Below are 252040 nucleotides of genomic sequence, written 5' to 3' on the forward strand. Positions count from 1 at the left end.
CCATTGACACAGTCTAGCATAATATTTATATAATTATTTTTTCAAAGAGTGATCATGTACTATATATATAATAAGTGTATAAAACTGTTATGTACTAATATATGATTTATCAGAGAATAGTCTATAATAAAGTAGTACACGTCAATATCTTAGAAACTATGTACCGAATTATTTTTTGTATTAACATTGGATAAATAAAAGTTTGACGTTGCATTGGTGCAACGGTCACAGCCATGGATTGTACCGATTGCGCTGGCGGTTGCGGGTTCGATCTCTGCACATGACAAACATTTGTATTGGCCATACAGGTGGTTGCCGTGGTCTGGGTGTTTGTGCAGTCCTTGTGGGTCTCCCCACCATGCCTCGGAGAGCACGTTAAGCCGTCGGTCCCGATTGTTATCATGTACACCTCGGCTGCCCAATTTCAAAACATAGTAAGGGACAAATTTTGCGAAATCGTTTTTTTTGCATTTTACGTTCCAATGGAGTCGTGTGAATATGATTCGATTGATATATTCCAATAATTTTATTTTTGTTACTTACTATGTTTTGAAATTGGGCAGCCGACCTGACAGCGATCTTTACTCATAGTAGGGAATATACCTGCCAACTCGCATTAGAGCAGCGTGGTGGATTAAGCTCTGATCCTTCTCTTACATAGGGAAAGAAGCCTATGACCTGTAGGGGGATATTACAGGCTGAAGCGTAAATAAAAGTTTGGATAAATACATGATAGACACATCACACTCAATAGCCCCCAGTAGGATTTACTCCTGTGTTGGGGTCTGGAAACACACACACAAGCACAAATATATCCCATACCATGACAAACATCGATATGGCCAGTATAAATGTCTGTCTTGAGCGAAGATCGAACCCACGACCGCCGGCGCAACAGTCAGTGCTGTAACCGCTGTGCCAATGAGACATCAAATCAAATTTTTATATTACTTTTAAAAATTATTACTTATGTGTGACTACATTATATTTATTTATAATCACAAAAATTACTTTACTAACATTGTAATATCTGTAGTTGAAAAAATATAAAGGGCCTATTTTATCGGTTGTGGATAAAGTTTAACCTGCACATAAGTTACGAATAGACTATAACAGAAGGAGGTAGAAAAGGCCATTAGGATCCATTTTGCCTTAAAAAAATTTCACTTCAAGATTCACAGATGAAAATGGAAATATGCCATAAATTAAGTGGTATTCGATGGTGAAAAAAATAATACATCATATACTTTTATCCCTTGGATACTATCAACAGGTTAAAAAGACCCAAAAAAAAAAATTAAAAAAAAAAAATATTATATTGAAATCTCATTGTGTTCTTTTTTAAGATTATCTTAATGTAGTGTACAACTGTTGTAAGTGTATAAGGTATACTTGTTATTGTTTCAGAAAGTAATAATAATAATAATAATACTCTTTATTGTACACCATTAAAAGAACAAAAAAAAAAAACATAAAATGAAAGATGTACAAAGGCGGTCTTATCGCTGAAAGAGTGATTTCTTCCAGACAACCTTTGAGTATAAGTCGCGAAATAGAAGAAGTAATGTATGCCACCATATTATTATGAATATTGTTGGTTATTATAGAAGGTAGAAGACCCGGAGATAAGTGGTGCTGTATTAGTGTCACATCAAGTCTTGGAACACCTAAAAACAATCAAATATGGCTACGTAGTTTGTTGACGTTGACAATTTTCCTACAATTTATAATCTTACAAGATTAATTAACAATGTCTTTAATAGTATGGTGACAAAAAATGTGTTAATTATGGTGCTGTAAATTATAGTAACAATTATTAGAGTACAGATATGAAAGAACATTTTGGCCACTATTTTACTGAACAAATTTTCATTGTTAAATTTTTCCCAGTCATCATTGATACTTTGTTTTGTTATTTATATTTAATATAACAAGTTTCGTTTAACTCTGTAATCATAGTTAAGGGGGTTATTGTGTTATGGGTTTTAAAATGTTATACAGCTAAAGGTCCGTTAATTACTTCATCTTTTAGAGAAACAAGTACACACTTCAAACATACTTTTACTTATAAATTGAGTTGATGGTGTGCGAGTCAAGAGCTCAAGAGATAAATGTTTCTGATTAAAACCTATTACATAATTATCTATTTTAATAACATTTCAAACTGCATTGCTTTTATCATTAAAAATTGTTTTTCATTTGATTTAGTATTTTATATTTACTTAAGCAATATTTCTATTGATATATTGGAAGTCATAAAAATATTAAGCTACTTTATTTTTTAATTTGTGTAACAAACTATTAATAAAAAACTGTCATTTAACTATGTTTTCCTTGCAGATCCCTCACTTACTGTATGTATGACAATAACCTAAATAATCTTATTATAAGTACTTAAAATATAAACTTATTACTCAGCTCCATACTATTTGAGATTACTTGGGCGTACCCACATTGGGGCAAGATAGGGCATTTGCTCCAATCAGACTTTAATAATAAATATTTTAATAAATATTTATTTTCTTAATAAGAAAATTCAGGTAAATTTAGCCAAAACCTCCACAAGCTATTATTGAAGTAACTTAGTAAAGATAAATGAAAAGTTTCAGTAAAAAATGGAATTTTTAATTTTTTCAACATATCGATTTTTTACCTTTATTTGTTTTGCCTTAAAAATTCTGAGTACACCCAGGTGCGATTATAATATATGATAGTATTAAGAGTATAAGCCAAGTCCTAACATAATTATAATTAATAATAGAGAAACTAATTTTAATTAAAAAAATAAAGTGCTATACAAACAATGATAAACAAATATACCATTTGATACTTTACCAAGTTTAATTGTAATTGCTTTGCCCTTAATTTTAAATACATACACACATTTATCCCAACAAATTCATAAACAGCAAATATTTTTATATAAAAGATTTAAAAACCGAAGACCTTGAGAAGAGTTGCGACCGAAGAAAGTTTAGATTATTGCTGCAAGGCCACATATAAATGCTACAATGATGAAAAACGGCAACCACGTCTTCATAAATGCACCAAAACTGAAAAAAATATTTGAATGTTACTAAGCTGAATCACAACATGAATTGGAGAAGCACATGAAAATTCATACATTAACAATCCTACCCCCGACCTTACCCAGGAACTGTCACCAACTTACACACCACAGAAACACGATACTACTTGAGATCAATGTTTAATTATTTATTTATTTTATAGGTACATCCACAGAATACATATAAAACATTATATTGAATCATTATTATTATCCAATATGCATCCCATTACAAAGTACACAACATTCTACAATAATAGAATATATCCAAAATCCAGAGTAAATGTCCTACTAATTAACTATAAAATTCATTAAAAAATAATTAATCAAATTATTATAAAAAAGTCTAAAGGTAAATCAAGAAAATATTAATGAAAATAGTCAAACATAACTAGAATTCAATAAAAATATGCAAATAATGTTATTTAAACGTGACCTGCTGTGGCCTACCTTTGGCGATGTTTTAATTAATTAAATTTTAAAATAAAATGTACTTTAACAAATATGTTTTATGGAAGTTAGTTTACAGACTTTGTTTTGTAAGCTGTAAATATTTGAAATTCACTCACCTTACGTACTTTGAGTATGGTATCATATAGAGAGCGAGTTTGACCATATTCCAGTTCTTGCAGCCATCATAGTTCATTATGTTCAAAGCCGTGGCTACGTGAGAGTGGCAATTGTCATAGAATATTATATGCTGAAAAATAAATTAAAATTATTTAAGGAAAACTTTTAAAAAACTAGATAAACACTATATTATACTGTAACAGTATAATTTGCAACTGAAAAAGGTTATTTTGAATGATGAAGTTTTAAATGATACCAAGTACAAAAGTTTTAGACATTCTCACAAAAGTTAGTAGTAGTAGTAGTTTCTAGTAAGTAATTTTCTTATAACTTCTTATATCAGATGCTATTTGCTGTTGTTTATTGCTTAAAGGTGAAAAAGAATTAGATCATTTGGAGAAGTATAAATATAATAACTACACATGCCTAAATATTATTAATCAACTTTTATGTTTTAAATAAACAAAATATACTTTTTAGTTGCTGATATACATCAGATATTTACCATTCTTTTTTTATATATTTCTGAAGATTCTGCAACTGCTGCATCCCATCCAGCCTGACCATTATTTGCTTTCTGTGGCGATAACTGCCAGTACTTAGTTGGATTTCCAAAAGCCATTAGGTCTTCTGATACAAAATATGGACCGGCGAAGTCTCTTATCACTCCATTTGACATGCATATACCCATATGTCCAAGAAAGGGAAATATCCATCTGTTTTATAAAGATTAAACAACTTTGATAAACATTATTGAAAAGAAAGAAATATTCAAATCAAACAGTTATGATACTTGCGTTAGAACTGGTATAGGTGTCCAGACAATGCAATACGGATACCGGGAACGAACATGATCAATTGGATCCATTAAGACTGCTTGTTCACGATCGCTTAAGTCTATTGGGCTTCCAGGACTTTGATCACCGTTCATCATAATTAAAAACACCAAATCTACATATTTTAATTCAAACTAAAAGAGTTTTCAATGACGCAAACTATAATTAATTCAGTGCAATGATAAAACAAATTCTTTTTTGCTTCTCCTAAATGTTTAATTTAAATGACAATAACTTGACATTGACAATTTGAAATCAAGTTAAAATAATTAGGATTATTTTTATATCACGCTCATCACGCTATACAAAAGCATGATTCCTGTGACGCACAAACGCTGAACTGCTGAACAACAAAATGCGGGAAATATAAAATATCTGTATGTGATCCCTATTCCACTTTTAGAGAGACGGTATAAGCTAGATTGAATTAAAAATTAAAAATTATTTAAATGTGAATTTTTGACAATAAACGTAGATAAATGCAAAACTATAAGGACATTATATACATACATCAAGAATTCCAATTACAAGCTATCGCTTACAATTCATAATATTTTAAGCCTATACGTTTTCTAAATGAATTCAGACTATTAGAGAATATGTCAATTTCATGGCTTGAGTGGTTGACGGACACAGTGGTATTATGAATAGCATTGTATGCTTTCGTTGATTAAGCTCTAAACCTTTTCGAACAAGGAGTCCAAACGTAATGTTGAACGAATGCGCCAAGAAGCACTCGTTTAAATTCTTATCAGTGTTTCCACTTTAATAATTTCCTTTCCCCTCGCCTCAGTCAAGATTTCCCCCTTCTCAGCCCTCCCAACTAAAGAAAAATCAGTTTGAAATACCACAATTTAAGTTTGTACAGTCCAATAAAACTGCAAGTGAATCTAAAAAAAATTAGACTAAGCATGAATAAAGCAAGAAAGTATAATCCAACATTTCGTATTCTTATTATAGCCTGTCCAGAAATATATAAAACCTGCAGGTGTTGCCACTGTTTCTTTTATACGTTAACATTAGCTTTAACCATTATTTCCCTCGATTTCCCCTTTTCATGTCTTTCTCCCTTTTCTTCCCCTCTGAACACTAATTTTGCCCCAAAAGGGAAAGTTCTCCTCATTGTGGAAGCACTGTCGATACTTACTAAATTCTAGCGCAGCCAGTGGCAGAAAAGAGAAGTAAAATCTGGGTTTATTCTTTATTATTGTCTACAATGAATACTATTATCTTTATATACTCTTTGAATACTATGGGAAAGCCTATACATTTTGGACTCCTTGTATCTATATGTCGTGTACACATCAGATGGAGCTGTATGACTTAGTACCTTTGTCTATCCCTTAATGGTTACCCCCATGACACCATAAAAAAAAGTTACTTGAACTGTCAAATTTCGTTGTTGACTTGTATTGTTGACGAAAAATGTTTGGCGCGAAGGCGCCCTGAAATTATTGTGTGAATTGTTGTATTTTGCTAGGAAGTTTACATTTCGTACAAGATGCCTGCATTTTTAAAGTATATAGATATGGAAAACTTTAAGTCCTATCGGGGGCATCACCGAATAGGACCTCTGAAGTCTTTCACCGCCGTCGTAGGACCTAATGGGTCAGGTAAGACCGATTCACCTAGGCTTTTAATGTTATAAGCAAGCTTATTATTTATTTGATGTTTATTGTGACTATTTAGGTAAATCAAACTTCATGGATGCTGTAAGTTTTGTAATGGGTGAAAAAACGTCTCTACTTCGTGTCAAGCGACTTAGTGATTTGATTCACGGTGCTTCCATCAATAAACCTGTATCTAGAAGGTTAGTATTTATTGAAAATATATCATTTACAATCATTCACATGTTTTATATGCAAGAAGTTTTTAGAGCAGTTGGGAAATCAGAAGTTCTAAGATGTAAAGAGATTACACAAATAAGTTTTAAATTAAAGCAGCATTTTATTATTATAATTGTTTCAGTGCATCTGTGACAGCTACGTTTATATTGGAGGATATGACAGAAAAACAGTTTCAAAGATCTGTTATTGGACAATCTTCAGATCACAAAATCGATGGACAGGTAAGTTGGAAACATATTAAACTTTAAAAATTTACTTACAAATAGATTTGTCTTGTAGGTATAATCGTGCAGAACTTAATTTTGCATAGCATCAGTAACTATAGGGCCTGGGACATTGTGAGCATTGAAGTAGTACCCAGCATTTTTAACAAAATTAAAAAAAAAAATATTCTGTAAAATGAATGATATTATAATTGATTAAAACAAATAAAACTAAAATTAGAACATTAATTGACAGTCATTTTTCGTATTGGTACAGTTAATGCTGGTTTAGTAATAGATCCATATCTCTACATACACAGCTAAAAGCACTGTAAAGTGTCACTCTCAGAGTAAATCTAAGCATCACTGCTCAGCCTTGTTTCTTATCACGTTCATTGTTAAACACGTGATGATGGATGATCGCAGCAATATTGAATTGGGCCCATGATGAGAAGATGAAGTATCTATAGAATTTTGTTTGAAGATGTTTACGCGTTCCATAGTGCTATTGCCAATGTGCGTCTTATGGGCCTCTAGAATCTAGAGCAAAGATTGAGCTATTATAAACATTTTCAGAAACCATATTAGATGTACACAGGAGTATTATTTAAAAAAAAAGTGTAAATAGCCATCCTCTATAAACCTAAATTTTCAGTTTGGTAATGAACATGTTCAGAATAAATTTCAAAAACTATTTTACAATATTGTAGGCATCCAGTTCTGTTATTATCGTTAATAGATTATATTATATTGACAATAAATTTATTTTTACTTACTCTTGTAGTCGGTGTCAGTAAGCCAGTACCTTTCGGAGCTGGAAAAGCTTGGCATCAATGTGAAAGCTAAGAACTTCTTGGTGTTCCAAGGAGCCGTGGAGAGCATAGCTATGAAGAACCCTAAAGAGAGGACGGCGCTATTTGAGGAGATTAGTGGGTGAGTAAGAAAATAGTGATGAGGATTAAGAGATGATATTTCTCTTTGTGAAGATAAACAAAACCAAAACTTTTAATTTACCTTAATAAATATAGTTCTAATAATTTATCACAGTAAGTAATGCAAATAATAAAAAACAAGTAATAATTTTCTTAAAATGAGGATGAGCCATTAAGCCCAACCAGAATGCTCGGTAGAGTTATTTAAATTATTCACTAAATTTTTATACTTTTAAAGTTTATGACAAAACACAAAATTGTCAATAAAAATTCTACATAAAATTTTCATGTTGTATAATACAGAATTACAGTTTATAAAGAACAAGTAAAAGAGACAGCTAAGTTATGAATAGAAATATTATTATGGATATAAATATAAGTAAACTACAGCATTTGCTAACACTATGGACTAGACAAACTGGTCATTATCAAATATTTCACTTCTTATCTTTAGCTTCCATAGTAATTGTTGCCTTAAAGTTTAAACAAATGTTAGTCCATCTTATATCTCAAGTTATCATATGTTGATATTTCTGATCTATATTTATTGAAAAAGAGGGTTTAAGTAAATTAAGATCATCTTATACATGCTTTAAAATATTTTGTTACTTTCAATATTCAAAATCTTCTTTCATTATAGTTCAGGAGTCCTAAAAGAGCAATATGAAGCATGCCGTGCAGAAGTGAATCGTGCAGATGAAGAGGCTCAGTTCTCGTACCAAAAGAAGAAAGGTGTGGCAGCGGAAAGGAAAGAGGCCAAGTTTGAGAAGGAGGAAGCCGAGAAGTACACAAGACTGAAGGAGGAATTAGTATGTTTATTTTAAGGCCCCATATCTTTTTATAATTGTTACGAATTCATTGAGGTAGGGCTCAGCAGGATATATTCTGCTTAAAATTGTGAGTAGACTATCTGGGGTAGTACGTCACCCTTACTTGGTGTACTAAGTGTTGTGTTCCTGTTGTGAGTAAGGTCAGAGCTCCTTGGGAGTGTGGGGGGTAGGGTTGGCAACTTGCGATGCTTCTGGTGTTGCAGGCATCTATAAACTACGGTAACGGCTTATCATCAGGTGGGCAGTACGCTAATCAGCCAATGTGGTTGTGTAAAAATTTTTTTTGTAAGCTATTACTTATTTGTTGTAAAATTTGTAAGTAGAATCATCTTACCGAACGTGTACCTGTTATCGTATTGGAATACCTGTAATTACTATAATACTCTATTTCCTACAGATATGAATGTTAGAATGTGTACAAATTTACATTAGTTTTTGATATTTATTAAAAATTGATTACAGCAACAACAAAAAGTTGAACTTCAACTTTTCCACTTGTATCACAATGAGAAAGACATCCAAGCTTCTGAAGAGGAGTTGCAGCACAAGCAGTCGGAGCTGAACAAAATTGAGAAGAAAAGGCAAAAGGCAGAGGACGCTCTCAAGGAGAAGAAAAAGGAGGCTGGGACTGTACAGCGGGAGCTCGCTAAAATTGAACAGGATATCCGCGAAGTGGTTAGTGTTGTTGCAATTGGAATCAATAAATTACTACTTTTAAGATTAAATGTGGAGTTTCTTGTCGATTCTTCTCTTCAGAATCTACAAATGTTGGTAGCTTCACTTTTTACTATGATTATAAATAAATAAATATTTTCAGTTTGTAAAATGACAATCGAAAAGTGCTTTTAAGTCTTGAATGAACTCATTTTGGAGACAGTGATGACTATTATCTATACTAATATCATTAAAGTGAAAAGTTTGTTTTGTTAAACATAACACTTATGCATGCTTATCTTAGGTCTGGTTCGAATTGAAATATTCTTTTCGTGTTGGATAGTCCATTTACTGAGGAAGGTTATAGCCTGTAATATTTTAGAACATTGTTTTCTTAAAATAATATGGGTGAAACCGCAGGGCACAGCTAGTGTCTCTATAATAGTAACTGGGACTGTTCCGGGGATGAAAGGGGCTTTATGTACTAAAACTATAAAATCATATAATTACTTGGCGATTCGGTAATTAATATTTAAATATTGCTATACTAACAGGAAGCAGAAATATCCAAGAAGCGACCTACATTCATCAAGGCAAAGGAGCGTGTGACACATACCCAGAAGAAATTAGAGAGCGCAGTGAAGACCCTTGAGCAAGCACGGAAGGCCCATGAGGCTCACCAGGCAGATATCAGGTTTTTTTTTTAAATAAATTTGCACAACAAGTGGCTTTTTATTTTCGAATGGGGTGAGAAATATAAAAATGAGTGTAACAAAGGTGATGAGTAGTAAAGGGGATTAGGCAGATATCAGGTTAGATCTGCTTTAAATTCGCATTTTATAGAAGTATAAATCGTTTTATGTTGTATTAATCCTTTTTTCACCACATATGGCTAAGGTTCATGAGATGAATATCTCAAAGTATATTCAACTTTAAAAAAAAAAAACTTAATTCTGTTGTTTCACCAATATTACAAATGCCAAATAAGTAGTAATAACACTGGTATACATAACTTTAATAATGGGAGCCAATAATGAACCTTGTGCAACACTTGTATAATACTTTGATACAAATCCAAAAGATTTTATTTTTATTACATTATTTAATAATTAATACATTGCATTATACATGCATTTCTAAAAATAATGCTAATTTATTTAATTATATTTTTTAAATCAAAGAAATATATTTTTTTTTTCGTTAAATCCTATGCATGTTGACACGAATGTACCCAGCTACATTATTATTAGTATTTAGCTGAGGATACAGTGCGTGTTTGCAGTAAGCTGGAGGAGGAGCTGCGGCAGGTGGAGGAGCAGAAGGCGGCGTGGGAGGCCTCCATCCTCGGGACCTCCGCCTCGCGCGCCGACGTGCACCTGGAGGAGGCGCAGGTGGGCCGCCATTGTACTGTTCGCGGAGATAGCCATTACAGATCGAAGATCAAACACTCCAATTTATTTACTTTGCAATGTGTTTAATGCTAATAACTAAACGATCTTATTCAAAACTCTCATTAAACATTAAAAGTAGATATTATATAAGATAGTTCTATCTCCATGAACTCTTCATGAAGACTAAAATAAATTAATAGTCTCTTTTGTGTAAATTCAATATTTATCATTCTCGGTCCGATTTGGGCTCTATATCTTTATTGTGACATTTAACAATCATATTTGTGTAGGTTCTTGTACTCTCATGACACCAATATTCTTAGCAGAGCATTTACACTAAACATAAAATCATAGACTCACTCTGACATTAGCAAATCCTTACGGAAGCCATTATACAAGAAGAAGAAGAAGAAGAAGTATGTGTAACAATGTTTTTTTTTTTAGTGATATAGTAATAATTCCTAAGATGAGCATGTATAACATGAGTATTGCTATTGGAGAGTAGTGATGCGAGTGGGCATGCTACAGATCCGCGAGTACGAGGAGCTGAAGATGGAAGCGTCGCGGCAGGCGGCGCGCTACCTGCAGGAGCTGGACTCTGTCAACCGCGAGCAGAAGTCCGACCAGGACCGCCTCGACAACGAGATGCGGCGTAAGGGCGAGCTGGAGAACAAACACCGCCAGAAGGTAAGCACTTTGAGTTTATTGATAGGTCTTATAAAATTAGACAAAAATGCAAAAGTGAAGGTAAAATTATAAAATAATAAATCAATCTAATTAAGACATTGTGATTGTGGCACAGTAAAATTACCCTCGATCTACACTACAAAACTAATAGTGTTATTTTTACTAATTTTGTTTTTTACTTCAGGGTCACGAGAGAAACGAGGCTATGAAGCGCGTCGAGAAACTAAACGAACACATTAAGAGTTCTGAAACAGCTCTGGAGGAACAGCGGAGGCTAAGAGCTGAATTGCAGGTGAGTAGACTTGAGTCCTTTATGATAAAATAAAGGATAATCTGCCAATTTTAGACTTTTCATCCATTCTAGCAACATTTATTTCTGATATTTAAGGTTCTCTGAAGAATCTAAATCCTTGAGATTTTGTCTTTGAGCTATGTCATTTATTTTGGGCTTTTAATGGAACTTCTCATTTCCGATAACACTGCTCAGAGACAATTCGACCTAACCCAAGCTTAAAGAGCCATTTCACAAAAAATCGGTAACAATCCGCAAAATTGTAATATTTTGTCGTCGTTAATCTCAACGTTGGATGCAATAATGTAATTTATATTTTTGAAATTTAATAGAGCAACCTTTGTTGTAGTAACATAATAAATCAGAATTTTGATTTATATTGTGTGTACAAAATGATTAACCTTTTCATCAGCCGTCTCCCTGGGTAAACGGTCGAAATGTACATTTTGAAGTCCTATTTTTCAATAACCTATACTTTAAAACTGTATTTGAAAATATGATAATATGTAAAATATGTTTTTGTTGATACATTAATCCATAGTAAAATTTTAAAGTTACTAATATTTTCCAAAGAAGTTGTTTAATACAGATTTAAGTAGCTAGTTCTCACATTAAATTTTATAAATAAATTCTTAAAATAGTGTTAAATTTTATAATTGAGAATCCCACCCATCAAACAATTGATTTAAATATTAAAGTTCCTAAATATGTTAATAGATGTCACTAAACATAATTAAGTTACAGTAATAAGCTAATTTCATTTTGACGTCAATAGATGTCATTACAATGCAATTAAATCGCGCAAACGTTGTCTTTAAAATGTAATATATAGGTCAAGTTTAATTTCAATAAAACAGTTCCAACAGCAGAGGTGTATTATTTAAAGTGAGTGAGTGTAGTGAGGTATTACGCAGCAACATTCTGGTGCCGAAACCCGGGAAAGTAGAAAGTAAGTGCTAAAGACAGTATAGTGAATAGTGAAAAATAAGTGCTCGTGCCTAAGAAGACTTGGATTGCAGTGTAAAGGACTAAGGAGTGAAGACTGGACAAACCGTGAGTACAGTGAAAAATTATTAAAGTGAATAGTGATGGACTTAGAAAAAATTCGTAAAAAGTTTACTAGATACCACCTCGGTTTGTCTAAAGTCACTACAAAATTTAGGCATTAATACAGACTCGTGGGACGTTATCATCATACATTTAACAGCATCAAAATTGGATTATGAAACACGAAGACAGTGGGAAACTGAAATCAGCCGTGTATCACCTGATGATTTCCCAACCTGGAACCAATTAGTCCAATTTTTAGAAACAAAATTTAGATCACTGGAGATTGTAACGGGATCAAAACAAGCAATACAACGTACACTGCCTACGAGCTCTGGTAATAACCTAATAACCAAGCATAGAGCATTTCATTCAACTTTCCAAAAAGAAAATAAAAGAGAAATTAGCTGCGTAATGTGTTCCAGTCCGCATTTATTGTATCAATGCAAACAATTTGGAGCCAAGTCTCCCCAAGAGAGATCTGAGTTTATACAAACCAAGAGGCTTTGTTTCAATTGTTTTTCGTCTACCCATAATGTGAAGAGTTGCCGCCAGTCTACGTGCTGTCGTCGATGTGGTAGAAGACATCACACCCTGCTGCATATTGAGAGGAGTCAACCCCAAGGGACCCTTGGCTCACCAACTGCATCTGTATCATCAACAGGTGCAGCTCATCTTCAGGAGAGTTCAAAGTGTGAGAAAAAGGTTGTAGCCCATTTTGCAAAGGAAGGACATCAAGGTAAGGTGTTACTAGCTACAGCTTTAGTCAAAGTCAAATCACAATATGGCTGCTGTCAGACAGCACGCATATTAATAGATCAAGGCTCAGAAGCCTCCTTTGTTACTGAGAATGTAGTGCAATCACTAGGTCTCAAGCGTACATCCATTAATGGTTTAGTAACAGGTGTAGGTGAAAGTAGACTTAGAACTAAGAGTATTGTTAATTTTGTGTTAGAGTCACTACATAATCCTAATTTTTCCGTGTCAATTAATGCTTTTGTTTTATCTTCACTGACATCATTTCTTCCATCTAGTAAGACTTTCATTTTGAATTGGCCAGAGATCAATCACCTACCTTTAGCAGACCCTCATTATGCTTTACCGGGAAAAATAGATATAATTCTTGGAGTTGAAGGCTACAGTCAAATACTTTTGAATGGACTTCTTAAGCATCCTTCACCGAGTGGCCCAGTTGCTCAAAATACCCATCTGGGTTGGATTTTATCAGGGAGGATAGGTCAATCAGATGAATTAACACCAATGGTTACTGGTTTACATTTAAAGGTAAATGAAGAGAATATCCTAAAACAGTTCTGGGAAATTGAGAAAGAACCAGATATCATTACAAGAAGAATAACCAAAGAGGAGAGAAGATGTGAAGAAATATACGAGACTACAACTACAAGAAATAGTGAAGGTAGATATGTTGTACGAATGCCATTTCGAGATTCTGATCCACAGTGTATGTATGGAAAATCAAAAGATATTGCTATGAAACGATTTACATTGTTAGAACGCAAACTGAGTAGAGATTCAAATTTACGGATGGAATATGCAAATGTTATGTCTGACTATCTAGATAAAAATCACATGGAGGAAATTAAGAATCCTTACGATATTGAGAATCCTTATGCTGTTTATCTTCCACATCATGCCGTGGTACGAGAGGATAAAGAAACGACAAAGGTCAGAGTCGTATTTGATGCATCATGCAAGGGAGTAAATAATGTATCATTGAATGACTCGTTAATGGTAGGCCCGAAACTTCAACAGGATTTGCGCCACATATTAATGAGATGGAGAATACATCCATATTGTATTGTAGCAGATATAACTCAGATGTATAGACAGGTGGTGGTAAGTAGAGACGATGCGGATTTCCAGCGTATATTGTGGCGCGTTGATCCAGACAAACCAATTCAACATTTCCGATTACTCAGACTTACCTTTGGGACAGCCTGCGCACCATATTTGGCAGTGAAATCTCTCCAACAGCTTGCGAAGGATGAACAGGTGAAATACCCAGTTGCTGCGAAAATAACACTAGAAGACTATTATATAGATGACTTGTTGACTGGCTGTGAATCAGAGGATGAAGCTATTGGTATTTATAAAGAAATGAATTTACTAATGAAAGAAGGTGGATTTCAGCTCCAAAAATGGTGTAGCAACAGTAAAAAATTGATGAATTTTATTGAGAAGGAAAATCAGAGATCTAAGGATACTTTTGTTTTTAAAATCAATGACACTATCAAGGTTTTAGGTATTTCATGGAATAAAAGGTCAGACATGTTTGAATATACATACAACTTACCTGAGATTACTCCAACAATAACAAAGAGAAGAATTTTATCGGATGTGGCTAAGCTCTATGATCCAATGGGTTGGGTAGCGCCAGTGTTGATAACAGCCAAAATTTTGATACAAAAACTGTGGAAGTCTGGATTAAGTTGGGATGATAATATAGCCCCGGAGCTCTTAAATGAATGGATTTACTTTAGAGATGAATTAAATTACATAAAAATGATTAACATACCTCGATGGCTGTCTACTAAGAAAGAAGATCCTGTTGAACTTCACGTTTTTGCCGATGCTTCTCAGGCAGCATATGCTGCAGTTGTTTATATTAAGTCTACAGATAGAAAAGGCAATACTTACGTCAATATAGTTACAGCAAAAACTAAAGTTGCACCAGTGGACAGACAAATTTCAATACCAAGACTGGAACTGTGTGCAGCGTTGCTTGCTGCTAAGTTGATTTTCGAAGTAGCACAAGTATTAAAGGTCCATAAAGAAAAGTTGTTCGCCTGGTCTGACTCTACGGTGGTGCTGGCATGGCTTCGAGGAGAGCCAAGTCGTTGGACCACATTCGTCAGCAATAGGGTATCAGAGATATTGACTATTCTAGACTACGACCAGTGGAACCATATTACAACCAATCAGAATCCTGCTGATTGTGCATCTAGAGGTATATCTGTAAGAGGTTTAATCGAGCATGATATGTGGTGGCATGGACCCAAAATTTTAAGTACAAGCAACGTCTACACAACTAATTTAGAGGTCAGTACAAATCTTGAAGAGAGACCAATCAAGGCACTGGCAGCTGTAATGCAACCTCAAGAGAATTTTATATGGGAGAGATTTTCAAATTTGAATAAAATGCTGAGAGTGCTGTCGTATTGCCGGAAGCTCCTAAAGCTTAGAAACCCTGAAACAAAAAAAGACATTAATAACTTAATCACAGTCAAAGAAATGGATGAAGTTTTAAAAATATGTATAAAAGCTACACAAGAATTCTACTTTGAAGATGATATAGACCACCTGAGATCCACGGGGAGTGTTACTAAAAAATATCAATTGCACACCCTTTCACCGATTCTTGATGAGAATGGGTTGTTAAGGGTGGGCGGGCGAATTGCACACTCGTCAGTAGGGTTTGACAAAAAATATCCATTGATTTTACCTAGTGAATCTCATATCACTAAGTTAATAATCCTAGATGCACACTATAAAACACTTCACGGCGGACCTCAGATTATGATGAATTTTTTAAGAAGTAAGTTTTGGATAATCAGAGCTAGAGAGAAAGTTAAAAAATGCTATCGTGATTGTATAACATGTGTTCGTTATTCACGTCAGAATAACAATCAGTTCATGGGTCAACTTCCAAAAGTACGTCTAACACCTGATAAGCCTTTCCGTTCAACAGGAGTAGATTTTACCGGTCATATAGATATTAGATTTTCACCAGGGAGAGGAGCGAGGACGTATAAGGGTTACATATGCCTTTTCATATGTATGTCTACCAAGGCAGTACATTTGGAAGCTGTATCAGACTTGACATCATCAGGCTTCATAGCCGCGTTTAAGAGATTTGTTTCCCGCAGAGGGCGCTGCCAACATCTATATAGTGACAATGGGAAGAATTTCGTAGGGGCTGACAAGGAACTCCAAGATATGTTTAACTCGGCTAAATCGCAGCTACCCCATGAAATCGCTCATTTACTTACAGAGGAAGGAACAACATGGCATTTTATACCACCGCACGCACCGAATTTTGGAGGTTTGTGGGAGGCCGGTATCCGTTCGACTAAAACCCACTTAAAGAGAGTGATAGGAAATGCGAAACTTACCTTTGAAGAGTTGACGACGGTTCTGACTCAGGTTGAAGCCTGTTTAAATTCACGTCCCTTATCTTTTTTGAGTGACCACCCAGATGATCCCATGCCTTTAACTCCGGGTCATTTTTTAATTGGAGAACCCCTTGTTACAATACCAGATCAAGATTATACTGCCACTCATCTTACTGGCCTTCAGAGATGGAAACTTACTCAAAGAATGGTGAATGATTTCTGGCGAAAATGGTCAGATGAATATTTAGTGACTTTAAATCATAGATATAAATGGTATACTAAAAAGGTTGAACCTGAAGTAAATGATATAGTTGTTATCAGAGACCATAATATTCCACCAGCGAAATGGTTGTTAGGTAGAATAATTGAAAACCATCCTGGTAAAGATAATATAACTCGTGTTGTCACTATTCAAACTAAAAACGGTTTATGTAAACGTCCTTCTAATAAGTTATGTTTTTTACTTAAGGCTGAATAAGTCTATTTGTTTATTTTTTTTATATTAGTTTTCTGCTATTTTATATTGTTTTCTAACATTTTCTTTGTATAAGAGGTAATTTACATAATTAATATTAAGTTTTCTATGTTAACAAGTAAGTTATTGTAACAAATTTCACTGTGAGCTAGTAAAAGTTTGATTTAAGATAATTCTTATAAGTTTAATGTAATAGTTAACTTATAGAAATGTAAATTTGATTTAATATTGTATCAAGTTTGTAATTTTAATTTAGAGAAATTTTCAAAAAAAAAAACTTAAGAATTTAAATAAAGCAATTGTTTTAAGTACATGTATAATATATTCAAATATAGATAAGTGACAAATTTTAAATAAGATTCCTATGGCGGTTTGAATTAATTCTGATTGTTAAATTTAATAAGTTTGAAAAGGAACGAGTCCTTTTGGTGGGCGGGATGTTTAATACAGATTTAAGTAGCTAGTTCTCACATTAAATTTTATAAATAAATTCTTAAAATAGTGTTAAATTTTATAATTGAGAATCCCACCCATCAAACAATTGATTTAAATATTAAAGTTCCTAAATATGTTAATAGATGTCACTAAACATAATTAAGTTACAGTAATAAGCTAATTTCATTTTGACGTCAATAGATGTCATTACAATGCAATTAAATCGCGCAAACGTTGTCTTTAAAATGTAATATATAGGTCAAGTTTAATTTCAATAAAACAGTTCCAACAGCAGAGGTGTATTATTTAAAGTGAGTGAGTGTAGTGAGGTATTACGCAGCAACAAAGTACAATTTTAAAAGCGATATTTTTCTTAGAAAACAAAGCAATTTTAAGGAACTGTCTATACCAAAGTAAACACATCATTTAAATATTAAATCATTTTTAATACCTTTTGTATTAAAAATAAAGTGTGTATTAAAAATAAAAATAAAAACGCGTGAAATGTGAAAATAACGTGTGAAAGCTACAGAACGGAGTATGAGTAACGTAAGTTGTATCGTTTGTTGATCTTGCAGTCGAGATCGTTCTTTCGTACTCCTGTTCGAAAACATGCGTGAAAATAACGTGTGAAATGCGAAAATAACGTGTGAAATGTAAAAAGAACGTGTGAAAGCTGCCGAATTCTCCTTCTCCGTAATATCTCCATAACCATGGGGCCCCGAAGGATGGCAGTGGTACCAGGGGTAGCGCCCCCATCCCCCCTCCCCCCCCAAAATCGCAAAATTCGATGGTTCTCAATCTAAAAGCTTTAGCTTTACCGAAATTTTTAACAAATTAGTTATGTTGAATTTTATTATACATTAGAAATACGGTTTTTTGGTTGTCACACTATACCAAGTAGCACGACGATGAAAGATGTAAGATACATGCGACCAAATTTACCTAAACTTACAGAGCGAAAAATTGTGAAATGGCTCTTAACTTGGCAATCACACCCAAGAAACCCAACCCAAGAAAATTTTGTGGAGATTATTAGGTAGAGTTTGCAGTTAGACTTGAGGTGTTCTAATTTGCAGGCGGACGTGGGCTCGTGCCGCGGCCGCGCGGCGGCGCTGCAGGCGGCGCTGGAGGAGGTGGCGGCGCAGCTGGGCGACGCGCGCGTGGACAAGCACGAGGAGGCGCGCCGCCGCAAGAAGCAGGAGATCGTCGAGAGCTTCAAGCGGGAGATCCCCGGCGTGGTGAGTGCGCCGCCTCGCGCGTGTCTCGTGTGTCGTGTCTGTATAGCGGGCGCGCGGCGGCGCTGGAGGAGGTGGCGGCGCAGCTGGGCGACGCGCGCGTGGACAAGCACGAGGAGGCGCGCCGCCGCAAGAAGCAGGAGATCGTCGAGAGCTTCAAGCGGGAGATCCCCGGCGTGGTGAGTGCGCCGCCTCGCGCGTGTCTCGTGTGTCGTGTCTGTATAGCGGGCGCGCGGCGGCGCTGGAGGAGGTGGCGGCGCAGCTGGGCGACGCGCGCGTGGACAAGCACGAGGAGGCGCGCCGCCGCAAGAAGCAGGAGATCGTCGAGAGCTTCAAGCGGGAGATCCCCGGCGTGGTGAGTGCGCCGCCTCGCGCGTGTCTCGTGTGTCGTGTCTGTATAGCGGGCGACGACTGTGTGTAGATTAATCTCTAGGCAATTGATTGTGTGAAGTGTAATATTGAATGAAGATCACAGCAAAATAATACTGTTTTCAAGCAGTATTGTGTTCCTGTTGGTGAGTAAGGTGACCTGAGCTCCTGGGGTTGGGGATTGGGTCGGCAACGCGCTTGCGATGCCTCTGGTGTTGCAGGCGTCTATAAGCTACGGTAATCGCTTACCATCAGGTGAGCCGTACGCTTGTTTGCCGACCTAGTGACATAAAAAAAAAGAATAACCTGGAAACTATGATATTAATGATCTTGCTTTTATTTCCTATGTTTCTAATAGTTTTTAAAATGTCTCAATTAATAAAAGTCTTCTAGATCTGTTCTAAATAATCAGCGTTCGAAAGGGATCAATTCTAGGTCCTTTTTTTATTATTAATATATAACTTTTATACACACATTGCAAATTACTGGTAGCTTCAAAAGAGCTTTCGAAGTCTATTTGAATGAAGAAATTTTAAATTTGATTACAATTTCAGTACGACCGCATGATCAACATGTGCCAGCCGACGCACAAGCGCTACAACGTGGCCATCACGAAGGTGCTCGGCAAGTACATGGAAGCCATTGTGGTGGACACGGAGAAGACCGCACGTCGCTGCATACAGGTGCTCAAGGAGAGGATGCTGGAGCCCGAGACCTTCCTGCCGCTTGACTACATACAGGCCAAGCCATTGAGGGAGCGTCTAAGGTACGAGTTACATTATGATTGTTATATTTCAGAATTATTTATTTATTTATAATGATAAATAAGTAATACACATTTTAATATACAGCTGATATTTTTAGTTCAACGAGAATCTGTGTTTTAAAAAAGAAATCTTTATATTAGTCATAATATATATCACATTCAAATTTTATTGCACTGATTAATCAAATAAAGTTGTGTTTTAAGGTAGTTGAAGGATTTACTTTATACAGACATCCACAATATATTATATTATAAAAACACTCATTCAATATTTACCCTTTATTAATTTTCACAGTACGCTTTAGAACTCAGTGTACTGTTGTATGTGACGCACAAGTATATCTCTTGGATATGATCGTACACACATTGACGACGCGTTGGCGCAGCGCTCACAACACTGGCAGTACACTGGCGGTCGCTGGTTGGATTTCTGCTTACGACTGACATTTGTATTGGCCATATAGGTGTTTGGTAGTGGTCTGGACGTTTGTGCTTGGGTATTGTGTTTCCGAACCCCCGACACAGTAATATCCACTGGGGGCCGTTGAGTGTGAAGCGTTTATTAATTTATATAGCGGTGTTCCACAGAGACATAAAGGAGCCAAAGAACGTGAAGCTGCTGTTCGACGTGCTCCGCTTCGAGCCGGCCGCCATCCACCGCGCCGTGCTCTTCGTCACCAACAACGCGCTGGTCTGCGAGACGCCCGAGGACGCCTCGCGCGTAGCCTACGACCTCGACCGCAACAAGAACAGCCGCTACGACGTGAGTGCTCCACCGCCACCGCTGCACGCTACCGTCACTGCTCGCGGCTACCGTCCAACACTGCTCTTCCACCGTGACTTCACCACAGTCCCGACCTTATCACCACCTGTCCCGCTCTTATCTAACGTCACCGATCTATCGGGTTATCCTAAAAAGCGAACCTTTACTTTCCATGAAGCCTTATGTCAAATATAGAGTTGCATTGTTTCTGCAGGCTCTGGCGTTGGACGGTACGTTCTACCAGAAGTCCGGCATCATCTCCGGTGGGTCGCTCGATCTGGCGCGGAAGGCCAAACGCTGGGACGAGAAGCATCTCTCACAACTCAAGGCTAAAAAGGTTAGTTTAGTCTGTTTATATTATTCATAAAAAAATGCAACATCATCATCATCATCATTACATCAGCCTTTCGCAGTCCATTACTGGACATAGACCTTCACAAGTTCGAGCCAAAAATGGCGTGAACCTATGTATTTTGCCCATAGTCACCACGCTGGGCAGGCGGGTTGATGAGCGCAGGGCTGGCTTTATCGCATAGACGCTGCTGCCTGTCTTCGGCCTGTATTTCAAAGTCCCGTCAAGTCAAGTTGGGTGGTTATCCCGCCATCGATCGGCTTTTTAAGTTCCAAGGCCTCGCCTCTTACGATACCCATGACACATGATGACACACACAAAATAATCCATATTTTTAAAAAACAATGGAAAATTTATAAATTAAAATCCCAAACTTGTGTTTGGAAACCCACAGTGTAACAGCCTGGTAGAATAATCTCCAAATTCTTCTCTATATAGAGAAAGATGTTCTTGCTCAGCAGCGGGATGCTACTGATCCAAATGTTGGTTAGAAAATAAGTATTTAGTTACATATGGAACGTGCCTGTCCCACAGGAAAAGCTGACAGAGGAGCTACGCGAGTCCATGAAGAAGTCTCGCAAAGAGTCGGAGCTGACGACGGTGGACTCGCAGATCCGCGGCCTCGAGTCACGCCTCAAGTACGCGCTCACTGACCGCGACGCCACCGTACGTACTCTAATTACGCTATCTTTGGACTAATAGACTATTGACACAGCAGAATATATTCCGCTCAAAACCTAGAGCAGCTCGACTAGGGTAGTATCTCGACCTTACAGATGATCACAGCGAAACAATATTCTCAAGTAGTCTTGAGTTTTTGTGGTGAGTAAGGTGGCTAGAGCTCATGGGCTGGTCGGCAACGTGTTGATCATTTTTCCAATATTGCCAACTACCTACTCTAATTGTTGGTCAATAAAGTGTTCTAAAGTTATTCCAGATAATTGTAGCCTTTTGGGTTCGAATTATGTATACTCTACTTCCCTGGCTGCAAACTATTAAAGATAAAGATGCGTATATGAATTATCTGGATAAATCTATTCTTACGTTACATAAGTATGTCACATTGACAAGGTTGAATTTCTCTCGTGTTCCAGCTGAAACAAATTAAGACTCTCGACGCGGAGATAGCAGAGTTGGAGCACAAAATGGAGATGTTCGGAGTAAGTAGCAAAAAATTTAATTATTTCTTAATTTGATTTAATTGAATTTATTTAATTGTACTTCCTTATTTATGCAAGCTTGCTAATCTAATTGGCGCAATATTCAATTATTGACAGAAGTTGAAGTAGTTGTTTTGACAGAAAGCTGATACAATTCTATTGTTTTATAATATGTTGTGGTATCACAGCCGCAGATTGAGGAGATCGAGCGGACAATACGCGCGCGCGACGCCAAGATCCAGGAGATTAAGGAGAACATGAATAATGTGGAGGACGTTGTTTTCCGAGGCTTCTGTCGTGACATTGGCGTCGCAAACATCCGGTAACACATCATATATAAATAATTTTTCAGTACGGTATTGTCTTTATAAAGCCATTTATATTTTAAATTAACTACTGCTAAATTACCCCTTCGTATTTTCTATAAGGTTCTGAAAACAATACGTATCGATACAAATAATACAGCGATTTAATTTCGACATCATCCGACAGACAGTACGAGGAGCGCGAGCTGCGCGCCCAGCAGGAGCGCGCCAAGCGACGGATGGAGTTCGAGGCTCAGATCGACCGCATCGCCTCCAACTTGGAGTTCGAGCGGTCGCGAGACACGCAGAGTGAGTGACCGATCCGACCGCTCCGAGTCGAGCCAGTAGCAAGGCAACACGTAACGAGCGCCCCTCCCGCAGAGAACGTGACGCGCTGGGAGCGCACGGCGCAGGACGGCGAGGACGAGCTGGAGGCCAGCCGCCAGGCGGAGGCCAAGCAGCGCCAGGACATCGACCGCGAGCTGCGGCGCGCCGACGCGCTCAAGGCCGACCGCGCCGCCGCGCGCGCGCAGCAGGAGCGCGCCGACGAGGCCGTGGCCGCCGTGAGTCGCGCCCCTACGACACTTAGACACACTACTACACTCTGATCCTACTACGATCTGATACTACTACAATCTCATACTACTACAATCTGATACTACTACACTCTGGTACTAGTACAGTCTGGGACTAGTATACTCTGGTACTAGTACAGTCTGGGCCTAGTACGCTCTGGTACTATTACGCTCTGGTACTAGTACGCTCTTGTACTATTACGCTCTGGTACTAGGGCGCTCTGGTACTAGTACGCTCTGGTACTAGTACACTCTGGTAATAGCACACTCTGGTAGTAGTACACTCTGATCCTACTACGATCTGGTACTACTACTCTGATACTACTACACTCTAATACACTACTACACTTTGATACACCACTACACTCTGATACCACACTTAAAGTGACCTTTTATCTTTAACCTCCAAAGACAAATGACAAGACAGTAAGAGATACCACAAACGCTATTTATTTTGGATTTGCTAAATAACACTGAAATTAAATGTCATTAAATTAACAAGTTTCATATACTTTCTTTTTTATAAAATATTTTCCATGACTAATAAATAATACCCGTCCCCGAGCAGGCGCGTAAGGATGTGGCGAACATTCAGAAGGACATCGCGACCATTCAGAAGCAGATCGCGAGCATCGAGGCGCGCATCGAGAGCCGGCGCAGCGAGCGACACAATATACTGCGGCAGTGCAAGGTGACGCTGGGGTGAACTAGTCGAGGAAAAACTCTATAACTTAATAAAAATAAAGCCGCGTTATATACATTTTACATTGAATATTGTGTATATAACATTGTGGGGTTGTAAGATAATTGCTGGAACATTGCAGTTCTAAGCGACAGACGTGTCACACGATTGTTATTTGCGAGCAATCGATGAATTATATTATTGTAATTATTATTGTTATTATTATTACTATTATGTACAATATAGGTAGATTTATTTTTCGGAGGTTAAATTTTTGTTATTTCTGACTCTACCTTAATTCCGGTGCTACGGTAAGTGTACTCATGCTCCGTACTGCGACTATCACGCGTTATTTTCGAACAAATTTACGTAAAAACGATCTTTACTGCAAGATCAAAATACGTAACGAACTGACCTTTAACAAAATTAATTTTTAGTAATAGTATGGTATGGTATGCGCGGGCTGGTTTCCGCAATAATTTTTAGTATACTGTAAGGAACTGTTTATCCGCAGATCGACGATATCATGATCCCGCTCTTGGAGGGAAGTCTGGATGACACGGCGGAGGGCGAGTCCGATCCCTCGGGCTCCAGTGCGCAGCTGCGCCGAGACTCCAGGTAAGTACCTGGAGTCTTGGCCAAGGCCAAGTGCCTGTATATCTGTGTCATTGCACACAGCTGCCGACAACCGTACAACTGAACTTAACTGTGTCTTATGACTTTTAGCAATCTTGAATAAAAGGCACCGTTTGCCGTCTTCATGTCTCTTTTTCAAGCAAAACTTATGAGTACTATTTAAATATTCAGAGAGATGTATTTAGTCTAAATTGATACAGCCAGGCTTTGGTCAGCTTTTAGCCAGCAGTAGTAGTGTATAAACTACTAAATGTGTGCCGTGTCCTCAGGCTCCGCGTGGACTACCGGTCGCTGGGCGAGGCGCTGAAGGAGCTGGAGGAGGCGGACGAGATCAAGCGCAAGGCCGACAAACTGCAGAAGAGCATCAACTCGCTGCAGGCCACCGTCGACAAGATTCAGGCGCCCAACATGCGGGTGAGCGCTGTCTGAGTCTGAGGGAGAATACGTAGCCATGACTGCTGTCTTATATTAACACGAGCACACTGTGACAAAAAGATAACACGATAGACTTGTACTTGGAGAAAGAAGGTAGTTATCGATTTTTGCTAGAGGTATGACTTCAGTCTATTGTTTGTTAAATTTCGTATGCGATAATAGTCATGTGTTTAAGTGTTGTTTAATAATTTGTTAAATTAATATCGATACAGAGTTCACTAATGGAATATTTGTGAGTAAATTTCAGGCTATGCAGAAACTGAACGAAGTCCGCGAGAAAGTGAACGCGACGAACGAAGCCTTCGTTGCGGCGAGGAAGCGCGCACACAAGGCTAAACTGGCCTTTGAAAAGGTAATAATTTAACTAACTAATTTTCTTTGTACATTTAAATTCAAAGCGTTAATAAATACATAAAGGCTCTAATCTGACCATTTTATTATTTCTTATTTGTTATAAAAATATTTTTTCTCAACCTATAAGTTTGTTTCAGGTGAAAAAAGAACGACACGATAAGTTCATGACGTGTTTCGAGCACGTCGCCAACGAAATAGACGCTATATACAAGGTACGATTGAAGAAAAACCTTAATTTTTCATTTATTTGTGACGTGTCTTCATTCATGTGACACGTGAGACGTCGAAAATCCTTTAAACATTTCTTTGAACATAAAAATGACGTTAGAAAAAATTAAAATCAAATTTGAAAACAAGAATGTTTAGAAATAAACCTGAATTCTTATATACTTTCCTTTTTTTAAATGTAACCTCGTTTTTCTCTGTAAGTTTACATCAAATAATTTAATACTCATATATGTATGCAGTTGTAAAGAGATAATAAATAAATATCTGAACACTACACACAAGATCGTTTGTTCCTAAAGTAACCAACTTAATGCTTGTGTTATCCATGACAGCCGACTGTTATAGTTACATATATTTTTAAAGAACATATAAATAATACATGTATACGAGTACATATAATGTTCGTATGACATCTGTGGTTTAACCGACCGCCCCCTTCCCCAGGCGCTGGCTATGAACCAGTCGGCGCAGGCGTTCTTGGGGCCTGAAAACCCCGAGGAGCCCTATTTGGACGGCGTCAACTACAACTGCGTGGCGCCCGGCAAGCGCTTCCAGCCCATGTCCAACTTAAGCGGCGGCGAGAAGACCGTCGCCGCGCTGGCGCTACTCTTCGCCATTCACAGGTGAGCTACTTGTTAACACTAAAAGAGCTAAATGTAACTACTAGCGCCATCTGTCTTATCTGTAAGACTTACAATAAATCGTTAGTCTATCGAAACGTCACTGTGTCGTATAATATAAAGCATTTTATTAACAATAATATCCGCTCGCCGCAGCTTCCAGCCGGCGCCGTTCTTCCTGCTGGACGAAATCGACGCGGCGCTGGACAACACCAACATCGGCAAGGTGGCGTCTTTCATCCGCTCAAAGAAGGGCCAGCTGCAGACCATCGTCATCTCGCTCAAGGAGGAGTTCTACGGCTGCGCGGACGCGCTCGTCGGGATCTGCTCCGAGGTACCTTTCGCTTTTACACCACCTCTAAGCTTCCTTATAAGAAAACCACACGATCCTAATACAGGAACCTTGCTATCTTTGCGTTTTATTTTCTACAGCTGTTTTGGCAACACAAATGTGTAACTAACTCTGCATACAATAACGTCAATTAACGTTAGAAATAATTTATAGTCCATCTAAGATTGACAATGGTTCTATCTTGGTATGGTTCTATCTATGGTATCTTTTCTACATTTTTAAGTTTCTTGAGGACGCGACTAACGGCTATGACTGATAATAAATATTTTTAAAAGATTATTATTATATTAAATAGCAATCGTATTATACATCTGTACTATAACTTTTTACTTTTTAACAGTTGTATGGGCACTTATAATTGTTTTTTCATTTCCAGCCAGCTGACTGCCTCGTCAGTGACGTGATAACTCTCAGCCTTGAAAACTATCACGATTAAGTGTAGCGTTTGTTATTCCATAGTTTTAAGTTATTTCATTATCTCACTATTCAGTGAATATTTTTATGTGACTTTAAAATATTTAATAAAGGTTTAATTTTTGTAAGTAAGTGGTTTTAATTATATATTAACCCTTTAACCGCCGTACAATAATTCGCGTGAAGTGCCTGTAGCGCCAGCAACCTTTAGGTACAATTTTGCATAGTGTTGTAAAGTATAGTTATCTATAAACAAAGTAATGAAATAAATAAAAATTACAAAATTTTAATCAAAGGTTTAATTTCTTTATTAAGTATAGTACTGCACATAAATTAATCTTCAAACATACGTGAATCAGTCTTTAAACATGCTTAATCAGTCTTGATTGTTATCTATACATATAATAAAATGGTAGGAAAGTCAAAACTGTACATTGAATATATTTTTTAAAAGAATACTTGAGGCGTGATCTACATTCGATACCAAAGCCAAAAATATAGTTTTTAGAATTTGTGTCTGTTTGTCAGTATGTATGTCCGGGATAAACTCAAAAAATACTGCATGGATTTACTTCAAATTTGGCACGAATATTATTGAGAAGTCGGGTCAACATATAGGCTACATATTATCATGCTATCACCTACCGGGAACGAGCAGTGAACCTTTATTTCCTCAACGCATTCTGTAACAACGTGTAATCTAACGACGCATATTTGAATGTTGTTGTTATTATGTTAATAACCATGCTATATAAGCTAGCTTCACACTATAAAAATCACGCAATATAAGTAACTAAGCCGATAAACATAATTAAATGAATATAAGTAGACAAGACAATTTTAAAACAGCGCCATCTACGAGATTTTTCTGTAGATATGAAATGCAAAGAAGAAACGGGTATATTAATGTTATTTTAAAAGGTATAATCGTAGGTATTTTTGGTGCTGTATAGTGTTCACGCAGACGACGTCGCGGGCAGCAGCTAGTTTCTTCATAAAAAATTAATACTCTTGAAATGGACACGGGCTGAAAGTCTCTTGATTTTGTGTTGTCTTTTGCACGAGCATTATGTATTATAATTGTGTTTGCAAGCAAACGGATTAAAACCAACTTCAATTAAGTATATCGAAAAGTAGCACAACGTAAGTAGACGAAAAAATAAGTAAGTCGAGTAAATACGCACTATCAAAGATTACTCCAAAAGTTGTAATCAGATCTCGATGAAATTTAAATGTGACCACATGATAAACATCGGCTTTCGATTAAATTAAAAATCATCAAAATCGGTACACCCACTAAATATTTATTATAGTTATAGTTATGCGGAATTTCGAGAGTTTCCCTCGATTTCTATAGGATCCCGTCATCAGATCCTGGTTTCCTTATCATGGTACCAAACTAGGAAAATCTCCTTTCCAACAAAAAAAGAATTATCAAAATCGGTTCATAAACGACGGAGTTATCCCCGAACATACATAATAGATATATATATACGGTCGGATTGAGTAACCTCCTCCTTTTTTTGAAGTCGGTTAAAAATGATGTTCATACACCTATGACAGACACGGAAAAAATAACCTACCGATTCAATATCACTCTTCGTTGGATTGCCACTACTACAAATAGCATTGTTTGATTTCTGAAATATATCTCATTTTAAGTCAATGTTAAATTATTATGAGAAATAAAGTTCTTTAATCCTATATTTATTAGTTCTTCGTCGTCTTATAATCACCGTTTCTCACTGCACAATAAATTTAAATAAAACAATTTAATAAAAGATATAATTATCTCTTCGTCAATATCAAATTCTTCGTCTGACACAAATTCGTCATCATCTTCTAGAATTCGTATTAATTCTTCAGCAGTCGTCATGGTAAATTTCAATTTTAAAAACACGAACGTAAAACTTACTAACTCACTGCTATATCACAAAAACACGCGCAACGCTAATGGGAAATTCCATACGATTGTGACGTCATGAGCGGTCGTGTTTATCCGACACAGGCGCTGGCTATGTACTGGCAAAGTGTACTGGCCAAAGAGTATATGTAGGTACTGGCCTTACTGGCGTAAAGGACTCAGTCTAGCGATGTGAATTAGCATTTATAGTTGTCCGTTGAAAAATAACTAAATCGCTAATTTCTTAAAAACACGTTAACGTTATTAAATAACAATTAAATAGTTAATGTACTTTTTTTTATTCAATAACTTGGTATTTAATATAATATTTTTGTTTATGAATATATTCCATATCTTATAAATTCTAACATTATGTCTCATCACTACTGTCGGATAAATACGACATAGGCGTTGGAAGTCAATACACTTTCTCCGGGATAATAGTAGTAAATTTACCTTAATTAAAATAGTATTTTATTTTGTTTTTGGATATAGTAAATCTGAATTGTAACACTAATAAAAAGGTTGAATAGATAAACTTTCGACAAAAAAAGTATTTTAGGCTAAAACATCATAATACGTTTAGAAATTGAATATATAATACACAGGGTTTTGTGTCGGATAAATCCGACTCAGGCGGAATGAGCCCGAAAGTTTTTGTCGGATAAATCCGACTCAGGCGGTGAAAGGGTTAAAAAAACAAAATTCTCAATATCGACCTCTTTATTTACAATAAAATAACTATGTTACAATATAAACTAATATTTATTTAACATAACGCTCCAGTGAGACCACATTATGCGGACTGATGTTACATTTGGTTGTTTACTCAACTACGACAGCACTGAGTAAGGTAATGTTTTGCACCATTTAATGTAGCTCATGTTAATACTTTTAGTCCTAAGTTTGCTTCATAAATAACTTTATTATTAAATTTAATATTTAAATGTTTATAACAGACAGTCAATATATAAGTTAATATACATATCAGGGGTTATGTTTGTGTTAGTAGTGGTAGACAATTTGTTTGAAATAAAACATTAACTATTAAAATATCTATCATAATATTTATACATTTACAAATTTAAAAAAAAAACAAATTACATTATAAAATAGTCTGCACAAGGTAGATTAGAGAATCGCAAAACATTGAACATCTTACAGAAAGACATCTATCTAAAACAGAAGTATTACTCATACCAATATGAGATGGATAGAATTCTTTAAATTTTTAGACTACAAACACAAACCGTGAAATCCACACCGCATAATATGGAACCTTCGAGTACCATAATTGTATATTCATTAGCACTTTTCATTTATCACTTGACCCGAGGGTCTATTGCGCCAATTCCTTAATATACAAAACTTAAACAATTGAAATGCTACAGCGTTCAACAACTGTTACAGCGAAACCATTCATACTTTATACTATTTACACTAGAGGACGCTACGTGATCATTTATTTACAATTCTCAAAGCCTGTTTTACCGTTTACTGATAAGATTATTTGTTATCCGACAGATAAGTTTATATAATTTTTGTTTTCACCATTAAACTACACTTTATCATTTAGATATTCGTAAATCGTAAATTAAACTATATTTGTAGTTTAACGAGATACAAGGCCAAAGGGTCTATAGCTCATATTGATAAATTATATCAGTAGTTTGTGTTATATAAACGTTAACAGAAATTGGTGGAACAGGCCCTCACAGACTATCTGTTTTATGAAATGATCATTAGCTATATTATTAAATAACGCTGCACTTTATTCACAGTTGAGAACGATGTTTATTTAAATATTAAATAAATTGACTACATCACATAATTATAAACTTGTAATGAGAACCATTCTGATGAGAAAATATTATAAAAAATAGCATTAGTTCAAATGAATCTTACATTTTATTTCAACTGATAAGGATCACAGCGATGATTATTTCACGTAGCATTCGATAAGCTAGCAATTAAATAATCTTTCTAATTCATAATGCTATGTGTATTTTTAAGAATTTAAATGTTCAATTTTTGTTACAATACTTTCGGGTAGTGTGAATGCTTACATCCAGAGAATACAAAAATGTAGTTTGTTATGATTAGTATATGGTATTTGCGTATCTATATTATCTTATTAGACTACATTTTGTTCAATAAATTCCATTTGGATTTCGAGATGGACACAATAAAAAAATATTGATTGTCTAAGTTTGCAGAAATGCGAAGGAGCGTTCAGGAAAAGTGCAATTGAGTGAACTAACTGTTTGTTTTTTCTTCATTAATATTATCAAATCGTCAAATGTGTTTGAGGCGTGTGTTGCAAATACTAATTATAGGTTAATGGATAAGTAAGTAGCGCCGATGAGTGGGAGGTAGTCAGAATATGTACTAGGTTCTATAAGTTCAATACCCGGTGAATAAAGGAGGACTAATGATTAGCATAAAGTTCGACTTGTCAATTCGACGATTAATACGATGCTGTATCTTGTTTAGATGAGATTTGCATAACTATTTAAATATGACAAATTAAGCAAAAAATAGTTATTTAGTTCCATTCGCACCGGCGCAAAATTAGGGCTGAGCTCAATTATTTTTGTTCATCACATATTCATGTGGTGCGCGTTATTTAAAACGTTGGCCACGTGTCGCTTCGAGCTTGCGCCGGTGCGGTGGCGCCACTAGTCGGGCGAGTGCGGCGGGCGCGTGCTGAAGTAGGGCGCGGCGTGCGGCTGCAGCAGCGTGCGGCACACGGAGCGCACGCGCCGGCAGGTGGCGCCACTAGTCGGGCGAGTGCGGCGGGCGCGTGCTGAAGTAGGGCGCGGCGTGCGGCTGCAGCAGCGTGCGGCACACGGAGCGCACGCGCCGGCAGGTGGCGCCACTAGTCGGGCGAGTGCGGCGGGCGCGTGCTGAAGTAGGGCGCGGCGTGCGGCTGCAGCAGCGTGCGGCACACGGAGCGCACGCGCCGGCAGGTGGCGCCACTAGTCGGGCGAGTGCGGCGGGCGCGTGCTGAAGTAGGGCGCGGCGTGCGGCTGCAGCAGCGTGCGGCACACGGAGCGCACGCGCCGGCAGGTGGCGCCACTAGTCGGGCGAGTGCGGCGGGCGCGTGCTGAAGTAGGGCGCGGCGTGCGGCTGCAGCAGCGTGCGGCACACGGAGCGCACGCGCCGGCAGGTGGCGCCACTAGTCGGGCGAGTGCGGCGGGCGCGTGCTGAAGTAGGGCGCGGCGTGCGGCTGCAGCAGCGTGCGGCACACGGAGCACACGCGCGCCGGCAGCCCGCGCGGCCCGCTGGGCACGCTGTGCGCTACACAAGCGCTGCAGTAAATGCGTCCGCAGTGCCGGCAGTGGATCTGTAAGACACAAAGTCTCTCGTTAACTCGCAGTGGGATGGCGCAGTAGATTATGCTCTAATCCTTCTCCTCCGTGGAGAAAGACCTATGCCAAGCGGTGGGATGTGACAAGCTGAATCGTGATCTCTTCGATCTACATACTCAGTTATCTATGTACAGAGTTGCAATATAACTGGTAAAGCTTTAGATTAGGATAAACCGAATTTCAGTACCGTGGGGGTAAAGTGGGGAGGGTGGGGAACGCTACCCCTGGTACCACTGTCACACTTCGAAACCCCATGGTTATGGAGATATCCATGGTTAAAGTTTTGAGGTTAGAAGAATTTCGCAACTTTCACACGTTATTTTCACATTTCACACGCGGTTTTTTCACATTTCACACGCTATTTTCACATTTAACACGCTATTTTCACATTTCACACGTTATTTTCACGTTTCATAAGTTATTTTCAAAATAAAAACGATCTCGACGCCCAAGATCAACAAACGATACACCTTACGTTACTCATGCTCCGTTCCGTAGTTTTCACATGTTATTTTCACATTTGGCACATGATTTTAACATTTCACTGTTAAATTCACGTTTTCATACGGTTTTTTAACAAACGATACAACTAATGTTTAACAACTATAAAATGAACTAAAATATTGAGTATTTTTCGTTTATAACAGTAAATAAATAAAAATAAAATATATTTAAGTAAAAAACATAACATGAAACAAGGCTGTATGGTCTTAAACCTTTGCTTTTAGTTATTTAAACAAAAACAATGAATTTATGCTTACATTGTTTTGGAGCGAAACGATAAGTGGCCTGTCATTTTTTATTAAAACATCTATTTCTCAGTTGTTAAACATTAGTTGTAACGTTTGTTAAAACCGTGTGAAAACGTTAAATTAACGTGTGAAATGTTAAAATCAAGTGCGAAATGTGAAAATAACATGTGAAAACTATGGAACGGAGCATGAGTAACGTAAGTTGTATCGTTTGTTGATCTTGGAGTCGAGATCGTTTTTATTTTGAAAATAACTTATGAAACGTGGAAATAACGTGTGAAATGTGAAAATAGCGTGTGAAATGTGAAAAAAAAACGCGCGTGAAATGTGAAAATAATGTGTGAAAGCTGCGAAATTCTTCTAACCTCAAAAGTTTAGTTTTGTTAGTAGTCGGTGTGAGGTGGGCGGTACCTTCTTCTTATTGGTGGGGAGCGCGGTGCGGCAGGCGGGGCACTCGTTCACGTCCTCGTCGTGCTGCCAGCGCACCTCCGTGTCCTCCTCGCGGATGCGCTGCAGCTGTACCTGCGACCGACACGAGCTCGATTAGACGATTTTCAAATTTAGTATTTTTTTATACAAGCAGGTCGGCAAAACTTGCGTGAGGCTCACCTGATGGTAAGCCATTGCAGTAGATTGCAGACGCCTGCAATACCAGCAGCATCGCAAGCACGTTGCCGACCCTATCATCCCTAAGAGCTCTGGTCACTTTACTCATTCGAGGAACACAACACTGCTTGAGAGCAGTAGCTAGTAGTGCTTGAGTGAGTAGCTGTAATCTTCTAAAAGTCGAAGTACTTCCCCAGTCAGGTTGCTCCAGATTTAGAACTACTATGCCCTACCTCAGTTACAGACCATACTAGATTTTTTTAAGCCCATACGTGATTTCCATTCCAGGATACGTCTGATTTAGAGGCAATCCGTCTGTAATGAAGACCGCGTATTGGACAATTGTAGCGTGGAAAGTTCTCCGGCTCGCTGGACCAATCATCTACGTTAAATTGCCGACGAAGGCTAGATGAAGACTCCAGAAAACTTTTTGACGTGCTCCTACAACTCTTTTACTCTCTTACTTTCTATGTCCGTATCTCTGTTACCTGTAGCGACTGCGACAGGCGAACGAAGTCCTGTTGAACCTTCTCGCTGTTATCCAGCTCCTGCTGCAATACGGCCACGCGCGACCGCACTTCGCTCACTTCCGTTTGAAGACGTTTCTGTCGACACCATGGGGTTATAATTAGTATTTTTACAGCTTTATTTGAACTCTCAAAGGAGATAGAAAAATCGTTTATTGGCTATTATAATGAAGATTTTTGAAAACAGGACAGAGGGAAACGGTTAACCAGGTCTCTGTCTATCTCAGTCTTCTTTTTGCCAACATGCGTTTGATGTGAAAACGTTCTTCTTCTGGTAGATCCTCTGGAGATGATGAAAACAAACATATATTATATGTTTTGTGTACCTTATCTTCCAGCAGTTGTTCGATCATGTCATTGGAGTGTCGCAACTTGTCTGCCAGTTCTTTCATCTGTTCACGTTCCGTTTGCAACCGGTCGAGCTCCTCTCTATTAAATAAATAAATTGTATTTAATCCTATAAAAATGTAAATCGTTTGGTTTGACTAGACTCGGTATACACGAGCTGTATTGTTACTCTACACCATATAAAAAAAGATTCATCTATGAGACCTTTTAATTAGTTACTTTTGTTTTATTACAATATTTAAATAGTGAATTGTATCTGGAGCGTCTGGTACTACATGGTGAGTTTCTTTAGTATTAGGATGTAGGTTTTGGTATGTGCTTGAGTCGGTGTGATTGGTGAGTGGTGTGTGGTGAGTGGTGTATGGTGAGTGGTGTGTGGTGAGTGGTGTGTGGTGAGTGGTGTGTGGTGAGTGGTGTGTGGTGAGTGGTGTGTGGTGTGTGGTGAGTGGTGTGTGGTGTGTGGTGAGTGGTGTGTGGTGTGTGGTGGTGCGCGCACCTGGCGGCGCGGGCCGCGGCGGCGTTGGCCGCCAGCTCGTCCTCGCGGCGGTGCAGCAGCGCGGCGTGCTGCAGCAGCTGCGCGCGCAGCTCCTCCTCCGCGGAGAGGGCTCGCTCGCGCCCCAGCTCGCACACGATCAGCTGTTCGCGCAGCTGGAGACTCAGCTCTTGCAGCTCCTGGGGGGGAAGCGGTACGAGGACTTACAGTAATGGCTAACTTCTATTGCCGGTTAATATTGATCTTCATCTGTTCGACGTCAACCTGCCCAGCGTTTCAGTTACACTAATCTATGTTTCTTGTATAAATTTGCGTTCTCTTTCTACTTTTAAAAATAGACGTTTGGATTTAGAATAAGTACATTATTAATGATATGTAAATTCTCACCGTGACATTGTCTGGTAAATTTATAATTTCGTTTTGCATCTCCACTGCTTTTTTCGTGTATTGTCCTATTAACATCGCGTTGTCTCTCTCTAAACTGAAACAAACAATTGTTTATATTAAAATTTAGTTGCTTGAAATTCCAGTTTCATCAAAATACAATTTCAATTCTAATTGTCCCGCTCTCTCGATACTCGATAATAATCAATATTTACCGTTATTGATGGTAACTTTATTCTCATGGATTGGACCCAGGAGGAAGGGAGGAGGGGTTACAATAGACGGCCCCCCCGCAGTGCGCTCACCTGTCCAGCTTGCCCTGCAGCGTCTCCCGCTCCACGGTGAGCGCGGTGACGGCGCCCAGCGCGCGGCGCTCCGCCTCCCCCGCGGCGGCGGCGCGGCGCCCCAGCTCGTCGCGCGCGGCGGCCAGCTCCTCCCCCAGCGCCTGCAGGCGCGCGCCGCTCTCCGCGCGCTCCGCTTGCCAGCTGCGGATCGTCTCGTCGTGGACTGACCGCACGCCCTCCAGCTCCTCCGTAGCCTGGTGGAAAACGTTAGGCAGCGTATAAGACATCCAGCTCGATGGACCAATTCCTATATTGGCGATTTGACAGACATTTTGTTTCTTTTTACACATAAAATTAAAAAAGGAAAAAATAAACATTTTAATGACGGTACGCGTCATTAGTTCATTACATAAGCCATTAAACCCTATTAAAATCGTAGTTTAAACATGTTGACTATGGGCGAAATACGATGGCGAACTTTTATGAGGCTTATGTCCAGCAGTGGACTGTATTAGGCTGAAGTGATGATCCAACTTGAAAGAACAACTTTCATACTGCTTGAAATGCTTAGTTTTTTGTGCAGTAATAAAATTAAATAGATAAGTAATGTAATATCACTAAAAGACGTCATTAAATAAGCGATTAACATTAAAGTTCTAATTTTTAACACGCAGATCTGACTCGAAGGACCAACTTCTTCTAACATCACACTCTGTATATAATACTAACGGACAGACGTTGTGTGACGTGTGTGTGAGCGTGTATGTGTATGAGTGTGCGCGTGTGTGTGTGTGTGTGTGTGCGTGCACTCACGAGCGCCAGCGCGTGCTGGTGCGTGTTCGCGCGGTCGCGCGCGCTGTCGGCCCGCGCCTGCTCCGCCACCAGCTGCCGCTCGTAGTTGGCGCACATGTCGCACTTGGCGCGCTCTGGACATTCAATACATAAATAACATCATTTCTCTATCTTATATGAGATGTTCTCGTAACAAACTTCAAAAAAAAAAAAAAAAATAAAGAAAGACGTGTTTCATTTAAATTTAATTATGATCTGTCGAGTAGTTTTTGAGTTATCCTTTTAATAATAATGCGTACTTGACTTCGAGGTTATTAAAATCCTTTTTTTCTTTGTATGAAAACAAATAATATTTTTTAGTATGTTAGATGTTTTATTTGATTTATTGATACAAATGTAAGTAGTACCAATAATATTGTAGATACCAATATAGTACAAAATTTACCAGATTCTGGTTTCGCATCACCACCACTAGTAGCCGCATTTGTAGTGCTAGCAGCTTTCGCCTTCTGAAATATTACCACACAATTTCTATCAAGTTTTTATCGCCTTCTCGAAATAAGTGAGTAATCTTTTTCTAACAGAATGGAATAAAAAAACTAACAAGTTGCTTTGTTCTACAAAAATACGACGCTTGAAATAACGCTACTTATAGAGTAATAGCGACGATTTGTAAAAATATTTGAATATCTAGTTTAATTTCAGTTTTATTTTCTAGGTTTTTAAAATAAAAAACAACAACTGTTACAATTTTGAGTGGCTCTCTAGAACAGTAAAGAGCATTCTCTGTATACTTTAGCCATGCGTTTGATAGGGTAAATCATAGTATTCTTCTATTTAAATTACAACATTTATAGCACACAGCATGAGTGGACATATAAAGTAATAAATAAGAGAAGTAGTTCTAAATGTCAGAAGTCAATGGTTATGAATGACACTATTACAAACTAGTACCTGGTGTACATCTAGGCTCCAACTTAGGACCAATTTTGTTCATTTTGTTATAGAATTTATTCTTTATTTATACAAGCCCTTATAATATAAAAATGATATATTAGAAAAAAATAGTCACATAAAAAATATTAATAACATAATTATGGCAAGTACAACATACCAAAGCTTCCTGTAGCTGAGCGTCGTTCTCTCTCAGCTTGTTCTTGAGTGCTGTAATCTCCATCTCCAGAGGCTGGATGATGGAGTGGAGCAGCTCATTGTCTTCACACTGAACATAAAATTAATTTTTAATACATTGTACACAATTGAGAGCTTCCGGTAGGATGTCAATCCTATGTTGGGGGTCCTGAAACGCACACAACCCATACAATCATCCAGGCCATTATAATCATCTGTATGGCCGTATGGCTTATACATAGTATTATTGTGAGCAGGTGTAACCTTACAATTTTGTGACCTCTGAGCTAACTCATGATGAGTAACCATTATGTGAGCACTTGTGATATGTGTGCTTAGAATAGTGTCAGTATTTCATATATTAAATATAAATTCATCATCAGTTCAGCCTAATACAGTCCGCTGTTGGACATAGGCCTCCATAAGTTTGTACCAAAAATGGAGTGAACTCATGTGTTTTGCCCAGTCACCACGCTGGGCAGGCGGGTTGGTGACCGAAGGGCTGGCTTTGTCGCACCGAAGACGCTGCTGCCCGTCTTCGGCCTGTGTATTTCAAAGCCAGCAGTTGGATAGTTATCCAGCCATCGGTCAGCTTTAGTTAATGTAATTACTAGTCAAATAAGTCACCAAAAAGTACCCAGTTGTTTTCTTTTTGAAAAACAATTTATTTATTTATTTAACATATGAAACTTATATTGGACATAACAGGAAACAAAATGCGTTAGTTATTTTGATTATCACAAACATTATTATAATAATCCCACACAGTATTTTTTGTATATAAATAGTAAATTCATAGTGAGTAGTTAGCGGTACCTTCTTGTTGGCTCTGTCGGGCGGGTCTTCGGTGTCAGCGCCGAGCTTGCGTGCCAGTGACCGTACGAAGGTAGCCGGCGCCAGTGACAAATCCTGCCAGCGGTACATATTGTCTCACTTCTATATGTATTTTTACATAGTTGGTTTATTTTATTATTATTTTAATTTTTTTTTACAATCTGTTTGTTTAAGAGACACCTGTCAAATGAGACTTAAAAAAAAGTTTTAAAGTAATTTTTTTTGTTTAAAAGAAACAAAGGTTCCTTTTAGTACTTTCAATTCATTTATTTAATAGTATTTTTGCCCATTAAATTATGTAACTAGACAATATTGCACAATTTAGTTCAACTCCTACAAGATAATACTAACTAGTTCACTACAAAAGTCGGTTGTTAAGTTGTAAATATAAAAGAACAATACACGACGGTTACTAGTCATAAGTAAATGCTAAGTGGCGATAGGGTAATGAGCTCCTGATAACGTAAGGGACAGATAATACTGTAAAACGGAAATATGCTAAAAAAACATGTAAAATAGCTAAAGTCGAGAGTAGGTTCTATATGAAGAATGTGTATTGAATTTTTTGGTATGATGAATATTAATATATATTCAATTTTTTATTTTTGTATTTTAGATTATAATACAAATAATTAGTACTAGCTGCTGCCCGCAACGTCGTCTGCGTGAACGCTATACAGCACCAAAAATACCTACGATTATACCTTTTAAAATAACATTCATTTACCCGTTTCTTCTTTGCATTTCATATCTACAGAAAAATCTCATAGATGGCGCTGTTTTAAAATTGTCTTGTCTACTTATATTCATTTAATTATGTTTATCGGCTTAGTTACTTATATTGCGTGATTTTTATAGTGTGAAGCTAGCTTATATAGCATGGTTATTAACATAATAACAACAAAATTCAATATGCGTCGTTAGATTACACGTTATTACAGAATGCGTTGAGGAAATAAAGGTTCACTGCTCGTTCCCGGTAGGTATAGCGATAGCATGATAATATGTAGCCTATATGTTGACCCGACTTCTTAATAATATTCGTGCCGAATTTGAAGTAAATCCATGCGGTACTTTCTGAGCTTATCCCGGACATACATACAGACAAACAAACAGAAAAAAATTCTAAAAACTATATTTTTTGCTTCGGTATCGATTGAAGATCTCACCCAAGTATTCTTTTAAAAAAATATTCAATGTACAGTTTTGACTTTCCTACCATTTTATTATATGTATACATTTATAATTTTTAAAATAAGAATATTCTTGTTTTTTTTTTTCTGTGGGCCGTTTTCTTTCATTTATAACTTTACAATATTTAAAATTTGAATATAATTTTAATAATCTTGTTGAAGCCCGACTGGGGAATTTACCTCGTTCTTACAGAAGATCACAGCCAAATAATACTGGTTTCAAGCAGTGTCCTGTTCCTGTGGTGAGTAAGGTGCCCAGAGGTCCTGGGGAGGGATTAGTGGTAGGGTCAGCAACGCGCTTGCGATGCTTCTGGTGTTGCAGGCGTCCATAGGCTACGGTAATCGCTTACCATCAGTTGAGCCGTACGTTTGGTTGCCGACCTAGTTGTATAGAAAAAAGATCAAGATTTTTTTTAATAATAAGGTAATATAAGTAGATAGCGGGTCGCCCCCAGTACCTGCTGCTGCTGCCTCAGCTGCGCCAGCTGCTGCTCGAGGTCGAGAGCATGAGCTCGAAGGCGCCGCAGCTCCTCTGAGCCAGATGACGACGCCTCCACTGTCTCTGGGGGTGGGAGACCGTTGTATAGATATAGGATACAAGCAAAAAAATTAAAACAAAAAAAAGACTTAGGTGAATGTGAATAAAATTATTGTTCGCATTCAGCCCGTGACATCCTACTACTGGGCATAGGCCTCTTTCTCCATATAGGAGAAGGATTGGAGCTTAATCCACCACGTTCCTCCACAGTGGATTGGCGGATATGTTCCCTACTATGAGTAACGATCCCATATTTATATATTATATCCCGGCTCAACGTGCTCTTCGAGGCACGGTGGGGAGTTCCACAAGGATAGACATCCAAACCGAAAGAAATATTTGTACAAACGCAAGTATCCATTCCGAGCAGGATTCGAACCCGCAGACCGTCGGTGTTTTAGGCGACTACTCACTCCATTACACCAGAGCAGTTGTTAGCAATTAGAAGTTATATTGTATAACACTTTAGCAGTTCTCATACTTATCAAATTTTGCATTCTATCAGAGTTGAAGGACGAGCGAGTTAATTGTAAATAAAAATTCACATGATTTATAAAATAAATTCACCCAAACCAATATTAGAAGCTTGGAATCAATTTGATAAGAGAATTAAAAGGGACTAAAATGTTTTTATTGTTTAAGGTTATTAATAGTTACAATGAAAAACAATAATTAATTTGACATACTGATAATATAATGTCTGAAATCTATGTATCTATATTAATATATGAAGCAAAAACTTGTATCTCTTTTTACGATAATTGCGCTGACGGAGGAGTATGTAATTTCGGAGACTTATAGTTTATATATAGAAGAAGTGCAGAATGCTAGTATTTTTCTATAATTATGCATAAAAATATATGACACAATACACACACTTCCACGTATTTGACACACACACACACACGTATATATTCTCTTTTGTTTATTATTAAAGAAGTATATTCTTTGACAACAGAACCTTAATAGTGTTCAAAAATATAATTTAAATTAATTATGGTCGAATTTCGACCACTGGCTAAAAATATGATAAAACAAATCCACAAAAAATATTAGATAAAAACTAGTTTCACCATTTTGAAGAAGAAATAGACACATGAGTGAACATTTAAATACACATAAATAAGAGGATTTACTATCACATAATTATAAACAGTCCAATTAGTTAAGAGTTTTATACCTTTACGACCCCAAAAACAAAATATTGGAAGCATTTTGCATTAATTAAACCAACTCAATCACTGCACACATCCCGCTCGGTAATGAGGAAAATGTACATACTTGTTACATTTTTAGTTGTTACTCATTAAAAATCGATAAGGTGATATGAAAAACTATGTTTATTTTCAATTCGCTGTTAGTTTTTAGGGTTCCGTATCTTAAAAGGAAAAAACGAAACCCTTATAGGATTACTTTGTTGTCCATCTGTCTGTCAAGATCCTTTTTCTTAAAAACGCATGGAGGCATCGAGCTGAAATTCATTTCAAATTCCAGGTCTACTGTACCTTAGAGATGTGAAAAAAATCAAACTTCTAAGCCAACGCAATTGAACGATACAGCCGTTTATGCTGCAGATTTTCGACACTCGCAAGGAAATCAAAACCTACAGCGTACTTCCCGTGGACTCAGAATCGTGATATTTGTTACGAAGCAACGTCTTATAGCACAGTTCACCAGTTCAGCCTATTGCAGTCCACTGCTGGACATAGGCCTCCCCAAGATCAAGAATTAGCAGGTTGAAGTGGCAGTGGGCTGGTCATCTGTGTCGCAGGACCGATGGCCGTTGTAGTCGGGTCCAGGAGTGGAGAACGCGTCTTAGCAAACGCAGTGTGCGTGCGCTGGACCGACAATTTACGTAATATTGCCGGTGTAAGCTGGATGAGGATTGCGCAAAACCGGAATGTGTGGCGCGAACTTGGGGAGGCTTTATAGCACAGATAAAGGAAAAATTGCGAAAAGCATAAATGTTTAGTTACGTTATATAATAAAAATATTTTTAATAATGTTTGTACAGAACCCTCGGTGCACGAGTCTGACTAGTACTTGGCAGGTTTTAATTATAATAACAATGTTGACAACATCAAAGAATTCTTTTTTTTAGAATTTAGGATTCAATTCAACCTCTCTAAATACGAAACTTAAGTGACATTTTTCTAAATATTTATCGTCAAACAGTAATTAAATCCATAAATCCATAATTGACAAAAAACTTTCAATGTAAGATTATAATTGAATAAAAGTAATGCACCACATATTAAAATAAATATTTATAAGGTAAGAGCCCGCAAATTATATTTTTAGTGTTAATGCACTTAAAATGTAGATATACTAAAACTTAATTGAATATCCAAATGTACTTAATGTAAATGTCTTTTTATAGCAAAGTTTAGCTACAACTGTATGTAAATAATAGTATTATTTCTGCTTATTTATACTTATTGTTTTACTGTATGTAGGAAGTAGGTGGCCAGACTGGTTAATAACAATGTAAGGTAACATAAGATGGGGGAAGACTAATTTTTTAGTATTTGATGGATTCAACGTGAAAGCGCCGGGTCCGTCGTGTGGCAGAGGGAGAAACTCAGAGCAGTTCCCAGGACTTGCGACCTAGGTGTAGGGTTAAGGAGGCCCTCTTTGAGATGCGCATCAACGCTCACCTTTACTGCTCGAATTGCCTGCCTTGTCTAGCCAAATTATAGATCGTAATATAATATCTAACAATTATTTCGTTTGCACAAATGAAGAATTGAATTGAATGAATGAATTGAGAGTCTAGGTTACGCTACCAGTAGGATACAACAAGTGCATCGTGCCAAGCCAGAGTCAAGGCACTGCAACTGCCTAAGGCACGGTTGCAGCCACCGTTTTATACACATCAGAATGACTGGACTAATAGAATTAGTGAGGGTAGGCGACTATCGAACGATGTGCTACGTAGTGTGATTGGTGCATCTGCTGTTTATAAATCTCTTGCTAATTGCGACAGCACAGGTGCCGACATGTATTATACTAATAAATTCTTCTGTTGCTCTTGAAATAATTCTGTTGTTCCAATAAATAATTCTTCTGTTGTTGTATTTGTTGTTTTAAAAAAAACTTTTTTACATTAGTGTCTCTAGGTATAATTTACAATTATTTAAAAAGTTTTCACAATTTATTTTAAATACATACCACTAACAAGCAGTTGCAAGCTCTGTATCTCTGATTTTTGGTTTTCGCTCAACGTCTGTAGCTGCTGAAGCTCTGCCCTTAGCCCGAGCACCTCGGAGTCAAGCTGTTGTTTCTCTAGCATCAACTTACGTAGACCCTCTGTAATTAAGGTTAATGGTTAAATTGGAATGTAGATCACGATTTAATGAAATATATTTCAAGGTGTAATTTTCCAAAGTGCTCATCTTCAAATTAGAATTTTTCAGCATTGGATTAAGTTTTTTTTGAAATTAAGACCGATAATGTAAATTTCTTAGTCACAAATATGAATTTTATAAAACTGTCAAACAAAATTGTCTTTAATGATTTATACTGTAAATATCTACAGGTAAATATTTAGATCTTAAGTTGTGAATTGTCAATGTTGTCAAAATGTTGTCTGTTGTAGGTGGGGATATGGAAAAATAGAGATAAGAAGGTTTGAAAATTAACTCCCGATGAGATAGGATGACCATTTTAGATTAAATAGTTTGAAATAGCTGTTAAAAAAACCAGAAACCGCAGATGATAGACTGTTTACAATAAACAAGACTTTTTAATAGGGATACATAGGGTTGTATAATATATTTACTGACGCTGAATGATATATTACTGGCTGTTGTGCTTGCTGTTACAAATTATATCCCCGCGTATGACGAACATTTGTTTGAGCTATAGAGGTCTTGGTCTGGGCATTTGTACTTGAGTATTGTGCGTTTTTTTGTGTCGTGTGACGTCCAACACAGGAGAAAATCCTACTGGAGGCCGATGAGTGTGAAGCGTTTATTGTTTATTTATTTATTATATATAACGCTACATGCCTTAAACAACAAGACCTCAACTTGTCAAACAATTTTATTTTTTTTATTTTCCATATTAAAGGCTGTTTCTAATAGTGTTATTATTAAGGATCTAGGTTATGTTAAAAAAAGCATAACAAAATTCACATACAAAAAAAGCTTGTACACACAAACTTTTTTTTTATACAACTAGGTCAGTAAAACAAGTGTATGGCTCACCTGGTAAGTGTTGTAGCTTATAAACATCAGCAACAGTAGAAGCATTGAAAGCGTGTTGCCGACCCTGTCCCCAATTCCCCCCAGGAGCTCTGGTCACCTTACTCACCAACAGGATCACAACACTGCTTAAAAGCAGTGGTTGTGATATTCTGTAAGGTCGAACCTCAGTCTTTCTGCTCCATATTCTGAGCAAAAAATTTTCTGCTGTGCCCCACCTCAGTTAGTTAATGATCTAAATATATGACACTCATAACAAGTGACTTTTAAATCAAGATGCTTTACAGAGACAGGAACACAAAACATTATGATATTTCCTCTCACATTTCTATAAAATTAATATCAACGAAAGACGATTAGTAAAGTGTCCATTACCAATTGCGAAATACAGAGAATGAGAGAAATGATGTTAGTAACGCCGGAATGACGCCACCGTTAGCTAATCTGAACATATCCGGCCAACATCTGTGAGCTACGAACCTTCTTTCTGCAAGAATAACTCTTTCATTTTAGCTCTCTGCATGTTAAACTCTTCCTCGAGGTCGCGTTTCGCCTGACCGGGCGCCGAGCTGCCATCGCCCCCATCCTCAACTTGAAACAGAAACACTTCTCAACATCCTGGACTATTTACACAAATAAACTAGGAATAAAAACACACCTTTCGTCACCGAGGACTCGGACGACTTCGCTTCGTCCATTGTCTTTTATTGCTGCGGCTAATTAAATTCTATTGAGATCCCAAGCATATTTTTAATGAATACTATCACTAAATAGTATTAAATAAATAATTGAATAATTCTAATAGCGATCATGAAAATACGAAAAATAGTTGACAAATTGACATTATTTGTCATGACAAGTAATCTTCGTCACAGGTAATATATAAAAAAAATAGTTTATAGATAAAAAAGCTAAAATTCATTATTCAACTACGACATAAATTATAAAATACTTTGTTTCGTCTAAGTCTTTTACAACTTAGATTATCATTATTTAAAAAAAAATGGATACTAATTTTTGTTAAATGCAATACGCAAGGTAGACGAAACAGACTAGGGCTGGCCTATTTCACCGGTTCTCGTTAAAGATATTTGACAGGTGACGGTATCCAGCAGATAAAAGTTTAAGATATATTATTATTTTTAACCGTCATATTCCATTACATTTATAGTATATATCTATTCACAATCGTGAATTTAAAGTTTTCATTTATTCATTACGGCGAAACGGGTCCTAACGGCCTATTCTACCTCTTACTGTTTAAATGTATTTGTAATGTATGTGCATGATAAGATTTATTTACAATAGACCATAAATAATTTCTTTAATATGACTTATTTCGACGCACTGTTTTTATACACCAACAGAAATGAACTATTTTGTAGTGCCAGTAGCTCTTAATAACAAAAATATTAAAAGGCTGATTGTGAACTTTAAGGCTTTGATGATGTTTAAAACGTACCGGATAAGGTTCACTTGTTTGTAATTATTTGTATCAACGAGGCAATCAACTTCGACAGACATGACATAAAATACCCATGAACGGTTAATTATGTACTATATGCTAAATAAACTATATTTGTAGTCCTGTATAGATTTTGATCAAAAGAACTTATAGACGTTTGCTCCAGGGCTTAGGCTGAACTATTTCTTTCAGTGGTACTATGAGGATTTTCGGGAATAAAATTTTTAGAAGAGTCAAGCATTTTTTTTAGATTAATTTTAATTATATAACGACAAATAATCTATCAAGCAGTTAAACGTTACATTTGAATTCTTGATTAAAAACGAATGAGTAGGGGAGAGCATGTGGGATTCGTATATTGAGAGGATTCGTACAGTATTCATATCCTACATTTTGAACTAATTGTGTTTGTAAGAGACCAGTTTATGCGTCTACGCAAACAGCTAACAAGGAAAGTAGTGTTATGGCAGACTGTTGGAACGAGTCGATATAAGTTTTCAGACCTCGTAAGTAAACTTTTGACTCGTCTTTAAAGAAATTAATTTGTAACAGATTTTACTCAAATTGCTTACGTTATTTACAATAAGCGTAAAATAAGTCCCTTAGATTAATGTTTAAACACTGTTTTTGATATATCTAACAATAAGCAATATTTTTATTTAGATTTTATTTGTTGATTGTTTTGATTGGGGTTACAATAATATTTTAGAAGCATACAGCGAATATATAAAAAAAGAAATTATGACGGGAGAAGTAAACGAGGAAACCATAAAATCTGCGTTTAATCAAGTTTTAGACACAAAATCTATTAAGAAATCGGTGCAAAAATACGGCATTTAACCACCAACTCGTCCCAAAGTTCCAAAGTCTCTTTAAAAAAATCTATAAAAAGGCTCCAGCTGAAAAAAAAACATTGCTACACTCCGTCACGTATTTAAGCTTACGTCGGTCAAATCAAGTATTCACTACCGAAGAAAAGACGATATTAATTAAGTACCTCGCAAAATGCTCCGAGATGCATTATGTATTGATAAAATGAAACAGGTTAGGACACTGACATACAAATTTGTAAGATTGAATTGGCTGTATTATGCTCCTAGCTGGAATCAAAATAAAATGGTAGAAAAATAAAGGCTGGATAGTTAGTTGACGAAACACAAGTAGGTACTCTACTTGTAAGTCTGGAAATACCTGATTAATACGCCAGAAATTATCCAATAAATTGCTCTTCAGCGATACGATCACCTTTGTACATCATCTTTGTACCTCAACCTTCCAAAAGATCACAGCTAAATAATACTGTTTTCAAACAGTGTTGTTTTTCTGTTAGGAATAAGGTGACTCGAGCTTCTGGGTATGGGGGGGGGGTTGGGTCGGCAACGCGTTTACGATGCTTCTAGTGTTGCAGGCGTCTATAGGCTACGGTAATCGCTTACCATTTAAACTGTACTTTAACTGCAATATATTTCATCGCAGGTAAAACTGCGGAGAACATTTGTTATGTCGATTACGGGTCAGGAATCTGCAGATAAATGAATAAACATTTATATTTGGTAAAACTTATATTTGAATTAATAGCGATTTATCAATTAATCGTATTTCAATTGTAATTTTAACGATAACTATCGAAAACAATATTTTAACAGTACCACCATAATCTTAAATAGGACAAATAAATAATTAGTTTAAACTATTACAAAATAATCTTTGTCTCTTCGTATGTGAACGTCCCAGCGCCATCTTCTAAATTTACTTTAAAGAATAATACAAGGCACAGACATATCACAGGTTTAACGTGTATTTTAACCATTAATTACGTTAATAAACTTTACATTATTTACACTTTTATCATGACATACACAAACTCAAGTAAATGCAATAATATACAGCGTATAGATCCGTGCAGACTAATATGACTAATAGATGGCGCTGACTCACAATTTAAACTACTCGTCGCTAGATGTCACTAGAACCCTAGCCTCGCTTCCCTGAAGTGTCTCCCCGTGGAGAGGTCCTCGAGGCAGGGGACCTGGACGATGTTGAAGTATATGTGGCCCATGAGCTGGGCCGCGGAGGTGTTCGTCGCCTTGAGGCAGTCGAAGAGCATGTCGTCGCAGGTGCAGTGCGACTTGCTGTAGAGCGAGTTGTTGGTGAGGTTGTAGCGGCGCGAGAAGGCGCGCACCTTGCTGGGGCAGAGGTCGTGCGTGCGGCAGCAGCGGTCCAGCGCGCGGTCGGCGCCCAGGTCGTGGTAGTCCGCCGCGATGTCGCCCGTGCCGCACCACTTCGTACCTGTAAAGTTACCAAAATATACATTCAAATTATGTATATTCAGTTTCGCAAAATGTAAAACACGCAAGCTTTAAAAAACGGTCTTTTGATTTTTTCATTTCCTTAGTAACCTTATGACAACAAAACGAAGAGGTTATCTCCGAACATACATTAAAAAAACATATATATATATATATATATATATATATATATATATATATATATATATACGGTCGAATTGGGTAACCTCCTCCTTTTTTTGAAGTCGGTTAAAAAATACAAAGTATTAGCGGAAAAAATGAATGAAATCGGTTAAGTCTCAAGCTATAGCTTGGGCAAAGGGAAAGGGGATTCATTTTTATATCGTACTTATATAGATTTAGCGTAAACGCTTATTTAGGTACTTTACAATGCCAATGTACAAAATAGCAGTTTCTCCCATTAAGACAATATGTTAATGTCGCTATTAAGTAAGAGGTAGACCATTATTAAATATTTGCTAATACATAGCGATGTTTCTTTGTCGTAACAACAGAAGTGTACAATTATTTCCAGCTAGATAACAGTGTAGGAGACGAACTAATTGTTTATAATTAGTAGTTATTACCCAGTAGATACATAAAAAGTAAATAGAACAAATTTAAGCATGCTACAAATTTCATTATAATATAATTAGACGTAGATTAGCTACAACAGATTTTACAACGCTTAATTAATTATATGTACATTATTATTATTATATAAAATTTAAAAGGTTTTGTATGAAAATGGAGCCAGATTGTTTAAGCTTTTCTTAGTTTTACTTTTAAGCTAATGTTTTTCTTGGTCTTGCTTTTCTTAAAATCATTTGTGTTATTCCATCAATTTACTTACACAAATAATATAACACATATCACAAATAATATAAAACATGTCATATATTTTACATTAGACACGTTATTAACAATTTCAATAACCTATTTTGTTAATGTAAGTATTCTTTCCAGCCGTCGAATCGTTCAAATATTTTTATTGGCCTGAAGACTAGTTTTGTACACTAGCTTTGTTTACTGCACCGCACCTGGTATGATCCCCTGCAGCAGCGAGAGTGGACTGCCGCCCAGCAGGCCCGCGTGCGCGCCGCCCGCCCTCAGCCGCTCGTCCGCCGCGTCCGCGCCGCGCTCCCGCCAGCCCTCGCGTCTGTACTCGTCTTTAGCCTCCACGCCCTCCACCTGATGTTCAAAATAAAATAATAAATAAGTACTTGTAGTAGTTTGTCTAGAAATCCAAAGTCATAATGATATTAAAACCATTTCCAGAAAGATTTTAAATTAACATGGTTATTTTTATTTATGCGGAACTCGATATTTCGACATTATCTAAGAATGTCGAGTTCACGAGACTGAATAAAAATAAAAAATAAAAAACATGGTATGAAATAATTTTAACATTTCTAGAAAATTTTAATGTCAAACATTCGAAGGCTCTAATCATTAGAACTCTAAATCAGTCGGAGGCTAACTGCAACTGACTTAAAAGCATAAAATATGTTCTCAGACTTTTCTATTCATTGTTTACTCTAGGTACATTTTAATCCATTAATTTATACTTTATTTTACCTTAATTGGAAATAAAAATGTTTTAACCTTTTATAGAAGGAGGAAACAAAGAAACTGATGGTTATGGAATCGAATCAGGCTTTTATTTTACATGTATTTGCAGTTGATTATTTTATTTTCTTAACCTATTAATATATGTTATGTATTAAACATGTATATGACTTAATATATAAAAATGAATGTTTGTCTGTAGGTCCTTTATAGAATCGTAATTTGATCATGTCATGATCTTCAGCAAAGTGTTGTGCATGATCCCACAAAGGTTGAAACCTTATGGAGTTGGTACGGCCAAAAAAAAAAAAATTAAAAAAAACGCAGTATCACGCGCAGGGTACAGCTAGTGACTTATAAACATGAATATCACCTAATTAATCTTAATACTAAATTAGTTAAAATGGTGAGATAAAAGTAAAACCTATGGATAAAAGTGATGGGCATTAAAGTGAACCACATATACCCAGTAGGTACCTTCACCTACATTCAATTTCTAAACTAGATACAAATTAGAAGGATCTTTCTTTTGCCGATGTAGGCTAGATAAGGATTGCGCAAAACCAGGATGTCTGGCGCGAACTTGTGGAGGCCTATGTCCAGCAGTGGACTGAAATAGGCTGAACTGGACTGGATTGGACTGCTATATCTTTCTTATTCTATTTCTATATCTCGTACTCGTATTTATTAAAAAAATAATTTCTAAATTTGCATTTTGTCATCATCATTTCAGCCTATCACAGTCCACTGCTGGACACAGGCCTCCACAAGTTCGCGCCAAAAATGGCGTAAACTCATGTGTTTTGCCCATAGTCACCACGCTTGGCAGGCGGGTTGATGACCGCAGAGCTGGCTTTGTCGCACCAAAGACGCTGCTGCCCGTCTTAGGCCTGTGTATTTCAAATCCAGCAGTTGGATGGTTATCCCGCCATCGGTCGGCTTTTCAAGTTCCAAGGTGGTAGTGGAACTGTATTATCCCTTAGTCGCCTCTTACGACACCTACGGGAAGAGAGGGGGTGGCTATATTCTTTACTACCGTAGCCGCACAGTAGTAGCCACAAATTTGCATTTTGTATATATTGCAATTTGTATTTGCTTAATTTCCAAACGACTGCTTCAAATTGATTTATTCCATTTTTTTTTTTTACCTTAGAAAGGAAACTTGTTGGTACGAAGTTCTCCGGGTCAGTTTTTTTAATTTTTTTAACTAACTTGTAAATTGTGTGTCATATAAAACATAGTTTAGTTCAATCCCTCGTTTGTATTTAAATACATGTATATTAAAACATAGTTAAACATGTGCGGTCAATAAAAATAGTAATCGACAAATTGGCTAAGGGAAATTGATGTCGGATATAGATACGATCAGCTTACCATTTACAGAACCTAGGAAATAAGTAGGGCAACGTCCTTATTGTTAAGTAACTAATGTTTTTTTTCACGGCGCGATGGGTTGACGACTTGACGTAGTCACGATAATTGGATGCTAAGCCAACCTATAAGATCTGGGTGCTTACCGTGGTGTGGGCAATTTTAAATCCATTATTATTATTATTATTTTTAATTCACAACTATAATTAAATATTTACATATAGTTTTGGTACAAATCATGTCTGCGTGGAATTGTGCCAAGAATGCTGGCAGCATTTCCCCGTTGAATTGCTATGCCGATTCTCTGGGCAAAAAATGCACCAGCACTCTTGTCACCAGTGGAGGCAATAAGGCGAGGAGTTGTCTCATTTCAATTTTGTTAGCGCTGCTACTCCAAGGTCTTTTTTTATTATATATGTAGTAGTTATAGTAGTCTATAGGTATGTGTATGTGTTTATATCCCCTACACAGCATTTTAGATACTTATCCTACTGATATCAGTGGAATATGAAATATGACAAAGCTATGAGAGTGATAGCTTGTTAATGTGAGACCACCATGTTGTTCTTTTATGCGAGTTAGTGGAAATTTGTATCTTCGAATGTCTTTGGACATTTGAAGGTTTATGTCAAATTTAGCGGTTTTTGCCGCGATTTTAACGAGAAATTGTCTTGTTTACTTTACATGTCCACTAAATGCGCCATCTTGTTTCCGTCGTAATTAATGTTGTAGTTAAAGTAAAAAATGAGAGTTGAAGACTATAAAACTTGTTCACAAATTAACAAAAATGGAACGGAAAGTTATTGAACAACCTTTGTTTTTTTTTTATAATTGACATTTTCATACGTAAAAATAAGACTTGAATACGAAATATCGGTAACGTATTTTATTTATCGTACAAAATTCCGTTGAAAACAAAACGCCTAGTTTCGCTTAGCGCAGTGCTTTACTATCCATATAGGATTTTGAGATATACATATATGAATGTTGGTCTGTATGTCCTTTCATCACATCACGTCATGATCATGTCACAATCATATCATGATCTTCAGTAAAGTGTTGTACATGATCCCACAAAGATTTCCGAGTTGGTACTACCAAAAAAAGGGAAAAAAAATCAAGCGTAACATTAACGCGCGCAGGGTACCTACAGCTAATCTAATATATAAAAATCTCGTGTCGCGGTGTTTGTAGTTAAACTCCTCCGAAACGGATTGACCGATTCTCATGAAATTTTGTGTATATGCCATCGAATTCGAAATTAAACTTTGAATAGTTACGGGTTTTTGTTAAAAACTCACTATAGAAGGCGCCACGGTCGCTTAGACCGAATATAAAATCATCATATCAAAAAGTTCGATCTATCGGGTACATCGTTCCATAGCTTAATTAACTAGAGCACCGACACGGTGAGTCGGAGATGCAGGTTCGATCCCCGCTGGAACGGACGATGATATTAAAAAAAAATATTTAAAATGTTTACAGTAGTCTTTAATAGTGCACTTATCTGTTTCGTGTTTCTATGTATCTAAACGTTTTAAGTCGCTGGTTAGTGGTTATAAAAAGACTGAAACAAAAAGAAAATAAATGCTAAAATAAAAAAAATGCCTCTCACTCATAGCCCTCCAGTAGGATGAAATCCTAGGTTGGGTTTGGTAATCCACACAAAAACAACACAGACTTTCAGATTACAACAAATTTCTGTATGGGTTATATAAACAATTTTCAGGAGCAAAAATGAAAACTATAATGTTTAGGACAATAGGTGCCGTTAACACCGCACCAAATTTTCAAATTTTTAGGAATTTTCCGAAGTAAATTCCAACAATTAACCCTCTTTTGCTCAGTTCTTATTAAAGTCTGAGTTCTACATTTCATTTCTGATTACCATACTTCTTTACAGAAATACAAAAATTTTTAAAGTATAACGTTAAACGTTTCCCTAGACAAGTGTTTCGAGAGAAGCGAAGAGGTCAGCGAGTTTTGTTTATGGTCGAGACCCATCTAGTTCCGCTTAGCGCAGCGCTTTAGTTGAGAGGAACCAGGTCAAGGGCGCGCTGGCTGGCTTTGTTACAGCTTGGTTGACCGAACGACTTACTTTATCTGTTTTGTATTCTGTACGCGACCTAATGTGGAAATGATTATAGAATCAAGGCTAATGTGACTAAAATTACTGTGCACATGTAAGTCTGTACTGAGATTGCTTAATTGTGAATCGTTTATGATCAAGAATGATTTGTATTCAGGCTCCTTTTAATAATTTGATACATTGGATCACTTACCGAGGGCTTTACAATAAATGAGACCCTCCGAGTTCCTGTCCGTAGTTCATCCGATATTGCTCACATATAAGTTTAATTTGCAAATATCAATAGAAAACTGGGTTTAATAGCCATAGGCTGCCATATATAATCCCTAGAGATCCTAGTAGAATTAAGATGGTCGAACCGTGCCTCCCCACCGTGCCTCGGAAAGCACGTAAAGCTGTCAGTCCCTGTTATCACAGATACCTGATAGCGATTGTTGCGTAAAATACGGAACTTATCCATCAATGCGCAGTGGAGCAGCGTGATGAATTAAGCCCAAACTCTTCAAAATGTAAAAAAGAGGCCTATGGCCAGCAGTGGGATGTTTTTGGCTGAATCAACCAATTAATCAATCAATATAAGATAGTTTGTGAAACAAACGAAGTCACTACGACTTCTTCCAAATATCTCTGTTACCTTCTACCTTATACGGCACTCTGTTGATGTTTAACTCGGATGTTTGTACGCTGACAAGTCGACGAACTGTGTAAAACAATACTCCATTTTACCGATTGTCAGCTTTTCCAATACATTGGCATTAATTGCGAGTTTTATTTCTTCTTTCTTTTTTCTTTTAACGAAGTCACTTGAAGTTTTTTATCATTTAAGATCATGAATGAACGCTCAGACGATGATCTGTATAATGTATAAAAATACATCCGTCACTATTGCACAAACCATGCAATTAATATTACAGTAGGTGTATTAATCTGAAGGTAGAGTGTACCTGCTGGCACTGGCCCATGAGCTTGGTCATCTGCAGAAAGGTGATGCCCAGCGGTCGGTTGATGCGGCTCAGCTGATGGAGGAGTCGCCTCGTGTCGTCCTCATCACTGAAATGGACATATTTTATTGTTAATTAATATGATTATACATAGGACAGGGATTTAATAATGGTTTACCCGGTAGAAGTTCGATCATAATTAATTTAAATTATAAGTTTGAACATAATTAATTTTCTATTATCATAGACTATACGTAAACCTATAATAACAATAAAAAGAGTAGTGTGTATATATTTTTTTATTCATTAATATATTTACTATTAGATAATTTTAAAATAGTATTAATATTTCGCACTCCTTCTCTATACAAACTACAAGTGTGCGAAATTTCATACTCCTCCGTCCGCGCAATTTTCGTCCAAAGGGGTAGAAAGTTTTTGCTTCACGTATTAATATATAGATAATAATCAGTCATTAGTTTTTAAGATACAATATGTTATAAATTTTATTAAGGCTACAATTTTTAACCGACTTCAAAAAAAGGAGGAGGTTACTCAATTCGACCATACCTATATATATATATATATATATATATATATATATATATATATATATATATATATTTTAATGTATGTTCGGGGATAACTCCGTCGTTTATGAACCGATTTTGATAATTCCTTTTTTGTAGGAAAAAGATATCCTTAGTTTAGTACCATAATAAGGAAACCAGGATCTGATAATGGGATCCCAGAGAAATCGAGGGGAACTCTCGAAAAACCGCATAACTTTTTACTGGGTGTACCGATTTTGATGATTTTTAATTTAATCGAAAGCCGATGTTTATCATGTGATCACATTTCATCGAGATCTGATTACAACTTTTGGAGTAATCTTTGATAATGAGTATTTACTTGACTATTTTTTCGTCTACCTACGTTGTATTACTTGTCGATATAACTGAAGTCGGTTTTTCTTCGTTTGCCCGCAAACACAATTATCACCTATTATACTAATGAAAAATATTACAGACATATGTCAATAACTGCGTTGTAAGTTCAAACTTAGCTTGGTCCACATTCTTGTAATGAGAAGTTATTTTAGGAACACATTCAAAAGACAAGATGGCCTCGAAATATACTACGTAGCTATGAAATGGGTCAGTTGTAGACTAAGTATGGACACAGACCTTTATACTTTTAGGTTAAGACTGTGAGCTTAGTTAAACTCAGTGGCTAGGATATGGAACAGTAGTACTCATAGCAAATGGTTGTCGCGGATTTGACTTCCGTTCATAATAAATGCGTTTGTTTTGTGTGTTTTCATCCCTTGACACGAAACTTTTATCTTACTTGGGGTCGTTGAGTGTGAGGTATTAATATTATGTTTACATGTGTTTATGTATAGTTTAGTGTTGTTATATATAGTTTTCAGATTTATTACATACATATTGTACATAAAAATACATTAATTACATTTACATTTACTAGTGTGCGAGTAGTGTACTAGTGGGCGATCGCCCAGAGGTGGAAATTTGACCATAATTAAAAATTGAAATTGAAGAAAACCAAAATATTATGAAAATAAAGAACCTTTTTTTAAAAGTTTTCAATTTCACTACAGACTTTGATAATCAACAAGAGATATGCGACTGGGGATGGGGATAATACTGTTTTGAAACATTTTGTGTTCCTGTCGTGAATAAGGTGACCAGACTTCCTGGGGGGATTGAAGGAAGGGTCGCAACGTGTTTGCAATGCTTCTGGTCTTGCAGGCGTCTATAAGCTACGGTAATCGCTTTACCATCAGGTGAGCCGTACGCTTGTTTGCCAACCGAGTAGCAAAAAAAATATACACTCGAATTGAGAAGTTCCTTCTTTTTAGTCATTTAAAAAGGTATGAAGTCGTACAGTGAAAGTTATATAGAGTAATTGTTTTTCATTGTTGTTGGTGGATATTTTCATTACTATGAGTAACAATTGCTATAAGGTATAAATGATAACAACCGTAACCGGCTGCATAACGCGCTCTCCGAGAGACGGTGGGAAGCCCCAGAAGGCCTGCACAAATAGCCAGACTACGGCAAACATCTGTATCGCCAGTACAATTGTTTGGCATATGCGAGCATCGAACCCGAAATCACCAGCGCAACAGCCACAAACCAGTGCTGATGAAATACATGAAAGCACATGTTACTGTAAAAACCTTTATTGGTAAATAGACTTAGTTTTTTTTTTTTTACTAATGTTGGCATTTTTTCTAGACTAAATACGATACAATAAAATATATCGCTATGAAAATTATAGGAAGTTGTCGTAGTTTGAAACTGAACTACAAAGCCATTTAAGTTTTAATGTTTAATGATGACATAGGGCCTCGACCTTTGATATATTTTTATATAAATCGATTTTTTACGTATAGGTATCGAATACAGCTTGACGAATGACGTTCATGTGAAGAAAAACCTGCATCGTGTATGAAATGTATTTTTAATTAAGGATATTTTACGGATTTCAAGTTATAAGTAAATATACCAAATTTTTCACTTGCGGCGTCCTTCAGAGGGGTGAGAGGATGAGAACCCATATAAAAAAGGTCCAGAAGCTCACACTACAAAAACAAACGTCAGATCATGACAATCATACGAGTATACGTATAACTTATGTAAGCTTTTGTCATATGTAAGGGTCGAACGCGAGACCGTAAGCGTAATAACCGGTTGCTGTGATCACTGTGCCAACATGTTGTCTTTAAAACTATCGTAGTTTTAACACAAATTAAGAATTTTAATGCGTTGAACCTTGTGGAGCAAATATTATAATAATAAAAATAAGACCGCTTTTTTTAAAACGACAATTGTCCATTTCGGAAATTTAATATTATTTTCAGATGTGTTAAACTCATAACTACTTATTTTCTAACTTTGCAAATATTTCAGGAGTATTTTAAAATGATTACACGATACATTTGCTTTTTGCTTATAACAGAACAGTTTACTTATACATATAGAACAAGTATATGTAAAAAGAACACGTAAAAAATCGCTAAAGTTTGTTAGCAATAAAATTGTGAAATATTTTGAATCTGTATCAGAAATACCTGTACAATTTTATCGATCGAAATAGAAAATTTGTTATTATTTTTTTCTTCCATAGTTATAGAATAGGTAAATAAAGATAAAAGCTTTTCTAAATACATTAAAAATCACCTCAAATAATAAGACAAAACAAAATACTCTAAAGATATTCTGTCCTCCCGTGACCATGGTTGCTGTAAAAGTTTAAACTATCCGAAACGTCGGGCATGTAAAAGCCCTGATAAACCACGATAAAATCCGAAAAAGTTGTTTCATTTTAAATATATTCTAAACATTAATACACACCTATATTTATTATTTATATAAACAATATTATATATTAATTTAATAAACTAAAACAAAAAACTTGTATACCGGCTGACTCTCACCTAGAACACAGGCATGTATTTTAGACTATTCATTTATAAAAAAATATATTAATTTTATAATAAAAAGAGTATCACATAAAAATGAAGACTATCATTCACAATTTCTTGTACAAAACAATTAATTAATTCACTCCGTGACCGTGCAGACGGACACTCGTGTTATTAGTAAATATTATATAACTCAACCTCGGTGACACGCTTTCACCACATCCTGATACCAATAACTGGTTTCGAGATCTTTAATACAAATTTTTTTTATTTATAAGGTAACTAGATGACGATAGTTCTGACAAGGCAGTAAAAAGGTAAAGATATGCGAAAGATCGCAGGTTCGACCTCGTTCATATAGGCATTCGTAGTTATATAAATAATTCAATTTATTCTGATTTTTTTCCTCGCGGGTGATCCCTATTAAAGTGTACGTAAATCATCCGGTTTTATTTATTATCATAACCTCCTGATGCCACCTAGGGCCATGGCCCACCCGGCAAAAGCACTACTTAACCCTCAACTTTGTAATACCACGATCTTATGCAGAGGTGAACATACAACAAGAGAGGTGAGTCTCTGCAGCGGCCAGAAATATTAACATAAAGTTTACAATGCTAAAAGAAAATTCTTGACCTCATGCCCAAATAAACTATAAAAAAAGGTAATTTTCATAACTTAAAATTACGTAATTGTGTCATGAATATATTTGTCAATATTAACATAATTGTTAAAAATCATGATTATGTAATAAGTTAATAAAGGCTTTACACATAACGGAACTCAATGTACTTCTGTGTTTTGGGTCCAAAAACACATAAGACACAAGCCAGCATCCCGAGACCATGACAAACATCTACGCCTTCCCAAACATTTGTTGCTGCCAGTTCCTGTCAACGTTGAGCCAATGCGTCGTCACTAAGCACAATAAAAGCTGTACCTGTAGCACCTACAAGCTGTACCCGTGAGTACTATTGTCACGTTTGGTGTATTATCCCACTTGCCATGACAATACCGAGTTCTGGATATAAAGTACCCAGGGTCCTAACTCCTAGCATGAATTCTAATCATGCTAAGTTTTAAACAAAACTACAAGATTTAAAAAAAAAACAGGTAGAAAGAGATTAAAAAATCAGTTTTAGTTTCGGTATTAAATAATAAATATATATAAATACACAAATAAATATTTATATTACACCCAGACTCGGGTTGGGAATCGAATCCACAACACACGGAGCAGAAAGTAGCAGTGGCGCTACAAACTGCGCCAACGGGCTAGTCAAATATTATAATTATATAATAATATATTATAATATTTATAAAGATCTTTTAGAACACTTCAAAATACCATCACTACATCTTTAATCCATAAAATTAGATGTTACAGTTTTATTTATTTTTTACAAGCAAAATTGTAAACATTCTGATGACTATTTTGACATTAGCATCCACAGAGTAAATACAAAATTGATTAATGACTGGACCGTGTTTGACTTTACGAATAAAAAATAAACACGAGAAACGATCAACTTCAGCTTTTTAAATTGTAAATTTGCAGTTATGTAGAACTAGAGCCCTCTAATATTTAAATAATGGTGATAGTATAAACTCAGTTAATTGGTAAATACCTTAATTTTTAAGGTTATAATTGGTGCCTATTATAAAATATTAGTTTTAAATCCAAAACCTTCGGCGTTAAAGATGATTTAGGAATCCTTTAATTTAGAAAAAAAAAATTATCTTGCACACACTAGAATTTTAATAAGTTTTTACGTTTGTATGCAATCTAGAGTCAATGACCAAAGAATCAATAATTGTGTTTGCTCGCAAACGAAAAAAAAACCGACTTCAATTACATCGACGAGTAATACAAAGTAGATCGACGAAAAAATAGTCAAGCAACTACGCGTTATCACATCATTCATTATGTGACCTCATGATAAACATCAGCTTTCGATTAAATTAAAAATTATCAAAATCGGTAAACCCAGTAAAAAGTTATTGCGGTTTTTCAAGAGTTTCCCTCGATTTCTCTGGGATCCCATCATCAGATCCTGGTTTCCTTATTATGGTATCAAACTAGGAATATCCCCTTTCCAAGAAAAAAAGAATTATCAAAATCTGTACATCCAGTAGAAAGTTATGCGGTATAATACAACGTAGGTCGACGAAAAAAGCGTCAAGTAAAAACGCATTATTAGATATAACTCGAAAAGTAGTTGTTAGATCTCAAATAAATTTAAATGGGACCAATAGACACACACCACCTTTCGATTAAAACAAAATTTGTCGAAATCGGTCTACCCGGTCAAAAGTTCTGATGTAACATACATAAAAATATATAATAATATATAATAATATATAAAAATATATAATATGTATACAGTCGAATTGAGAATCTCCTCTTTTTTTGGAAGTCGGTTGAAAAGTCGTCTTCGTCTTCGACTATAAAATATAAAGGATAGAAACATAGTACTACGAAAAGATACAATTTGGACTAGGGAGAACCTAAATTGCAGCTACAAGTCATTTACTACATGCAATGATGTTTTTGTTTAATATAATTGTGTTTGCTCGCAAACGAAAAAAAAACCGACTTCAATTACATCGACGAGTAATACAACGTAGATCGACGCAAAAATAGTCAAGTAACTACGCGTTATCAAAGATTACTCAAAAAGTAGTTATCAGATCTCAATAAAATTTATATGTGACCACATGACAAACATCAGCTATCGATTAAATTAAAAATTATCAAAATCGGTACCCCCAGTAAAAAGTTATTGCGGATTTTCAAGAAGTTCCCTCGATTTCTCTAGGATCCCATCATCAGATCCTGGTTTCCTTATCATGGTACTAAACTTGGGATATCTCCTTTCCAACAAAAAAAGAATTATCAAAATCGGTACACCCAGTAAAAAGTTATTGCTGATTTTCAAGAGTTTTCCTCGATTTCTCTGGGATCCCATCATCAGATCCTGGTTTCCTTATCATGGTTCTAAATTTGGGATATCCCCTTTCCAACAAAAAAAGAATTATCAAAATCGTTACATCCAGTAGAAAGTTATGCGGTATAATACAACGTAGGTCGACGAAAAAAGCGTCAAGTAAAAACGCATTATTAGATATAACTCGAAAAGTAGTTGTTAGATCTCAAATAAATTTAAATGGGACCAATTGGCACACACCACCTTTCGATTAAAATAAAATTTGTCGAAATCGGTCCACACGGTCAAAAGTTCTGATGTAACATACATAAAAAAAAAAAATACAGTCGAATTGAGAACCTCCTCCTTTTTGGAAGTCGGTTAAAAATAAAATGAACTGGTGTCATGGGACACCAGGTAGGAACGAAGTTCCTTCGGATAATATAGAAATGTTGAATTTTATATATATTTTCTCGGTCTTGATTTTTTTTTAATTTTGTTGATTTGTTTTTAATTAAGTATATAAAAGTATTTAGGAAATTTAGTATTTTAGAAAATAACAAATACCGTAAAAATAAAATAAATCAAAGAAAATAATAATAATAATTCAAAATATTAAGTGAAATAAAAAAACATATGTCTTTATTTATTTATGTCGACAGTATAAAATTACATAAATAATTTGAAAAAGTTTACTAGTAATATTTTAGTTTTACAAACGTCATATTATACAGTCGTGTGACTGATATCACGTCAGTTCCGTTATATATTTTTCTTACGGTTTTAGTATCAAGCCTGCCGTAAGGAACTTTGTTCCAATAACAAGTATAGTGATACAAACGGTTATTAGCTATTAATGATGTCGCCATCGTGCATCGGCGTGCTCGGAAGTCATTCAGTCACGGTCGAGTTCAACGCGGGCTCACGTGAGGAAGCGTCGCTTACTCGCTTCCGATATGAAACTTTGAATTATAATAAAGATAACTATCCAATAAATTCTTACATCGAAATAACTTTATCTTTAATTGATTGAACTTTCAGTAAAGCACGTTCATCCGATAATGTCAAGTAAATAATACTAAATAATTGTGTTTGCTCGCTAACGAAAAAAAAAACAACTTCAACATTCACATATATAAGTAATACAAGATAAGTAGACGAAAAAATAATCAAATAAATGCGTGTAATCAAAGATCAAATGTAAACGGAACTACAAGACAAGCATCAGCTTTCGATTAAAACAAGAATCATCAAAATCGGTACATCCAGTAAAAAGTTATGCGGTATAATACAACGTAGGTTGACGAAAAAACAGTCAAGTTAATACGCATTATTAGATATAACTCGAAAAGTACATGTTAGACACAATTAAATTTTTAAATGGATTCATATGACACGCACCACCTTTTGATAAAAAAAAAATCATCAAAATCGGTAATAAAAAGGCAGATAACAGAGTTCTAAAATTTAAAAAAAAATCTAAAACATAGTTAAAAATGAAAATCTTGAAGAAGTCCTCTTTCTCTATTCTGTTGAAAATCGACACAGTCGGTGTAAATTACGTTAATTCAAGGCGAAGCAACGCAATGTGGTTCACTGGGTTAGCGAGCGATACAACGACGCACGCGCGACATTTCTCTTATTTATTTATTTATTTATTTATGTTTATTAGGAAGACATACATATATACATACGATAAAGTAACGGGACTATATCATCGATAAGACCAAATATTTTTTTGATCAATCGTACTTAATAAAATGAAAAATGAAATACCCATTATTAGAGATATCTAAAAAACTATTTGTCATATCTCGATCAAATTAATTGGGACCACGTGCCAAACTTTAACTTTTGATGCAAAAAAGAACCATCAAAATAGGTACACACAATAAAAAATTATGAGGTAGATAACATTAAAATCCACACTCTCAAGAACCTCGTCCTTTTTAACCGACTTCCAAAAAAGGAGGAGTTCTCAAGGAGGTTCTCAACTTCAGAACTTTTGACTTGGTGGACCGATTTCGACAATTTTTTTTTATCGAAGGTGGTGTGTCATTTATTCCCATTTAAATTTATTTGAGAGCAAACAACTGCTTTTGGAGTTTAATAATGCATTTTTACTTGACTATTTTTTCGTCGACCTACGTTGTATTATATAACGCATAACTTTTTACTAGGTGTACCGATTTTGATGATTTTTAATTTAATCGAAAGCTGATGTTTATTCATGTGGTCACATTTAAAATTCATCGAGATATGATAACAACTTTTTGAGTAATCTGATAACGCGTATTTACTTGACAATTTTTTCGCCTACCTACGTTGTATTACTTGTCGATGTAATTGAAGTCAGTTTTTTTTCGTTTGCGAGCAAATACAATTAATTTGAAGACGGTTAAATTTGTTAAAAGTATATTGTGAAATGATTGTGAAAGATAAGACGAATAAACAACACGTTATATTATGACAAGGGAATATAATTCCGATACATTTCAGTAAGTAATTAATAATACAACGAGCCTCCATCTGCCGCAAAAAAAATGAAAGCACAGTTATAAATCGGATATTCCGAAAGTAATTTCTTTATCCTGTCACTAATCAATAACGCGTAAGATTTACTAGCAAAACTTACTATAAATATATATATTCTTTTGAAAGATAATTAAAATACACCGTAAAAGTAGAAATTAAATGTAATAAATTTTAAAGTTTGTAATATCTTGTGTATAAGTGTTGTACAACTTGTAAGTACCTTATATTATTAACTGCTTTTATTGTAACTACTAATTATTGGTGCTGTATACCACACGACTGAAGTAAAACTTCTTAAGCTCCATCTAATTTTTGTCTCACTCTCAACCGTTCGCCTCGCCCGATCACACTTTTCGTAACGCTCTCGTCTCGCATTCACCAGCTTACTCCCAAGTCAAGCGTCGGTAAAGAAGTTTTACTTCAAGAACAAACGAATATTATTCTTGAAAATGTAAAAAACCGAAAACTACTCGTATGTTTATGACTTTGCGTCGATGACCTCTTTTTCTTTATAGTGAAGAGCCTCTTGCACTAGCAAGTTGTCAGTTAAACACTTTACTTTTCTTTTTTGCTTGGTGAAACGAACGCTACTTGACAACGCGTCGTGAGGCCTAAAATAACCTTGTACTATTTTGTCTATTTTAGTACTTATCACTTTAAAAATGGTCCGTTTTTGATAAGTAATAAATCTGAATAATTTAATATGTTTGATATAATATACGAGTATATTTATGTGTTATAGATAACAGCTAACTAATATTCAATATTTCAATAAATCTACATACGTTCTTTGACTAACGGTTACAGCCCTTGCTCAAGACAGTTGCGCTGGCGGTTGCGGGTTCGATCCCCGCACATGGCATACTGCATATTAAGTATAGAGATGTTTGCCGTGGTCTGTGAGTTTGTCCTTGTGTTAAGTGTGTGTTTCCGTACCCCCGACATAGGAGTAAATCCTTGTGGGGGCCGATGATTGTGAGACGTTTATTGATTATTATTTATTATTCTACCTAAACTTCCTAATCGACAAACCCAGCCCTGCGGTCACCAACCCGCCTACACAGCGTGGTGACTATGGGCAATACACATGAGTTCACACCATTTTTGCGTGAACTTGTGTAGGCCTATGTCCAGCAGTGGACTGTGATAGGCTGAAATGATGATGATGATGAATGATCATCATCTGAAATGATGATGAATGATGATTATACCTAATCTTATATATAAAAATCTCGTCCCAATGTTAGTTAAAATACTCCTCCGTAACGGCTGGACCGATTTTTATGAAATTTTGTGTGCATATCGGGTAAGTCTGAGAATCGGCCAACATCTATTTTTCAGAGCCCTAATAGGGGGGGGGGGGGATTAAGGGGGATAATAACATATACGGCAAAACAACGTTTGGGGGGTCAGATAGTATATATATAAATATTACAACTGGACTGATGATAAACCTTAACCCTTGAGATAAAGAAACGGCTAACGCATATTACGCTTACTTTAGACTTAAAGTGTAGAGTATAAAGAAAGTTAATATAAATTCTTTTAGTATATCCATAAACAATGTGTTACTATTTTTAGTATTGAAAGTTTCTGTTCACTGAACCATAATTGCTTTATCACTATAATAAATCATAATCACTACATAGTATAAAACAAAGCCGCTTCCCGCTGTCTGTATGCTTAGATCTTTAAAACTACGCAACGAATTTTGATGCGGTTTTCTTTAGTAAATAGAGTGATTCCAGATGCAAGTTTATACATGCATAATAAAGTAGAGGAACACTGATAGTTTTAGAGGTTTCTAATGTAATGTCGTAAATAAACACATTGTTTTGCGCTTACATTGCAAATATTTATTTTATATTTTATAATTAGCATCATCATTGCACCCGTGCGAAGCCGGGGCGGGTCGCTAGTTATGAATAATTTATCTCTGCGCTTGTTTTCACCTAACAATGTAGTGACATAGGTGAAGCATGTGCGGGCGCGCGTTGCGGAACAAACGCGAGTAGAAAGTGCTAAGTTCCACTTAGGTTTCCCGCGGCCCTTCCGTTTGCGACCGATACATATTCTTACGGTTCGATTCTATTCTTACGATTCAATAATATCTTTTCTGATTAGGTAATTAAACATGAAATTTCTAAATTTAAAATGAAACATTATGATCAAAAATGAGATACGTTTTTTATTTAAAAAGGCCTACTCGGTAAAAAGTATTTTGGAAAAAGTCTTTTGAATTTTTATTTTTCAATTAGAATTAAATGAATTACTGTTATTACACCCACCATAGATTCTAAATAATTATATATTACTGACTGACCCTGCGATACCAAAAAAGTATTGTAACTAACATTGTGACACGAGAATTTTATATATAAGATTTTTCACTGAACTTTTCGTTTAATCACAATAAAATATAGCCTATGTCACTCTTGAATAGTGTAACTTTCTGTTAGAGAAAGAATTTTTATGTTTGGATCAGTACTTGCGAAGATTACCCCCTACATAAGTGATACATTTTTTTTTTAATTTCCGTATTTACACAACATATTCAAGTAACAAGTAACAAAAAAGGAACAATCAGTTTCTAGGTGCAATTTGAAAGCAATTACTATTATGATCTCTACTTCTCCTAGCTAGGTAGCTGAGCTATCTGTATTAAGGAGAAGCGATTTTCCTCCCAAGAATTCTACAATTTTTACTTTTCATTAGTTTGCCACGAGTTGTTCAGAATTCAAAGTTATATTATAGATTATAAAGTTACATTATATTCTACAAAAGATTACATACATACTTTTTAATATTAAGTAGGTTAGAAGTGAAGTAATAAAAAGTAAAAAACAAAAAATATGAAATAAAATAGTAATTTTGTAACAGATATGTCTGTATGATTTCAACTAAGAGTTACCAATATGTATTTGTGTGTGCGTGTATGTAAGTGTATGTTGGTATATGTCTACATACAAACAAAGTTAGAAACTTTACCTCTTTATAATATTAGTATTGATGTAAAGAAGAATCGGCAACAAACTGAGGAACTAAAATAATTTACAAAGTCATACCATAAAATCCCTGGCATAAGAACATCCAAATAAACAATAATTTAATAGACATTGTACTGTTAAATAATATTTGTATAAATATACGTCAAGAAAATCCTGTGAAAACGTTAGAAAAATTCCGTATCTCGTCTACAATACTTTATAACTTTTCGTACAATTCGGTAGCAATCAATATCATTCAAGCGGTAATTACGCACGGTACACGAAGGCGAGGTAACAATCGAAACCTCATCGATTATACATCCGTATTCGTATAGGCACTGTCATCAATAAACTTTGCTTAGAATGTATAATTGTAGCTCATTGTGTTTATTGTCTAAACCTTTTGGATAAACAAAGCCTACGGGGTTTCTGATCGTTATCGAAATAAACATTAATTTATTTCATTTCGCTTCAGCCTGTAATAACCCACTAATGGGCATAGGTCTCTTTCCCCATGCAGGAGAAGGATCAGAGCTTAATCCACCACGCTGCTCCAATGCGGGTAGGCGGATATTTTCCCTACTATGAGTAACGATCGCTATCAGATGTACATGATAACAACCGAGACCGACGGTTTAACGTGCTCTCCGAGGCACGGCAGGGAGACCCACACGAACTGCATAAACACCCAGACCACGGCAAACACCTGTATGGCCAGTACAAATGTTTGTCACGTGCGGGGATCGAACCCGCAACCGCCAGCGCAACAGGTACAATCCTTGGCTGTAACCGTTGCGCCAACGCGGCGTCATTAATTTATTAAAAATAATATATTTTCTTTATTCCAAGGATGACAAACAAGCATACGGCCAACCTGATGGTAAGCAGTTACCGTAGCTTATATCTACCTCGACATTATTACATACTAAGTTAAGCATGTGATTACTAGATAAATATGTAAACATATACTATGTAGTCGAGAAATTCAATGTTAGCATCACTTTGTTTTCAACTGTGAAAACTTTTAAGGTTAATCATTTTTAGGAAGACGTAACCATTTTTCCTTTTTAGCGTGTAAGTTTATATAATTATCAGTTCTGCATGTTAAACTATAGAATTTCCTAATGAAAGGAGACATGTTCTTATAAGATTCACATCATCATGTCTTATGCAATCACTGTGTGACCTAATATAAAATACATATTCTGTAGTTGTATATCTTGTATTTTAATCAGCATGCTGATCGGGATATAAGTAAAACGAAAGTCAGGATCGAGATGAGGTCAATGGCCCATCACATAACGTAATACGTCGACCACGTTAAGACATAATCCTTGAGCTCGATTTACTAGTTTGGCAACAGTACTGTCGTACAGCACGAAATCTGCAATTCAAATTATTGTATAGGTTATAGTAGGAGTAAAAAAATGTTTAATTTCTTTCCCGTTATTATTTAATTCATAATTACCACACATATATTTAATACAATTTGTTAAACTTATATAATAACTGATTTCATATAGGTAATTATTATGTTAATTAATTATAATGTTAATTTGAACATGACTCATGAACTTCACATACCAAATTTATGTATATGTATAACTAATAAATGGAGAGTCGGTTTTTTTGTTCGGTTACTGCGGAAACTACTGAACCGATCGGAATAATACTCATACCATGAGATGCAGCGTGTTTCGGAGAAGGTTCTAGTATATGATATGTTGGTGATTACTTAGCATGTAAAAAATATGGATGAACAGAGGTCGCTATTGTTTAAATATGTGAGACATCCTAGTTTTGTACTATTGACAAAAGTTTGTATAGTCCGATCAGGGTAGTGCCAGACACCATTAACAAATACTTGATCCCTAAAAATGTATTTAGTTATGTACGGTGTTTTATATTCGCATCTAAATGAACACGTTTCTCGCGGCCTCTTAACGATCGTAATTCTTGGTAGTGAATTTATCAGCAAAGTTCTCCTGCTGCAGGTTAAACCACAGCTTTTCGTACGTATATTTATCGGTATTTCCTAAAAAAATTATATCTGCTTCAAGGAAATCGAAAAATGCTTTATAGCTGAATATATCGAACTAGCCGCGCCTCGGTTTCACTCGCACAATTTCCGATTAGTGAGAATATCTCTATTAGTAAAAGATACCCTATGAGTTTTTCTGGATCTCCAGCCATTATAAATAGTTCAGTAAATTTTGCGTAAAAGAAAAAACAAAGCACGCATCCAACCTTTTGCATTTACATACAATTTTAATTAGTAAGACAGGATTTAAGTTAATAAGTTGACAGCTGATATGTTCTTAATCGTACTATATAGGTATTTCTTCCTCTAAAAGAAGCAAGCCTCCATGACGTTGCAACAGTCGTAAAAATAATCACCGTAACAATATAGAGATTGTCTGACCTCCGCAATATTACTAGGAAGACTGAGGGTCAAAGATATTACTCAGCTCCTCATACTCAGTTAATGCAGTTCCGTTTTGTGACAATTACTCTGAAAACAAATTGTTAAAAACTTATGAAGATGATATGTATGGAAATGGAATGAATCTATATAAATATGTGACCTTAAAAAATGACTACATAATATCTATTATTTTCTGTATGAGTTCAAATCGAAAGTTATGGGTTTACTTATACTATTTAATGTACATTAACGCTCTGAAACGTATGAACTTTTCGGTGGTCTATCCTTGTAAGGGGTCATTCAAGTTTTACGTAAGCAAAGTTTTAGTAACTTTTAACTGAGGTAGGGCACAGCAGGAATTTCCTGCTCAAAATACGGAGCAGCCCGACTGGGGTAGTACCTCGACCTTACAGAAGATCACAGCAAAATAATACTGTTTTCAAGCAGTATTGTGTTCCTGTTGGTGAGTAAGGTGACCAGAGCTCCTGGGGGGATTGGGGATTGGGTCGGCAACGCGCTTGCGATGCTTCTGGTGTTGCAGGTGTCTATAGGCTACGGTAATCGCTTACCATCAGGTGAGCCGTAAGCTTGTTTGCCGACCTAGTGACATATAAAAAAAAAAAAAAAAAACCTCCTCCTCCCCTTGTCAGGAAAAGTCAGCAAAACCCTAACCCTTCCCCCAATGCTTACGTAAACAACGGTATATATATTATCTATTCAGAAATAATAAATAAATATTGGCGACGTCACCACAATCTAGACCCCCTGGCGCCCATGTCATCGAAAAGCCCTCCTATCTCGGTGTTTATATACTTGAATGACCCCTAACTAACTACCCTCCATAATGTCAACTATAGCATCACGTGTCCATCCCTATTTACTATATAATTATAACAATATCGATAACTTTAACTGTTAAACATCTAAAATAATAATTTATAAAATACAAAAAATTTATGATCAAACAAGTTTAGCTCGCTCGATACACAAAATTACAGTTAAAACAATATTAATTATGTAACGAACATACTGGCACAAATTCAGAGCCCTTGAAATTTCACGAATTGTTTGCGTTCGAAACTTTAAACTTTAATAACTTTATTATATAAATCATTGAACCGATTGCAATAGCACGAAATCGAGAATTGATTATCGTAATTAGGATTTATGTTTGCCAAAGAAAATCTTGTTTTTATTATGGACTTTGTTAATTCCAACACAAAATGTTCTACGAGTGACAAATCCACGAGTAGCAAGAAAAGTGGAAGCATTGACTTTTATAATTTTTAAATATGAGAGTATTTATGTTTATTTCTGCCATAACATATTATGTTTGATTTGGATAAGAATAAGGTTAAGAATAATTTAATTCTAGACGTGATGAAACCGATTAAATCAAAGATCTGTGGTGCTTTACTTGGAGATTCTCTAAAGGATCGAAAACGAAAGTGATCCAACAAAGAACAAAGTTTTTGAAGCCATCTAAAAGATTATTAAAATTGTTTTAGTGTTTATCAAATTATAAAAATAAAGTGATCTGTATTTAAAGCTAAACTTCCAATAAACTAAAAGATACAAAGTACTTTGTGACGACGTTTTTCCAATATCTCCGCTCTAGTTACTAGCATTTTTCAGGCACTTTGCCAGGCTCTTCTTGTTATTCAAATCAAGGGTTGCCATCTCCAAGTTCGTATCAAACTTATTGTGAAACTCGCTCGTAATCACAAATCGATTACGATCATGATCAAGCTGTTGCAGAAATTTGAACTCCATATATTCTTTTTATCTGTGTCTAAATGTAAGTAATTTTTTGTAAAATTTTCTAGAATTTAAGTAGTTAAGAGTTTCGAAGAAGCCCTGTAACAAAAGGGAAGAGGGATAGCCGTGGCTTCGGATAAAGCTTCGTTTATATGTTTGATTGGACAAGCAAAAAATATTATACTTTTCTCTAATAATTTAGTATATAATTCTTTTTTTTTATGTCACTAGGTTGGCAAACAAGCGTACGGCTCACCTGATGGTAAGCGATTACCGTAGCTTATAGACGCCTGCAACACCAGAAGCATCGCAAGCGCGTTGCCGACCCAATCCCCAATCCCCCCAGGAGCTCTGGTCACCTTACTCACCAACAGGAACACAATACTGCTTGAAAACAGTATTATTTAGCTGTGATCTTCTGTAAGGTCGAGGTACTACCTCAGTTAAATAAAAACGATAATAATGATAAAAAGATAGAAAAGAATATAATCAAAACTTGATGAGACGAAACAGCAATAATGTGAAATAACATACTGAGTTCCCACGAAATCAATACTGTTCAAAAGTTTCTCAAGGTCTAAATGACTACCTATCAAATATTAAAAAATTCAGTAGTCCTTGATTAATAAATTTGTAAACAGTTCAAAAAGTATCTATGTAGTTTTACAAAAAAATTAATTACTAAAGAAGTAAGCCTTAGTACTGCCCTAAAATTTGGGGTGCTAGACAGCAATGGTGACACTGAAATTTCTGGCTAAAAGGCAATAAAATGAGAGATTAATGTAAGGAAGAGAGGAGTTGTTAGAAATATCAGCCCTTCTAAAGGTCAGTCGTCTGCCGGTCCACCGGCCAGTTATCCCACCGGTTCGAACTTGATCGTGCTAGCCAAATAGAAAACATTAGTAAATATACTTGATACACTGACTTGGCTCCGATATATTAAGGATTTTTATATATCGGCACATAGCAGTAGTAGAGTAATTTAATGTAAGTATTAAGTAGTTTAATGTAAGTAAGCTTTTGACCACAATAGGCTCTTAATTTTTGGTTATTAAGGCTTGATTTTGAAAATACGGTACTTTAAAATTATATAAATACAATATTTTTGTCACAAGGTCGTGAAGGAAAAGGGCACGACTATATGAATTATACTGTTTAACCAAAAGCTATAATCGTCACTCGAACCTCACGTGTCCCGGCCCAGTTAGATGAGATCAATTTAGGGACGATATTATGCAAAATTGCTGACTCAATTTTAAATTTGTTTTATTTTTGTAACAGAAGTCTTTAGGTACATATGTATAATTATTACCTTTTTGTTTTAATAAATTGTTCATTAAACGTACTTAGCTTTTAAAAATTAATAAAAACATACCTACATGTCATTATCTAGCTTCGGAGTCATAATTTGTATCCACTTAAAATATTGAATGGTAAGTCGTGGCATCTATTTTACTTGTAAATGAAAGTAAAATGATATATTATAAATAATATTTCAATCAATTTCAGTTTTTTTGTACTATACTTTCGATACTTGCTAAATAAAAACATATTTTTAAATATCAAAAATTAAGTCGTTTTTGTTTACAAATTATTTTTATTTACTAATTTAGAAAAGTACAAAAAGCAACAATTTTATATCCACTTTTGATTTAATTATCTAACAGTTGACAAGTTCTGTCAAATATCTTCATTTATATGAAATCAAAAAGGTGAGAAAAGAATTACGTGAATTAACTCCGAAAACACTCAGGACCGGAACCGCTACTACCTTGGAACTTAAAAAGTCGACCGATGGCAGGATAACCATCCAACTACTGGCTTTGAAATACAAAGTCGTATCATACGTCTTCGGTGCGACAAAGCCAGCCCTTCGGTCACCAACCCGCCTGCCCAGCGTGGTGACTATGGTCAAAACACATGAGTTCACGCTATTTTTGGCGTGAAATTGTGGAGGCCTATGTCCAGTAGTGGGCCGCGAAAGGCTGCTGTGATGATGATGATGATGATGTGATGAATAACTCTCAACATGTGTATATTGAGCTTAAAAGAAACTCAACAAGACTAGCTTAAAGATATAATACACTATATTATGTACCGGCAGCGGCATCGTGGATGCATCACGTGTTCAAATGTAATCGTTTCAAGAAATGTGCATGCAGGAGAGAGTACGTACGTTACTTCTTTATGTAACATGTTTATATGAGTGTTTTTATATGAATTACTAAGTTTTGTTTTTCGTCATTTTTAAGAATTTTTTTTTAAATGAATTGACAAATTTCATTTTAATATTGGAATTACGTAAAACAGAAATGGTAAATATTAATATTTATGTTCAATTAATTTTAGTTACATTTTCCCGTGTTTATGGTAATAACAATAATAATAATAAAAACTCTTTATTGTACTTCAAGAATAAGCAAAATTACAAAAATAAAAACAGGAGATTAGTACAAAAGGCGGCCTTATCGCTAATGAGCAATCTCTTCCAGGTAACCTTTGCGCAGGGGAAATGGTATATAATTATGTAGATAAGTGTACAGCTACATATAGTACCTACATAATTATATGATGCCATATTTCATTATTCGACAACGCTTTCTATGAGTTTTCGACAAAAGTATTTTTTTAAGTGAGTTCTTAATAATACATTAAGCATATTATACCCATATATTTAAGACTAGCTGGCCTACATGACTTCACTCGCGTTTATAGCTATTGCTACGCTCTTGGAGTTTCAAAGCGTATCATTGCATAATGCATAAAAAACAGACTTTCTAATATAGAACAAATCAAACAAGTGCAGTAAATCGATAAATAAATAAAAGGATTTATTTGCGAAACTGCTCTATACTGTATGACGCTGCGCGAGCGAGATTCTGAAGCGGCAATTGTTCAATGATTGAATCAGTGACGCGCGTCCCCCCTCGTCGTCAGTCTCTGCTCACACTTCTAGAATATCGTCTAGGATAAGGATAGTCTGTAGTGATGTGCATGTTTCTTTTAAGATTAATTTTTGGTAACAATAGTAATATATAATTTTAATTATACACTAGTATTCCAAAGACTTTGTTCGAAACTGTATAAAATGTTCTATTTCCATCTATTAATGGAAAATTTATAAAATTTTATGTGATATAAATTTATTGCTTTTAATTATATATATACTTTTTTTTTTAAATTACGTCTGAGCTGAGCACGCAAGGATTTTTTTGTGTTATCTTTTGTGGTTTGAACATAAAATGAAACAATTTTATGTTCTAATATCTCCATCTATTGTTATTATTCAAGGTTTATTTTTTTTTAATAGAATTAGTAATAAAATTAATAATAAACCGATTTTCATTCGATTGTAGAATATTTGGCATTTATAAAAAAATTAAATACGGTATTCGTACTTCAAGTCACATCAAGTTGTCTTTAATTTCTGGATTCTACAGCATAAAAACTAAATATAAGCAACTTACACTTCTTGTAGGAATAATAAAAACGTGATCTTGTATGACCCGCTGTACAGCCCTGTATCGTCCATGGCTGTGTCAGGGAAGACGTACAACGAGCGCATATTACTATCACGATCGATAAAATTATGTACACCACAATAAAATCGTGACAAGGTCGTTTATACAACTTATTTTACAATTTATTATAAAGTTTTAAACATCAAATCAAGTCGAAGTCATAAATTTCCTTATTTAATCACTTATGAATCGTAATTTTACAAACTAAATATTTTAGTTTTTAAAAATATTATTGTTTATAGTTAATTTAAAGCCACTACCGGTATTTAGATTCTGTCGAAAGTCGATCGTTTCTCTTTTAAAATCCGAAAATAAATTTTACAAAATACATTACAAGGAATTTTGTGAACGAATTTTCTAGTTCAATGACACCAATTCAATGATATTAAGTGTTTTTGATATTTGAAATTTATCGTAGAGAAAATTAAGAAAGTGGATGGCGTAACACCAAATATTTTTGATGGTTGTAGATTAAATTTTTATGCTTTTTATGTTTATTATTTTTCTTTCTATGTTTAATTGTATTCTCGAATTTCTCTCTTGTATTATTTTTTTTTTTTATGTCACTAGCTCGGCAAACAAGCGTACGGCTCACCTGATGGTAAGCGATTACCGTAGCTTATAGACGCCTGCAACACCAGAAGCATCGCAAGCGCGTTGCCGACCCAATCCCCAAACCCCCCAGGAGCTCTGGTCACCTTACTCACCAACAGGAACACAATACTGCTTGAAAACAGTATTATTTTGCTGTGATCTTCTGTAAGGTCGAGGTACTACCCCAGTCGGGCTGCTCTATATTTTGAGCAGGAAATTCCTGCTGTGCCCTACCTCAGTTATGCCAAACACATAGGCATATGTGTCATATATGCATACAGAAGTGACTCTTGTTACATCGTTTAGTAAGTATATTTTGACCAGCCCGTTGCCGCAGTTTGTAGTGACCCTGCTTTCTATTCCGCGAATTGCGGGTTCGATCCCTGTGAGTCTGCGTGTAATATTTGTATTTATATATGTGTTATTTCTATATATTGTTCATAAAAAAATTATCTATCACAGTCGGCCGTTACCTGTAACACAAGCATTACGTTGCATACCTTAGGAATAGATGACCGTGTATGTATGTTAAAAGCTAAAAAAATATATACATATATATATTATTAAAATGTTAATGACACATGGTTAGATATAGCTATATGAAGCATTCCAAGTGCCATAATTTACATGCGAATTACTATTAAAAAAACACATATGTGTGACTAGTGCACAAATTGGCAACTATGTTACAAATTAAGGTTATCTAGGTAGGTATTCTAGGTATATTTAATAGCTGAAATAAGAATATAATTTTACTAGTCTTACCTCAGCGATTCTTGTGCAGATTTAGAGCTTAGCAATAGGTTTAAAGTCGTGGTATTTTGGTAGGCATACAGGCAGCGATAGATATTCAAGGATAAATGTACTTTAACAGAACGTTGCGTGTTGGTTTTGTATTCATGTAGAGTCGACAATAAATTCCACGTTGACTGTAAAAGGTAATTTAAGTTAAGACGAGATACAGCGGCATAGCAATGCAAATAATGCGGTTGCATGAGGCCTCTGATTAACTAGGGTCCTAGCATTGGCGTATTTTAAGATTATTATTATTTATTATGTTAAGATTCAGCGCCCCAGGCCAATAAAGTTTCCTCCATTAATAAGTGAGGGAAAAACGCTAAAAAGTAATAAAATTTTCGATTTATTTTGGCTAACTTTGTTTTAGGCCGCCTATTTCCTTTAAAATTCATACGGTACTCGATGAAACTAACAATACTAATTATATTTCGGCTGACCGTTTTACGTATAAATGGATAATTTCCGCGCGCCGCCCCTCGCAGATAGCCGTCGCGGGCTATGGCCCTTTTGACCCTAGGGCCCTAGGGTAAGTACGCCCATGAGTCCCAGCTTTAAAAAGTAATTTTTAATGTATTTTTTGTGTTAAGGAATGAGGCCTTTGATTCAAGGGTCCAGTAATCTTTACAATTCTTTGCCTAACTGCACATATACCTACCAACTACGTTATAAGCTATATTAACAATTTAGTAATAAAAATATCGTGTTGCATTTTAAATTATTCTTATGTTACAAGTAAAATTATTGTAACTAACTATAACAATAGCCTTTACATAATAAATGCCAATTAGTCCTTAATTATTTTCATAAATGTACCAATAGACTAAAGAGAGTTAGCTCCAAGAGTGACCCTGGCATCGATTGAGAATGCAACAATTACGATCGTAAATGTCTATTTTCTGTCTTTGGATGAATGGTTCGCTTTAAAAAGAGAATCAAAATTAAGATAAGTGATTTGTCATTACTAAACGAGGTATTCAAAACATTATTTGAAAAGTATCTTAATCATAATTAAATAAGACTTAAGACAAAAATATTACACATTAAATTAGGTTGTTCTAATTAATTAGTTATTGAAATTAACTTATAATAATAAATGAACTTGAACGATTTTTAATGAACTATTACGCCAATCGTATCGTGATTTCCTTTAAAACTATTAATAAATAAATAAAAATCTCAGATATATAAAAGGATTGTAATTTGACATTCTCGTAGAGATTAAGTCACAACATATAAATTAGTTTACTAGTACAACGAACTAAGACTGCTAAAATTTGAGCTAGCCATTCAAATTTCAGTTTCGCTCGAAATCCTGACGGTTATGACTAAGGCTGGCTTCCTTCCGACTCTAAGCCTTAGTTTTTGGATATGAAGATCATCCTAGTACTTGTATGCTTATGGCTTAATTTATATTAAGTTATATTAGAGTAGTTATAGTGGAGCAGTTTATATAACTCTATATCACTTACTCTCTTTCAGAGCAAGAAATATCTTATGATGTTGATGTTAAAAAAAATCTTGACTGCTCTAGCTTGACTAAGCATATGTAGGTTGTTAATGGAGCTACATATGTACGATAATATTGGTATAAAAAATAAAAAATAAAATAAATAGACTAATAAGTCTTTCATATTTGATCATTTTATTGCATTTTATTTGTATAAAAAAGACATAAATGTTTTTCTCTGTTTATTACAATTAAAAAACAACTGTAAGTCGAAGTATTTAAAATACCACACTGATAAATAGTTAGGCTTCAACGAAAATTTCTCATCGCCAATTGTAACGTGATCTACGATGTATGAAGTTCGCGCAGTGGACGAGAGGTGACAGACAGACAATTGGCCGGCAACGGTCATACGAGCAGCCATTGTGGGTATTGTGCGATAATAACGACTACTCAATGAACTTGATCTGCAATTGATCTTCCGCTAAATTGTAGTTTTTTGTGTTAGGATTAGTGGTTTATTGATCTGTAATCGAAGATTATTTCAAGGCTTTTAAATAAATAAAGGCTTCGCATTAAGCAGCTAAGTTTGATGAAAATCGTGTATCTGCTTCTGGAATCGCTCACACTGAACAAAATAGCTTACATAGCGACAAACATCAGATTATTCAATTATTTGTCATGAGCTGAACCTAATATTGATTGCTAATCTATAGCAGTGTTGTGACCGTACCTTATTTTGCCTTAAAAGTATTAGGTACTTTACGAGATAAAAAAAAAAAAAACCATTACATGATTTCTAACAATTGATACAATCTGATTTAATTAAATAACGCAAAATTCCGAATTTCCTGTGTTTGGGTCATTTAATTGTTAACAAAAAAACAAATAGTCGAGCATTCCAAAAAATGCTCAATTGGCGATAGAACTTGCGGACCCGTCCTTATCCTTATCCCAACTTAAGATATTTGATTCAGAATGTAAACGAAAGGTGACATAGCGACAAAGACATAACCATGAAAAGAAACTAACATTTCATTCCAGGATATAAAACGTTTCGGGAGTAAAAATTAAGTTTAAAACACAAGTGCCTCAACAACAATAGATATTTTTATCGATTTATTTAGATATTCAATAATAATAGATATTCAAGCTAAACACGATAAAAAGAAGAAAATATTGAAAAATTATGAATTATATTTAAATACTAACTGCTTGATACAACATTAACTCATAAAGTGTCGGCTCTCACCGCTACAGTCAAATCTATGATCTAGTAACTCCACGCTCTGCTTGTGCGCACGCGACTGCGTTCACTTTTATTTCATTATTTATTACAATGAAAACTCGCGTGATCTTGACATTGTTTACACATAATGCTAGTTTGCTTACACTTTACGTACCCGTTAACTTCATCTTAAATTTTGTTAACCGTTTTAAAAAAGGTGGAGGTTTTCAATTCGAAAGAATTAGTGTGTTACTCATAACTTTTTACTGGATTTATCATTTTGATTATACTTTTCTTTTATATGAATGTCGTTGCATGTCATGTGGTCAATTTATTTTCCATCGACAACGTTGATGACGTTGTTTTATTACTTGTCATTTATAATGTTTTTTTTTTCTAGTTTGTGAATAACTATTATTATTTCATGAATAGTGTACATATTAAGATGTTTGTTTATTTTCTATACATGCGATTGTTTTTTTATCTATATGTCCATGCAATGAGTCGTCCAATTGTTTTTATTCTTTGTTTGTTCTATTCTGCTGGGCAATTGTTAAATTGCCAATTGCACACTCGGAATCAAAATTGCTGTTCGCTTGTCGTTGTGATCTATTTTTTTTAAACGATAACAAATTTAAATAAATTTATTTTCGTCCTAATGATCGTAAAACGAATTAGATCAGACAATGGTTTAATATCAGGTATTAGTTTTTTTATCGAATTTTCGTAGATAAGTAGTGAAAGTTGTGCAATGGTGTTTTTTTTTTGTAATTTTTCAATAAAAACTGTAAAAGCTTTTTAGAGATGTACGGATATATGCCTACTGTTGTAGCCGCGACTGCTAATCTATCTCAAGGATAAAAAGTAGCCTTGTACTCTAGACTAGAACGTGCATCTGTTCCAAATTTTATCTAGATTCACTCAGCTGTTACGTCGTGATTGAGTAACAAACGTCCAAACAAACTTTCGCATTTGATACAATAATAAAATTTATTCCAATTACGAAGAGTTAAGCGCTTCTACAGACTTTGTAACATAAGACTTCCTTTACTGCTCTCGTGTTTAGTTTCAACACGTGACAGTTTGGTTGGCATTTATTGTCCTATCTAAGCTGCTATGACTCACAGCAAGATCTTTTATAGCCATTCTATTTTAAACAATATTAATTTTATATGGACTTACATGTTTTTGTTACTCTTTCTATATCTTTCTCCCTCTAACTCTCATAAAAACACACACACACACACACACACACACATACACACACACTCTTACTCTCTAAATATAAAATAGAATAATTATATCATTACTATACATAAGATGAAACGGAATCCCTTTCAAATGATACCTAACTTAAATACTCGATGTCTCCAACGCGTGTTCGTAGAATCACTGATTGGAATCATTTTGTCCTTGAATCCGGCACATATTGGTAATCGTTTATCGTGGCTGCTTCGCTATTATTCATGACTAGCTGTGTTTTGCGGTCTGATACTGTGGAAATGTGGGAATAAAAAATAGCACGTTTTATACCGGAAATTCTAGATTTCCAGCTATTTATTTAGCAAATTTCATTGCAATGACTAGCCCGTTGGCGCAGTTTGTAGTGACCCTGCTTTCTGCTCCGAGGGTTGTGGGTTCGATTCCCACCCCGAGTGTGGGTGTAATATAAATATTTATTTATATATGTATTATTTATAAGTATGTTTATCGAAAAAAAAAATATGTAGCTATATACCAGTCGGCTGTAACCTATAACACAAGCATTAAGTTGCTTACTTTAGGAACAGACGACCGTGTGTGTTATTAAATTAAAATGGGCTTAATAATCGTAATTTACTCGTGAAAAAGCTAAAAACAACCGTTACAGGTCTGTAACGTAAATAGAGTAGGTGCGTTTATTTGTATGTAGCAACAACGAATTATTTTACACTAGTGAAATTAATTAAGCTATTAAAACGTGTGCTGTGTGGCTACGGCACTAAAGAATTTAGCCATCCCCTCTCTTCCCGTCGGTGTCGTAAGAGGCGACTAAGGGATAACAAGGTTCCACTACCACCTTGGAACTTAAGAAGCCGACCGATGGCGGGATAACCATCCAACTGCTGGCTTTGAAATACACAGGCCGAAGACGGGCAGCAGCGTCTTCGGTGCGACAAAGCCAGTACTGCGGTCACCAACCCGCCTGCCCAGCGTGGTGACTATGGGCAAAACACATGAGTTCACGTTATTTTTGGCGTCAACTTGTGGAGGCCTATGTCCAGCAGTGGACTGTATAGGCTGTAATGATGATGATTAAAACGCAATTTAATTTGCCTTATTAAATAAATAAAATAACACTTAGATTGTTTTTTGTGTTATTTTAAAAATCCTTGAAAAGAGAAAGAGGCTTCATGTCCAGCAGTGGGATGTTACAGGCTGAATCGTATCGTAATCGTAATTAAAAAAAGTATTACATGTACAAAGCACGTAATAATCTAAAATATGAAAGATACGTGCGACTTTTAAATATATATATATATATATATATATATATATATATATATATATATATATATATATATATATATATATATATATATATATATATATATATATATATATATATATATATATATATATATATATATATATATATCTATAATATATATAAAAGCGAAAGGTCACTCACTCATCACGAAATCTCCGAAACTATAACACCTACAAACTTGAAATTTGGCAGGTAGGCTCCTTATAGGACGTAGACATCCGCTAAGAATGGATTTTACGAAACTCGACCTCTAAGGGGGTAAAACGGGGGTTGGAAGTTTGTATGAAAGTCCTATGTTTTTGAAGTAAGAGACCTGAAATTTAAAATGTATGCTCTATAGATGGTGAGAAAGTGTCCAAATAATGTATCTTTAGAAATCAACCCCTTTTTGGGGTTGAAACGGGGGATGGTACGTTGACTCACTGATCACGAAATCTCCGAAACTATAACACCTACAAACTTGAAATTTGGCAGGAAAGCTCCTTATAGAGCGTAAACATCCGTTAAGAACGAATTTTACGAAAATCGACCCCTAAGGGGGTAAAACGGGGGTTGGAAGTTTGTATGAAAGTCCTATGTTTTTGAAGTAAGAGACCTGAAATTTAAAATGTATGCTCTATAGATGATGAGAAGGCGTCCAAGTAATGTATCTTTAGAAATCAACCCCTTTTTGGGGTTAAAACAGGAATGGTAGGTTGACTCACTGATCACGAAATCTCCGAAACTATAACACCTACAAACTTGAAATTTGACAGGAAGGCTCCTTATAGGGCGTAGAGATCCGATAAGAACGGATTTTACGAAACTCGACCCCTAAGGGGGTAAAACGGGAGGTCGGAAGTTTGTATGAAAGTCCTATGTTTTAGGAGTAAAAGAAATTTAAAATGTATGCTCTATAGATAGCGAGAAGGTGTCCAAATAATGCATCGTAATCTATATATATAAAAGAGAAAGGTCACTGACTCACTCATCACGAGAACTTAATAACCGCTGGATGGTCCATCCATCCAGGATGGACAAAGATGAGGCAGGAAGGTAGATTATAGTTAGTTGACGTCCGCTAAGAACGGATTTTGTGATATTCCACCGCTAAGAGGGTTTAATTAGGGTTGATAGTTTGTATGAAACATATACAGCCTGAAAATAAAACTAAAAATGTGGTGTATAGAGGTTTTATAAAAATAACTATTAAATTATACGAAATTGTGCCTTTTAAAAAGTTACTCAGTTTGATAAGCATTTCAAGTGACTGAAATAAAAAAATAATTTGCGTTAAACATCTTAATAGTAATGCATATCTTCATAACCACGCGGACGTAGTCGCAGGCGACAGTTAGTGTATTATAAAATAAAGTCCCCAAAAGTATATGTGAAAGATTCCTTCAAAATCTACTGAACGGATTTTCATGCGATTTCACCAATGGAGAGAGGGCTTGGAGAAAAAGGTTTACGGAACGGCTAAGCCGATTTCGATAATAGTTTCACTGGAAGTTTGCCGGGAAAACTTTGTGACACACTGATTTCTACGCGGGCGAAGCCGCGGGCACAGCTAGTATATATATAAAAGTGTAGATACTCATATCTAGAACTCATTATTTTTAGCGAAATCAAAATGAAAAAAGAGAAAAAAAATAAGACAAGGTACATTTACAATAATTGTGTTTGCAGGCAAGCGAACGAAGCAGGAAGCAGCAGGCAAACGAAGAAAAACCGACTTCAATTATATCGACAAGTAATACAACGTAGGTAGACGAAAAAATAGTCAAGAAAATACGCATTATCAAAGATAACTCCAAAAGTTGTAATCAGATCTCGATGAAGTTTAAATGTGACTACATGATAAACATCGGCTTTCGATTAAATTAAAAATCATTAAAATCGGTATACCCAGTAAAAAGTTATGCGGATTTTCGAGAGTTCCCCTCGATTTCTCTGGTATCCCATCATCAGATCCTGGTTTTCTTATCATGGTACCAAACTAGGGATATCTCCTTTCCAACAAAAAAAGAATTATCAAAATCGGCTCATAAACGACGGATAATATATACGGTCGAATTGAGTAACCTCCTCCTTTTTTTGAAGTCGGTTAAAAAAAGAAATTTTCTATAGTCTGCAGACAGAAAAAGTGTTAAAATTTTAACCGCGAGCGGCATGATAAGCCATATTGCAGTTGGCGGCGATACGTTTTCAATTATTCAAACACGAGCCACTGCAGGCTCTTTATCTTTTAGTTAATACCAACGGTCCATTTTGTTTTTACTTTTTTATTCATTCTTTTTTTTTTAAGTAACTTATGCATGATTTTTAGCGAGCTTTCATTTATATTTATACTGATATCGTTGGGAATTAGTTTTGATTTATTAACCGAATTTAATTATTTATTTATCAAATTATCTTGTCTTATTTTGTTTTTTTTTTTTTAATATTTTATAAGAAATTAATTTTTTTTTTCTCTTTTAGATAGAGTTAGAGTTTAATCTTTTTTAACAATACCATAAATTAATACAATATTGAGATCTGATTTTAAAGAAATATTACTTGATATACATTATAGTTAAATATTTAATATGGTAGGTAACCCTAACATAAGAACATCCTAAAGCAAACACATCGTTTGTAATCTCTTTTGTTTGCTTACAACATTCGTAAAAAACTTGCTCAATAATTGACTAAAACTAAGATCTTGCTTAACTTTTAGCGGAAAAATCTGCTGACATACTGACATGATATAAATGATTTGTCTTTTTGTTATCTGTGAGCTTTTGGATCATATTTTTCTTTCATAATTTTCTTAATTTAGAACAAGTATTTTAAATATGTACTCATTTATTTGTATTATGTGTTGTACACAATATATTTTTCAGAAAAAATCAACTTTATACACATACCACTTTCTATCAGTCAACTTTAAGGCGTAGGTATAAGAGAGTGTTTGCAACTTTGCAGGTGCACTTAGAAAAGTTAAAAAAAACTAATTAACGAATCACTAATCACACTTTATCATTACAGCCTATACAGTCCACTGCTGGACATAGGCCTCCACAAGTTTACGCCAAAAATAACGTGAACTTATGTGTTTTGCCCATAGTCACCACGCTGGGCAGGCGGGTTGGTGACCGCAGTACTGGCTTTGTCGCACTGAAGACGCTGCTGCCCGTCTTCGGCCTGTGTATTTCAAAGCCAGCAGTTGGATGGTTATCCCGCCATCGGTCGGCTTCTTAAGTTCCAAGGTGGTTGTGGAACCTTGTTATCCCTTAGTCGCCTCTTACGACACCCACGGGAAGAGGGGGTGGCTAAATTCTTTAGTGCCGTAGCCACACAGCACAATCGCACTTTAATCACTGTTAATTAAACTCTTGCAGTACCTATTTACGAAAAGCATTGTGATACAAATTATCTTTAATTACCATTAGTTAAAATATGAACAAGTACTTAAAATATACGTTCGATCGAAGAGCTTTAATTGCCAATTTGAATTATTATTTAATCTAATAAAAATGTACTATGTAACTATGATGTTACATACTTTATGATTGAAGCATTATTATTTAGAGTCACGATTATTTGAAAACAACAGCCACAAAACAACAAAGTAAAACCACAAAACCAAAACCGACAAAGCCAGCCCTGCGGTCACCAACCCGCCTGCCCAGCGTGGTGACTATGGGCAAAACACATGAGTTCACGCCATTTTTGGCGCGAACTTGTAGGGCTATGTCCAGCAGTGGACTGCAACAGGCTGAAATAATGATGATGATGATGATGATATTTGAAAACAATTGGTGCAGGCACTATTGTACTATTTTTAAATGCAAATATGTACAAAAAGGTTTAAAATGCCCAGTTTTTAAAAACAGTGTAAAAAAAGTTAAACTAACCAACGATTAGTTTTAAACTTTCATGGTTCACTAACAACATGTTTGTCGCTGGTTATAAATTGGCATCAAGTTTGGCACAATTGCAAGTTTGTTTTTTATCATAGATAGCTACTAAAGATTGTTATTCAAGACAGCCTTTAATCTACCAGCCACTCCGTTAAACTGAAACCGTTCTTCTGTAGGTATATAGAGGACGCCTTGCCCTACTAGTGAGACGTTTTCAAACTAATACGTTGACTATACAACCTATTACATTAAGGGCCTTTTTCACCAGTTGTGAATAACGCTATTTGACGGATGATATTTTGATTTTGTCCTGATCATTTCATGGTCGTACTGTTACTTTTTGTCTTGTATATGACTTTAAATTTTTAAAAGAGTACCGAGAGTCTTTTTTTTCTCTCGGCCTACACTAGGGACATTAGTTTATCTTATTTATTGTAATATTTAATAAAGCCGAAGACATATAGGAAGGTAATGTCTACCGAGACATGAGAAATTTAAAGTAACTTAATTTTTTGATTATTTTGACTAAGTTAAGAGTGCACATAACACTGGGTATATTACTTAAATTTGTAATGTACCCAATGTTAAGATATAAATTTTTATTTTATTGTTTGATTTTTTTGCTAAATTAACTTTTTTTATTATTGTCGAGTTTTTTTTTAAATTTATTTGTATTATTATTTTTGTAAATGACATTATTTAGACTTTCGTTAAGTGTGTATACTGAAAAAAATGTGATACTAAAACCGTAAGAAAAATATATAACGGAAGTGACGTAATATCAGTCATACGACTGTATAATATGACGTTTGTAAAACTAAAATATTACTAGTAAACTTTTCTTAAATTATTAATGTAATTTTATAGGTACTGTCGACAAAAATAAATAAAGCCATATGTTTTTTTATTTCACGTAATAGTTTGAATTATTATTATTTTGTTTTATTTGTTTTATTTTACGGTAATTGTTATTTTCTAAAATACTAAATTTCCTAAATACTTTTATGTACTTAATTACAAACCAATCAACAAAATTTAAAAAAAAAAAATCAAGAACTAGAAAATATATATAAAATTTAACATTTTTTTTTCAAATTGTGTTGCTTCTATACTATCCGAAGGAACTTCGTTCCTATGGTCCCATGACACCACATAATTTTTTTGTATGTTTATTGTTGTATTTTTTTGAAAGTTGTGTACACTTTAGTAATCTATTCATTTATATGTTTGTGTCTATGAGTGCTGCAGTCCACCATAATGATTTCCATGTAGTTATTCCAAGTCGATCTTAATTCGAGCGTCCGGTGTATTCGCGAATGCCAAATGCGCAAACTTTGATTATGATATATTGTATAAACCGCTAACTCTTATGTATAAGGCGATAAGGTACATAATTGTTAAATTGATTTAGTGTGACACATCTTCAATTGATTGGACGATTTTTCGGTGGAACCTTCGGGAGGGCAGGGACCTTTGAGACTTTGAAACTATTTTAAAATACTTTTATTTTGTGTGCAAATCAAATATAGTGTAATATTTATTATATATATTATATGCCGCACTATCCTAGCAATTTAAGACAGTTTTAGAACTATTGTAAAAAAAAACGCACGCTAAAATAGCATGGGCAACTAAGAGCTCGTGCTGGTTGTGAAATATAATAAAAAGAAATCAAATATAATTTAAATAAAGTTTTTATCAAAGAAATTTTATTTAACCATACGTTTTTAAATTTATTATTGTGCTTATGCAGAGATTATAGTAAAAAAATATTTAGGCCGATATATTTGTCATAAATTTTGGGAATTAAGGTAAAAGTACTTTTTTTATTTTGAACACTTAAAACACTAAAACCTATCATAGCATCACTTAAACGAAAAGGTTCAAACAAAAGTCACTCACTGTGTCTCGATGAGCTCACAGTTGAGCAGTAGCTTGTCCTCGCCGAGCTCCACCACCGCCACGGTCTGGTCGTGGTAGTAGATCATCCGCAGCGTGTCGTTCCCCACACGTCGCCCGGTGTACGGCTTCACCCCTGCCGGTTCCCGCCTCGCATCCTCAGCCCTAGCACCCACGCTGCCCACCAGCCCAGCCAGCGACCAGCTCGCTGGGAAAGTGAGCGCGAAGGGCTTCGCGGATGCACTTTGAGGGGAGGAGACCGCGATACAGCATATCACGATGACGGATACTAAGGACTTGATGAGGCCGTCAGCCATGGGAGCGGCGCGGGTGATAGCGTCGCGGGCGGATCGGGCCGCGCTGAGCAATCTCCGAAAGGACATCATGCCATGTCGCCGGTGAGCCGCGGACTGAGGCGGCGAGCGACCGCGAACCGCGTCAGTGCCTCACCTGCACCCGACCACTTTCTTCGCTGACGTCACTAATTTCACTTACCTCAACACTCTTATTATACAATTCATACGAATTGCGATATTTGTATCGCTAATACTTTATGACCCTTCACTTCAAAAAAAGAGGTTATCCATTCGATTGAATGTTTTTTTGTGTGTATATATATTATATCTACCTCATAACGAATGGTGTATAGATTTTGATGCTTATTTTTTATTCGAAATTCGGTAATTTTCGTGTGGTCCCATTCAAATTCAACCGAGACCTGACGAATACTTATTCAATTACCCCTAATAATGCCTATTGTACTTTGCCTACTAGTCAATGTAAATTGTAGTTGTTAATTTTTTGTTTCAGAATAATCACAAGTATTTAACATTTAATTTGAAAAGTTTGAATAGATTAATTGAAAAGTGAATTGGCAATATTGCAGGTCATTTGAATAAGCTAAGATGAACAATAACTAATATCTGTTGCATGTTAAAAATTCACGCGACCTCCAGTCGCCCCGCTCTGGAGCACTTATATAATGGATAAATATTGAAAACTTTGTTCTTATTTATTATTAATGTCAATTAAGTTAAAGATTTCAGTTATTATTTAACTAAATAATTTTTTTTGTTCTTGACGACACGTTGGCGCAGCGGTCACAGTACTGATTGTTGAGCTAGTCACTGATTCGATTCCCGCTTATGGCAACCATTTGTATGGATCAAGATAGATATTTGCATAGTACTTGTGCTGTGTATTGTGTGTGTTTCCGGATCCCCGACACAGCAGTAAATCCTAGCCTAGTAGTCAGTAGCCTAGTGAGGGGCGTTGTGTGAAGCGTTTATCTGCGATTTTTTTTTTAAATTAAAACTGCACACACTAATAAAAGATACAATTTAAAACCATTACAGATACTAAACAAATAAGTATGCAAAGGCAGCCTTATCGCTTATAGCGATCTCTTCCAGGCAACCTTTACGTTTTGTTCTTTTAAATTATTTTTTCACTATAAACTATGTAATAAGTACATAATGTAAACACGATGAAAATTCAAATTACAACTTAAAATCTCATTAACATAAATGTAACGTCCATATTTCATAATGATGGCCGTTAGTGGCAAAATTACATAAACGCAACAAAATTAACAAACAAATTTATAGTGAACATTTTATATTTATACTAGCTTTTACCCCTGACTTCGCATGAAAATAATGCCTCTACAATATTTTACTGAAATCGACAATTTCTTCAAGATAAAGTGTGCTTTACTAGACTATTACTAATCTCACAATCAGTGCCTTTCATCCCGGTCCATCCAGCCGTTCTGTCGTGATGGCATTTATATTTTCCAAAGTAAAAAGAATAGTAGTTACTATTATAGACTTATTTCTATCTCTCTCGTCCAGATTCGTTCCGAGATTTACCGATTGAGTAACAAACATACATTTACGCTTCAGCCTGTAATATCCCACAACTGGACAGGCCTCTTTTCCCATGTAGGTGAAGGATCAGAGCTTAATCCACCACGCTGCTCCAATGCGGGTTGACAGATATATTCCCTACTATGAGCAACGATCGCTATCAGTTGTACATGATAACAACCGGGACCGACGGCTTAATGTGCTCTCCGAGGCACGGTGGGGAGACCCACTAGGACTGCTCAAACACCCAGACCACGGTAAACATCTCTATGGCCAATACAAATGTTTGTCATGTGCGGGGATGGAAATCGCAACCGCCAACGCAACAACCACAAACCAGTGCTGTGACCGTTGCGCCAACGCATCTTTCATAAATATAGTGGAATTCGATTTTATTATATCACAATTTTTATCTGTTGGATATCGTCATCCGTCAAATAGATCCACAATATTGAAACAGGTCCAATAGTATCAAGACTCAGGATCAATATGAAAGCGCGTAAAAAGAAAGTTCGATACGTCTTTATATCAATCGTTAGCGTTACACAAGACCCGTGAAAGTCGTTAAATAATTATTATTGATCATCGGCACTAATAGCTTTAAAAATGTCCAACGATGTTAATTTTTTAAGCTACGGGAATAAGGCCTTATATCTGTACTTTTTTAAACATAATTTCAAGCAATGGAAATTAAAAAAAAAAAAACAAAATTCTCGACTTTATTTTAATAAAAGAAAATCATAATTACACTTTATTTTAATTAAAAATTATTTTACTCTCAGACCTAAATAAAAGATGATTTTAAATATTATTAAAAATCACATCAATGACATAAATTAATTAATGAAGTCAGAATGAAGGTAATAAGTAAAATACAAATGTAATGAATGATACGAGTATATGCAATGTAAACATAATAAACAACATCAGTTTTACGCCACACGTCATTTTCTCCGCATATAAAATATTTTTTTTTATATAATAGGAAGTGCCTGCATTGCATTTGCAGCTAGTTACTAGTAGGTGTGCTGTGTGGTTACGGCACTAAAGAATTTAGCCACCCCATCTCTTCCCGTGGGTGTCGTAAGAGGCGACTAAGGGATAGCACAGTTCCACTACCATCTTGGAACTTAAAAGGCCGACCGATGGCGGGATAGCCATCCAACTGCTGGCTTTTTAAATGCACAGACCGAGGACGGGCAGCAGCGTCTTCGGTGCGACAAAGTCAGCCCTGCGGTCACCAACCCGCCTGCCCAGCGTGGTGACTATGGGCAAAAACCCCCATGAGTTCGAACTTAAAAATAAGGCCCTCAGTTCCCGGCAGCCCCACTATTCCCGGCTACGGCAGCGGCCGTGGTAACGGTGGGGTAGAGGGTGCCAAGAATCACCGGGGTACGGGAGGCTGCCATAGAAAAATATTCCTGGCTACGTATAATGGACGCACGCTACGGTTGGACCATCACCTCACCGAACTTGAGGTAGAACTTAGTCACATTAAGTGGAGCATACTGGGGTTGTCTGAAGTCCGAAGAGAGGGAGAGGACACGATGATCCTGGACTCCGGGCACTTGTTCTACTTCCGTGAAGGTGATGGGCTTTCCCAAGGTGGCGTCGGTTTTCTGGTTCACAAGACTCTCACTAACAACGTTGTGGAAGTCAGTAGTGTGTCGACCCGGGTAGCGTACCTTGTACTTAAGCTCACCGACAGGTACTCCCTGAAAGTGATACAGGTATATGCGCCGACCTCGGCACACTCTGATGATGAAGTCGAAGCCTTGTATGAAGATATTACAAGGGCCATACATGGCACTACTTCGACCTTCTACAGCGTTGTTATGGGAGACTTCAACGCTAAAGTGGGAGTACAAGGCCGCGACGGATCGAGCATCGGACCACACGGATTGGGGCACAGGAATCACAGGGGGCAGACGCTTGTCAACTTCCTCGAATCGGAGGGGCTCTTCTTGATGAACTCATTTTTTGAGAAGAAGCCCCAAAGGAGGTGGACATGGCAAAGCCCCGATACTGTGACGAGGAACGAGATAGATTTCATCATAGCGGATAAAAGGCATATATTCAGAGATGTCTCAGTGGTTAACAGGTTTAACACCGGCAGCGACCACCGGCTAGTACGGGGCACTCTGAATATATGTCTCCGAAAGGAGCGGACCCGCTTGATGAAATCTACTCTCCGACCTACGCTGCCCCAAATACTATGTGGCTCCGAGCAGTTTCAGTTGGAACTCCAAAACCGATTCGATTCGCTGGAAACTACTAGCGACGTGGACGAGATAACCGACAACGTGGTGAAGACGGTGTGTACACTGGGTCGCAGGCACTTTCCACCAACAAAGCCAACGAAGCAGTCCAAACTTTCTCCCGAAGCCTTGGATCTGATGCGGCAGAGGCGCGAGTTGCCGGCTGCTTCGCCAGAACAGAGGGCTCTTTCCAAGAGGGTACGGAAAATTATTCGCCGAGACCTCCGCTGCTCAAATACGAGAGAGGTTGCTACTCTGATTGAGCAGAATAGGGGGTCTAAAGTTTTCCAAAGACCATTGGGGAGAAGCCTTCTTGCGAAGCTTAAAACAGCAGATGGCAAAACCGTCTGCTCTCGCCCTCAGGTCCGAGAAGAGGTTGAGAATTTTTATGGACAGCTGTACTCGTCGAGCGCACGCAAGCCTGCGACTTGGGACACCGAAGATCCACGGGCACCATTGTTGCGCCATTATTCGGAGTGTATCCCGGACTTCGAAGAGGATGAGATTGGTGCAGCGCTCGGGCAGCTTAAAAACGGGAGGGCCCCGGGGGATGACGGAGTTACCACTGAACTCCTTAAAGCCGCAGGGCGACCAGTCCTGAAAGCCTTGGCAAGACTATTTAACGCCGTCATCCACCGAGGTACCACGCCGGAGGCGTGGTCCGGGAGTGTGGTGGTGCTGTTCTTTAAAAGAGGCGATAAGTCTCTGTTAAAGAATTACAGACCGATCTCACTTCTGAGCCACGTCTATAAGCTGTTTTCGAGGATTGTTACGAATCGTCTCGCCAGAAGACTCGACGAATTCCAACCACCAGAGCAGGCTGGGTTTCGAAATGGCTACAGCACCGTGGACCACATCCATACTGTTCGGCAGATTATCCAAAAGACGGAAGAATATAATCAACCGCTGTGTATGGCATTTGTGGACTACGAGAAAGCCTTTGACTCCGTCGAGACCTGGGCTGTCCTGGACTCTCTGCAGAGATGTCATATCGACTGGCGATATATCGAGGTACTAAAATCTATGTACGACGCGGCGACGATGACCGTTCATGTCAATGACCAAAGAACAAGACCTATTTCCCTCCGGCGCGGGGTAAGACAGGGGGATGTCATATCACCGAAACTGTTTACCACTGCGCTAGAGGATGTTTTTAAGACCTTAGATTGGGGGGAACGGGGCATCAACGTCAACGGTGAATTCATCTCTCACCTTCGTTTCGCCGACGATATTGTCATCTTTGCGGAGACGCTGGATGAGTTAGGCCAAATGCTGGCCGGCCTAAACGAGTCCTCTCGACGTGTCGGTCTCTGTATGAACTTGGATAAGACGAAAGTTATGTTTAACAACCAAGTCATACCGATACCGGTATCGGTCGATGGTACCCTTCTCGAGGTTGTTCAGGATTATATTTACCTAGGCCATACTATCCAACTAGGCCGCAACAACTTCGAGAAGGAGGCCGATAGGAGGATTCGGTTGGGCTGGGCGGCGTTTGGCAGACTCCGTCGAGTCTTCACTTCGAAGATTCCACAATGCTTGAAGACAAAAGTTTTCGAGCAATGCGTCCTGCCTGTGTTAACATACGGAGCCGAGACGTGGACACTGACCAAGGGACTGGTCCACAAGTTTAAAGTCGCTCAACGTGCAATGGAACGGGCTATGCTTGGGGTCTCTCTCAAAGACAGGATTAGAAATGAGACTATCCGCGAGAGAACGAAAGTACCCGACATAGCCCACAGAATTAGCAAGTTGAAGTGGCAGTGGGCTGGTCATCTGTGTCGCAGGACCGATGGCCGTTGGAGTAGACGGGTCCTAGAGTGGAGACCGCGTCTTGGCAAACGCAGTGTGGGACGTCCTCCGGCCCGTTGGACCGACGATCTACGTAAGATTGCCGGTGTAGGCTGGATGAGGATTGCGGAAGACCGGGATATGTGGCGCGAACTTGGGGAGGCCTATGTCCAGCAGTGGACTGCGATAGGCTGAAGTGAGTGACTAGTAGGTAATTTAAAATCCTTTTTATTGAGGTAGAGTTCATCAGAAAATATCTTCGTCAAGATCTAGAACGGTCAGACTGGATAAGTCTTACAGAAATAGCCTAATATTGAATAGTGTTATGTTTATGTGGTGTTTAAGGTACTCATAGTTCCCAAGAATGGGCTATGACGACAGCGGGGGTAGAGTCAGCAACGAACTTGTGCTACTTCAGATGTTGCTGGCGTCCATGGACTACAGCTTACGATCAGGTAGATAGTACGCCTAATTAGTGGCGTAAAAATAATAAATCGTTATTAAATTTAATGAAATGAAGGAAAAAAATCGCTTTCTAAATTATTTTGCCACTTTCTCCTCCACCCAACCCCCAAAACCAAAACCCCCATAAATCGGCGGCCGATTGTCTAGAGATTAGCCGTATTTTTTATTATTTAATACATAAAAAGGAGAATCAGTCGTTTATTTCGCTATTTATAATATCATTAATCCAATCATTATTTGTAAGAGTGTAAGCTAATATTGTTGAAGTCGTGTCTATCTGCGCGACAGCTAGGATTTGAAGCGTCCCTTGAGAATACACAAGAACAGGCCCTCCGGAACTCATCTAAAACACATGTAAGACTTGAGTGGAAATTATTAAAACCTAAACTGGAATCATAATGGCTGGCTAAAATGACTGGCGATGCTATATCCATAACCTAGTTGGGTCACAAAATAATCTCAAAGAATTATTTATTATGAACCTTTAATAAAGTCAAGAATCACGTAAATTTCTCTTAAATACAAGAAAAATTATATTACCTGACTAAGTTTTACTTTACTTTCGTCGTCAGCAGATAGACATATCATGGAATTACGATTAACAAAAATATTTTTCTCTACACATTTATAAACATCTACAATTTTTGCTGATACGGACGAGACAGCCATATATTCTCCGGTAGAGTTCTAAAAACATAATTTTGTCTGTAAGCGCCATCTAGTGAAGAGTATATTGTTTTCTTACAGTGCCATCTTGTGGTGAATAGACTTACTAGGTGCTATAAATTGTAGAGTATAATAAAAAATAAATGTTTCAGATGGATGAATAATACAAAGATGAGCTATTTTATTAAAGCGTGCCTCCGTTATCGGAAATGATTTGATTTTCTTACATAATGTAAGATTTTTATTATATTTTCCAGCCTTTTTAATATATATTAATATTATAAAGAAATATGAAAACTGAACAGTTTATTTGTTTGCTTAAACGCACTAATCTCAGGAAGTACTGGTTCGAATCGAAAAAAAAATTTTTTTTGATAGACCATTTTGGTCCAGGAGCCAGGAGCTAATTCTAGTAACGTATACCGATCGTTTTAAAAAAATAGTAAATTATACCTTTTGTAAGGTCCATCCATAAATTCTACTTTTGCTAGGATGTTTAATTTTACCATTAAAAATCGTCAAAGTATTCATATTTGCAGCTGGTTTAATTCTCATTAAAGCAATTTGAGAATCAGTGTCTTTTAAGGTCTTGTTGGTCGTAAGATTGTTATTTGGACGTAAAAATATTTCTGTGACATTGTGTATTGTACCATCAACAAGAGGATTTTGACCGTTTGCTACAACAGTATAATAACTTTTATGAATATTATTTCCATTTGTTCTGCAAACAAAAAAAAAATTTTTTTAAATCATCGCTTCAACTTATATTCTTCAACGTGTAAATAAAATAAATCTACTTACATATTATTATAAAAAGATGGTAATAAATCCAAGCAAGAAGCCGCTGTAAGAACCCAGTGTGACGACAATAAAGTACCTCCACAAGTTTGCGCGGTAATATTTGTAATAGTTTCAAATATGGCTACCAAAAATGGCGCATGCTTTGGAAATTCGGATTTCTTTGCAATGCTTTTATGATTTTTGTATATTCTATTACGTCTAGTTAGTAAATATTTGTAATTATTTTCGTCATAATCAATGTAATTGTTATCTATGTAATTATTTTCCACTGTGTTTTGTTTATCTGGATATATAACAGGAAGGCCAACATTAATTTTTGACGGAAGTAACATCGGTAATAAATTTACTTGCTTTAGATCATTTGGATTTTCATTTGCTTTTTCCCATATGAAATCGACCACAGAACGATCGCAATTAGTGGAAAAGCTGTAAATATTATTATTCCCTGATATTTCTTGTAAAGTCGTTTTAAACATAATTTCGAATCCTGTAAATGTAAATTTTGTTACAAAATAATAATATTAACAATATATTATTACGTTTTAAAAAAGTTACGTTTTTAAAACAGCGACTTTGAGTACAAGTACGTAATTTTTTTCAGATAAATCTAGGTACTTTCCGAATCAATAGGTAGCTTAATTAACTATAATTTAATTCATGTATTAAAGAATATTACAGACTTTGTAATATAAATAAATAATAAATAAAAGCTTCACACTCAACGGCCCCCAGTATGATTTTCTCCCGTGTCGGGGGTCCGGAAACACACACAACACACAAGCACAAACGCCCAGACCACGACGAACATCTATAAGGTCAGTACAAATATATGGCGTGAGCGGGGATCGAACCCGCGACCGCCAGCGCAACAGTCAGTACTGTGACCGATGCGCCAACGCATAAATGTAGCCATTTAATAAATTAAAAAAGCTCTTGATTTTGAAGTTTATTCAATTTTTTTCTTTTTGTAATTTACACACTGCAGATCAACAGGGCTGAACAAAAAAATCTCTTGCTATTAGACTAATTCGCTATGTAAAAGTATATAGGCTTTAAAATATTAGGTTAGGTGAGTAAAGCGAAGGATTATGTAAATTTTTAGTAATATGTAATTGATTTTGTATGTGTAAAAAACGAAAGATAGTAGTACCAACTTACCAGAAATACTTTCTAACAGAAACACAAAAACCGTAATGTTCGACATGGGTACACACAGTTTTATCGGCGACTGTTTGCTGCACAATACTAACAAAATCCACATTGTTGAAAGAAAACATTTCAAGTGCAAGCTATTATAGCTCTTATAATCATGGATAGTTTGTGAAAACTGTTCTACTGTAACGTATTAAAACCTCCGTATTTTATTATTATACTCTTTGATTGCGACTATCCGACGGATTAAGGCTTAATCATTAAGCTACGACCCTTCTCCAACATGGAGAAAGAGGCCTATGCCCAGTAGTGGGATGCTGCAGGCTGAATCAATCGATCTATCAATATTACGACCAGGGAATATTGCTTGATTATATATTCTCGGTAATTATAGCGGTAGTCAGAACTCTTTTAGGTAACTGGTAAGGGGGTAAGGTTCTGATGTCTGAAGGCTATGGTAACTGCTTACCATTGGGTGAACCGTACGATTGTTTGCCACCCTCGTCGCGTAATGTAATAATTTAACTTTTTAATTTATAAAACATAAAGGGATTATTAAAATGAAAAACACACAAGAATATAAGTACATAGTCTTGGCACCATGTACCAGATTGTCTTTAATAAGCATGTGATCACCACAACCATTTACAAATTAGAGAAAAAAATCTTTACATATGTAAGAAGTAGTGTACTCTTACGGTAGAAGGATATAAATATTTTTTTCCAGTATTTAAATGTAAAATAACTGAGAGCAATGAAATTAAAATTTATTATTGATGTTAAATAAAATACATGACTATAATAAAAGTACCCTTTTTTTCATTTTGTGAAATAATGTTCAATATAAATACATTATCTCTATACATTGTAATTTACACCAATGAAGTTAAGATAATAATACTTTATACTTTTATAGCCTATAGGGATTGGGAAGGACGGGGTGGCAGCATTATAGCTATTTTACAACATTCACAATATGCAAGAGCCCGGTTCCTACATTCAAAAACTATTAATTTTGAAATCACTTCAAAATAAAGGAAGACGTCCACAAAAAAGTGTTTTTATTTTTTATTTTTAACCGACTTCAAAAAAGGTGGAGGTTCTCAATTCGACTGATTTTTTTACACGTTTCATCTAATGACTTTTTACTTGATGTACCGATTTTGACGATTCTTTTAATACTCAACGGCGACATCTGACGAACAGTATTCGAGTTATCCTCACTTCTTCTTCTATATCTTCTTTGGCTTTAGCTCCCTTGCGGAATTGCCAGTATCAGAGTAGATGCTTATTCTTCTTTTACTTTGGCTCCCTGAAGGATTTGCCAATATCTGAGTGAAGCTTAGTTTACGTTATAAGAATTGTTAAGTTAGGACAGAAAACTTTGCTTTGTGTTAGGCTTTGTGGGAGTGCAAGTCGTAAGAGCAAAAATAAAGACTAAGAAATGAATCAGAAAAAACGTCAGATCAATGTTCGGCGAGTGTCTGTTGTTCAGTTAAGACATTGACAAGACTGACTTTGCTATTTATCAAGATTTGTGGAAGTACAAGTTAAATAAAAAGAAAAAAGATTTTTTTTTACTGATATTGAAAAGAATTGTTACTCAACCTAAAACAAAACACAACAAAGGTTATTAGGACAATACTCTATAGTCTAATATTATCTCCAAAAATGCGTATTATTTTTAACTTAGACTTATATTATATTGACGTTCTATTCTACTACTTGTCGATGTAAATTACACCTTTTTGTTTGGTAACAAACAATTATTTGAATATAGGAACCGAACTTTAGTCACTTACATAAACGCGATAAATATATATATATACATACTAGTAAAAAAAAGTACTAGATCAATATGTAACACCAATTACATTTAGAATATTTTGTAGAAATATTATACAAACATTTATGTAATAAATTGTTTTTAAGACATTTTTCTAACTAATTGTGCTTATATTTTAGGATCACTTACAGTAAAATTTATTTTAAAAATGCATACTTTTTTGACTAGCGTTTACAAATGAAATTGCTAGAAATACTTAATTATTAAAAAAATAAAAATACGTATGGAAATGCAATAAAGTAAGAAATCTTTATTTTTAATGCCTTCGCTCTATCTGCATTGCAGCCAGTATTATTTTGTATACGCCATAATTTATGACAAAAAAAAAATATCGTTACATAAATATAGCCTATAGGCGTATCCAGAATTTTATCAGGGCGAGACCGTTTGTTTTGGAACTTTCTTTATTTGTAACATTTCTTGTATTTGTTATTTTTTTTTTTTTTTTGTTTTTGTCGTGTACAATAAGAAGCACATTTTTCATTAATGTTATTTAATTTTAAAAATTTTAATATTAAGCACTCATTTTAAAATTTGTAACTTTGTTATGACAATGTGAAATATAACAAATAAAAAAAAATGTTATCAAATGCCCGTTAGCATCATTACTTAAAAAAAAAAACTAAGTTTTAGTAAATAAAATTTGAATAAAATTAAACGCTCGAACATACATTTTTAGTGCTCCATCATTTTACAAAAATAAAATAGTTTCTTTAAGTAAAAGTTTTGGCACAATATCACGTTGTCACTCACCTCTGTTCATTACTGGTTTTTTTGTAAAAAGAAAATCACTAAATAATTACTAGACAAATACTTACTTCATCACTTCAGCCTATCGCAGTCCACTGCTGGACATAGGCCTCCACAAGTTCGCGCCAAAAATGGCGTGATGTGTGTTGCCCATAGTCACCACACTGGGCAGACGGGTTGGTAACCGGAGGGCTGCCTTGTCGTACCGAATATATACTAGAAACTTATGTATATAAATAAAATAATATGAAACATATATCGACAAATAACAAATATTTGGTTTTCTTTTATTTATTTATTATTTTGTTTCATTTCTCAAAGTATAAGATATGACAATTAAGAGATTTCTCTATATAAAGCCTCTAAAGATATTCACATTTATTTTACACAAACAAAAAATTTGCAAATTTACTGTGAACTTTGCAAATTGATTGAATAGTTTTTTGTCATATTTCTAGTAATTTTGTCAAATATTAGGTACCCTTAGTAACCATATTTTTACTTTATTTTTCCTAGTCATTGCTACAACCTCTCAATCCTTGTCCAACTTCACCAGCTACCATCAACTTCTGGAATGTAACCGCGGATGAGAGGTAGACCAGTGCCGACTTTCTTCTGGTACTCCAAGTATTGTTCTCCGAAGAATGATATAAGGAACATCTCTTCAGCGTACACTCGCTCTTTAAAAAACCACCAGGATACTAGCGTGTACACAACTATGCAGACAGGGTTGAGCAGAATTATCTGAAATGATCACAGTAACTTTTATTTTATCTTTCTATACAGAAACTAACTACTCCTAAGATTGTTGTGTTGTAGGTAACAGCCGACCGATTAGGAAACATATATTTGAAGTAAAACTTCGTTACGCGTAAGTTACACTTCGTTACGTAAGTTGGTGAATGCGTGACGAGAAGGTTACGTAAAGTGTGATCGGGTGAGGCGAACGGAAGCTGAGAGGGAGATAAAGTTAGTGAAGATAGAAAGAGAAAAGAATTATGTTTCGTATGTTACTGTAGGGGCAACTAAAGAAGTATTACTTCAGTCGTTTAGGCTAAAGCACACTCGTTTCATTTAGAAAATTAAAAAAAAAAAGCAAATTATTTTCATTTTCTTAACTTTCCAAACATAACTTACACTGCTCTTTAGTTATGCGTACTTATAGTAACTATTATTAAATATCATAAAATGATGAGCAATCATAATATGAATTGGAGACAGAGAAACCTTTATAAGCAAAATTAATCTACGGTTACACTAATCGTACGTAATCGTCACTTGATAATATTTTATGATAATAATTTGGATTCAGACTTATAATCTAGTCAAGAAATTCAAAAACGTATTAAATAGAGATAAAACTCCTAAAAATCAGTTACTCAGGCTTCGGACCGGAGGTGTGTACTAGCTCTATCATACAACGCCTGAACAAGTTATACATACTTCTCTGGCATACTTTTCCCTTTCATAGCCCAACAAAGAACCTTACGGGGGCTTATCGTGTGCTTTCTCCAGATCTATGAACAACTCATTCGATCCAGAATGACGTCTGGAAAAATAGGCCGGAAGGATTTTCTAGCACGCAAAAAGTTGCAGAAGTTGTTGAGATTGATATTTAAAAATATATTTAACTTTTTCTCGAGAGACACGAAGAAAGGAAATTTCAATATTAGTTTGGAATAATAATTATAATTACCTGAGTACCAATAGACCAGTAGAACCAACCCACATAGCTCGGATGTCGACAAAATGAATACACACCGCACGTCACTAACTGGTGATCTGGTTTTTTGACTGTTTGCACCTGAAAACAAGCAAACACATTTTACTGAGTACTTAGTTGTTACATAAATAACTAATATATAAGCTCTCACGACAAGTCTTAGGATTATTTTGTAAACATAAAAATAACATTAACATAATTCACAATAAAATTCTGACATTTTTAAATCCACATTTACTTTTAAGTCAAAAAAAATGTTTAGAATCCCTAATGTGTGGGTAACACAAAAATAAAATCGTAGATATTAAAATTTGCTTGCCTAAAATAGATAAAACTTTCGATATTCATTTTAAGTAATATTTGACAAACTATATTTCGTGCAAATAAATGATTTATTCAATTATTTAAAAGACCTTAACTGAGGTAGGGCACAGTAGGAAATTTCCTGACCGACTGGGGTAGAACCTCGAACTTACAGAGGATCACAGCTAAATAACATTGCTTTCAAGCAGTATTGTGTTCCTGTTGACCAGGGCTCTTGAATTTGCGATAGGTTATGCAACGCTTTTACGATGCTTCTAGTGTTGGAGGCATCTATAGGCTACAGTAATCGCTTACCATCAGGTGAGCTGTATACTTGTTTTCCGACCTTGTTGTATATAAAAGAAGCGTTTTACATAATATAATGAACACGTGAACATTTAAACCCTTTTTATGTATACTGACACACATCTATTTCTATTATGCATTCCGCCCTACATTTTATAAACTGTACGAAATCAGTATTAAGTTGAAACATGTACTAATATGATATCAAAATACCAACATGATGATTAAAATTTGTCTTAGCGGTGAACATTGCACATTTCCTCATAATCTCCCCGATGATACACATCACAACACCAATGTGAGAAAGCCAGAATGCAGTCTTCATATCTGAAAATAAAATTACAACCGTGATAATACTTTATTTTATTAATTATATCAATACTAGACTATACAAATAGAATACAAATATGAATATACTTTATTGTACATCCAGAAACAATACATAAAATATGCAAGATAAAAAAAAAAAAGAAATGTATACAAAAAACGGTCTTATCGCTAAAGAGCAATCTCTTACAGACAAACAACAAAAGGACATGAATAAGAATAAAGTATATATAAACTAAATACTATAAAGAAAATAGTTGCAAAACCTATCATTTGTTTCTAAAATAACTTTATATTCATATACATAAGGTACAATAATAAGAACAAGTAAACACATACTTGGGACTTGACAACTACAAATGTTAATATTATAGAGGAAAAATTTGTATTTTTCAATATTTGTTCTGGATAAGCTCAAAAACTACTGCGTTGTTTTTAAAAATTCCTTCATCGAGACACATCTATTTTATCAGTGACATAGGTTATGAATCTGAAGAGCCAAAGTCATATAACCAATATGCGCAAAGCCACAAGAAAAAGGCAAGTGGTATAAACAAAAATGAATTAATTTCATACTCACTAGGAAAGAAATAATATTCAATAGCTGCTTCTATCCAACTGGACACGGCAGCCACCCAGTATTGCGTACTGTGGTTTAATATAAACGAATCTACAGTCAGTGTCTTTGGGTTACTGAGGGCCACAGCCATAAACTCAGAAAAGTGGAACAGCGAGAATGCCATCGCATATAGTCCAAATATATGACACACATTATCAAATGTCGCAAAATAAAATCCTGTCGCAAATACCGATCCCAGGAATGCAGATCTGACGGCCACCTAAAAAAATTTATCGTCATTTTCACTTCAAACTTGTATAAATTACAAAAACAAAGAATCAATATTACTGAAAGGGTTATTGACATTATTGTAAATAATACATTTTTTGATTGCACTGTTGATATACTGATTATTTTGGCTTTCTTCAAGATTTCAATATCTATCAGCTATCTATTCTAAAAGACTTTGTTATAATACAATAATCTAGTCTACGGTGCTCTAATTGGATTTACTTACGTCATATGTGAAGCCTTTTAAAGAATATCGTAAAATGAAGTTTAAAAGGCAGAAATACAGCGCCGGACCCCAGTACGTGAGCGCCCATAGTTCAGACGTAAATCCGAGGTAGCTGGAGGAGAAGAAAGACACGAGGAACACTGATCCAGTAAGCGAAAAACTTAGCAAAGCATGTTTCGCAGCTGGGCATTGGTTTTTCATAAATAAATGCATTTTTGTTAACTATCTTAATATCAAATCTATTTGTTAATTAGAAACTAACATTTTTTTAATTCACATAATATTGTGCGTATAACATTTAGTGCGTTTCGAACACAGACTAGTTACTTAATTAGAAATTAGAGATACTATTTTCGAATTGTTAACATGCCATTTTTTGTGGAATTATTATAAATATATATTGTCAAAATTGACAATTTGAATTTCTATATACAGTTACGTTCAGAACTTCACAAGCAACTTTACATAATATCTTTCGTGTTTGATGAAAAATAATGTTTGTTGAAAGAAAATTCACTTAATTTTAAAGTAAAAGTGATAATCTACAGACATGCTTCTTTCGCATAAAATAACACTTTTACCAATACAACAAGTAAAAAAATATCGTTGACCGAATTTTTAACGCTGTTTTCAAGTACCAGTCATACTTTGAAATTGTATTAATATAATTGGTTGTTTATAAATTCAAATAAGAATTCTCATTCCTCATTGGTTATTTTAATTACCAAACTAACTGCAATTCGTGATTTAAATTTATTATACAGAAAATTCACAACAAAAACAAATAAACAAAGTAACACAACTGTAATTTAAAAAATGCTGTGTATCGTTGTTAAAATTTGGAACAAATATAAACTGCATTAAATTTTGGCTAGTTTTTGTAAAATCAAACAGTTATAATGTGATGCGAAAATCTTTCAAAGGAGTAAATTTATTCCAACCGGCGGATAACTGACGTAACCGTGCCATGACAACATCGTTTTGATCAGACAAATTATAATAAAGTTAGAGAATTAATTTCCTTTGAATATCTCGGCGGAAATTATGAATTTTGTCTAGAGCCATTAGTTTAAATATCCTACGAGTTGGCTGAAGTGGCGAGAAAATGTATGCTAGTTAAATTATGGTCTGATTTTCGGGGCAGTTGTTTGTTATTAGTGCTTATTTGATGTAATCGACGCAATGAACGACCCGTGGGACGTTAAATCTGTGAGACAGTCGAACCAGTACATGTCTTGCATGAAGATAAATGGGGTACCACTTCTGCCGCCAGTGGTAAGACGTGATTTAACTGTAACTTTTGAAGTAACTACACCTAAAAATACAGTAAGATATATACTGATGGTGCTTTGTTTTGATTTGATTTTTACACCTTCAAAACAATTTTTAGCCTAAAAAATATATCTATTTAAAAAAAAAATTGTATTTCATAAAGTATGTTTTTATTAACATTGTATATTTTGTAATATATATGTATAGTTTTTTCATAATATTAATTAATATCACATGAAATATCATTTAAATTATAAATAAGATTTAAATTGGACAAAATGATTAATATACTTCTGCTGATTATATTGCATTAACTCCATGGTACATAAACCACACATAGAAAAAAAAAAGAAATTAGCCAAAAATAAAAGGTAATTGTAAAATGCCAGTCAGTAAATGTTTTGATAAAAATGTGAAAGGCCAAATTATTATAATTATAGTCTATTAAGTAGTTTTTACTTTTTTGTTGAGCTTATAATACTTTTTGAACCTGTATGATAATAAATGTAAATTATTTGTTTCGAAGAGACCTTAAATTTAATTAACTGTAATGGAGCAGACTTCGTAATAGTTTCTTTGATTGTAGATTAAAATACTAGATTATAGTAACTATCTATTTTAAAATTTTATTTGTTCTCTATTTATTTTACTGAAATTTTCTTTAAATTAATTGTGTTTGTACTAAAATGAAAAAAACTGACTTAAATTTGAAAACGTATCAACAGAACAATGTTGGTAGTTGAAAAAATAATAAATTAAATATGCAAAGTACTAAATGGGGTCACCTGACAAGTCGGTAAACTCAGTAAAAAGTTATGAAGTAACACACATATTAAAAATCAGTCATATGAAGAATCTCCTCCGTTTTTCGAATTCGGCAACAAGCGTACAGCTCTTTTGATGATAAGTGATTACCGTAGCTTATAGACACATGCAACACCAGAAACATTGCAAGCACGTTGCCGACCCTACTCCCAACAAACAAACAAAAGGCTGGTTTTTACAAAAGTAAAAACCAGCATATTTATTAAGTTTTAAAATAAAATCAGAGTATGAGCAATTAGTCCAGTCACCTGAGGTTTGCAAAGATTGGAACATGGATGCAAGATTGGATCCATTTTAAACAAAAAAGTCAGTCCAATACGTCTGAGTTGTCTTCTCTCTTAACTTTCCCAGTTTTTTTAAGCAGTTGCGTTTTAACTCCTCTCATATAGGCATAGACAAGTAGCTTTTTTTTTGGTCCACTGTCTCCATATTTCAAATATTAGTATATGACGGAAAGAAACCTGTAAGAAAATATGAAATTGCTTAATTTTCTTGCAGCTGTCCAAGGAATGTCGTAAAGAAATGCAGTACTATAAACTATTAGCTAAAGAAGTTGAAAAACGCATACAAACCCTCAAGCCATTTGTAGTGGAGAGTGACACCGAGTCCAATGAGGATAAAACTGATGCACCAGAACTACCCGAGTCAGAACAGAGCTTTGAACTGCCCGTCGAAGTTATTCAAGCTGCTAACAATGATAAAGAAAATAAAGTAATATTCGACGAGGCTAGTGAAAAATGTCTCAACGAAAGTTCTGGTAAAATATTTCTAACAAGCAATACATACGACAATATCAGCTCTAATTTTACAGCTGATGACAGCCCGTCTTCTAAATTATCATCCAAGTTAGTGATAGATTTAAGTTTAAGTATCAACGAAACTGGCAAAAATTTACTTGATAGCTTAAACAGCTCACAAACAGCACCTAATGACTTACCAGAACGAGATTATGATTGTCCTAAGAGTGATCAGAAAGAATTAAATGGTGTGGTTGAGAAAGTCAATGATGGAGCGACTACTGTACAAGATGATCAACTTACATTGCTAGTTAGTATTAATAAAGATTCTGTATCTGATCCGATCACTCTGCAGTTTAGTCCAGATGATCCTCCTTCTTTAAGTTCAAAAAGCTTTACGGGCTCTCTCAATGATATCCATACGGAGAGTTTGAAACAATCTCCTATACCCTTAACTCGTCAAAGGTCATACACGCTGTTAAAGCCGAGTCCCATGCTTTTGGCACATTTGGAGGTACAATCGATAAATACGGGTATGGAAGTTACTTCGATATCAATGAGTGAATCTCTTTCTAATATAAGTTGTTCGAATAAAAAACGAAGGAGCTGGGATTTAGAATCTGCTAAAGTGAAATGGTCTTCCATGGCTTTAGAATTGAAAGAGAAAAACATAAATAACGGTAAGACTAATAATACAAATAAAAATTCTGTTACAAGACCTACTGTAAGAAAGGCTCAAACATGGCCTCCAAAAGCAAAGTCGTTAGCCCACGATAAAATCAAACGTAACTCTCCCAAAGCAGTAACGAAATCTGATCCTATACAAAAACCGAGAAAAACGCATAGCCCTGTACGAAATTCTACTCTACACAGTAACTCTAACAATAAAACACCAGTAAGCCAAGCAAACCAAGTTAATAATCAAAAGAAAGAAGCTGCTAAGAAAAACTTTAACAACGAATCAGACGATCCCGCGACTCGTGTGAAAGAACTTTATGAGAAAATCCAAAAACAACAATTTATCCAAATGGCCAATCTCGTTGAAAAACAAAAGAAGGAGCAGATGCTTTTGCAACAAGTATTCGAAGAACAGAATAATTTGCTTATCACGCAGTTGAAAACTATATGTCCTGAATCTCCAAACGAAGTTAAAGAAGCCTGGGTTGATAAAACTCAGGAAACTGAGAGAGGTCCAGTGAGTTTGAGTCAGCTAATAAATCACAAGTCTGAACAAAGTGCATGCGAAACCCCTGTTCTTTCAACCTTGACTGAAACAAACGACTATATAAATTATTGTGATAATGTGCTTAAAAAGTCTAGAGATATAACTGGAAGTATGAGGAAACAGCAAGATAAGAAAGGTCAAGAAAATGAAAAGATTAGTCCAAAACCTAACACAGATGGTAGCAGAACGCGAACCCATTCTCCAGTGCGTAAGAATACGCCGACATCGAGGAAACTTACATACGAAACAAGCGCTTCATCGGATCGAGATTACGATCCGATTCTAACCGATCGAACGAACGATACGATGGCAGATCTGAACGTTACTTTTCCTTCCGACCATAGCGACGAATGCCAACCTTTTAATACATACGGGCCTGCTAGAGAAACTCCAATTTCAATACCAACTTGTAGATCCACGGACAGAGCTATTCGAAGCATGGAGGAAACAATACAAAACTCTATAAACAGTATGTCCATTAGAACAACCAAGCCTAATCTTTTCAGGACGCCCACGGCACAAGAGGTAACTACGTATTAAATATAATATGTACGATATTTTTACAAATTTTATTTTAGTATCTAGTGTAGGATAACTTTATCGTACTGATTTAATTAATTAGATAAAAAGGTATTTTAGCCATTCGTTACTTTCATTCGTATTTTAAGTGTGTATTTTATTTTCCTTTATTATAAATGAAATTATATTTGTCCTCCTTTCCCAGAAGCCACTTTACAGCATTCTTATTTATACAATACTAGCGACCTCTGTCCATCCATATTTTTGTACACAATAAGTAATCACCAACGTATCATATACTTAAACCTTCTTCGAAACACGCTGAATCTTATTGTATAAGTATTATTCCGATCGGTTCAGTAGTTTTCGCAGTATAACCGCACAAAAAACCGGCTCTCCATTTATTGGTATAGATAATTTTATCCCTGATGAAGCTCGCTCCGTCTAATTTTTCTTCTTGTTAATTTTCTGTCTCCTTTTTCTTCCTTGTCTTCAGTTCAACATTGCTTGTGTACCGTTGAATCTGTTTACAAATGGACTCAACGGGGTTACAACCCTTCATCCTTGAAAAGCACCCACCTCCTACCTTTCCCCGTATCTTTTTCTCCCGCTAATTTCCTTATTCCTCAACTCCTAAAATTGACAACGTCAATATTACATCAGTCTCACAATTTTATGTACCTCTATCTAGCGGGCAGCGGCTACTAAGATAGTGGCTCACGCCAAAGGCTTTCTAGTTCGGCGGCTCATGAGATCAGAAAGGGTACAGGCCACCGTGCAGACGATTAAAGACGCCCTTCTATGTGCCCTGCAACTGCACCAAGATCGAGAGGGCATTAGAGGCGCTGATGTAGATCTGCATAGGCGACTTATACAGCAGGTTATATATATTTTTCAACATAGTGCAAAAATGAGTTAAGAAAATATCAAAATATAACCTCATGTTTGAGGGTAGTTTGATATTTAAAATATGAAATTATATAGATAAGCATATTTGCACTATTTCGTTTACATTCTTTAGTCTTATATGTAAAGTTTTTCCATCTTGATTACTCGTCCTCTATAATTTTTGATTACCAATAATTTATATAAAAATATATTTTTGATTGATTAGGTGTTCTTCTGCAAATACAGTATAAATAATAATTTCAAGTTGTTAAATAAGACTCTTAAAGTTGATTTGATTACATATTTCGTATATGTTACTTAGAACCTTTATTACTTTAATTAGTTAGTCATTTTAAATCACAGGTAACAAAGCACAAACATATGAAAAATAAAGTTTAATTTGATCGTGGAAACCAAAACATAAGTAATATCATATTAAACTAGTCAACCAGGCTGTAGTGTTCTTCTGTTCAGCTTGATTTATTTATACAACTATAGGTCACCAAACAAGCGTGCGGCTTGATGATAAGCGATTACCGTAGCCCATAGACGTCTGCAACACCAGAATTAGTGCAAGCGTGTTGCCGACCCTACTCCCGATTCCCTCAGAAGCTCTGGTCACCTTACTCAGTACAGGAACACAACACTGCTTGAGAGCAGTATTATTTTAACTGAGGTAGGGGCACAGCAGGAATTTCCTGCTCAAAATATGGAGCAGCCCGACTTGGGTAGTACCTCGACCTTACAAAAGATCACAGCAAAATAATACTGTTTTCAAGCAGTATTGTGTTCCTGTTGGTGAGTAAGGTGACCAGAGCTCCTGGGGTGATTGGGGATTGGGTCGGCAACGCGCTTGCGATGCTTTTGGTGTTGCAGGTGTCTATAAGCTACGGTAATCGCTTACCATCAGGTGAGCCGTACGCTTGTTTGCCGATATAGTGACATAAAAAAAAAAATATTTAGCTGTGACCTTCTGCAAGGTCGAGGTACTTCCCCAGTCGCGCTGCTCCAGATTTCGAGAAGGATATTTCTAGCTGTGCCCTGCCGCATATAATAGCATGGTGTAATGACGGTACAGATAACAGCAGCGTGCTACTCGCTGCACGACACGTTCATAGCGAGCTCTGCGGCGGAGCGGTGCGCGCTCATCGCGGCCGACCGCAGCCGCCGCCGCTCGCTGGCCGCGCGCACCTCGCCCGCCCTGGCCCCGCCCGCCCACAAGTACCGCCCCACGTGAGTTTGTTACATGTTGAATAAGAATAGAATTTTTTATAATTGAATTGTCGATTGATATAGGACATTGTGGGATTGACATTTTCAGCCTAGCTGTGAAAAGTCCCAAAATTAAAATAGAAAAAAAAGCCTATATTTGTTCAATTTTAATGGCCATTTTATAAATGTGGTACATATAGTATGTTATGGTCATCAAAGTTTTTTCACGAATTTTGAAATATCGTTTTATATAAAAGTCGTCAGCCTTATTTAAATTTGTTAATCTCTATTGTAAGAAGTTAAAAAGAAATCAATAAGAAACATCAATATTATTATTTCTCAATATACAAAATACTACACATATTGATTTGCGTTGTTTACTTTCCAAGAAAATATTTTTTTTCATATAAATTAATTTTGTATCCAAAAATATTTTTTTATTTTTTATTTTTATTTAAAAAAAATCTTTGAAAATAAGGCCGACGATATTATCATTTTAAAAAATGATTAAAATTTAACTCGTATAACAATAAAGCCTATAAAATAACACGGTGGAGTATATTATGAGGTAGCGGGTACAAGTTAATCAGTGATTATTTCAACAGGGATGTCATGTCTCAAAGCCCATATGTATTATATAGCACTTAATTTTGAATCTTTATATGTAACGATTTTTGATAATAAGACCGACGATATGAGTATTTAAAAACGTAATAATAATAATAAAATTAAGTCAATTAATATATAACTCCATATATAACCATTAAGCCAGTAAAATAACACGGTGGAGTATATTATAAGGTAGTGGGTGTAAGTTTAACGGTGTCAACAGGGATGTCATGTCACAAAGTCACAGTGGCGCGTTCCCGGCGCGCAGCAAGCGACCCGCGCCCGCGCTCATGACTCAGTCTAATTATGGTAACATTGCGTTTTGTATGAATGTTGCCAGCTTGAAAATTCATTTTCGTTCTTCAGTTTGGTCCGTCTTTAACTGTGGTTTTTTTTTCTTTCTGTCAAAGTTCTTGTCAGTGATATTGACAGCTTGAATGGCCGGCGAAATTAATAACAAGTTTTTTTTAATTGAGTAACATGTAATTTTTTTGGCCAATCAAATTGCATTAAATGATTTAGCCAGTAATTTTGTCTTATCTTGCTGTTTCAGACAGCTAAAGCTGTCATTAAAACTGATTATTAAAAATATCCAACTGTTCTGTCTATCTCATACTTAATACTTTTTATTTATATGTACGCTTCGCTTTTAAATGTAATCAAATGCTACACATTGCATGTTTTCATATTGTTTTGTCTTTAAGACAACAAAAAATCATTTTAACCTGTAAATAAAAACATGGCTTCGAAATTCCTACACTCTCATTTACGTCTACCCTCGTTTTACTTTAAAAAACTTATTTGAAAATAATGCCTCTTTGAAATAAATGATTACAGAGACATTTAGCAGTGACAAGAGCTTGATGCGTCGCTATATGCCAAGCCCGCGACGTCGTCCGTGGCGTTGACCGCGAGACAGTCTGTACAGTGCCTTGCATCCAAGCTGAAAGCGTAACTGGATCATAAAAATAATATATCAATTATAATATATAACGCTTCTTAAATTTACATTTCATTATTGTTGCTTTTTTATATATTTTCATTGCGTTAACATCACTGGAAGTGTTGTAAATTTTACTATTTATGTTCAAATTATACATCTGTCAATTTTGGTACAAAAATCATGTTATAGTATTATTTTAAAAAATGTTCTCAATAGTTTTATATAAACATTATAGTGCTTTTCTTTGAATAATATTAAATAAGTAAAACTATGCAATAAAAAGTACATAAGATATTTTTTAAATTTTAAGATTTAGAGGCATCTGTGACAGATAACAAATATTCACAATTAAACTGCCTAACAAATAGTTTGTAATACATAACTAACAATATAAATACATAATAACTCACTCTAAAAGATGGTAATTAATAGTATATCTCTGGTATAAAGGAATTAAAACATGTTATTCAATCATTCCATTATTAATAAGCATTGTATTAAACTTTTTATATTTTTATAGTTTTAGAAAAATTAGTTCTGTGTTTAGAATATGTTTAAAGAAAAGATTTTTACTTTCAACTACTTTCTACGATTGTAACTGCTGTTAATATTGGGTAGAATTGTATTTAAGGTATTTATTTTTGATTTTGTAATAACTTTTTAACTTTTATATTGATTTGCGTGCTAAACTAAATTTTGTCTATTGTTTTCATACACAAATGACCATTTACTAAGGATTTCTAGTCACAAATTTCTCTACAATTTTAGTTTATATAAAAAAGTTTAGGTGCTTTAAAAAAAGGTTGTACTCATACTGATTTGCTATTAGACAGTTTTAAACCTCTTTTTTATAGAACTTTGTGTCATTTTTACAAGATACATTGACTGGAATAAAACAAACATTCGCTCGAATTTTATTTTATTTCGAATTCCTTCTTACACAGACCCCTCTGATTTTAACATTAATTGTAGATAAAACTTGGTGTAAAATCAATAATTGTAGAATTACGAAAGAAATTTGCGAAAATCGTGACAAAAAGTGAGCAAACAATTATAAATATATGAAAGATATCAGTAGACAATCAAAGCGTGTCTTAGCACAAATTAAAAATAAGACTTCACACAGATAACACTATCACTGTACAATCTCGTTCGTCACACCAACCGGAGACTGAGGCACACGAGCGTTATAAAACATCTAACTATACTTTACTCGTCGGCGACTTATTAAAAAATACCCTCTGTAAGTGAAATTCGTGTACAAATATCGCTATTATGCGTATTTAAATGCCACAAAAATGCGACGCCATTTGATTCGCCGGCTAAATTAATAATTTTGGCTCGTGAAATTTTTTTTATTGCTTTTTTCTATTAATCGCTAGTACGTTAAGGTAGAGTGTACCTCACGTAGGGCACCTCGATGTCGTTGTCGTCCTCGTCGTTGCAACACAGCTCGAAAACGAGAGCCTTCACATGCGGCTCTAGCTTTTTCTTAGACACCTTAGTCACGACTTCTGACATTGGCAAGTTGAGACGTTCCTGACGCTTGGCTTTAGGCATGAAGAACGAGTACAGCATGCAAACACCTTGAGACAGCATCGTAATATCTAACTTATGTTCATTCTTGAAGTAATCTATGAATTCTTGCAGTGTAATTTCTCCTTTAACTTCGAATCTGTCCCATAGGGTCCATTTCTTGTCGTAGTACGTATTGGTCGGTGCAGCGATTGGTTCGGAGAATCCAAAGAACGGTAAAGCTAGATTGACGAAACCATTTTTGAAGACATCTAAGGTGTTGAAACCCTGGGCAAGTTTGTAAAGTTCGAGGCAGACTAGGCCGGCTACTACTGAAGTCGTTGTGGCGATTGCTGGTATGATCTTACCAGCGATGAGCTTGGAACGGTGTCTGTCTGCTGGGGGGATCTTGTAGTTAGTGGCACGTAAGTTAGACGCCGCTACAATGAAATCCATGTGGAAGTTCGTGTCGTCGTCCTTTTCGAATTCCAATGGTGTAATCTTCAAGTTGCCGAGCTTGCTTGGCGGTAGGAGTTCTGAAACTATATTCTCAACGCGGTCTTGATCCATGTCATCATTATTCTGCTGCAATTGGTTATCTGTAACTGCGATTTTGACGAACTTCGGTTTGAACTTTGGAACCTAAAAAAAAAGAATCACTCATAAATATTTATAATTATTTTACTAAGAGAAATAACCTGCTCAAAATTTGGAGCAGCTCGACTGGAAGTGTACTTTGAGGTATAGTTATAGTTAGTAACGCTTAAAGAAACTGGAGGGGGTGCGCATGGGTTATAGTCTGGCTACCGAAAGTAAGTGCGTCGAACTGTCCAACCAATAGCACACGGGCAAGCATGCGACACGTGATAAACACGCCCACCCCCTACCCCATACCACCAAGTAGACCGATAAATCGCTTCTGCGCAGCTTCAAGGCCAGCGTCCTTTTTACATGACGCGAACTTTACATACTTTACAGATGAATAATACTGCTTTAAAGTAGCGTTGTGATTCTGTGGTGAATGATGTGGTGAGAGCAGAGAGAAGGATGGGGGTAGGTCAGCAACGCGCTTGCGATGCTTCTGGTGTTGCAGTGGTCTATAAGATACGGTCGTTTCTTACCATCAGGTGAGCCGTGTACACTTGTTTACCGACCAAGTTGTAAAAAAAATGGAAATAAATTGCATTGACTAGTATGCATACCTCAACAGCGCTAGCGACTTTAGCGATTCTTTCTCTATCAACACAGGTAGGTAATCCGTAAACTTGAGCTCTGAGATTGGCAGCAGCCACTATGTAGTCGAGATGAAGCTCATCTTCAGGATCAAACTCTAATGGAGACGGACACCGTTTGGGTCCGGACCAGAATGGAGCACCACTGGTTGTTGTTTGATTGGGGGGGAAGTTGTAAAGCAGTTGTTTGATCTGGTTAGCGTATTGTGTCTCCCAGTGTAATCGAGCCCATGTTACACAGTCATCGAAGTTAAGAGGCCGCTCATTAATAGCATTCTGAAAAATAAATTATGTGAATTATATTACTTTTTTTTTATTTATAATTGTCATTAGCGATATTTCACAAATAACATTAATTAAACCTATTTATGGTCTTTTTTTTTCATAAAAAATTAAAAATCCAATATAAGTCATAATTGACAGATATAAAATAAAACTTAAATATGTGATTGGTTGATCTTTAAAAATGATTTCATTTACATACCCTAACACTCTCTAAAGCGTCCAAAGGCTGACTGCCGGGTAGTTTCATGGTCCTTTCTAAGAAGTGAGGGTCTTGCAGATACTGAGCCGCGTGTTCTGCTGTCTGACGGAACAGACCCTCAAACTCATCTCGAGCCCACTGAAGGGTATGCTCGATAGCATTGGGGAAGTTCTTGAGGGTGCAGATAGGTATGCTTTTCTCTGGGGGATCTTGAGACGAGCTATAAGACTCGGTTAAGAAGGGTACTACGACCTGCAAAGTTTGAAAATTTTTGGTATTAAGAATATGTATTGATACCTTAATAACTTAACAACCATCTTACATCATAACTTATAAAAATTAGGCAACTTTAAATAAATATAAAGAATTAAAGCGATCCAGTCCTCAAGTTCTTGCAAAACTAAGGAAAAAAGGATTTAATTCTGTACATAATTATTTGTTATTAATACTCCTTACCTGCGTGTTACCCTTAGTTCCAAGAGTACCGCTCTCCAGCAAAGGCTTCCTATAATACACGCAGCGACGGTCCATGTAAATACGAGCGTCAACATTATCCAGAGCGTTTGCCACACCATCTAATGCCTCAAAGAAATTGTCATCGTACACCGCTTCAGTTTCCGGACACACTCTGTTCTCTTGTGCCACCACATTCATTAAAGGATTCATTACTTTAATTGCCTGGAACAAACAATTTCATTAATGTCTAGCCAACATGACCAATTTAGTTGTATCTTGTGAAATATTAGATGCGAAGTTTAAATAGATCTTAACAAATTTTTTTTTGAAATTTTTACAAAATGTGCTTTAAAAAAATCCGTAAGAAGCTTCTATAAAGTTAAAAAGCCGTTTTCGAGTTTTGAACTTATCAACACATTTCACGATTATGTTAAATGTTTATTATAATATTAGAAATTTAATAATAATATTATTAAGAAATACAATTAAACTTCTTTAATCAATTGTGTAAAATAATTCTTTTGTTTTTATTGTTGTAATTTCTGTTGGTAATCGTAATAAATAAATAAATTAGGTACAAGTGTCAAGGTTGTTATGGAGCCAAATAAAGTTATAAATACGTTATTCTACTTATAGGCTCTCAAATAGTTTTTTGTTTAGTCCAGATGAAAAAAAATTGAACTAGCAATGTTAAAATTATTTTTTTTTAGTATATAACTTTTGTGATATATTATCTTAATCAATTTAACCTACCCACTGCTAAATGTCCCTGTGGCGACAGATTGTCTTGTAAAGGAGATAAAAAAGAAAAAAAAATTGTCTAACTAATAAACATAAATAAATAAATAAACATAAATAAACTAAACCATGTTGTGTTTGGTGAGACGGGTAATTTTTTTATCTAGAAATTGATGATTGTGATAGATTAAGGTTCAACTCTCTTACTTTATAACGGAGATCTTTACATAGAAAATAGACCAGATATTTATACACAATATTATATAAGACGTCATCTTACCTTGGCAGCGGTGCTAGACTTAGGTTTCTGCACATCATGAGGTCTGAAGAGGAACTGGCGGTTAAGGTTGGACTTCTCTATCAGGTCCATATCAGTGACAGTGACCTGACCACCGTCAGCACCGACCCCGATCATTGCGAAGTTCTTCATTAGCTCACAACCAATCGCTCCAGCACCTAGAATTATGGAACAGCATTATTGAGTTATACAGATTCCTATGGTTAAATGAGTAAGTATTATATTTGAATTATTTTTATCATATGTACGATTTTATTTTTGTGTTACCCACACATTAGGAATTCTAAACATTTTTGAATATCATATCAAAAATTGACCGTTCCAGCGGGATTCAAACACGCGTCTCCGACTGACCGTGTCGGCGCTCTAGCCAATTAAGCTATGGAACGATGTACCGTATTTTTATCATGGTATTTTATGGTTTTTTAATTTAAATATAAAAAAAAATGGTATGAATATGTATGTAAGAAATACTGGTCATTAAAAGAGACCATGACGACAATGACTCAGGCATAATTATTAAACGAAGAATATACACTATATACATTATAATGTGAAATTATCGAAACAAAAAAATAAATAAATAAGAACTGCAAGAAAACAATGAGCAATAGAGAGAAAATAACTGGTTCTGAAATTACAATCAAATTTATTGATTTCGTAAAAAAGATCGTTCATATTCGTTCAGATTCGTAATAAATAAGGTGGTAGGCTGACCGCCAGATATAATAAATATTAAGTAGCAAGATTAGAAGGAGAAGAAAAGATAACTGCACAATGATGAGATTTTAACTGAGGTAGGGCTCAGTAGGAAATTTTCTACTCAAAATATGGAGCAGCCCGACTGGGGAAGTACCTTGACCTTACAGAAGATTACAGCTAAATAATGCTGTTTTCAAGTAGTGTTGTGTTCCTGTTGGTGAGTAGGGTAACCAGAGCTCCTGGGGGAAAGAATCTACTTTTATTAAGTTTGAAAAATTTCAATTTTATATTAATACTAGCTGACTCGGCAATGTATTTTTCAAAGCCAAATCATAATAAAATAAAAAATAAACAATTTATCTAAAAATTAAAAAAATATATTTAGGGGTGGGCTACCCTTAACATTTAGGGGGATAAAAAATAGATGTTCGATTCTCAGACCTACCCAATATGCACACAACATTTCATGAGAATCGGGCAAGCCGTTTCTGAGGAGTTTAACTACAAACACTAGGACACGAAAATTTTATATATTAGACTAGCTAACCCAGCAAACGTTGTTTTGCCATATATGTTATTAACTTTACTCCTACCCTCTGTAACTGTAACTGAAAAATAGATGTTGGTCGATTCTCAGACCTACCCGATATACACACAAAATTTCATAAAAATCGGTCCAGCCATTTCGGGAGAGTATTGTGACGAACATTGTGACACGAGAACTTTATATATAAGAAGATTAATTTAGAAGTGACATCCATGTACTAAAAAATATCATTTTAAGAAACAAAGACAATTTCTTGTCCCGCAAAAGTCCGATACAAATGTTTATCAAGATAAGACACAACACAGTAAATATAAAAATCTCAGTAACATTGTCAGTCATTGACATGACGGCAGATAAGAGAAGTATATTGATAATGACGACTTTATTAAGTTTGACAGTGTATATTCAATAAACATAACAGTTCGCATTTAGCATGTAACGTCCCACAGCTGGGCATAGACCTCTATTTTCATGTACAAGTACAAATATTAATCCCGAGCGGAAATAGAACCTGCAAACCGTCGGTGTTTTAAGCGATTACTCGCACCACTACACCAAAGTGGTTGTCAACATAACAATTGTAGTTGTTTAAATAACACTTTTTTTAACATCTAGTTGACCTGGAGACTAAGTGGCGCTATTTTTTTTTAAATTTGATTTATAAAAACCTTATCCTGATAAAGGACAAAAAAAAGATTATTCAATTTGGTGTGAATAATTTACTCGAGATCTTACATAGAGATTAGTGCTCGTTCAGGTTAGATTTTTTTCATGTCAACTCGGAATTCAATTACAGATTATAATCTGTATTAGACCAAATGAAAAAAGTAATTGATGGAAAACACTCTGACTTTGGCAATTCCTATGGGAGTCCAATTATAAAAGAAGAAGGAGAAGAACAACTTTTTTTTTTGTTTTTGTCGATAACATAGCAGTTTTTTTTATCATACCATCAACATTTATATCAAAAGTAACTTACTAACTATATTTTACAATACCTTATAGAGAAAGAGGTCAGAAGCACATAAGATGTAGACAATCATAAATTCTGTTTGTTAATTATAAAACTTTAAGAGATCTAGAGACAATTAAATTTATATTTAGGATTTGATTACATGCACTGGAATATTTTTTGTTTTGACTATAATTCCATAAATTTTAAAAGAAAGTAAACAGAAAACTAATCTATTTTGAGTTATTAATAAACACATCAATACATAAGCAGCTCATTCTCTGCATTTTGAATCAACCACGCCGGATAATTAGGAAATATGAGTAAAATTGATATATTGTGAGGGTCAGTGTAAATAAATATGTTTGGACATTAATTACATAACAAAATTTTTAAACTTCCAAGAAATGTATCTTAATAATATGTATAATAAAACATGTAACTCACCAACAATAAAGTACTTCAATTGTCCAAGCTTCTTCTGGAAATCACGTCCGAAAACAGCAATTTGACCATCATATCTGGAACCAGTGGGCTTGCAGTTCTCTTCAGTTAAGTTGGAACGGTCCTTGGGGAGACACTCAATTGCATCTAAGTAAAGCCATTGTACTATAGGGTGGAACTTTCCGGTGCAGGCCTTCATTACTTCCTGAGCGACCACTCCACCGATTGCAGCGTTCATTGGATTTAAGTCACCAGCTGATGTCTGAAATGTTTAAATAGTTATGAAGTGGGATATTGTTTAAATGTTTCTCTTTAATTGTGCATTCGGCTGATTGGTCATGAGCACATGCGATGGTGGTCTATGTTATGCCATATTACATAGAGCAACTGCTCTATATAATACGACGCTGAAGACCGATATACGGATAGAGCACACATATTTTTTACAAAAAATCATGAATACTAATCATAATAGATTTAAAATTACATATTCAAGTGATTTTGTATTATATGTGTGTTTAATAAACACAAATTATCTCAAACAGATTGTAAAACAATTATATCTTTTCTAACTAATAATATATACCAAATAATAATTCATCATCATCATCATTTCAACCTATTGCAGTCCACTGCTGGACATAGGCCTCCACAAGTTCGCGCCATTTTTGGTTTCATGTGTGCTGCCCATAGTCACCACGGTGGGCAGGTGGGTTGTTGACCGCAGTGCTGACTTTGTCACACCTAAGACGCTGCTGCCCGTCTTCGGCCTGTGTATTTCAAAGCCAGCAGTTGGATGGTTATCCCGCCATCGGTTGTCTTTATAAGTTCCAAGGTGATATTTGAACTGTGTTATCTCTTAATCGCATCTTACGACACTTACGGGAAGAGAGGGGGTGGCTATATTCTTTAATGCCGTAGCCACACAGCCAAGTATTCAATAATAATTATTCAACATTTAAACACTACAAAAACAAAGTATTACCTTGCAAAATGTGTCCATAAGCTCATTATTAATCTCTATTTCTCCAGCCTTAAAAAGCTCTTCACTATCGACAATATTTTTTACGTAATCCATGAATTTAGCTGCATCGTCATTACTCCACGGTTTTGGCAGACGACCTTCTCCCGCCACAAACTTGTGAAGGGCGGTAAACGCCACATGAAGTTGCTGTGGATAGTCCATTTTACCGAAATCGGTGATCAAAAACTCCGCGTTCTTTAGGGACTCGCTCAAGGGTTTAAAGTTGAGTTTCTTGGGCATCTTCACTTGTGTTACAATGCCTCCGCGAATGTATTTTGAGAGGTTCTTGGTATCACCTATACTGAAGGTGTATGGTCCGAGCACTTTAATCTTGCGGGGTTCGCATCCATTTAACTCTGTCATACCTTCGACCTAAAAAGAAAACAAAAATTAAATAAGTTTGCATCATATTTAACAGTTTTTCAACACATTTAAATATATTTTGTCTTTGTATTATTCTTTATCGACATAAGCGTCATTATAAAACCAAGAACCAAAAACTGTATTTAACCAATATAGAGAATAAAATGCTACTACTTTTTTTTACAACCCTCTTTTTCATTCTATATAAAACTATCCAAGTATGTGTTTAAATTGTAATATAAGCAATATTTAACTAAACACATAAATTGAAATACTTAATATGAACATAAGGGCAGCCATATGACAATTATGTTTTGTAAACAATTACAAATGAGATTAAAAGAAATATGATTAGAGAAATGTTGCACAATGAATGTGAATTGTGGTGAAATAAATGTTTTCTGTATCGTGTCCTGTACCAAGGTCTCATGAATAATATCATGTTTCTAGCAATAACTGCCTTTATAAATCTATTTCCATTGTTACTATTTTTGTTTTTGTATCTTTTGCTGGTGTATAACAATAAATATTTAAATATTTAATGGATTTATTTTAAACCTAATTAATTATATTTAGAGAACATTAATATCAACTATATTAATGAAACTTATCCGAGGGAGACTATTAATAAAAAAGAATAATATTTTATAGAAAAAGGAAAAAAATAATTAAAAGTGGTAATATACTATGTGTACTATGCGTAACGATCGCTATCAGATATCTATGATAACAACTGGGACCCACAGTTTAACATGCTCTCCGAGGCACAGTGGGGAGACCCACAAGGACTGCACAAACACCTAGACCACCGCAAACATCTGTATGGGCAATACAAATGTTTGTCATGTGTAGGGATCAAACCCACAATCGCCACAGTAACAGCTAGAAACTAGTGCTGTGACTATTGCGCAAACGCGTCATCAAAAAAATATCATTTTAATCACTTTTATTAATACCCCACCAATCCCACACAGAATACTATGCCTACTTGATTTAATATAAGTATATAGCTGAGCGTAGATAGATAACTTTTGGGTCTCCTCCTTGGGCCCTGGGCTGTAAAGCTGTCAGTCCCAGTTGTAATCATAAGCACATGATAACAACTATATTACTCCTGGTAAGGAATATGCCCTACGTGAAAAAAAAAGCCATTGCCCTGCAGTGGGATATTGCAGGCCCAATGAAACAATCAGATACATAATATAAAGTAAGAGATATATGATATAGAGGGCTTTTGAAAAAGTAAATGTTAATAAATGCTGCATTACTAATAAAATTTTTAATTTATTTTATAATTTTAGTATCTTGCAGTAGTAAGAACGTAACGCATATTAGTTCTCATTAAAAAGAGAAAATACTAGACTACCACTGAACAGTATATATATTTATATGGAATGTGTGGGAGTTGTGGAACCAGACATACCTGTAAGTCTGTGTAAAATTACAAAACCTCTCTTTTTGATTTTACCACTTGATGAAAAAAAAGTTGAGTTACAGAGCCTTATGCTCATTAAGGCTTAACTGGGTCACTTTTAAGATTCAAATAAGAAATTCGATAATTATATGACAAAGCAAAAGATAAGTGTTGATTGTTATCTTGACAAATTTTTGGTTATAAATAAAAGCAAAAAACCTTAAATTTTTTTTTAAATTTCATTCTTACTGTAAAATCTTATTGGAACGATAATTGTGTTTATAAATGAAAAAAAAAGAAGAACTTAAATTTCATTAACAAGTAATACATCATAGGAAAATAAAAAAATACTCCAGTAAATACGCATTATCAAAGATTACTCAAAAATTTGTTATCGGATTTCAATCAAATTCAAATGGGACCACAAGACAAGCATCAATTTTTGATTAAAACAAGAATAATCAAAATGGGTCTATCGAGTAAATTGTTCTGAGATAACAAATAAATTACATTTAAATTGAGAATCTCCAACTATTTTTTAAATTCATTTAAAAATTAAAGATACTGTCAATTGTTAGTGCTTATCATTTCTTAAAAATAATTTGTGTTTTCAATTACATATGATAAATTTATAGAGAATTGACTTCTTTCACATAAAAGAAAACATAGGCTATAAAATGACACACAATCAGTGGCGTAGCGTGGTTGTCGGCCGCCCGGGGCGGAAGAAAATTTTGCCGCCCCCTTATTGAGGTATTTCAATTTAAAGTATACTAAAACTTACTTAGGTGAGTGGCTACGACATATAGAATTTAGCCACCCCCTTTCATCCCGTGGGTGTCGTAAGAGGTGAATAAGGGATAGAAAAGTTCCAATAATAATAATAATAATGATAAAGCTTTATTTAATTCCATGCAAAATTCATCAATCCTTATCTCAATTTGCCCAAATCAAAATTTCAATCAATTAAATAACAATACAAAATAATTAATAGTACTTATTAGATTTTATTAGATTAGTGATCATTATTAAGACATACTATTTCATGTAAAATAAATAAATTAATCTAATATATAAAATTCTCGTGTCGCGGTGTTTGCAGTTAAACTCCTCCGAAAGGCTAGACCGATTCTCATGAAGTTTTGTGTGCATATTGGGTAGGGCTGAGAATCGAACTATCATAACATAACATCTATTTTTCATCCCCCTAAATGTTAACTGTAGTCCACCCCTAATTTTTTTTTATTTTTTTTTTATTTTTAGATGAATTATTTATATTTTTATTTTTTTATGATACATCATTAAAAATACATACAACCCTAAATTTTCAACCTTCTACGATCAACCCCTATATTTTATTTGTTAATTATAAACTTTATTTTTTTTGGCAGGATTTTTATATTTATTTTGTCATGACTTAGAATAAAAAAAATTATATTACTCTTAATTTTCAACCTTTCTACGATCAAGCCCTATTTTTCCATCGCAATTTTTATTTTTTATTATTTTTAATAATTTCCTTTAATTGTGATTTTTTTCTCAATTCAATTTGATCTCCTGCCTTCGCCGGTCGATAACTATCAATCGATCAGTTATCCCCGCTAGAGGTCTACATTACGTTGTCACCTCTCATCCAGCAAACATCACGGGGATGACAATAAAGCCGGTCTCCTGTCTTACTCACTATACTGTTTTCGGCCATTGTTTTTTTTGGTTTTATTTGTGTACCGATCGTAGTAGTGACTGTTATACGTATTATTTTAATTTTTCTGTGCACTAAATAAAGCATACTTTCATTGTCTACAACGCTTTCGTTTATAAGTAAATCCCCGCACACTTATATTATAGTAGATAGTTTATTGGCAAAACAACCTTTGCCGGGTCAGCTAGTTAATAATATGAAATAGCAAAGATCCAATACCACTGTGGAACTAGTGAAGCCGACCGATGGCGGTATAGCCATCCTACAGCTAGCTTTTTAAATACACAACCGAAGACGAGCAGCAGCGTCTTCGGTGCGACAAAGCTAGCCCTGCGGTCACTAACCCGCCTGCCCAGCGTAGTGACTATGGGCAAAAACCCTCATGAGTTCGCGGTAGAATTTTAGGCCTTCAGTTCTCGGTAGCCCCACTATTCCCGGCTACAGCAGCGGCCGCGGTAACGGTGGGGCGGAGGGTGCTGAGGATCACCGGGATACGGGAGGCTGCCACTCAAAACTACAGGTACTACGTACCGGTTACGTATAATGGAGGCATGTTACGGCTGGACCACAACCTTACCGAACTGGAAGTAAAATCGAGTCTTAAACTTAAGTGAAGTATACTGGGGTTGTCTGAAGTTTGAAGAGAGGGCGAAGACACGATGATCCTGGACTCCGGGCACTTGTTCTGCTTCCGTGAAGGTGATGGGCTTTCCCAAGGTGGCGTCGATTTTCTGGTCCACAAGACTCTCACTAACAACGTTGTGGAAGTCAGCAATGTGTCGAACCGGGTAGCGTACCTTGTACTTAAACTCACTGACAGGTACTCCCTAGAAGTGATACAGCTCTATGCGCCGACCTCAGCACAATCTGACAATGAAGTCGAAGCCTTGTATGACGATATTACTAGGGCCATGCATGGGACTACTTCGGCCTTCTACAATGTTGTTATGGGAGACTTCAACGCTAAAGTGGGAATACAAAACCGCGACGAATCGAGGATCGGACCACACGGGTAGGGGCACAGGAATCGCAGGAGGCAGATGCTCGTCAACTACAACGAGTCAACGAGTCTTGATGAATTCAATTTTTTGAGAAGAAGCCCCAAAGGCGGTGTACCTACATGGCAAAGCCCCAACACTATGATGAGGAACGAGATAGATTCATCATAGCGGATAAAAGGCATATTCAGAGATGTCTCCTTGGTTAATTGGTTTAACACTGGCAGTAACCACCGGCTATTGCGGAGCACTTTAAATATATACCTCCGAAAAGAGCGGGCCCGCTTAGTGAAATCTACTCTCCGACGTACGCTGCCCCAATTACTATGTGGCTCCGAGCAGTTTCAATGGGAACTTCAAAACCGATTCGATTCGCTGGAAACTACTGGCAACGTGGAAGAGATGACCGACAACGTGGTGAAGACGGTGTGTACACTAGGTCGTAGGCACTTTCCGCCGACGAAGTCAACAAAGCAGTCCAACTCTCTTCCGAAGCTTCGCAAGAACAGAGGGCTCTTTCCAAGAAGATATGAAAACTTGTACGCCAAGACCTTCACTGCTCAAATACGAGAGAGATTGCTACTCTGATTGAGCAGAATAGGGATGACGTAGTTACGACTGAGCTACTTAAAGCCACAGGGCGACCTGCCCTAAAAGTCTTGGCGAGACTCTTTCACGCCGTCACCCACCGAGGTACCATGCCAGAGGTGTGTGGTCCAGTAGTGTGTTTGGTGCTGTTCTTTAAGAGAGGTGACAAGTCTCTGTCAAAGAATTACACATCGATCTCACTTCTGAGCCATATCTATAAGCTGTTTTCGAGTGTTGTTACGAATCGTCTCGCCAGAAGACTCGACGAATTCCAACTACCGGAGCAGCGGGGTTTCGAAATGATTACAGCACTGTAGACCACATCCATACTGTTCGGTGTAGCCGCTGTGTATGGCATTTGTGGACTACGAAAAAGTCTTCGACTATTGCTTCTCAAAATGGAAAAACAAAAATACTGTTTATCCAAATGTTTTGGATTAAGTTTTAAAATAGCCTAGCAATTTTTTTTTTTTTTTTGTATTAATAAGTGAATTTGATGTAAAAAAAATTTATTATTTCACTTTATACGTAGCGAAGCACGTACCGGGCCGCTAGTATTTACTAATTGTTTTTATTATTTAAGTGTTGTTCAATTTTGCCGCCCCCTAAAAAGTGCCGCCCGGGGCGGGCCGCCCCCCCCGCCCCCACTACGCTACGCCACTGCACACAATGAGTATAGTAGTTAAATTACATGTATGGATATCAACAACTGTAATATCTAGGGAAAGAAACACTTACTGTTATTCATATACTTTTCAAATCTTTTAATGTCAGTAAAGGGTAATGAACCATGAATCACAGATTGGTTCATGAAATATTATAACAAAAAGGTTGGATGACTCACTTGAGTTTGAAATAGCAGTTATGCTATTGAAATAGATCATTTACAAGTCATGACACTTACTATTTATCTCTTTATCTTATTACTTATTTTATAACTTTATAATACTGCAAATTTGTCCAACAAGTACTGTACTAACCTCACTAAACGTAACATAGTCTCCATCCTCAAGACCATGACGTGTGTCATCCAAGCAGGTAACAACAGCTTCAGTCTCCTGGGTGATGCCGGCCACCATAGCCGACACCGGGTTCTCGCCAGTCACATCAATCACCGTAAACTCAGGCCCAAAATCGCAAAATACTTGAGAGAACAGACCCCTAGTGTCCGCGATGATCAAGGCAATATTGTTAGCGCTGGTAAGTGCGGCTACGCGTTCCTGCTCCGCTCTGGAAGCTCCAGTTAGCACCACAACGCGAAACTTTTTGAGAAATTCCTCGTTCAATGGACCAGTATACGCCGTTGTCGGTACATAATGATTAAGGTCGGCGAGCTTTTCGCAAGAAGCCGTAGCCCTATTTTGGCCAATTGTCGCCTCTGATAAGTAAAACTGAGACGACAGATCGGCGACAGTGCAGTTACGTTCATCGTGAAGGGTAACCGATTTGACGCCGCCGAGAATGACATTTTTTGCTACTTCCACACCTAAACCTCCAAGCCCGGAAATCAGTACGTCTGAACTTGCCATCCGGCGCATAGCATCGTGGCCAAGTACATATAATTGCCGCGAATACAAACTCTCGTCGATTTCATCCTCCACACGCGTTCCATTGTTCGCCATTGCTGAGGATTTGCAACTCGCTTCTCCTGTATTTAGCTTCCGCTTTTTCGCCGGGGGGTCAACGGAATTATCGGCGACTTCAGCACTAGACATCGGGCACGAACGCGCACAATTTTGACAGAATTTTGCTTTGCTTTTCTTCTAAACAATAAAGAAATAATCTTCAAATAATTGCGGACGACATTCGCGTTTCGCTCTTCGCTTCGTTGAAGGCCTGCTTACTCACTGTCTTGAAGTTAGCTGTAATCTATAATCAACGTGGAGAAAAGGACCTACGGAAGTGATTTACTCTTTTTTATTTATTTTAGTAGGTAGATACTTTCTATATTATTTTAAAATGAGAATTGAGTCGGTATATTTATTTGAAGATTATTTTACATAAAATATAATAAATGAAGTATTTTTTTTAACATTTACAAAAAAAATATTTTGACGCTGTTTTAAATGTGATTATGAGTTCATAAAGAATAAACAAAATGAAACCATCTCCATTTTTAGACCATATTAAAAATAATATTTACAACCATTCTAAAGTTATCAATTGAATTATGTATATTACTTAGTTTACATAACAAAGCATGTATTAAAATAAAATTATATTGAATTTATATTTTAATTCTAATAAGAATGAAGCGTACAGTGATACAATCTCAGATTAATAAACAACATAACTTTTGTTTATTAATCTGAGCGTACAATTTACATTTCTTTTAAATACAAATTGAGTCTTTTTTTGTAATGGCAACTTAACTGTAAACTATCAAAAATAAAACTGTTTGTTACGAACTTCAGAGAGAATAATCAATTCATTTTATTGTACGTCGTCGACTCGTCGTCGCTTGTAGCGACTCGCGCATTTTAGTCTTATTTGACATTCGTTTACTCGTTTATTTTTGTGTCGTGTTTAGAGAGTGAAGGGGATTAGTGTAGAAATTATCTAGTAGGATTAGTGTACAAGTTCACTCTCACGTTTTTGGAACACAATGACCGTAGTGTAATACGCTGACATAAATAGGGTTTGGAATCCTTTTTTTTGGTAAAGGACATTAAAGTGAGCACCTCGTAACCATGGTTCAAGAATACGTATCTCCCGTCAGGGTACACAAGTACTCTTTCGAGATGGTGATGGCGGTAAGTGAAATTATACCTTCATTTAATTGCTGGTCTTGTAAATTTATTGTCACTTACGATAACTTGTTTTTACTCACATGAAAAAATACGTGTTTATATTTTCATTGTAAATAATAACAAAGCTTAAACTTTTCTTTAATTAATGAATAGTTCAATAGTTTTTATTGGAGTTATCTGTATTTGGAATGAATAATACATTGTCTGTTTGGTTACATTTACATTAAAATGAACAGGAAACTAAAGAAAGGTCAAAAGTATTTATCAAGAATTATTTGATAATAACAAATATTTTATCAAAACATTTTTAATATTATTTCTATACCTAAAAGTTACATTAAAAAAATCTAAAAATTATAAATATGGTAAAAAAAAAATATCAATAATTATTTTAAAGCACAAATTTCTAAATTGAAGAAGGCAAAATAACCTTTTGCTAACATAATAGCTTAAAACTACTCATTCATTTTTTACTTATTAAAATCAAATTACATTATGATTACCTTAATTTAAACTTTACTGTTCTTTGGTATTATCTAATATATAAAATTCTCGTGTCATTGTGTTAAACATTGAGCTCCTCCGAAACGGCTCGACCAATTTTAATAAAATTTTGTGGGCATATCGGGTAGGTCTGAGAATCGGCCAACATCTATTTTTCATACCCCTAAGTTATAGGGGGGGGGGGGGGGCTTAAGGGTGTTAATAACATATATGGCAAAATGGCAATCGGCTATCTGGCTATCGGTCGGCTTTTTAAGTTTCAAGGTGGTAGTGGAATCCCTTAGTCGGCCCTTAAGAAGGAAGAGAGACTATATTCTTTACTACTGTAGCCACACAACGATTACATATATTTTTTAACACATACATACATATAATATATATTATATTATCTACAGTTACTCGTTAGAAAATTGCCATTAAAAAAATGTTTGAGAATATGTAGTTACACAATTATTATGTTTATGATGTATGAAAATGTGAAGGTTATATGTAAGAGTCAAAAAACTCATTAAATTTGTGAGAAATTTTTCTTTATTATACAATTTACATTCCGTTGTGTCTTCTAATTGGATATTATGTTTAGTACTTGTGTCATTATGTTTATTTGTTTTCTCTTGTCTGTATACTCTCTCCGATAGTTTAGTGATAGGTCTTATATGTGTACAAAATTGAGAATATTATGCCATAAAATAGAATATGTTGTTTTTGTTTCATTTGTGTAATATATTAATTTTCTTATAAGTTTGGATAAAAACTCAAATGTTTTTATATGGTTTATCCACTCACACTCAAATGTTTTTATGGTTTGGCTTAAGGCCGTATTTAATAACCTTTCTATCTCTGGTTTTGTCTGCTTCGTTGTCTGGGAGTTTGTGCCTGTGTGGTGTGTGTTTTCTCCACAACACAGAATTCATATCCAACTCAGAACCATAGTGTGAGGTTTATATTTCAAAATGTTTATTTTAACATATTTCATATAATTACTATTTAATTGCTAACTTATACTTATATAAATGCAAATGGTAGTTGTAAGGATGAATTGGTGTTTCAACGATGAAACTGGGAAAATACAAAAATAAAATAAATTAAATTTTAATTATAATCTGTTAATACTGTCATAAACTACACAGTTTAATTTTAAGCTCAAATTATTACTAGGATTTTTGGACAATGTACTTAAAAATGTAGCTGTTGTGTAAAAAAAAAGTTAAGATTATTTGTATTATTCGCAGACGTAACACCTTTGCAGCTGTAGTGAGTACAACATCTGAATTAGCGTAGTAGTGTCATAATAGCGTTAACGTGTACATAAACATCTATTATGTCCACAAATTCGCCAACCTTCTGGTGACATTGACCAGTTTAATGGCCTGTTTCAATATTCTATTTACATCTGCATTTGCTTACTAGAGATAGAATTTTGACGTAAGCTCCATACAAATTGTATCAAAAAGCTATCGCTATTAGGCAAAACCGAAGGCTATAGATAGGTTATTGAAAATGGCCGTAATTACATCACACGTTGCTCCAAGCAATGTCAGAGATAATATCTACCAATAAATTGGTATTAGGTACTTATTACATGCACATATTTATTGTATATATTATTTACATATTATTTTAAGCTGTAAACGTTTTTTTGAACAAGCAATAAGCTCAAATATGTGTTATCTGTTCAAATATCTCTATATATTTCTCAAAATACTCATATTTTTATAACGGGCAATATGGTTCATTTATTATGTTTTAATACTTACAATTAGATATATTATATTTTAATTTTATGTCACAATATTTAGGACCCCTCTCAACCCCTTGTCAACCTCGCCAACCCGCAGTGGAGCAGCATGGTGGATTAAGCTCCAATCCTTCTCCCATATGGAGAAAGAGGGCTATGCCCAAGAGTGAGATGTTACAGGCTGAATGCGTAATGCATTCACTCCTTGTCACACATTGTCACACTTCGTCGAACTCTTACCCCTCCACCCAACGTGTAACGTAATTTATGGATCATGAGATGGCCGCTAATTGAGATTAACATCGATAATAGCATAATATATCTTATATCAATTATCTCAGTTTTGTTAATTATAAGCTATAACTAACATTCATTAGGACATCAAGCCCACCATGTGAATCGACTTCCAAAAAGGAGGAGGTTTTCAATTCGACTGTATTCTGTGTATGTGATGATTCTTTTTTTGATCGAAAGGTGGTGCTTGTGACGTGTCCCATTTAAATTTAATTAAGATTATGACAAGTACTTTTTGAGTTTATCTAATAATGTTTATTTACTTGACTAACTTTCCGTCGACTTACGTTCTACACCCACAACCCCCGAAGCAGAAAGCAGGGTCACTACAAACTGCGCCAACGGGCTAGTCAATATTTTGTAATAAAGCATCAACTAGTAATAAAACAGGTATATGTAAGTGTATTTAATTACTCAATATAATATGCTCAACACTACTTTTTTGACAAACAAAGACCCTGTTAAAGGTTTGAACTGGTCAATTTTTTAGTATTACATGCCATAAAAATTCAAGATACGGCTTATGGAAATTAATAGAATAAATAGATAAATGAAATCTTTATTGAAAAAAATTGTACACAGTTCGCAAAAACATAACACGCATTCGTAGTTAGTCTAATTATGCGTACTACCATCTTGAATTTGAACTTAATGTCAAGAAGCATACGATTATTATGATATAAGTTTAATGTATGAGTATATGTATAGAAGTCTGACATTCACTGCTGGTTTTATTGTGTGTTTTGTAATAAATCTGATGATGTGCGCAATTACCACACGAATATATAATTGAAATAAGTTTTTGCTTGAATTAAGACGCTGCTCGCTAATCGCCACTAACAAAAAAAATTAACTAGTTATATTTTTCCTTCATTGAATAATAAATTTTGTTTGATTGTGTTTTTTGTACGTTATATGACCTATACTTAGGGAAACATTAGGCTGTAAATTATTGCGCTAAAACTTAGAGTAGTGGAGTAATATATACATCAGATTATTGACTGGTGTCGTATCGTAAACAGTCCTAGGGTTTACGTATCGGTGTGAGTATCAGTAATGGCGAATCCTGTGTCGGCAGTCCAACAACCACCCACCCAGACACACGACAAACATCTGTATGGCGTATTATTATTATTTTTTTATAACAGGGTCGGCAAACAGGCGTACAGCTCATCTGATGGTAAGCGATTACCGTAGCTTATAGACGCCGGCTACACCAGAAGCACAGCAAGCGCGTTGCCGACCCTATCCTCAATCCCTCAAGATGAAGAGGATTATAAATATTTTTCATTTAAGAAGATAAAAGCCGCGACAGTGGGAGCCTATATGCCGTTACCACGTTAATTTTCAAGTAAATTTCAACTTAGATGTTCACTCATTACTTTAAGAGCGATTCGTCAATTGTTGATAAAGTTTGTCCTTATCCTGATAGTTTTTTTTTTTTTTTTATGTCACTAGGTTGGCAAACAAGCGTACGGCTCACCTGATGGTAAGCGATTACCGTAGCTTATAGACGCTTGCAACACCAGAAGCATCGCAAGCGCGTTGCCGACCCAATCCTCAATCCCTCAAGAGGAAGAGGATATATAAATATTTTCCCCCAGGAGCTCTGGTCACCTTACTCACCAACAGGAACACAATACTGCTTGAAAACAGTATTATTTAGCTGTGATCTTCTGTAAGGTCGAGGTACTACCCCAGTCGGGCTGCTCCATATTTTGAGCAGGAAATTCCTGCTGTGCCCTACCTTCAGTTTACGAATAGACATAAACAACGGGAGTTTAAATAGGCCATCAGTGCTTTTTTTACCTCAATTATTAAAGTACAGTTTAGATTCATAGATAGCGAATAGAAATATCCCATAAATAAAATGGCATTCGAGAGTAAAATTTCATTAAGTTATCTGAATTAAATAATCACACGTGAAATAGCTTTAACGATAAAACAGGCCCTTAATGTTGAAAACGACGTGCGTCAAAGTTTCTTTCCTAAATTTTTGATGGATGTAGGAACGTTCGTCTTGTGTTTGAGTACAGTCACGACTCACGCGTGTTCAGTCAATTTTACTTGTAAATAGACGTTTCAAACATTCATAGAAAGATACATTTTCGCGTACGTTTTCATCCTTAAATCTTCTTCGTTATACTGCGAAAACTACTGAACTGATCGGAATAATACTTATACCATAAGATGCAGCGTGTTCCGGAGAAGGTTTTAGTGTATGATATTTTGGTGATTACTTACCGTGTAAAAAGATATGGACGGACAGAGGTCGCTAGTATTCACATATAGTATATAGCTATGTACACACTTTTGGTAGAATACACCCTGTCATGTCTGTCATTTTTGTGAATAAATTTATCATTTACAGTTTTTTAAAAGACTAGCTTTTGATTTTCTTGCAAATTCTTTTCAGCAGAATCTACACTTCGAATGGGCGATAGCTTCAAATTAGTCATAATTATAATTAGTTTTGGATATACTTATGTGTGATTATATTTTGTAAAATGACTGTTCAAAGGGGGACATTCATTAATTACGTGAGCTATTCTTCGAGCAGTTTTGCCCCCCTCCCCTTACGTGAGATTGACGCTGAATATAATAGAGATTGACAGGAAAATTTAAATTAAATAAAATTTAAGACAAAAACTAAATGATTTTAGTAGCCATGAGATAGATTTTAGCGGGCAAAATGAACACTTCATATATTTTTTTTGTCCGTAATATTTTATATATTTTTTTTGTATAAAATATTATTATTAGTTTTCGATTATCTCCCCTCGGTTTAAGTGAGATTTGGTGAGATTTCATTGAACCTCTCCCACCATTGGAGCTCACGTAATTAGTGGATGTCCCCAAAGTACCTATCTACTTTTAAAGCCAACTTGAATTCAGAAATTTTTGACTATAATTTTTTGTGTAGGATTTGACATTTGAGCGATGAACTCTATAATTTTAAAATTGAAACTGCTATTTTGTTTTTAATACCAAAAAATATATATTTGTTAACGTTTCATTTTGATATATTTATATAAATCAGCCAAACCGCAGTGGACCAGGTGAATTAAGCTTTAATTCTTCTCCTACATGGAGATAGAGACCTATGCCTAGCAATAGAATGTTACAGGCTGAATTGTATTTTTATCTATGTGATTTTATCTTGATTTATTGTTGGTTTTCCCCATTCCGTGTAAAAACACTCATACTGACTAGAAAACATGTTTTTCATTATGTGTGTTTGTTATACCGAGGTTTTTACCAAACAGTAAGCTTTCAATTAGAGCCATTAGCCACTGTAGTCTTGTGACCAAAGATAAATATTTTGATCGACATCTGATCATACCTAATATAAATATTTTGATCGACAGTTTTAGATGAATTATTTGGAAAGAGTTAAAGCGATATAAAAATGTTTTCTTCATCGTTTTGCATAAGTTTTGCACTAAAAACATCTTTCTACTCTTCAAAATATATCCTCAAAATGAAATTTATTTGCTGCAGATGAATTAATGTATTTTTCAAAACCGACCTTTGAATCTCGAAACTGAAATACTCAAACAGTTACTGCGCACGCAAAATTTCATATGGATTTATTGTAGCTATATTTTACGATTCTTTCAAGAATCTTTGAGAAAAAAAAAGAAAATTTAAACATATCATTGTTTTTTTCTTAATTTCGACTAATCTTATCTCAGTCTGACATTTAAATGCATCGCAAAGCATTTTTGTTTCGTTCCAATCTTGGATACAAAAGAATTTTCTTAGTTCATCGAACCTTAATTAACGCTGACCATTCGTGTGACCGCACTTGTCAGTGAAGAGAACCGTTTGAATGAACATTGATCTTTTAACGAACTGAAGCACAATATCTGCTAGGACTTATATATAAAATGGAATATTTACTTGAAAAGGGATTTTAATTATTATTTTTGGTCCATTTCACTGGTGACCATGGCGTTTGCAATGCGTCGATGTATTGGTTGGGATGTCCTTCGGACTGTTCGACCGAAGGTCTGCGTAAAATGGACTTCGGAGTTTGGATGAGGATCGTGGAAAACCAGGATGTTTGGCGCGAGCTTGGATAGGCCTGTGTTTAGCTGTAGATAGAGTTAGGCTGAAGTGTGTTGCTAACTCAAAATAACAAACAATTATTGAATCATCTTTTTCACATACTTTCTATGAATCTACTGTGACGTCGCTTGCGATAATTTTTGATATTGTTTAACGTTGTCGTCACTGTTACGCCCCACATGAGTAATGACGTGATTTATAGTATATGTCTGTTTCGATAAACAGAGAGACTACCTAATATACACATACATATATAAATACAAGCACACGCACGCGCGCGCGCACGCATGCACGCACGCACGCATGCACGCATGCACGCACGCGCGCACGCATACTCATTTAATTTATTATCAATTCAAATTTTTATCAATAGTACTATTACTAGTCGTTATGTATTATATACATTATTTATTAACTTCTATTTATACTGCCTGGTTTAATATAATAATTCAATATGAATTAGATATTACGTATGATAACGTAGTGTTTTATATTGAAAGATAAAAAATAATAAGTCATGTAATACATAGTGTGTTATGTAAAACATTATATTAACTGTTTCACCAACGTAATTAATTCTTTCGATACGAATGTTCAAATAAATATGAAGTGTCTAACTTAGTTAAAAAACAAATTACATTAAAATACCTGAAAAATGTTCGGGAAAGCTTTTTTTATTATAATGAAACTTATTATTACTATTTTATTTATATATTTATTATTGTATTACTACTATTTACTTATTTATTATTATTAGGTTTTTTAGACGCCCGACGTAGTGGTTGCTGTAAAATCCGAAAAAGTTGTTTCATTACCATGAGTGAAATTCGCGTAACCATTTTTTTTTATATCCACCGTACATCAAAAGAATAGTTAGAATATGATCGATCTCCAATTTTATCTACAATTGATAGCTTTCGGCTAGCTGCTGGCTTTGAAATACACAGGTCAAAGACGGGCAGCAGCGTCTTCGGTGCGACAAAGCCAGCCCTGCGGTCACCAACCCGCCTGCCCAGCGTGGTGACTATGGGCAAAACACATGAGTTCACGCTATTTTTGGCGTAAACTTGTGGAGGCCTATGTCCAGCAGTGGACTGTGATAGGCTGTAATGATGATGATGATGATAGCTTTCGATTAATATTAGTATGGAGTTCGTGAGAAAATTCTACCTCTAGTAAGTAATAGTATTATGGGCGTATGGAGTATTTACCGTTAGCAAACTCCGTATTAAATATTCTGACGTAACCTCATCCACTTGTAACTTGGAACGACGAATGAGTGAATTAGGAAAAAGAGTAGGAGATCCGCCGAATTTTGTCCAAAAATATCTGAGTTGACGCAAATTTTTATTTTAAATTTACAGTAACAGGAATATTTTAAAATATCTCGATTTCTAGTAATTTGTTACTTAAAGAAATTTCATAATACTTTGACCAAGTCTGCTAGAAGCAGTTATAATGTCTTTTTTTTATAAATATTATTTTTAATAATTATGTTTCGAAATTTAGGTTGCATTACTGTGTTACTTATTACTGATTTACCTATTACTTGGTGTGAATGTGATATTTATTTATTTAAGTTTTAATTGAGAGATTGGACGATTTTGGTAGACCTCATTTGTAACAGAATGTCTATACATAGACATAAATCTGAATACGTATGCAAATTAAGTTCCAGTTTGGATAAGAACTTTCTTAACTGAAAGTTCTGTAGCGTTAATTATTCATAACGCGAGAAATGTAAGTTAGTATTGTAAATAAGTTAACAGATGCTAATCAAACCGTCAAAGCGACTGTTGGAACAGAATCACTATTATCTGCAATGATGACACATTTTCTCAATTCCCTTATCGAGCAATTATTCCATACGTGTTCTTGAACGTCACGTGGATGATTGTAACCTTGATCGGGACTATAATCTTAGATGTCGTTGGCCATTAAATGAAAAAATAAGGTTTATTCAAGTCGAATTATTGAGGTAAATATATATCATGAAATATCTTATTGAAAATTTGAACCAGCCTTAATGGGGAAGTACCTTTCTGAAACAATGTTAAATAATGCAAGGAGAACCGACAACCGTTAGGGAAGAAGGCAAAAGGGGCACAGGCCTGAAGGAGACATTCGGAAGCCGTTGGATTCAGAGGGCTTAGTGCCGGGGGAGTGGTGAACATTGGGGGGGGGGGGGTATGTCTAGCAGTGAACCATCAAAGACTGGTGGATGATGATAGATGAATGGTGCTCTAAAATATGTGGTTAAGGCCATCCTGTAAGGTACCTAGACGATGTAGGTTTCTAGTGTGTTGACAGAGGAAGTAGTAAGGTCGGTAAGAGTTTTTTTGATGCGTTTCGTGTTATAGTCGTTCAAGGCGTTACTGTAACCGTTTATCTAGTAACAATAACTGTGTTTGCTCGCAAACGAAAAAAAAAACCGACTTCAATTACATCGACAAGTAATACAACGTAGATCGACGAAAAAATAGTCAAGCAACTACGCGTTATCAAAGATTACTCAAAAAGTAGTTATCAGATCTGGATAAAATTTATATGTGACCACATTATAAACATCAGCTTTCGATTAAATTAAAAATTATCAAAATCGGTACCAGTAAAAAGTTATTACGGATTTTCGATAGTTTCCCTCGATTTCTCTGGGATCCCATCATCAGATCCTGGTTTCCTTATCAGGGTACCAAACTAGAGATATCCCCTTTCCAACAAAAAAAGAATTATCAAAATCGGTATATCCAGTAGAAAGTTATGCGGTATAATACAACGTAGGTCGACGAAAAAAGCGTCAAGTAAAAACGCATTATTAGATATAACTCGAAAAGTAGTTGTTAGATCTCAAATAAATTTAAATGGGACCAATTGGCACACACCACCTTTCGATTAAAACAAAATTTGTCGAAATCGGTCCACATGGTCAAAAGTTCTGATGTAACATACATTAAAAAAAAATACAGTCGAATTGAGAACCTCCTCCTTTTTTAAAAGTCGGTTAAAAAGGAAACGTATAGAATTAAAACTTTGCATCGGCACAATTTGTATAGTATGTATCGAATTCTATTATATCAATTATATTCTAGTAAACAAAATATAGATAATAGAGATATATAGGTAACTAAGTTAATAATTAATTCAATAAGTAGAAAATGTCGTCTAAAGCCCGGCTTCTTTATTTGTATGTTACATCTGAACTCTGAAGGGAGCCGAGGAGCTCTGAAGAGGACCTCAGGGTACTAGGTGTAGTATTATTTAGCTGTAAACTTCTGTAAGGTAAAGGTACTTCCCCAGTTGGGCTGCTCCAGATTTAAAGCAGGATATTTCCTACTGTACCCCATCTCAGTTGTTCGAAATTTGACAACGAAACGTTTGTTGATTATAGCGATCTAGTTTTAGTATACTCATAGAGGTAGATAATCTGATAGAACGAAGTAAAGTCATGGTTCATTACATATTATAATATATTGACACAATTACGCGTATAAATATAACTAACACAAACTATTATCTATAGTTTATGATAATAACTGTTGCGTTCAGTAGTTCAAATAGATAATTATTATTGTTTACAATAATTATTATAATTATTTATCACTAAGTGCTTTGCTTCCTCGTTCCTAATACGCACCGCAAAAATTTGGATTGGCCTTCCGGCTTCCGTTTGTCCAACTAAATATAACTTGGGTATCTTTAAATGAAGAGTTTTAATCCTCTAGGCAAGCGCGCACCATCTTAGGCTGCCTCTTAACTTACCATCAGGTGAGATCGCAGTAAAGCGCTGGTTTTTAGCCGACTTCCAAAAAAGGAGGATGTTCTCAATTCGTCTGTATTTTTTTTTTTTAAATGTATGTTACATCAGAACTTTTGCCCGTGTGGACCGATTTCGACAAATTTTCTTTTAATCGAAAGGTGGTGTGTGTCAATTGGCCCCATTTAAATTTATTTGAGATCTAACAACTACTTTTCGAGTTATATCTAATAATGCGTTTTTACTTGACGCTTTTTTTCGTCGACCTACGTTATATTATACCGCATAACTTTCTACTGGATATACCGATTTTGATAATTCTTTTTTTGTTAGAAAAGAGATATCCCTAGTACCATGATAAGGAAACCAGGATCTGATGATGGGATCCCAGAGAAATCGAGGGAAACTCTTAAAAATCTGCAATAACTTTTTACTGGGTGTACCGATTTTGATAATTCTTTTTTTGTTCGAAAGGACATATCCCTAGTTTTGTACCATGATAAGGAAACCAGGATTTGATGATGAGATCCCAGAGAAATCGAGGGAAACTCTTGAAAATCCGCAATAACTTTTTACTGGGTGTACCGATTTTAATAATTTTTAATTTAATCGAAAGCTGATGTTTGTCATGTGGTCACATATAAATTTTATTGAGATCTGATAACTACTTTTTGAGTAATCTTTGATAACGCGTAGTTACTTGACTATTTTTTCGTCGATCTACGTTGTATTACTCGTCGATGTAATTGAAGTCGGTTTTTTTTCGTTTGCGAGCAAACACAATTATTTAATGTAATAATTGTAATTCTTCTTCACAAAAAACGATTACCTTAAAGAATAATACAGTACTGTACTCTTACATCAACATACATCAACATTACATTTTTATTTAATAATACTTCTAGTAAAACTTTTTGAATTGAGGTTAAGTCACAGTGATCATTCGCATCATAAGTAAAAGATTCTTTGCCCAGTTGTGGGACATTAACAGACCGTTTTAGTTCAGCTTCATTTAACTTTAAAAACAAAACCTTGATGAAAGCATTCAGCTCACTTAAAAATTTAACAGATTTTTTGGCGATCTCTAAATATTATGCTGGGTATATTACTAGATATGGGTGAGATAATTTATTATCAAAGACTGTTTAATTTTTTGTAAATAAAAATACCGTTTATGCAGTATCAGAGGTCATTTCTTAACTTTTAGGATTTGTTTGGCGATTTTGGTTTTACGAATATACCGGTTCTTGCGAAACTTGTCAAACAACATGTTCTGCCATGTTCTGTGGGTGATAAAAAAAACTTAGATCATATTCGCAACAGCTTCAAGGTTCCTGTTGCAAATGTTATGGTACTAAATACTAGTGGTAGTAATAAAATCAATAGTATTTGCATTTTAAGTATTGGTGAAGTATTTGTGTGTTTGAAAGTGTTAGGATTTTTTCAACGAAAAATTGTATTTTTTCCTGTTCTTCACGATATGGAAAATATTTTGAATAGCTTAACATATATCTATAGATTCTTTTTAACCGACTTCCAAAAAAGGAGGAGGTTCTCAATTCGACTGTATTTTTTTTCTTTTTTTTATGTATGTTACATCAGAACTTTTGACCGGGTGGACCGATTTCAACAAATTTTTTTTAATCGAAAGGTGGTGTGTGTCAATTGATCCCATTTAAATTTATTTGAAATTTAACAACTACTTTTTGAGTTATATCTAATAATGCGTTTTTACTTGACGCTTTTTTCGTCGACCTACGTTGTATTATACCACACAACTTTCTACTGGATCTACCGATTTTGATAATTCTTATTTTGTTGGAAAGGGGATATCCCTAGGTTGGTACCATAATAAGGAAACCGGGATCTGATGATGGGATCCCAGAGAAATCGAGGGAAACTCTCGAAAATCCGTAATAACTTTTTACTGGGTATACCGATTTTGATAATTTTTAATTTAATCGAAAGCTGATATTTATCATATGGTCACATATAAATTTTATCGAGATCTGATCACTACTTTTTGAGTAATCTTTGATAACGCGTAGTTGCTTGACTATTTTTTCGTCGATCTACGTTGTATTACTTGTCGATGTAATTGAAGTCGGTTTTTTTTTTCGTTTGCGAGCAAACACAATTCTTATATTTAATGTTCGTTTGTATATTTGTATGTATGTATGTATATTTGTATGAAGTCTTAAGCATAAGTCATACTTGTCGATGTAATTGAAGTCGGTTTTTTTTTCGTTTGCGAGCAAACACAATTCTTATATTTAATGTTCGTTTGTATATTTGTATGTATGTATATTTGTATGAAGTCTTAAGCATAAGTCAGACTGGACGAGTTATTAGCGTCACGCTATCAAGTCTCAGCGTTGCGTTAATTGCGCTCATTGTCAGTACGAGCTCGTAGTTTGAATGTCCGTTTGACAGACATTACAATAAAATACTTCATGAGACTAGTTAAGCCTCAGTAAGGGACGCTCGTACACATTGTCTGACTTATTGTTATGCATTTAGGTTACTTTCTGTTTTTATTTTCGAGTTATATTGGGAAATATTCCGTTCAATATTTGGAGCAACCTAGAGTCTCTCAACCTTATAGAAGAGCACAGTCAAATAATACTGTTCTCAAGTGGTGTTGTGCTCTCCTGCCCATCAGTATGTATCTCATAGTTGCCACGACTATAGCAGTCAGAGTTATTGAAAATATGTACAATCACTTCAGGTTATCGCAGTCCACTATTGGACATAGGCCTCCACAAGTTCGCGCCAAAAAATGGCGTGAATTCATATGTGTTGACCATAGTCACCACGCTGGGCAGGAGGTTGGTGACCGCAGGGCTGGCTTTGTCGCACCGATGACGCTGCTGCCCGTCTTCGGACTGTGTATTTCAAAGCCAGAAGTTGGATGGTTATCCTGCCATCGGTCGGCTTTTGAGGGGAAGAGAGGGGAAGACTATCATATATATTAATACGCTAAGGTTAAAATGTTTGCCTCTCTTTTTAGAAAACAACTCACAATTACTCCACATAAATTATATATCATTTTATAATAATAATAATAATAATAATAATAATAATAATAATAACTTTATTTGCAAAATTTTTATAGATAATTGCTTGCTCTACTGGCATCAACAATTAAAAAATTTATGATTGCTTTGGTTTTTGTAAATTAATTAATCATTAAAATTATATATATGACGGCTTTAATTTTGAAACAACGTCAACATGGTTGACGGTCGGTACATGTTTTACTTATTTAGTGCAAATTATCGCACGGATATTGCTAGTATTCTTTACTGGCGTAACCTAACAGGAGTGTACAGTACGGGAATTTATTTGTATATTGTCAGATGAACAATTTGATGTATTGCTATGAATAATTTTGACTGTAAGTTATAGTATGCAATGAAATATTTATCTGTTGTGCTAAAAAAGGTTTATGGGATTCGTTTCGGATGTCGTCTTTGAATATTTTATATAGAAAAGGAAGAGAATTTTAAGAGTGTTTGAAACATTTCATTGTACTTTATAATTTAGTAGATACTGAGAATCCAGTACGTTTCTGCTTTTTTAGATGTTGATACATTTTTGATTGCTGGAAGAAATGATTTAAGGGCCTTATGTTTTTCCATTGTACTACATAATCTTTAACTATATTAATTTAAGCTTAATATCCGATTCCGATGGAATATATAGTAGTTTCAGCTACCTACGCACAAAATTTCACAATCGTATTAGTGGGTTCTGCTTGAATCTATCCATCTATGTAAGATTCATTGACTATTGCAGCATGAGAGAAGTATGTTGTTTTAATTGCGCCCCATTATATAATTACTGTACTGTAGCTGTACAGCGCAGTCGGTAAGTCTCAGATCTCATCCCGTACGAGTTCAAGGACCGTGAGATCGTAACGGGATAAACGACACATTACGAGCGGCTGTTATCTGTTATCACTCGTCACCGGCCGTTGGCACCGTCCATTCATACAAATGAGTGTCTATTGCTCTAGCGTTTTTTTTTTTAACTGGATATTTCCCTCGGGACTACTTGATACACGATGATTTAAACGACATTTTTTAATGTGGCCAATGTCTTTGTCAGTAGTAAATTGATTTTGAAGGGTCTTTTGTGTTTGGGAGGTTGTTACTTTAGAACTGGTCCCATGTTTTTTTAAAGTTTACTGGCTTTTACGTACTCAATTGTTATTATTGAAATTATTTTTGTGCTTTGTCGGTATTTATTAAAAACTGGCTGTACCCGCGATATCGTTCGCGTGGGAGGTTGTATCTGGACAGTCATTTTTTTAACAGCGTAATCCTTTTCCTATGGCAATCGTGACCTTCTTTGTCTTATTTTGGAATTTTAGTGTTATTTGTTCGCAAAAATTGTCGTATTTAATAAAAAAAAAGTGTTATTTGATATCTATCTGGGTGGCAGGTACCCGCTCGCGGTAAATGCGGTTTCCCCGCGTAAATCTCAATTACAGGACAATTCTGGGTTAAAAAGTAACCTATATGTTGCTCTATCCTGCGTCTATCCTTAAGTTGTGATTAACCGGATAAACAGAAAGACAGACAAAATTTGAAAATCGTTTGCTTGTGGTTTAGTATCCTTCAAATCACAGACGGATATTACAGACAGACACTTCAATTTTATTTATATGTATAGATTTAAAATCGTATGTACGGAAAGTTTAAAATATTTTGTGCAAAAAATGATAAATGATATTTCAGTTATATATCAGCGTGTGAAGTTAGAACTGAAGTAAAACTAAGACGTATACGGCTTGTTTGGGTGATAAAATAACACGCAGGGGTATTTGGGAAGGTTTGACGGGATATGATCACTTTTCGGGCGTTATTTATCAATTTAGATCAAAGAGGCGGACGCGCGCTCTGGACGGAGTTCGCGGACGACGACATGTCGCAATATGTGAATGTCATTCATTATGTTTGTTGGCCTTCAATGGTGCCAAAAGAGCACATACAATTTAGTACGAGATCCGGCATAAGAAATATATACCCTCGTGTGTTTAATGAAAATGATCAAGCACATATGCAAGATAATATATATATATATATCAATATATATCTGATAGGCTATCTAATGAAATTGCAAGTAGACAGCGTTACTTAATTAATAAAGCAAATAAATTAAATGGTAAAAGTATATCATCCTTATGCCGGATCTTAGACCAATTTTGCCAATGTGACAAGATAGAGAAGAGAAGAACGAAATTGCCGGTGCGGTCGAGACTACAACCTTGATAGTATTTTGGAAGACCTTAGGAATTGAGTGTTCTCAGGCTGACCTTTAACATGGCGTATTAAAAGATTCGCTAAGGCCGCGGTCAATATTGACGTTTTAATTAGTCGTTAAATGTGTGATCAAAACTGTCCCTTATCGTATCTTACCGTTGCGCTGGCGGTTGCTGGTTCGATCCCCGTACATAGCTACATTTTTGTATTGGCCATACAGATGTTTGCCTGGTAGATGGTCTGGGCGTTTGTGCTTGTGTAATTTGCGTGTGTTTCCGGACCCTCGACACAGGAGTTAATCATAGTGGGGGCCGATGAGAGGGGGGCGTTATTTTATTTGCAATAATAAATTTATCAATTTATTTTAAAAAAATATTTAAAAATAAAAATAGAAATGGGTGTATGGCAAAAGAATATTTACGAAATTTGAAGTCATACTTTTAAATTTATATTTCGCTAAGTGACACCTGACAGTGCCTTTAGATGGAGTGAAAATGTTTTCCTGACAGTTTGCTTTTTGTTGTTTCGACACTTTTCAACTTGTTTTTGATACAATTAAAATTGTGAAGTGCTTTTGAATTTGACATGTGTGACTACTGTCACGTTCGTGACAACACTTAATTAGATATTTCGTTTGTACACAACTGTTTGTGTTTTTTGACATTGTTGCAATATCATTCATGTGTTCTTAATTCTACGTGACATTAGAAAATTAATCAACGGTTTTTACCAGCAATGGAAGTCAGTTAAACAAATGAATGAATATTTTGTTATAGAACTGATTTTGATGAAGAATGGTGGCTCTGTATTGTAGCTACATAATAAAAGCGAGTCATTTTTAATTCAAGTGTCTTTAACAACTTACTGAGAAGACTCTGGTAAACGAAGATTATAGAAATAAATGACTTTTATTATTTTATTATTATTATTCTTTAATAATATTTATTTTAAATCTTCCTAATAATTTAAAATTGAAATGGACTTCGTTATTCTATCACGACAATAGTAGAACGTATCTGGTTGAGATTTGGCATGTAGATTCAGAAGTTCAGAACACATTCTATTTTGTTTATCTTATAGTTGCGCGAGTAAATCTATGAGACGGAGATATTAATTTTTTTTCCATTTAGTATCACTTCAGCCTGTAATATCCCACTGCTGAGCATAGGCCTCTTTCCCCATCTAGGAGAAGGATCAGAGCTTAATCCACCACGCTGCTCCAATGCGGGTTGGCGGTTCCTTTTAGTATGCTAATGGAAATATTAAAGATTAGTTGCCTAATTTAGGTATGAAATCTGCGAGCAATTATTTCGGGGCATTGAGATCCTTCAACGGTTTTTGCAAGTCTGACTTTTTTATTTTTGTGTAAGTGGAGGTTTTTTAGACTGTGACGCTGTTAGCTTTAAGTATAAATTACACTTGAATAATGATTGAGATCTTTGAAGTCTTTGATCTTCAATGTTTTAGGGCTTTTTTATGTCACCAGTAGTACCTATAAGAATCCTGTGTTTCGGTTTCAGAAATACATCACACATCTTTTTTAATAAGAATTAAGTTCACATATTTATGGTGTTTCGTAGGGTATTTAAGTAGGTAAGTTGTTATAAAACATAATACATACAATTATTAAGTTTAAATCATGTTATATCGAGGTTTAAAATACCTAAATATTACGTAATATTTTATTCTTGGTTATCCTTAATTTCTCAAATTCTGTTTGTATTATTTTATTTTCGCTAATAGGCGCAGCGTTTAGAATGACTATTCACAAAATTATCTAAAATCAAGACATTTGCTTGTTCGAGGCTTTAAGTCTTAAACGGACATTTTTATACTATTTAATTTTTTTTTATAAATTCATAATTACAAACACCTTACATTGACGATGAAAATGAAGATTTGTGTATTTCTAATGCAAATAATCATTTGCGATTGATCACGTGCATCGGTTCTACACTTCTACGCCATGAGGAAAACGTCAACTGGTACAAGAGTGAGCGGGCGTTTAGCGGACTCGTGCTATTGATAGGATTAATTGAATGCTGAGTTACGTGATGTGATGACTGTGTATAAATAATAAGGAATGTACATAAATAATAATAATACACACAACACAACGGTCCTCCTGGTAAGATGCGAGTCCTATTTTGGTAGTTCGAAAACATACAACAGATTCAGACAGAACAATATTGCTTATTATTGTTATTTGCTTGAAATTTTGTTTTACGTATATAAAAACCTTTAGCGATACAAATATTTGTATTGACCAAACAGATGTCTGCCAGGCTCTGGGTGTTTGTGCAGTCCTTGTCTTTTTAAAACCTATAAGTTCCAAGGTGGTAGTGGAACTGTGTTATCCCTTAGTCGCCTCTTAAGACACCCAAAGGAAAGAGAGGGGATGGCAATACTCTTTACTGCCGTAACCCCACAGTAAAAAAAACCTACGGCGCTTAAATAAATAAATATGAGTTCAGCCTTTAACAATTATTTGTCAGGTACGGGGATGTAGCACTGGATCAGTGCTCAATGTAATTTGCTGTTACGTTAACGGTCGCGTGTTCGGTCTCCATGTATCAAACTCGTAGTAGTTCCATATCATACATGAGCGTGTTCAAACTAGACATTTAAGGCTATATATTACACAGCTCATGAAACTAATCTAAAAATCTAACAACTCGAAGAACTTCTGCCTTATGTACGAACTTATAAATGCTGTTTTTTTTTGTATAAAACTAGGTCGGCAAACAAGCGTACGGCTCAACTATAGTAAGCGAATATCGTAGCTTATAGACGCCTGCAATACCAGAAGTATTACAAGTGCGTTCCGACCCTATCCCCGATTCCTCCAGGAGCTCTGGTCACCTGAATCACCACAGGAACACGAAAGCAGTATTATTTAGCTGTGATCTTCGTTAAGGTCGAGGTACTTCCCCGGATATTATTATAGATAGATATATTATAGATACATTTTTGAACTCATAGGAGTTACAACATAATAATGTAAAAGTAAGTGTTATAGATATCTACCATAGCAGCAAAATGTAATTATCGAATAATAGGAAGTAATATTTTTGTTGTTAATAATATCAATGTGTGTGTAGTGCAGATATCACATTCTACCCACTTGACCTTCTCCATTCACGTACAGTCGCTCACAAGTTGTAAATCAACTTTTGGTACATTATTATAATTAGAAAAAAAAAAAAAAAAAAAGTGTTGCCTGCGTTATATATAAATCAAAACTTACTTGAAATACCTGCCTTGCGTAAATGTTACGTTGATAACGTTATTGGCCGAATTATGTCCGTACGAGTATGTACGAAATATAAAATTTCAAATAATTTTCTTATAGTAATATGGTTTGTTCTTTAATGTTTGTGATTTATACCAAAAACCATATAGTTTTGCCCATAACCATAAGAGCTGTCGATTACATATGTACATAAATCTAGTTTTAACTGTTCACAGTTTATCAATGATTCCGCGTGGCATACAAACCGAAATTATAATATTTTGATAAAAGGTCGAACGGCGCGGGCGGTTGAACCGTCTTATCGAAATGTAAACATCTAGTAAAACGTAGTAAGAATCAAAAGTATATGATGCTAATATGGATATCGCTTTTCGTAACCGATTCCATAAAAATTACAGCTTTACGGACTCCCGAGGCACGGTAGGTACACAAGGTACCCAAGGACATACACATAGACCGAAAATAATATTGTACAAATAGGTACAATTATTTGCCTCGAACGGGAACTATACTTGCGAAGTCGCAGCCTCTGGTTTGAAAGCGTTTATTCCCAACACTGTAGTGTCGTAAAAATCGCCTTTTTGGGCGTCCTAACTGTATGTAACGCCTTCAATAAATAAACAATTTTATTGTTATGATTTTATAATTCATATCCATATAACTTACATATAGGTATGAATTTTATGTGTGTGAGTGTCTAAAGTGAATAAATATATATGTGTACGCCACGTCATCGTGGTCCAGGCCATTGACGTCTCTGTGAATCCATAGTACTAAGCGCCTTACAATGTAATGCGATTAATAGTATTTGATACTTGCTATCATTTGACATAATCAGAGGATGTAATGTTTGCTTTATTTACTTTTTACCCGACTGATAAAAGGGAGTTGTATGTTTTAATAGTATTTTATATCAGTTATATGTATACATTGTTTATAGAGCGAGTTATTTAGGGTATGTTAGTTGTTGGATTTTTATTTTTTATTTAAATACACTTTTTTTATAAACATCTTACACTTCTCGACCTTAAAGATATACTTCTGCATCCAACTATTCAAGAATAAGATGCTCTACAAAAGGATGTCATGCGAAGGGATTGAAGCCGCGATATCTAGCGCAATAACCCGTTGCTGTGACCACTGCGTCAGCTCGTCGTTAGATACATATATGTTGCATGATTTAGATAGCGAATGTTTAGTAATAAATAGTATATGTTAAAGTAGGTTGATAATTTTATTGCACGTCTTAAGCAATGGACAGTGGAAATGTTTTCTAGGAAATTAATATCATGCTCGGTGATTGCTAAGCGTGTTTAAATTATAATCATTTGAAAGAAATCGTCGAAATAATTTACGTAGAAAATCTTGTATATAAAATTCTCGTGTCACAATGTTAGTTACCGTATTCCTCCGAAATGGCTGACCGATTTTTTTTATTTTGTGTGCATATCGGGTAGGCCTGAGAATCGGCCAACATCTATTTTTTATACCTCTAAGTTATGGGGGGGGGTTAAAGGGTTTAATAACATATATGGCAAAACAATGTTTGCGGGGTCAGCTAGTATAAATATAAAAATATGTGTTATCTTTTAAATCGACTAAAGAAACATGAACCTGTAACAGACAACTGAGTAAGGTTTTAGCAGGAAATATCCTGTTGAAATTCTAGAGCAGTCCGACAGGGAACTACCCGACCTTACAGAAGATCACAGATTAAAAGTACTGTTTCGAAGCAGTGTTGTGTTCCTGTGTGAGTAAGGAGACCAGAGTTCCTGAGATCGGGGGTAGGGCCATCAACGCGCTTGCGAATCTGGTAGTATTGTAGGCCTCTATAGGCTACGGTAATCGCTTACCATCGGGTGTACCGTACACTTTTTTGCCGCCCTAGTTGTATAAAAAAATACATAAGACCGCGCTCTACAAGGCTCAACGACAAACAAAATGCTGAGAGCAAAAATTAAAAAAAAGAAATTTCTGTTTCGAGTGAGATCGGACTCAACGGACCCCTCAGTACTATAAGAATTCGGTATTGCTGTAAATACACAACACCCAAACACTAACAAGTCTCGTTGACAGTAACCGTTTGTATGAATTATCCAAACATTTGTGACGTGCGGGAACGAAACGCCACTGCTACACAATGGCTAATGCGTCACTGCTAAACTGTCGCTAATGACTGACTGTAATGAATTGTTAGCTAGAATCGCGTTTTAGCAATAATGATGCAAGGTATTAATATCGACGACGCGTTGACGCAACGGTCACAAAACTGGTTTGTGGCTGTTGCATTGGCGGTTGCGGGTTCGATCCCCGCACGTGACAAACATTTTTTTAGCCATACAGATGTTTGCCGTGGTCTGGGCGTTTATGCAGTCCTTGTGCCTCGGAGAACACGTTAAGATGTCGGTCCTGTTTGTTAACACGTACATCTGATAGCGATCGTTACTCATAGTAGGGAATATATCCGCCAACCCGCATTGGAGCAGCGTGGTAGATTAATTTCTGATCATTCTCCTACATAGGGAAAGAGGCCTATGCCCAGCAGTGGAATATTACAGGCTGAAGCGTAAGCGTATTAATATCAATAGTTTCTCGATAATAATATTTTCATATTATTTATAATTTCCAATCAAACCGCTCCAGAAGAACGACAGCCCCGTCGTTCAAGCAAAGGAATTGTCTGCTAAAATACCAAGTCTAATATAAATTGAGTAGATTACGCCTCAGTTCTCACTTTTGCGTTTCAGGGTATTTTTATAATTATTTGAAGAATTGTTGTTTACATCGCGTGTCGGCTTTGGAATGGAACGGCTTTTGGAATGTACATTGGAAAATACGTGGGATGTTCAGTTATGCGAAAATTGGGTTTATTTTGACATTATTTTGTTGTTTAGTTCGTTAACAATCAATCTTTGCTTATAGATGTGGCCGGTTAAAGATTGTCGACATTATCTTCGATTATTTTTTCTCTATTTTTAAAGTCACTTATTTTACACTTTTGTTTTCTGTGATCTAACTCTGAAACGTTTAACATTTCAATTTTTTCATTTATCTGTAGTTGTATAATTTAATATATATCTTTAGAATGTCAAGTTAACTAAATGCCTCCAAACAGGATAAGAGTATGTTGGAATACATAAGTACCGTTATATATTTACTAACTATAAGCTTAAGCTACAGCCGTGACGGAGCGACAGTGGTGTCTTAGTAATAGGATATCCTAGTTACCTATACTCATAAAAATCAATTCATTCTTTTTTTTATATAACTAGGTCAGCAAACAATTGTACTCCTCACCTGATGATAAGCGATTACCGTAGTTTATAGACATCTGCAACACTAGAAGCATCGCAAGCGCGTTACTGACCCTATCCCCAATTCTTCCCAGGAGCTCTGGTCACCTTATACACCAACAGGAACACAACACTGCTTGAATGCAGTATTATTTAGCTGTGATCTTCTGTAAGGTCGAGGTACTACCCCAGTCGGGCTGCTCCATATTATTTTGAGCAGGATATTTCCTGCCATGCCCTACCTCAGTTAAACAATCTATTGATTTACCATATTAAAGTTGTGGCTTAGGTTGTAATCATGCGGATATGTGAATGACACTTATTACATTCTAGTACGTATTGAGCAAAATGTACAAAAATATCTTTTTGTCGCGTCGTAGAGTCGAGTGACCTAAAATAAAACTATGAAGAGTTGTGGTCATAACGTATAATTCATTAAGCCTGAAATTTGCTTGCTATTTACTGAGATTGTGTTAATATACACCTACAATAATAGGAAAATTAGTGGGTCTATGTGCGTCAGCTGTACAGCAGTAACTTCAGATCGATCCATTCAATCTAAAAGCTGTTTAGCAATAATCATGTAATCTGTAGAAATTTGGTTAAGTATAATGTTTTAAATAACTAAATAGTGATTTTTTTCTAATTAATGTTTTGGCTTCTGAAACAATCAGTACCTGGGTGACAGAGCTTACCTCGGTATTTTTAGTAAACCGTGTTTTTTTGGAAATCATATTTAAATACGAATCACATATTGATAAAATATGAATCATGTTTTCCGATTTTACCGACATAATAATAAAAAATATGAAATGTTTATTTCGATAAAAAATCATGAGTGCAAATAGAAAAAAAAGGAAAAAAATAGTCGATCTCAGACATAGGGATTTGAACCGTGGTCTTCCCGGTCGATCCCGACCGGCCGATTTCCCACCTGAGCTATTACAACTTTATTGACAAGTGCAAAATTTATCTTCGTATTCTAACGATATTATAGCCATTTTTTCATTGCCTAAAAACAGGGATAAAACAACTTTTTCCAAAAATGAATCCTAGCTATATTGATTTATCGCCCCCCGAAATCCCCTGCATACTAAATTTCATGAAAATCGTTGGTGCTGTTTCCGAAATTCAGATTATATATATAAGAATTGCTCGTTTAATAGTAAGTATTAGAAGATTAATACTATACTACATCTTTGAATTATTAATTTAATTCAATAATTCTTATTTTCCATTTTTTCCGTCTGTGGTCGCATATTCATATATATTATATTAGTCCTAGACTAATGAAATACATGATTGGGGTTTGTGGATATTTGAAAGTTTTTGCCCAAAATTAACCATAGTAACCTTGAGAAAGGACATAATAATCAAAATGTGTAATCGTGGACGAAGTCGCTAGTACCTTGTTATTAATTTATACAAATAAATATAATTGGAGCGTCTCGAAAATCGGTCCAGCCGTTTCAGAGATTAGCCGGAGCAAACATAGAGAGAAAAATTATAAAAAATGTATTATTGGTATACTGTGTATACATTTATATGAGTTTAGTAAAAAGCGGTTATTTTAATATTACAAACAGACACTGCAATTTTATTTATTTGTATAAATGTATAGATGACATGGCATTGGCATGCGCATTTCAAGTTTCACAACTTTTAATGGCTTCGTTAATTGTTTCTCAGTTTTTTTTTCCACTGTTACTTACGTTCAGACCTCTTAAAACTTGTTTTATAATGTGTTATAGTTTTTTTGATGCGAATTTCGAGAGATCGAAATATGCTCAGTAACAAATTTATCTAAATGGATTTGCAACTTTCGTTTCATGGTTATTTTTGTTGGAATAGAGATTTTTACGACTTTATTTCTTGTCGTAAAGATAAAAATAAATATTCTATGTCAATGCCACTGCCCATGAATTCTTTCGCATTGGTATTAATATTATCCCGTAACGTACTTTTTCCGAAATAAAAGGTTGCCTTTCGCTTTTCAAGACTGTCCTCTCTCTGTGCCTAATTTCAACTACGTCCAGTACTTGTGACATAGTTGCGTAAGAAACATCCCATACATGCAAATTGGCTTTGAATTAACAAATTCAAATGCGATCATACATAAATGTTTAATAAGGTCAATTGTTTTCTAACCTGGCTACTGTTCTGTCAATCATTGTTTCCATCGCGGGTATCTAAGGACTATTATATTTTTTATGTATAGACATACATCATATATTACATTATAATTATCATATTTCTATATAAATACAATTATATATACTTTGCATGCCAATTACATTTTTATGCATACTTCGACACACAAAGAGGGGTTCTGTAAGTGTCACACGTATCGTCTATCTGTGATTTTATAGCTTTTAAACGAATGAAACTATTTTGACGCAGTTTTCGTTGGTTTTAAAAGATGAAGCGATCGTGATATTTGGTTTTTCGTCAGATGACTGTTACGTTTTATTCATGCTTCGGCCTGTAATATCCCACTGCAAGGACTGTACAAACGCCCAGACCACGGCAAACGACTGTATGGCCAATAAAAATGCTTGCGTAGGGATCGAACCCCCAACCTCCAGCGCAACAGCCACAAACCAGTGCTGTGACCGTTGCGCCAACGCGTCGTCGTCTGTTACGTTTTATTGACTATTGTTATTTTAGTTATATATGTCGGTAATGTGAATTTTATATGTGAATATGTATTTATGATTAAAGGTAATTTTTTGTTTCGTGTAAATTTTGCATAAAGCGACAGTTTTGTCTGTGTTTTTACTACAAGGATATGACACTGGCTCGTGTTAGAAAAGACTGGGTGGAGGTAGAATTCAGTTGGTTTAATTAAAAATGAAATGATAAACATCCGCTTGAAATATTTTGTTTAAGGTTTTATGTGTTTTTATAATTTCATGGTCATGGTCATTTCATTAACACATGAAATAATAACGAAACGTGTATCCTAGCTCCGACTCGTGACTAGTTTTTATTTCTTAACAACGAAAACTTGGACCTTTAAAAATATATTCATATTCTTCTTGCTGGAGATTTTGCGCAGTTAAACTTCACACACGACGGATCTGTGTTATTTTTGAAGTAAAACTTCTTTACGCCCGCTTCACTTGTGAAGTTAACTGGTGAATGCGTGACGAGAGCGTTACGAAAAGTGTGTACAAACATTTTCTTACTCTTTCTCTAATAGCCAGTTATGTTTCGTATATCTAAGACATTGCAGGCCTGTTGCTAAAGAACATTTTTGAATATCATATTAAAAATTGCCCGCTCCAGCGGGGATCGAACCCGCGTCTCCGACTGACCGTGTCGGCGCTCTAGCCAATTAAGCTATGGAACGATGTACCCGCTAGATCGAAATTTTTGATATGATGATTTTATTTTCGGTTTAACCGAACCGTGGGTGGTAATGTGTGGGTAACACAAAAATAAAATCGTACATATTACACGTTTTCACTCCCCGTGTTTTTTCATATCACCGGCCTTATATTGTTTATTAAGGAGTAAACTAGTAAATATAGTATACGTAAAACGAAATATTTGTCATGTTTGATGTTAGAAATTTTGAGTTACCCATATTTCGACGCTAAGTTTGGCAAGATAAGGCACGAATTTTATATGACAATACGACAAAAACAATAAATGTGGTATAATCAAAATTTACAAATCAATAATTGTTTTAGGTTTCTTGTCATCGATATAGCTCTTTTTTTAAATAAATCGTCTTCGAACCAGACAAGCAGGTTGGCATTTTCGCAAGATTCTTAGAACGTTCGTTGAAATTTCATAATTATGTACATAAATTATACTACGAATCGGTTTTATTGTATATACTTTTTAAGACACATCTTCAATAATGGTTATTGACCTCACGCTCGCTACAATAGTGTAATCGTTTTGTTTTTATATTTTTTTGTTAATGTTCATTTCTTTTACAATATTGACGACGAGTATAAGTCAGGATCTGCGCTAACAGTAGCAGTTCTAATTTCTGATTATGAAATGTTTTATAGACCACTAGCTTCTGCGCGCGACTTCGTCCGCGTGGAACAGCAAAAGATATATGCTGTCGCGGACTTTTTTTAGAACTTTTAAAGAGGATCAATTCTGTGATACATGATTTTTGCGAAACTTTAACTGTGTTCACAGCGTACGCAGCGGAAGTTCTCAAAAGGAAAAAAGAACCCCCGATTTTGAAACATTCTTCATTGGTGTTCCGCTCCTTTTGGTCTTAGCGTGATGATATATAGCCTATAAACTTCCTCGATAAATGGACTATATAAAACTAAAAGAATGTTTCAAATCGGACCAGTAGTTTCTGAGATTAGCGCGTTCAAACAAACAAACAAACAAACTCTTCAGCTTTATATTATTAGTATAGATATACACAGATCTAGTGTTTAAGAAATAACCTCAAATACGTTGATTGTAGGTACAATAACTATTAAAAACTGATTCTTACAGGTATTTGTTGTGGTCTGAGCGTTTGTGTTCTGTGTGTCTCCCTTGATATGGCATTCTCATCCGGCAGATCATCACACGCCTTTATGTGTGAGGCGTTAATAAATAGTTTTTATGTATGTACATATATTTGTATGGAACAGCAGATATCAGTTCAAAAGTCGTGTCCCAAATTAATATAATTATATGAAATATTTCATCTCACGTAGACGATGACGCGCTTCCCGTTGATCACTTTCTAATCTACATCGATGTACATTCGGTGTAATATGTCGGTCTGTACGCGACTTGCATTCTGAATTGCGTCTTAAATATGCTTTAACAAATGCTGGTTTTTAAACGACTTCCAAAAAAGGAGAAGTTTTTCAATTCGACTGTATTTTTATTTATTTGTTTATTTATGTATGTTATTTACACTTTTTTTTTTAATCGAAATGTGGTGTGTGTCATTTGGTCCCACTTAAATTTATTTGAGATCTAACAACAACTTTGCGAGTTATATCTAATAATGCGTTTTTACTTGAACATTATTTCGTCGATCTACGTTGTATTACTCGTCGATGTAATTGAAGTCGGTTTTTTTCGTTTGCGAGCAAATACAATTATGTTTCTTTATATATGTTTTTTTTATATATAAATGAATCTGGATTAGGTGAAGTACGTACCAAAGAGCACCCCTAAATAATGTCGCTTTCAAGTAATATTGTATTCCTGTGGTGAGTAAGGTGGTCAGAGCAGTCGATTATTTTTACTGTCGTAGATAAGCTGGCACAGTCAGTAGTTTAGTTAGTAGTTTGGTTTTAATATTTGTAAACTTACTGGTTCAGTTCGCTTCTAGAGATGCCTGACGATTTAAGAAAAAGATTCATAATGAAATTGTCCACAGAAATGAGTAAAGTTGAGAACATAGCGAGTGGGCGAAATTTAATAAAACATGTTTAAATATTCCGCAAGCAGATAAAGGCATGTGTTTGTCTGTTGTTGAAGGACTTGTTCGAACATAACTTGGAAAGTCCCCATTGTCCGTGATCTCATAATTTAGTCGCGACCCATTGAAGTGAGGAAAACTTTAGCGGCTTCTTTGGTTTGTTTCGAACATTTTCACATATATAATAGTATCAAGTTCAGTGTTATTTGGTTGTTTTTACCCGACTACGGCAAAGCGAAAAGGAGGGTTATAATTTTAGCTATGTATGTATGTATATGTATACGTGTGTATGTTCATTTTGTGCCCTCATATCTCCCATATATACTAGTTGAAATACTTAGACAAATGCGGTATTATTAGAAGCGTCTTAACTGACCGCTGGTTATAGGTAATATGGTATTATATTGAATGTGACGCTCTCATAAGGACATAAAGTGACGTACTATTTTTTTTATCGCAGTCGGGTTGTTTTTAGATTTTTCCTTGTGTTTGATATAATAATTCTTTACGTTAACTGAAGGGTATAGCAGGAAATTTCCTGCTCAAAATAAGAAGCAGTCAGTCTGGGGTAGTACCTCTACCTTACAGAAGATGACAGCTAAATAATGCTGTCTTCAAGCAGCGTTGTGTTCCTGTTGGTGAGCCGTAGGCTCTTTGCCGACCCAGTTAGAACGAAAATTAGGGGCTTAAATGTCCATTGCAGTAAAAAATTACAAACAGAATAAAATCTACTCGTCTTTCGAAGCCAATTTAATTGAGCCAAAAACATGTATCAATAAAAAATCTTTGACGAACCTCTTAAAATTAACGCAATCAGCTTACAGTGTACCACATGTCTGTTCGTACGTGAAACCGGCTCAATCAGTTCAAAGTCAAGGTAACTCGTGTTGGCGATATCATGTTCGCTCGTTATATAACATAATACATATATACTTTAATTATATTAATTGGATTTAATATATTACTTTATAAACTGGTCATCAAAAAAATCGGCCCACCTGCGTTTTTACCGATAATCACGTTTTTTTTAAACAAATCACAACAAAACTTTTTAGTACTGAATAATGTTTTATTGAACTTGTTTATTTACAACAATTTAATCACAATTAAAACATCAAAATGTTTTTTTTTTAAGATTTTGATTTAAAAATCAGAATCTTTAATTTTACACGATTTTTTGATTAATTTTTAATACGCTCTAGTTTTTTAGTCTTAAATGGTATGCATACAATTGTTGCAATTTAATATTGCGTATTCCCTCCTCTTGCTCGAATGACGGCCTGCATCCGCCGTTTTAATGACCTTATCAAGATTTTAATGGTCTCTTGAGGGATTCGGTTCCATTCTTCCCTAATGGCGGTTTCCAGGTCTCCTAATGTTGTAGGGACTGGATTACGGGCTCTAACCTTTTGTTTTAGGGTGTCCCACATATGCTCTATAGGATTGAGATCGGGGCTTCTTGCTGGCCAGGATATTACCCGAATGCCAACCTCTTGAAGGTAATCGGTGGTGATGCGCGCTACGTGTGGTCGTGCATTATCATGCATTAATTCAAAGTTTTCTCCAATATAGCCGGCATAAGGCATCACATGGTCTGCTAAGATCTCTGTGATATAGCGTGCAGCAGTTAAAGCACCTCTTCGTATGAAAACCAGCTCCGTCCGTCCAGTCAAAGATATTCCACCCCAAAACATTACAGAGCCCCCACCATAACTGACAGTTTCCCTTATGCAACACTGGGTATAACGTTCACCTGGCCGTCGCATGACATTACGGCGTCCATCAGAACCGTGTAAAGTCATTCGACTCTCATCACTAAAAAGAACTGACTCCCATTGGCCTATGGTCCAGTTGATATGATTACGTGCGAATTGAAGTCTGGCTTGCCGATGAGCTGTGGTCAATTGTGGTCCTGTTGCTGGCTTATGTGGTCTTAAATTCTGCTCACGAAGTCTCCTTCTTACAGTACTGTCACTTATAGCCACCCCCCGATCTTCGCGTAAGCGTCGCTGGAGATCAACACCAGATAGGTGTCGATTCCGTAGAGCTGATAACACTATAAAGCGGTCATCTCTTTGAGTTGTCACTCTATGTCTTCCAGATCCAGACCTTCTTCGATACTGCCCAGTCTCCAGAAACCTTTGGTAAACTCGCCGAACTGCAGAACGGCTCAGATTTAACCTCCTGGCCACGATACGTTGACTTATGCCTTGTTGAAGCAAAGCCACAACTTGGGCCGCCTCAGCTTCTGTAGTGTTCATTATTTTTAGTCAAAATGAATCAAAATACAGCCACAGTAAATAAACTTAACGTTATTAACAAGTAATCCCTACAAAGGGCTCTTTCGGACTCAAAGAACGATTCGAATTTGTTACGATGTAAAACCATCAAATCAGTACTCAACAGTGTTTCTGTATAAGAAATGGTTAAGTACCTTCAAGTTCAATAAGATTTACGACAAATAAGATGCCAAACATCGTAACCGACCCTCAAAATAAAAAACAAACGTGTGAAACAGCTTATCTGTGAAACAATCGATAAATATTAAACAAAAAGTGAGTGGGTCGATTTTTTTGATGACCTGTGTATATACGAGTGCATCTCATTCATGGTAATTTGTCATGATCGACCGTTTGCGTACTCATTCTTTATTCCATATTAAGTTAATACACTGTTTATGTGTTACCTTCAAAATTTAATTTTAGTTTTAAAAATATATTGTAACTTTAAAAAAAATGTATGGTCTTCAAAATTTAATTAAGATTGTAGTCTCTACCGTACCGAGCAATCTCCTTCATAGCTTCTCAATTTTAAGTGAAATTTGATCATCTGTGCTATTTTGACACTACTAAAAGTCAATCCAAATTAAATTACAAAATAATAATAATATTAATAATCTGAAATGAGCCAAGTATGGTAAACGATATGTTAAAAAGATTATAATATGTATTTTTATTCAATAAAGGCTTAGCTATATTGTATTGAGGTTCTGACACAGCAATAAAAATACGTTTATGGTGCGATTTTGCAGTAAACGCGAATAAACTGCAGTTATATTATATATTGCTATTTCATTGATTTTGTTATATTTAGAGAAAAATACTATAACTTGTTTTTTTAAATAAAACTCGGTGAAGTTTTTTTTTTTAATTAATTTGACTAGGCTTCAAAGTAACGCTGTGTGGTTACGGCATCGAAGAATACAGCCACCCCCTCTCTTCCCGTGGTTGTCGTAAGAGGCGACTAAGGGATAACACACTTCCACTACTACCTTGGAACTTAAAAAGACCGATAGCGGGATAACCATCCAACTGCTGGGTTTGAAATATACAGGCCGAAGACTGGCAGCAGCGTCTTCGGTGCGACAAAGCCAGCCCTGCGGTCACTAACCCGCCTGCCAGCGTGGTGACTATGGGCAAAACACATGAGTTCACGCCATTTTGTGCGTGAACTTGATTCTAGTCAATAATAGAATTATATTGCATTATAAGAATAGCGTGAATTATTTATAATTCATATTGTTTTGACTTTATGAAATTTGTAGACAATCTGCAGTCGATCTCGATGGATAAAGTTTGACGGTTCGACGTAATTTGCATAAATATGAATCGCTTCCAGCTGTTTGATGTTATACAAATTTTGTACGTTATTATTTCCAGTTTCCATTACTTCTTATGAGTCTCATTACATAAATATGTTGAACTATTTTAGTTATTATTTATTTTTGACTTTTTACTTTTGGAATTCTCTGTTGTCTATTGAATTATAAAGGATGTAATTGAATAACTTCAAAGCGGTTTTATTATGTATCCAATAAAGAAACTTAAATGTAAGGGAGTCAAGTATATTTATTTGAGCCTTGTTTTAGTTTCATGTTGTACTTTTACTGTTATATATTTGGATGTCTCTGGATTAAATAACAATACCTAACGATAATAATACCCTGTAATAATACCCCGTGTAGTAAATATTTTAGCTGTTAGATACTTGTTTTCGTATGCAATTCAATTAATAATTTATATTTGTTCAATGTTTCTTCATAAAAATTATTCTCTTGATTTCCGTTTTGTTTTTTTTTTAGAGCAAAATAAAAAAGAACTTGAATACGCCATTACGTAAAAAATAAAACGCCGGAGAAATTTAGAAACATAAAAGTCGTTAAAATTTATTATATAAAATATATATATTACATATCCACATTCTCTATTTTTTATCAATATTCGTAAGAAATTAAAATAGTTTTAAATGAGAAAGTCGAAACGATTTTTATAATGTAAATTATAGAAAAAATACTCACCGTATCAAAGAAACGGAATGTCTGACGCGGCGTTTTATACCAGGGTTGCCAAATCTCGATTTCATATCCGCAGCCCCGAGGTCGCTTGCTAAACACGAAGGTTGCCCGGGGAGAGCGTAGCCGATACCTGTATGTTTAGTTAGCTACTTTTAAAGTTAATTTTTATTTTATTTATGGTGATGGCGTCATTATTATTTTTATTATTCACCTTGGAACTTATAAAGCCGATCGATGGCGGGATAACCGTCCAACTGCTGGCTTTGAAGTATACAGGCCGAAGACGGGCAGCAGCGTCTTCGGTGCGACAAAGCCAGCCCTGCGGCTACCAACCCGTCTGCTCAGCGTGGTGACTATAGGCAAAACACATGAGTTCGCACTATAATGTCTGGCGCGCACTTGGGGAGGCCTATGTCCAGATAATGAATGATAATGAGATAATGAATGATAAATAATGAATATGATAATGATGAGTGATGATGGCGTCATTTTCAGGAGTTAGTCCTTTCTACATGGGGAGAGAGGTTCAGCTGTGGGATGTTACACGGTGAATCAATCGAGGAGTTTAGTACTATTTCTTTTCAAAAAAATTAAATGAAAACGTATTTATGTATAGAATTTACGTAAAGACTCCTCTTATAGGTTGTAGAAGTAAGGATATTTGCTGTTTTTATTATTTAACCTACTTCAAAAAAGGAGGAGGTTACTCAATTCGACCGTATATATAAATATTTTTTATGTATGTTCGGGGATAACTCCGTCGTTTATGAACCGATTTTGATAATTCTTTTTTTGTTGGAAAGGAGATATCCCTAGTTTGGTACCATGATAAGGAAAACAGGATGTGATGATACCAGGGAAATCGAGGGAAACTCTCGAAAATCCGCATAACTTTGGGACTAACCTTAACATTTAGGGGGATGAAAAATAGATGTTGTTCGATTCTCAGATCTACCCAATATGTACACAAAATTTCATGAGAATCGGTCAAGCCGTTTCGGAGGAGTTTAACTACAAACACCGCGACACGAGAATTTTATATATTAGATTACGCGATTACCTTAGCTTATAGAAGAATATTCCCTGCTGGTCCGTACCTCAGTTTAACGATATTTTTTCGTCGTCGATTTTGCGTTCCTGTGATAAAAATATATGAAGAGATTACATTTTAAAATTTTAACACAATAGCATTAATGAGTTAACACAAATGTTGATCTCATCGTTTAACTTCAACACGATGTAATGACCGGTATTTTGAATTTCGCGAAACTTTTGAGATCCAGCCTGTGCTGCGGTTGTTTGTAACAATTCGAGCGATGCTCTGGAAAGCGAAGTTGTGTACATTGCTTCATAGAAGTAATAAATGTTTAGTATAATGTAAATATATACAAAGAGAATGCTCAATAATAATAATAATAATATTCTTTATTGCACACCATTAAAATATACAAACAAAAGTAGTATAATTAGAGGAAGATGTACAAAGGCGGTCTTATCGCTAAAAGAGCGATTTCTTCCAGACAACCTTACAGACAGCTTAGTATAATGGAAATACATACAAAACATAGCTGTAGTTATTGCTAGATTTCAAATTCTCATATATAGAATTCTCGTGTCGCAATCTTAGTTACAATACTCCTCCGAAACGGTGGAACGATTTTTATGAAATTTTGTGTGCATATCGGGTTGGTCTAAGAATCGGCCAATATTTTTTTTCAAACCCCTAAGTTTAAGGGGGTTAATAACATACATATATGGCAAAACAACGTTTGCGGGGTCAGCTAGTAAATGGTATACATGATTTTCTGACCCACAGGGGCTCTACTGATATAATTTTAAGCTTTAACGGTCACTTAGCGCTTTTACTAATATTAATAAAAGAGGAGTGTGCTTTGGACTACACGTCCGAAGTAAAACTTTAGCTTCAACATTAATATACGAAACATAACTCTCTTTCTATCTTCACTAACTTATCTCCCTCTCAACTTCCGTTCACCTCGCCCGATCACACTTTTCGTAACGCTCTCGTCACGCATTCACCAGCTTACCCAAGTCAAGCGTGATTAATGAAGTTTTACTTCAATAATGATTTGATACGTTTAATGTCTTTTGAACTGTACTCTAGAAAGGTAGGAAGTTATTCCCCCCTGAGTACCCAATTCTACAAATGGAATATTTTGTTTTTCCATTTAGTTGCAAATAAGTTCGAATTTACTTCCAACTTTACTTTATATTCTTGTTTGATACTGCTTAGAAAAAATGTAATGTAATGTGATCGTAAAATACGATCAGTATTATTTTACACGCTTAAATAAAACACTTTGTAGACATTTAAAACAATATACGAAAACTTTGTCTCTTGAGCTCAAATCGCTCTTTTATTTGACTGAATTTTTGTAAATATAGCTTAGAATTTAGAAATATTATGTACTAGGTGATATATTTATTACGGATTAAGTTTATACCTTTCTCCGTATATTAGCTTATATATATTACACGATCAATATAATTAGAATAATAACTATTATATTAAATATTCATTTAAAAATAATTCTAGTGTGGGAATATAACTTTAAGTGTTAAATAAAAAAACAAACAATTTGTAGTTAAGTAAAAAAAATGTGAGTAAACAGTTTTAAAATGTAAATTTTGTTATGATTATATAGCGACTAGCGACCCGCCCCGGCTTCGCAAGATTGCAAAAACTATCAGTGTTCCTCTACTATATTATGCATGTATGTATATGTACATAATAAACCTTCCTCTGGAATCAGTATATTTATTAAAGAAAATCGCATCAAAATCCGTTGCGTAGTTTTAAAGATCTAAGCATACAGACAACGGGAAGCGACTATGTTTTATACTATGTAATGATAACAAATTCATACAATCGTCTGTTCCTAAATGTCTGTGTTTCAGATAACAGCTGACTGATCAGTTAATTCTGATTCTAATGTTAAGTTTTCTTTGTCGCCAGGCATACGAAATGCGGTTCCCGAGCTGCCCTCAGATCCCGGTGGTGATCGAGTGCGTGATCACCGAGGACAGCTGGTCGGCTGACGACTCTCAGCGGCACACGAACAGGCGCTGCCAGCTCAACGTTGACGCGCCCTATCTGTTGAAGAAGGTAATGAGAGATTATTTTGAGTTTTATCTGGAAAACTATCTATTTAGAGATAAGACCTCCTTTTTTGTACAACTAGAGCGGCAAACACTGTTTAAAAACTAGTATTACTTAGCTGTGATCTTCTGTAAGGTTGAAGTACGCCCCCAGCTGGGCTGCTCCAGATTTAGAGCAGGATATTTCCTGCTGTAGCCTACCTTACCTTTAGCTGTAGCCTCTAATTTGTGTTAATTCCTTTGTAAGTGGTGTTAAACTAAAGTATATACTCAATCTCTCTAAATATTATAAACATGAATGATGGATTGATGAACGTAATTCCTAAATGCTGGCCAAAGTATTAATAAGCCTTTAGCTAAGTCAGAAATATAAACATTGTTGAAATCATTTACATAACGGTTTTAGTTTTAACTTAATACTTAATCTTAATCAGTTTAACAATATTATCGATAGATCCGATTTGTGATCGGATCTACATAAGTAGTAGTAAAAATAAAGCCGTAGGACATGGTTAGTAAATAACAATTTAAGAGATTACAATTTATTTTTTAACCGACTTCAAAAAAAGGAGGAGGTTACTCAATTCGACCGTATATACAGGGTGGCCGATCACTTGACGTCATAAAAAAAAATTTAGGTCCGCTATGTTGTGGGGTATCCGAATCACCCCCATGTATGTTACGCGATTTTTTATAGTTTAGGAGTTATGAATTTTTTTCGATTTTATGAGAAATTTCGACTTGACCATCTTAAAAAATTTCTAAAAAAAAAGAAAAATTTTTTTTAGAGTTTTATTTTTTGCAACTGAATTCGCATAAGTTGTACTTTTATGCATAAAATAATCAGCTTCGTAGCTTTGATGAAAGTTATGAAAATGTTGGTCTAAAGTCAAAAATATACGTTCCGTGAATTAGGACTTAAATTTTCAACTTTAAATTAAAAATCTAAACAGGTGACCTTATGATTTCTTAGTTAGTCTTAAAAATGCGCCAGACTCTCAGCTTTCATAATAATAATAAAAAAGCCGTACTTAATATGGAAAATTTGGCTAAAATCGGTCTTCAAAGACAGCAAGGTGGAGAATTCTTAAAATTAGCCTATTGATTAAAAAAAGTTTTTTATCATTCCTAAGGCTAATTAATGATTAGAAAATGCTGGAAACCTATTGTGTTGGTTGGATAAGAAAAGTTTTAGGCTTTTAAGTAAGAACAAGATCATAATGTTAAAATCATTTAATATTTTTAAAATTTATAATAAATGTTCAACGTGGCCATCTTCAGCAGCAATGAAATAACGAATGGTGACACAAGTAGCAGTAAACACAATGTGACCACAACTGAGATCAGTAACTAACGAACTAGCTTTGATCGGTTGCGATCGGCCTCTTATGCCACCGAGAGTGAGGGAGATAGCAATATAGTTTCTTATCCTTTCAGCCCATTGTTATTGCGGGTAAAATTTGCCGTTTTTTACGACGGTATAGAATGTGTATTGTTTCTGGAGGTGGCCACGTTGAAAATTTATTATAAATTTTAAAAATATTAAATGATTTTAACATTATGATCTTGTTCTTACTTAAAAGCCTAAAACTTTTCTTATCCAACCAACACAATAGGTTTCCAGCATTTTCTAATCATTAATTAGCCTTAGGAATGATAAAAAACTTTTTTTAATCAATAGGCTAATTTTAAGAATTCTCCACCTTGCTGTCTTTGAAGACCGATTTTAGCCAAATTTTCCATATTAAGTACGGCTTTTTTATTATTATTATGAAAGCTGAGAGTCTGGCGCATTTTTAAGACTAACTAAGAAATCCTAAGGTCACCTGTTTAGATTTTTAATTTAAAGTTGAAAATTTAAGTCCTAATTCACGGAACGTATATTTTTGACTTTAGACCAACATTTTCATAACTTTCATCAAAGCTACGAAGCTGATTATTTTATGCATAAAAGTACAACTTATGCGAATTCAGTTGCAAAAAATAAAACTCTAAAAAAAATTTTTCTTTTTTTTTAGAAATTTTTTAAGATGGTCAAGTCGAAATTTCTCATAAAATCGAAAAAAAATCATAACTCCTAAACTATAAAAAATCGCGTAACATACATGGGGGTGATTCGGATACCCCACAACATAGCGGACCTAAATTGTTTTTTATGACGTCAAGTGATCGGCCACCCTGTATATATATTTAAAGTATGTTCGGAGATAACTTCTTTGTTTATGAACCGATTTTGATAATTCTTTTTTTTTTGGAAAGGAGATATTCATAGTTTGGTACCATGATAAGGAAACCAGGATCTGATGATGGGATCCCAGAGAAATCGAGGGAAACTTTCAAAAATCGTAAGGGTGACTAGTAAATTTAATCATGTTTTCATTAAGTACTATAAAGCACTACTATTTAATAAAGGTCTGGAGTCGATCTGATGATGGAGAAGAAAGATAGTCGAGGGAACTCTTCAACAATTTATAGCAATTACCTGCTTTTTGAACTTAATTCGTTTCTATTGATGAGAACTTTGCACCTGTATGAGTTATAAGTGCCATTTCAGTCTGATGATGGAGACAAAAGTTAGTCGAGGGAACTCTTGAACCATTTATAGCAATTACCTGCTGTTTGAACTTAATTCGTTTCTATTGATGAGAACTTTGCATATATATGACTTATAAGTGCCATTTCAGTCTGATGATGGAGACGAAAGATAGTCGAGGGTACTCTTCAACGACTTATAGCAATTACCTGCTGTTTAAACTTAATTCGTTTCTATTGATGAGAACTTTGCACCTATATGAGTTACAAGTGCCATTAAAGTCTGATGATGGAGACGAAAGATAGTTGAGGGAACTTTTCAACGATTTATAGCAATTACCTGCTGTGTGATCATCTGTGTCGCAGGACCAGGTTTGATGATGGAGCCCATAAACACTCGAGGGAATTTCTCAACAATTTACAGCAGTTACCTTTTGCTGTTTGACGACCGCTTTGATATTATGATTATTTGATGATAATGGTACATGTGCCGTGTCGGCGGCGCCTAAACACCGACGGTCGCGGGTTCTATTCCAGCTCGGAGTGGATATTTATGTTTATATAAATATTTATTTTTGGTCTAGTTGTTAATCATTGTGGTTCTCCCAACATAGCCTCGGAAAACGCGCTTGGCTGTCAGTCCCGGTTGTTATTACGTACACCTGATAGCGAACTTTACTCATAGTATGTCGACGCGTTAGCGCAGCGGACACAGCACCGGCTGTTGCGCTGGCGTTAGTGGGTTCAATCCTTGCGCACGACAGATATTTGTATTGGCCATATAGATGTTTGTCATGATCTGGGTGTTTGTGCTTGTGTATTGTGTATGTTTCCGAACCCCCGACATAAGAGAAAAAGCATCCTTGTTAGGTCTACCCATCACTAAAAATTGTAAAATAAAATAATTTTTAACAAAAAAAAAACCGACTTCAAAAAGGAAACTAAAAAGTGAAAAATAAATTTACTTAGTACAAAGTAATTCGTATTTTGATTTAGTTAATCAGAAATGATTAAATAAAATATTTTATAATTTTGAAGTTGGTGCCAAGTAAATACTACAACAACCTGGCTACAATAACAAATACAAACAACACACACAACAAACAAGTACAAAAAATATTATTAGATATGTCAAAACAATAACAGAATAATAACAGTATTCAACCTAATAGTCAATGAAACAGATTATGAAAGAAAACTGAATACAACTTATGAGTAGATACTAAAGTAGTTATTGTTTTACTTGGCACCGACTTCAAAATTATAAAATATTTATTATCAGGTTTTTAGCACGTAATCTTTAAAATCAATAACGAAATATTAATTTTATACCTTTTAAAAATAATAATCAATTAAAATTTTTTAATTATAAACTGACGATTTGAATTAAGTTCTTTTGAAGCCTATTTGAATAAGTAATTTTTGTATTTTGATTATTATTAGAAAAAACTGTGTTCGATTTTGATAATTGTAATTATTATTGTATATTTTATTATCAAAAGACTTATATTAATTATGATAATAAATATATTGAGTGTTTTTTGCGTTATGTATTAAAGCTTGAAATGTTTTTTTTTGATGATTTGTTGATATAATGAAATGAGCGAATAGCGTTTGGGAAATTAATTATAAATTGCGTAAGATTTAGCTTCGATTTAGATTTTTAGAAAGTTGCGTTTGTATAACTTTGGAATCCATTATAGCTAGTTTATTAATTGGGTCGTATTACTTTAAAATTAAATAAATAAATAAAAATTCGCTTTTAAATCCAAGGAGGGTCAGTAGAATAATAAAAGTACTGCATGGAGGGTCAGACAGGTGTGTTTGTAAACAACACAAACGGCTATACAAGATAATTATGTAAGTGTCTATTTTCATGTATACTTATACAAATATTTTTCACGAGCTTTCGTACTCGTCGACGAAATTTCGTACACTTAGTTTCTATAGAGAAGGAGTGCAGATTGCTATTTTTTTTTTTTAATAATGCATAATAATATATTAAATCAATAAAAGAAACATAACGCACACTACCATGTATTTGAAACACACGCATATTATACTCTCTTGTTGATTGTCAGTCTGTAGGCCAATTAAAAAAAAAAAGTTCTTTATTTTCATTTTTTTTTTTGTTTTCTTTAATTTATATTTTTAATTATGGTCGAACTTCGACCTCTGGGCGACCACTAGTAAATATTAAATAGAACGATTCCAGTTATTTTAAACCCAACACTTTAGTCACATTAGACATTAGGAGACAACAAATAAATGAATAAAATTAAATTTTCCTTAACAGATGATCGGTGTTGATTACGTCTACTTCATCCAGAAGAACCATCTCGACCTCAAGAACAGGGTGCTGGAGATCGAAGCCACGAACGAGACCTTCGCCTCCAGGGTGTCCGTCGTGGAGAAATGTAAATATTATGTAAGTTTAACTTTATATTTTACATTCAAAATTGAGCCGTTTTAGCTTCAGTGCTTCTCTATACTAATATTACAAAGAAGATAAGATTTGTTTTTTTTTTGAACACTCCAAAAAAAAAACTAGCCCTTTTTTTGAATTATTTCACTAATAGAATGCAGCATTATCACTAAGTGCCATAGGGCTACATTTTAGTGAGGGAAAATGAAAGAGTCAAAATCGTGTAGTCCACGCAGGCGAAGACGCGGCGGAAGGCTAGACTGTCCTTCATAAAAGATTGATTTACTTTGTCACTGTTATCAGTGTAGTAGAGTTTAGTACGTATTTAAAATGGTATTTTAATCGTTTTAAAATGATCTCTCGATGTCATTTGTTTTGCAATTTTTCGTTGATATTTCTTAGTTTTCTTGGAAAGTAATAAAAAAAGTCACGACAAAATTGTAGTGCATTTTTTATGCGATAAAATTGGTTGTTTAACCTATAAAAAAAAAAAAAATATGAAGTCATCAACTGTGCCCGCGGTTTGATCCGCATTAATTTGGGGAAAGAACGTTATAAAATATCATTAACAACGGCTATCCAACACAAAAAGAATTTTTCAATTCCAACTAGCAGATCATGATATTAGCGTGTTTAAATCAACAACCAAACAATCAAACTTTTCAGCTTTATTATAACTAGTGTAGATAAATGCGTCTGAAGTAATATCAGTATACCAGTGTTACAATACACTGCAGATAATAATAAAGACGTTTATTCAGCAAGCATTAAAAAAAACAAAAGATTTCTTAAAGTCTAATTTACAGACATTTTATGAAAAATGCTTGTGAAAAGGTCGTAGACTCAGCTTGTAGCTGCTTTTCAGTTCGCACCTTTACAAATGAATTTACATGAATTTAAATCATTGTGAAATTATCGATGGAGAAATGTAAAAAAACGTATTTTTCAGTTTGTTCATCGTTAGTACCGAAAGTTTGACTGCCATTACTGTCTGACCTTGAAAGTATTCTTAACCGTGAACTGCCCGGAACACATGGCTTAGTCAAGTTATTTCAGGATTTATTTGCTTTACTCGATACTCAGAAGTCATGACGCAAATCATCTATTTCTGAATGTTCTTCTGATATTCAAATAACCTTCATCCGAGCTGTAAGTCTTCTTGTTATGTTGGAAGATGATTAGGGCACGGCATGGGCACGTTTAAGCAGGAATGATTTAACTTCTTTTTCTAATACACTAATGTGATGTTTCATGTGTCGTGGACATAAATATAAGTCTCAGTAAGATTTTGTTGTTATGGTCACATGAAAAGTATTTACTTAATTTAATTACGGAATTCGTCAATAAAAGAAGGTAGTTGTAGCGAAAATGGGATTGAATTTGATGTGGTTACATTGGGTAGGGAAAAAAGCATTGAATAGCGCTGAAAGCAAGCATTGCAGCTCGATTTGGGAAGTACCTCTAAAACTTAGAGAAGTGTACTGGTTCTGTGTGTGTGTGTTGTACTGGTCAAGTAGTGTTGTATGCCTGTGGTGAGTAAGCCATAGTCCTGGAGATGGGCTGTATAGACAGTGGGCTTGGGGTCGGAAACGAATTGCTTGAAACGAGAGATTTAAAAAAAAAAGACATCGTATTTTTTCTTAAATAAATACAACTTGACATTGAACAAATACGCTATTTTTTTTTACTTTTCGTAATAAATTAACGATGAGATATTTTTATTTCGTTCCCAATATGATTGTATTTCAAAGAAACCTTTAAAGTGGACGGATATTTAGGATGTTCTTTGGTACATTCGTCATGTCTTTGTGTTGGAGAACTTTATATACTTCGGTCTCTGAAGTGAACTAGAGCGTGCACATAATGATCGAGAGAAAACGCTTTCGTTTTTATTGAATTTAATTTGGTGGAAAAAGATAATGTTTTTAAACGTTTGTTTCGTGGGTTTTCGTTTACAGTGAACTTGATTGAGGTGATGTGATTGGTTGCATGATTGGGTCGTTATCTGTAAATAAAATAAATGAATAATCTTTAACATTCACTCACGATATATTCATAAGGCTGGCATTTTAATCCGTCAACCCGCATTGAAGCAGCGTGGTGGATTAAGCTTTGATGATTGTCCTACATGGGGAAAGAGGCCAATGCCCAGCAATGGGATATTACAGGCTGAAGCGTGCGAATTAACCTTAATGCCTTGGATTTAGATAACCGACTGATAGAAGTATATTTTTGTAAATATATTTATTTATTTTATTCATATATTGTGTATGCGTATGCATCCAGCATTACATACATGTATGTATATTTGTTAACATACACACTGTATTGATTATTTAATACATAAAAATTATACATTATTTGGTGTCATGGGACTCCAGGTAGGAACGAAGTTCCTTCGGATAGTATAGAAGCAACAATTTGAAAAAAAAAAATTGTTGTATTTTATATATATTTTCTCAATTAATAATATTTTCTAGTTCTTGATTTTTTTTTTGTTGATTGGTTTTTAATTAAATACATACAAGTATTTAGGAAATTTAGTATTTTAGAAAATAATAAATACCGTAAAATAAAATAAATCAAACAAAATAATAATAACAATGATAATTCAAATTAAGTGAAATAAAAAAAACATATGGCTTTATTTATTTTTGTCGACAGTATTAAATTACATAATTAATTTAAAAAAAGTTTACTAGTAATATTTTAGTTTTACAAACGTCATATTATACCATCGTGTGACTGATATTACGTCACTTCCGTTATATATTTTTCATACGGTTTTAGTATCACATTTTTTTCAGTTCGCTCGCCCAGCCAAATGTCAAGCCTGCCAATAATTAAACGCTTCACATTCAACTAGTGTTGCCCAAATTCAGTCTTGGTCTTGCAGTCTTGGTCTTGTTCTTGCGTTTTTGCAAGACCAAGACCAAGAACAAGACCGCGTATTTTTTAGCAAGACCAAGACCAAGACTGACCGTGCAAGACTTGAGCAAGAACAAGACATAGCCTGCAAGACTCTTGCGTCTTGCAGCTAGGACTTAGCGCTATTTCACTGAGTAGTTAGGTGTAATAGTTCGGTGTTTAGGTAGGTACGCTTAGGAATTCTATGAGACGCAAAAAACTGTATCAAAGAATATGAAAAACTGGACCTATGCGCATTACGACTAATACCATAAACATAGCGAATAAAAAAATATCTATTAAAATCAAACTGAGTGCATGCATAGTTATGTTTTAACCATCGGCACTTTGATAATGCGGCATCAAAGGTTTTGTACTTACTTCTCAAAGAAATTTGCCGCTTTTCGGAAGTACATGGTTATGATACACGCGCCGGCGGCTTCTTTTGAAATCTAAAACAATCGTTGCCGCCACGCCGAAATCATAACATTTGACACTATTTGATTGCCGCCATAGGGCGTAGGTATACTCATGCAAAATAATTTCGAATTTTAAGAGTACCTACAGGTGTTCCAAAGAATAAATAAGTTTCAGAGTGCTTAGAATGAAAATGAATACATTATACTGATCACGCAAGTAGTATTATGATTAGGATAAAATGGTAAGGATAGGTAGTAGATGTCATATTAATTCATTCTAGTAAGTATATATTATAATATTGATTACTTATATGGTTTTAAACTAATTACTTAGGTACTATTATTGTACATTTAGTCATTATATTTCTTAAGTTTTTACAAGAAAAAATAGCAAAAAGTGTTCAAATATCACCCGTTTAATAAATATTGTAGCCACTTTTAAATATACTTGAAACGTGTAAAAAAATTCTACAAAACTAATAAAATAATATAAAAAGCGTAGGTACTTACCTACTAATAAAATAAAAAGCCTGCGATAAGAGTTTTGTATTACTTACCAGCCCGAATATCTCTGAGAGAGATGATGAGAGTAAGTATTTACTAGCTGTGCCCGCGACTTCGTCCACGAGGAATAGTAACTTTGGAGGTATAGTGACGTTCAGGACTTATTTATTTATTTTAAAACTTCTGTCATCAAACATACAAACGAACTCTTCAGCTTTATAATATTAGTATAGATGTACGCCAAAACATTCACTTATATGTAAAGAATAGTGATTGGCACTAATTCTTTACATATATTTTATTCACGCGTCGCGTCTGTACAAGTAGGTAATATTTAGTGTGTGTTTGTACGCCGCACGCGGCATTGTTTGATTTGCGGCGGCATCCTTTTCATAGAGCCGGCTCGTGGCGAGGCGGCGCGGTAGAAAGCAAGGAAACGTACTATAAATAAAGGAATTATTTTAATTCCAGTCATTTCCAATTGAGCTGTGCTTCGAGTCTAACTTAATAATTGTTTTTACTAATTCTCGTTGTTTTCTAAAAACGTATCACGTGTACAATTTAATATGAGTGACGAAGATTCAAATTATTCTAGTCCGAGTAACGAGAGTTTGAGTCACAGATCTAAAAGACCCAAAAGCAAATTTGAGGAGTTTTTCGAAATAATTCATGCATACCTATGCAATACCTGCAACTTCAGTACCTGCTGAGAGGTTATTTTCTAAAGCATCATTAGTAATTAGAAAACATAGAAATAGGTTAAGTGATGAGTCAGCCAGATGGTTACTTTGTATTAATTCTTGGTCAAAAAAATTGATATAAAGTATCATAACCTAATGATAAAGCTGTTGAATTGTGTTGTATTTTATTTTTTATTCAAATAAATGATAAATCGTAAAACTCTTTTATTAAATTTCTTATAAGTTGAGGGTTCAATCTCTTTCTAGACAGATAAGTATTGTTCTTTAAAATACAGTCAAGTTATTGTAATTAATTTGTTTTTTTACATGTTTTAGCAAATGTAAGCTTATAAATCATAAATGTTTATTAAGAAACAGTTACTTCCATGGAAAACGACATATAGGTCAGTTGATTTTTCGAATTTCTTATCAAATCTTCAGTTATTTATTAATCTGCTTGATCTTTACTATGGCTATGTTAATTCAAGCTCACAATGTTCCAATTCTAATACGTTTGTCTAAGATTTAAAGTAAACTTTAATAAATAGTAATAGACTAATAGGTAATTGCAAGACTTGCAAGACTCTTGCTGCAAGACCAAGACCAAGACCAAGACTGGGAGCGCAAGACCAAGACCAAGACCAGGTGTATTGGCGCAAGACCAAGACCAAGACTGGCTAAGTCTCGTCTTGTTCTTGCATTTGGGCAACACTACATTCAACGGCCCCCTCTAGGATTTACTCCTGTATCAGATGTTCGGAAACATACAATACACAAGCACAAACGCTCAGCCAACGACAAACATCGATACAAACGTCCGTCGTAATCGGGGATCGATGCAATGACCGTCAGCGCAACAGTCAGTGCTGCGCTAACACGTCATCATATTTACAATATTTTGTACATTGCTTATTGACTGTTAGATAAGGCGATAAGGCTTTGTGTCTGCACTTTGTATAGTATATTTTATATAGTTGTGCAATGAAACAAGTCCATTAATAAATAAAATAATTTTTGTTCATTTATCATTGTCCATTATCTTACGCGTGATGGTAGTTATAAGATAAGATTGATGCGATGTTTGATAAACAACATATAAATCAAACAGATCACAGCAAAATAATACTGTTTTCAAGCAGTATTGTGTTCCTGTTGGTGAGTAAGGTGACCAGAGCTCCTGGGGGAATTGGGGATTGGGTCGGCAACGCGCTTGCGATCTTCTGGTGTTGCAGGCGTCTATAGGCTACGGTAATCGCTTACCATCAGGTGAGCCGTACGCTTGTTTGCCGACTTAGTGAAATAAAAAAAAAAAAAAAAAAAAAATAGTCCTTTCGACCGTGACACGGTTTTGGGAGAAGGAAGTGTGGTTATATCAATGATACCGTCTCGCTACTTGGGATTACGGTTCCCTGTAGTGTGAAATGTTTGGGGTCCGGAGACAACAGAAACAAACGTCCAGAACACAGCGATCATTTTAATGACGTGTGTGTCCATAATTAACCGACTTCAAAAAAGGAGGAGGTTCGCAATTCGATTATTTTTTTATGCATGTTCAGAACTTGACTGGGTCGACTGATTTCGATGATTTTTGTTTTAATCGAAAGGCGTGTCATTTGGTCATACAGTTACATTTAATTGCGACACGTATTCGTCAGACACGGCAAAAATATATTTAAATTTAAATTACGCTAACGAATTTAACGATTTTTTCACCCGTCCTTGAAGTGTCATGTTTTAAATCTTTTAATATTTACAATTAGATGCACCGTATTTTGAAATGTGATGAAAAATTTGGGACACCTCCTCATACTCCTCTCCTTGTTCTCCTCCCACCTTAACTTGTGATGTAATTTATGGATAACTCGCATTGAAAAAAAAATCATCTAATATAATTATGTGTTGATATTTGAAAGCTAAATTTCGGAATTTATTTTTATTTAAATGTAGACGCATAGTGTTAAACGATTTGTTTATTGTTTCCTTACTTAGCTTTATAAAATAAAATAAAATAAAAATAGCCTTTAAATTAATTTCCTCAATTCAATCAGACGACGTCGCGACGCCTCAAAGGCTTAGGTGCGACCTTGCGGCTTCTCAGACATTAAACTAATTACATTTACAAGAAACAAATGCGATTATTACTATATGAATATTTTAATACTAATTATAACGTTTCATACATCGTCAACTCTGTGTATATACAATTAGAGTTTATTTTGCATTAGCACGTGTAACAGTTGTTGTGACACACGATAGACATAAAATATTCAATTTTACACAATTCTAATACGAATTCGTTGACATTGATAGAAAATTCTACATGTGACTTACTAAACATTGAACACATGCCAATGTTCCATGCAAGCTTAAAACTTCTTTTTTAATCTGTTCCATTTTCTCACGTTATAATATAGCCTATGCGACTCAGTGGTAGGGGAACATTCGATTTTTAAAATTGGTCCAGTAAATTTAAAAGTTAAATAAGATATTTAAATTTAAATTCACGAGTCACGTTATAATTTTATTATTTTATTTGCTGCAAATGCATACCATTGTCGATGACTTATTTGTATTTTTATATCTATTTTATATATTATGTTTATATGAATATGTATGTATATATGGGTATGATTATATATCTATTGTATGTACTCCTCCATGCCGTCCAATTCTTTGTCACGTCCTTTTCACGCTTGAGGTTGTCTGGAAGAGATCGCTCTTTTAGCGATTCCGCCTTTTGTACGTGTTCTTGTTTTCCTTTTCGATATAAATAATTCTTGTTTTAGCGTATAATAAAGTGTATTTGTATGTGTAATTTTGTGTCAATCTTTTATTTGAGATTATCAATTAGAAGCGATAAAAAATCTAATTTTCCTCTTTATAGCGTTAGACTCTTTAATACTTTTAATTCTTTAACGCCGAGTTGCACGAAACAAAATTAAAATTTAAGTAGTGATTAAACTAATTTAATCGCAAGAATTGTATGAAATTATTGTGATTAAATTAGTTGAATCTCTACTTAAATTTTAATTTGGTTTCGTGCAACTCGGCGTAAGAGGCTAAACACTCGTAAACGCATAAAGGATTACATCTCGTAAACAAATGCTTACACGTGTCTTAAATATGACTCTATGTGCGAGTTGGTTTTTTGTTATTTTTCTTGTAAAAAACCCAGAATATTTTATTATCGTAATGTCTTGTTTTATTGTTTTTATTGTAAATTGTTTAACTTTACAAGTTGTGAGGAACCGACTAATCTGCTAGCGGTCGTGGGTTCGTTTCCCGCGCCTTCACATCCAGTTGAGTGTGTGGCGTTTATTTTGTCTGTTATTCGTAAATATAAATCTAATATATAAAATTCTCGTGTCATGGTGTTAAACATTGAACTCCTCCGAAACGGCTCGACCGATTTTATTAAAACTTTGTGGGCATATCTGGTAGGTCTGAGAATCGGCCAACATCTATTTTTCATACCCCTAAGTTATAAGGGGGGGATTAAGGGTGTTAATAAGATATATGGGAAAGCAACGTTTGCAGGGTCAGCTAGTATATTTACAAATATCTTATAACATACATACACGGTCGTCTGTTCCCATGGTAAGCAACTTAATGCTTGTGTTATAGGTAACAGCTGACTGTAAAATATATGGCAAAACAACGTTTGTGGGTTCAGCTAGTAAATATATAAATACAAATATTACACCCAGACTTAGGCGGGAATCGAACCTTCAGCCTTAGGCACTCGACTGATAAGAAACATTCAATCTAAAATTAAATCTAGCAGTCGGAATTATTTTGCAATGTAATAACTTACAAGTATTACAGTACTGTAGTTTTCTGAGTGGGCACTCAGAAGAGCTCATGTGACAAGCAGGCATTTTAAGTGTCACTGTAAACTACCTGTTGTCACACGTGACCGAGAAATGTGGCAACACTTTATGACACGACGAAATAATATTCCTCAATCCTTGTATCTTATATTATTCTAAGTTGTTGCTCGACTTGCGTCCTTTAGATTATTTATTAATCGTTGCCTTATGTGTGTTACAATGAGGCAATGAAAAGTGATGTGCATTGATTTACACCACGTTAAATATTGGACACTTGGTAATGTTACGTCACAGGGGTCGCCCATTAATCAGTTCATGCAACTCATTTTAGCAACTTTTAACATCGTATCCCCGCTCTGGCGATGTTTGGCAAGGTTTTAAATTACCCTCCCTCCCCATATTAAAAAATCACGTGTATTTATTTCGGATAAAGTTAATCGAAATTTTCAGAATATGCTGATGTAAATTTTGAAAAATTTAGTATCCTGATACAAATTTCTAGGTTTCAGGGTGTTTGTTGGTTTTGTTTTTGGTTTCGTTATTGCGCTTTAAACGAGAAATAAATGATATCTCAATATAGCTTCCTCCACCCCTGTCCTCCTTCTTGTGATATTTCGTGATGTTCAACCCCCTCCCGCCTTTCGATCCTCGTATGATTAATGCATGACCCCAAAGCGCTTTTTATCGCGTGATGTTTTTAAGGTAGATCCTTAAAATCGTGATTTTACAATATCAAATACACTTAATTTTGCTGATATAAAATTGAATATTCCTTTCCATTTACGATAAGATCTTATTTAAGTGCAAATGTCATTATATTTTTTTTTATTAATACACCAGGTGCACCCGGAGAATCCCGATTGGACATGCTTCGAACAGAGCGCATTGCTCGACGTCAAGAATTTCTTTGGTCTCGAGAACACAGTGGAGAAAATTGCGATGAAGCAATACGCCGCGAATATCGCTAAAGGTAGGTAATGCAAGACCTTGATAATGATTAAAGAAATAATTATAAATAATATGTTTAAATACTAAATAACAATCAATATAACACAGTCTATTTAAAAGTTTACAGGTTTTTCGTTCTCCTGATAAGTTTATCTACATTTATTTCAGAAATGTGCATCTATATCGGAAGATATGGTCGTCTGTTCCTAAAGTAGGCAACTTGTCATTTGTCTACCTTTGTCTTATGTAACAGACGACTGGTAAACATAAATAGATCATACAATTTATATCAGATCTTTGCCAGCTTGATTATTGTGAAATTAAAACTCGGAACTTTTTATCCGATAATTTTTTTATGATGTTAATTTTATTTAAAATCCGCTTCGGTACGATTTTTTTGCAATTTTACGTGTCGTAAACTTGCCAATCATAAAACCGTTTCGACATCTAAAGGATGTGTAGTAAGAATTTGATGGAAACTGGCTATTTACTCATCCATCCCTAATCGAAGAACCTTTTTTACTTTGACCATTTATTCCTTCATCCTTTCTTTTCTTCGACCTTTTTTATTCTAGAAATATCACAATTATATCTAAATTTAAATTTCGTGCATCTTCTTCCACTTTCCAACACTAAGAATTAAATCGGTCTAGCCTGTAGCTTCCCACAGCTGGGTATAGGCCTCTTTCTCCATGTAGGTCGAAGCTTAATCCACTACGCTTCTCGATCACTATCAGGTATCTATGATAACAACCGGGTTCGACAATGTAACGTGCTCTCCGAACCCTGGTGGGGATACCCACAACGTCATAAACAAAATTATTTCTTTAAGTTTATGGGAATATTAAGCTAGTATTATTAAATCAGGAAAGGAACTGATCGAGGTGTTCATGAAAGAAGTCCACGCAACTGGCGTGAAGGACCTTCGACCCTGGGATGCGTCTAACCCAGCTCAGAACCGGGAACTAAGACGCGTAGTCTCTCGCAACACCGAACCGCTATCTCCTGGACCCGTTGCTGAACCCAAGAAGCATTCGATACCAGGTCAGTGTGTATTTCGCTATTTTGCTATGAATTTTATTCGTATTTACTTTGGGTCTGTTTCTCATCGGCTAGTTTTCGAAATATTCAGATCAATATACGACTATGTTAAAACGTTGACGTAAAATGAATAAACAATAATTTACCTCACACGACCAATTCCCCCCCACTGATGGGGGAAGAGACTTGTAGTAAACATGTTTTGGTTTATTAACTAAATTTTAAAATCATCGTAGCTGTGATTTCAATTACCACTTAAAAAAAAATCTTATAAAAGATATATTCTTGATTTTCCTCCTTAATAGCTAATATCCAAAACAACATATACATAATTATATATTATATATGGTTTTGTGATTGATGCATAGACAAGTTGGATCACTTTATGCTGTAGATATCAAAATAATAATCCAGAATTTCAAGTCTTTTTAATACTTATGATTATAAGTGTCTTTGGCCAATGTCTCTACGTTTATCTCGTTGGTGTTAAATAAATAAATCCTTATTTTCACTTAAATGTAGTGATAATTTATTATTAATAGTCAAGAAGTTGTATCTAGTTTCTTTTGTTAACTGGACCATATTCACAAGTACCCTAAAATCATAAAGTTACATTGTTTACGGCCCAATCTGCACTTGAAAGCATTACAATAATTGTTTACGAATATTTAATAACAGTGTGTACCTACTAACTGTGTCAATCGGTTTCACTTGCCGTAATTTGAGCGAACAACGTAGGTACTAAAATTTTACATAGCCTCATAGCCTTCGTCGGTAAATTGGACTATCCAAAAGAAATAAAAATTTCAATTTGAACCAGTAACTGTAGCTCGAGTGAGATAGTAGTCATAAGGACCTGGTCCTAAGTGCCCTTATTCCCATCACTTGTCAAGGTTTCTTTGAAGCAGTCATACAAGGTGTCCAATATTCAGTATCTTGCAACAGGTGCCGACTCTTAGAGTATATAACAGATGAAGGTCGACAACTAAAATCCCTAACTTTGTATTATTTGTGTCGAATATGTTTTTATATTGCTGTCAAGACCATGATCTGTGCATGTGGTCACTGAGGTAACCACAACCCATACACGCATCACAGCTTCTGTCGTAAGCGCCGTGTCAACCGGGGTGTAGGGTCGGCAACGCGCTTGCGATGCTACGAGGCTACGATTATTTTTTTTATGCAACGATATCCGCTTACCGTCAGGCCGACCGTACGCTTACGCTTATTTGCCCACTTAGTGGTATTAAAAAAATGTGAATCAAATTAAATTATTATTTTAAGATAGAAAGGTCGTTTAAATGTCATATGTATCTGCGGCTGACGTCAAACGGTGACATTAAAGGCAATCTCACCTCCTCCACTATAAATATCCAACTCGAAGTTAGATATAGGCGTGAAATTATATTTCTAGAAGGAAAATATTGTCATCTAAGTTTTTAACATTCATTATCAGTAATACTATGGTGTTTTATGGTTGCTGTAAAGTATCCGAAACTTCGGACATTTAATAATAATTGTGTTTGCTACCAAACGAAAAAAACCGACTTCAATTAAATCGACAAGTAATACAACGTAAGTAGACGAAAAAAAAAAATAACAAGCGCACTAGTCGTCACTACGATTTTCAAGGGTTCCCCTCGATTTCTCTGGGATCCCATCATCAGATCCTGGTTTTCTTATCATGGTACCACCCTTGTAATATCTCCTTTCCGACAAAAAAATCAATTCATACACGACGAAGTTATCTCCAAACATATACATATTAAAAAAAAAAAAAAATATATATATATATATATGTGTGTGTGTATACGGTCAAATTGAGTAACCTCCTCCTTTAAAAAAAAAACTTAATAAACCGCGATCAAATCCGAAAAAGTTGTTTCATTTTAATGAGCGAAATCGCGTAAACATTAAAAAACTATCTTTGTTATTGATCATTTTGAGTTCCCGTTACTTCGCTACTATTACAAACAACAAAACACACGGCACGTATCCCGCTTGACACGTAAATCATAGTGCATTAAATAAATCTGCCTGCATTACCGGTAATGCAATACGTGGCTTTGCAATACCAATTTGGAATGCCCGTTAATTAGTTATGACGTTACACTCGGGTAGATTAGTCAATATCCGGCCTGTCGGTAATTTAATTGCCTTTAGGGCGATGTTGTTCCAGTGATTGATTTACTTTGCTTTTTTACTAATTATTAATTAATGAATTACTAATAATTTTTTAATTGGATTAAGTTCAGAAATTAGCCTGTTAATGCCAAAAGCCTCGTCTCCATATATGAGGAGGGTTGAAGCAATAATCATCAAACGATCGTTATTTGGTGTTAATGATAATAACTCGGACCAACTGCTTGGTATATTCTCCGAAATACGGATATTCCAAACCTCAAAAGAAAACTTAATAGGAGTCTTCTAGACACACAGAGTACTAAGGCCTATCAATAATGTCTGATTGGAGTCAAACACAGGTATATATAGGCAGATACAGTAAAATACTTATAAATATAAACCTTTAACTATTTTTATTTTAGGCAAGACTTTGTTAGACGTTGCGTTATGTTTTATAGCCTACAACCTTTATAATTTAATAGGCTTTTAATAAATAGAATATTCCTTATCGGATTGATAGGTACCGAGGCTAGCATGTACAAATATTAACGTGCTTCAGTTCTGCATTACAATACTAGCTGTACCCGCGATGTCGTTCACGAATACACATTTTGACTTTAACACATAGGGTATTAGGGATTAATTCTACGTGACATTGGCGAAATCATTTATGCTATCTTGATGCTATTGGTAGCCATTATACCAAACAGATATGGGAACTATGCTGTATTTTGAGATAACTGCTGTGAGTGCTAGCTCGTATTATGAAGACATCGCGCCTAGCTTCAAATAGATTCATTCGGTAGTTTTGTGGCGGTTGCTATATAAGATACCGATAGACAGGCAGACAGATATATATATACAAAAAAAAATACAGTTGTGATTTTAATGTCGTTTATAGACCACGTATATTTTTGGAGGGTACTCCAAAATATTTTTGAAGTTTCTTTTGGCACGTTATGGTAAAATGAAGAATAGTAATTTTTTAGGATATGCGCACACCGTCACAAAAAATCCGACACCCTGAAGTTAGCTAGTCAATGATGAAGTTAGCAACGTGAAGTTAGTTAGCCAATGAAGTATAACTTCTTACGTGCGTACATAAGTACACATACACTTTTTTAATATCTTAAACGTACAGAATTAATGTCAGTTACAGTTTTATCATAAGACAATATAGATAAACTACTTCAAATCATAATAAATATCGTATAAAATAATTGTAAAGTGCAAAAACGACGAAGCATAAAATGTTTACAACCCATTAATATTATTTAAGATAGCAGACACGAGGGCGTCCATTCTGATCGTAAATCTATATTATAAAAGCGTTCTCCATATTTATGGTTTGGTAAGACTTAGGTAGAAAAACCAGTCTGAAAAATGACCTAGATTTTACGGAACGGTCATTAAATTATGATGTTATGTATGTGGTTTTATGGTGGTAACGAAAAGAGTACTTAGATGTTTTTAATTTGTACCGCAAAAAGGCGATTGTAATTATAGTAAATTTTCAATAAAAAATTAGGTAAAATATCCTACATCTCTGTACACAATTCTGATCAAACTTAAAAAATATTTATAATTTTTTTATTAATAAAATATGGCTCCCGCAATTTATGTCTTAGTTTTTTTTGATAAGCGCTATCTATTATCGGAAGGTAGAAACAAACGTCCTTAACATTCACTGAAAATCAATTTAAATTTCGAATAGTCCAGACCTCGAGCATGATTGGCAATCCCCTCATCAGATTATTCGAGCGGCAAACGGTCTGGAGGAAATGGCAATGAAGCGTCGTCGCAGTTTCGGGGGAACCACATTGGCAAATATTGCCACAGTCCGAAATAGATTGCCACTATCGACAATTGCTTAAAATTCTGTTCTCCTTAAACGCTTAACGACAGGCGAGCGTTGTTGTTATTGAATAGAATTTTCCATTAGCTTGTCACGCAAGAATTACTTCTTAGTGTAAAATTATATTATTTTTAATTACCTGGTTCTTGATTTTGTCATATATATTTTGTAACGAAAAACCATAATTATTGTAATAGAAAAGATTGCGTATTATGACGACGGGTCGGTTGTTTTGCTTTTGACGAGATTGGTATAAGTTCTTTTGAGATACAATGTTATGGTGGTTTCGATGGCGTAGGTACTATTGAAACCTAAATTTAAAACTAGAACAATAAATGTCACAGATTGGAATATAATCGAAATTGTAAACAATATCGCCCTGCTGTACGAATGTCAAAGATCAAAATAATAACCTCATCTAGTAGATTTACGTGATTTTAATGTACGCGATAAATCAAGATCAATTTGAAATATTATTCATATTCGCTCTAGTAGTTTCTAGAATAAATAATTTTCACACACGAGAAGCTAAAGCCTTAAAAACTTTTATATATTTCTATTTCAAATACAAATTAATTTTCAAAATTAGCGCTCTCTTTTTGCAATTAGAACTAATACAGTTACGTAAAACATTGCAAAAAAAAAAAGAATTCTGCGTAATCGACAATTTTGTTTTAATTTTTAACTGGTTAAAATATCTTTCTATCTTTGATTAAATATATATAATCAAAGCTTTCTATATATTTTTTATTTTTTTTTATTATATAAATTCACACTGTCGCTATTTATATTGCGACAATTTTTAAATCATTGTCATTATTTGATTCTGTTTATCGCCTCTCATTTTTTTTTAATATATATTATTATTATTATTTTTTTTTATATTATAATTAGCGAATGACGAGGATAAATACTTGTTTTTTTTTTCAAAGTAGTATTCAGTTATAAAAGATTTACGATCACGATATTTTGTAACTAGCTATTCGTATTATTATCACTCATTCTATTCAGTAATTTCATTACAGAAGTCGTTCCATAATGGGTAAAAGCTTCGCAAGCTCACGAGATAACGTTAAGTTGAAATTTGTTTTTGTATACGTGTGTATGTACGTAAGTGTGTATGTATGTAGACATCTCGAAGTTTTCTCGAAGACGCCTGAACTTGTAATGATAAGTGCGCATTAATCTTCTTAAAACTCTGTCCCTGTCCTGGATTTAGGTCTACTTAGTACTAAGTGCTATGAACCTTATATATTTGTGTGTTTATTAAGCGTGGGTTGAGCTTTGTTCGAGGGATCATTATTATTTATTAAACATTTCACGACAACAAAAGTATATAGTTTATTATAAAGCTAAAAATTTTATATATTAAGAAATGTCGAGGCTAATTTATTATATATACTAGCAACCCGCCCTTGCTTCGCTCGGGAATTTAACAAAAATTTTAAAATATTTTTTCCCCAAATTTTTTTCAAAATATAGCCTATGTGACCCGCGGATAGTGTAGCTTCCTGAGAGTGAGAGAATTTTTCAAATGGGTCCAGTGGTTTCGGAGCCTATTCAATGCAAACCAACAATCAAATCTTTCCTCTTTATAATATTAGTATAGATGTCTCGAATCCAGAGATCTCAAGTGGGATGTAATTTCTGTATCTTGGTTACAAACACACAGCACATAGACACGAACGCTCAGATCACGACAATCTTCGTCCGCTAGCGCAACAGCTAAAAGCTGAGACTACTACGCAAATCAAATGTAAAAAAAATATAATTATCTACTATTTTTATGTCTTTAGAGTCGAATGAAACCGGAAGTTAAAAAATACTATCTATGACCAGCTGCTCTTGGGCATAGGCCTCTTTTATATACAAAAAGAAAATCATGTTAGAGAAAAAATAATCTTAATGTTATTTTACGTAATGTTACCTAAATACGCAAAAATTTCATCAGACACCAACTATCACATGAAATACAAGTATTGTTTATTTATTTTTTTTGATACTTGGAGGACGCATATTGTCATAAATATAAAGGATTCATCCAGAAGTAAATTTAGCGAGTTGTTGAGGTTTCCCTGAATATTTCATCACCGTGGGCGTTCCGACTAACTTTCAAGTACTCGAGCGAATATTCTCCTTTACATGCAGATTAGAAGATAAGGATTTAGTCGAGCACTTATCTTCGGGTCTACGTGATATTATTGTATTAGCATACTTGTATTAGGTCGTTTGAATGAAATTTCGTAAAGATTTAGACGGATAGGTCACGTATTTGGTAGTCTAGATTTTTATCCCGGCAAACTAATTACATGTTTTATTTAAAGCGGCTTCTGTAATGGTTATTATGACTGTTAACTTTTTTTTCTTAATGGTTCTAAGGTAAATTTATATTTGGATATTTTTTGCGGATATAACATTACACATTGTTTTAACAGGTACTTTTTCGTTTTGCGTTTGTTTTCCAATTTCTAGTTTCGATTTTCTTTCCTTGTCTCGAACTAGAGATGACTAATATAACTTTATTTTTAGTGAAACGCCACTTTACTTTCCTTTTTTTTTAAAGCGTATGGTTCACCTGATGGTAAGCGATTACGTTGCTTATAGACGTCTGCAATGCTAGAAACATCATAAGCGCGTTGCCGACCTTATCCCGAATTCCACCCAGGGTCTCGGGTTACCTTACTCACCAACAGGAAAACAAAACTGCTTGAAAGCAGTATTATTTAGCTGTGATCTTCTTTAAAGTCGAAGTACTATCCTAGTTGAGCAGGAAATTTCGTGCTGTGCCCTACTTCAGTTTACCGTGACGTCAAAGTAATTGAATTTGGACCTAATTGAATTTGGACACGGTTAAGAAATCGAAGCAAATATTTCAATTGAACATTTTCTTTTTAATTCGTTATGTCTTGCTTTGTTATTTCGATTGTGAAAACTTCCCCAATTTCATAGTGATTTTCGTTTATTGAACAATTTCTCCAAAATTTCAAATTTAAAGATGACAATCGAATAGACTGGTGTTCATTTTCTTAAATCTTTGTCGTCAAGGATTATATGGTATGGTATCTATAAATACAAAGGGCGTACTTACAGTATCAGATCCAGTGGTTGTCAGCGGATGTGCAACGTAAGGAATAGCTGATGTCGCCGACAATTGCAATACAAAAGTGACCTATTCATAGACGGTCTATCCATTTGTCGACCTTTGAAATACAACGAGTACAATAAAATTCTCTTTTCGAATGTTATATGCGTAATTTTGTATAAGGTGACATATATTTTAGAAACAATATTTAATTTTGTGCAGTATTTGAATTTCAAATATCGATAATTTCTGATAAGGTCGAAGGTCAGTTTTTAGAAAACGAAGTTATGGCCCAATAATCCTTTTAGTGCTTCAACTTCTCAGTTACCCTTACTCCCGAGGATCACCAGTTGATATTATGGGCTGTTAATTGACTATTGTTTCATCATTTGTTAACATTATGTTATTTGACCTTATTAGAAAAAGCAAATTAGTATGTCATTTGACTTACTATAAAAGGTCCGCTGGCTAGCAAATTTTCTTCGGTTTTGAGTTTGTATCGACTCCCGAAATATTTTTCGATACATTAAGTTCGTTTGACTATCGAGTCTTGCTTTTTTTTTTAAATAGATATACATAGAAATATTATATACCTATATAAATATTACGCAACGGATGACGAGGTAAAGGAAGCAAGAACGAAGTATAAAAGATTGAAATCAGTAGCGAAAGAAGTTGTGTCTAGAAAGAAAGAAGAACGAAAGGATGATTTTGATAGGAGGCTCACTGAAGATTTCCAGTCAAACATTAAGTTTTTCTGGAAATCCATCAAAACAGCCAGAGGAAAACTTTCTCCCTCGGAGCTGAGCACAATCAGGAGTCAAGATGGGAGCGTTATAAATGGAGAAGAATGTGTGTTAAAGAGATGGAAAGAGTATTTTGAAAGTGTGTTTGAAAGAGAGGAAGTGCAGGTACAACATCCGGCACCTTCCATTGAGAGTAGTATAAGTGTCGATGAAAGTGAGATAAGCATGGACGAAATAGTGAAAGCGCTGAAAAGTATGAGATTAGGTAAGGCTGCAGGGTATGACAGGATCACCGTCGAGATGCTGAGGGCTGGACAGGGTTTAGTGGCTAGCCAGCTGTACTGCCTTTTCAATTTGTGCTGGCGAAATGGGCAAGTACCGGAAGACTGGTGCAAAGCCGTAATCGTGCCGTTGTATAAGGGAAAAGGGTCACGGCAGGACTGCATAAATTACCGCGGTATAAGCCTTCTCAGCGTCGTCGGTAAATTGTATGCGAAAGTGTTGATTGAAAGGGTTGTGAATGAAACAGATGAAAAAGTATGGGATGCACAAGCGGGATTTAGAAAGGGAATGGGATGTACGGATCAGGTCTTTTCTTTGCGGTGCATAGCCGAAAAGTTTTTAGCAAAAAACAAAAAGGTCTATTGCGTGTTCGTGGATCTGGAAAAGGCCTATGATAGAGTGGTGAGGAATGAATTGTGGTCAGCATTGTCCGTGTACGGTGTGAGCGGCGCACTCATGCGAGCACTACAATCTCTTTATAGGGATTCTAGTGCTTGTGTGAGGATAAACGGGGCATACACTGAATGGTTTAATATCGAAAAAGGTGTTAGACAGGGTGTGTAGCGTCACCGTGGCTGTTTAACTTGTTCATGGACAATTGCTTGACAGAGTTAAAAGAGAATGAAAGTGGGTTGAGAATGGGTGAGTTACTCGTCAAATGTCTTCTCTATGCTGATGACCAAGTACTACTTGCGTCCTCGGCCGAGGAGTTGCAGGAGATGGTAACTGCTATGAGTGGAGTTTTTGTTAGAAAGGGAATGAAGATGAATGTAAAGAAGACGAAAGTGATGGTGTTTGAAAGAGATGAGGTAGTGACAGACTGTAATATCGTGATTGGAGATGAACAAATTGAACAGGTGAATGAGTTTGTGTATCTGGGTTCGAAGTTTACAAGAGATGGAAAGTGTGAGAGTGATATTGAAAGAAGAGTGAATGCAGGAAACATGGTGAACGGAGCTTTGAACTCCTTTATGAGCAGTCGGAAGGTGTCTAAAAAGGCTCGTTTGGCTGTGCATGAGGGGGTGTTGCTTCCGACACTCATGTACGGAAGTGAAAGTTGGGTATGGCAGAAGAGACATGAAAGCAGAATAAATGCAGTTGAGATGAGAGCGTTAAGAAGTATGATAGGAGTTAAACTGAGTGACAGGATGAGAAATAGTGAGATAAAGAAACGGTGTGGTCTGAAAGAAGATGTAGTGGCAAAAATTGAGAAAGGTATGCTGAGATGGTTTGGTCATGTCGAGAGAATGAATGAAGAACGACTGACGAAAAAAGTGTATAAGGCGAGTGTGAGTGGAAGTGTTGGAAGGGGTAGACCTAGGCGGACATTTCAAGACCAAATCGGGGACGTCTTGAAAAAAGGCCAGGTCAAGAGTACCCTAAACCGACGAGCATGTATGAAGGGAATAATGAAAGTGGATGAAGCGAAACAAGTATGTAAGGATCGTAGCAAGTGGAAAGAAGTGGTCTCTGCCTACCCCTACGGGAAAGAGGCGTGATTATATGTATGTATAAATATTACACCCAGACTCAGGTGGTAATCGAACCCGCATCCCGCGGAGCAGAAAGGCCACTATACAAACTGCGCCAGCGAGCTGGTTATAGTTATATACCCGAACAGGTGGTACCGTAGCCAGAAGCCAGTTTAAGTTTAACCAAGCGATATCACCGTGCCAAATATTCCTTCAGCCTCGAGATCAAATATTACACGGATTGGATCCTTTTGATCAACAATTCTTGGAACGGTGCCAGTTCTAAGATTACCAGTCAGGATAAACCTTGGTAGGACGTTTAATGAATGCGGAATTATTGGAGCTCGTGTGTTATCGTGACATAATACGTCTTGCGACTTATTTGGACTTATTGGGTAACCTTGTAATGTTTATGGTTAGCTGTAACTCGCCTTCGCGTGGATTTATTTTATTTGTGTTGAACTAAAATCCTTTTTTCATAAATTCATCAGCCTGAGTTCCCCCTAATGCTCCAAATATATAAATGCCAAATAACCTACCTCAACGCTATTTTTTTGGTTTCGTAAGTCTTAAAGTTGGTAAATAAGGCTGTAAGGCTTAAGTCCGCCTTTTGCGCAACATGTTATATATAACAAGCTTAAATAAATTTTTATAATAATACGTGAAGCAAATACTTTGTAACCCTTTTTACGAAAACTGCGCGGACGGAGTAGTATGAAATTTCGCACACTTATAGTTTATGTAGAGAAAGAGTGCATAATGCTAATATTATTTTAAAATTATGCATAAGAAATACATTAAATCACTAAAAAAACATTACATACACTACCGCGTATTTGACACACACAAGCATATATACTCTTTTGTTTATTATTATAGAAGTACAGTCTTTGACAAATGAACCTTAATAATGTTCAAACTTATAATTTAATTTCATTATGGTCGATGTTCGACCTCTGGGCGACCACTAGTAATAATAAATATATAAACAAAATATTCGTTATAAAATATACTTAATATTCGTTTAAAAGTTCGCTTTTTAAATATCGGCCAAGTTAAAAAATATATATTTGTACGTATACTATAACGTTAGTAGACAGACAAAAATCTGCTTCAAAGTATTACAATAATGACTCTGATTTTTTGGGACCCGATTTTGTTTAATTTAATGATACAATTAGTTAATTCATTTTTGCATTTGAATTAATGACTCCCTGGTCCCGAAAAAGTTTGCATGATTGCGCCAAGGTCACGTAGAATGAGAGACGAAAAAGATTAGTCGGTGCGGTCGAGATGACAATCTAAATAGAGTTTTGGTGACCATAAAAATAGTAGATATTTTATAGTTAAACGTTAAACTAAAACAACACAAACATTTTATATACGTTAAAAATATATGTAGATGTCTATTTAGTTCTCTAATGTATAAGCATGGATATAATTTTCGTAAAATATATACCTGATCGATTTAAATAGGCTTTATTTTAATGTGTAGTTTAAAAAAATAAGGTATTTTATTTAAGGTATATAAGTAAAAAGAAGGATCTAAAAAAGAGTATTTACTTCTTGACGTAACCTTTGTTTAAGATACCAAAATTTACTTTATTTTGACTGGCCTCTTAACGTAGTTGGCAGTGGCCTAGGTTTGTGTGTTGTATACCCAGCTTGCAATTTATGTGTGAATTTATACACATTTTGACGACCGCTCTGGTCTAGTGGTGCGTGGCCGTGTTGCCACCTATTCAACGGAGGATTAGTGCAAATATTTATTTCCGGTCTGGCTTTCTGTCCTTGTGGGTCTCCCCACTGTGCCTCAGAGAGTACGTTATTAATCTATTCACTGCTGGACACAGGCCTCCACAAGTTCGCGCCAAAAATGGTGTGAACTCATGTGTTTTGCCCATAGTCACCACGCTGGGCAGGCGGGTTGGTGACCGCAGGGCTGGCTTTTTTACACCGAAGACGCTGCTGCCCGTCTTCGGCCTGTGTATTTCAAAGCAGTTGGATGGTTATCCCGCCATCGGCCGGCTTTTTGAGTTCCAAGATTGTAGTGGAACTGTGTTATCCCTTAGTCGCCCCTTACGACACTCACGGGAAGAGAGGGGGTGATTATATTCTTCATTGCCGTAACCACACAGCATAATATAGATATATTGAATATATTAGCAGTGGAGTAACGTGGTGGATTAAACTCCGATCCTTCTCCTATATGGAAAGAAGAGAAAAAGAGACCTATGGGATGTTACAGCCTGAAGCGTAGCGTATATATATTAAAAATATCTAAACATATTTCAATCAACAGTTATCTAAACGACAGGCATTCAGTTGCCTATGATATTATATATATATATATAATTTTTTTTATTAAAGAAGAAAAAAACCTTTTAAAATATTCCCAGGGCATGTAAGAAATGAGAAAGGGTCGTATCATCACGACTGCCTCGGTTTACGTAATCGTTGAGCGCGAACCTACGACATTTCAGATATCACATATTCTCATATAAATCAAAATTTTTGCTAACATCTCGTACTCGAACGTGTTTATTGGATTTTTCGTGTTCGTGTTCTTTCTAACATGAGATACGTTAATGTACATATCTCATTCGTCACACATTACATCTGAGCGATCATCTTAGTAATGTATATGATAATAATTCATACATATTTGACGATGGAAGCGACAAAAGATTGAAGGATGTGTATAAAAAACTATTGGATATTAATCTATACAAATAAATAAAATTGAAGTGTCTGGTTGTAATATTAAAATAATCGCTTTTCACTAAATGTATATGGATGTAGACACGGTACATATACCAAAATAACATTTTTTACAATTTTTGTGTGTCTGTCGGTCTGTCTGTTTGTTCCGGCTAATCTGTGAAACGGCTGGATCGATTTTGAAGGAACTTTCACTGGCAGGTAGCTGTTGTAATAAGAAGTAACTTAGGCTACTTTTATTTTATAACTCTGCGAAGTGAAAATAACTTTTTTTTATTCCACGCGGACGAAGTCGCGGGCACAGCTAGTTTAAAATATATTTAGTTTTGCTCGCAAACATGTACATCGACAAGTAATACAACGTAGGCAGTTGAAAAATTGTTAATTAAATACGCATTATTAGGGATTATTCAAATAGTACTCGTCAGACCTTGATCAAAATTTTAATGATAATACACGACAAGCGCCAACTCTCGTTTAAAAAGAGAATAAAGAGATGAATGATACATAGATAAAAAATAAAGTCCAATTGAGAATGTCCTTCTTTTTTCGAATTCGTTTGAAAAGAGAAATATAAATCCTCTAATTTTAAGATGTATTAGTTCTATATTTTTTTGCGTTAAAAAATCTATACCCAGAGAAAGCACAAGGCTGAATATCTTTACGTTACGGCTTATAGAACTGCGTCAGTAGACATGTACTTCGATAATAACGTGGTCAGGTATTACTAAAGCTAGGGACCAGTAAAAGTAATTGAAGTGAGTTATTGGTTCGTCCTTTGAAGGCTTGCTGAGGTCGTGGAGCAATTGTTTTTTGATTAGGGTAAGGTTGAGGGGCAAAGAAAAATATTGATTTGGTTACATACGCATTTGTCGTTTTCCTTTGTCCGGAAGTTTGAATGATACGTGCGATTAAATAATAGGTTTTTATTGCTTATATATATATAAGCAAGTATATATATATACTAGCTGACTCGGTAAACGTTGTCTTGCCCCTAAACAAGACAATTAGGTTGACAATTTGGTTGACAATTTAGGGTTGTATGTATTTTTTAATGTTGTATCATAAAAAAATAAAAAATAAAAATAATTTATCTAAATTAATACACCAAGAAATAAATAATTTAGGGGTGGACTACCCTTAACATTTAGGGGGATGAAAAATAGATGTTGTTTGATTCTTAGACCTACCCGATATGCACACGAAATTTCATGAGAATCGGTCAAGCCGTTTCGGAGGAGTTTAACTACAAACACCGCGACACGAGAATTTTATATATTAGATATATCTCAATTTCGAAACAACGTTTAGGCACTTTTTTGATTTATTTATAGAAAATCGGGATCGGACTTTTGTCCATAGTTTAAATGTTAAGGAATTTAATTATTTATTGCTAGTACGAGTAATGAAAAATGTTAATTTCGTTCCCTACATTTTTGTTTTGACTTTTTAAATATACTCAAAAACGCTGAAAAGCAACGATAACCTTCAGTTTTTTCTTAATCATATTGCCATTCATTATTTTTTTTTGGTTCATTTTTTGTCCAAAGAATCGATATTGTGATTTAACGGAAAAATGCTGAATGCATTCCTTCAGTTTCTTCTTGCTATTGTAACGCAATTTTCTAAATATGTAACCGGGTAAGGAAACAGGACAGATTTAGGAGACAGGTCAGGTCTTCTCATATCAAAATATAGTCTATACTCGTATAACTCTAGTGATAACGTAATCCTTGTGAATGAGATTTTAAAATCGTTTTAGTATTTTATTTTTGTTTTATCAGTTAGCAACAAACAATGAAATCGTTCCTTAGTATATAATCTAATATATAAAATTTTCGTGTCATGGTGTTAAACATTGAACTCCTCCGAAACGGCTCGACCGATTTTAATAAAATTTTGTGGGCATATCGGGTAGGTCTGAGAATCGGCCAACATCTATTTTTCATACCCCTAAGTTATAAGGGGGGGGGGGGGGGATTAAGCGGGTTAATAACATATAGGCAAAGCAACATTTGCGGGGTCAGCTAGTATAACTATAACAAAATATTGATATTATGTACCAATGATAAAAGTATTATACGAAATAAAAAATACCATCACAGAAAAAGTCATAAAACACAGTTCGTTAATTTATACTTACACACGCATATGTATATATACACTGGAACAGCATTAAACCTGAAACAGCTTGCTTTTGTGTCGCATCATGACATTAAAAAGGTCCGTGTTTAGGGCATAAAAGAGCAAATAATACAGAATACGTTTCGTGTTTATGTATAGAGCGTACAAAATTAACGGTCTTATTTAGACAGAGACTCGTCGACTGTAGTGTAAGCATTATGCATTATTCAGCTTCTGTTGAGCCTAATGTTTGCAAATTAAACATTTCGGTGTTTTCAACGTTTACGTTTATGAGTTTTGTTCGTAACATTTTCAACGAAATAATGAATCCTCGTGATGATGATGAGGTTTCTGTAAAAAAACAAAGTTTTTTTTTTTAAATACAGTAGTAGATTTTTTGTTAAATATTAGTTCGCTCCTAAAACCTATTTCTTAATTGGTAAAATTAGATTAAGTTCAGCTACTTTTTTATTTAAGGCGCTTCCCTGACCAAAACGCCGCGCTAGCCGTTTTTTGTGCACTTTTTTGGAGCTATCTACTTGTTAATGGAAAAAAGAATCAAACTAATAAAAACACAGTTAAATTCTGCATAATTTTGACTATACAATGGTAGATTTAGTTTTTTTTTTTTTAAGGAATAGATGTTAAATAATCTCCTCACAACGATACCACAAAAATGAGAAATAGTGATTGATAATATGCATCTCCTCGTAAAGTAAACATTATTTTATTTTGCAACCGACACCAATTGATCGACAATTGAATACTGAACAATACGTAAGAATTTTTTTTTCAAAAGACCCAAATTTGAATTTTTATAGATTTTTTTCTAAAATCTGGGCGTATTCACTACTGTAACTCAAGCACAGGGTATCGGAATTCAGTCTGCCGCAAGGTTTGGAGGGAGAAGCTTGTGTTGTTTGTCACCGTGTCGGGTAGCGCACGCTCAATTCACAATATCAATTAACAATAATAAATTTATTAGCATCTTGTTAGCATTTATTGTTGAAGTTTATTTTAATTAGGTTTTATCTATGATATCTTGATGATTATCTATGATAATAAAATTTACTTTGTTTTTATTTTATTTCTCTACTTACACTGTCTGAATAATAAAGATAGATTGCTTTTTAACCGACTTCTAAAAAAGGAGGAGGTTCTCAATTCGACTGTATTTTGTTTTAACCGACTTCCAAAAAAGGAGGAGGTTCTCAATTCGACTGTATTTTGTTTTAACCGACTTCCAAAAAAGGAGGAGGTTCTCAATTCGACTGTATTTTTTATGTAAGTGGATATGAACTTTTAACTGGGTGGACCGATTTCGACAAAAAAATTTTAATCGAAAAGTGGTGTGTGTCATTTGGTCCCATATAAATTTATTTGAGATCTAACAATTACTTTTCGAGTTATATCTAATAATGCGTTTTTACTTGACGCTTTTTTTGTCTACCTACGTTGTATTATACCACATAACTTTTTACTGGATGTACCGATTTTGATAATTCTTTTTTTTGGAAAGGAGATATCCCTAGTTTTGTACCATGATAAGGAAACCAGGGTTTGATGATGGGATCCCAGATAAATTAAGGGGAACTCTCGAAAATCCGCATAACTTTTTACTGGGTGTACCGATTTTGATAATTTTTTATTTAATCGAAAGCTGATGTTTATTATGACATTTGATATCATCACATTTAAATTTTATTGAGATCTTATAACTACTTTTTGAGTAATCTTTGATAACGCCTAGTTACTTGACTGTTTTTTCGTCGATCTACGTTGTATTACTTGTTGATGTAATTGAATTTTCGTTTGCGAGCAAATACAATTATTAGCAATAAGATCGCCTGGTTGAACAATTTGTTACTATAATTGCTTGTTATGTAAATTTTGTTCTTTATTTACATGCGCAATAAAGTATATTATTATTATTATTATTATTATTATTGATAACTCGCCTTCAATCCAAAAAGTCAACACCAAACGAGTATCATGAATACTTATACTTCACTACATAGCATAAAACAAAGTCGCTTTCCGCAGTCTGTATGCTAAGATCTTTAAACCTACGCAACGGTAATATAATAATGTACTATTATATAATATATACATAATAATGTAATACAATATAGGTATCTAATATATAAAATTCTCGTGTCACAGTTTTCGTTGCCATACTCCTCCGAAACGGCTTGACCGATTTTGATGAAATTTTTTGTCCTTATGCGGTATCTATGAGAATCGGCCAACATCTATTTTTCATCCCCCTAAATGTTAGGGGTAGTCCACCCCTAAATCTATTTTTTATTTTTTAGACAAAATTTTTAATTTCTATTTTTTTATGATACAACATTAAAAAATACATACAACCCTAAATTTTCACCCTTCTACCACCAACCCCTATTTTAAAATAGCGTTTAGCGGCAAGACAACGTTTGCCGGGTCAGCTAGTTTTTTATATATTAGTATCTTTTCATCTATATATATTTTATATTTAGTATCAGCATTGCACCCGTGCGACGCCGGGACGAGCCGCTAGTATTAGAATAAAAGTTGAAAGTATTCATTATGAACGTAAGTGTAGTGACTGAATTCATTACCAAAATTATTTACGCACCAAAAAAATAAATTTAATTTACTTTTTATTGTACACAGCAAATATATTATACTAATATTAAATTTTAAAAAAAATATATATATTAAAAAAATTTAAAAATATATTATATATATATTATATATTAAAAATTTTTTTTTAATGAATGCCATGTCTACGGATTCCAAGATCTATATTTTTTACGCATATTCGTAAGTTGTTTACCAAATGGCGCTAGTAGTGTTTTACGAAGTATTGTAGAGGTGGGGTGCGGCAAAGAGGGAACGAATGCTCAAGGTTATTTGGTCAGGGTAGCGCCTTAAGCCTTTTTCTAGCAAATTATAATAAAGTTTTACTTCGCAGAAATAAATAATTGATAATTATGAAGGGTTGAACATTTTCTTTTTTAAGGTCGGTTTATATTTCTACGAAGAATGTTATATTATTTTTACAAATTAGGAATAAAGATCGGGTGTATTTTTGTAAAAGGACAGTGATAATAAAATTGTAATTAGGTTGAAATGAGATTGCATATTCCATCCCTTATACCTTTCCTTGGACTAATATATAACCCCTACCTATCCACCCTCCCGCCTTATATCTAACCTACCTTTCTCCTCACAGGGACATCCCAGTCCGGTGGCGGTTGGAAAAACCTAGTTATGACGAAATCTTCACAGAAAGAATTAGGAAGTCGCAGCAAATCCGCAATATCCATTCGCGAACCGAATAATGACAGCCAATCTTCTCCAGAACGAAGCAAGTCAGGTATAACTTCACCAGAACTAAAGAAATCGTTATTGAGTAACCTTAATCTAAATAAGAGTAAACAGAAGTTCGAAGATAAAATGTCTACAACGCGAGTTAAAAGCGAAACGAGAGTGAAAAGTGGAGTTTGGAGCAGAAAGGACGATGGTAAAAAGACCGAGAAGAAAAAAATAACGCTTAGTAGCTTAGATTTGAACAGGAAACACGATTCAGACGATTATTCGCTGAAAAATCTCCCGAAACCCTGCAACTGCGATGATCAGAGCCCTCAAATGGCAAGCTTAACTCATCTTGTTACAAGGTGGGACAGCTTAATCCTCCTGCTGTTGGGTGTTATGGTTATAATATTGATCATGTCGGCGCCTTTGTCGTTTTTCTTCGTGCGGAGGTTTGAACGATAAGTAAAATTGAATTAAACGTTTCTGTTTTATTTTTTATTGTTTTATTTTTTTTTAATTTTGAAATAACGCTTAAGTCAATAGTAGAGGAATTTTCGTCCAGAGCTTAATGTTAAGAAAGTAACCTTTTTTATTGCTATTACGTGTAATTTTACAATCAAATGAAATATTTAATAAGTAATCTCTTGCACACAATTTACGATTCAATTTCTTCTTTTCGATGACAAATAAAGTTTCGACGTATTCGGGAAATTGTGATTCGGAATCTGTGCGGAATGCACGAGAGTGTTCCATTTTGCGACACGTTCGCATTCTGTTCGTTTGACAAGAGTTTTCGCAATTTCCGTTTACGCAGGAAATTTTATATGTGAAAAAAAAAAAAAACTATGATGTCACTGCTAAACTAAAATATAATCGTTTTAAACACCATAATTCTTTATACATGTATAATAAAAAACTGTAAGTCCTGTTCGATGTATTGAAGATATTTTAGGGAAAAAATTCGTCATTATTCAAAACGCTTCAGATATAAACAGTAGGTACTGAACGTTAAATGTAAAATAAATGGTTTCGCGTTATATTCATACTCGTGGGATGTGAGCAGCTGACGCTGAAACTCTCACTGCGAATGATAAAGTATCAGATACTTACGTAACGTCCTTTGGTAACATATAACTCGTTGATGTTTCGTACTATCTTTCATCTACTAGGGCCAGTATCACCGTTTACTGATTTTAGATTTATTATTATCCTATCTGTAAATTATGTCCGAGATAAACTATATATTTTGTTTTCAACAGGTTGTGAATAGAAATGTCTTGCAAAGGAAGTGCCGATTTTTATCTCTTACATTTCTTCATAGTCAGATAATTGTCTGAAATTTTATGAGGCCTCAGTGAAATTAACCAATATTGTTGCAGCCTTTTAATGCTATATTTCTGGGCTTCAACCACTTTTCCATGGATAATTCAACGCAAACGGGTCAAGCTTGTTCCATTATGAGTTAATACGTAACAATACAAGAATGAATAAAAACCATAAATAAATAAACAAGACATAACTAAACTGTAGCTTTCAAAAAGACCCTTAATCATATGCTGCGTCTGTTATGACACAGTGCTGCTCTTCCGCAATTACATTTGTTCATATTGGGACAGTTCGAGATAAATTTTAAAGACAAGCTTAGCGCTACTCAATTCATTGCGTAGTCAATTTGGGCTCGCGGCCACCAAGTGCCGATTTACGTGATCTATCTTCCAGACCATGGTTTCAATTACAGCGTACACTTCAGTTAACTAATTAGTTACAGTGGACACTCTACCCACTCGTCGGCGGCGACATTGAAAAATGTACTATAGATCGATAAAGTCTTATTAATTTAGAAGTTTCGAGAAAGTAAAAGACGATTAATCAAATTAATTGGGCCGTGGGAAGTATAACGCTAAGGGCCGGCTCCGCTGACTCACCCTAATAATTTTATAAGTATTACTATATTAAATAACCCGCTTTTGTTTTTTTACGACATTTTCCAATCACTTTTATATAATTTCAGGATAAATTATAGATTTTAATTTTAAAGAATAAAAACTTTTTAAAGACACTTCTACGAACCTCTTTTTTACTAGTCTAAAATTACAGATTTAATAATACTTAAACGTCCCACACACAAAGATCTTTCACTCCCGAGATAAGACGACACAAACATTCATAACTTACGCTTCAGCCTGTAATATTCCACTGCTGGGCATAGTCTTCATGTAGTAGAAGGATCAGAGCTTAATCCACTATGCTGCTCCAATGCGGGCTGGCGGATATATTCCCTACTATGAGTAACGATCGCTATCAGGTGTTCATGATAACAACCGGGACCGACGGCTTAATGTGCTGTCCAAGATATGCGGGGAGACCTACAAGGATAACCAGACAGAAAAAAAATGTTTTTATGAATATTATTATCCATCTCGAGCAGGACTCGAAATCGCAGTCGCCGGGGTGTGAGCGCGTACACGGTACACGCAACACTAAACCAGAGCGATATATTTAGTTGATCGCTTGATATAAGTAAAAATTAAATAAATTATACCTTTATGAGAGTTTTAGACAATATGTATCGTTAACAATCGGTTGGTATTCAGTCTTTATCTGGAAAACAATAAGTTTGTATTGTATCCAAAATATTAAAATCGATTCAGCTTTATTGCATATTCTCATATTTTCTCTAAACTTTCTTTAATTCTAAAACTTTTTTTTTATTCCTTCGTAATGTTTTAACATTGGTTTAATATGCTTTCTGCTTTTAATAAAAAAAAAAAAAAAAAATGATATAATTGAAAAAAAAAACCTAAGGTAAAGTTAATAGTTTACATAGAATAAACGAATATTTAATGTACAGAATACAGTAATAAATTGATAAATGAACGTGTGTTACTTTAAGGCATTATCACGGAAATCGTATTTAATTTTTATTAGTATAACAGTTCAAGCTCTCTCTGTGGCAATTTAAAAGAATTATTATAAACCATTCTTTTAACAAAAAAGGTTTTATATAAGCAAAGTTTGACGCTTGTCACTGAGACAGGTCCTCGTGGGTTCTTGAACGCCTACGCATTGACGTCACGGTACGCGCTATATAAATGGAACAAGCTTTTGATGTCATGCTTGGAAATCAGACCAAAAATGTTCTGATTATATTATATTTTATTAATTGTCATCTCATCTCTGATAACATCCGTTCTTGTGTAGGCGCCTTAACACCGGTGGTTTGCAGGTTCAATTCCCGCTCGGGATGTATATTTGTATTTGTATAAATGTCTGTTTCCGGTTAGTCCTTGTGGGTTGTTATCCCGATAGCGATCGTTACTCATGGTACGTAATATATCCGCCGATCCAATTAAGCTGTGAGCCTTCTTTACATGGAGTAAGAGGGCTGTGCCCAGCAGCGGGATCGTAATTGACATCGGCAGGAGTGCGGAAATGCAAGAAAGTTGTTATGAAATACATTTTTTACAATAATGTTTTATGTAAGCGAAGTCTTGTCACTGAGTCGGATGGCCCTTGTGAGTACTTGAACACCCGCGTACTGACGTCATAGTACACGACATAAACACCACATGATAGCAATCGTAATTGGTTTGTGTATAAATTAACAGAATTTAAGAAATGAAATCAATATTTTAACTTTCGAATTGTGTATTTTTTACAGTGGAACAACTTTTTCGAATTTAATCGCGGTTTATTACCTAAGTTGTTTAGATGCCTGACGTTTCGGATACTTTACAGCAACCATGGTCACGGGAGGACCTCCTCCTAAGTACTAAAAAAGTTGTTTCATTGTAATGAGTGAAATTGAAATTCACGTAAACATTGTGTATATTTTTTTACAATATGTATATTATATTTATAACATTATACAACAAATATATAAAGATGTGTTGTTTACAAGTTTAACATTCGTATAAATACAATATTTTTAACTTAGTACGTTAAAAATGATGATCCAAATAGTATATAAAAAGCAAATTATAAATTTGTTGCTGTTCGACTTTCCCTTTCCTGGTATTATGTACGAAATTCTTTTTTTAACCCCATAACCTAATATATACAACATAAAAGCCCTGTTGATCCCTTTGCTAGTGAAAAACGTAAACATAACTGCCCCACGGGGACCTATACTTCCTTAAATATGAGGATGAAGGGTAGCCTTGCGCTACTCCAAACTAAAAAAAATCCTTTGTCAAATTCGCCGTTTCCAAAGATTTAAAATTTATTTTTTTTAGACTAAAAACCTCAATGATGGAATCACAAAAAAAAAAAATACACTACGGACAATACGTTTAAGAAACCAATAGCTTATAATAATAATTTAATTTTTTTTTAAATCGAGTAGTAGGACAGACTTACTTTAGAAAGGGTAGGTTTTATTCGTTGTTTACATAACTCCGATGTAATAGTAATTTATCGTTTGAATCGGCGGCCGAGCGAGTCGGTGTAAATATGGGTTAAGTAACGTCACAGCTGGCTGGGTGTATCGGCGTATTGTTATGCACCTATATCAAGATATTGTGTTCCATTCGTCATCATAATAGCCCCCGCGCTGGAACGCGTAAACGCTAATACTAATCTCAGCGAAGACATCCATCCAAGCCACATAGCAGAAGATCGAGGTAGATTGCGAAAAGTAATCGAAGACAAGATCCTTCATAGAGATGCCAACCCTCAGCAGTAAGAAGAGGGAGGGTATTATCTATATAAGGGATGATCTTCATTATATAACAGCCTGTAAACGTCTCTGAGAAGAGGCCTTTTCTCCATAACAAAGAAGAATTAAAGCTAATTCTGCCACGCTGCTTCACTCTGGGTTAGCACATAATTTTCCTAGTAGTAAGAATCGTAATTAGACGTTTATGATAACAGATAATGCCAAATGTTTTACGTGCTCGACTCTACTAAATGTTATGTTAAAATGTAAACTATTAATAGAGTATGGTGTAGTTGGAAAAAATCGTACTACAACGTTACAGCAATTACCGCGCTGCTACGCCATAACCATTGTGAAAATATATGAATGTATAAGTAATAGAGTTTCTAACGTATTTTTGAAGTGAAACTTCTTTAGTAGTTCAGTGATTTGAAACTCGATGAAACGAAAATGCGTCACGATAAAAAAACAAACACATAAATGTATAGGAGAGAATGAGATAGAATACGTTAATGCTCAAAGCGCTTAAGCGACGCGTTTTGCATGGCGCTTACGACCTTCTTTACGAGACCGTAATCATCGTCGATAGAACAAATCACAACGGCCTACCCTCCTATGACTTTTTAAAAGTTTCATTTCTGCCGTCTGTGAATTACGCATACACACTTTTTTGTTATAAACTTATTGTATAATTAATATTGTATGTCTATTCTTTACTGCGAAAAGTAACCAAGGTCCATGTTATGAGCTTTTTGACCTTTATCAGTTTTGATAGAAAAAAAAATAATTGTCCAGTTTCATACTAAAAATGAAGATAACAAAATGTCAAGGTCAGTTGTTTATCTTTAATTTTGGAGCACTATAGGGAATCAATTTTATTTCGTTTTTTTTTTAAATATTTATTCGTACGTGGGTGACGGGATGTTGATAAAAGGGCGGTTGTTTTTTTTAATATTATTTATTTTATATTAACATTAAAATATTTCCTGTAAAAGATACTGTTAAATGATAAGTTTTTTGCTAATACACAGTTACAATAAGTTGCGTAATAGGGTACGGCAGGAAATATCGTGCTCACAATCTGGTGCAGCCCGACCGGGGAAGTACCTCAAACTGTATAATATTACTGCGAAAGACGGTTTAAGTAAATGAAAAAAGTTGGAGATTTTTGTCATTTTTCGATGATTTTTAGAGATGTAAACTGAGGTAGAAATTTCCTTCTCAAAATATGGAGTAGCCCTTCTGGGTTGTACTTCGACATAATAGAAGAACACAGTTAAATAATACTGCTTTCAAGCAGTGTTGTGTTTCTGTGGTGAGTAAGGTGATCAGGGCTCCTGGGGGGATTGGGGATAGAGTCGGCAACGTGCTTGCGATGCTTTATGGTATTGCAGGCGTTTGTAAGTTACGGCTATCGTTTACCATTAGGTGAGCCGTGCGCTTGTTTGCCGACCTAGTTATATAAAAAGGGTTTTCATTGCATGAAAGTAGCGTAAGTGGTTATTACGTTAACGTTTGCGTATTTGTTCTACCCTTATGACAAACGTTTGTAAAGGTCATAGATATTTGTCGTAGTCTGGGTGTTTGATGGTGTGTGTTTTCAGACCATTGACATAGCCTTTTATCCTACTGCGGACCGTTAAATGTAAGGCGTTTTTGGTGCTATAAGTTTTTAAGAAATGAACATTCTTGGTATTACATGTAAAGATAAATTAAAAAGGAATTAATAATTAAAGCTTATTTTTCGCTGCGGGATTAGATAATTGATAAAAATGTGTGAATATAGCAACGATGTATTTTTTCAGTTTGTTTTATTAATTATTTATATTTCTTCTCTGCAGAATCTATATTCCCAATCGGTGGTAGCTTCACATTTAACAATGATTAAAAATTTTATTTGTAAGATGACGATTCAAAGGTGCCTTTAAAGGTTATTTGAATAACGAATGAACGTACGATTTGATAATGTGCTATAGAATAAAGAACAAAAAAATAAACGAAGCAATAAATTGGTTAATTACGAAATGACTACCGTCCACATGTTCAAAATATTTTTGTATTGGCAGTCTTTGCTTGAAAATATTTTTGCATACTCATTTGTGTCATGTATATTTTTATCGGTATTTGATTATTTAATGTAACAAACTCATTATGCAAAGAGATCCATTATTATCCATGACATGATTAGGTTGAAGCACGATTCGCTAAGTTATATTAGATTACATTAGGATATGAGTCGATAAACCACATGTTTGCGAACCTCTTTATGATGAACTACACGTCACCCGTGATTTCATTCGTATCGATATTAAACAAAAAGAAGTTTACACTCCATGGCCAGAAGTAAGATTTTCTCCTGTGTCGGAGGTCCGGAAACGTACACAATACACAAGGATAAACATCTAGACCACAAACAAATCTGTATGGCCAATATAATCGTCTGTTGTGAGCTAGGATTGAGCTCGCAAGGCCGCAACCATCAGCGCAACAGCCAGCGCTGTGACCGCTAAGTCAACCGTCGGCGTCGTCACATTTATTTATTCGTAATCAACATCATAGTCTAAGTACATATAGCTTGGCTATGGCTAGCCCGATGCCTTCGATTCTCCTTCTAACTTCAAACAAATTGCTATTATGTTATATTCCACTCTATACATAATAAGCATTGGTATACAGCAACATCATACAACATAATATCTCATATCAGAACATTACGTAATCTAATGATGTGTTTCAGCATAATTTGAAAATATAAATTTAGCAGGAAATAATGGTTGTGGCAGAACCCTAATAACTTGTTCCACTTTAATATAAAAAAGTTGCATATGTTACGAGATCATACAGTTCTGATTTACAGCCACACCGTTGTAGGTGCGTATAGTGAATTCGTGATATCCCCTTTTTTATTTTTATATACCGAGGTCGGCAAACAAGCATACGGCTCACCCAGTGGTAGGCAATTAGCTAATAGACGCCTGTAACACCAGAAGCATTGCAAGCGCGATCCTGACCCTATCTCCAATCCCCCAGGAGCTCTGGTCACCTTACTTACCAACAGGAACATAACACTGCTTGAAAGCAGTATTATTTAGCTGTGGTCTTCTATAAGGTCGAGGTACTACCCCAGTCCGGCTGCTCCGTATTTTGAACAGGAACTTCCCTGCTGTGACCTACCTCAGTTCCGTCGAAAGCAAGGCGGAAGATGAAATTTTAAACACATTAAATAATTAAAAATGTTAGTCTCGCATGAAACAATTTGGATTTTTACGTTTCGTTTTTGTTAAAGAAAGTTTTAAAAAATTAAATTTAGCGATACGAAGTTCGCTTGGTCAACTAGTTTATTATAAATATTATGTACTTTATAGACTTATGTGGATAGTATTTTCATCTATATGAATAAAAATTAATTTCTTTTTGTCTTGCTAAAACTCGAGAATCGCTGAACCGATTTGGCTAATTTTGATCTAGAAACGTTTGTGGAAGTTCAGAGAAGGTTTAAACGGCGAGAAACATAAATAGTAAGTTACGGAAAATACTAAAAAAGACAATGTATTTTTTTCAAGACAAACCTGGTTGCCAAAACTTATAGGTGCGTTCAGAAAGTGTTTTGTCGATATGTTTCACAAATAAATGTAGGCGATACGGAGGTCATCGTAATATTTATTAAAAGAGTCGTTATTAAAACAACGTAGCATATGCTTTCTTAATTAAAAATTATTATTTTTTATTGTGAAGAAATGTACAACCGACTGTTTTGCGCAGCACAGCGCCGTTCGCGTATTTTTAGAATGTACGAAATTGTAAAATACAGTGGAATTTCGTTTCTTGAAAACACTTTAATTAAGTCTGTAACTCTTTTTTATTACTAACTAGCTGTGATCGCGACTTCGTCCGCGTGGAATTTAAAAAAAAAGTTATTGTTCAGTTATATGTAAATAAATAAATTTCTAACATTTTTTGTCTGTCTGTCTGTCTCTATGTTCCGGCTAATCTCTGAAACGGCTGGGCTGATTTTGACACGAGTTACACTGGCAGATAGTTGATGTAATAAGGAGTAACTTAGGCTACTTTTATTTTTGGAAGTTATATATTTAATAACACTACGAACTGAAAAAATAACCTTTTTTGGTAAATTCCACGTGAATGAAGTCGCGGACACAGCTAGTTACTAAATAAATTTGATTGATAAAACGTGCTCAGTTTCGTGACTGAATATTTAAGCATAGTTTAACAGGAAATTACAAAAATTCACTAAGTCACCAAATTTGGTAGGTTGACCTTTTCGATATTTCGTTACTTTTAGATATCAGACTTACGAATCTATTGTAATATTTAAAGGTCTTAATTAGTAGTTGTGTTCGGATTGTCTCGTAAGATTATTTGAATTTGTCAAAATATATTTGACGACGCGTTGGGGCAGTGGTCACATTGCTGGTTGTTCCGCTAGCGGTTACGGGTTCGATCTCTGCACGTGACAATCATTTGTATTGGTTATACAGATGTTTGTCGTGGTCTGGGCGTTTGTGCTTGTGTCTTGTGTGTGTTTTCGGACTCCGGAGATAATCCTACGGGGTGCCGTTGAGTTTAACCGTTTATTATTATTATTAAATTATTACTTTACGATTTCGTTAACGGTTACAAGCTAAATATAACAAGCTTTGACTTGCTCATTATTAGCTTAGCATTCATAGTTATTATAAAATCTTATCTACGAATTAAACATCTTTATAAAGGATTATTAAAATAACGAACATCTTTTGTAAATAAAAATGAAGGCTAAAAGTTCAAGACTAAAGATGAGATGTATAGAATTAACTCGACACCTCTGAACATGTATCGTCCCTGATAGCTTGTAACCGGGTAAAACGATTTAAATTAAAATAGCCTTCCTGCGACCCTGCCCCGTCCCCGCCCTTGACCTCAGCTTTGCATGCCCAGAGTCCTAAATAAAGCTCACTCGCTTAGATAAATGGAACCTTGTTTTACTAAGGGTGATATCAGATGACGTTTGTATTCATTCATGTCTACCACTGTATTATGAGTTATGAAAAGATACAGTATAAATATAACTTAAAAAAAATAGTAAAAATACATTATATTCTTGAAGTAAAACTTCTTTACGAACGCTTGACTTGGGGAGTAAGCTGGTGAATGCGTGACGAGTGTTACGAAAAGTGATAAAAGTTATAAAGATAAAAGTTAGTGAAGTCAGAAAGAGAGAGAGAGTTACGTTTCGTATTCTGTTCGTTTGTTTCGTTACTGTAGGGGCAAATAAAGAAGTTTTACTTCTAAAGCATGGTCTAAAGCGCACCCGTTTTTTTAATATTTTTATGATGTTATATAAATACATTTAAAAATGTAAAAGGTAAATATATCTTATATATAAAATTTTCGTGTCACAATGTTAGTTACAATACTCTTCCGAAACGGCTGGACCGATTTTTATCAAATTTTGTGTGTAGGTCTGAGAATCGACCAACATCTATTTTTTATATCCCTAAGTTATAAGGGAGCATTAAATAATATAGCCACCCCCTCTGTTCCCGTGGGTGTCGTAAGAGGCGACTAAGGGATAACAAAGTTCCACTACTACCTTGGAACGTAAAAAGCCGACCGATGGCCGGATAACCACCCAACTGCTGGCTTTGAAATACACAGGCCGAAGACGGGCAGCAGCGTCTTCGGTGCGACAAAGCCAGCCCTGCGGTCACCAACCCGCCTGCCCAGCGTGGTGACTATGGGCAAAACACATGCGTTCACGCCATTATTGGCGTGAGCTTGTGGAGGCTAATGTCCAGTTTATGTCTAGTAGGGAATATATCCGCTAACCCGCAGTGGAGCAGCGTGGCAGATTAAGCTCTGATCCTTGAGAAAGAGGTTTACGCTCAGCAGTGGGACACTACAGGCTGAAGCGATAAGCGATATTTACGAAACAGTTATAAGGGTGCTAAGTTCGCAGAACTCTGCGTAAGTTAGTCTATACTGCTATTATAAAGAGGAAAGAATTGATTGTTTCTTTGCAAATGATAGTCTTCGAAACTACTCAAACGATTTGAAAAATTCTTTCACTGTTGGGAAACTCTACACGATCCGCGGGTGACATGGCTATTTTATATTTTCAAAAAAAATGAGGGAAAAAATTATTTTGAAATTTTTGCTAAATACCCCTGCGAAGCCGGGGCGGGATGCTAGTCGTCAATAAACAGTACAATTATTCGTGAAATGTTTTCTTGATTTCAGTATTCGCAAATAATCCCACGCTCTTCAAATGCTAATAAAAATCAGAGCAGAGCGTATGTAGACAATGCGTGTTCAAATGTTGACAGAACTTTATTATGTGACAAAGCGCCTTTGAGAGGCGACGATATATTATATATATGCCTTATTATATTATTATTGTGGGCCAGCTGTTTGAAGGTGACTTCTTGTAGTAAAATCTATCAATACGTAAAATGTTTGCTAAAATTTTTCTAAATGGTTAAGTTATGGAAAACTTAAAAAAAAGAAATCTAAATTTCTAACGGATACTTAACTCTCTACTATCCTTCGATATTGAATTTTAGCAGTTGCTTGTAACCAAAATGTAAGTTTTAATAGCGTACATTGAACATATCGGATGTCCCTACTTTGCGACTTAATTTTTTAAAAGTAGTAGTTTTGTAAAGTTTCGCGAAAATATCATAAAGGCATTATAAAAATATCTTTAGAAGTTCTACGCTATCAGTAATTTACGTCACTTGAATTATACGCGTTAGTTCGTATCCCGTCGCATCGCTTCGCGTCGAACCGCGTCGTTTCGCTTCGTACCGAGTCGCTTCCTAATTCAAGTGTAGGATCCGAACTATAGGCGATTATATTTATTTTTGTATAATAGAAGAAAAAAAAAAACGGGCAAGTGTTGGTTGAAAAATCCCTGGCGGCTATATTTAATTAAAAATTAAAAAATTTATTTTTATTTAAAAATACACCTACGAGTGTTAATGAACAAATTTAATGCCTACCGACCGTATAAAGCCTGTCGGAACTGCAAACCTTGGGTTGTCTATTATTTTCATAGCATAACTACTGGGTATAATATACAGGTATAATATATATATCAATATTTAATACTAGTACTACAACTGTCACTCATGTCCAATAAATAAATCGTACATCAAAAAGAGCGCTCTTTCGAATTAATATCCTAGGTAGGCGATGGGGGAATTTTACGGTTATGTTAGTGCTCAAATTTAAATTTGTAATCGTTAAATATTATTTATTTGCATTCATATTCGTTTATAGTATTTACTTTCGTGTGAACGTGTGTTATCGTTTATCTGTGCAAATTTTGCGATGTTAACCATTTATTATGGATTGTACTCCCAAATATATTACAATACACTAGAGTTGATTTTGCTTTGTAAAAACAATAGCAAATCTGCATACATTAGTGAAACTCTTCGTTTTATTTTTGAAACAAAGATCGCGTGAACGTCGGATGAATACATTTAAGACATAGTATTCTGTTAACATGTCGCTAAAGATGTTTGTTTATAAAATTGCCGTAAAAGTTGTTAGATATGTTTAATAATAACGACACAAAAGATATTATATCTAGCAAAAAGCATTCGTTACAAACAAATTATAATTACGTTTCTGACTTTAAACCCATGAATAGTAATCAGAAGGGGGAAATAAGGGTGTTTAGCTTTCATTTCACTCTGTACGATTTGTACGAAACTTATTGACTTACTTATTAACTTACTCGCTGACGTAATTTGTCGTACCAGTAAGTACGTTACGGTACAGTATACAGAACTGTAGTAATGAAAAAAGTTGGAGATTTTTATCATTTTTCGATGATTTTTCAAAGAGATGTAAAGAATAACTGAGGTAGGGCACGGCAGTACCTGCTCAAAATATGGAGCAGCCCGACTGGGGAAGTACCTCGACCTTACAGAAGATCACAGCTAAATAATACTGTTTTTAAGCAGTGTTGTGTTCCTGTTGGTAAGGTGAGCAGACCTGGGGGGAAATTGGAGATAGCGTCGGCAACGCTCTTGCGATGCTTCTGGTGCTGCAGACGTCTATAAGCTACGGTAATCGCTTACCAGCAGCGGAACCGTACGCTTGTTTGCCGACCTAGTTGTGTAAAAAAAAAACCTTAACAAGCTCTTTAATCGATCACAATTGTTTACAAATTTTTATACAGAATTTGAAAATTCAAGGGCCCCAGTTCAGAGTTCAATCCGCTACATTTTGAATCAAATCAAAAGTATAATCAAATCAATTGCGAAATACTTAAACATCGTACTTACGAATTCAATGAGTAAAAGAAATTCCCTTTTTAATCAGGTTTTCGTCGTCTCATTAAGAAGGTAATTAAGAAAGTCAAGATTCTGCGAGAACAATTCGTCCAAACTAAGCGTCTGGATTGCGTTTTTAATTAAAGATAACTCGTCGCTTAGTCTAATTGCTGGAAAATATTCCATTTCAAGGAAAAAATGTGTACCATAGGACTTTTTAGGACATCTCGTTTTATGTCTTGTCTCTATGAATTTTTGGGTATATTCAACGACAAGTTGGTTCAGTGGTCATGACATTTTGGTAATTGGTCATTGGTTATTTAGACAGCTGTCCCAGATTTGATCCCGCAGACCATTAATATCTGTATGATTATCCATATTGATGTTTGTTGTGAATTAGGTCTTTGTGTTCATAATTTGTGTGTCTTCGGACCCAGTATAAGATTTTCATCAAACTAGGGACCATAGTGGACAGTTTGTTTACTGTGTTTGGAGGATAGATTGCCTCAGAATACTTCGAAATGGTCCCTTTTATAATAAATAACCTTTAAACAAATCTAGTCAATGTTGATGGAAGAAAGGGATTATTTGGTCATAAATAATATTTAGGATTTAAGATCTACGCAGTTGGCTTGTCATGTTTGGATAATTTGATTTTTTAGTTTATTTGATTTTCTTAATAAATATACTTAAGGAACAAATCAAAATCAAATTAAAAATAACTTTATTCAAATAGGCCCCAAGAGCACTTTCGAATCGTCATTGAATCTATTGAATAGGTTATATTGATGACACAAGGACACTGCAACTGCTGAGTGTCTTGATATTTCTTTAGTAGGAAGTGAATGCTACGGTAGGCAATCTAATAATTGTGTTTTAGACAAATGCAGGCGAACATATAGTTATATTTGTAATAACTGTACATTTAAAAAATAAAAATATAAAAAAATATATAAATAATACAACCACAACGTTAGACTTTAACAACACACATCCGTCCGCAGTGGAGCAGCAGATTGGATTAAGTTGAAACCCCTCCCCTACGTGGAGAAAGATGCGTATGCCTAGCCATGGGATGTTACAGGCTAAATCGTGATCCCTAAACCCTTACGCAGAAAGCAGAGGGGCAGTTTGTAATGATACCACTATAAGTTACCACAGTAGTCTATTTAATGACTGAATATAAACGTGAGAACGTTATAATTTTGGTCTGAATTAGCATTATGTACAGTGTTATATACATTAAACGCCCCGACTTTATCGTTTAATATCCGACCCCCAGATAATCCCAGATTCCGAACCTCTGACCTACATCATCTGTCCGGGATGATTCACGAACATTTACCAGAGCAGCTACAAGCTCAGCGTTATTGATTGTTTGTGAAATACCGTGAACTTTCTAAAATAATATTTTTTTTTTTGATAAACAAATATTTTTTATTTATATTTACATTTAAAAAGTAGTTAATGAGTCGTTAACAATTTTTGAAATACGGTCTTAATGTAATGCATTTTTAATAAGTATTACATTCGTAAAATACATACATACAAGTAAAAAAATGTATTCGAATTGAAAACCACTTCCTTATTTGAAGTCGGTTAAAAATACTAAAGTATGTTCTGATATAATTGTATTAAGAATACGTGAAATGTTGTAAAAACATTTTGTAGTGTATTCACAGCAGCCTCTCGCAGTCCACTACTGGACATAGGCCTCCACAAGTTCACGCCAAAAATGGCGTGAATTCATGTGTTTTGCCCATAGTCACCACGCTGGGCAGGCGGGTTAGTGACCAAGCAGGCGGGTTGGTGACTGGTTTGTAGTGTATTAAGGCATACAAAATTGTACAAACTGTATAATTGTATGACGATTCAAAAGTGTATCCTACTCGAATAAGACGATTGCGATTTTATTTTCATTCATTCTTAAACACTACGATTTGTTCATTAGTTTAAAAACAAGCAGTTAAATAAAGGAGGAAAATATTTATATTTTAACAATGTAGATAAGCGTGTTAAATAAATTGAAAGACAAGACGCTTTTGAGAATTTAATCTCGTCACAACCCCTCATTAAAACTTTCTCAGGACCCCAGTGAATACATATCAACAACTTCTTAAACTCTGGCAATACAAGTCTCTTAATATCATGGTTTTATGTTTATTTTTAATAATATATTAAACTATTACTAAGAAATTGTATATGTATATATGATTTTTTAAAGTAAATTACGTGTAAATCCATTTTATATTAATTGTTTGCATATGTAACTCTGGTGGTACTGGTGGTGGTGGGTGTATGGTACTGTGTGGCTACGGTACTAAAGAATATAGCCACCCCCTCTCTTCCCGTGGGTGTCGTAAGAGGCGACTAAGGGATAACACAGTTCCGCTACCACCTTGGAACTTAAAAAGCCGACCGATGGCGGGATAACCATCCAACTGCTGGCTTTAAAATACACAGGCCGAAGACGGGCAGCAGCGTCTACGGTGCGACAAAGCCAGCCCTGCGGTCACCAACCCGCCTGCCCAGCGTGGTGACTATGGGCAAAACACATAAGTTCACGTTATTTTTGACGTAAACTTGTGGAGGCCTATGTCCAGCAGTGGACTGTATAGGCTGTAATAATAATATGTAACTCGAGATTATAGAGAACAGACCCAGTGTTTATACACTTATTGTTTATTTATTGTTATTTTATTGCTAAATGATTGCGTTTTAATTGCAGATCAATACACTCTCGACAGTGATTATATTAAGCGTTATTTGGGTGAGCTGACTCCGATGCAGGAGTCGCGGCTGCTTCAGCTCAGGAAGTGGATCGCTGACTTGCAGAAGGGCAAGGTAGGTACATCATGGGACAAATAATTATTTACCCACAAATTAATTAAAAAAGGCCTCATAACCAAGGCCTCCCATTAGAGTATCCATTGTCGGTTTCCGGATATACACATATCGCACAAATACTAACCCCAAGACCACGAGTAACACCTGTATGGCCGCTACTGTATCGGCCATATGTTGTAAGTTGTAACGCACGCCAACGCGTCGTCGAAACTAATTCATAGCACTACACGAATATCTCTAATATATAAAATTCTCGTGTCATGGTGTTAAACATTGAACTCCTCAAGATCCGTTTCCCACGTCGTGCTCTTCTCTTGTGAATAATAGCCTATATATTGGATTTACAAATTAATATCTAGGACAGACACTATGCTACTACATGCATATGTTCGTTTTTCATATAAATAGTTTTTATATAAATTAACAAAACTAATTTATGATCTATACATATAATAAAATGGTAGGAAAGTCAAAACTGTACATTGAAAATTTTTGGGTGTGATCTACAATCGATACCGAAGCCAAAAATATGGTTTTTTAGAATTTTTGTCTGTTTGTCTGTATGTATGTCCGGGATAAACTCAAAAAGTACTGCATGGATTCACTTCAAATTTGGCACGAATATTATTAAGAAGTCGGGTCAACATAAAGGCTACATATTATCATGCTATCACCTACCGGGAACGAGCAGTGAACCTTTATTTCCTCAACGCATTCTGTAATAACGTGTAATCTAACGACGCATATTTGAATGTCGTTGTTATTATGTTAATAACCATACTATAAGCTAGCTTCATACTAAAAATAAAGACATTCTGTAGTATATTCAGTATCCGCATTGCACCCGTGCGAAGCCGGGGCGGGTCGCTAGTAGTAAATAAAAATATATTAGAAATAAATAAACGTTGTTTCGAACCGGAAATGATTCAATTGAATGTAAAATTCGAAATTGACCTTTGTTTGGTTATTATGTGTTAATTTAAAAACCTAAAAATGTAGCTCTGGATTATTGTACTAAAAATAAAATAAATTAATTAATTAGTTAATTGTAAGCATTTGGTCGTGGAAATATTTCATTAGTAATTCCAAGATTGTTAAAACTACGCAGCGATCGTTAACCAAATAGTTTAATTATATCTAAAAATGTCTGTATGGCCAATACAAATGTTTGTCATGTGCGGGGATCGAACCCGCAACCGCCAGCGCAACAGGTACAATCCATAGCTGTAACCGTTGCGCCAACGCGGCGTCTAATATTAGTTTATTTCAATGTAAAAATATGTATATTTTTAGTATGCTTAAATACTTAAACAAATAAATAAATAAATATAATATTAAAAAAAACTGTAATTATAATATTTATTAATTATAATCTTACAAAGTAATTATTAATTAAGTATTTAATTAATTATAATTACGCTTTACGCTGAAAAAAAAACGGAAATTAATATATATGAAAATTACGTTTTTAAATCGTCAACACACAATATTATAAGTTCAGGCACAAGTCCTGTATGAAAGCTGGCATCACCAAACCCACACATTATTAATGTAGTCTTTTACCGGATATCCTAATAAAAAATAATTTAAAATTCGAAATACTTTCCGTTTATAGAATTTAATATCGTACTTTACGAATAAAATAACGTAATATTTAGAAATATAAATGATTATTGTTTTAATTATTCCTTTGTCATCCGACTCTTACCGGCTGTCATCAACCGTTGTCCTAAAATTAAAACTCGAAGGACCCTTGGTGTTACGTTTCAAAAGGCTAACATAAAAAAATATTTTAATTATGTGATGAAAATATTTCATAATTAAGATACTTTTAATTAATACTAGCTGACCCGGCGAACTTCGTATCGCCTAACAGTCGATTCTTTAATTTTTTTTTTTTAGAATTTTTCTCTCCGTAAGAACCATCCTCGTACTTCAAGGAATATTTAAAAAAAAAAAAATTAGCGAAATCGGTCCAACCGTTCTCGAGTTTTGCGCTTAGCAACACATTCAGCGACTCATTTTTATATTATAGATGAGGAGAGTGCAAAGTAGTAAAGTAGAGTGCTTTATTTGAGCTGATTTAAAATTATAAATAAATATCTAGGATGTAAACCTTAGATAACATTAAAACACAGTAGTAAAAAACTTGTATAGGATTTTGAGTTACATAAACATTTTTGTAGCAGTCTAGACTGAATCCTATAATGCTAGATAAAGCAAAAATAAAAATTGAAATTTTACATAAGTTTTTAAAATGAATGTAAATAGATACAGTTTCGAAGCTCATTAAACATGTAATAAACAAGCTGACTCTTCGAACTTTGTACCGCCAAACTTTTTTATAATATCGATTTTTTAAAACTTTCATTTATATAAACCTTGTTTTAAAAATAACGAACACAAAAAAAAATTAATCCAGTCGTCCGGAAGCTATGATACGAAAACTACTAGAAGTATTTTAACACATTGACACAGAAGCAGATATACACATACAAACACCAATAGAGTCGTCATGATCGACAGGATAGTATCAGCAAGGCTGCTTTTGTTCTGAACGACAGTATTGCTTATTTCCTCATACGTAATATACACGTATCAATTACTTGAATACGATTAATACAAGTTGTTTTCTTTCACAGGTTTTTTTTTTGTTTATTTTAAAAAGGAGAGTGAATACAATTTTATATAATTGTGTTTGCTTGCAAATGACAAAAAAAAACTGCCTTGAATTACATGGACGAGTAATTCAAGTCAGTTTTTTACAACGTAGGTAAACGAAAAAATATTTACGTAAATGCGCATTATTGGCCATAGCTCAAAATTTACTTGTAAGTTCTCGATAAAATTTTAACGGGACCATACGACAACGGCATATAGGCCACGGCTAACCCCTAATGCTAATGCTGCATTTGGGGTTAGACGTGGCCTATAGACGCCTGCAACACTACAAATACAAATACTTTTGATTGTACCTTATCAGTGTATCCTTCTCCTACATGAGGAAAGAGGCCTATGTCCAGTAGTGGTATATTACAGGCTGAAGAGTACACTATCAGAGAAAAAAAATGTACACCGAAAGACAGAAAATATAGACATGTCCAAAAGGCGGTCTTATCGTTAAAAGAGCCATCTCTTCCAGATAACCTATATGACACATATAGCATGACAAGCATCCCAAGCGCGTTGTCGATCCAACCCTCAATACTCATCAGGAGCTCTGGTCCACCTTATTATATATATATATATATATATATATATATATATATATATATATATATATATACAGGAACACAACATTGCTTGAAAGCAGCATTATTTAGCTGTTCGCATTTAACCTGTAACATCCCACTACTGGACATAATCCTCTGTCTCCTTGTAGGAGAAGGATTGGAGCTTAATCCACCACGCTGTTCCACTGCGGGTTAGCGGGATACGTTCTCTACTATGAGTAACGATAACGAGGCACGGTTGGGAGACCCACAAGGACAGACATCCAAACCGGAAAGGAATATTTGTAAAAATACAAATATCCATCGCGTGCGGGAACCGAACCCGTAGACCGTTTCGTTTTTAGTTTTTTAGTTCTCGCACCATTACACCAGAGCGGTATGTAGCTGTGATCTTCTGTATGGTCGAGGTACAAATGAATACGCACTTACGATTAAATTAAAACATTCAATCCCACTAACTCACACCCTCTCCACACTACTCTTCCATGCTTATAAAGGAAAAATGAGAGCGTAATTTACTAGCATGTTATGATTTGTATTCTGTAGGCGAGTATTGGGTTGAGTCGTATGTGAGTTATAACTACGTTTTTGTACTACGTGTTTTTATTTATCTAAGTATCTACGCGTACGTACGACTTACTCGTACACGCGTGCACAAAGACATGTAAGGAATTTATTGATTAATATCATTATTACTATTGATGGATGATTACTATGGTTCTCCTATAGAATGATAGATTTCCAAGGATTATTCCAATCTCGAAATATAATTAGATATCGATAGGTATAATGCTGGAATCTAAATAATATTTTTTCATTGATTAATTCCCACGATTTGTTATACTTGTACGGAATCATATTGTGCTAGGCGCACGAAATAAACTCTTGAAACAAACTAATTACTTGACTGATACAAATATTCGTCAAATAGCGGGATAGCACTGGAGTGGACAATACTCTACATCTGCATGCGTTTGTGGGCGCGCGAGCCTATGTATTTGTTTTGAATATATGTATAAAAGTTGTGCGTTATTATGAGTCAAAAATCAACATCATTTACTTCATATTGTTTTCTAATGTTTACGCGAATTTCACTCATTATAAAACAACTTTTTCTGGGAGTCCTCCCGTGATCATGGTTGTATCAGAAACGTCGGGAATGTAAAAAGCCTAATAAACTGCGATAAAATCCGAAAATGTTATTTCATCATTTACTTCATTTAAATAGGTTTCAAAAACACTTTTGAAGCGTTATTTTTCAAGTTGAAGAAATATTTTAATTAATTATTTGAAGCTACGCCTGTGCGACTAAACTTTAAGTGTAACTCCAGTTTTATAAATGAAATTAATGACATTTTCAGACTGTTACGGTATTACAGTAAATATAAGTAATTCAGTGTTAATAGATGACACAAACTTAGGCGGTATAACCTTCAGAAATGCCACCCACTATGACGTCTTTGATGTGTGAACGAAGCATTTGCCAATAAAAATATATTATAACATTTATAACTATTTATCGTGCCGTATATTGTCTATTGTGTTACATTGTGTGTCGAGTTGTGTTGCGAGGTTTGTAAGAACGTTATTACGTAGTATTGTATAGCGAGAAAATTGATACTTACATTTTATTGATTATTTGATATTATTCGGTTTTCCTTCTTGTGCTTGGGTTTTTTTCGATAACTGTGTTTGCTAACGAAAAAAAACCGACTTCAATTATATCGACAAGTAATACAAAGTAGGTATACGAAAATATAGTCAAGTAAATACGCATTATTAGGATTTAAATCGAAAAGTACTTGACAGATCTCAATTTAATTTAAATGAAACCACATGACACGCGCTACCTTTAGATTAAAAAAGAAAATCATCGAAATCGGTCCACCCAGTCAAAAGTTCTGAGGCACATTCAAAAAAATACAATCGAATTGTGAACATTCTCCTTTTTTGGAAGTCTGTCAAAAATGGCTAATTAGATAAGTCCGCCGATAGTACTACAATGTTTAAATAATTAACAATGTATTTGTGGTGTACAAGGGAGTATAAATAAATGATTAATAAAATTATTTGTTGATAACATCAAGAATGAGATTCCATCAACAAAAATGAGGTAGTATTACTTTGAATTTATCTTCTAAAGAACACGCCATCCGCTTCACACCTGGCGAACGTTTGTTTTCCCACCATAATAGTATAAAAAGTGTTTTTGGAATATCTCATTAATCTTGTACCTACTGTTTTAATATATTTTATTCCGTGATGAATTAATTTTAATGTTCTAATGCTGACTGTTTTCTGTTACATATAATATTATAACATCTTTGGAAATATTTATATCAAATATTTACTTTTTTGTTGTGTACGTGATTTTATTATGAGTTATGCGTTAGTTTTCAGAAAAAAGTATATTTGTATAATAGCTCGCAACATTCTCACTGGCACTTATCCCAAGGTTGTCTGGAACAAGCAGTTACTAAGCGACAAGACTTTTTTAACATAATTATGTTTTCCTTTTAGTTTTATTTGCCTTTTATTTTTAAAATCTTTTATATAAAATTCTCGTGTCAACGTTAGTTACCATACTCCTCCGAAACGGCCGATTTTTATGGAATTTTGTGTGCACATCGGGTAGGTCTGAGAATCGGCCAACATCTATTTTTCATACCCCTAAGTTATAAGGGGGGGGATTAAGAGGGGTTAATAATATATATGGCAAAACAACGTTTGCTATGTCAGCTAGTAAATACCTATATATAAATGAAAATTAAATCGTTAAATGTGTCGCTAAGCGGTAAATTCCAGAATGGCTTGACGAATTCGATTAATTTATTTAAAGCTTTCTAATAATACATTGTGGAAACTACCTACGGAATGAAATATTAAGTGCGCATAAAATTGGAAAATTTTCAGAAAGCATCACGATTATATAAAATTTACGTGTTTGACAGTTTGCAAGGTAGGACGTCAAGCTATGTTAGGGAATGCAAAAGTTTGTACTTGTCTGACATTGCTATTAGGCGTATTTATATACCGTTTTATGACTCTATTGTATATATGTACATATATACATTTTGTATTGCCAATCCCAAAGCCAGCTCTGCCGTCACCAAGCCGCCTGCCCAGGGTGGTGACTATGGGAAACACATGAGCCATTTTTGGCGCGAACTTGTGGAGGCCTATGACCAGCAGTGGACTGTGATAGGCTGATGTGAGTGTGTGTGTGTGTGTGTGTATTGAACTTACGTCATATACCTAAAAGTATTTGAAATAAAACTATTATTATAATATGCGTTATAAAATTCTATTGTTTAACTTTTTGTTTTGATGGTTTAATTAATTATACATCGCATTAGGTGAAGTTTTTTTTTTCTACAAACAATGAAAATTTTAAATTATAAATCAACTCGTAAAAATCAAACAATAGTCATTTAGTGTATAAAAATATTTTAAAAGAACGTTATATTTGCCTTTTTAGCATTTCGAGCAATAGAAAATATGAAGATATCGAAGATATGCATATGCAGTCAACCGACCACTTAGGATTTTTTTCAGATAACCAGCATGGATTTTTATGAATAATTGAATATAGTATTTATGAAATAATTTCTGAGACCAACATATTAATAGTATACACTAAGAGTGATTTATTTAGTAATATCTCATTTAAACTGCCACATGGAAAATTCGTTTTAACCATTTAATACTACCCACGTTTAGGTAAAATTCAGAAAATCTCACCTAAAAACAATCTCTGTCGTGTGGCGATGTAAATAGAAAGCGTTATGTCTTATGTAATAAATAGACTTCACATATAATTCCAGGAGTGGAGTTCTTTATTTCATTACTCTGTTCTTAATCTCATTTAATTTTATAATTTGAAAATTCACTTTGATCATCAAATACTACCCATATTTAACCAAATTATAATTATACTCGGAGAGCAAGTTAAGCCGTCGGTCCCGGTTGTTATTATGTACACCTGATAGCGATCGTTACTCATAGAAGGGAATATATCCGCCAACCCGCATTGGAGCAGCGTGGTGGATTAAGCTCTGATCCTTCTCCTATATGGGGAAAGAGGCCTATGCCCAGTAGTGGGATATTACAGGCTGAAGCGTTAACCAAATAATAAAAAAACCGGTAAAGCTTTAGATTAGGTAAAACCGAATTTCGGGACCGTGGGGGGATGGGGGGGGAGAGGGTGGGGAACGCTACCCCTGGTACCACTGTCACACCTCGGAACCCCATGGTTATGGAGATATCCATGGTTAAAGTTTTGAGGTTAGAAGAAGAATTTCGAAAGCTAGAGGAACGCTTGGCTCCGGCGCTGCGGGAAGTGCAGCCCTTCCGCCCTTGCGTGCGAAAGCACGCTCACTCATGCTCCGTTCCGCAGCGGAGGCTGGTCGCCTTCGGCGACCAGCCTCAGCCGCTCACCTACGCATTCGTTCGCGCGCTTTCGCACGGCGGGCGAGGGCTGCCCTCCCTCCACGCCTCCGCGGCACAAAAAAAACACTCTAGGGGTAGGACAGACCAAGACCACGTGGACAGTGGGGTGCTCCGATTCGGTTTTGGGTATTTTTCGAATTTCTAAACCTATATTCTAGCACGCAATGTTACTAATTTTATTAGAACATTATGTCTGACGCGTTATTTTGTTTAAAAATGTCGATTTGTCAGTCGTTAAGCGTCAGTTCGTATCGTTTGTTGATCTTGCAATCGAGATCATTTTTACGTAAATTTGTTCGAAAATAAAATGTGAAAGTTGGTGAATGGAGCATATGAGTGCACTTCCCGCTGCACCAGAGGTAAGGTGGAGTCAGACACGGAGCTCTAAGGTATTGTAATATCTCTGATTCACGTAAAGTTAACCCCAAAACTTCAAACACGATATCTTCGAAACCACGGGGCTTACGCGAAACGCACACTACGGGGGGCTAAAAAACCCACCCTCCCCACCACCCTTTACCCTCCCACCCCCATTTCACCCCATAAATTGGAGGCCACTTAACTAACAAATGACCAATTCTTCTTCTAACCTCAAAACTTTAACCATCGATATCTCCATAACCATGGGGTTCCGAGGTGTGATAGTGGTACCAGGGGTAGTGTTCCCCACCCTCCCCTCCCCCATCCCCCCACGGTCCCGAAATTCGGTTTTACCTAATCTAGATCTTAGCCAAAAAACCCTCTCGGTGTTTAAATTAATATAAAAGCAGTGAAGTGATTATTGGACATCATTTAATGTCCTATTATTATCATCAGGTACCAAGCGACACGACCCTGCTCCGATTTCTGCGGGCTCGTGACTTTAGCGTCGAGAAGGCGCGCGAGATGCTGTCCCAGTCTCTTCTCTGGAGGAAGAAGCACCAGGTCGACCGCATCCTCTCCGAGTACGAGACGCCAGACGTGGTCAAGCAGTACTTCCCCGGGGGCTGGCACCATCATGATAAGGGTTTGTTTACATATTCTACAAGCACTAAGGGCCTGTTTTGGATAACCCTATTAATATCTTATTCTTTTTTTTCTTTTGAAATTGTATTGAGATTAATTTTTTTTTACAAGATGGACGTCCTTTATATATTCTACGACTCGGACAGATGGATGTCAAGGGACTGTTGAAATCAATCGGGGAAGATGGACTCTTGAAGTTGGTGAGTATTTTAAAAGGATTTTCATTGCTTTTTTACAGATATAACATTATCCCTTTGTTTTAATAAATTTAATTTTACATTTTTGTTCTAAAATTTTATTTATTTATTTTTAAAGTTTTATATGTAAAACTACATTGTACAGATAATTTACAATATACATAACGATGATTATAGTGACGGTATAATAATTATAATTACTTATAAGTAAAATCTGCGTAAACCTTTTATAATTCCTTTTATCTTGAAACTCGTTAAAAACTCATTACAAACTACTTCGTATAAAAACATATAACAAAAAAAATATTTTAATAATTTTTGGTGCACCGATATTAAAACAAAAATAAATGTCATAAAAAAATTTCAGACACTTCATGTATGCGAAGAAGGGTTAAAACTTCTAGAGGAGGCGACCCGGTCGTCCGAACACGCGATACAGTCCTGGTGCCTGCTGGTAGACCTTGATGGTCTGAACATGAGGCACCTCTGGAGGCCAGGAGTCAGGGCGCTGCTGAGGATCATACAGATTGTGGAGGCGAACTATCCAGAGACGATGGGCAGGGTCTTAATTGTCAGGGCACCCAGAGTGTTCCCCATCTTGTGGACCATTGTTAGCACATTTATTGGTAAGTTAAACAAAATATTTCACCTTGCATTAAGTTCTTAATTAAAAAATAATAATATTCAATAGTTACAAATGTTCGCTCTTTCATTTCAAAATAATAATGAAACGACATTAATGTTGTGGTGAGTAAGTTAGTGATAGCTGTTTGTTTTTGATTTTTGTAAAGCTTTATGTACGTTAGATCATATTTATAAAACCATTTTTTCTTGATTGTAGACGAAAATACACGCAGCAAATTCCTGTTCTACGGTGGCAAGGACTACCTCCAACCTGGAGGCTTACTCGACTATATCCCTAAAGATCTAATACCGGATTTCCTCGGGGGACCCTGCAAGGTATGCTTTTCGGACCACTTTCATTTATATAATACAAATATGGACAAAGTTTAATCCTATGAAAACTTAACACTAACTACATCATATTTTACTAAAATGTTGATTAGATTTCGACGCGTTTTTTAATATAATTAATTTTTTTATTTGAATATAATTAATATACATTTTTATATTTTGATGTTTTTGTTTACACAAATATTTTTAAAATTCCATAAAATTTCATATCAAATGCGTAAATAAAAAGAAGCAACGGTGATTAGAAAACGTACGCTAGTGGTCATTCAAATATTACGTAACTGGAATTTTAGTAATTTTTAACTCCCTCCTCCCCCTGGTCAGCGAAAGTCAGCAAAACACTAACCTCCCTTATGTTTACGTAAACATTGGTATATATTTTTTAAATCTATTCAGCAATAATAAATAAAAATTGCTAGCGTAACCACCATCTAGACCCCCGGGCCCCCATATCAAAAATAAGCAAAACGTAGACCCTTCCACTCCCCTTCGGTGTTCACGTAATACTTAAATGACCCCAAGTGCAAAATCTTTATATGTACGTGTTAGCGTGATTGGATTTCTAAGATCAATTATTTTTAATAGCTTTTAGTATAATCGATGCAACTACTATTATAAATTGCTGGAGAACAATTTAACGGGTACTTATTCATTGAATAAATGAATTTTAAATATCCATAAATTATTCATGAACGCATTATTTTCTGTGAATATAAATTTATTGGAAATATTGGTAACTGGAATAATTTTATCAAGGTTATGAATTTATACACAGATAAACAATTTTTAAAACATTTTTATAGTGGAAATGTCGTAAATATGTCAGTTCTTGAAGCATGATTCCTTCAATCCGCTGTAGAAACTTGATTGCTCTCCAGTGTTCGAGATAAATTATTAGTAATAGATCGTTTTCGAAATTAGTCTTTCACCCTTTTATGTATGAATTTTGTAACAAAACAGTTTCTCCGGCTTCTATTCTTCTATCTCTGAAAACTAAACTCAAAATCGTATAAAATAAGATCGATTTTAGCTTGAAAATCTTCATTGATTATTTATTTATTTTAATTTGTTTTGTTCATAACAACAGTCGGACATAGTAGATGCGTCGTTGAGCGTGCCGCAGCGCTATTACGACGATGTACGACCACGTGAGACTGAATATCACACGTGTTTGTCTTATGAACCTATATCTATTATTCTATATTCATATGTGCTTCTATATTGCAAGAGATCGTCCTTGAAATAGAAGAACGAATCGTTTTTTGAAGTAAAACTTAACTTGGGGATTAAGACGAGCCGAGAGCGTTACAAAATGTATGATCGGGCGAAGCGAGCGGAAGATGAGAAGGAGATATAATTTAGTGAAGATAGAAAGAGAGAGAGTTAGGTTTCGTATATTACTGTAGGGTCAACTAAAGAAGTTTTACTTCAGCCATCTGTCGGTCTAAAGCACACTCGTTTTTTTATTTAATTACTCTTAAGCGTAGTAAAAATTTGCATTCCATAGTTGTTTCGTTATTAGGTTCAATTTGATGATGTTTGTTATAGGTAATATTTTGAAGTTCATATCGAATCTAAGGAAGGATCTTCTTGATAACTGCTGAATTCAGATTTTTTATAACCATCTTTTAAGAGATCTAATCTTTGTTTATTTGCAATTCTTTTGTGTAGATTTTTAAGAGGCATTCGATAAACACTTGTGAATTTTTTTCTTTATATAACTAGGTCGCCAAACAATGGCTCACCTGATGGTAAGCGATTACCGTAGCTCATAGACGTCTACAAAACCAAAAGCATCGAAAACGCGTTACCGACTCTATCCCCAATCCCCCCCAGGAGCTCTGGTCACCTTACTCACCAACAGGAACACAAAACTGCATGAAAGCAGTATTATTTAGCTGTGATCTTCTCCAAGGTCGCAAGATCGAGGTACTTCCCCAGTCGGGCTGCTCCATATTTTGAGCATGAAATTTCCTGCTGTGCCCTCTCTCAGTTACTATACCGATAATCTCTTGCAAAATAGAACGTTATACACACCTTATAACAATTGTAATCGTCAGCCTATCGTGCGATCATCGCGTCTAGCTTCACGTAACACAATATTACAGCTAATTGTTCACGGCTAACTCATATCACGGAAACTCGTAACGTGTACGTGCTAGAATAGTTTGCACAAACATCTGTTGTACTCGTACATCGTAAACACTTTAGCCATCAGATTAGTTTATTTGTTTTGTATCGACGAATAGCTAAAAATTTTTAGCACATAATTTAAATATTATACTTGGTATTACGCTTCAGCCTGTAATATCCCACTACTGGGCATAGGCCTCTTTCCCCATGTAGGAGAAGGATCAGAGCTTAATCCACCACGCTGCTCCAGTGCGGGTTGGCGGATAATTCCCTACTATGAGTAACAATCGCTATCAGGTGTACATGATAACAACCGAGACCGACGGCTTAACATGCTCTCCGAGGCACGGTGGGGAGACCCACAATACTTGGTATTATTAGTAGTTGAAATATGTAAATTATCATATTAAGTGTTAAATTTAGGTCAAGCTACAATTATCAATTAATTCTTATTTGTTTTTCTTTTGGCCATTTATCTGTGGTTTCATTGCAATCAATTAATATTTTAAGGATAGTATAAGAGTATGATACCAAATATTCCAGAGTTTCGTCCACGAAGGAGGATTGGTACCGAAGAGTCTGTACGTCAGCGGTGCGTTCACGGAGCGCGATGGGGATCCGCTGTGTGAAGACAGCATCTATAAATCTGTTAGTCTGGGGAAGGGTCAGGTTGGTATTTTTGTTTGTTGATTTCGAAATTTAAATTAAAAAATCTTAATTAGTGGCGGTTAATGCCCACAGATACGCTATTCTATATACATAAATAAAAAATAAGGTAAAAAACGTTTAATTAAAAAAAAGTATTAATAAATTGTACGATCAACACTTACAAAATTGTAATCTGTGTGTGTGTGTGTGTGTTTGTGTAAGTGTGTGTAAATTTCAGGATAAAATGTATAAGTTTCTGATTTTAATTTAGAATCAATCAATTACCAATCACCTCATAAATATATTCAACCAAATATATCAAACGTTTCTTGGAAGAAATTGCTCTATACGATATTTTATGCCCCTTTTGTAATTTACTTGTTATTGTAATTTATTTTTAACTTTTATTTCCCTTACTAAAGTGTCTTAATCAGATCCCACAATTATGATTTGAAATTAAGTTTCGTAAATAAATTTCCAGGTGCACGAAATAATAGTTCAGAACCAGGATCCCCACAGTGTTCTGACGTGGGACTTTGACGTGCTCCGACACGATATATCGTTCGCCGTTTACCGGACCGACCAGGATTTGGAAATTCAAGATAATGCAGCCGGTAAGTGTAGATTTTGTTAATGTGGCGGAAAATTGGAGGATCTTTGGGGCATGTTGTGGAGGGGCTGATTGGGGCATATTGTGTCATAATAATTGCAATTGGGTAGAGAAACTTAATTCTTATAAAGAAATATTGGGTTGTTTCTGAGAACTTTTTGTACTACACTATAATGTTTTGTGTAGCTCGTTTTGGACTTTGTTTTTACAAGTATGAATGATGTAAATTGCTTAAATCGTTTTTATTACTTACTAGAAACTAAAACTTGTCCAGGTTTATTTATTCTTATGTTTAAACCTTACTTATTCGTAAAGAGGAGTGCTAATCTGGGCCAAAAAAATCAAAAGATTCGTTTATTGTTACTAGCAAATAACGTATTAAAAAAATGTCTACACTAATACTAATTGAGTTATAGTGTCTATAGACTTGTGAGTAGTTATTAACCAACTTAGTCTTATTTTTGATACATTTTTTGTAGTTAAAATGATACAGTTTTCTTTTTAAAGATGTGCAATACATATAATATGAGAGGAATCGAGATGAATGGAGGAGGGTGATAAAAGAGATATAATTATACAACTCTATTACGCAGCACCGTTTCCCTTATGCTTAACACACACACGTTTGACTATCGATTACAAGAAATACACAATATATGAATAAAAAACTTGAAATAAAAATCAGTGTTTGCGTCTGCCAATAGGCAAGCAAAAACATGACCCTTGACTTCTCTAAAATATGAAGATGCCCCACTTGGGGCATAAATTGAGAGTGACATTAAGTGCCCCAGAAATAAAATACATTTGTCATAATTCATAAAATGTGTGTTAATTACATTGTAACAAATAAAATCTTGCATGCACCTTCGTCGGCAGAATCTCCGGATGGTGATGAAGACCGCTTGGCGCTGGGCGGGGAACAGTATTTCTATAGAGGCTTGTAGTTTTCATAGATGAAGTGTGTTTAGCAGAGACGAGGGGGGTGCGGGTTATTGTAACAGAGTATTTGACTGAGGCACTTTTTCTCTTAAGCAACTATGATGTCTGTATCTGTGATGAGTGTCTCTGTCTGTGTGAAAATCTCAATGTATAAGTGATTCTATATCTGTATGGTTGTCTCCATGTATGCAAAGGCTCCCGGTAAGGAGGGTTACGCGGTTCTAGACAGTGGTTGGGTGCGGAGCGTGGGGAAATCCTACATGGATTGTAAGTTCTTATTAGTAAAATTTGTACTGCAGAGGCTTCCGGCGAAGAGGGCCGCTCGGCGCTGGACGGAGCGCGGGGAGGGCGGGTGGAGCGCGTGGAGGCGGCGCGCGTGTGCTACGGCGGCGAGAGCGTGCAGGGCTCGCACGTGCTGGCCGAGCGCGCCGCCTACGTGCTGCAGTGGCGCGCCGGGCCCGCGGGCGCCGCGCTCATGTACTACACCGAGACGCTGGCCAGCCACCACTACCGGTACACGACACTTCACACGCTAACTCACTTCGTGTAGAGAGCGTGCAGGGCTCGCACGTGCTGGCCGAGCGCGCCGCCTACGTGCTGCAGTGGCGCGCCGGGCCCGCGGGCGCCGCGCTCATGTACTACACCGAGACGCTGGCCAGCCACCACTACCGGTACACGACACTTCACACGCTAACTCACTTCGTGTAGAGAGCGTGCAGGGCTCGCACGTGCTGGCCGAGCGCGCCGCCTACGTGCTGCAGTGGCGCGCCGGGCCCGCGGGCGCCGCGCTCATGTACTACACCGAGACGCTGGCCAGCCACCACTACCGGTACACGACACTTCACACGCTAACTCACTTCGTGTAGAGAGCGTGCAGGGCTCGCACGTGCTGGCCGAGCGCGCCGCCTACGTGCTGCAGTGGCGCGCCGGGCCCGCGGGCGCCGCGCTCATGTACTACACCGAGACGCTGGCCAGCCACCACTACCGGTACACGACTGCCTCGACCCGACTCACTTGCTTAACTTCGTTTAAACTAATAATTGAAATGTAAATAAATATATTTATCGTGATCCGCTGGACACGAGTGGCGCTAGATCGCGAAAGGTGAAATACCTTGCAAAAGACCTACGACTAGTAAACGTCGATCGGTTGACAATGATGATGATTACATTTATTGTATTAATATAAAACTCAACGGCCCCCACGACGATTGACTCCTTTGTCGGAGAAAATACACACAATACACAAGTATATCATGTGCGGGGATCGAACCCACGATCGCCAGTGCAACAGCCACAAACCAATGTTGTGGTCGTTACGCTAACGCGTCGTCTTTAATCGTCATTAATACATTCGAGTGTGTTCATTATGTAACTTTGTATGATTGAAAAATTAAAAGTTACAAAACTAAAACGACGTGACAAACTTTTTTTTTTATATAATTCAATTACTTGAATTATCAGCAGTAGTAACAAGTCAATGTAATTTAACATTACGTACAGCATTAAAAATCAGCAAATTCAAATTAATATTTACCGTGTCATAAGTCGCAGCATCGTGTTTATTTATTATTTCAGTGTTTTGTAGCCAATAAATAATTAACGAAAACAGAACTTGTAATTAAAAACGCAAATAAACTCTTCAATCAGTATCAGTTGAAATAAAATAATATCATTCTTTCCAGGGGTTCGATGTCCAGCCTGCAGTCGGCCACGAGCGGTTTCTCCTGCTTAAGCAGCAAGTCTGCCACCAGCTCGTGCCCCTCCCGGTGATGGGGTCCCACCGCCCCGGTCTTGGCGCCTCTGCCCGCCCCTCAAACCCCGTCACCCCCTCTATTGGACTAATTGCCCCACATGGGGCATTAATTGAGAGTGACATTAAGTGCCCCAGAAATAAAATACATTTGACATAATTCATAAAATGTGTGTTAATTACATTATAAATATAATCTTGCTTAAACGTCAGATAATATAAACTTCTAATAAATTAATTAGTATATTCTAGATAGTTACAATTTGTAGCGATTGAAAGAAGTTTATTTTAATACATTACCAGGCGCGATGGAAGGTGCTTATTGACCTCTTATGTAGACTCATCAATGGATTTGTCAATAAACAAATTATTTAAAACAGACAATACGACAACTAATTAATTGATCGTCTCTGGGACACTTAAGTTTTTGAGGGGACAAACGACGTCGTTTTGTAATGACGAATGGGGCTGATAAACTTTTATGGGGCACATCGATTTGATCGATTTAAAATAATAAATCGAACAGTTCTCGTGACTTTGTGTGTAGTTTAAATGAATCACTGATTTATTCTCTGGAGGATATGATTTTCTACAATGTATGCTATTTGCACAAATACCATTTTTGGTATTTAAATACTTACGTAAAATGCTACAGAATTATCTTTTTTTACTTATGAATAATAATAAAATACTGTGACAAATCAAGATATTTATTAATAACGTTTTTTTTATATGAAATAGTAAAAATAAAAGGCGTATATTTAATGTTTTGTCACATTACAAAATCGTCCACATTGTCATAATAAAACTTGTATTTCCATCTATTTTTATATAAAAGTATAAGCTACGGGGAAATATTTTACGTATTAATTATAATGTATATATTGATTACTTAGTTGTGTTTCTTCAGCGCATGTTTCGCCGGTTTTTGATAAAATTTATTTCACACTTAAGCTGCTGATAAGATATTTATCATAAATTTTTCAACTTTTAAAACAGGTTGTATATATTTAGGGATACAGTATTTTAAAATTGATAAAGAAAAATATAACAAACTTTAATCTGTTAGATACCGTCATGTCTCAGATATATTTATCAACAAGCAGTGAAACAGACTATCGTAATTCTACTTACAAATCGTAATAAGTGGATATTTTTTTAAATTAAATATAAGTGAAATGAAAAATAAGCCAAAAGCTATTCTGATAATTTTGAACGAAATGTGTCAAATATTAAGCTCATATCTTTAATAGTGTTTAGATACTCTTCTATTAAGTCTAAAATGGCAAAGTTTTGGCAACTGGTGTATGTTAGAGATGTACGTATCAAACTGTTGGGCTAAATTGTGGGATCAGAGCGTATTCCGCTGTTTAGTCATCATAGAACACTTATGAAATTGATATACTTATGATTTATTATTCTTATGATTGATTAAGTTTATCTTGTAAACTTATTTTTAATATTAAAAACATTTAATTGTCTTTGTGTGCTTATTATAAGTACTCGATTATAATACAAATGTCCAGATGCTGTTACATCTCTAACAAACATCGCCGTCTCTTTCATTTCCTAAGCGAAAGAAAGAGAGATAAAATTAGTATTGTATATATTTAGCTAAAAGTTAAATTGTTGTGATGTGTGACGTAATATAGTCGGCGGGAGTTTAAATAATGTTATGATAGTTTTAAATGTTATTGATGACGTAGCTCAAGCGGAGTTACTCAAATCTATATCTTATTTATCTCATAATAAAGTATATTTTTGATTGATTAGTGCAATTAAACTGAACTAAATTATGAAATTTTGTTTTATGTTTTATTTTTATTTACAGAAATAGCAGAAATGCTCTATCTCTTTCTCGCAATATAAATTAGCCTACGATAGACAGAGATAGCAATTGCTTACTAATGCAAATATTTATATATGTCTGTAGTACTTTGTTCTCTAAAATAGGGTTTAGTAGGTTATCAATTTAAAATACTGTAATTATGATAGTCAAGTGGCCGCTCTAAGGAACGAAATTAGATTGAACAAAAGTGTACAAAACTGTACAAAAAAAGTGATTGTGATTGATTAATTCGAGAGCGATTAGACAATATTTTCAATACATAGTTTATACCATAGACAAAATAGAAATGTCTAAACCTAGCGAATGTAAATACGATTGTAGTTTTAAACGAATATCTTTTGATAGTTTATAGGAAAGTAGAGAATATTTTTCGAAAATCGATAGCTAAATTGTCTAAGCTTTATATAGCTTATATAGAACCACAGACTATTTTAAATATGTAAAAAATTCAATTATATGGTAGGGGGTAATTCAAAGTCGTCATTTTCATATTTAATCGTTTCTTTCCCACAATTTCTTTAATACTATCTATACTAATATTATAGAGGTAAAGTTTCTAACTTTGTTTGTTTATAGGGGGGGGGGGGGGGGGTGATCTTCGCAAATACTGATCCGATCATGGAAATTGTTTCATTAACAGAAAGTTACACTATTCAGGAGTGATATATGCTATATTTTATTGTTATTGAACAAAAAATTCAGTGAAAAATTATAGTATATTTAATCAAATCAGAGATGTGCGAGCGAGATGAAATCTTTCCTAAGTAATTGTCATGTATTTTCATCACATAAATTATCACCGCCCAACAAAGTGGGTACGGGTAGGCTAGTCTAATATAAAGTAAATTCTTATAATAACGTCTGGAAGTATGTTGTAAAATAAAATGGTCTATTAAAAACGAATTCGCACTCAAACGTCTTAGGTGAAATTGTGGAAAAGTGGACTTGATTTATTTGAAAATGACCTGCAACTTTAGTGTCTCAATATATTCAGTTCACAATCATATTAGTACAGAGTTAAAGCTACCAAATCACATTTTAATTATTTTAAGAATTATACAAGTACATATTTTTTTCAAAAAATACATTAGTTATAATTTTAAACTAAGAACTAAAGTTTTAGCTCTGTGAAAATGTGAGTGATTTCGTATTTTTAACTTGATATTTTAATGTTTGTGTATTGACTCTTTCTATTATAAACACTTTTACTTATACAGAAAAATCAAAATCGAGACCAATAATGACATAGTTTAAATAGTCTTCAAAGGCACTTGAATCATTATTGGACAAATTAAAATTATATTTGTTTTATTTATTTAATTATAGTTACAAGTAAACCTACCACCGATTCGGAATGTAGATTCTTGTCAGACGCCACTGTCACAGGTTACCAGTATAAGGAAAAGTTTTGATGTTGACCTTGAAAATTTTAATACTTATGTCTATTATAATGTCTAGAATTACATGCGATCGTATGAGTAAAGCGTGAATATCGTATCTCAATATTTGAGTATTTTTAAGCGTTAAAAAATGTTTCGAGGAATTGAACGGAAAACTCGCATATTTTTCCATATACACTACAGATGTAATATTTTTTTTTTCATAGTAATATATAACATATGGATCCTTGATTATAATTTTTTACCGATATCTATATAGATAAATAATCGTTAATTTAAATGATAATGTTGATTTAATACACATGGCCATGTCGGGCAATTTTTTTTAGAAATTGATTGTAATTCTTTCAGCTCGTCGTGTTTTTGTAGACCCAAAGAAAAATTAAGTATTTTCTTAAATATATATGTATCTAAATAGGGAAGTTTTATTATTTCTTAATTACGTTTTCCGGATCCATTACTACTTTATAGGCATAATAATATTTATATCTTATTAGAAAGGAGAATAACTGTAAAATAATTTCTTTTTAATAAAAATTGCTCAACGTTTGCTGCAAGCAAATAAAGTATTCAGTTATGTAAAAAACCTGAGAATTTTTATCATGTTCGCTTTTAAAAAAACGTGAGTTCTTATATTTTAGAATATATCCATTTTTTTGACAGGATGTTATTTTGCCAGACAATGACTGTATATCGTATAAAGCCGTGATAATTATATTCGTAACTACGTATGAACATTTACTGAAATATTTCGATATTTACTTTTTGAAATACCTACGTAATTGTTTTTTTTTTTTTATTTAAGAATTTATACATTATAATAAACGTGTTTAATGAGCACAAAATGGCAACACCGACTGGTATTCATTCAAATTGGCTACGGCACTAAAAAAATGTAGTTAAAATGTTAATTTAGTAATTTAATTTTAATATTTTAAGTTGTAATATTTAAGTAATAAATGGAAATAAATGTTAAACATGTTGGTGATATTTTTTTTGGTATCTTTCCTTTTGAATTTATTGTCTGTTGTTGTTTAATTGTTAATGCATATAAATAAATATCATCTTTTCATCCTTACAGGCCACTGCTGGACATAGGCCTCCAAAAGTTCGCACCAAAAGTGGCGTGGACTCATGTGTGTTGCCCATAGTCACCACGCTAGGCAGGCGGGTCGGTGACCGCAGGGCTGGCTTTGTCATACCGAAGACACTGCCGCCCGCCCGTCTTCGGCCTGTTTATTTCAAAGCCAGCAGTTGGATGGTTATCCCGCCATCGGTCGGCTTTTTAAGTTCCTAGGTGGTAATGGAACTGTGCTATCCCTTAGTCGCCTCTTACGATACCCACGGGAAGAGAGAAGGTGGCTATATTGTTAATGCCTTTACCACAGCTAATACAAATATAATTTTTTTTTTCTGCTGCACTTTTTGCTGTCTGCATATACACGGTGCTCACTGAAAATCAGCGTTAGGGCAACGATGTCTCAACGATACTAAGCGGGCGTCCGATTGGTGACATCACAAATTATTTTTTTTTAATTTCTATTTTTGTGTAAAGCTTTGTAATTTACTATTAGGATTGAATTTTATCATACGTAAGCAGTGTTTGTTACCAATAAAATTTATTTTATTTTTTATTTTTCAATAAATATAATATACATAAATAATAAATACTAGGTAGCCTACATATATATTTTTTCTGTTTATATTTATTTCATTACTAAGGCTTGGGAAAACACTTATTCTACAAATTAAAATGTACCGCTATATATGTTATACCTAAATGCATTATACTTAAAATGGATTAAAAAGAGTGTCATAAAATACAAAGTTATAGTTATGTTTGCACCCGAAAATTACTTATATAATATCCTTTTCAACCCTTTTTAACCGACTTCAAAAAAGGAGGAAGTTACTCAATTCGACCGTATATATATATATAAATATATATAAAAATATATATATATATAAATATATATAAAAATATATATATATATATATATATATTATGTATGTTCGGGGATAACTTCGTCGTTTATGAACCGATTTTGATAATTCTTTTTTTGTTGGAAAGTAGATATCCCATCACAGATACCATGACGAGAAAACCAGAATCTGATGATGGGATCCTAGAGAAATCGAGGGGAAACCCTTGAAAATCCGCAAACTTTTTACTTGGTGTACCGATTTTGATGATTTTTAATTTAATCGAAAGCCGATATTTATTATGTGTTCACATTTAAATTTCATCGAGATCTGATGACAACTTTTGGAGTAAAGTTTGATAATGCGTAGTTACTTGACTATTTTTTCGTCGATCTACATTGTATTACTTGTCGATGTAATTGAAGTCGGTTTTTTTCGTTTGCCAGATTATTTATGTATTTTAAAATCGACATCTTTTGCGTGATATTCAAAATATTTGTATATAAGTAGTCAAACGATTTCAAATAATTATTATTAAAAAGATACACATCTCTACCATCTTCTATTTGAACTTTTCCATTAATGATTCCATTGATGACCAAGATGGTAATCTTCTGTTGGTACTTTTCCGGTACACCTTTGTCAACGTAAGAATTATTACAATTACAACAAAAAAAAATCACAAAATGGGGAAGGGCAGCCAACAAACACCCTGCAACCTCATGTTTGTTTAGAATTTGTACATCATCAAGAGGCCGGTGGGGGGGGGGGGGGGGGGTGTTAAAACTGCTACAAATACATCACGTGTTTAATAGACGAACCCTTAGCGGTGATTATAACAATGATGACAGTTACGTAACGGAAGCTTCTTTTACTTAAATTCTATTACAGTTTAACTGTGGTAGGGCACAGCAGGAATTTCCTGCTCAAAATATGGAGCATCCCGACTGGGGTAGTACCTCGACCTTACAGAAGACCACAGCTAAATAGTACTGTTTTCAAGCAGTATTGTGTTCCTGTTGGTGAGTAAGGTGACCAAAGCTCCTGAGGGGATTGCGGATTGGGTCGGCAACGCGCTTGCGATGCTTCTGGTGTTGCAGGCGTCTATAAGCTACGGTAATCGCTTACCATCAGGTGAGCCGTACGCTTGTTTGTCGACCTAGTGACATAAAAAAAAGTTAAATAAATTAAATTATAATTATTCATTGTTTCATTTCTTTAACACATTGTAATAGTTATTGAATAGTGAATTAAATAATAATATACGAAACGAAACTGGCTATGAAAGAAAGAGAGAAAGAAAATGTTTAACGCACCTCTGTCTTTCGATCCGTTCGCCTCATTCGATCACTCTTTTCGTAACGCTCTCGTCACGCATTTATCAGCCTATTTCCGAAGTCAATCGCGCGTAGAAGTTTTACTTCAATAATAAAATCTAATTTTGAGTAAAAGTTTCTACTTCAGAATGAAGAACAACATTATGGGCAATGTGCTTAATTGTGTTTCTCTCTATGTGTTGCAAGCGTCAATAGCCTACTTACCATCAGGCCGACCGTACGCTATTTGCTATCATAGTGTACCGAAACATAAAAAAAATGTGTATGAATATGTCCTAATAGGATAATGTAAGTGTATCAGGTAGGGTTTAACTGAGGTAGGGCACAGCAGGAATTTCCTACTCAAAATATGGAGTAGCCCGACTGGAGTAGTACCTCGACCTTACAGAAGATCACAGCAAAATAATACTGTTTTCAAGCAGTATTGTGTTCCTGTTGGTGAGTAAGGTGACCAGAGCTCCTGGGGGGATTGGGGATTGGGGATTGGGTCGGCAACGCGCTTGCGATGCTTTTGGTGTTGGAGGCGTCTATAAGCTAGGTAATCTCTTACAGGTGAGCCGTACGCTTGTTTGCCGAACTAGTTATATACAAAAAAAAAGGGAACCCTAATTACGAACAAGAATTGTCAATGATACCAAAGCATAGGTAAATAATATTTTATAGTGTGAAGTAAATTTCGTAACACAATTGTACTTTCAAAACAAAATTAGAAAAACAGTTTTACGAGCTTGTGTATATTACACGCGAAGTTACAGAGCTGTAACTGATTCAATAAATCCAAAAACTCGATAAGGGAACTCGGAATATTGCATTTGATTAAACGTTAGCTATCGACTCGGACGACTAGGATTTATTGCTATACAATCTTATATTTTTCTAGTCCAAGCCTTTTATGTTCACGATAAGAACTTGGACAATTTTCCGCTATGGAATTATGTTTGGTTTTTTCTCTTACTACGAACATTGGATAACGATAGATTGATAATTCGAATGGTTATGTAATGATTGATGAAGGAAAACATGAGAAGGTAACTGCAAAGTTTCTTGTCGATACTTCTCCGAAGAATCTACATTCCAAATCGATGGTAGCCTAATTTTAACTAGAATGAATTCATTAAAATGAAACAAGTTTTTCGGATTTTATCGCGGTTTATAAAGTTTTTTAGATGCCCGACGTTTCGGATAGTTACAGCAACCATGGTAACGGGAGGATTGAGGTGTAAGACGTCCTAACGTTAAAATTAGTTTAGTTATTTGAAACTACCCTATTTTACAGCAATATTTTAATTATAATTAATTCATTTATCTTTTATATACTAACTAGCTGACTCGGCAAATGTTGTCTTGCCTCTAAACGCTATTTAAAAATAGAGGTTGATCGTAGAGGGTTGAGAATTTAGGGTTGTATGTATTTTTTAATGTTATATCATAAAAAAATAAAAGAATAATTTATCTAAAAAATAAATTTAGGGGTGGACTACCCTTAACATTTAGGGGGATGAAAAATAGATGTTGTTCGATTCTCAGACCTACCCAATATGCACACAAAATTTCATGAGAATCGGTCAAGCCGTTTCGGAGGAGTTTAACTACAAACACCGCGACACAAGAATTTTATATATTAAATAAATGGAAAGCCTTTTTTTGTTCGGTTATACTGCGAAAACTCCTGAACCGATCGGAATAATACTCATACCATAAGATGTTTCGGAGAAGGTTTTAGTATATGATAACTTATCGTGTAAAAAATAATGGACGGACAGAGATCGCTGGTAACAAATTTTAATCTCCAAGATGATGATTCAAGTTGCTTTAAAAGCTTACTTGAATAAAATAATTTGTGATTTTGCTAATAAAAAGCAATAAGACCGCCTTTTCATGCTATCATTGTAACTACTTTTTGTTTAATTTTATTTGCGTACTGTTGTTTTTTTTCCTTCTTTTTAATTACGTAAAAGTGTTTGATTATATGTATGCAAGAAGTAATAAATAAATAATAAAAAATGAATGCGTGTCCCTATGATAAAAAAAATTTAGCACTTTTAAGGTAAATATTAATTTGGCCTCCATTCATAACACGGACTTAGGTAGGTACCTAGTGTACGGATTACTTGTCATGTAATTATTTTCAGCACAATTAGTTTACACATTCACAAAAAGAAATGACTTCAATTTCATCAATCTGTTGTTTGTAAAAGTAGGCGATGACCTCACTTCATGTCATTTTTGCTTGGATAGGGTTGTTCTATATATTTGGATCATTACATTTTTTTTTTCTATTATAATCATGTCAATAGTTTATTATAGATTAACAAAAATAAGATGCCTATGTTGGTAATGAATGGCCTAGAAAGGGCTTGTACGAAAGTACCGATAAATTGATCAATATATAATTATTTAATTAATAAAAGGAAGATCCGGATCGATCTTTTTATTAAACGTTTTATAATAAAAATCCTAATGTAGAATTTAGGGTTGGAAACCTCTTTTCATATAACTCTTAGTGTGCTAACTTTTTTTGATGAAAAGAACTATTCAACATATTGGCGTTATGGATTCTTAGGGAAATTGTTAGTATTAGTTAAAAAATTACAAACAAATGATTGTAATCTTTAATTAATGATAATAAGGTCGGTTATTCCCTACGTTGCAACAACACGCCCTAGTTATTGCGACTTACGAGTTTACGACTGCATTGTTTGTAGGCAGAATTTTCGAAATAACGACCCGATAACGCTTGTAGGACGCGTCGATTAAAAATCACGACTAAATAATTGTTGTTGAGTGTGACTTTCATGCTAGAAATAATATTGTTAGAAATTGTATGCGATCTGAAAACAAGCAAACTGACTATTTCAGATCAACTTCACGCCTTTAAACGAGGTGTACCTACCGATCTACCCCATTCATTTTAGCAGAGAACAGAAAAGGCACAGAATTATAATTTTTTTTTAATGTCACTAGGTCGGCAAACAAGCGTACGGCTCACCTGATAGTAAGCGATTACCGTAGCTTATAGACGCCTGCAATACCGGAATCATTGCAAGCGCGTTGCCGACCCGATCCCCAATCCCCCAGGAGCTCTGGTCACCTTACTCACCAACAGGAACACAATACTGCTTGCAAACAGAATTATTTTGCTGTGATCTTCTGTAAGGTCGAGGTACTACCTCAGTCGGGCTGCTCCATATTTTGAGCAGGAAATTCCTGCTGTGCTCTACCTCAGTTATAACGTTGTTTTAAATTATATTTCTTTGTACACTTAAAAAAATTAAAGCGACTTATTATTGGAGATAAGGCACTACAATAACAACTTTATTAAGATTTTTCACACAGGAAAAGTTAGGCATCTCGTCGAAGCAAGCTACCCACAAGCCGTATAATATAGCCGTTAAATATAGCCGTTTTTTGGGCAAAATTGCACAAAATTTCCGATCCGATTTTTTTTGAATTAGGCTTATAAAATGATAAAATGCTGACAGATTTAGGTAGAGCTTCAAGCGCCATCTTGAAAAACGTTTTTGGCCGATATCTCGGAAACCATGCACTTAGGGCTAAAGTTATTGAGACCTTTACTGTAGAGAATAAAATTTCGCATCTTTTAATTTAATATTTTAAGACATCATGACAAACATTTGTATTGGCCATACAGGTGTTTGCCGTGGTCTGGGTGTTCGTGCAGTCCTTGTGGGTCTCCCCACCGTGCCTCGGAGAGCACGTTAAGCCGTCGGTCCCGGTTGTTATCAAGTACACCTGATAGCGATCGTTACTCATAGTAGGGAATATATCTGCCAACCCGCATTGGAGCAGCGTGGTGGATTAAGCTCTGATCCTTCTCCTACATGGGGAAAGAGGCCTATGCAGAGTAGTGGGATATTACAGGCTGAAGCGAATCTAATATTTTAAGAGTTATCGGACGAGATAAAAAATTAACCGGTTTTTCTATGGTATATATTTATCGACTATTTTATTAATTTGAGTATTCCCACTAAAATCACACACGAATATGTAAGTATATTTTTTAGAACACAGATGATGAACAATAAATAAATAACTAATAAATAAATATCTACACAATACACACACGGTCGTCTTTTCCTTATGTAAGCAACTTAATGCTTGTGTTATGGGTAACGGCCGACTGGTATATAGCTACATTTTTTTTCGATAAAGATAAATATACTTAAATAAATATATAAAAAAAATATTTATACTACACCCAAACTCGGAGTAAGAATCGAACCCACAACCCTCGGAGCAGAAAGCAGGGTCACTACAAACTGCGCCAACCGACTAGTCAAAATGTAAATGTATGTGTACAAGGTACGTACGGAAAATTTAATTTTAATCTGAAAATCCTGATGAACGTGTATTTACTCTTTTTAATTAGTCAATATATTTAATAGAAGAATAACACATCAAGATTTTACTTTTAACATCTTAAACCAGATCTCCTTAAAAACGTTTAGTACGACATTCGTTTTCCGGCGTTTTCCAGGCATGTCTGTGACTCATCTGTAATAGAATATTATAAGACAAAAAAGTAAGTTTAGTTTGTTAAGCCCCAGGGTAGACTGTAGGCTGCGAAATATCATGCTGTAATTATGAGAGGGGTAGTAGTATATAAAAAGTATAGAAAGAAATCAAAATGGATAGTATATGAGTTATGACTGGTTCTATTACATTTTTTTACTACAAATGTGGTACACTCCGCCTAATAGGAAGTGGAGACCGTAGCCTATGGCTGGCTGGAACACCAGAAGCACTGCAGGCGCGTTGTTGACCCTAACAGACTCCTCTCCCCCCAGGGGCCCTGGCCATTTTACTCACCACAAGAACACAGCACTATTTGAAAGCAGTATTATTTAGCTAAGGTCAAAGTACTTCCCCAGATGAAAAAGTTCCAGTAAACCTGTATTTTGCTCCAGCATTGTAGATTCAACTCCCGCCATTATGTATATAATTATGTAGTATGTAAGTATAACTAAATACCTACGTTTCTATGGTGAAATAAATGATTTTTATCATTTCCTCGTACCTGCTTTTCTCTAATATAGTATGAATCTTATACTGATTATATATGAATCATATATAGATGCCATACTTATGTTGACTCACGTTTTCAGCTATCAAGCTGTATGAATTTTCTTATACGTGCTTTCACAGATTTTTAAGAACTTTTTTTTTAATATTGACTTTTGTTGCTGTGTGGCTACGGCAGTAAAGAATATAGCCATCCCCTCTCTTCCCGTGGGTGTCGTAAGAGGCGACTAAGGGATAACACAATTCCGCTACCACCGTGGAACTTAAAAAGCCGACCAGTGGCGGGATAACCATCCAACTGCTGACTTTGAAATACACAGGCCGAAGACGGGCAGCAGCGTCTTCGGTGCGACAAAGTCAACCCTGCGGTCACCAACCCGCCTGCCCAGCGTGGTGACTATGAGCAAAACACATGAGTTCACGTTATTTTTGGCGTAAACTTGTGGAGGCTTATGTCCAGCAGTGGACTGTATAGGCTGTAATGATGATGATGATGATGATGATCCCCTCTCTTCCCGTGGGTGTCGTGCCCTTGACTCGTGACCTTGGAACGCCGCTTGAAAAGCCGATAATCACTCAACTGCTGGCTTTGAAATAGACAGGACGAAGACGGGCAGCAGCGTCTCCGGTGCGACAAACCCAGTCCTGCGGTGACCCACCCGCCTGTTCAGTATGGTGACTATGGGCAACACACATGAGTTAATGATGAATTTGTGGAGGCCTATGTCCAGCAGTGGACTGCGGTAGGCTAAAGTGAAGTGATTGACTTTTGCAGTATTACTATTCGTTAAAAATTATTCAAATAAGAGGCACATAAATACCCATATATATATAATGATCAATTATAAAAACTCTATAAATCTATAATATATATAAAAGCGAAAGGTCACTCACTCATCACGAAATCTCCGAAACTATAGCATCTACAAACTTGAAATTTGGCAGGTAGGTTCCTTATAAGACGTAGGCATCCGCTAAGAACGGATTTTACGAAACTCGACCCCTAAGGGGGTAAAACGGGGGTTGGAATTTTGTATGAAAGTCCTATATTTTTGAAGTAAGAGACTTAAAATTTAAAATGTATGTTCTATAGATAGTGAGAAGGTGTCCAAATAATATATCTTTAGAAATCAACTCCCTTTTGGGGTTAAAACGGGGGATGGTACGCTGACTCACTGATCGCGAAATCTCCGAAACTATAATAGCTACAAACTTGAAATTTGGCAAGAAGGCTCCTTATAGAGCGTAGACATCCGCTAAGAACGGATTTTATACAATTCGTCTCTTAAAGGGGTAAAACGGGGCTTGGAAGTTTGTGTGAAAGTCCCATGTTTTTGAAGTAAGAGACTTGAAATTTAAAATGTATGCCTTATAGATGATGAGAAGGTGTCCAAATAATGTGTCTTTAGAAATCAACTCCCTTTTGGGGTTAAAACGGGGGATGGTAGGTTTACTCACTCATCACGAAATCTCCGAAACTATAACACCTACAAACTTGAAATTTGGCAGATAGGCTCCTTTTAGGGCATAAACATTCGCTAAGAATGGGTTTTACGAAATTCGACCCCTAAGGGGGTAAAACGGGGGTTGGAATTTTGTATGAAAGTCCTATGTTTTTGAAGTAAGAGACTTGAAATTTAAAATGTAAGCTCTATAGATGGTGAAAAGGTGACCAAATAATGTATCTTTAGAAATCAACTCTCTTTTGGAGTTAAAACGGGGGATGGTAGGTTGACACACTCATCACGAAACCTCCGAAACTATAACAGCTACAGACTTGAAATTTAGCAGGTAGGTTCCTTATGGGGTGTAAACATCCGCTAAGAACTAATTTTACGAAAATCGACCCCTAGGGGGATAAAACGGGGGTCGGAAGTTTGTATGAAAGTCTTATGTTTTTGAAGTAAGAGACTTAAAATTTAAAATATATGTTCTATAGATGGTCAGGAGGTGTCCAAATAATGCATCGTAATCTATATATATAAAAGAGAAAGGTCACTGACTCACTCATCACGAGTACTCAAAAACCGCCGGATGGTCTATCCATCCAGGTTGGACAAAGATAAAGTTTGGCAGGGATGTAGATTATAGTTAGCAGATGTCCGTTAAGAACGGATTTTACGATATTCCATCGCTAAAGGGGTTTAATTGGGGTTGATAGTTTGTATGAAACATATACAGCCTGAAAATAAAACCAAAAATGTGGTGTATAGAGAGGTTTTAGAAAAATAACTATTAAATTATACTAAATTGTACCTTTTAAAAAGTTACTCAGTTTGATAAGCATTTCAAGTGACTGAAATTAAAAAATAATTTGATATTTTTGATGTTTAACGCAAATTATTTTTTTATTTCAGTCAATCGTTCAAGTTGAAATCAATCAGTTAGAAATGCTTATCAAACTGAGTAAATTTTTAAAAGGCACAATTTAGTATAATTTAATAGTTATTTTTAGAAAACCTCTGTATACACCACATTTTTAGTTTTATTTTCAGGCTGTATATGTTTCATGCAAATATCATCAACCCCAATTAAATCCCCTTAGCGGTGGAATATCGTAAAATCCATTCTTAGCGGACATCTGCTAACTATAATCTACCTCCCTGCCAAATTTTATCTTTGTCCAACCTGGAGGGATGATACGATTTTGATGAGAGTTTCACTGGAAGTTTGCCAAGAAAACTTTGAGACATACTAATTTCAACGCGGGCGAAGCCGCGGGCACAGCTAGTGTATTTATATTATTTGGTTTTGTATTATTTATGAGTAGCATCCCGCCTCGGCTTCGCAAGGGTATTTAACAAAATTTTCAAAATCATTTTATTTCCTATTCTTCCTTTATTATATTCTCACCCGCGGATAGTGTAGCTTCCTAACTGTGACGGAATTTTTCAAATCGGTTCAGTAATTTCGGAGTCTATTCAATGCAAACAAAGAAACAACCAAATCTTTCTGCTTTATATTATTAGTATAGATTTTAAATTCCTAAAGTGTTAGCAATAAAACGGAACTTAACAAGTTTTCATGTACGTCAACTTGCTTTCAGGTAACTAAATTATTATAAAATAATAATTAACACAATGTTAATTTTCGGTCTTAAGCTAAGAATAAATTAATTCTATTAGTTTTACCTACTTTTTCTAATCAGGTTCAGGTCAATCTGGACCATATTGGAATTTTCAGAAGAAGCTTCTAGCTACCATATTCATATCACTCTACCAGATAGAAAAGACGTACGCAATGAAAATCACAAATATTTTCTTACATAATATATTAAAAGGTCCAAAATATAAAAAAAATATACAAAAAATGAAGCATATGTCGGTAAAATACAAGTTAAGAGGTTTAATAATTCACATTACCTATGTGCGGAGCCGCTCACGTGTCAAACAATTAAGTACGCTGATATTGTGACCTAGACGACACGAGCCGGGGCGAACAAACTGGTCCAGGTAACAGTTTGCTCATCCGCTCGGGTCGTCCTCGTCACAAAACACCCCCACGAACACCCCCCACAAAAAAAAAATAAAAAAAAATTACTGATCCGCCATTTTGAGCCGCACAACGCGCGCGCGCATGCAACACTGCTCGAAAACCAAATGGTGTTTGCACAAGTGTTTTTAAGAAACAATTGTTGAGGACTTTTCTACATTTCTAATGTTGCTGCGATAGCGAACGACCGGTAGTTACACGAACGTACGATTTTATTGTCGGTTATGATTTAACGATTCGTTTTCTTTATTGTTTTTCGTTCTAATAAAATGGGTGCCGCTTTTTATGTTCGTTTGAACATGGATTGTTGTAATTTTTAAAATAAACTATATCGGAAATATTAATCTCTTTCTTTTTATATACTACTTGTAGCCTTTATATTTAACATATGTAAAATCTATGTGTGATCTTAATTTTTTTTAAATATTATTATGACTTTTTTACGAAAAAATTCGCAAAAATAATGAAAGATTTTAAGACATTGCCAAGTAACAAGCGCTCGGACATATTAAACAATTAATGTCAAAATATTCCACAGAGGCTATTTTGAATATTATTATCTGCTCGTTAAAACATTTCATTCATTTTATAAACTGCTGGTAATGGTTTTAAAAATATTTATGATAGAAGGTTTTGGGCTATAAAATTGGGCTCGGTAACTTGGATAGTTCTAATCTTGTTGCTGGCTCTTGTTACCAAACTCTAAGATTAGCTGTTGAGTTCCCTTTAGGTGACTACAATTTAGTTATTGTATGCAATATAATATTATATTTGCTCGCAAACAAAAAAAAACCAACTTCAATTTTCGTTAACAAGTAATAAAATGTAGTCAGTTCACCAGTTCAGTCAGTTCGCACCAGACATCCCGGTTTTTCACAATCCCCATCCAGCCTACGCCAGCAATCTTACGCGTAGATCTTCGGTCCAGCGGGATGGCGGACGCGGTCTCCACTCTTTGTCTGCTCCATCGGCCATTGGTCTTGCGTTACAAGTGACCAACTCACTGCCACACTATGCAACATGCTAATTAAAATGAATTATGGGCTATGTCGACTGAGGTAGGGCACAGCAGGAATTTCCTGCTCAAAATATGGAGCAGCCTTACAGAAGATCACAGCTAAATAATACTGTTTTCAAGCAATATACAAGTATACAAGTTTATGTGTTCCTGTTGGTGAGTAAGGTGACCAGAGCTTCTGGGCGGGGATTGGGGATTTAGTCGGCAACGCGCTTGCGATGCTTCTGGTGTTGCAGGCGTCTATAAGCTACGGTAATCTCTTACCATCAGGTGAGCCGTACGCTTGTTTGCCGACCTAGTGATATTAAAAAAAAATGTCGGTTATTTTCGTTCTCTCGTGGATAGTCTCATTTTTAATCCTATCTTTTAGAGAAACCTCAAGCAGAGTCCGTTCCCTTGCAATACAATGAAGTTAGTAGAATAAATATTCAATTAAATAAGTATTCTTAGGAATAAATTAAAAAGTACTCGACAGATCACTAAAATCTACCGATTTATTTTCAGGGTGTACCATACCCTAGTAGATATATAACTAAGGTAGGGCACAGCAGGGAATATCCAGCCCGACTGGGAAACTACCTCGATCAGAGCTAAATAACCTGCTTTTAAGCAGTTTTGTGTTCCTGTGGTGAGTAATATGAACAGAGTTCCTGGAGTGGATGGGGGGGTTGGATCGGCATGCGTTTGCACTGCTTGTGGTGTTATAGGCATCTATTGGCTACGGTAATTGCTTACCATCAGGTGAACCGTACGCTTGTTTCCCGACCTAGTTGTGTAAATGAAACACCCAGTAGAAATTATAAAGTAACATAAAAAACTAAAAAATAAAATAAAAATATTAGTCAAAAACTCGGTAAAAAATCGATTGTGAAATGCATATTCGCTTATTTGAATAACGTAAATATTAGTAGTATTAGGATATCTCCCAAACGGGATACAATTTTGGTGTAAAATTTTTATACTTTTAAGTATGTTTCAGGCTCCATGGATAGTTTACCTATACTATTGAACCCAGCAGATGACTCTGCAATTTTCTCCAATTCGATAAAAGGTTTTTCACGACTTGTAGAGTTACTAATTCACTAGTATGAGCAAAGCTCAGTAAGTAATGAAAATATAAGAAAAAAAAAAGAACATTAAAATCTAAAAAAAGTGATAAGCGAGAAAAATACAAAATAATCTCATACAAAACCAGACATTTGTTAAAAGGAAGCGATTGTCAAAGCCACTGCTGCCCCTAACAAATATAAGTGTAGCGCGAGTGACCCACATAGCGAAGGAATTGCTTTATCAATGTTGATAAACTTAACAACAGCGGCGGGCAGGCCGCGTGAAATCAGAACGTTTTCTAGTCATTACTAATTAGTGAGCCGTGGTTTGAATTGTAGCCGATTTGTCTTTGGTAGGAAATGTTTAGACTGATGTCTCTAACGATAAAAGTTTTTAAGCTGTCATGGACACTATTACAGGTATTACAGGCGGATTAGGTTATCTTGAAATAAAGATTCAAAATGACAAACGCGGTAAGAAAATCAAGTCCTTTGCTTTCGGTATCGGAACTAAGTTTATCTATATAAATATATAAAATTGAAGCGTCTGTTGTAATATTAAAATAGCAGCTTTTTACTAAATGCACGTGGATTAATATACTGAACATAAAATAATATTTTTTATAATTTTCGTGTTTGTATGTTTGTTACGGCTAATCTCTAAAATGGCTCGACTGAGTTTGACGGAATTTTCACTGGCAGATAGCTGATGTAGTAGGCTACTTTTATTTCAGAAATTTATTAACTCTGCGAGCTGAATAATAGCTTTCAAATTCCACGCGGACGGAGTCACGGGCAGAGCTGAAGTTCACAAGACAAGTTCTTATTTTGTTATTAATTGACCAGTTAAAGTAAGTTATAAATATCGAGCTCCGGAAAATCAAAATAAAAAAACATGGTAGGTAAATATTCTGTTTTTAAATAATTTTAAAATAACAGCGATGAGTCATTGTTTTCTAAACGCGTATAGATTACAGATACATGACATAGTGTTCTCTGTATCATCGGGATTACGATTCAGCCTGTAATATCCCACTACTGGGTATAGGCATCTTTCTCCATGTAAGAGTAAAAAAGTAAACCACCACGCTATTCCACTGCGGGTTGACGGATAAATTCTCTACTATGAGTAACGATCACTATCACGTATTTCTGATAACAACCAGGACCGATAGTTTAACGTGCTCTCCGAGTAAACAAACATACAAAACGGAAAGAAATATTCGTAAATAGAAATATCCACCCCTGACCCCGAGCGGGAATCGAACACCGGCGTCAAGGTGCTGACACGTTACACCAGAGTGGTTGTTGATGATAATAATACACTTTATTGTACATCAAAAGCTGAAATAATACATAGCAAAGAAAGAGAATTTTAACAATATATCATTAGGTACAATTTGTTTGGGCGGTCTTATCGCTACAAAGCGATCTCTTCCAGGCAACCTTAGGGAAAAGGAAATGGTCTAGCGTCAGCATAGGTGTAAAAGTTACAATAGATTCATAATAAAATTCAAATAATTAAACACATACATACATACTTACATACATACATTAAATACATTCATATAGACACTCATACATATAAATGCATCATATAATCAACATATTAAAATAAACTAGTGGCCACCAAGTGACCGAAATTCGACCATAATTAATTTAAATTATAAGTTTGGACATTATTAAGGTTCTGTTGTCAAAGACTACTTCTATAATAATAAACAAAAGAGAAACGCTTGTCAAAGTATAGGTCTACTGAGCGGCTGTTAGATTTAACACCGATGTCAAATCAAACAACTGACAGTATTAACAAATTAAGTAGTTTAACCATGCTTTTAGCAACTCATTTCATGTTTAACAAGAGATTTGACAGATGATTTGTTAATTTCTGCGTTGATCAGCCTTTCGGAAACCGGACATAAGTGTGTGAAATTACATACTCCTTCGTCCGCGCAATTTTCGTAAAAGGGGTACAAAGTTTTACGTATTACTCGTAATATAGAAGTTTATATAGCGCCTGTCAAAATTATAAGAGCAAAAACTCACTCGCGCGAAATATTTATTAGTCGTTTAAAAGTAAAATCTTAACTGTTAATTTTTTATTTCTTTTAGATACTCTGCTAATGAAACTATGTGGAATTTCATAGTCAAAAATATTCAGTGTCACAATACGTGGTCTCAGTATGATCTTGCGATTCGGGATTGTTTGGTTATTTGTAAATAGGTGGCCTCACATCATATCATTTACTAGCGACCTGCTCCGGCTTCGCACGGATATAAAATATAATTATAGCCTATGTTATTCACTGAAAAAATGATTAAAATCGATCCAGTCGTTTTGATTCATTCATTACTGCCCGTGGCCCGTACGCGTTAACTTTAGAGTGAAAGCCGGCCGGAGCCGCCGCAAACGCTACGTACCGCAATTTTTAAATCTGTAATATCTTCGAAAATATTCATTTAAATCATATGCTGTATAGGGCCATATAGATCAACAATGTATTTAAGGTATTTAATTAGATAAGGATTATTGCTGTATTGGTTAAAATCGCTTTGAAAATTAGCTATTATTTGTCGTAAAAAGTAAATGACAAAAAATGTTATTGTGGGATATCCATAAGAGATAAACATATACCATAGATGAGTTTTCTGTAGACCTTTTCAGTGTGTACAATACTTAGTACATTATTTTGATAAATCTCGTAGGGTTCAGGCTCCGTTTGCAATGTAAGCGGAAAAAATGTAATAATTTACGACATCACATTAGAAACCTCAAAAATAACAGTATTTCTCCACTGTTTAATGGGTGTTATTATACATATAAACCTTCCTCTTCAATCACTCTATCTATTAAAAAAACCGCATCAAAATCCGTTGCGTAGTTTTAAAGATTTAAGCATACATAGGGACATAGGAACATAGGGACAGAGAAAGCAACTTTGTTTTATACTATGTACTCGTATATATACCTATTCGTTTCAGAACTAAACCTGACTGGGAACAAAAAAAAAGTGTGTGTTCTTATATACGCACGTAAGAAGTTATACTTCATTGGCTAGCTAACTTTGCGTTCACTCACGTTGCTAACTTCTTCTTTGTTGACTAGCTAACTTCGGGGTGTCTGTTTTTTGAGACGATGTGCGCACACATCATAAAAATTTACTATCATCATTTTTCCCTAACACGCCAAAACAAGTGTGACTTCAAAAAATTGATTAAAAATGTATTAAACAAGAATTTAATATCAATCTCTCAATTACAAATGACAGCGACTTAAAAATAATATGATACACTTTATTTAACCTAGATTAGTAGACGTATAATTATTATAGGAAATGTAATTTACTTTCGCTAATAAGTTCCATAATAAAATATTTATAGAGGTGTGGTTGTGTAGGTAGGTACTCGTATAATAGTACACACACACACATCAGCCTATCGCAGTCCACTGCTGGACATAGGCCTCCACAAGTTCGCGCCAAAACTGGCGTGAATTGCCCATATGTGTTTTGCCCATAGTCACCACGCTGGGTAGGCGGGTTTGTGACCGTAGGACTGGCTTTGTCGCACCGAAGACGCTGCTGCCCGTCTTCGGCCTGTGTCTTTCAAAGCCAGCAGTTGGATGGTTATCCCGCCATCGGTTGGCTTTTTAAGTTCCAAGGTGGTAGTGGAACTGTTTTATCCCTTAGTCACCTCTTACGACACCCACGGGAAGAGCGGGGTTGGCTATATTCTTTGCTGCCGTAACCACACAGCCATAATAGTAGTCATTATAATAAACATTAAAAAAGTAGCTTAATTGAGTTAATAATTTCTTGTAAACAAAGTCAAGAACCTTCAATTACATGCCTTTGCAGATTTAATCAATCTCTAGAAAAAATACTGATTTTTTAAAATGAGTATTGAGAGAAATCAATTCCTTTTTCTGTTTTATTAAGAAACTGGTCTATATCAAGATGTTCTCTTCAATGATGAGTAATATCTTATAATTATATTAATATACCAGTTTTAATGCAATTTAAATTTCGTAGTACCTACTTAAGGTTATATATTTTCGAAATTCTTGTAAAGGTCGTTCTGGTATGAATTTCAATCTAAATAAAACGAGACTTTAATTAAATAATAATATTAAAAATTAAAAGAACCTGTACGAGAAAGCCTTTGACTCGGTCGAGACCTCGGCTGTCCTGATGTCATATCGACTGGCGATATATCTAGGTGCTGTGATGTATGTACAAAGCAGTGACGATGATTGTCCATATCCAAGACCAGGAAGACACAATACACATTTTCAACAGATATTTTTATTACAAATTTAATACAATTTATATTTATTTACAAATGAAATATTTTTGTTTTTTAACTACTAACCAGCTAACGAGGTAATTAGTAGACATTATTACACGTAATTAAACGTTGAATCCAAAGACAGCAGCACAGCAGGAAGGTTTTTTACTAAAATGATTAAAGAGAAAGATTTATTGATATATTTAGGTAGGTATATGTTAATAATAAAACTTAGAAATACGCAAATTAAAAATATCTATGTTATACTACTTACCGGATTGAGCTTGATTATCTATACATATAATAAAATGGTAGGAAAGTCAAAACTGTACATTGAATATTTTTTTAAAAGAATACTTGGGGTGTGATATACAATCGACACCGAAGCAAAAAATATAGTTTTTAGAATTTTGTCTGTTTGTCTGTATGTATGTCCGGGATAAACTCAAAAAGTACCGCATGGATTTACTTCGGCACGAATATTATTAAGAAGTCGGGTCAACATATAGGCTACATATTATCACGCTATCATCTACGGGGAACGAGCAGTGAACCTTTATTTTTTCAACGCATTCTGTAACAACGTGTAATCTAACGACGCATATTTCAATGTTGTTGTTATTATGTTAATAACCATGTTATAAGCTAGCTTCACACTATAAGTAAAGACATCTATAGTATATTCAGTATCAGCATTGCACCCGTGCGAAGCCTGGGCGGGTCGCTAGTTAGAAATAAAACAGTCTAGGTTTTAAAACAATGCTAGGAGAAACTGGGTGGTGCGTCTAGTGTTCAACAAAGTAAGGTGACGTAACAGGTAATATATTCATATTTTTGTAACTTATTGTGAGTGTAAATATGATTCAAACACGATAAAACCCCAACACGGTGGGCTTGTAATACTGCTTGCAACTTTTTATAGCAACCAATTTAATATGAATGGACAAAAAACCATGATGATTTATTAGTTAAAAAGGCATTGCAAAAAATGGTTAACAAGTGTTATGCTTTGTTCGATTTGAATGATACTTGATTTGTATAATAAGATAAAGTTTTGGGTTCGTTGACCTAGTGGTTCTCGAAGTAGAAGACCTCTTTTTTCTAGAATTAGGTATGTAATTATATCTTTTGATGTAACAACGTCTTGTAAATCTAGTAATCAACGTCTAAAAAGGATGACTCATTGCGTTACGCTCATTGAACCGTTACACTTAGTGATAGTCGCTCAGTGATAGTATATTCCATATACTATTCGACGCATCTATCTATCTTCCATATGCTATCACTCGATTATACGGTATCTTCTAGGCAAGCGCGTACCACCTTAGGCTGCATCTTCACTTACCATCAGGCGAGATCGCAGTCAAGCGCTAATCTATATTAAAAAAAAACACTATTTCGGAACTTAGATACTGAAAATTAATATTACAAATTTATTGAAGGTCATTATTAAAGGATCATTATTAAATGTGAAAATTAGTTTTACTCGGTATTAATTCGGTAAAAGTACAGTCTCCCGGTGGTTAATCACTACATAGTATAAAACAAAGTCACTTTCTCTGTCCCTATGTCCCCATGTCCCTATGTATGCTTAAATCTTTAAAACTACGCAACGGATTTTGATGCGGTTTTTTTAAATAGATAGAGTGATTGAAGAGGAAGGTTTATATGTATAATAACATCCATTAAATAGTGGAAAAATACTGTTATTGTTGAGGTTTCTAATGTGATGTCGTAAATAATTACATTTTTTCCGCTTACATTGCAAACGCAGCCTGAACCCTACGAGATGTTTTTTTATATACCACTAGGTCGAAAACAAGCGTACGGCTTACCTGATGGTAAGAGATTACCGTAGCTTATAGACGCCTGCAACACCAGAAGCATCGTAAGCGCGTTGCCGACCCAATCCCCCCAGGAGTTCTCATCACCTTACTCACCAACAGGAACACAATACTGCTTGAAAACAGTATTATTTTGCTGTGATCTTCTGTAAAGTCGAGGTACCACCCCTGTCGGGCTGCTCCATATTTTGAGTAGGAAATTCCTGCTGTGCCCTACCTCAGTTAAATTTATCAAAATAATGTACTAAGTATTGTACACATTGAAAAGGTCTACAGAAAACTCCGCTAAGTCTATCTCTTATGGATATCCCACAATAACATTTTTTTGTCATTTACTTTTTACGACAAATAATGGCTAATTTTCAAAGCCATTTTAACCAATATAGCATGAATCCTTATCTAATTAAATACCTTAAATACATTGTTGATTTAATATAGATCTATATGGTCCTTTATAGCATATGATTTAAATGAATATTTTCGAAGATATTACAGATTTAAAAATTGCGGTACGTAGCGTTTGCGGCGTTTCCGGCCGGCTTTTACTCTAAAGTTAACGCGTGCGGGCAGTAATGAATAAATCAATTTTTATTAAATTTTGTAAGCATCTGTAATTTTGTCAGACTTGGAAGATATGGTAGTGGACTCGGTAGGTGGCGCTGCTATCTGTATGTAGCTCTGAAACTACTGAATAATTTTTATCAAATTTTGTAAGCATCTATAATTTAAACTTGAAAGATATGTTAGTTTTTATCTCAATTGGACCCGTTAGGTGGCGCTGCTATCGGTATGTAGGCAATCAAATTTGGTACCAGCTGTTTTCCGGGCAGGACAACTTCTACCGGGTCCGCTAGTAAACGTATAAGTTAAGTAAGGGTGGATTGCTCGCCGCTTGGTATTAAGATAAATGGTGGCTACGATGTTACCACAGTTACGGTTCTACTGTAGTTCATTTCGTTTTCTTAGTATATGTTGTCAGCAATTACTACGGCTCTGTCACCTTTCAATTAAAAAATTGCTAGGAAATAAGTATCACAATTTTTTTTTTTAAATCAATAATTGTGTTTGCTCGCAAAGGAAAAAAAAACGACTTCAATTACATCGACAAGTAATACCAAGTAGGTAGACGAAAAAATAGTCAAGAAAATAAGCGTTATTAGATATAGTCAGATCTCAATTTAATTTAAATGGGACAACATGACACGCCCTACCATTCGATAAAAAAAAAAAACAACATCGATATCGGTCCACACAGGCAACAAGGCAGGAAGTTTGAGGTAACATACATTAAAAAAAAAATACAACCGAATTGAGAACCTCTTCTTTTTCGACTTCAAAGTCAAAAGTATTACACAATTCTACATAATTATTATATGTACGTAATTTAAAAGTTATAAGATACTCTTACAAGTTATATTCTAATTACTAGATTCGTCACATATATATTTTAAAAAGTTTGTGAATTTATTTTAATAAAAAGTATCCTATGTTACTTCTAAAGCGTAACAAAGAAACTTACATTACATTTCCAATATTAGTAGGGATTAGAAATAGTTCTTTAATAATAATAATAAATTCTTTATTGAACCAAATACTTTACAATTTCTTAATCTTCTCTTTAGCTAGCTTTAGGTCTCTAGCTAGAGATTTTCATAGCTATACCACTCAACGAAAACTACGCAATATTTTCGAGCATAAAAAATAAGATACTTAAAGTATATAAATGGTATCGTACTTTTACTTACTTTTCGTTACCTATCATATATAGGAAGGAAATATTATTAAACACATATTTAGCAAGTTGAACTGGCAGTGAGCTGGTCACCTGTGTCGCAGGACCGATAGCCGCTGGAGCAGACGTGTCCTGGAGTGGAGACCGCGTGTTGTCAAACGCAGTGTGGGACGTCCTCCGGCCCGTTGGACCGACGATCTACGTAAGATTGCCGGTGGTGACTGAGTAAGGATTGCGGAAAACCGGAATGTTTGGCGCGAACTTAGGGATGCCTATGTCCAGCAGTGGACTGCGATAGGCTGAAGTGAGTGACTCTAAAGAGGATCGTATTTGTATAGTATTTGTCATTCAGTAGTAATGTTGAGAAAATTGTTCAATACTTTTGATGTATATTATATACATGTAAACTGTGTGTACAACTTATGTAAAATCAAACTATTTATTAATTAACTAAAATTAGTCAGTAATAAAAACATAAGCAAGTGTATCCTTTTATTGTTGTGCGCATTGATCAATTAAGTTTAGAAGTAGAAAGTATTGTTACATTGTGTGCTTCTTCTGTTCATCATTTCTTTGATTTTTTCTTACGATTTATCTAATAAGGATTATTAGTTTGCTAAATATACTTAATACTTAATTATTTACTTATTTATTAATTTATTAACCGACTTCAAAAAAAAGAGGAGGTTACTCAATCCGACCGTATATATATTTTTTATTTTTTTTTAAATGTATGTTCGGGGATAACTCCGTCGTTTATGAACCGATTTTGATAATTCTTTTTTTGTTAGAAGAGAAATATCCCTAGTTTGGTATCATGATATGGAAACCAGGATCTGATGATGGGATCCTAGAGAAATCGAGGGAAACTCTCGAAAAGCCGCATAACTTTTTACTGGGTATACCGATTATGATAATTTTTAATTTAATCGAAAGCCGATGTTTATCATGTGGTCACATTTAAATTTCATCGAGATTTTACTCGACAATTTTTTTGTCTACCTACGTTGTATTACTTGTAGATATAATTGAAGGCGGTTTTTCTGCGTTTGCCTGCAAACACAATTATTACATAAATATACTGTTAACATGTGACCTCAACAAAAATATTGGATTAAGTTCACCGTCAAGTGTTTATGATCACATAGATTTTCTACGATAAAAAAACCCCACAAGATAAGAAACAGGTGCACATTATAAATATATTCTAAATTTATAAACACACTCAGCAGCAGTGCAGTGAGTAGAATAATTTATTAAAGACGTAAAGACGATACGATTATTGTACATCTATTATAAAAATATCGTATTGTTTGCGAGAATTTTTTTATCAGAAAGTGTGATAAATTTATTTACATAACGTACAAAATGTAATTAAACCAAACCTACCTATGTCAGTAAGTACGTTTGTTTTTATAACGTACGCCAATGAAGTCTTCAAACGAAATAATTCAGCCTGTAACATCCCACTGTTGGGCATACGCCTCTATCTTCGTGTACAAGAAGGATTGGAGCTTAGTCCATCACGCTGATCCACTGCGGGTTGGCGGATAGTTACAATAATGGAAAGGTTAACATTTTGGTATTTCAACCACCGGTCAAGTTCGAGTCAGACTTACAGCAGACTCCCAGGGTTCTGTATATTTCTTGTCGAAAAATAACTTTTTTATATCATACATACATACATTACAGCCTATACAGTCCACTGCTGGACATAGGCCTCCACAAGTTTACGCCAAAAATAACGTGAACTCATGTGTTTTGCCCATAGTCACCACGCTGGGCAGGCGGGTTGGTGACCGCAGTACTGGCTTTGTCGCACCGAAGACGCTGCTGCCCGTCTTCGGCCTGTGTATTTCAAAGCCAGCAG

The 252040-nt window shown here is 35.1% G+C and overlaps 8 protein-coding genes across 8 annotated transcripts; 3 read left to right on the plus strand and 5 right to left on the minus strand.

Annotated features, from left to right (window-relative positions):
- Nucleotides 1–2817: 2817 nt before the first annotated feature.
- Nucleotides 2818–4798, minus strand: LOC123656384 (transmembrane protein 222). Its single transcript, XM_045592073.1, has 4 exons — nucleotides 4435–4798; nucleotides 4143–4353; nucleotides 3637–3767; nucleotides 2818–3053 (listed from the first exon to the last, which is right to left on the minus strand). The coding sequence occupies exons 1-4, from the start codon at nucleotides 4569–4571 to the stop codon at nucleotides 2975–2977; spliced, it is 558 nt and encodes a 185-aa protein (XP_045448029.1). The 5' UTR covers nucleotides 4572–4798; the 3' UTR covers nucleotides 2818–2974.
- Nucleotides 4799–5867: 1069 nt separating this feature from the next.
- Nucleotides 5868–26776, plus strand: LOC123656243 (structural maintenance of chromosomes protein 1A). The gene is made up of 27 exons (XM_045591943.1): nucleotides 5868–6086; nucleotides 6163–6283; nucleotides 6442–6541; nucleotides 7308–7456; nucleotides 8096–8264; nucleotides 8748–8960; nucleotides 9494–9633; nucleotides 10222–10330; nucleotides 10859–11017; nucleotides 11202–11309; nucleotides 18479–18640; nucleotides 19561–19772; nucleotides 20361–20535; nucleotides 20750–20872; nucleotides 21422–21553; nucleotides 21982–22047; nucleotides 22236–22369; nucleotides 22540–22661; nucleotides 22734–22915; nucleotides 23496–23618; nucleotides 24124–24227; nucleotides 24515–24659; nucleotides 24928–25032; nucleotides 25172–25246; nucleotides 25707–25885; nucleotides 26039–26216; nucleotides 26611–26776. The coding sequence occupies exons 1-27, from the start codon at nucleotides 5975–5977 to the stop codon at nucleotides 26668–26670; spliced, it is 3657 nt and encodes a 1218-aa protein (XP_045447899.1). The 5' UTR covers nucleotides 5868–5974; the 3' UTR covers nucleotides 26671–26776.
- A 2483-nt stretch (nucleotides 26777–29259) lies between these two features.
- LOC123656263 (rab GTPase-binding effector protein 1) lies at nucleotides 29260–44848 on the minus strand. Its single transcript, XM_045591970.1, has 15 exons — nucleotides 44668–44848; nucleotides 44490–44600; nucleotides 42976–43113; nucleotides 39725–39828; nucleotides 38056–38148; nucleotides 37223–37330; nucleotides 36554–36617; nucleotides 36130–36242; nucleotides 35338–35570; nucleotides 35036–35129; nucleotides 34652–34827; nucleotides 34134–34236; nucleotides 33769–33885; nucleotides 33086–33196; nucleotides 29260–31897 (listed from the first exon to the last, which is right to left on the minus strand). Exons 1-15 carry the CDS (start codon nucleotides 44705–44707, stop codon nucleotides 31730–31732), a joined length of 1773 nt encoding a protein of 590 aa, XP_045447926.1. The 5' UTR covers nucleotides 44708–44848; the 3' UTR covers nucleotides 29260–31729.
- Nucleotides 44849–47021: 2173 nt separating this feature from the next.
- LOC123656264 lies at nucleotides 47022–86099 on the minus strand. The gene is made up of 4 exons (XM_045591971.1): nucleotides 85720–86099; nucleotides 53736–53841; nucleotides 48803–48953; nucleotides 47022–47763 (listed from the first exon to the last, which is right to left on the minus strand). Exons 1-4 carry the CDS (start codon nucleotides 86097–86099, stop codon nucleotides 47441–47443), a joined length of 960 nt encoding a protein of 319 aa, XP_045447927.1. The 3' UTR covers nucleotides 47022–47440.
- Nucleotides 86100–97588: 11489 nt separating this feature from the next.
- LOC123656491 (protein-S-isoprenylcysteine O-methyltransferase) lies at nucleotides 97589–101249 on the minus strand. Its single transcript, XM_045592166.1, has 5 exons — nucleotides 101049–101249; nucleotides 100553–100811; nucleotides 99863–99972; nucleotides 99010–99117; nucleotides 97589–98057 (listed from the first exon to the last, which is right to left on the minus strand). The coding sequence occupies exons 1-5, from the start codon at nucleotides 101247–101249 to the stop codon at nucleotides 97863–97865; spliced, it is 873 nt and encodes a 290-aa protein (XP_045448122.1). The 3' UTR covers nucleotides 97589–97862.
- Nucleotides 101250–101810: 561 nt separating this feature from the next.
- LOC123656494 (GATA zinc finger domain-containing protein 7) lies at nucleotides 101811–110190 on the plus strand. The gene is made up of 6 exons (XM_045592168.1): nucleotides 101811–102323; nucleotides 103644–105632; nucleotides 106318–106506; nucleotides 107593–107747; nucleotides 108559–108644; nucleotides 109173–110190. Exons 1-6 carry the CDS (start codon nucleotides 102231–102233, stop codon nucleotides 109241–109243), a joined length of 2583 nt encoding a protein of 860 aa, XP_045448124.1. The 5' UTR covers nucleotides 101811–102230; the 3' UTR covers nucleotides 109244–110190.
- LOC123656493 (ubiquitin-like modifier-activating enzyme 1) lies at nucleotides 110181–124590 on the minus strand. The gene is made up of 8 exons (XM_045592167.1): nucleotides 123716–124590; nucleotides 117613–118042; nucleotides 116650–116901; nucleotides 113984–114159; nucleotides 112966–113187; nucleotides 112510–112761; nucleotides 111996–112301; nucleotides 110181–111435 (listed from the first exon to the last, which is right to left on the minus strand). Exons 1-8 carry the CDS (start codon nucleotides 124448–124450, stop codon nucleotides 110665–110667), a joined length of 3144 nt encoding a protein of 1047 aa, XP_045448123.1. The 5' UTR covers nucleotides 124451–124590; the 3' UTR covers nucleotides 110181–110664.
- Nucleotides 124591–125153: 563 nt separating this feature from the next.
- Nucleotides 125154–225455, plus strand: LOC123656342 (protein real-time). The gene is made up of 14 exons (XM_045592039.1): nucleotides 125154–125488; nucleotides 160332–160481; nucleotides 165303–165434; nucleotides 174612–174741; nucleotides 175587–175763; nucleotides 209137–209252; nucleotides 217754–217943; nucleotides 218054–218142; nucleotides 218507–218765; nucleotides 218981–219099; nucleotides 221791–221916; nucleotides 222377–222513; nucleotides 223727–223957; nucleotides 225129–225455. Exons 1-14 carry the CDS (start codon nucleotides 125426–125428, stop codon nucleotides 225214–225216), a joined length of 2007 nt encoding a protein of 668 aa, XP_045447995.1. The 5' UTR covers nucleotides 125154–125425; the 3' UTR covers nucleotides 225217–225455.
- The last annotated feature ends 26585 nt before the right edge of the window (nucleotides 225456–252040 follow it).

The sequence above is a fragment of the Melitaea cinxia genome, chromosome 9 (assembly GCF_905220565.1).
Source record: "Melitaea cinxia chromosome 9, ilMelCinx1.1, whole genome shotgun sequence".
NCBI classification, from domain to species: Eukaryota; Metazoa; Arthropoda; class Insecta; order Lepidoptera; family Nymphalidae; genus Melitaea; species Melitaea cinxia.

Excerpts from the sequence above, each read along its gene's own strand:
- LOC123656342 (XM_045592039.1), top strand. The coding sequence starts at position 125,426 with ATGGTTCAAGAATACGTATCTCCCGTCAGGGTACACAAGTACTCTTTC. Across the intron at positions 175,764-209,136 it reads CAAGAAGCATTCGATACCAG|ATCAATACACTCTCGACAGT; the intron begins GTCAGTGTGTAT and ends TTTTAATTGCAG. Across the intron at positions 223,958-225,128 it reads CTGGCCAGCCACCACTACCG|GGGTTCGATGTCCAGCCTGC; the intron begins GTACACGACACT and ends CATTCTTTCCAG.
- LOC123656494 (XM_045592168.1), top strand. The coding sequence starts at position 102,231 with ATGAACGACCCGTGGGACGTTAAATCTGTGAGACAGTCGAACCAGTAC. Across the intron at positions 102,324-103,643 it reads TACCACTTCTGCCGCCAGTG|CTGTCCAAGGAATGTCGTAA; the intron begins GTAAGACGTGAT and ends ATTTTCTTGCAG. Across the intron at positions 108,645-109,172 it reads CATGACTCAGTCTAATTATG|AGACATTTAGCAGTGACAAG; the intron begins GTAACATTGCGT and ends AAATGATTACAG.
- LOC123656263 (XM_045591970.1), bottom strand. The coding sequence starts at position 44,707 with ATGGACGAAGCGAAGTCGTCCGAGTCCTCGGTGACGAAAG. Across the intron at positions 35,130-35,337 it reads CTGCAGGGCAAGCTGGACAG|TTTAGAGAGAGACAACGCGA; the intron begins GTGAGCGCACTG and ends TGTTTGTTTCAG. Across the intron at positions 33,197-33,768 it reads GCCTGTCGCAGTCGCTACAG|GTACAGCTGCAGCGCATCCG; the intron begins GTAACAGAGATA and ends TGTCGGTCGCAG.
- LOC123656384 (XM_045592073.1), bottom strand. The coding sequence starts at position 4,571 with ATGATGAACGGTGATCAAAGTCCTGGAAGCCCAATAGACTTAAGCGAT. Across the intron at positions 4,354-4,434 it reads ACACCTATACCAGTTCTAAC|ATGGATATTTCCCTTTCTTG; the intron begins GCAAGTATCATA and ends TTTATAAAACAG. Across the intron at positions 3,768-4,142 it reads AAATATATAAAAAAAGAATG|CATATAATATTCTATGACAA; the intron begins GTAAATATCTGA and ends TTTATTTTTCAG.
- LOC123656243 (XM_045591943.1), top strand. The coding sequence starts at position 5,975 with ATGCCTGCATTTTTAAAGTATATAGATATGGAAAACTTTAAGTCCTAT. Across the intron at positions 9,634-10,221 it reads GCTCACCAGGCAGATATCAG|TAAGCTGGAGGAGGAGCTGC; the intron begins GTTTTTTTTTTA and ends GCGTGTTTGCAG. Across the intron at positions 23,619-24,123 it reads ATATACTGCGGCAGTGCAAG|ATCGACGATATCATGATCCC; the intron begins GTGACGCTGGGG and ends GTTTATCCGCAG.
- LOC123656491 (XM_045592166.1), bottom strand. The coding sequence starts at position 101,249 with ATGAAAAACCAATGCCCAGCTGCGAAACATGCTTTGCTAAGTTTTTCG. Across the intron at positions 100,812-101,048 it reads TAAAAGGCTTCACATATGAC|GTGGCCGTCAGATCTGCATT; the intron begins GTAAGTAAATCC and ends AAATTTTTTTAG. Across the intron at positions 99,973-100,552 it reads TGAATATTATTTCTTTCCTA|ATATGAAGACTGCATTCTGG; the intron begins GTGAGTATGAAA and ends TTTTATTTTCAG.
- LOC123656264 (XM_045591971.1), bottom strand. The coding sequence starts at position 86,099 with ATGTCCTTTCGGAGATTGCTCAGCGCGGCCCGATCCGCCCGCGACGCT. Across the intron at positions 53,842-85,719 it reads TGTGAGCTCATCGAGACACA|TGATGAGGACGACACGAGGC; the intron begins GTGAGTGACTTT and ends TGTCCATTTCAG. Across the intron at positions 47,764-48,802 it reads GCTGCAGGGGATCATACCAG|GTACGAAGTGGTGCGGCACG; the intron begins GTGCGGTGCAGT and ends GTAACTTTACAG.
- LOC123656493 (XM_045592167.1), bottom strand. The coding sequence starts at position 124,450 with ATGTCTAGTGCTGAAGTCGCCGATAATTCCGTTGACCCCCCGGCGAAA. Across the intron at positions 118,043-123,715 it reads ACTATGTTACGTTTAGTGAG|GTCGAAGGTATGACAGAGTT; the intron begins GTTAGTACAGTA and ends TTTTCTTTTTAG. Across the intron at positions 113,188-113,983 it reads AGTCTAGCACCGCTGCCAAG|GCAATTAAAGTAATGAATCC; the intron begins GTAAGATGACGT and ends TGTTTGTTCCAG.